The following is a 231,774-nucleotide window of genomic DNA, read 5'->3' as shown; positions in this document are numbered from 1 at the left end:
GACCATGTCGTAATCCCACGGGTTTACTCTTTTTGGAGGGCGCGTGTTACATGTCCCCATGTTTTGTGTCTCGGCCTTTAACTGTGAGTGGGGGTAGTGTTTTGTTTTTTGTCATGGCTTACAGGTGTGCAGTGCTGGTTGGCTGTTGGCGAGGAGGCGTGGCCATATAAAACCTGGGGAGCAATCAGCTCACGAGCTGGTGGCCTATATAACCAGCCTGGTTGAGGAACAGAAGAGAGAGAGAAAGCGAAAGGAGAGGCTGTGTTTTGTTGTATGGCCTGGCTGACATTGTTTTGTTTGGGATCTGGTCGAGTGAGACCCAATGGTACTCTACCTCTGTTCTGGAGAAGGGGTAGGTAGTTCTGCCCATGGGTGTACATTTTCCATCACGTAGGTAAACCTTTGTTACACACACTAAGTTAGCTGGGTGGGGTCACCCCTGTAGTTTTTGCAATAGAGAGGTGAGCTGGTTAGGGATAGATTGTGTTAGGCAGGGAAAGGGGTGTAGAACAAAAGGGACCTTTTGTTTATTTCCTTACTTTGACCCCAATCCCCACAATCCCCTTCTCCTCCCTGATTTGGTTATGTGTGTACCTTTTGTTTTGTTGTTTGTTTGTGTCACCTACTAAATGTCCCACGGGGACCAAACACAAATTTTACGTGTCAGGACTCATTTGTTTCAGCTGCACCCCCTCTCCACACTACTTCACTGTCCACTGCTGATTATACAGGGGGCGCCAGCACAGGTTTTTACGTTCCCCACCTGTAAAACGAGTTCCAACCTAGGTGGGAACGTAACACCAGTGTTTCGTTCTTTCACATATAATAACAAAAATAAACTGTCACTAAACTTATAAATAAACCAACACATAAACAAGCAAAAAACTAACAACAACTGAAAAACTGACTTGAAATGACTTGTTGATTAAACAGTATCATCAAGATTTTCCAGAAATGGCAGCTGAGGAGAAATCAGAGATGTCAGTCGAAGACAAACAGTTCATGTCTATGATGGAAAGTTCAAAAGAACTAAGAAATGGTCATTATTACTTACCGTTACCCTTTAAAGAAAATTATGTAATGATGCCAAACAACTACCAACAGGCACAGCAACGTATCATGTCTCTGAAAAGAAAATTTGAAAAGAATGAACAATTTCACAGAGAATACACTGCATTTCTAAAAGGAATGCTTGAGAAGGGCCACGCAGAAGTCGTGCCATCTGATGAACTGGAAACACAAAGTGGAAAGGTGTGGTATATTCCACATCATGGAGTGCACCATCCGAAGAAGGGTTCCCTGAGAGTTGTATTCGATTGCTCCGCATCCTTCCAGGGGGTATCCTTGAATAGAAAATTGATGCAAGGTCCAAATCTCACCAGTAACTTGGTAGGCGTCTTGTTGCGCTTTCGCCAGGAGCCAATCGCTCTTATGGCAGACGTGGAAAGCATGTTCCACCAGATAAGAATTATGGAGAAGCACGTGGACTTTTTGCGCTTTTTATGGTGGCCAAATGGTGATACGGGTCAACCACTCAAAGAACACAGAATGACAGTGCACTTATTCGGGGCAACGTCTTCACCAAGTTGTGCAAGTTTCGCCCTCAGACAAACTGCCGAAGATTTCAAAGATCTCTTTTTGCCCGAAACAGTGGAAACAATTAAGCAACATTTCTACGTAGATGATTGCTTGAAAGCTGTGGCTACTGAAGCCGATGCTGCGAAGTTGTGCAAAGAGCTTGAAAGAGCTTGCTCAATGGGAGGCTTTCATTTGCACAAATGGATAAGTAACAGCAGAACAGTCCTAACGTCCATCCCACAAGCAGCCAGATCAAAAGAAGTCAAAGACCTTAACTTGGAATCCAGTGATCTTCCTACAGAAAGGACTCTTGGTATACAATGGCACATAGAAAGTGACAAACTCACCTTCGCAGTGAGCCCGAAACAACAGCCATGTACTCAAAGGGGAATACTGTCCATTGTATCCTCAGTATACGACCCCCTCGGCTTCATCTCTCCATTCGTCCTTACTGCTAAGAACATTCTGCAAGATCTCTGCAAACTGAATTACGCCTGGGACAAAACTGTACCAAGCCACTACATACAGCTGTGGCATGAATGGATGGCAGGCCTAAGTTGCATTGGAGAGCTCCGTGTCAACAGATGTTTCAAGCCAAAAGGCTTTGATCCGATAACATCTGCACAACTACATCACTTTAGTGTTACGGCTGTGTCACGTATCTCCGTCTCACAAATTCAGAGCATGAAGTGCACACCTCCTTTATAATGGGGAAATCACGCGTTGCGCCACTAAAACAAACTACAATGCCAAGAATGGAACTTACTGCAGCAGCACAAGCAGTACAAATGGATAAACTGATCAAAGCAGAGTTACAACTTGCTCTTGAGAATTCCATGTTTTGGACAGATAGTACATCAACACTGAAGTACATTCAGAATAAGAACAAAAGATTTAAAACATTCGTGGCTAATAGAGTGAACACAATCAGGGAAATGAGCAAAGTAAAACAATGGAGATACATAAACACTAAACAAAATCCTGCAGATTGTGCATCCCGTGGTCTCAAAGCCAGTGCTCTTCTGAATTCAAAAGGTGTGGCTGAATGGTCCAGAATTTCTCAAACGTCAGGAATCTGAATGGACAAATTCTGACATTGCCATACAAACACATAGAGATGATGATGATGATGAGGCGGATGTGAAGAAAGATGTTCTCACCATGAACTTGATTGTAAAAGAAGAACAAAATCCTACTCACACATTCATACATTATCACTCAAAGTGGAACAATCTAACCAGAGCAGTAGCATGGCTACTTAAGTTAAAAGACGTTCTCTTGCAATTAAGTCTGAAAAGAAAGGAAATACTTACCAACATGAGTATTAAAACCTTAGATGCAGAGAAACAACGTCTGATGGAAAGTAAAATGCAAACAGTCAAAAAACGCATGAATGTGCAGCAGATTACTTTAGAAGACGTCAAAAGGGCAGAAAAGGCAATCGTACACTTTACACAAATGGAGGCATTTCCAGGAGAAATCAAAACCTTGCAAAGGGAAAACCCTCATGGCAGTCATCAGAGCCACATTCGTAAACTGGATCCTATTCTGCAAGACGGATTACTTCGTACAGGAGGAAGATTAAGCCGAATGGCTATGCCCGAGGATCGAAAACATCCTACAATTCTTCCAAAACACCATCATGTGTCCAAGCTGGTGTTAAAACACATTCACGAACAACTAGACCACTGTGGAAGGAACCATATGTTGGCCAAACTGCGACAGCAGTACTGGATTCCAGCAGCAACTTCCCTTGCTAGAAGGATACGATCTGAGTGTGTGTTCTGTAGACGCCTACATTCAAATTTGGGAGAACAAAAAATGGCAGATTTGCCAAAAGAAAGAATAACACCAGATTTACCACCATTTACCTTTGTTGGAGCAGACTTCTTTGGTCCAATCATAGTAAAAAGAGGACGCAGTGAAGTGAAAAGATATGGTGTCATTTTTACGTGTTTCACAACTCGAGCAATACATTTGGAAATAGCCAATTCACTTGACACAGATTCATGTATCAACGCAATCCGCAGATTTATAAGCAGACGAGGGCAAGTACGCCAAATAAGATCTGACAATGGAACTAACCTGACTTCAGCTGATCGTGAACTAAAAATTGCCCTAAAGGAATGGAACCAAAGCAACAAACTTCAAGTTGCTCTGCAACAAAATGGCATAGAATGGATTTATAATCCACCTGCCGCTTCACACTTTGGAGGAGTATGGGAGAGGTTAATAAAACAGGTCAAACTAATACTTCTATCACTAACAAAGGATCAAATAGTAGACGACAAATCCCTTCACACTTTCATCTGTGAGGTAGAAGCCATAATGAATAGTCGCCCACTTACCTCAAACTCAGATAGTCCAAATGACCTCGAACCTTTAACACCCAACCACCTCTTACTTCTCAAAGGGCATACATTAGACCTCATCATAACAAACTTCCCTGTTGACAACGTTCAAGTACATGATCTTGGCATATCTGATCACAATGCCATATCATTTGACTTCTCATCCTTGACCTCGCTCAATAAACCTAAACAGAAAATTTGCTTTCGCAAAACAAAAGACATTAACCCTGAACATCTGTCCTACGACCTACAAAACTTGGCCACATCTGCCCATCACTCTGCTACTGACAAGCTTGTCGACCATTACAATACTGGACTGCGAGAGATACTTGACGACCACGCTCCCCTCAAAACACGTACTGTAACATTTACACGCTCTGCTCCGTGGTACACTGGTGCGCTGCGTAGACAGAAGGCGGCTGGGAGGGTCCTTGAGAGGCGCTATGTTGCCTCTGGGCTGACTGTCCATAAAACTGCTTATAGAGATCACCAAAGATCATATTCCAACCTGCTTAGTCTGGCACGGTCACAATACTATTCCAACATCATTAACAATAATCCCGGAAACGCAAAACAGCTTTTTAAAACAATAAACTATCTTCTCAGTCCACCTCCCCTGAGGCAACAAAACTGTACCGACGACAAGTGCAACAAATTCCTTGACTCATTCACCACAAAAATAACTACCATTCGCTCGAACCTAATACCTGGCACTGTCAGTCCATCCATCCCCCCAACCTCAGTACCAGTGTTCTCTCACTTCATTCCCCCTACAAACAGACAGGTTGAGACTCTCATACACAGTATGAGACCCTCAACCTGCTCATTAGATCCTCTCCCCACTGACCTAATCAAATCAAATATGACTTTCTTAAGCGCGCTCATCACCACCATCATAAACTCTTCCCTGCAATCTGGCCATCTCCCAATCTCTCTTAAAACTGCACTTATCATCCCTCGGCTTAAAAAACCCTCCCTCGACTCCGATATTCTATCAAACTACCGGCCCATCTCTAACCTTCCATTTCTCTCCAAAGTCATCCAAAAAGTAATTGTCACCCAAATCCACAACCACCCACTCACTCACTCACACAGTCTCTATGAAAAATTTCAGTCCGGTTTCCGCCCCGGCCATAGTACAGAGACAGCCCTGGTCAGGGTCACAAACGATCTGCTCGTGGCTGCTGACCAGGGCTCATCATCTCTCCTCCTGCTCCTGGACCTCTCAGCCGCCTTTGACACTGTTGACCATGCCATCCTACTTCATCGTCTTCAACACTTCATCGGCATTTCACACACAGCACTTCAGTGGTTCCGGTCCTACCTGACTGATGGCATGCAGGGTACCTCAGGGTTCGGTTCTCGGCCCTACTCTCTTTTCTATCTATATGCTCCCCTTGGGCCATATCATCAGCAGGCATGGAGTTGCTTTTCACTGCTATGCTGATGATACGCAGCTTTATGTCAGATTGGACCCCACATCCTCTGCATCATCTCTCTCCATGCTAACTGCCTGCCTTGAGGAGATAAGGACATGGATGACTGACAACTTCCTCCAGCTAAACAACTCCAAAACCGAAGGTCTCCTCATTGGGACCCCACACCAACTCCGATCTTCCCCTTTGACTGTTTATTCATTCGCTGGCCATGACATCCCACTGAAAGTCCGCTATAACAAACCTGGGGGTTCGATTTGACCCACACCTATCATTTAACACCCACATCCAACATATCTGTAAGACCGCATTCTTTCATCTCCGCAATATTTCAAAACTTCGTCCCTCACTCTCTCTTCCTGATGCAGAGTGGCTGGTCCATGCCTTTGTCTCCTCCAGGCTTGACTACTGTAATTCGCTCCTCATCGGGCTCCCTGGCAGGAGACTGCAGTATATTCAGAACTGTGCTGCCAGGGTCCTGATGAGGGTGCGTAAATCTGATCACATCACGCCCATCCTCCATAAACTTCACTGGCTTCCTGTCAGGTTCAGGATTGACTACAAGATCTGTCTCCTGACCTATCAATGTGTTCACGGCAGCGCACCATTGTACCTTAAAGAACTACTCACTACACATAACCCTACCCGTCATCTCCGCTCCTCCGACAGCCACAAACTCCAGGTACCCATGTCTAAACTCTGCGCCATGGGAGACAGGGCCTTCCGGGTGACTGCGCCTCGACTGTGGAATGCCCTCCCCGACCACCTGAGGGCGCCACAGTCTTTAGAAGTTTTTAAAAACAAATTAAAGACCTATTTATTTTTTATTGCTTTCTCTTAGTATAACTGCTTTTAGCTACCTCTGAATGTGAATATGTACTTTTAATTTTCAATGCCTTTTAATGTTTCTGCTCGTGTAATGCACTTTGAGATGTGTCCTCACATGTAAAGCGCAATATAAATAAAATGTATTATTATTATTATTAAAGGACAACCCACATTACCCCCCTGGCTTATTTCAGAAAGCAGATGTATATAGTAGACGCAGATGGAAGCAAGTACAGTACTTAGCTGATATGTTTTGGAAAAGATGGGTTAGAGAGTATATTCCAAACCTACAAGAAAGACAAAATTGGTTTAAAGAGAAAAGAAACTATGCAAATGGTGACATCGTGTTAATTGCAGATCCTACTGCCCCTAGGGGATCTTGGATGTTGGGGAGAGTTATTGACACAAAGAAAGATTCAAAAGGGATCGTTCGTAGCTTGACTTTAAAAACAAAGACTAGCGTTATAGACAGACCGATAACAAAGGTTTGCTTATTGTTGGAAAATCACATGTGGGTATGAATGTCCAATGTATGTGTAATGTTTACTCCACCATGTAGGAATTGACATGTACACTGATCTTTACACACGCACAATGGACTATGGACAATTCAAGCAAGGAATCTCTTGCAACCTGCACACATGCGTACATAAATATACCAATGCACACAAACATGGACCTTTGAACGCACAACGCCTTTGTGGCATAATGGACTATTTGTGTTATACACTGAAGAAGGACTCTGAAAAAGGAGCATTGATTGCATTACTATTTCATTGATGGACTTTAATTTGAATTGAAATGAATATGGTCACAAATGAACTGGAAAAACACTTGACGTGTTTCAAATGAAACCAACGTATTTATGTTTGTATGAGTGACCAATCGTGATCATTGATGATTCGACAGATTTATATCTTTACTGTGTATATTGTGAAATGGCTCCATATTTTGTTTCGTTTCTTTGTTATTGTACCTATTTAGTCGGTAGCAATAAGAGGGCCGGTGTGTAGGAGCCATTTTGAAGCAAAGTTAATTGGGTGACGCCTGCTGGTCGAAGTTGCACACCTGTGGCAATTAGTGGGCAGAGGAAGACAAACGATCCTGGAAGTTGTCTCTTTTGTTTCGGTGTTGAGTGTTGGGAAGACGTGGACGCCAGCAGGTATTGGTTTTGTTGATGTCCGTCAGTTATGTTTCTGTTTTCCACATTAAAAAATTCAAAATGTTACAAGTGAAAAAAAAAAAAAAAAACTAACAACAATTGAAAAACCATATGCCTGCTGGCGTCCACGTCTTCCCAACACTCAACACCGAAACAAAAGAGACAACTTCCAGGATCGTTTGTCTTCCTCTGCCCACTAATTGCCACAGGTGTGCAACTTCGACCAGCAGGCGTCAATTAACTTTGCTTCAAAATGGCTCCTACAGTAACGACTTTATGAACTTCTTCAATAATAAGATTCTGACTATCAAAGAGAAAATTGATGGCCTCCTACTCCCAACCGGAGCCAACCCGTCCGCGGATGTAGGATCCTTGGATGCAGCCGTGGGCCCTGATACCTACTTGGATGGTTTCTCTTCCATCAACCTTGATCAACTGACTTCTACAATTTTGAAATCCAACTCTTCCACTTGTCTCCTGGATCCGATTCCAACTAAGCTGCTTAAGGAAGTTTTTCCGTTAATTAGCACATCCCTACTGGATATTATGAATCTGTCTTTGTTGACAGGACATGTACCACAGTCCTTCAAGGTAGCTGTAATTAAACCTCTTCTGAAGAAACCTACCCTAGCTCCAGAGGTGTTGGCTAACTACAGACCCATCTCTAATCTTCCCTTCCTCGCTAAGATCCTGGAGAAATCTGTCACGAATCAATTATGTGACTTTCTACAAAACAATGCTTTGTTTGAGGATTTCCAGTCAAGATTTCGAATGCGTCACAGCACAGAAACGGCACTGGTGAAAATTACAAATGATCTTCTACTTGCATCGGACCAAGGACTTGTATCTTTTCTTGTATTGCTGGACCTCAGTGCTGCATTTGACACCATCGATAACCGTATCCTGCTGCAGAGACTGGAACACTTGATTGGCATCAAAGGAACTGCACTCAGCTGGTTTAAATCTTAATCATCGGATCGATCCCAGTTTGTGTTTGTGAACGGTGAATCATTGAGGACCACAAATGTTGGTCACGGAGTCCCACAAGGTTCTGTGCTTGGACCGATTTTATTTACCCTGTACATGCTTCCTTTGGGCGACGTTATCAGAAAACACCGCATAAACTTCCATTGTTATGCAGACGATACTCAACTGTATCATCAACTCTATCGATCAAGCCAGAAGACACCAACCAACTTGTTAGACTTCAGGACTGTCTTGGAGACATCAAAACTTGGATGACCTGCAACTTCCTGATGTCAAAAAACGGAAGTTATCATGATAGGCCCAGAGCGCCTTCGAAGTCAGCTGTCACGTGATACAGTCTCTATGGATGGAATTGCTCTGGTATGCAACAGCACCGTCAGAAATCTTGGAGTTCTCTTTGACCAGGATATGTCCTTCAACTCTCATATAAAGAAGACTTCAAGGACTGCCTTTTTTCATCTACGGAATATATCGAAAATCAGGAACTTCCTGTCTCAAAGTGATGCAGAAAAACTAGTTCATGCATTTGTTACTTCTAGACTGGATTACTGTAATTCTTTGTTATCAGGCTGCTCTTGTAAATCGCTTAAACCTCTCCAACTGATTCAGAATGCTGCAGCACGTGTATTAACAAGAACTAAGAAATAGGATCATATAACTCCTGTATTAACTTCTCTCCACTGGCTTCCTGTTAAATCAAGAATAGAATTTAAGGTACTTCTCCTCACCTACAAGGCACTTGCTGGTGAGGCACCGTCTTATCTTAAAGAGCTTGTTACACCGTATTACCCTACAAGGCATCTACGCTCCGTAGATGCTGGACTACTTGTGGTTCCTAGAGTTTTAAAAAGTAGGATGGGGGCCAGAGCCTTCAGTTATCAAGCTCCTCTTTTGTGGAACCAGCTTCCACTTCCAGCTTCAGTTCATTTAAGATAAAGCTTAAAACGTTCCTCTTTGATATTGCTTATAGTTAGGGCTGGCTCAGGTTAGCCTGGACCAGCCCTTAGTTAAGCTGCTCTAGGCTTTGACTGCCGGGGGACTTCTTAGGACACACCGAGCCCCTCTTTCACTCTCACACTCTCACTCTCTCACTCCCACAATCATCCATGTTTTAATAATGTACATCACTAATTAAGCTTCTTTCCGGGAGTTTTTTGTGCTTTCTCGCCTCGCAGGTCTCCGTGGATCATAGTTTTGTGCGGACCCCGGTTCTGACTCCTGGCTCTGCTGACACCTGCTGCTGCCTTCATCATTACTTTAAATATGATTCATATTACTGTCATCAAAAACCAACATCTTTCTGCTCTCCCTCCCCACAGAAGCCTCTGTGGATGGTGGTTCTATCTGATGGAGGTTGTCCCTGCAGTGGTCCTGCCGTACACCTGTTCTGCTACTTGCAATTACTTGTATCATTTTCTTTAGAGGAATTGAATGTATTGTACATCTTTTACATTGTTGATTCTGTACACATGACATCCATTGCAGTCTGTCCATCCCGGGAGAGGGATCCCTCCTCTGACGTTCTCCCTAAGGTTTCTTCCCTTTTTTCCCCATGGAGGGGAGTTTTTCCTGTGCCGATGTGAGGTTTTCGGGACAGAGGATGTTGCATGTGTACAGACTGTAAAGCCCTCTGAGGCAAATTTGTAATTTGCGATTTTGGGCTATACAAAATAAAATGAATTGAAGTAACTAATCTCTGTCATTAAAGCTTTTTTTCAGAGGTTTGCTGAAGCTTTAAAAAGGAACAAAGCAGATAATGTGAAATGATCTTTAATGTGACACATTGAAATATTTGAAGTTAAAATTTGAGTACAATTTATCAAACAGATACATTAGTCGTATAAAATGTCTTCTTGAACATTGTGACACATAAAGATTAAGATTAAACTGTAATTAGGAGCCAACATCTAAATGATGATTATTGATTCATCCACAGAGACATTAAAACACACCTCGCTGAGCTCTTTCACACGTTCATCTGCAACAGCACAAGTCCCAGAGAGCTGTGGACCCCCAGAGTCCAGACCAGCTCAGGTACCCCTCACCTGCACCCACATGGATCTCCATCAGCTGTACAGACTGAACTAGGTGGTGAGCAGAGAGGAAGGTTCTCCACCAGGAGGAGACTCTCCGTCCTACAGAGGACACAAAGACACTGAGGAACCAGAACCGGACCAGGACCCAAACCCAGGATAAAGAGGTTCAGTAAATGTGGTGCTGAAGGTGTGGAGGTGGATCAGTGAGTCAGATGAGACTCTGTAGAAGGACAGAGAGCCAGCAGGACAGTCCACATACACTGCTACTCTACCAGAGGAGGAGGAGGAGGAGGAGGAGGAGATGATGGGTGTTTGTGTCTCATTGTGACAGACATAGTAACCTTCATTAGAGCATCTCAGACTCCAGGACTGATCATTGTGTCCAAACAAACAGTCTCTACTGCCTCCTTTCCTCTTGATTCCTCTGTAACTCACTGATACATAAACACTTCCTCTGAACTCGACCTCCCAGTAACAGCGACCAGTCAGACCAGTTCTACACAGCTGCTGAGGATAGAAGTCAAATCTGTCTGGATGATCAGGATATGACTGAACCTCCTCCTTCTTCACACATGTCACCTTCCTGTTGTTGTCAGACAGTTTGAGTTCTCTGTTTACTGTGTTTGTGTCGATTGTGAGTTCACAGGAATCTGATGAGAGAACAAGACACAATACAGCTGCAGTTATTAATCATGTGTTCATCTAGTGACATCCCAGAGGTGAATGAGTGATGTCACAGTGTGATGAATCCAACTCAAAGCTCACTTACACTTCTTCAGACCTGGTGTCATCCATCGGACTCCAGCAGGCTCCACCCTGAAAGGAGGAGGGGGGTCAGAGCAGCATGGAGACATGGACATGACATCACTCTCATACACACAGCTTGGTCCTTCATGTCCACATGGACCACCTCTTCTTCTTCTGATTGGCCCATGACCACAGCTCATCATGTTCACTCATTCATCATCTGTTAGGATTAGTGCATGTTAACGTGTTAGAAACCTACTACAGGCCTAAAGTACTACCAGCATGAAGTACTACCGACATAAAGTACTGTGAGCACAAAGTACTGCCAGCATGAAGTACTGTGAGCACAAAGTACTGCCAGCATGAAGTACTACCAGCACAAAGTACTACAGGCCTAAAGTACTACCAGCATGAAGTACTATGAGGACGAAGTACTACGAACACAAAGTACTGTGGACAAACCAAAGAAGAAGAACGAAGCGTCCTTAGAAGCCTCCCAACAATTAATTATGATTGACCTTTGACCTTCTTCACTGTGGTTTCACAGGTGGTTCAGTTTCTATCACCTGTAGTCTGCAGGTGAAGATGTTACAGCTCAGGTGGGTCTGCAGCCACAGAGCACTGCCTGAGTCCCCCTAGAACTTTGGTCCAGTCCTAAACAAACCTCTTTGGGCTCTGACCCCCCAGGGGGCTGTTGCACCAAACCCGGATAAGGGATTAAGTCGGATATCCAGGTTATTCTGGAGGAATTTAGCTTGATTTGGTTGCACCAAAGGAGGTTGAATTAAACCGGGCCAAGTAACCATGGCGATTTATTCTTTGAAGCTAACCTGCTCCAGACCAGGCTAAGAGCCAGGCTAAGATGAATCCTGCAGCTCATGGGTTAAATCAGCTGATCTGGGTTTAACAGTTATTCCGTTGTGTTCTGATGTATTTGTATTAACATTTTAGAAGTGTGTGTTTGTCACTGAAGTCCTTAGCTCACATCTTCATGACCTTCATGGCCTCAGAAGAATGTGTCACATCAGAGGATTTCCACATGTGGTAGAAAACAACAGGACGAGGAAATAGGAGCCATAGGAAAGGCCAAAAGGAAACGGTTTAGCCACTACACATATAGTGCTTTACATGTTGCTACTCAAAGACACTTGACAGTAAAACCAGCACATTTACCACATCAACACAGATACAGCAATAAAACCAACACATAAAACAGTCAAATTCTTTCTTTATTGTGCTTTTGTGCAATACCCCCGATGTCCACAATCAGCTGTTGGTTCCTCACTGAGTGTCTGTGGCAGACTGTCACCTGTAGTTTCAACAAGTCCAACTTATCATCCAGGGATCTGGCTCTCAGTGCAAAGCACCAAAACCTGAAGCTGAGCTCCTTTAAAACACCAAACATTCCTGCTGTGATGATCCATCAAGACGGTTTGAACATATTGTTTCTTTAACTGTGTCATTTAGTAATAACGTGTGACTAAAGGACAACACACACTGGAGGCAGATGATCAGCTTCTAAACATCCAGGTGACGACGTTGACTCATATCAACCCACCATGATGCCTTCACCGTGTCAGGAGACACCTCTGTCCTCTCTGATAACAACAAGACAAGGCTCCAGAGACACAAGCCTTTCGTCACCTTCCTCCCTGTTTTGGGAACAGTCCTCCTGACTACTCCTCCTCACTACTTCTGTCTGTGTTGATGGTCTGATGTGGGAAACAGTTTGATGAGTCTCTGGTAGTTTGAGGTCAGCTTCGTGTCTCAGGGTCACATGACCAGACTGACAGTGGGACAGAGAAAAGGTCTCCAGCTCTCCCTCCTCTACCAGACTGATGGTCTGTGGCTGCAGCCTCTTCATACCTGAGAGTCTCCAGTCTCCAGTGAGGATCCTCCAGTCCATCAGACAGCAGCTTCACTCCTGAGTCTGTTGGATGGTTGTAGCTCAGGTCCAGCTCTCTCAGGTGGGAGGGGTTGGAGCTCAGAGCTGAGACCAGAGAAGCACAGCCTTTCTCTGTGATCAGACAGCCTGACAGGCTGCAGACACACAAAACAACACACATGTCACATGACCTGATCGAGCTGTGAGGGCTGGAAGGTCACTGCAGGACGGAGATACTGTCGGCTAGTGAGGGATCATGTGACCATTATTACTTACTGGTTTACAGACAGAACAAAACACACAAAAAGCCCATTAAACTGTACATCAACAATCTTATAACTGATAAATATATTTTACCAACATTTCTATTTCTAACATTTTAGTCTAACAGATGTTTATAGAAATATTTGGAAAATCAATATTTTATTTAAATCATACAAGCATCATATGAAGTAAATAAAGACATTGAATCTTGACCTGAGAGTCTCCAGGTCACAGTGTGGACTCTTCAGTCCATCACACAGCAGCTTCACTCCTGAATCCTGCAGGTGGTTGTTACTCAGATCCAGTTCTCTCAGACTAGAGGACTGGGAGCTGAGGACTGAGGACAGAACTTCACAGCTTCTCTCTGAGAGGTTACAGCCACTGAGTCTGAAGAGACAACAACCAACAAGAAAAATAACATTTGTGTTAAGATTAAATTCTCTTTAGTGATGAGATTGAACTAAAATGAAATCATGATGATCAAAGAACATTTGTTCAGTGAATGTTTTTCCATTTGTTCTTTTTCTACTTTAAACTGTACATAAAGAATCTTATAAACTGATAAATATATTTCCAAAATTTCGATTTCTAACATTTTAGTGAAAACAAATTCCAACAAATGTTTATGGAAATATTTGGAAATAAATATTTTATTTAAACCATACAAGAATCATATAAAGTAAAACATGTACAATTGATGTAAATAAAGACCAAGTGGACATTGAATCCTGACCTGAGAGTCTCCAGGTCACAGTGTGGACTCTTCAGTCCATCACACAGCAGCTTCACTCCTGAATCCTGCAGGTGGTTGTTACTCAGATCCAGTTCTCTCAGACTAGAGGACTGGGAGCTGAGGACTGAGGACAGAACTTCACAGCTTCTCTCTGAGAGGTTACAGCCACTGAGTCTGAAGAGACAACAACCAACAAGAAAAATAACATTTGTGTTAAAATTAAACTCTCTTTAGTGATGAGTTTGAACTAAAATAAAATCATGATGATCAAAGAACATTTGTTCAGTGAATGTTTTTAAAACTGTTCTTTTTCTACTTCAAAACAAGAGGAAAACATCAGTTAATTTGCTCTCTTGTTAACAGGAAGTACTGTAGTATCAGTATCAGGATGAGGAAGGAAGATCTAATGTTGTTAAATAGAGCTGAAAATACAAAGTTAAGCTTCTCTATCCTCCATCTGACTCGTTTTAAAGAAAGATACAAAAATAAATCTTTATCTTCTGATTTCATGTTTTTCATGTTCTGAATCAGAAATAAACAACCATGATGTTGACATGAAGTCATGATGAATGAATCTAACTCTTTACTTACAGAACTTTGTTGGAGGCTTTGACCACTGGCAGCAGCCTCAGAAGAGCCTCCTCTGAAGCAGAGTATTTCTTCAGGTCAAACACCTCTAGATCTTCTTGTGATGACAGTAAGATGAAGACCAGAGCTGACCACTGAGCAGGAGACAGTTTATCTGTGGAGAGACGTCCTGAACTAAGGAACCGTTGGATCTCCTCCACTAGAGAACCATCATTCAGTTCATTCAGACAGTGGAACAGATTGATGCTTTTCTCTGGAGACACATTCTCACTGATCTTCTCCTTGATGTACTGGACTGTCTTCTGATTGGTCTGTGAGGTACTTCCTGTCTGTGTCAGCAGACCTCGTAGGAGACTCTGATTGGTCTCCAGAGAAAGACCCAGGAGGAAGCGGAGGAACAAGTCCAGGTGTCCATTAGGACTCTGTAAGGCCTGGTCCACAGCTCTCTGGTAGAGACGCATTGGTCCAGGTTCTCCTGACAGCAGATTGACACCAGAGCTGAAGAAGGTCAGATGGACATGAAGAGCAGCCAGAAACTCCTGAACACTCAGATGGACGAAGCAGAACACCTTGTCCTGGTACAGTCCTCTCTCCTCTCTGAAGATCTGAGTGAACACTCCTGAGCACACTGAGGCTGCTCTGATATCGATGCCACACTCTGTCAGGTCGGATTCATAGAAGATCAGGTGACCTTTCTGCAGCTGATCAAAGGCCAGTTTTCCCAGAGACTCGATCATCTTCCTGCTCTCTGGACTCCAGTGTGGATCCGTCTCAGCTCCTCCATCGTACTTGACCTTCTTCACTTTGGACTGAACCACCAGGAAGTGGATGTACATCTCAGTCAGGGTCTTGGGCAGATCTCTTCTCTCTCTGGTCTTCAACACGTCCTCCAGAACTCCAGCAGTGATCCAGCAGAAGACTGGGATGTGACACATGATGTGGAGGCTTTGTGAGGTCTTGATGTGAGAGATGATCATGCTGGCCTGCTCCTCATCTCTGAACCTCTTCCTGAAGTACTCCTCCTTCTGGGGGTCAGTGAACCCTCTGACCTCTGTCACCATGCCAACACACTCAGGAGGGATCTGATTGGCTGCTGCAGGTCGTGTGGTTATCCAGAGGCGAGCAGAGGGAAGCAGCTTCCCCCTGATGAGGTTTGTGAGGAGCACATCCACTGAGGAGGTCTCTGTGACATCAGTCAGGATCTCATTGTTGTGGAAGTCCAGAGGAAGTCGACACTCATCCAGACCGTCAAAGATGAACACAACCTGGAACTCTTCAAACCTGCAGATTCCTGCTGCTCTGGTTTCACTGAAGAAGTGATGAACAAGTCCCACCAAGCTGAACTTCTTCTCTCTCAGCACATTCAGCTCTCTGAAGGTGAATGGAAATGTGAACTGTATGTCCTGATGGTCTTTGTCTTCAGCCCAGTCCAGAGTGAACTTCTGTGTTAAGACTGTTTTCCCAATGCCAGCCACTCCCTTAGTCATCACTGTTCTGATTGGTTCTTCTCCTCCAGCTGAGGCTTTGAGGAGGTCTCCTTGTCTAATGGTTGTTTCTGGTCTGGCTGGTCTCCTGGATGCTGCTTCAATCTGTCTGACCTCATGTTCTTCATTGACCTCTGCAGTCCCTCCCTCTGTGATGTAGAGCTCTGTGTAGATCTCATTCAGAAGGGTTGGGTTTCCTGCTTTAGCGATGCCCTCAAACACAGACTGGAACTTCTTCTTCAGGTTGGATTTGAGTTCACGCTGACAAACTGGAGCAGGAAGTCCTGAATGAAGACAACAGAGAAGATCAATGAGTCACAGAATAGATTTCAACATGTTTTTTCCTCAGAGAATGACTCCATGAATATATTCTGTCCATCTCTTGAGACATTAGTGAAGGTCTCATTCATCGTGTTGAGGGAAAATGTGTCTTATTATCCAACATATATTCATGTTATAATCAGTTTTAGAGAAATTGGGTAAGTATGGATACAACTAGATTAATATATAGTGTATGTAGACACTAGGAGGAGAACAGGAGGGTCAGCTGACCAGACTGAGCCAGTTAGTCCAGCATCAACAAGCAGATAGAAGGTCTAGTGAAGGACAAGAGGAAGAATAGTAGGACGACAACAGGAGGAGAGTTACGTAGTTAGATTGAGGGGAGAGCTTCACTCAATCAATGGTCAAAAGATGTATGAACTATGTGTTGTATCATCACCTCGTTGGTGTCTTTCTGGAAAGAGCTCGGTTTATTTGTAGCTCCAATAAATCTCTGACTTGAAGAATTCAGATCTCCAGTGGGTTCTACACTCACCGGCCACTTTATTAGGTACCCCATGCTAGTAACGGGTTGGACCCCCTTTTGCCTTCAGAACTGCCTCAATTCTTCGTGGCATAGATTCAACAAGGTGCTGGAAGCATTCCTCAGGGAGTTTGGTCCATATTGACATGATGGCATCACACAGTTGCCGCAGATTTGTCGGCTGCACATCCATGATGCGAATCTCCCGTTCCACCACATCCCAAAGATGCTCTATTGGATTGAGATCTGGTGATTGTGGAGGCCATTTGAGTACAGCGAACTCATTGTCATATTCAAGAAACCAGTCTGAGATGATTCCAGCTTTATGACATGGCGCATTATCCTGCTGAAAGTAGCCATCAGAAGTTGGGTACATTGTGGTCATAAAGGGATGGACATGGTCAGCAACAATACTCAGGTAGGCTGTGGCGTTGCAACGATGCTCAATTGGTACCAAGGGGCCCAAAGAGTGCCAAGAAAATATTCCCCACACCATGACACCACCACCACCAGCCTGAACCGTTGATACAAGGCAGGATGGATCCATGCTTTCATGTTGTAGACGCCAAATTCTGACCCTACCATCCGAATGTCGCAGCAGAAATCGAGACTCATCAGACCAGGCAACGTTTTTCCAATCTTCTATTGTCCAATTTCGATGAGCTTGTGCAAATTGTAGCCTCAGTTTCCTGTTCTTAGCTGAAAGGAGTGGCACCCGGTGTGGTCTTCTGCTGCTGTAGCCCATCTGCCTCAAAGTTGGACGTACTGTGCGTTCAGAGATGCTCTTATGCCCACCTTGGTTGTAACGGGTGGTTATTTGAGTCACTGTTGCCCTTCTATCAGCTCGAACCAGTCTGGCCATTCTCCTCTGACCTCTGGCATCAACAAGGCATTTCCGCCCACAGAACTGCCGCTCACTGGATGTTTTTTCTTTTTCGGACCATTCTCTGTAAACCCTAGAGATGGTTGTGCGTGAAAATCCCAGTAGATTAGCAGTTTCTGAAATACTCAGACCAGCCCTTCTGGCACCAACAATCATGCCACGTTCAAAGTCACTCAAATCACCTTTCTTCCCCATACTGATGCTCGGTTTGAACTGCAGGAGATTGTCTTGACAATGTCTACATGCCTAAATGCACTGAGTTGCCGCCATGTGATTGGCTGCTTAGAAATTAAGTGTTAACGAGCAGTTGGACAGGTGTACCTAATAAAGTGGCCGGTGAGTGTATGTGTGTTACTGAAGGTTCTTGGTCTGTGAGGGTGTGTGGGTCCTCATCACCAGTCAGATAGATCAAGTCAGTAAGTTAGAGAATACGTAGAAAATAGTTGAATTTAAGAATAAATGAATCCACAACATCAGCAAGTCTTTAGAGAAACCCTCTTACTGCTCTGCAGACGCTCAGCCAGATCCTCCTGCTTCATTCTCCTCAGGAAGTGCACTGAGATCTTCACAAATGCCTCTCTGCTCCTCCTCTGCTCTTCATCCAGCACCTCCTCATCCTGCTTCTCTAAGCATTCTGGGTAATCTGAACTCAAAACCTTCTGGATCTTCTTCAGCTCGTTCTTCACAAAGGTGAGGATGTTCTCCTCCAGCAGCTGGAACAGAACATTCTATGAAGGACACCAACTAGAACCATGGAAGCCACCATCAGGTCCATGTTGGACAGATGGACAATCCACTGGTCTACAAAGTGCAGCATGGAGATGATGGTGAACTGAGAGATGTTTAAGTAGTTGTTCATGTACACACCATGAAGATGGAGTCCAGCTGGGTTTGATGCTGCTGGGCAGACTCTGTGGGAACCTCTGAGCTCTCCTGGTCCTCTCTGTGGAGGAACATGAACCATCAGCTCACATGGTGTTTGGACCATCAACACCAAGACAACATTAGGTAAAGATATTGGCTTCTGTCATGATTGATCACCATGGAAACCAGATGCTGAAGACTGATGACGGACAGTTTATTAGTTGAGTGACAGTGTTCATCTGAGGATGTTTACAGTTAATGATTCACCCTTTAACACATAAGGACCAATTAGATGAAGATAAGAAATCATGATGGATCGTCAAGGAAACAACAATTTAAAGAATGAATGAACATTTCTGTGATTCATTAACGACAATCTGAACACTTCTTCATCTGTTTAAGAACTTACTGTGGGTCATAAGAACGGCCTCCATCTTTGAAGTTAATGAAATGACCTTTAGAATGATGACTCTTCATGGACACACATCTGGGTTCAGGAGACTTTCTTCTCTGCTGATGTGAACTGAAAGAAACACTGAGATTACATCATCACATCATCATCGAATCATGAAGCATCATCTCACATGGTGTCCGTCCTCACAGAGACCAAAACAAGGTAAAGGTCCATGACGTGAGGTCTGGATGTGGACCACATGCCTGTAGTGGTCTAGGTCTACTGGTCCTGCTGGTCCCACTGAGGATCAACAGCTCACTGTGTTCTTCACCAGTCAGTTTGGTTTAGTCCCATCAGGTCTCACCAAGTCCTCCATGGAGCTCTCCCTCCCTCACTGGACTCTGCTGAAGGGCCCTGGAGCAAGAAACCCAGAACCTCCACCAGAGAGTCTGGTAGAAACACCTCACCATCAGCCTGAGACCCTCACCTTGCATCAGCAGAGGGACGGGCATCTTTGAAGACTAGAGGAGGCTCCATGGACTGGTTACTCTTCATGGACACACAGCTGGGTCCAGGTCCTGGTTCTGGTCCCTGGTAAATCCTGGTCACACATGTAGAACCAGAGTCAGTGAGTCAAAGACGTTGGGACATGGAGACGAGTGGAGGACAGTTGGAGATGGTCCTCTCACCTCTGAGCTTTGGTCTGTCTGTCATGTCCCCCCCACAGAGGGGCCTCAGAGGGAGGGACACTGTCCTCTGGGTCCTCAGCCTGATTCATAGCAGAGTCCACACCTTCACACCTTCATTACAACCTGCTGGGAGATCTCACACATTATTCATCTTCATCAGGACAAACACACAGAGCTCATTCACCTCACATTCACGTCACAGCAGCAGATGCTGTCGGCCTCTGTCACACAATCCCAACCTGCTCCCTCAGGCGACTGTGGCTTGGATCCCAGGTCCTGTTGACCTGTGTCCATGTGTCCTTGAGCAGGACACTTCACCCACATTGCTGCTGTGGCTGTGAGTCCTGTGTGAATGTTGGTCACTGATGGACAGGTGTCTCTGTGTGGTAGCTGCTGTCATTCATCAGTGTGTGAATGATGACATGAAGCCTTAAAGCGCTTTGAAGGGTCAGAAGACTAGAAAAGAGAAACAAGTTCATTCCATCCACCATTTAGCAAACTGACTCACAGACTCACACCTGTCACAGTGTTTGAGTCCTTTATGAATCATTTCCTTAAGTCAGCTTTGGATGACTGAATCGGCCCAAAGGAATTACCCAGAAGTCATTGTGACTTTAAAAATGAGACGACAAGTGAACGCAGGGAGGCGTAAAAAAAGGTAAAGAGGCACAAGTGTGTTCAGGCTGTCATAAAAACATGTTTACATCATTACTTAAAACGACGTCAGCAAAGAGCCTAAAAGACGTTCAAATCAGAGTAAAAAGTACAATAAACCAATTTGACGTTGTCACGGTGACGTAGCGACAAAGTGTCAGATTTACAACATTTACGGAAATTCCGGACTATAAGCTGCTACTTTTTTCCTCTATGACCACTGCATCATAGATATTAAATACTATGTAATCACTAATGATGTCACCTATCTAACTGTAGCTTCCATTGATTACTGCATCATAGATATTAAATACTATGTAATCACTAATGATGTCACCTATCTAACTGTAGCTTCCATTGATCACTGCATCATAGATATTAAATACTATGTAATCACTAATGATGTCACCTATCTAACTGTAGCTTCCATTGATTACTGCATCATAGATATTTAATACTATGTAATCACTAATGATGTCACCTATCTAACTGTAGCTTCCATTGATTACTGCATCATAGATACTAAATACTATGTAATCACTAATGATGTCACCTATCTAACTGTAGCTTCCATTGATCACTGCATCATAGATATTAAATACTATGTAATCACTAATGATGTCACCTATCTAACTGTAGCTTCCATTGATTACTGCATCATAGATATTAAATACTATGTTAATCACTAATGATGTCATCTATCTAACTGTAGCTTCCATTGATTACTGCATCATAGATATTAAATACTTTGTTAATCACTAATGATGTCATCTAACTGTAGCTTCCATTGATTACTGCATCATAGATATTAAATACTTTGTTAATCACTAATGATCATGTCATCTATCTAACGGTATGTAGCCTCATTGATCACTACATCATATACATACAATACTATGAGGTTAATCACTATTAATGTAGCGACACAGAAGAGGTTCAGGTACATCACCATTTTAATTAATAGTGATGTTTGTGCATTTAACTGTACGATGACACCACACTGATGATCAGCCTCTTGATGTTTGAGTAACAAGGAGACAAACGGTAGCTGTGTGTGGAATGTGTTACTATCCAGTAAAATATGTACTGTTTAATTGTTGTTACTGTGCCCAACGTCCTCCTTTATCAAACCATACAAAATAAAGCTAATGCAGTGTGATGTAATACAACAGCCCTAATTTAAACGTTCAACTAAGTAACGTTTGTTTCTTCCATCTAATATGAATAAATATTAGATTGACACCTGTCATTGTAATCCAGTAAAGTTCAGCAGCACCACAAACTACAGCTGCTCCTCTTCATCTGCTTTAAAAAGATGTTGGACTGTACAACAACTCTGATCTGATCAATTGACATACTTTGCCTAATTATTTTATGACTTATTATATATATATATATATATTTAATGATCAATATAATATATATATATATAGTTTCTCATTTTAAATAAAAATAAAACAAAAGCTTGATAATAGTAAAATACTTAACATAAAACGTATTAGCGAGACCAACTGACGTGGTGACGTCATCAAGTCAGCTGCTGTTCCGATTGCGGAAACGACCGATCTCCCGAAAGCGCGAGTCCGTCTCCCGAGTCTGTTCTCGCGGGAACGCAGGTCCGTTCTCGCCGTCTTAGTTATTGAGAAAGGGCCATTTAGAGCAGATGTTCTCTACTGACGGTTATACAGTGACGTCACAGCCACTTACGAAGAAATGCGTTTAAGAAAAGATTAAAGGAAAGATAGAACGTGTTTTTCCAATTCCGTTTTAAAACGAACAAACTGCAGAAACCTGGTTTCCGTGTTTCTGTATTTCCGGGTTTGTCGTATAAACGGTTTAAATGAACCTTGAAACGTTTCACGGCCCGTTAACACACAAACACACACATAAACAAACACACACTAAAGCACACATTGTGTATCACGGACATACTCACAGGATCTGAACACTTTGAGATGTTAAAGTGAAGCTCCGGTAACTTTCTGCTTACGCGCTGTTGCGCTTCTTCTTCTTCTTCTTCTTCTTCTTTTAGTGCTTATTGGCGGTTCGGTGCATTACCGCCACCATCTGGACTGGAGGGTGGAGCAGGAGATTATGCAGAACACTAAGAGATGAACTAAAGTACAGGAAAAAAAAAAACTAGATCCGTTTAACTAAATTCGTTTCTCTTAAAAACTGATTAATGATTAATTCTGAGTGTTTGTTTGGCCAGAATATCAACGTGTTCCTTCCCCTCCACACCAACATGGGCTGGTACCCAGATGAATTGCATGGTTTGACCTCTACTTTCCATCCTATACATTATGAAGGATATTTTATTGATTATATCATTCCTGATATCTGATCTACTGGATTCTATGCTGGAAAGTGCTGAGAAACTGTCAGATGCAATGACGGTGTTGTTAATTCCCCTTATCCAGCCACTGCAGGGCCAATAGAATCGCTAATAGCTCTGTGGTATAAACTGACACATGATCTAATACTCTTTGCCTGATGCAGATCTCACTCTCACACGGGATATAAACTGCTGCTCCTGCACATCCTGTTTTGGGGTCTTTCGATCCGTCCGTAAATATGAACGTAACGTCAGAGAAGTGCTGATCAAAATAATTCTGTACTATGCGCCATGCTGGCTTTTGCTTCGACTTATCCTTCAATTTTTGCTGTATCCTAAAGTCTACCTTTGGAGATGGGAATAACCAGGGAGAGATGGAGGAGATGGAGACTGCAGGGCGATACTGTAGTTGACACAACCCTGCTTTTCCCGCCATTACATGGCCTACCCACCCAAAGCTTGTGTGGTTGGGTTCTCTATGTTCCCAGCAGTTGTTAGGTTCTGAAGGCCGAAGGGGAGACCAGCTTCCCTTTGTTCTCGTCCAGGCAGGATACGGTGAATCAAAAGTCAACTAGCTTGCGTTTTAAAAATCAAAAAGTATTTAATAACTAAACAAAGAGTAAGGCCTACAATTACAAAGTGAAAAAACAATGTGAATAGTGATATATTTTGCGAAATAGAGATTTCCCCGGCCCAGTCAAAAGTGACTCCTCAGGACGGCTGCAGGATAAATCTAATCTTCTTGTTCCTTGGTTTGCTGATTTGAAGCTCCCGGGGGGGGGTGGTCTTCTGGGTGTATTTGAATGTCATTGGCTCCTTCCTGGTCCAGCCTTTTCACATCAAGGTGTGAACTGCCACGTGTGTCTCTGGATCCCCCTCTCTGTCTCATCTCTCCCTGTCCAATTCATTCTATTTAAACACATCTCGGCTTTATGCCTCAAAGAGTGAAAATAACATCATATACATAGTTTGTCTTCATTTTATAACTAGTACACTTCAGTTACCACACAACATATAGGATCACAGTACTTAATGGTTTATCACAGTTTATCTGGTGCAACACATTGCCTCATTTGGCTGTCTTACATTGCTAAATTAATACCTGACAGGAGAGAAAAACTCCTACTAAAAACCCTCTCTGGGGAAAAGTAGGAGAAATCCATAAAGAACGGCCTATAGCTTACGTCCCCAGGTTTTAACATTACATCATGACAGGATGTTAATGTGTAGAGTATTTATATGATTTATATGACTTTAAATTGTTATTGTCTATAATACATTCACTTTATTTAACATACAAATGTAATATCTACTATCTAACATCACAACAACTACAATTCTATTCTAAACATTGTTATACGTAACATACTTCTCACCGCTAGGGGTGCACTTCTACTTAAATTCCTAACAGTGGGAATAAGAGTTCAGCCGAGACCCCAGGATTGCAGTGAAGTCAAACGGAAATTTTATTTATTATAACCTGAGGGGAAGAGGGGAGGGGGCATAAACAAACTCAAAACGCCGGGTTCACCGGGATCGCCGGAGGCATCGGGCAGCTCAGCTGGACTCGTCCTGGAGTGAGAAGGGCAGAGGGATTAGTGTCGTTCCGCTTCTTTTCTTCCCCCCACAGTGTCGTCTCACCCTCCCTTTTACAGGCTCTTGATTGAGGTTCTGATTCAGAACACCTGGGAGGTGCACTTAGGGCCACCTGCTGTAGTACCGCCCATCCACTACCACGCCTCTTGGTGGCCGTTGCCTGGCTACCCCAAGCCAGCTGGGCCATCACGTACCCCCCCCCTCCGCTCCGAACTACGGTGGGGAGCGGCAGTCCACAGGCAGTCGTCCCTTCTTGACAGGGCATCGGCATTCCCATGTAGCCCACCCGCTCTGTGCTCCACTGTGAACTTAAAGTCCTGTAGGTGCAAAAACCAACGGGTTATTCTGGCATTCTTGTCTTTGTTAAAGGCCATCCACTTTAGGGGGGCGTGGTCTGTGACCAATGTAAACTCTCGGCCTAGTAAGTGGTACCTTAGTTTACCTATTGCCCATTTAACTGCTAGGCACTCCTTTTCAATAGTTGCATAATTCTTCTCATGGGGAAGTAGTTTGCGGCTAACAAAGGTGATGGGGTATTCACTTCCATCATGTACTTGGGACAGGACTGCCCCTAGGCCTACCTCTGATGCATCGGTCTGTAGTACAAACCTCTTGCCAAAGTCAGGGGTGTGTAGTACGGTTTCCCCACAGAGGGCTGTCTTCAAGGCATTGAAGGCCAACTGGGCCTGCTCCGTCCACTTTACCCCGTTGGGTGCGTTTTTGCCTGTCAGTTCATGCAAGGGGGCGGCTACCGAAGCAAAGTTAGGGATGAACTGTCTGTAATACCCAACTAGCCCTAGAAATGTTCTCACCTGTCGTTTTGTCTGGGGTTGGGGCCAGGTTGTTATGGCCTCCACCTTCTTTACCTTATTTCCTCGGCCGACAGTGTACCCAAGGTAATTCGCCTCCTCCAAGGCGAGGGAGCACTTTGCAGGGTTGGCTGTCAGTCCCGCCTCTCGCAAGGCCTGGAGGACTGCGGCTAGGTGCTGTAGATGCTTCTCCCATGACGTGCTATGGATGACGATGTCGTCGAGGTATGCCGCGGCGTATTCCTGATGGGGCCGCAGTATCTTATCCATTAGCCTCTGAAACGTTGCCGGAGCTCCATGAAGGCCAAATGGGAGCACTTTATAGTGGAAGGCGCCGTCTGGTGTTGAGAAGGCAGTCTTCTCCATGGCCTGGGGGGTGAGCGGTACCTGCCAGTACCCTTTCGTTAAGTCTAGCGTGGAGATGAACCGGGCCGGTCCTAGTCTCTCGACCAGCTCATCTACCCGGGGCATAGGGTAGGTGTCAAACAGAGAAATTGCATTTAATTTTCTGTAGTCATTGCAGAACCTAATGCTTCTGTCCGGCTTTCCAACCAGGACTATAGGACTGGACCAGGCACTGTGTGACTCCTCCACCACCCCAAGGTCAAGCATTTTCCTCACCTCGTCCCTGATGGCCTCCCGTCTGGCCTCGGGGATTCTGTATGGTCGTAGTCTTACGGTCTTTCCCGGCTCTGTTCTGATGTCGTGGGAGATGGCTGTTGTTCGACCTGGGATCTCAGAGAAGACATCTGCGTTCCGGCCAACCAGTTCTCGGAGGTCTTGACCTTGTCCTGGCCGGTGACCTTCCATTTCAGCTTCCGGAAAGTGCGAGAACACCTCGTCTGATTGCACGTCTTCCAGGGGCTCAACCTCCGCTGCCCGTTCCGGGTCTGTTGCTGTGGTGTGGGTGCAGACCACCTCACCTCCGTCGTCATCCCCACGTGTCCCCGTGGATGCAGGACACCGCCATCTCTCCCCCCCCCGTGGCACGGGCAAATTCCGGTCGGACCAGGGAGACCATACTTCCGTAGTCTAAAAGTGCCTCTGTGTCCTTCCCAGCAATCTTCACTGGGAACTTTGGGGCGGGGGCTCCCTCATGTGCCCAGCAGGTAGTGAGGTCGTGGCAGGAGAGGCCTTTGTGATCGGTGGACCCGGCTGTCGGCATTGGCTCATCCCGATCCGGACACCCTCTGGCTAGATGTCCCTCTCGGCCACAAGAGAAACATCGCGGGATTGGAGGAAGCCACTGGGTTCGTTATACAGCCGGCCCAGTCCCTCCAAACGTCGGTCGGGGTGACGGGGAACTGACAGCTTTGCCTATCATCTCTCTCTCTGCTTTGTTTTTAGGATTGGTTAGCTTGTTATTTTCTGATTGCATCAGACCAGCCATTACTCTGTGATTTTCCAATAAGGCCAGTAATGTGTCCAGCCCAAGGGGCCCCTGCTGGGCGACGTACCTCTTTGCGTCATTTGGTAGGCCTCGTATACACCGGTCAATTGCCACTCTCTCCACTATGGGTGGCCCCTCTGCTTCTTCCAGCCAGCTCCTGGTGTGATGGACTAGCCCCATCACTTGTGCCCGGACAGGGAGGGTAGGGTCGTAACTCCAGTCATGTACTTGCTGTGCTTTAGCGGGGAGGCTAAGTCCGTATTGAGCTAGGATGGCCGTCTTTACCTTATCATAATTTTCAGCCTCTGCCGCTGAAAGGTCCCGGCAGGTTTTCTGAGCTTCGCCGGTCAGGAAAGGCATGAGGTTGTTCGCCCATTCGGTTCTTGGCCATTTCTCCCTTGTTGCTGCCCTTTCAAACAATGCAATTTAGGTCTCGACATCATCATCTGGCATGAGTTTCGTCAGCACCTCTTTTGGCTTCCGCTCTTTCGGTCTCCCTGTTGCTCTACACAGCTCTACTACCGCTGTCTGTAGATTGGCTTGCGAGGTCAGCATTGCATTCAAAATTTCTTCCATCTTTGACCTTTTGGTTCACCGGGATCGCCGGAGGCATCGGGCAGCTCAACTGGACTCGTCCTGGAGTGAGAAGGGCAGAGGGATTAGTGTCGTTCCGCTTCTTTTCTTCCCCCCACAGTGTCGTCTCACCCTCCCTTTTACAGGCTCTTGATTGAGGTTCTGATTCAGAACACCTGGGAGGTGCACTTAGGGCCACCTGCTGTAGTACCGCCCATCTACTACCACGCTTCTTGGTGGCCGTTGCCTGGCTACCCCAAGCCATGTGGGGCGCTGCTCGCCAGCTGGGCCATCACACCTTGCAGAGTTCCATTATTCACAATATATATATATTTGAATATTCTGTATCTACTCTATCAAGTAAAAAGTCCTTCACCCAGTTATATACCCTGCCACCTATTCCCATTGAATTCAACTTAATTAGTAACCCTTCTTTCCACAGCATATCATATGCTTTTTCCACATCAAGAAGACAGCTATTACTACTTCTTTGTTAGTCTGTGCTTTCCTGATGTTGCTTCTAAGCATAAGACAGAATCCATAGTACTTCGACCCCTACGGAACCCACTCTGATGTGGGGATAAAAGACCTTTACTCTCTATTAAGAACGTTAGTCTTCCTGTGACCATCCGTTCCATGATTTTACATAAGTGAGAGGTCAGGGCAGCAGGTCCGTAGCCATTCGGGTCCGACGGATTGTTTTAGAACTATTACAGCTTGTTTCCACACTGATGGCAGTTGGCCATTTCCCCAAACTCTATTATAAAGTCTTAACACGTTGCCCAGAGCATTTTCTTCCATTTGTTCTAACATTTTATAGCATATACCATCTTTCCCTGGTGTTGTTTGTCTAGTCCTACTAACTGCTCTTCTCAGTTCAAACATCCTAAATGGCAGGTCTATCGGGTCTGGTTCCTCTTTATTCTCTAGTATTTTGGAATTCTCCAAACATGCCTCATCCCTCCAGTGTCTGGCCTCATCGGTTAGGTTGTCAGAGCTGTGCACCTTCCTAAACGTGTGTGAAGAAGTTCAGCCTTTTCTTTACTGCTGACCGCCATTTTGTCCCCACCGTTCATCACTGGTAACTTAGAATTCCTTCTGACCCCCCCATTCTCCTGATCATGCCCCACAGTCTGACAGCTGGACCTCTCTTCCAATGCTGCTACAATATTGCCTCCAGAATGTGCGTTTTTGGGGTCCTATTGTTTTCCTTACTATTGCCTGTGCCCTCTTATAATGGATCAACGCATCCTGGGAATCAAGTGGTTTCCTTTTGCCTTATTTCTGTTTTTTATAGCTTTTCTACAGTCATTATTCCACCAGGGAACATTCTTGGTACGTTTGGTACTTGCACTTTTAGGGATTGTCTCCTCAGCAGACTGAATGATTTCATGAACTAATTCACCATTAAATATTTATATCCACTTGATAACCTTCTTTAATTCCCCCACATCTTGTTGCACTTGTTTCTTTAACTTTAGTCACTCTGGGGTAGTGGTCGCTGCCCATTGTCGTATGTTCTTACACCTGCTAAAGTACTGTTTACAAGTGTTAGGTCAAGTGCTGCCTCTGTATTTTGATTACTTTTATATCGTGTTCCTTCCCCGTTGTTGAGACAAACCAAACCGTGATCATCTAAAAGTTCTTCCACCTCAACACCATTTGCATCTGTGCTCTTGCTTCCCCATAATACAGTATATTATGATGTATTATGTAATGTATTAGGAGTTGAAATCCCCACACCATATTACATTGTTTTGTACGTCTCCCCTTACCTCCTCTAATATACCTTTGCTTATCTCCCCACATGGATTATAAAAGTTAATTATATCTATATCACCTCTGTTACGCCTCCACCCCGGCTCAGAAGAGGAGGTGGAGGCGTAACTGCCCAAGACCACGCCTGTTGGATGCTGGAACCTGTACCCTATGCACCACAATAACAATCAATAATAAACACACGCTGCTACGAAAAAGTACAGAAGGGTGGGTTTATTTTCCACAAAATAATAATAATGAAAAGAAAGGACAAGTACATACCATATAAATACACACAAAATGGTAGACAGGGGATAGGAGGGCTAACAGGTAGCAAGGCCTGTGGAGTAGGGCGGTGCCAGCGCTCTGTCAAAGCAAAGAAACAAAAAGAAGGACCCTGAGCTTCCCTATTCCTCTAAAGCTACCTACCACAATGTAACCTGTCACACCACTTACTTAAACTGCTACAACACACTGGGTGACAGCCACTGGCTTCTCACCTAGTGGGTCTAACAGGTTTTTCCTACGTGTGTATGTAGACCCCAGGGTGTCTTACCTAGCCCTGCTCCACAGCGCTCTTGGGGTAAGTACATAAAACACAGTTTTAACAAACAACATAAACCAAATAAATCACAAAGTTTCTCTCTCAACCTCTATCCCAACAACCCTCCTCGCAAGCCCTCACAAACAAACATTAGACATAGAGGAGAGCCGCGCTGGATTGGCTGGAGAATCACCTGCCACGCCCACATCGTCAGCAGCAACTCACCACACTTGTGAAGCACCGATTGAAACAGAAGAGGATGGGAGGAGAAAACACAAGCAGCAGCTCTTTCAGTCCACACCTTCACCACAGTGGATTCATGTTCCGTATTAACCTGCATTATCTCATAACTCACCTCATTCTGTGTGAATGTTGCTGCTCCTCCACCTTTGCCAGATTCACGATCTCTTCTAACAACAGAGTACCCTTTTATCCCCAAATCCCATTGTGGTTTTCACCATGTCTCTTGAATACAGATAACATTAGGTTTCTCATTTAAATTATCTATGTATTTCTGGGATGTACAGCCTGACCTCTGTTACGTCCCCTGTTCTGTGTATCGGTTGGTGGCTGTGTTCTGTTTTGTGTGTGTGTGCATACAGGTGGTACTGATCATCCATGATCTCCATTCATCTTGACTCCACCCCCGCTCGTTACCCGGTTCAGCTGTTTTCACTCATCTCCAATCCCATCATGCCCTTCTGTCAGTATATGTACCCCTGTGTTTGTTTCACCGGGGTGGGTGGCACTCTGGTTGTGTATACGTGAGTGCTGGTTGATGGTATAAGAGTTGTATTTCTGGTGATTTGATATAAGTGTGTATACCATTAATACGTGTACTTTGGTTTCTTTATTATCTTTATTACAGGGGGGGGGGTGAGGAGTAGTTTAGTCCTGCTCCGGAGTTTACACACCTGCACGTAGTGTTACTCCCCTGTCTAACAACACTAGCTACACCTGGCTGGGCCACCCAATGTAAGTTTTGTTAGGGCGCCTTGGTAGTGTGCCAGTTAGGTTGTGGTTTTGTTGGGAGATAGGACAGGTAAGGGGGTGGGAAGCATTTTGTTCTTTTTGTTGCTTTGGTACCGCCAGCTCTCCTCATTTCCCCCGTTAACAGCGCTATAAATAAAAACAAGCCTGTTAACCCCAACTTCAAGCCACAGTCTGTTTCTTGCACCTTCCACACCACACGCTGTTTATTGGCCACAGGACGCCGTCAAGCAGTGGCGTGGATCCCACTCCCCTCCTGGGGAGGCAGAACGTAACACCTCATAACACAAGTATCCAATACAGATTGTTTCCAGTAGTTTCCCCTCCCCCAAAGTGATCAAAACTGAAAGGCTGTCACTTTTAATCCCATTTTTGTTCGATTTAATCCGTTTAACTCAGTTATTTTTGCATTACTTACGTTTGTTTTAACATCGTCCTCGGATACATTGTTTTTTGTCACCAGCCATGGAACATTGCACTTTCTTGCTATTTATCGTATTCATCCTAATTGCTCTCCCTTGTTGTCCTCCATCCCTGTACATTATCAGCAATGATCCATTTCTCTGCACTCTAGCACTCTTTATCTCTCCAATTTCCTTATGTATGGATCTAGTGGGCCGGATTGGATTCCACTCACCAAAAGAAGCCCCTTCTTGCGTCCATTTAACGATGACCTTGTATTCATCCCTCCTCCTCTCTGTTGCTTCTCCTCTATCAGCATATTCACTGTCATCCGATTGGTCACTTTGGATCTTTGGACGTTTCTTTTTCCGCGCAGTTTCCCACTCTCTATCTTTCCCGCCACCTACGTCCATCTCGCCTGACTCTTCCTGCTACGTCACTTCGCTCTGCCATCTGCCACCTGCCATTTGCCGGTCCACGCCTCTCCTTTAGTGTTTATCGGCAGCTTGCATCCTTTTATGTTGCACTACCGCCATCTTCCGGATTTATTTCTCTGTTATATCATGTCCTTATTTCATATTCTTTTCACCAGACCTGCTCTTAATAAAAAAAAATGTAAAATAGTTTCTCTACATTGTTCATTCTTCCCACTCTCTAGTATTTCCTTCACTCCTGTCCTTTTATTCCAATCTTTCCTAACTCTTCCATCATCTTTTTCCTATGTCCTTCATACTGTTTACAATTCATTAACACATGTTCTATTGTTTCTGCAACCGGACAAAAACCACAAAAACCCGTTCTTTAACCACTTCTTTTAAGGACGAGCATGTTTCTCAAACAATAAGAAAGTACTTTATATTACTCTGAATAATATTAATACATCACTATTGTGAGAATGAGTGGACACTTCATGTGGATCAATGTGAAAAAAGAGACAGACCACCAGTTAGTAAATTACTGAAGATAGTTTAGACTCTGCAGAAAGCGGACCACTGTAGGTCAGCCCCTCCCTGTGGGTTATGAGGGGGGGGGACTGAGTAGAACGTTTACAGATGGGTAAAGTTGGCAAGATCTTCACAGACATTCTCAGACTTCCAGGTTCAAAAGGTCATCAGCGAGACGTAGTTAAAACACTAAAGACGCCTCAGTGTGACGTCAACAATCCAATCGGCCCCAATGTTTTACAACAGGAGCAAAAATCACCTTTCCCTCCCCATTGTGGCGGGGTGGAAGGAACACACTACACAACAGCTCAAGTGAAGTCCCCGGAGGGCAAGGTTTATTTACAACCGTAGAGTTAATTAGGAGATCCAGAGGTCCAGCTTGCGAGGTTTTGCAGGCCCTGGTGCTCGTGGTGAATCCGCTTGTGGGGGAGTCGGTGCAGTGCTCCAGGCGTTCCGTCGGGTCACTCGCTGCTTTCTAGAGAGAGAATGGCACACAAGAGGGTTAGCCTTACGTCTTCTCCAGTGGGCCCCCTTCTTCCTTCTGAACCTGCAGCTTAAATGCAGCGGAGCTGACGAGCTGCAGGTGTGGCCACTCAGCTCGTGATGAGTGGTGAGCAGGTGTTCCTTGTAGGTTCCAGGGCAACGCTGATGTGGCTTGGGACGCTCATCACACTCCCCCCCCCTTAAGCGTTGTCCTGGCCTGGTGGAATAATAGGATGTTAGTAGGGGTGATGTACGGGGTTGGTGGGGAGTGACCCCTGACAGACCTACAAAGGCCGACCAGATCCGAGAAAGGCCGTCCGCATTAGAGTTTGCTGCTCCAGAACGGTGCCGGACTTCAAAGTGGAAGTCCTGGAGTGCCAGGAACCACCGTGTCACCCTGGCGTTCGTGTCCTTGGCGCGGGCCATCCACTGGAGGGGCGCGTGGTCTGTAAAGAGAGTGAATCGCCTACCTAGGAGGTAATACCGTAATTCCAGAACTGCCCACTTGATGGCCAGAGCTTCCTTCTCCACAGCGGCGTAGTTTTTTTCGGCCGGGGTCAGCTTCCGGCTGAGGTACAAGACAGGATGCTCCTCATCTTCCTGAATCTGGGACAGGACGGCTCCCAGTCCTGTATCAGAGGCATCTGTTTGCAGCAGGAAAGGACAGCCAAAATCTGGCGCTCTTAGGACCGGCTCTGCCGTCAATGCCATCTTTATTTTTCTCAATGCCTCCTCGGCTTCGGGCGTCCAGTTGATTTTCTCTGGCTGACCCTTCCTGGTTAGGTCTGTCAGGGGGGAGGCTAAAGAGGAGAAGTTAGGTATAAAACATCGATAATAACCCGCCAACCCCAAGAAGGCTCGTACCTGGGACTTTGTACTGGGTCTTGGGGCGGCGCGGACTGCCTCAACCTTCTTTTCCTGGGGTCTGATGACTCCTCTTCCCACCTGGAAACCCAGATAGTTCGCCTCAGACAGGCCCAGATGGCATTTTCGGGGGTTGGCGGTGAGTCCAGCCCTGCGCAGCTCCAGTAGCACCCTCCGCAACCGATTTAGGTGGTCTTCCCAAGTCTCGGAGTGGATAACTACATCATCCAGGTACGCTGCGGCATAGGACTGGTGAGGCCTCAACAAGATGTCCATCATCCGTTGGAAGGTGGCCGGAGCTCCGTGTAGGCCACAGGGAAGGGTCCTGTATTGCCAGTGTCCACTGGGGGTAGTGAAAGCGGTCTTGGGTTTGGCTGTTTCGGAAAGGGGCACCTGCCAATACCCTTTGGTCAGATCTAGGGTGGAGATATACCGGGCCCTTCCCAGACGTTCAAGGAGCTCATCCACTCGAGGCATGGGGTATCCGTCAAACTCAGACACTCCATTTAGGCGCCGGAAGTCGTTACAGAAGCGGAGGGTGCCATCCGGTTTTGGTACCATGACAACCGGGCTGGACCAAGGGCTTTTGGATGGTTCAATCACCTCTAACTTCAGCATGTGTTGGACTTCCTCCTCAATAGCCTTCCGACGAGCCTCTGGGATTCGGTAGGGCCGTTGCCTGACGACCACTCCGGGTGGTGTGTGGATCTCATGTTGGAGGATCTGGGTCCACCCGGGGTTGGAGGAGAACACATGCGAGAACTGCGAGACCAGGTGCTGCAGCTCTGACTTCTGGGCTGCCGACAGCTGGGCGTCCATGTCCACTACCGGCGAGTCGACGGTGGCGAGGGCGGCGAGCTGGTCCCTTGTCCCCACCCATTTCTTCAACAGATTAATGTGGTAGAGCTGCTCCGTTCTTCGTCGGCCTGGCTGTCGGACACGATACGTAACCGGCCCAACCTTCTCGATGACGGTGTACGGGCCCTGCCAACTGGCCAGGAACTTACAGGCGGAGTTGGGGACAAGAACCATGACCCGGTCTCCTGGCTGAAACTCTCGTGGCTGGGCGGCTCGATTGTAATACCGTTGCTGCGCCTGTTGGGCCTTGACGAGATGTTCCCGGACTAGCGGCATGACCCGGTCGATCTTTTCCCTCATCTCCTTCACATGCTCTACCACCGAGCGATGGGGGGCAGGCTGATGTTCCCACGCCTCTTTGGCCACGTCTAGGAGGCCTCTGGGCTGGCGTCCGAATAAGAGCTCGAACGGGGTGAAGCCTGTCGACGCCTGAGGCACCTCCCGTATTCCGAAGAGCACGTAGGGGAGCATGAGGTCCCAGTCCCGCTTGTCTTCATCTGCAACCCGCCGTAACATCCGCTTCAGGGTCTGGTTGAAGCGTTCCACGAGACCGTCCGTCTGGGGGTGGTAGACAGAGGTCCTCAGGTGTTTCACTTTAAGGAGGGCGCACAGGTCAGCCATTAGCCGGGACATGAAAGGGGTTCCCTGGTCTGTCAGGATTTCGGCGGGGATGCCCACCCGGCTATAGAGAAGGAAGAGCTCCTTGGCGATGGCCTTGGCCGTGGCTTTCCTAAGAGGCACTGCTTCAGGATACCGGGTGGCGTAGTCCACAATGACGAGGATGTGTTCATGCCCCCGGGCAGACTTAGGCAACGGCCCTACGAGATCCATCCCAATGCGCTCAAAGGGTACCTCAATGACCGGCAGTGGAATCAGTGGGCTGGGGGGAGGGGTCCGTGGAGATGTTCTCTGACAAGTGGGGCAGGCCTGGCAGAATCGTTTCACCTCGGCGTCCAATCCTGGCCAGTGGAATCGGTCACGGACCCGCTGAATGGTGTTGTTGGCTCCAAGGTGGCCCGCCAAGGGATGGGAGTGTGCCAGCTCTAAGACCGTCTCTGTCTTTGTTCGGGGTACCACCAACAACTTCTTCTCTTCCCCCCTTCGCTGTGCAACACAATAGAGCCGGCCGTTTTGGACGACAAAATGCGGGAGAGGATGGGGCCCCGGTTGAGTTTCTTTTCCCTCAACCATGCGCACCTGAGCCCAGCAGTGCTTTAGGCGGTCGTCTTCCCGTTGTTCCCTGGCAAACGACCCGCCTCCTGTCACCTGTTGGAAAAGGTCATGGTAGAGGTTAGAATGAGGGGGTGGGGACTCACCATCTCTCCCGCTGTCGGAGGCCAGCAAGACGGGACGATGACGGGTTCCTTTTCCTGGCCGCCTTCGGAGGTGGGCCCGTCGAGGACTGGCAAATGGCACGTTCGCGGCCAGCAGGCGATCCAAGCCCGGCCAGTCTCTACCGATAAGGACGGGTACCGGCAGATCCTTCACTAGGCCCACGTCCATCGGCCATGAGTCAGGGCCAGCGGAGATGGTCACTCTCCTGGTTGGAACATGTCGCGTGTCTCCATGCACGCAGGTGACCGGGATGGTAGCCTTGGTTAGTCTGTGGGGCGATAGGATATGAGACTGGATCAAACTGACCGCGCTGCCGGTATCCAGAAGAGCTGCGAACGGGCGGCCATCGACTTCTACGTCCACCCTCGGCGCCCCTTTTGGCAAATCCTGATGTAGGATACAGCCCGCTAGCCAGGTTCTTGGAGCCGGTGTGGGGTCTGCGGTGGGCATTGATTCGTCTCTTTGAGAAGGAGGCCCCGGCCGGCCTTCGGACCGCAGGTTGCCCTCTGGCCTGCGTCGCTCCTGGATCACCCTCCAGGGAAACGGCGGAGCTCGTTCTCCAGCACCCTGGTGTTGGACAGCCTCCGCCAGTTCCACAGCTTCGACAAGCTCAGTAATCGTGCTAGGGTTCCGCATACCGACGGCTTGACGAGGGGATCTCGGGAGGGCACGGAGGAACCGATCGACGACAACACGCTCTGTCACAAGGGCGGCTGTGGGATTTCCTTCCAGCAGCCAATGCTGCGCGAGACGCGACAATTCTGCGGCCTGGGCCCGGGCAGGGAGGCGGGGCTTATACTCCCAGTCATGGAAATACTGTGCAGCGCAGACTGGTGAGAGGCCCAGCCGAGCTAGGATTTCCCTTTTTAGCTCCTTGTAGTCGTCTACCCGTTCAGTTGGCAGCGTGAAGTATGCCCGCTGGGCTTCCCCCGTGAGGAGGGGTGCGACCAAGCGTGCCCAGTCACCAGGGTCCCAGCCCTCCTGGGTTGCGGTATTCTCGAACATTTGGAGAAAGGATTCCACATCGTCATCAGCTGTCAACTTCGGCAACAGCTGGGTCACCTTCATTCTGGGATCAGGTAGTGGAACATGTCGTGCAGCAGCCGTGCGCAGTTCATTTAACTCTTGCTCGGTTTGCCCTTGTCGCGTCGCCAGATGTTCAGTTATCTGTTGCTGGCGCATGCTGATCTCCGTTAGGCGTGCAATGACTTCATCCATGTCGCCGGGAAAGGAGTGGCTGCCTAGGGGGGCCGAGCAAAAAAATTAAAGATTTAGTTTTGTAAAAAAAAAAAAAAAGGTTTTCCTCCGGATGTTCCTCCCACTCAGTATGCCCGCATTCTCCACCAGTGTGGCGGGGTGAAAGGAACACACTACACAACAGCTCAAGTGAAGTCCCCGGAGGGCAAGGTTTATTTACAACCGTAGAGTTAATTAGGAGATCCAGAGGTCCAGCTTGCGAGGTTTTGCAGGCCCTGGTGCTCGTGGTGAATCCGCTTGTGGGGGAGTCGGTGCAGTGCTCCAGGCGTTCCGTCGGGTCACTCGCTGCTTTCTAGAGAGAGAATGGCACACAAGAGGGTTAGCCTTACGTCTTCTCCAGTGGGCCCCCTTCTTCCTTCTGAACCTGCAGCTTAAATGCAGCGGAGCTGACGAGCTGCAGGTGTGGCCACTCAGCTCGTGATGAGTGGTGAGCAGGTGTTCCTTGTAGGTTCCAGGGCAACGCTGATGTGGCTTGGGACGCTCATCACACCATGTAAGAAGGAACAGTGTTCCACCCTGTGCTCTCACTCACACTGAGTAGTGTTTGTACTGCTCTTACTCAAAAAAGGGTTCACTTTGATGGTTTATGCTTTAGGTAAATGGTAAAGATTCCTCTCTTTCTCCTCTTCACCTTTTCTGCCACAATTTGTGGATTTTTGTCCCCAAACCATATATTTGACCTGGTTGCTGGTAGTAATGTGCATTTCTGTGTCCTGTCTTCAGTGCCAGCTGGTCTGCCCTCTCATTGCCACGAACACCTACATGCGAGTTGAAGCTGACCTCCCTGATGATTCCTCTGTACGGTGTGGGTTGGTACGGCTCCGGACACAGGCACTGACACCAGGGTGGTGGGCTTCAAAGGTTTTATTGTTTTAAGTATTTTGTTCCTGCTCGCGATGACACGCCGCTCGCTCGGTCGGTCTCTCCTTCTCGCTCGCCCCCGTCTCACTGCTCAAATAGGGGAGAGCACACACACACAATTATCCCCAGCTGGTTGTTATTGTTTTCACCTGGCACCGTTCCCCGAGCCACTCCCCCTCTCTCCCCCCTGCAGCCGAGCTGAAACCACGCCCGCCACCACATCCTCCTTGTAGCTGACTGGAGGACATGGTGCAGTAGACCTTGCTGGCTATTTGAAGGACACGACCTCATACGCATCAGGGCTGAAGATGAATCGGAGCAGATCGACACATGTTCCTGCTGTGTTTCTTCCACCCGTCGCAGTGCAACCCTTACTGCCAACATCTCCACTGTGTAGAGCCCCAGATCATTAGATGTTCTCCTGTTGATAGCCATCCCTTGACTTGGTAAAGACGCCCCACACCCTGTCACCCCTGTCTGAGGTTCTTTGGCACCATGTGTGTAAAGCTGTGTGTAGTTCCTGTTCTCTTTCATTACAGACCTTTAAACAAACCCCCCTCCATTTGTTTCTTCTTTTGACCTGCAGCAAAAGATTTTTAATTAACTGTTGGGACTAGTTTCATTTAAAAAGACATCATTTCTCTTCTCATATTTATTTGTTTTAGTCATTTTATTAAGCAGCAAATCCAGAAGTTGGATGTGGAGCAGGCAGTTAGAGGGTTAATCAGAATAAAACCAGAGGTTTTCAGAATCAGATTAAACAATGATTAAAATAAGTTTTAGTAAAAAGGTTGAACAAGAGGAACCTTTGAAGGGCACTTTGAAGGAGACACGTGTCTGGATTGAGACGCGGCCAAACCTTTGGAGTCGTGAAGGAGACGAATGTTCAGAATGGAACGCAGCCGAACAAAAGCATTTGAAGGTTTAATGATGTTGGACTGAAGGGGGGGGGGGGTCAGCAGCTGCTAGATGATTAAGATGAAGCTGTTTGTCTGTCGTGTTTCTGATCAATCAATCAATGGACTTGTTCTCTTTCATCATGTTGTTGATCCGATCTGCTCTCATCCAGACGCTCCGGTGTACAAACCCACTGACTTCTAACGCCATCCGCTGTGTATTATAGGAAATAAAAAGCATTTTCACTAATGAAAAACCAAAATAAAGTCCAAATAAAGTCTCTTTTTTCCAACATCTGGTGTGAATGTGTTTATTTTTAAAGTAAAGTTCATGTGTTCATAGAGACGTCTTTATTCCTTTTATACTCAACTGATCCTAGGTAGTACCGTTTGAAGTAGTAGTACTAGCTAGAATATTGAGATATGTATATTATTTAATTCATTCAGCACAAACAATAGAAACAAATGAAATAAAAATCACTTAAGTAGCAAAACCGCTTTAAACAAAGTAAAATCTTTGTAGCATTCAAATGTAAACTACTTAGTACATAAAAGTACAAATACCTGAAGTATGGAGTATTTGTGGTAGGGTTGGTATTTGTGAACTGCACCACACAAAACCACTTAAAACTCATCAAAAAGTGATTTTACATATAAACACAGAGGTAAATAAATGAGTCAAAGTATTTCTATTCCAGTGTAGACACATTGACCTGCCGCTCCGGGTCCACCTGCACAGGTGAGGTCCCGCCGGCCCCCTCTGGTCCCGGGTGGGACCCGGTGGTCTCAGGAGTCTGCTTGTGGTTCAGGTCTCTGGTGGAGCTGCTGCTGGACTTCATGGAGACGCTGGAGGAGGAGAAGCTGGACGCAGTCCGCCGCGGTCCGGACCTGGGGGAGGAGCTGGCTCAGCTGGTGGGTCACATGTGATGACGTCATGGCGTTCCCCTGTGAGGTCATCGTTGACTCTCTGCTGTCACTCAGCTACTGGCCCACGTGGTGGAGCGTTTGTCCAGTCGGGTTCTCCAGAGCTCAGTGGGATGACCTCTGACCTCTGGCTCCTCATCATCATCATCATTGTGTCAAATATTAAAGACTTGCTTTGTTGTCCTGACAAAATGTGACTGGTTTAATTCAACATGAACCTTTTAGTTAAAACACAGATCTTCTTCATCTTCATCACCATAAATCATGTCACTGTGAAACTGAAGCAGCTCTTTCATCAACATTCTCTGGGGATTAAAACTTATTGCAGCTAAATCTTGAGTGTTTTATTGTTAATTTAAAACCTTTACATTAACAATGAAAAGTCCCTTAAGAAGCAGGAAGTCATGTGACTAAAGAGCTGGAGACCAAAGTGACCCTCACAGGCCACCATCTGATTCACCACAAACCAACTATTGATTAATAGAAATAAAAAGGCTCTTCTGCGTTATGGACATTTACTCGTTTCTCAGGTTCTTGTTGAAGAAAGAAAAGTTTATGACACGACGAGCAGAACGCTGCTCATCAATAAAGTTTCACATTAAACACCTTTACTAACAATTATACAACACAAAGTACTACATGGAGGGACTAAACGTTGTACTTCTATGTAACTTTAATAAAAACACAAGTAACTAATATCTGTCATTAAAGCTTTTTTTCAGAGGTTTGCTGAAGCTTTAAAAAGGAACAAAGCAGATAATGTGAAATGATCTTTAATGTGACACATTGAAATATTTGAAGTTAAAATTTGAGTACAATTTATCAAACAGATACATTAGTCGTATAAAATGTCTTCTTGAACATTGTGACACATAAAGATTAAGATTAAACTGTAATGAGGAGCCAACATCTAAATGATGATTATTGATTCATCCACAGAGGCATCGAGCACAGAGACATTAAAACACACCTCGCTGAGCTCTTTCACACGTTCATCTGCAACAGCACAAGTCCCAGAGAGCTGTGGACCCCCAGAGTCCAGACCAGCTCAGGTACCCCTCACCTGCTCCACCTGCACCTACACCCACATGGACCTCCATCAGCTGTACAGACTGAACTAGGTGGTGAGCAGAGAGGAAGCTTCTCCACCAGGAGGAGACTCTCCGTCCTGAAGAGGACACAAAGACACTGAGGAACCAGAACTGAACCAGAACCCAAACCCAAACCCAAACCCAGGATAAAGAGGTTCAGAAAATGTGGTGCTGAAGGTGTGGAGGTGGATCAGTGAGTCAGAGGAGACTCTGTAGAAGGACAGAGAGCCAGCAGGACAGTCCACATACACTGCTACTCTACCAGAGGAGGAGGAGGAGGAGATGATGGGTGTTTCTGTATTATTGTGACAGACATGGTAAACTCCATAAGAGCAGATCAGACTCCAGGACTGATCATTGCATCCAAACACACAGTCATCACTGTCTCCTTTCCTCTTGATTCCTCTGTAACTCACTGATACAATAACTCTTTCGCTCCACTCGACCTCCCAGTAACAGCGACCAGTCAGACCAGTTCTACACAGCAGCTGAGGCCAGTTGTCAAATCTTTCTGGATGATCAGGATGTGACTGAACCTCCTTCTCCACATATGTCACCTTCCTGTTGTTGTCAGACAGTTTGAGTTCTCTGTTTACTGTGTTTGGGTCGATTGTGAGTTCACAGGAATCTGATGAGAGAACAAGACACAATACAGCTGCAGTTATTAATCATGTGTTCATCTAGTGACATCACAGAGGTGAATGAGTGATGTCACAGTGTGATGAATCCAACTCAAAGCTCACTTACACTTCCTCAGACCTGGTGTCATCCATCGGACTCCAGCAGGCTCCACCCTGAAAGGAGGAGGGGGGTCAGAGCAGCATGGAGACATGGACATGACATCACTCTCATACACACAGCTTGGTCCTTCATGTCCACATGGACCACCTCTTCTTCTTCTGATTGGCCCATGACCACAGCTCATCATGTTCACTCATTCATCATCTGTTAGGATTAGTGCATGTTAACGTGTTAGAAACCTACTACAGGTCTAAAGTACTACCAGCATGAAGTACTACGAGCATAAAGTACTACAGGCCTGTGGTGGCGGGCGTGGTTTTGGCTCGGCTGCAGAGGGAGAGAGAGGGGGAGTGGCTCGGGGAACAGTGCCAGGTGCAAACGCTTGACAACCAGCTGGGGTGAATTAACGTTTGTCCTCTCGCCCCTATAATAACAGTGAGGCGGGCGAGCGAGGAGGGGCCCACCCCGAGCGAGCGCGATACCGGCGGATTGTGTCCGAACAAAAATAAAAAGCATTTGAAACCTGCCACCCTGAGGTCCTGTGCCGTGTCTGTAGCCCCCACGCACCCACACCGTACAGTGGCGCCCAACTCGGCGGAGGATGACAGACGAGGGGCAGCAGGGCATGCCGACCCAACCAGTGCTCGCGCTGGGGCAAAGGATGGGGGTAATAGAAGAGTCCAACAGCGCCTGGTGCAGCCCCATCGTTCTGGTGGCCAAGAAGGATGGGACTGTGCGGTTCTGCGTGGACTACCGCAAGGTGAACGACGTGTCACGATTCGACGCCTACCCAATGCCCCGGGTCGACGAACTCCTGGACCGGCTGGGCACTGCACGTTTTTTTACGACCCTGGATTTAACTAAGGGCTACTGGCAGATCCCCCTGTCGTCAGAGTCCAAAGAGAAAACTGCTTTCTCCACTCCGTATGGTTTGTACCAATTTACCATGCTTCCCTTTGGCTTGTTCGGTGCCCCGGCCACGTTCCAGCGCCTCATGGACAAGGTGCTGCGTCCGCACGCCGCATATGCAGCCGCATACCTGGATGACGTCATTATCCACAGCACCACCTGGGTGGAGCATGTGCGGCGGGTGGGTGCGGTGCTGGAGTCGCTGAGGCGGGCCGGGCTCACGGCCAACCCAGGGAAGTGTGCAGTTGGACGGAGGGAGGTACGGTATCTGGGGTACCACTTGGGGGGGGGGCAGGTGCGTCCTCAGGTGGACAAGACAGCGGCAATTGCAGCCTGCCCGCGCCCCAAGACGAAAAAGGAGGTGAGGCGGGTTTTGGGGCTGGCAGGTTACTACAGACGGTTCATCGCCGGGTTTGCGGACCTCACCAGCCCCTTGACCGACCTGACCCGGAAAGGTGCGTCAGATCCGGTCCAGTGGTCGGAGCAGTGCCAGCGGGCGTTTGAGAAGGTAAAACAGACTCTCTGTGGGGAGCCACTCCTCCACACACCTAACTTTTCTCTCCCGTTTGTGCTGCAGACCGACGCGTCGGACAGAGGGCTGGGGGCCGTTTTGTCCCAGGAGGTCGAGGGGGTCGACCGCCCCGTGGTCTACATCAGCCGGAAACTGTCGGAGAGGGAGGCCAGGTACAGCACGGTGGAGAAGGAGTGCCTGGCCATCCGGTGGGCGGTGGGCTCCCTGCGCTACTACCTCCTGGGACGCCCATTCACCCTCTGCTCGGACCACGCCCCGCTCCAATGGCTCCACCGCATGAAGGATACTAACGCCCGGATCACTCGGTGGTATCTGGCCATGCAGCCTTTTAACTTCAAGGTGGTCCATAGGCCGGGGACGCAGATGGTCGTGGCGGACGTCCTCTCTCGCCCTCTGGAGGGAGGGGGGGGGGAGTAAGCTAGGCCGGACGGCTCCCCGGCCTAAGACGGGCGGTGGGGGTATGTGGTGGCGGGCGTGGTTTTGGCTCGGCTGCAGAGGGAGAGAGAGGGGGAGTGGCTCGGGGAACAGTGCCAGGTGCAAACGCTTGACAACCAGCTGGGGTGAATTAACGTTTGTCCTCTCGCCCCTATAATAACAGTGAGGCGGGCGAGCGAGGAGGGGCCCACCCCGAGCGAGCGCGATACCGGCGGATTGTGTCCGAACAAAAATAAAAAGCATTTGAAACCTGCCACCCTGAGGTCCTGTGCCGTGTCTGTAGCCCCCACGCACCCACACCGTACAAGGCCTAAAGTACTATGAGCATGAAGTACTACGAACACAAAGTACTACCAGCATGAAGTACTACGAGCATGAAGTACTACGAGTACAAAGTACTGCCAGCATGAAGTACTACGAGCATGAAGTACATCAGATACAAACAACCAGACTTCAGCACCTTGATGCTGAAGAACTGTGGACAAACAAACGAAGAAGAATGAAGCGTCCTTAGAAGCCTCCCAACACGCATCAACACGCACGGCGTGAGGAGGACACACAAGTTGTGTGAAACAGTGAAACAACAGTGACGAGCTGCAGACTCTCAGTCTGAAGAACAATATCTGCTCCTGTGGAAGGAGGTTCTCTCCTGCTGCTCATGTTGTTCACAAGAAGAACAGAAGTTCTTCATCATGTGGAACTTCAATGACCTCGTGTGTCTCAGCAGCTGGATCAGTCCAGAGTGACAAAGTGAATTTATTCATTGTGTAACTGCTCAAGCTGCATCAATGGAAGTGATTTTCAAGTAAATCCAAAGTAAGTTCACTTTTAACTGATGGAGACTGATGGAGACTGATGGCACCATCAGCATCATAAACATCTATGTCTTTCTATTATTTTCATGTTTTTTGTTTACAATAAACGAGAAGCAAGCTGACAACAAGGTGCTCCTGGTTCCTGTTGGGGGGCTGCGAGTCGGACACCTGGACCCGATCTCCCTGTGTGGCTAAAACAATAGGTCGAGGAAATAGGAGCCATAGGAAAGGCCAAAAGGAAACGGTTTAGCCAATACACATATAGTGCTTTACATGTTGCTACTCAAAGACACTTCACAGTAAAACCAGCACATTTACCACATCAACACAGATACAGCAATAAAACCAACACATAAAACAGTCAAATTAAAAGCAACTAAAACAGAGTGTACAACTTTCCTAGTGAGGAGATATTTTTAAATCCTTCCACATTCAGTCGATTGTCTGCCAGACTTTTTCTCTGTGTAGCCCTATTTGTTTTGTGTAACGGAACTCGGATAGAGAGCAAGTGTTCTTTCAAGGAGAAACGGCGGCGTATCATGGAATGTCTGAAGGGTCCTGCGCTAGCTGTGGTTAAAGCTGTCAGAACTGCTGATCCAGAGGTTAGTCCAGCTCGGTGCTTAGATGCCATTGAGAGTGCTTTTGGATCTGCGGAGACTGGCGAAGACTTGTATTTTGCCTTTAGGTTGTTACAGCAGCAGCCAAAGGAAAAGTTGTCGGACTTTCTTAGGCGTTTGGAGTTGTCGTTGAGCAAGGTGGTTCGTCGTGAAGGTCTCCCTCCAGGCCGGGCCAACCGCGCTCGAGTGGAGCAGTTGCTGCGAGGTGCAGTCCGTCTTTCGACTCGGATGTGAACTTTTGTTATCGCTGTGGTGAAAACGGCCATTTCTCTGCCAAATGTCATAATGCAGAGAATCAGGCCAAAGTGATCCAGAAGTTGATTCAATCTCTAAAGAAAGCTAAACAGGGTGAATCATCAGCTCAAGCAACAGGAGGCAGTCACACAGTGTGTTCAGCTAAGAAAAGTGAGATAATCAGAGTGCAGAGAGACATTCCCCAGGGATTAATTGGCCCCTCTTACATTGTACCAGTGAAGATAAATTGGCAACCATGCAACGCTCTCCTTGATAGCGGCTCCCAAGTCACAATAATCTTTGAGTCCTGGTACAAGCGTCATTTACCTGATGTCACAATCCAGCCAGTGTCCGGGTTGGCAATATGGGGGTTGAGCGAAAACAGTTACCCTTACCTGGGATATGTGGTGGTGGATATGGCATTTCCAGAGAAGGTAACAGGCACCAAAGAGAACCTGTCAGTCTTGGCTCTGATTTGCCCAAGTCCCTCAAGTCCTGAGCAGACTCCTGTGATTTTAGGCACCAATGCTAACCTGTTCCGATGGCCAAGACCCACAGACCTTAAGTCCCTGCGATCCTTCTTGGGTTTTTGTGGTTATTACAGACGCTTCATAGCGAACTACTCTTCCATAGTTAGGCCCCTCACTGAACTGACCAGGGGCTATGCGCCAACTCAGCCTGGAAAGAAGCAGGTCCTGGACAAGAACAAGACCTACTTTAAAGTTTCAGAACCGTTCAAAGACAGATGGGACCAGTCCTGCACGGACGCTTTCAATCGCATCATTCAATGTCTGATTAATGCCCCCGTGTTGGCATTTGCCGATGCCAGCAAGCCATATGTCTTACATACTGATGCAAGTTTCCAAGGGATTGGTGCCGTGCTTTACCAAGAACACCCAGAAGGGCTAAGGCCTGTCGCCTTTGCCAGCAGAAAGTTGAGCTCTCCAGAACAGCGATATCCAGTACACCAGTTGGAGTTCCTGGCACTGAAGTGGGCGGTAGTTGATAAATTCCACGACTACCTTTATGGAGCCAGGTTTACTGTACGCACCGACAACAACCCATTGACCTATGTGCTTACCACGGCCAAACTCAACGCGACTGATCATCGTTGGCTTGCAGCCTTGGCCACCTATGATTTTGACATACAGTATCGGCCGGGTAAAGCGAACATAGATGCTGATTTGTTGTCCCGCAACATCCCTGAAGAGGTAGAGGATGGAGAATGGGATAGCATGGCCCAGAATGTGGTGAAGTCCATATGTCAGTGGGTGCAGGTGGAAGACACACCAGACACGTCCCTGAGATGTGTGGTGCAGTTAGAAGACACTTCAGCCGGTAGTCCAGACGTGTATGCCTTTCCGTCACAGTTACACTTGAGCTCAGTGGAGCAACTGTCAAAATCAGAATTAGTGGCTGCTCAGAAAAGAGATCCAGTGGTTAGGCAGGTGATTGAGGCTGTGAAACGGGGAGTTTGGCCTAGTGGCAAAGATGTAAATCCAGAGATGAGGTTGATGAAGAGGGAAGTTGGCAGACTTGTGATGAGAGATGGACTTCTGCTCCGAGCGAGTAAGAAAGCTGCAGAGGAGACACTTCAGTTAGTGCTGCCGGCCCATCTCAGAGAAGTGGTGTTCCATTCTCTTCATGACGACATGGGTCACTTAGGAGTGGAACGACTGACTGACCTTATAAGAGCAAGATTTTACTGGCCGAGGATGGCTCAAGATGCAGAGCAGTATATCAGAAATTGTGGACTATGTCTCACTCGCAAAGCACCTGCCAAGAAAGCTGCTCCCCTACATCACATAACTAGCAGTGGTCCACTGGACCTGGTGTGTATTGACTTTTTGTCCATGGAACCCGATTCCAGAGGCATTAGTAACGTCTTGGTGGTGACAGACCATTATACCAGATATGCTCAAGCCTTCCCTGCGAGGAATCAGAAAGCCCTGACGGTAGCACGGATCCTGGTTGAAAAGTATTTTGTACACTATGGCTTACCTGCTAGGATTCATTCTGATCAGGGAAGAGATTTTGAGTCGAGACTGATCAAAGACATGCTGACAACCTTGGGCATACCGATATCACGAACGACTCCGTACCATCCACAAGGAGATCCACAGCCGGAGCGTTTCAACCGTACACTGCTCTCTATGTTGGCGACATTGGGGCACGAGAAGAAGAGATCCTGGAGTCAACATCTAGTCTCATTAGTGCATGCATACAACAGCACGAAGAGTGACGCAACTGGATACTCTCCTTACTACTTGATGTTTGGTAGGGAAGCAAGACTACCAGTAGATCTGTGTTTCAACACAACACAACCTGGGAGCCAGGAAAGAGAGCGTTACCAGTATGTTGAAAGCCTGAAGCGTGACCTGCAAAGAGCCTACGAACTGGCCAACCAAGCTGCCGACAAGACTCACTTGCGCAACAAGAGAGCCTATGACCAGAAGGTCAGTTTTCAGAACATCCAGGAAGGAGACCGGGTTCTTCTCAAGAATTTAGGACTCAAAGGGAAACACAAGCTGGTCGGCCGATGGAGTGCCATACCGCATGTGGTGGTAGGCAAGATGCCGAACTTACCTGTATTCCGTGTGAAACCTGAAGGGGGCCGAGGTGGAGTTAGGACCCTCCATCGAGATCACATCTTACCAATTGGGCCGTCAGTGAGGATCCCACCAGCTGAAGATTGTGAGGAAGTCCCGAGACCGAGAACACGCTCAATCAATAAAAGACAAATACAACCAATAAGGAGTCAAAGAGAAGAGGGCACAGAGCCGTCCGATTCCTCGTCTGATGTGGAGGGTAACAGGTCCTGTAGACCATACCGGGAGTATCTGGAGAACCTACTAAAGAGGAGAGAAGAATATGATGGAGATTCGGAGAGCTCAGAGAACGAGGAGGCCAGAGAACTGACTCCTGACGGTGCCGCAGAGGAGCCTGAGGCGGACGGAGAAGAAAAAGAAGGGCCGGCACTGACCAACACAGACTCCTACAACTCTGAAACAGACCTGGAGGATGGGAGAAAAACTGTTGGTGCCCCAAAACAAAGACTGAGCTCTAAATCAAAAACCGACAGAGTACTTAGGTCACAGACCCGTGGGAAAAGAACAGTAAAACCAGTGTTGAGACTTACCTATGATGAACCTGGAAAAGCTAGTGAGCAACCTCTAACAATTGCGCATAGAGGTATCATTATCAAACTAGGGTAAAACTAGAGCATGTTTAGTTCCAAATAAGTATCCAGTTCTGATGGGCTCTTTCTCATACATAGTTAAAGGATAAATAACATGTAATGTTAAGAGTGCCTGGTTTATGTCTATGAGGACATTTAGACATTTAGTAAGGGGAGGATGTAGCCCTATGGCCAATTGGGTTGTATCTTGGAATGATTGTATTTTATTTGTGTGTTTGTTATTGTAGTTAATGTTGAGCATGTTTAAACATTGTATTAATTGAAGGGATAGTACTCCAATGAGAAAAGAGGGAGAGAAGAAGAAGAGGAAGAGGGATGAAAAAGAGGGAGAGAAGAAGAAGAGGAAGAGGGACGAAAAAGAGGGAAAGAAGAAGAAGAAGGGGAAACACGAGAAAAGGGAAAGAGAAGAAGAAGGGGATACGAAGAAGGATGACGGACAATAACAAGACAGCGTAAAGTGAGACGGTAGAGGGATTAACGAGCGGAACGGCGAGTGACTCTCCACTACAAAAGACAGCAATATCTGCACGATTGCGCCGTTTATAGGACCGCCGCGGCAATAGCGGAGTGAGCCAGGGTTTAGCTTGGGAGATCCGGACCTGCACGAGAGGGAGAGAGAGTATCCAACCCGGCCACTCTTTTAACCATCGGTTCGCGGATCCGGAGGGACCAACACCGCTGCGGCCGTCTGCGACGACAGCCCGATTTCCGACTCGCCAACACCGTGAGGAGGACGAGTGAGTGTTTCCTTTTCGGGGGGCACTTTGGCGTGAAGTAGCCATTTTTCTTGTGAGGAGGCTTCCCCGCTCCCTCCCCCGCGCAACAAGCCTGCACCGTACAGTGGACAATTGATTGGGTACCCACGTTTGGTTTATGTATATTAGTTAGTTACCTGCCGGCTTAGATAAATATTGGTTGGACAGAAGCCTAATGTTTGAGTGTTATTTTATGTGTATTTGTGAATCCCATGTCCAGTAAAAGGTTAAATGTATTCTATTGTGTACGTGGTATGTCTTCCTAAATAATTGGTGTGATAAGGTGCTAAAATAATAGGGATAACAGTGTAGTAACCTAGTATTGATTATATAAATTAAATAGTTAAGAATTCGGGCAGCGCACTCCTTTAACAAAGCCAGGACAGCTAGGGGGCGCTACATCTGTTTAATTACAGCTGCCGTATTCCTTGTTTTGCGTCTTATATGCTTCACCTCCTCATATATTTGATCAGTTGCTGATCAGCAGGTGAGAAATATGCTGCGCGGCGTCTTCTCCATTTCAGCATCAGTGAATGTGTGATGGACACCGTGGTCTACTTAAGAAAGCTGTGGACCTGCACTGATCCCAGATATGTGACCTGGATCCACTGAGCTCCTCCTTCTCAGCGCGACTCAGCAAACGTGCAACAGATTAAGATCAAACTAAGTCAAGCTGAGCTTAATCTCTTTCTTTATTGTACTTTTGTGCAATACCCCCCTGGTCCACAATCATCTGTTGGTTCTTCACTGAGTGTCTGTGGCAGACTGTCACCTGTAGTTTCAACAAGTCCAACTTATCATCCAGGGATCTGGCTCTCAGTGCAAAGCACCAAAACCTGAAGCTGAGCTCCTTTAAAACACCAAACATTCCTGCTGTGATGATCCATCAAGACGGTTTGAACATATTGTTTCTTTAACTGTGTCATTTAGTAATAACGTGTGACTAAAGGACAACACACACTGGAGGCAGATGATCAGCTTCTAAACATCCAGGTGACGACGTTGACTCATATCAACCCACCATGATGCCTTCAACGTGTCAGGAGACACCTCTGTCCTCTCTGATAACAACAAGACAAGGCTCCAGAGACACAAGCCTTTCGTCACCTTCCTCCCTGTTTAGGGAACAGTCATCCTGACTACTCTTCATCACTACTTCTGTCTGTGTTGATGGTCTGATGTGGGAAACAGTTTGATGAGTCTCTGGTAGTTTGAGGTCAGCTTGGTGTCTCAGGGTCACATGACCAGACTGACAGTGGGACAGAGAAAAGGTCTCCAGCTCTACCTCCTCTACCAGACTGATGGTCTGTGGCTGCAGCAGGTGTCTTCATACCTGAGAGTCTCCAGTCTCCAGTGAGGATCCTTCAGTCCATCAGACAGCAGCTTCACTCCTGAGTCTCCTGGATGGTTGAAGCTCAGGTCCAGCTCTCTCAGGTGGGAGAGGTTGGATCTCAGAGCTGAGACCAGAGAAGCACAGCCTTCCTCTGTGATCAGACAGCCTGACAGGCTGCAGACACACAAAACAACACACATGTCACATGACCTGAGGGAGCTGTGAGGACTGCAAGGTCACTGCAGGACTGAGATACTGTCGGCTAGTGAGGGATCATGTGACCATTATTACTTACTGGTTTCCAGACAGAACAAAACACAAAAAAGACCATTAAACTGTACATCAACAATCTTATAACTGATAAATATATTTCCAAAATTTCTATTTCTAACATTTTAGTGAAAACAAAGTCTAACAAATGTTTATGGAAATATTTGGAAAATCAATATTTTATTTAAATCATACAAGAATCATAAGAAGTAAAAAATGTACCATTGATGTAAATAAAGACCAAGTGGACATTGAATCCTGACCTGAGAGTCTCCAGGTCACAGTGTGGACTCTTCAGTCCATCACACAGCAGCTTCACTCCTGAATCCTGCAGGTGGTTGTTACTCAGATCCAGTTCTCTCAGACTAGAGGACTGGGAGCTGAGGGCTGAGGACAGAACTTCACAGCTTCTCCATGAGAGGTTACAGCCACTGAGTCTGAAGAGACAACAACCAACAAGAAAAATAACATGTGTGTTAAAATTAAACTCTCTTTAGTGATGAGTTTGAACTAAAAGGAAATCATGATGATCAAAGAACATTTGTTCAGTGAATGTTTTTACAACTGTTCTTTTTATAATTTAAAACAAGAGGAAAACATCAGTTAATTTGCTCTCTTGTTAACAGGAAGTACTGTAGTATCAGTATCAGGATGAGGAAGGAAGATTTAATGTTGTTAAATTGAGCTGAAAATACAAAGTTAAGCGTCTCTATCCTCCATCTGACTCGTTTTAAAGAAAGATAAAACAAATAATCTTTTTCTTCTGATTTCATGTTTGTCATGTTCTGAATCAGAAATAAACAACCATGATGTCGACATGAAGTCATGATGAATGAATCTAACTCTTATTTACAGAACTTTGTTGGAGGCTTTGACCACTGGCAGCAGCCTCAGAAGAGCCTCCTCTGAAGCAGAGTATTTCTTCAGGTCAAACACCTCCAGATCTTCTTGTGATGACAGTAAGATGAAGACCAGAGCTGACCACTGAGCAGGAGACAGTTCCTCTGTGGAGAGACGTCCTGATCCAAGGTACCATTGGATCTCCTCCACTAGAGAACCATCATTCAGTTCATTCAGACAGTGGAACAGATTGATGCTTTTCTCTGGAGACATATTCTCACTGATCTTCTCCTTGATGTACTGGACTGTCTCCTGATTGGTCTGTGAGCATCTTCTTGTCTGTGTCAGCAGACCTCGTAGGAGACTCTGATTGGTCTCCAGAGAAAGACCCAGAAGGAAGCGGAGGAACAAGTCCAGGTGTCCATTAGGACTCTGTAAGGCCTGGTCCACAGCACTCTGGTAGAGACGCATTGGTTCAGGATTGTGTTTTAAGCGTTTAGACTCCAGGGAGGTTGTTTGTTCTTCTGACAGCAGATTGACACCAGAGCTGAAGAAGGTCAGATGGACATGAAGAGCAGCCAGAAACTCCTGAACACTCAGATGGACGAAGCAGAACACCTTGTCCTGGTACAGTCCTCTCTCCTCTCTGAAGATCTGAGTGAACACTCCTGAGCACACTGAGGCTGCTCTGATATCGATGCCACACTCTGTCAGGTCGGATTCATAGAAGATCAGGTGACCTTTCTGCAGCTGATCAAAGGCCAGTTTTCCCAGAGACTTGATCATCTTCCTGCTCTCTGGACTCCAGTGTGGATCCGTCTCAGCTCCTCCATCGTACTTGACCTTCTTCACTTTGGACTGAACCACCAGGAAGTGGATGTACATCTCAGTCAGGGTCTTGGGCAGATCTCCTCCCTCTCTGGTCTTCAACACGTCCTGCAGAACTCCAGCAGTGATCCAGCAGAAGACTGGGATGTGGCACATGATGTAGAGGCTTCGTGAGGTCTTGATGTGAGAGATGATCCTGCTGGCCTGCTCCTCATCTCTGAACCTCTTCCTGAAGAACTCCTCCTTCTGGGGGTCAGTGAACCCTCTGACCTCTGTCACCATGCCAACACACTCAGGAGGGATCTGATTGGCTGCTGCAGGTCGTGTGGTTATCCAGAGGCGAGCAGAGGGAAGCAGCTTCCCCCTGATGAGGTTTGTGAGGAGCACATCCACTGAGGAGGTCTCTGTGACATCAGTCAGGATCTCATTGTTGTGGAAGTCCAGAGGAAGTCGACACTCATCCAGACCGTCAAAGATGAACACAACCTGGAACTCTTCAAACCTGCAGATTCCTGCTGCTCTGGTTTCACTGAAGAAGTGATGAACAAGTCCCACCAAGCTGAACTTCTTCTCTCTCAGCACATTCAGCTCTCTGAAGGTGAATGGAAATGTGAACTGTATGTCCTGGTGGTCTTTGTCTTCAGCCCAGTCCAGAGTGAACTTCTGTGTTAACACTGTTTTCCCAATGCCAGCCACTCCCTTAGTCATCACTGTTCTGATTGGTTCTTCTCCTCCAGCTGAGGCTTTGAAGAGGTCTTCTCGTTTGATGGTTGTTTCTGGTCTGGCTGGTCTCCTGGATGCTGTTTCAATCTGTCTGACCTCATGTTCTTCCTTGACCTCTGCAGTCCCTCCCTCTGTGATGTAGAGCTCTGTGTAGATCTCATTCAGAAGGGTTGGGTTTCCTGCTTTAGCGATGCCCTCAAACACAGACTGGAACTTCTTCTTCAGGTTGGATTTGAGTTCACGCTGACAAACTGCAGCAGGAAGTCCTGAATGAAGACGACAAAGAAGATCAATGAGTCACAGAATAGATATCAACATGTCCTTTCCTCAGAGAATGACTCCATGAATATATTCTGTCCATCTCTGGAGACATTAGTGAAGGTCTCATTCATCGTGTTGAGGGAAAATGTGTCTTATTATCCAACATATATTCATGTTATAATCAGCTTTAGAGAAATTGGGTAAGTATGGATACAACTAGATTAATATATAGTGTATGTAGACACTAGGAGGAGAACAGGAGGGTCAGCTGACCAGACTGAGCCAGTTAGTCCAGCATCAACAACCAGGTAGAAGGTCTAGTGAAGGACAAGAGGAAGAATAGTAGGACGACAACAGGAGGAGAGTTACGTAGTTAGATTGAGGGGAGAGCTTCACTTAATCAATGGTCAAAAGATGTATGAACTATGTGTTGTATCATCACCTCGTTGGTGTCTTTCTGGAAAGAGCTCGGTTTATTTGTAGCTCCAATAAATCTCTGACTTGAAGAATTCAGGTCTCCAGTGGGTTCTATGTGTGTTACTGAAGGTTCTTGGTCTGTGAGGGTGTGTGGGTCCTCATCACCAGTCAGATAGATCAAGTCAGTAAGTTAGAGAATACGTAGAAAATAGTTGAAACTAAGAATAAATGAATCCACAACATCAGCAAGTATTTAGAGGAACCCTCTTACTGCTCTGCAGACGCTCAGCCAGATCCTCCTGCTTCATTCTCCTCAGGAAGTGCACTGAGATCTTCACAAATGCCTCTCTGCTCCTCCTCTGCTCTTCATCCAGCACCTCCTCATCCTCCTTCTCTAAGCATTCTGGGTAATCTGAACTCAAAACCTTCTGGATCTTCTTCAGCTCGTTCTTCACAAAGGTGAGGATGTTCTCCTCCAGCAGCTGGAACAGAACATTCCATGAAGGACACCAACTAGAACCATGGAAGCCACCATCAGGTCCATGTTGGACAGATGGAATATCCACTGGTCTACAAAGTGCAGCATGGAGATGATGGTGAACTGAGAGATGTTTAAGTAGTTGTTCATGTACACACCATGAAGATGGAGTCCAGGTCTGTTTGATGCTGCTGGGCAGACTCTGTGGGAACCTCTGAGCTCTCCTGGTCCTCTCTGTGGAGGAACATCAACCATCAGCTCACATGGTGTTTGGACCATCAACACCAAGACAACATTAGGTAAAGGTATTGGCTTCTGTGATGATTGATCACCATGGAAACCAGATGCTGAAGACTGATGACGGACAGTTTATTAGTTGAGTGACAGTGTTTACATCTGAGGATGTTTACAGTTAATGATTCACACTATAACACATAAGGACCAATTAGATGAAGATAAGGAGTTCTGTCATGATGGATCGTCAAGGAAACAACACTTTAAACAATGAACAAACATTTCTCTGATTTACAACTGAGGATCAGAAAACTTCTTCATCTGTTTAAGAACTTACTGTGGGTCATAAGAACAGCCTCCATCTTTGAAGTTCATCCAACCACCTTTAGAATGATGACTCTTCATGGACACACATCTGGGTTCAGGAGACTTTCTTCTCTTCTGATGTGAACTGAAAGAAACACTGAGATTACATCATCACATCATCATCTAATCACGAAGCATCATCTCACATGGTGTCCGTCCTCACAGAGACCAAAACAAGGTAAAGGTCCATGACGTGAGGTCTGGATGTGGACCACATGACTGTAGTGGTCTAGGTCTACTGGTCCTGCTGGTCCCACTGAGAAGCAATAGCTCAATGTGTTCTTCACCAGTCAGTTTGGTTTAGTCCCAACAGGTCTCACCAAGCCCTCCATGGAGCTCTCCCTCCCTCACTGGACTCTGCTGAAGGGCCCTGGAGCAAGAAACCCAGAACCTCCACCAGAGAGTCTGGTAGAAACACCTCACCATCAGCCTGAGACCCTCACCTTGCATCAGCAGAGGGACGGACATCTTTGAAGACTATAGGATGATTCATAGACCGGTTACTCTTCATGGACACACAGCTGGGTCCAGGTCCAGGTTCTGGTCTCTGATGGGTCCTGGTCACACATGTAGAACCAGAGTCAGTGAGTCAAAGACGTTGGGACATGGAGACGAGTGGAGGACAGTTGGAGATGGTCCTCTCACCTCTGAGCTTTGGTCTTTCTGTCATGTCCCCCCCACAGAGGGGCTTCAGAGGGAGGGACACTGTCCTCTGGGTCCTCAGCCTGATTCATAGCAGAGTCCACACCTTCACACCTTCATAACAACCTGCTGGGAGATCTCACACATTATTCATCTTCATCAGGACAAACTCACAGAGCTCATTCACCTCACATTCACGTCACAGCAGCAGATGCTGTCGGCCTCTGTCACACAATCCCAACCTGCTCCCTCAGGCGACTGTGGCTTGGATCCCAGGTCCTGTTGACCTGTGTCCATGTGTCCTTGAGCAGGACACTTCACCCACATTGCTGCTGTGGCTGTGAGTCCTGTGTGAATGTTGGTCACTGATGGACAGGTGTCTCTGTGTGGTAGCTGCTGTCATTCATCAGTGTGTGAATGATGACATGAAGCCTTAAAGCGCTTTGAAGGGTCAGAAGACCAGAAAAGAGAAACAAGTTCATTCCATCCACCATTTAGCAAAAAGACTCACAGACTCACATCTGTCACAGTGTTTGAGTCCTTTATGAATCATTTCCTTAAGTCAGCTTTGGATAAGTGAATCGGCCCAAAGGAATTACCCAGAAGTCATTGTGACGTTAAAAAAGTGTGTTCAGGCTGTCATAATAACATGTTTACATCATTATTGTATTTTTGCGACTATAAAGGTGCACTTAAAATCCTTTTTTTTCTCATAAAGCGACAGTGCGCCTTATAATCCGGAGCGCCATCTATATGGATCAATTGGTTGATCCATACTGGTTAACGAGGATCCATTGGAGGGAAAGTCTGGTGCCAGCAGCTCCAACAGCGTATTTTAAAGCTGGTAGTTGGATGTCGGGATCGAGCTGACGGTCCACCGTCTGTTCCAGCGCTGCCTCTCGGTGCAAGATGCACCAAAGCATTTACCAAGAATGTTTCCATGAATCAAGAAGGAAAGTTGGAGGTTCAGAGATATTGTTGATATCCACATTAACGTTTGAACAACGTTACCATGGGAGTGAACGCTTAATAACGTTTGATTTAGCACAGCCCGATCTAGTGGATGCATAACGCAGCCCCAGTCAAACCTTTTACTGCAGTATCTTCTATTCTATGCGCCTTATAATCCGGTGCGCTCTATATAGGAAAATAGTTCTAAAATAGGAGATTCATTGAAGGTGCGCCGTATAGTCGCGAAAATACGGTACTTAAAATGACGCCAGCAGACAGCCTAAAAGAAGTTCAAATAAGAGTAAAAAGTACAATAAACCAATTTGACGTTGTCATGGTGACGTAGCAACAAAGTGTTGTCCATTCAGATTTACAACATTTACGGAAACTCCGGATTATAATCTGCTACTTTTTTTCTCTATGACCACTGCATCATAGATATTAAATACTATGTAATCACTAATGATGTCACCTATCTAACTGTAGCTTCCATTGATTACTGCATCATAGATATTAAATACTATGTAATCACTAATGATGTCACCTATCTAACTGTAGCTTCCATTGATTACTGCATCATAGATTTTAAATACTTTGTTAATCACTAATGATCATGTCATCTATCTAACGGTATGTAGCCTCATTGATCACTACATCATATACATACAATACTATGAGGTTAATCACTATTAATGTAGAGACACAGAAGAGGTTCAGGTACGTCACCATTTTAATTAATAGTGATGTTTGTGCATTTAACTGTACGATGACACCACACTGATGATCAGCCTCTTGATGTTTGAGTAACAAGGAGACAAACGGTAGGTGTGTGTGGAATGTGTTACTATCCAGTAAAATATGTACTGTTTAATTGTTGTTACTGTGCCCAACGTCCTCCTTTATGAAACCATACAAAATAAAGCTAATGCAGTGTGATGTAATATAACAGCCCTAATTTAAACGTTCAGCTAAGTAACGTTTTTGTTTCTTCCATCTAATATGAATCAATATTAGATTGACACCTGTCATTGTAATCCAGTAAAGTTCAGCAGCACCACAAACTACAGCTGCTCCTCTTCATCTGCTTTAAAAAGATGTTGGACTGTAGAACAACTCTGATCTGATCCATTGACATACTTTGCCTAATTATTTTATGACTTATTATATATATATTTAATGATCAATATAATATATATATAGTTTCTAATTTAAAATAAAAATAAAACAAAAGCTTGATAATAGTAAAATACTCAACATAAAACGTATTAGCGAGACAAACTGACGTGGTGACGTCATCAAGTCAGCTGCTGTTCCGATTGCGGAAACGACCGATCTCCCGAAAGCGCGAGTCCGTCTCCCGAGTCTGTTCTCGCGGGAACGCAGGTCCGTTCTCGCCGTCTTAGTTATTGAGAAAGGGCCATTTAGAGCAGATGTTCTCTACTGACGGTTAAACAGTGACGTCACAGCCACTTACGAAGAAATGCGTTTAAGAAAAGATTAAAGGAAAGATAGAAAGTTTTTTACATTTCCGTTTTGAAACGAACAAACTGCAGAAACCTGGTTTCCGGGTTTCTGTATTTCCGGGTTTGTCGTATAAACGGTTTAAATGAACCTTGAAACGTTTCACGGCCCGTTAACACACAAACACACACATAAACAAACACACACTAAAGCACACATTGTGTATCACGGACATACTCACAGGATCTGAACACTTTCAGATGTTAAAGTGAAGCTCAGGTGACTTTCTGCCTACGCGTAGGTGCGCGTCTTCTTCTTCTTCTTCTACTTTATAGTCGGTAGATAATCAATAATCGGCGCGTTACCGCCACCAGCTGGTGAGGAGTGAGGACGACATGTGTGCTCAGTAAACACGATACTCTTATTTTCTTAATAACATGAATGAATGTGAGATGTTGAAGTCATTCTGGATCACACTCAGTGTTTGGGTTCTTTTGCATAAAGTCCACATGTCCATCCGTCCCTTTGTCCTCAGAGGTCTTCGTCACCTCTTTCTGCTCATGTTGGTGACGTTGCAGAGTTACATGTCCTGTTGTTTCCTGTTAGTCACAATAGTCACATGTTGCTGCTTCCTGTTGACCTTTAGCTTTAATGGAGCTGCTGCCTTTGTTTGTGGATCGCTTCACGTTTGTGTTTGTGGGTTTTTTTAGACTCACTTGACGTGGAAAGATTCACAGACACATTTCTTTCAACACGGACCTGTAGCCAATCAGAAATATTACTGTACAAATGTAAAGATTTCTCCAAAGAAAAAGCCCTATAATTGTGAGTTCAAAAATACGTTTTCTCCATATTTGAACAGATATAAAAATACTTTTCTCAATAATTCCAGTCACAGCAGGGCTGGACTGGGACAAAAAAAGGACCCTGGCATTTTAGCTCAGACCGGCCCACCACAATCGGTCGGACACAACCAGCAACCAGTACACTATCCTTACGGTCCCTGTAGATATGCACATCTACTGTTCCGTTCCCAAAAGCCCATACAAAGCTGAGAACTACTGTGAGTGCCATGGACCAGTGTACCCAGTCTCTCTTGACTGACTCCCAGTCCCTGGTGATCAAAGCTGGCAGTGGAGCAGGGCCACACAAAGGAAGCAGAGAGAGAGAATGCCACAAACTAAGAGAGTCAGTGTGGACCAAACTAAAGTCTGGATGTTGATACAAATGTACACAAGTGTGATTTAAAAAAAATAAATATATATTTTGATATATAAATGTTTACATGCATTTGTTTACTGATTGATTATTTGCTTAGTGCCTCTGTAATGGTCAATGCTTTGGCAATACTATACAAGTCATGCCAATACAGCTAATTTAAATAGAATTAGATAGAAAGAGAAGAATGATAATGAGACATTTGATGGACCCCATTGACTTCCATAGTAGGAAAACAATACTATGGAAGTCAATGGGGTCCATCAACTGTCTGATTACAGACATTCTTCAAAATATCTTTATTTTTATTTAGCAGAATAAAGAAATTCATACAGGTTTGAAACAACTTGGGGGTGAATAAATGATGACACAATTTTCATTTTTGGATGAACTATCCCTTTAAAGAGCACAAACCCTCTTTAATATGACACCAAACAACATTTACCTCCAATTGTTGAGATAATTCCCATAAAAAACCTAAACAAACAAATAACTCACACAAAACGTCCTGATAATATATTTTTAAAATGTAGAGTATTCACTTGGCGTAATATTGCATATTGATGATATTGGAAATTAAGAAGAAACATTAGAAAATATCTAGTTAGTTGAATATACAGCTTTCAAAATGCAAAGTGGGTTTTTATCCCCAAATAACATACGTTAGTGACCTCTTCTAACGTGTAACTTGTTGTGAGTAATCATTAAAATAATCAAATGGCATCATTTACGTTTTTTTCTAGAGAAGAAGGGCCGTTATGAGTTTTAAATGGTTACATTAGAATATATAATATATATAATATCCCAAGTTGCAATTGAATAAGTGAACTCTCAACTCTGCTCGCTACAAAAACAGAGCTAAATATCTCATGCTGTTATTTGACTTTAGCTGAGTGGCCATTGCAGCAACTTTTATGTGACAATTTGACAAATGACAACCTGACACTCAGACTTTATAATAGCAACAACAGCCTTATTAGAACATTCATTAATGGAGGTTAAATGGTCCTCATCTTGGTTGTGGCCAGGTCCACACACACTATCCTCATGCACCGCCCTGATTAACACTCCCTCCCTGTTCATGGAGCTACCTGCTTGCTCACCGCTTCAATGACACTCTCCTGCTCACTCTGTCCCTCCTGGACTTCACTGTCACACTCAGACACCTGCTGCACCTCCTCCTCTGCTGCACCTCCTCCTCTGCTGCACCTCCTCCTCTGCTGCACCTCCTCCTCTGCTGCACCTTCTCCTCTGCTGCACCTTCTCTTCTGCTGCACCTCCTCTGCTGCACCTTCTCTTCTGCTGCACCTTCTCTTCTGCTGCACCTTCTCCTCTGCTGCACCTTCTCCTCTGCTGCACCTTCTCTTCTGCTGCACCTTCTCCTCTGCTGCACCTTCTCTTCTGCTGCACCTTCTCCTCTGCTGCACCTTCTCCTTTGCTGCACCTTCTCCTCTGCTGCACCTTCTCCTTTGCTGCACCTTCTCCTCTGCTGCACCTTCTCCTCTGCTGCACCTTCTCCTCTGCTGCACCTTCTCCTTTGCTGCACCTTCTCCTCTGCTGCACCTTCTCCTCTGCTGCACCTTCTCTTCTGCTGCACCTTCTCCTCTGCTGCACCTTCTCCTTTGCTGCACCCTCTCCTCTGCTGCACCTTCTCCTCTGCTGCACCTTCTCCTCTGCTGCACCTTCTCCTCTGCTGCACCTTTTCTTCTGCTGCACCTTCTCCTCTGCTGCACCTTCTCCTCTGCTGCACCTTCTCCTTTGCTGCACCTTGTCTTCTGCTGCACCTACTCCTCTGCTGCACCTTCTCCTCTGCTGCACCCTCTCCTCTGCTGCACCCTCTCCTCTGCTGCACCTTCTGCTCTGCTGCACCTTCTCCTCTGCTGCACCTTCTGCTCTGCTGCACCTTCTCCTCTGCTGCACCTTCTCCTCTGCTGCACCTCCTCCTCTGCTGCACCTTCTCCTCTGCTGCACCCTCTCCTCTGCTGCACCCTCTCCTCTGCTGCACCTTCTGCTCTGCTGCACCTTCTCCTCTGCTGCACCTTCTCCTCTGCTGCACCTTCTCCTCTGCTGCACCTCCTCCTCTGCTGCACCTTCTCCTCTGCTGCACCTCCTCCTCTGCTGCACCTTCTCCTCTGCTGCACCTTCTCCTCTGCTGCACCTCCTCCTCTGCTGCACCTTCTCCTCTGCTGCACCTCCTCCTCTGCTGCACCTTCTCCTCTGCTGCACCTCCTCCTCTGCTGCACCTTCTCTTCTGCTGCACCTTCTCCTCTGCAGCACCTTCTCCTCTGCAGCCTGCGAGCCACAAGCAGCGCTATCGCTATCAACCTCTAGTTTTTTTTAGTTTTTTTGCCCCAGAATTTCTCCGCCCCCCCCCCCCTTGCTCTCACGTTCTTGTTTCTCGGCCCACAGGGCATTTGCCCGGGATGCCAGATTACCAGTCCAGCCCTGGCTTGGGCTTCACCTTCATGGACAGCTGTGGAGCAACGGTTCTCCAGGTCAGCTCATCATGGGAACAGCAGTGGCCAGCACTCGTTTCTGGCCTGGGCTGCATCTCCACTTTCACCCATCAACCTCTCCTTCACAAGGACGTCCACCCGGTCATACGACCTCTCCGCTGCATTCCCCTCGCACGACGCCACGACGTCACAGCAGAGCTGACAGACCTGCTGGAAAGAGGCATCATTGAACCTGGACCTCTAACTTGGTCACTGCTAAGAAGAAGTCAGGTGGTTTGCGGGTGCGTGTGGACCTGAAGGCTGTTGTGCCCGACAAATACCCGCTGCCCACGGCAGAGGAAGTGACTTCAGTTTCACGGCTCCAAGGTCTTTTGTAAGCTTGACCTCCACCAAGGCTACCTGCAGGTACCTCTGCAGCCAGAGAGCCGTAACCTCACTGCTTTCCTCACACTACACCAGGGTACCGTTTGGTCCATGCTCCGCCCCCAGCTGCTTCCAGAACATAATGTCCACCATCATCCCTGGCACACCAGGGATGGTGATGTTCCTGGACGACATAGTGGCGCACGGATCAACGCCGGCCATCCACCACCAACGGCTCACACGGGTGCTCCACCCACTGGCCTCCCATGCCCTCACGCTGGATGGGGAGGAGTTTGTGGGGTTTCGTCTGACCCCTGAAGGCCTCAGTCCACTTCATTCTAACGTGGAGGCTATTCAACGGATGCCCATGCCCTCCAGCCCTGCCCTAATGGCCTCTTTCTTGGGCAGGACCACCTATTACTTTGGGCGCTTTCTTCTCCAGGATTCCTCCACCACTGCCCCTCTCAAGCTGCTCCTCAAACAAGAGGCCCAATGGGCATGGACCTCTGCCTGTGAAGATGCGGTCGTGCAGCTGAAGGATGGAGCTCAAGTTAGAAAATAACATTCATGAAATAAACGGAAATGAACACAGCAGCTGCAGGACGAGACTCGACCTTCAGACTCTTTCTGAATAAAAGAAGCAGATCGATTCTATCGAATCAAAGTGAAACTTAATATTGTAACCACACCTTTAGAATGTTGTTATTCAACGGAACAAGATGAACAACTTAAAGCTTCAGTGTCAGAAATAAGTAGAAAGAAACATGTCTCTACTTTCCTTCAGTGTTGTACTTCTACTCCACATCTGAGACAAATATATTGTACCTTGTACTTTATACCTGAATGAAACGATTAGTCGATTCATCGATTTGATGAAATGAAAATAAAAAATCCATGATAAATATATATTCTCATTATGAAGCATAGAACAACCAGCCACTTCAATGACTTTTTTAAATTAAGGTGCAGGTGATTGGACACAGGTGGAAACAATCATGGACACTACAGACCATCACAGGGGAAGACAGGACAAGGCAGGAAGTGAAGTTACCCAGGAACACGAGAGACATGAAACTACAAAATAAAACAGGACATGAACCCAAACCGACAACAACGTGTGCACAAGTGTTTCAACAGGGTTTAATAATGTTTCACTGCGCTCATTATAACTCTTTGTATATTACAATATTGTGTCATCTGCCAAACTTGAGGCAGAGTAGGTTTAATAACTGTTGGATTATCTTCAATAAGTCAAAGATCCAGTGACTAGATTCTGTAGTTTACTGATGGAAACAGACATAAAATAAAAGACTGAATAGGAAACATTCAAGACAGCTCAATATTCTTTATCTGCATGAATAATGTGCTCACAGAGTTAATGATGTCAATATCATGTTAGTAATCAACATATATGATATAGTATCATTTCAGCTGAAAGAATAGGACTCAACCCCTTTTCTTTCCCGAACTAAACTGTACACCTTTATTCTGCGATACCCAACACCATGTGACTTTACTGTAAATGACAAAGAAACGGCTCCTACAATAATTATAGAAATCATTATTTGACTTCCACCAAATAAAATCAATTTAAAGAGATTATTGTAAACAGGAAACAGGATTTACACAACAGGAAGCAGCAGACAACAAGTACTAAACACCCCGTCAGAATTAGACGCAGAAGGTTTCCATGACAACGTCTCCATCCGTCTTCAGCTCACTTTGGGGGGGTCATCCCTCCAGAGCCTCGTGGTTTCTTTCATTCTGGACCTCTAGAAACTCGGTAGACCAGGTGGGAAGGAGCGGCTCTATGTAGATATAAAAGTGTCATGTAAGATAACGGAAACAAGCACTCTTTGTGATTACACACTGAATACACACGTTTGTGTTTATCGCGCACGTTGATTGTGTTCAGAACGCCAAGCGACCCCCTGAGAGTCTGAATGAAGTTACAGAGGCGTGAATATAAAAGTACCTGCTGTTCCTAGAAGGTCCACTGGGGGTCGCACTCTGTGAGGAGCGCATGCGTGGCACTGGCACCTCGCCGAGGCCCTTCCTGTAGCAGGTTGAGGTGCCTCGTGTGTTTCCTCCGTCAAGAGAGGTACGAGTGGTGGAAAGGGTTGGAAACGGTCACCCATCTTCCAGCCTGCAGAGAGAAGCCATCTTGTTGTTAAGCAGCAGGTGTCAAAGTCAAAGTAGTCAAAGTAGCTTTATTTGTCAATTTCTGCATGTCAGACATACTGGTAATCGAAAAAACGTTTCCCACACTCTCACGGTGAAACAAATAAAGTGCACAGGCACAACAACAGATAACAGATAAGACAAGACAAGACATGTTTATACAAATAGATATAACAGCAAGTGTCTCTGCTGTCTTTGAAGTGGCTGGTTATTTTTTTGGAGTAGTCCTGTTTTGCTCTTCTGATGCCACGGGACAGGCTGGCTCTCGCTGTTCTCAGGCCAGTTCTCTCCCCGGCTCTGAAGGCTTTGTCTCTGGCCCTCAGCAGCCGATGGACAGCTCCTGTCAGCCATTGGCTTCTCGTTAGCCCGAGTGACGATGGTCTTTGTGTGGGTCACATCATCTGTGCATTTGCAAATGTAAGAGCAGACAGTGTCTGTAAGTTCCTCATTGTCTATGTGGTTGTTGTGTGTAGCTGCTTGCTTGAACATGTCCCAGTCTGTTGTCACAGGACAGTCCTGAAGAGCACACATTGATCCATCCGGCCACACTGTAATCTCTTTCCGAACTGGTTTTTCCACTTTCACCCTGGGTCTGTATGCTGGCATTAGCATAACGGTGATGTGGTCAGAAAGTCCAATGTGGGGGAGGGGGGAGGCCTTGTATGCTCCTTTGTGTGGGGTGTAGACCAAGTCCAAGGTGTTTTTCTCCCTTGTTGGGAAATCGACATGCTGGTGGAGTTTTGGTAGTACAGTTTTGAGATTAGCATGATTAAAATCTCCGGCGATAATGAGTCCATCTGGGTGTGCGGTCTGTTGTTCGCTGATGTCATGATATCGTTCACCAAGTGCCGCATTCTGACATTTTGTCTTTTGAAAAGTAAACAGGTGACATAATGACTCAATGAAGCTGAAATAAACGTCATCAATCTACCTTTTATGCATCATATCTCCCGTACACCCCCCCCCCCCCCCATCTAGCGAGCACCTGTTGGCCACACTGCTTCCTCTAATAATCAGTAGATGACATGTTTAATCTGATTCTGCTCGTCTTACAGCATCGGACCTTCTTCCCAAAGGAAACAGAGCAGTTGGGCCGAATGAACAGTCTCTATGTTGCGGTATAAAAATGAACATTCAGAAACTCCTTTGGGTGTGGTTTTGATGTGAGAGTTTCCATGGCAACCACAAATTGATTTCCAACCGGAACAAAAGGAGAACCGTGACCTTTGAGCCAGTAGTCGTAGTGAATTGGTGAATTAATAGAAAGGAGCTTTATGCCGACACGTCGGATACCTGCTGACTCTGAAAAAGAGAAGCATTCTTTGGCCAATCGGTGACGCTGTTTCCCAGCTAACTATAGAATGACATGTGCAATCAAAGGGCTCTTTTGATAAAAGTGTGATTCTTTTAAAATAAGTTAATACTGGTTCATCACAACGTAAGGAGCATCTTGTTTGGCTGCTCCAGTGGTTCCAAAGTGTTGGAACCACTCCGAAGGGCAACTGGTGACAGTGGCTGGAGACGGTGTGACGTCACTGTTGTTTTCAAACCTCCATTTGGGGCCTTTTCCTTGTGGCCGATTGACAGACTGAGTCCTGTCAATCATGGTCTTGATGTTCTACATTGATCTACTCGTTAAACACTCGACCTCATTTGAACTTGTCAGCCTCCCGTTTGCTTTCAGTTTGAAGTAGTTTGAGGTATTTGTACAAACTAAACTAAGGGGTCACCAGACGTGACTCAAACTGTGCTTGTAATGGTTTCTGTTCACTTAATGGGTCTCAGCAACAGAACCAGAATAAGTCCATGTTTCATTGGGTGGATTCAGATCTGCAGTATTATTATTGGATTATTTTCTTCTATGTTTCCCTTGTGATTTAGATTTAAAAGTGGCCAAAAGAGGGCGTCGCCCGGGACGTTTCATTGATCACGCTCCCTTGTGTCCTCTGGCTTTTTGAAAGAGGAATCTGGTGCATAAAAGATGAAAAGCAGAGATTCCGAGCAGTCGCACAGAGCCACACCGCTGAGGAACGACTATTTGATCAATGGAACATCAATATGTTCAGATGGAACATTTTCTGACCAAAGTGGAAAAGAAAAACAAGCTGAAGGACAAATGAATGCAGGCGTGTGCGTGGTGTGTCGTTTGTGACGTATCCTCAGGCTTCCTTTGACACTTTGAACCAATCCATTTCACATTTCTCAGGGAAACACTGTCAATGCATAATACTACTTTGTCATGCTGTTGCACCTTGAATTTAGACAGAAAATCATGCTTTTGTCAGTATTTGCAGTGGAGCATCCTGGTATTTTTTGTGGTAATTACACACATGAAATGTCAAGTGTACCTCACGTTAATACTTGTAGAAGATCCCACCTACTGACTTTTAAGAGCTCTTGCCTCCAGGCTCTGGCTCCTTGTGTTTGAAATGTCTCACTAATGTTCATTTTGTGTTTTTCTGTCATCAGGGTTCAACCCGTAATAATGGAAGACCTGCAAAGCACAATGTCAATCATCCCATCACCATGTGGTCTGCTCATCCTACCTCCAGGCCTTACTGAAGGTTGAGATCTTCTCCAACAAGAGGCCTGCTGGGAAGGATTGAACAGCTCTGCACTGCTGCTGCCCTCTAGTGGTCAAACTGATTCTTCCTGTGGCCAAAACAAACATTCAGTTTACAATCATGTGACACGAGAAAAGACCAGATTATTCAATACTTTGTTTGTTGTTGAAATAAATAAAATCTTCCAATTTTATAAACTGAGAAGGTTTTATGTCACAGATCAGCATACGATCTAGTTTCTGATAACTTGTCTATTGATTGTCCACAAGCAAAAGACTGCAGAAGGACGGATGGCGTTATAAAATATATACATAGAATATCCAAGTGTAGCTGATTCAATCCTCTTCTGCAAATACACAATCAGAAATTATATCTAAACTTTTTTTTACATTATTGGACAATAAAGTACAGCCTCTCGTACCTTATTGCTTCAATATGTGATGTATGAAATGTTCATATGAGGCCATTAAAAGCCTTTTACCAAAGAAGAAGGTCACACAAAGATCTAAACATCTCACAAACATCTCATGTTGATCTCTGAGAGGATCCTCAGTGACTTTATTGTGAAGGTTTAAAAGCAGGAAGGACGTCTGTGTGTGTTTCCTGTTCTTTAACCACTTCTTTTAAGGACAAGCATGTTTCTCAAACAATAAGAAAGTACTTTATATTACTCTGAATAATATTAATACATCACTATTGTGAGAATGAGTGGACACTTGATATGGATCAATGTGAAAAAAGAGAAAGACCACCAGTTAGTAAATTACTGAAGATAGTTTAGACTCTGCAGAAAGCGGACCACTGTAGGTCAGCCCCTCCCTGTGGGTTATGAGGGGGGGGGGGGGGGGGGACTGAGTAGAACGTTTACAGTTGGGTAAAGTTGGCAAGATCTTCACAGACATTCTCAGACTTCCAGGTTCAAAAGGTCATCAGCGAGACGTAGTTAAAACACTAAAGACGCCTCAGTGTGACGTCAACAATCCAATCGGCCCCAATGTTTTACAACAGGAGCAAAAATCACCTTTCCCTCCCCATGTAAGAAGGACCAGTGTTCCACCCTGTGCTCTCACTCACACTGAGTAGTGTTTGTACTGTTCTCTCTCAAAAAAGGGTTCACTTTGACTCTTTTTGAGGTTTAGGTAAATGGTAAAGATTCCTCTCTTTCTCCTCTTCACCTTTTCTGCCACAATTTGTGGATTTTTGTCCCCAAACCATATATTTGACCTGGTTGCTGATAGTAATGTGCATTTCTGTGTCCTTTCTTCAGTGCCAGCTGGTCTGCCCTCTCATTGCCACGTACACCTACATGCGAGTTGAAGCTGACCTCCCTGATGATTCCTCCTTGGAGCTGACTGGAGGACATGGTGCAGTAGACCTTGCTGGCTCTTTGAAGGACACGACCTCATACGCATCAGGGCTGAAGATGAATCGGAGCAGATCGACACATGTTCCTGCTGTGTTTCTTCCACCCGTCCCAGTGCAACCCTTACTGCCAACATCTCCACTGTGTAGAGCCCCAGATCATTAGATGTTCTCCTGTTGATAGCCATCCCTTGACTTGGTAAAGACGCCCCACACCCTGTCACCCCTGTCTGAGGTTCTTTGGCACCATGTGTGTAAAGCTGTGTGTACTTCCTGTTCTCTTTCATAACAGACCTTTAAAATGTACCAGACAAACCCCCCTCCATTTGTTTCTTCTTTTGACCTGAAGCAAATGTCAATATGTGTCTGGCTCAGATCCTCAGATCATCTACCTCACATTCTGTTGTTATATTGTTCACCCGACCAAAGGTTATTGGTGAGATACTTTTCACACAAAACCACTTAAAACTCATCACAAAGTGATTTTACATATAAACACAGAGGTAAATAAACGAGTCAAAGTATTTCTATTACAGTGTAGACACATTGATAACAGCCTGCTGATGAACATTCACACTTTTCTTACCAAGGTCATAGATGGAATGCAGTGGGTCATTTCTCCACCTGGCCACCAGGTGAGCTCTGATGTATTTAAGCCTCGTTCCCAACATCAGGATTTCTCTTCTGTTGTCTGCTCCAGCAAATACTTTATATATATTTAATACATCCATCTTCATCGACCCGCACTGCATGCTGGGATATGCTGCCTCGGGGGGAGGAGTCGACCACATGGGACACACGAGAGATGAAGGAGATCTTTGTGTCTGAATGAAAACATGAAACCTCCAGGTTCCAGGTGCTGCAGATGTTCTGCTCACCTGCAGCACCTCCTGAAGGAGCAGAGCGCTCTGAGGCCGCTGGGCCGCACCAACCTGCCGCTCCGGGTCCACCTGCACAGGTGAGGTCCCGCCGGCCCCCTCTGGTCCCGGGTGGGACCCGGTGGTCTCAGGAGTCTGCTTGTGGTTCAGGTCTCTGGTGGAGCTGCTGCTGGACTTCATGGAGACGCTGGAGGAGGAGAAGCTGGACGCAGTCCGCCGCGGTCCGGCCCTGGGGGAGGAGCTGGCTCAGCTGGTGGGTCACATGACGTCATGGCGTTCCCCTGTGAGGTCATCGTTGACTCTCTGCTGTCACTCAGCTACTGGCCCACGTGGTGGAGGGTTTGTCCAGTCGGGTTCTCCAGAGGAGCTCAGTGGGATGACCTCTGACCTCTGGCTCATCATCATTGTGTCAAATATTAAAGACTTGCTTTGTTTTCCTGACAAAATGTGACTGGTTTAATTCAACATGAACCTTTTAGTTAAAACACAGATCTTCTTCATCTTCATCACCATAAATCATGTCACTGTGAAACTGAAGCAGCTCTTTCATCAACATTCTCTGGGGATTAAAACTTATTGCAGCTAAATCTTGAGTGTTTTATTGTTAATTTAAAACCTTTACATTAACAATGAAAAGTCCCTTAAGAAGCAGGAAGTCATGTGACTAAAGAGCTGGAGACCAAAGTGACCCTCACAGGCCACCATCTGATTCACCACAAACCAACTATTGATTAATAGAAATAAAAAGGCTCTTCTGCGTTATGGACATTTACTCGTTTCTCAGGTTCTTGTTGAAGAAAGAAAAGTTTATGACACGACGAGCAGAACGCTGCTCATCAATAAAGTTTCACATTAACAATCAATTATACAACACAAAGTACTACATGGAGGGACTAAACGTTGTACTTCTATGTAACTTTAATAAAAACACAAGTAACTAATATCTGTCATTAAAGCTTTTTTTCAGAGGTTTGCTGAAGCTTTAAAAAGGAACAAAGCAGATAATGTGAAATGATCTTTAATGTGACACATTGAAATATTTGAAGTTAAAATTTGAGTACAATTTATCAAACAGATCCATTAGTCGTATAAAATGTCTTCTTGAACATTGTGACACATAAAGATCAAGATTAAACTGTAATTAGGAGCCAACATCTAAATGATGATTATTGATTCATCCACAGAGGCATCGAGCACAGAGACATTAAAACACACCTCGCTGAGCTCTTTCACACGTTCATCTGCAACAGCACAAGTCCCAGAGAGCTGTGGACCCCCAGAGTCCAGACCAGCTCAGGTACCCCTCACCTGCTCCACCTGCACCTACACCCACATGGACCTCCATCAGCTGTACAGACTGAACTATGTGGTGAGCAGAGAGGAAGGTTCTCCACCAGGAGGAGACTCTCCGTCTTGAAGAGGACACAAAGACACTGAGGAACCAGAACCGGACCAGAACCCAAACCCAAACCCAGGATAAAGAGGTTCAGTAAATGTGGTGCTGAAGGTGTGGAGGTGGATCAGTGAGTCAGAGGAGACTCTGTAGAAGGACAGAGAGCCAGCAGGACAGTCCACATACACTGCTACTCTACCAGAGGAGGAGGAGGAGGAGGAGGAGGAGGAGGAGGAGGAGGAGGAGATGATGTGTGTAAATGTCTTATTGTGAAGGACAGAGTAACCTTCATCAGAGCATCTCAGAATCCAGGACTGATCATTGTATCCAAACAAACAGTCTCTACTGTTTCCTTTCCTCTTGATTCCTCTGTAACTCACTGATACTTCAACGTATCCTCTCCACTCGACCTCCCAGTAACAGCGACCAGTCAGACCAGTTCTACACAGCAGCTGAGACCAGTAGTCAAATCTGTCTGGATGATCAGGATGTGACTGAACCTCCTCCACACGTGTCACCTTCCTGTTGTTGTGAGACAGTTTGAGTTCTCTGTGAACTGTGTTTGTGTCGATTGTGAGTTCACAGGAATCTGATAAGAGAACAAGACACAATACAGCTGCAGTTATTAATCATGTGTTCATCTAGTGACATCACAGAGGTGAATGAGTGATGTCACAGTGTGATGAATCCAACTCAAAGCTCACTTACACTTCCTCAGACCTGGTGTCATCCATCGGACTCCAGCAGGCTCCACCCTGAAAGGAGGAGAATGGAGACATGGACATGACATCACTCTCATACACACAGCTTGGTCCTTCATGTCCACATGGACCACCTCTTCTTCTTCTGATTGGCCCATGACCACAGCTCATCATGTTCACTCATTCATCATCTGTTAGGATTAGTGCATGTTAACGTGTTAGAAACCTACTACAGGCCTAAAGTACTACCAGCATGAAGTACTACCAACATAAAGTACTGCCAGCATAAAGTACTGTGAGCACAAAGTACTGCCAGCATAAAGTACTGTGAGCACAAAGTACTACCAGCATGAAGTACTACGAGCACAAAGTACTACCAGCATTAAGTACTACCAGCATAAAGTACTACCAGCATGAAGTACTACGAGCACAAAGTACTACCAGCATAAAGTACTACCAGCACAAAGTACTACCAGCATGAAGTACATCAGATACAAAAAACCGAGCAGCCAGACTTCAGCACGTTGATGCTGAAAAACTGTGGACAAACCAACGAAGAAGAACGAAGCGTCCTTAGAAGCCTCCCAACAATTAATTATTATTGACCTTTGACCTTCTTCACTGTGGTTTCACAGGTGGTTCAGTTTCCTTCATGGCTTAGGGCATGGCCTCATGGGTTAAATCAGCTGATCTGGGTTTAACAGTTATTCCGTTGTGTTCTGATGTATTTGTATTAACATTTTAGAAGTGTGTGTTTGTCACTGAAGTCCTTAGCTCACATCTTCATGACCTTCATGGCCTCAGAAGAATGTGTCACATCAAAGAGGATTTCCACATGTGGTAGAAAACAACAGGACGAGGAAATAGGAGCCATAGGAAAGGCCAAAAGGAAACGGTTTAGCCACTACACATATAGTGCTTTACATGTTGCTACTCAAAGACACTTCACAGTAAAACCAGCACATTTACCACATGAACACAGATACAGCAATAAAACCAACACACAAAACAGTCAAATTAAAAGCAACTAAAAAACAGAGTGTACAAATTTCCTAGTTAGGAGATATTTTTAAATCCTTCCACATTCAGTCGATTGTCTGCCAGACTTTTTCTCTGTTTAATTACAGCTGCCATATTCCTTGTTTTGTGTATTATATGCTTCACCTCCTCATATATTTGATCAGTTGCTGATCAGCAGGTGAGAAATATGCTGCGTGGCATCTTCTCCATTTCAGCATCAGTGAATGTGTGATAGACACCGTGGTCTACTTAAGAAAGCTGTGGACCTGCACTGATCCCAGATATGTGACCTGGATCCACTGAGCTCCTCCTTCTCAGCGCGACTCAGCAAACGTGCAACAGATTAAGTTCAAACTGAAAAGTCAAGCTGAGCTTAATCACTTTCTTTATTGTACTTTTGTGCAATACCCCCTGGTCCACAATCAGCTGTTGGTTCTTCACTGAGTGTCTGTGGCCGACTGTCACCTGTAGTTTCAACAAGTCCAACTTATCATCCAGGGATCTGGCTCTCAGTGCAAAGCACCACAACCTGAAGCTGAGCTCCTTTAAAACACCAAACATTCCTGCTGTGATGATCCATCAAGACGGTTTGAACATATTGTTTCTTTAACTGTGTCATTTAGTAATAACGTGTGACTAAAGGACAACACACACTGGAGGCAGATGATCAGCTTCTAAACATCCAGGTGACGACGTTGACTCATATCAACCCACCATGATGCCGTCAACGTGTCAGGAGACACCTCTGTCCTCTCTGATAACAACAAGACAAGACTCCAGAGAAACAAGCCTTTCATCACCTTCCTCCCTGTTTAGGGAACAGTCATCCTGACTACTCTTCCTCACTACTTCTGTCTGTGTTGATGGTCTGATGTGGGAAACAGTTTGATGAGTCTCTGGTAGTTTGAGGTCAGCTTGGTGTCTCAGGGTCACATGACCAGACTGACACTGGGACAGAGAAAAGGTCTCCAGCTCTCCCTCCTCTACCAGACTGATGGTCTGTGGCTGCAGCAGGTGTCTTCATACCTGAGAGTCTCCAGTCTCCAGTGAGGATCCTCAAGTCCATCAGACAGCAGCTTCACTCCTGAGTCTCCTGGATGGTTGTAGCTCAGGTCCAGCTCTCTCAGGTGGGAGGCGTTGGAGCTCAGAGCTGAGACCAGAGAAGCACAGCCTTCCTCTGTGATCAGACACCCTGACAGGCTGCAGACACACAAACCAACACACATGTCACATGACCTGAGGGAGCTGTGAGGACTGAGATACTGTTGGCTAGTGAGGGATCATGTGACCATTATTACTTACTGGTTTACAGACAGAACAAAACACACAAAAAGACCATTAAACTGTACATCAACAATCTTATAACTGATAAATATATTTTCAAAATTTATATTTCTAACATTTTAGTGAAAAATAAGTCTAACAAATGTTTATGGAATGTTTTGGAAAATCAATATTTTATTTAAATCATACAAGCATCATATGAAGTGAAAAATGTACAATTGATGTAAATAAAGACCAAGTGGACATTGAATCCTGACCTGAGAGTCTCCAGGTCACAGTGTGGACTCTTCAGTCCATCACACAGCAGCTTCACTCCTGAATCCTGCAGGTGGTTGTTACTCAGATCCAGTTCTCTCAGACTAGAGGACTGGGAGCTGAGGACTGAGGACAGAACTTCACAGCTTCTCTCTGAGAGGTTACAGTCACTGAGTCTGAAGAGACAACAACCAACAAGAAAAATAACATTTGTGTTCAAATTAAATTCTCTTTAGTGATGAGTTTGAAGTAAAATGAAATCATGATGATCAAAGAAAATTTGTTCAGTGAATGTTTTTAAAACTGTTCTTTTTCTACTTTAAAACAAGAGGAAAACATCAGTTAATTTGCTCTCTTGTTAACAGGAAGTACTGTAGTATCAGTATCAGGATGAGGAAGGAAGATTTAATGTTGTTAAATAGAGCTGAAAATACAAAGTTAAGCTTCTCTATCCTCCATCTGACTCGTTTTAAAGAAAGATACAAAAATGAATCTTTATCTTCTGATTTTATGTTTTTTCATGTTCTGAATCAGAAATAAACAACCATGATGTTGACATGAAGTCATGATGAAGGAATCTAACTCTTTACTTACAGAACTTTGTTGGAGGCTTTGACCACTGGCAGCAGCCTCAGAAGAGCCTCCTCTGAAGCAGAGTATTTCTTCAGGTCAAACACCTCTAGATCTTCTTGTGATGACAGTAAGATGAAGACCAGAGCTGACCACTGAGCAGGAGACAGTTTATCTGTGGAGAGACGTCCTGAACTAAGGGACTGTTGGATCTCCTCCACTAGAGAACCATCATTCAGTTCATTCAGACAGTGGAACAGATTGATGCTTTTCTCTGGTGACACATTCTCATTGATCTTCTCCTTGATGTACTGGACCGTCTCCTGATTGGTCTGTGAGGTACTTCTTGTCTGTGTCAGCAGACCTCGTAGGAGAGTCTGATTGGTCTCCAGGGAAAGACCCAGGAGGAAGCGGAGGAACAAGTCCAGGTGTCCATTAGGACTCTGTAAGGCCTGGTCCACAGCACTCTGGTAGAGACGCATTGGTCCAGGTTTGTGTTTTAAGCGTTTAGACTGCCGGGAGGTTGTTTGTTCTTCTGACAGCAGATTGACACCAGAGCTGAAGAAGGTCAGATGGACATGAAGAGCAGCCAGAAACTCCTGAACACTCAGATGGACGAAGCAGAACACCTTGTCCTGGTACAGTCCTCTCTCCTCTCTGAAGAGCTGAGTGAACACTCCTGAGCACACTGAGGCTGCTCTGATATCGATGCCACACTCTGTCAGGTCGGATTCATAGAAGATCAGGTGACCTTTCTGCAGCTGATCAAAGGCCAGTTTTCCCAGAGACTCGATCATCTTCCTGCTCTCTGGACTCCAGTGTGGATCCGTCTCAGCTCCTCCATCGTACTTGACCTTCTTCACTTTGGACTGAACCACCAGGAAGTGGATGTACATCTCAGTCAGGGTCTTGGGCAGATCTCTTCTCTCTCTGGTCTTCAACACGTCCTCCAGAACTCCAGCAGTGATCCAGCAGAAGACTGGGATGTGGCACATGATGTGAAGGCTTTGTGAGGTCTTGATGTGAGAGATGATCCTGCTGGCCTGCTTCTTATCTCTGAACCTCTTCCTGAAGTACTCCTCCTTCTGAGGGTCAGTGAACCCTCTGACCTCTGTCACCATGCCAACACACTCAGGAGGGATCTGATTGGCTGCTGCAGGTCGTGTGGTTATCCAGAGGCGAGCAGAGGGAAGCAGCTTCCCCCTGATGAGGTTTGTGAGGAGCACATCCACTGAGGAGGTCTCTGTGACATCAGTCAGGATCTCATTGTTGTGGAAGTCCAGAGGAAGTCGACACTCATCCAGGCCGTCAAAGATGAACACAACATGAAACTCTTCAAACCTGCAGATTCCTGCTGCTCTGGTTTCACTGAAGAAGTGATGAACAAGTCCCACCAAGCTGAACTTCTTCTCTCTCAGCACATTCAGCTCTCTGAAGGTGAATGGAAATGTGAACTGTATGTCCTGGTGGTGTTTGTCTTCAGCCCAGTCCAGAGTGAACTTCTGTGTTAAGACTGTTTTCCCAATGCCAGCCACTCCCTTAGTCATCACTGTTCTGATTGGTTCTTCTCCTCCAGCTGAGGCGTTGAGGAGGTCTTCTTGTCTGATGGTTGTTTCTGGTCTGGCTGGTCTCCTGGATGCTGTTTCAATCTGTCTGACCTCATGTTCTTCATTGACCTCTGCAGTCCCTCCCTCTGTGATGTAGAGCTCTGTGTAGATCTCATTCAGAAGGGTTGGGTTTCCTGCTTTAGCGATGCCCTCAAACACAGACTGGAACTTCTTCTTCAGGTTGGATTTGAGTTCACGCTGACAAACTGCAGCAGGAAGTCCTGAATGAAGACAACAGAGAAGATCAATGAGTCACAGAATAAATTTTAACATGTTTTTTCATCAGAGAATGACTCCATGAATATATTCTGTCCATCTCTTGAGACATTAGTGAAGGTCTCATTCATCGTGTTGAGGGAAAATGTGTCTTATTATCCAACATATATTCATGTTATAATCAGTTTTAGAGAAATTGGATAAGTAGGGATACAACTAGATTAATATATAGTGTATGTAGACACTAGGAGGAGAACAGGAGGGTCAGCTGACCAGACTGAGCCAGTTAGTCCAGCATCAACAACCAGATAGAAGGTCTAGTGAAGGACAAGAGGAAGAATAGTAGGACGACAACAGGAGGAGAGTTATGTAGTTAGATTGAGGGGAGAGCTTCACTTAATCAATGGTCAAAAGATGTATGAACTATGTGTTGTATCATCACCTCGTTGGTGTCTTTCTGGAAAGAGCTCGGTTTATTTGAGTGTTTTGTGGCTCCAATACATTTTTTACTTGAATAATTCAGGTCTCCAGTGGGTTCTATGTGTGTTACTGAAGGTTCTTGGTCTGTGAGGGTGTGTGGGTCCTCATCACCAGTCAGATAGATCAAGTCAGTGAGTTAGAGAATACTTAAAAAATAGTTGAATCTAAGAATAAATGAATCCACAACATCAGCAAGTCTTTAGAGAAACCCTCTTACTGCTCTGCAGACGCTCAGCCAGATCCTCCTGCTTCATTCTCCTCAGGAAGTGCACTGAGATCTTCACAAATGCCTCTCTGAACCTCCTCTGCTCTTCATCCAGCACCTCCTCATCCTCCTTCTCTATGCATTCTGGGTAATCTGAACTCAAAACCTTCTGGATCTTCTTCAGCTCGTTCTTCACAAAGGTGAGGATGTTCTCCTCCAGCAGCTGGAACAGAACATTCTATGGATGACACCAACTAGAACCATGGAAACCACCATCAGGTCCATGTTGGACAGATGGACAATCCACTGGTCTACAAAGTGCAGCATGGAGATGATGGTGAACTGAGAGATGTTTAAGTAGTTGTTCATGTACACACCATGAAGATGGAGTCCAGGTGGGTTTGATGCTGCTGGGCAGACTCTGTGGGAACCTCTGAGCTCTCCTGGTCCTCTCTGTGGAGGAACATGAACCATCAGCTCACATGGTGTTTGGACCATCAACACCAACACAACATTAGGTAAAGATATTGGCTTCTGTCATGATTGATCACCATGGAAACCAGATGCTGAAGACTGATGATGGACAGTTTATTAGTTGAGTGACAGTGTTTACATCTGAGGATGTTTACAGTTAATGATTCTGTCACACTCACCTGCCAGCTCGATCTTCCACACCTGCCCCGCATCCACAATCAGTCACTCTCCTGCCTTCCACACCTGCTTCGCATTCACAATCAGCCCCGCTACATAAGCACTGCACACCCAGCCTGTCATTGCCAGATTGTTCTTCGCGTCATGCAAGTCTCTCCAGCACTCTACCTTGGACTGATCTCCCGGTTTTGACCCTGCCTGTTCCCGACCCGTTCGTCTGTCTCCGCCCCGGTGAGCACGTCAGCCTTCTGTCCCCGACCACGAGTCCGGCCTGAGCGCCTCGGGTTTCTGTTGCCTGTCCCTTGGACTGCCCGGCGCTTCTGCTCCGGTGCCCCGAATCCCCGACCGGCCCAGCGTTCGCACCAGCTGTCTCCCGGCATCTCCTCCCCGATCCTGAGGACCGAACTCTGCCCTGCCTCTTATTGTGCCCGAACGCCTGCTGTGAGGCCGTGTGTAATAAAAGCGTTAACCAAACACTCTGTGCCGTTGTGCTGCATTTGGCTCCGCCACACGCCCGCGTCAGTACAATCTGGCCACAAAATGGAGCCAGCGCACACCGGTTCACCACAGCAGCGCTTGGAGAGAGTCGAGGGAGCCCTCATGCAGCACGAGGCGCTCCTCACATCCACCCTGGCTGAGGTGCGCCAGGCGACAGCCGCCAGCCAACAGGCCAGCGCCGCTCAGGAGCAGACGTTAACCGCCCTAGTCGCCCAGATCCAGCAGCTCGCCCTAAGGATCTCCCAGACGGAATCACAGAGCCCTCCAGCTGCACCTCCCGCAGCTGTATCTCCGCCGACTCCCCCCGGCCCCGCCTTCGAACCCCGGATAGGAGCTCCAGAGCGCTACGGCGGAGACCCAGAGAGCTGCTCTCCCTTCCTGACTAACTGCTCCATCCTCTTCGCCCTGCAGCCCCACACCTTCGCCTCCAAGGAGGCCTGGGTGGCCTTCGCCATTAATCACCTCACTGGGAGGGCCCGTCTGTGGGGAACGGCGGAATGGGAACGCCAGACCCCCGCCTGCAGGTCATTCCAGTCCTTCGCCGCCGAGGTCCGAAAGGTTTTCGGTCCGCCAGCTCAAGGCCCAGATGCCGCCGGCGGTCTCCTGAACCTCCACCAGGGAGACCGTGCGGTGGCAGATTACGCCATAGATTTTCGCACCCGAGCCCGCCTGAGCAGATGGAACACTGAGGCTCAGTGCGACGCCTACCTGCGGGGCCTGGAGGACTATGTAAAGGACGAGCTGGTGTCCTTCGACCTACCCACCTCCCTGGATGAGCTCATAGAGCGAACACGGCGAGTTGACCGACGCATCCTTGCCCGGCAGGAGGAGAGGCGACAGGGAGGGGCTGGACGCCTCCAACCCGCCGCAGCAGTCCGCCACACCAGGCTTCATCCCTTCGATCTGGACCCCTGGTGGAGGACCCGGAACCCATGCAACTCAGCTGGACCACCCTGTCAACCGTGGAGCGCCAGCGCCGGCGCAGACTGAATCTGTGCATGTACTGTGGGGGAGAGGGACACTTTGTCTCCAAGTGCCCGGTAAAAGCCAAGGCTCACCAGTGACTGGGGACGCACCGGTGAGCCCTCCCTCCAAATTGTCCCCCATCAAGAGACCAATCTGCCACTGCCGCCTGCTGGTGCCAGGGGGTTCCCACACCCTGGCGGTGTTCATTGACTCGGGGGCCGACGTATCCATTATCAACGGCGAGTTAGCCCGGCAGTTGGAGATTGAGAGGGTGCCTCTGCCTCAGCCCGTGCCCGCCAATGCCCTGGATGGTCACGCCCTCGGAATGGTGACCCACCAGACTGTCCCTGTCCAGATGCTGTTCTCCGGGAACCACCATGAGTCGATTTCTTTTCACATCTTGGACTCAACTCGGATCCCGCTCCTCCCGGGGTTCCCCTGGCTTCGCCGTCATAACCCGCACATCGACTGGGCGACAGGGTCCATCCTGGGGTGGAGCACAGCCTGTCATCAAGTCTGCCTGAAACAAGCCCTCGTCCCCCAGCCCCCATCCTGCCCCACTTCAGCCCCGGACCTGGCGGGCGTCCCGGCTGAGTACCACGATTTCAAGGAGGTCTTCAGCAAGTCAAAGGCTACCTCCCTGCCTCCGCACCGGCCGTATGACTGTGCCATTGACCTCCTCCCTGGCACTAGCCCTCCCCGGGGCCGCCTCTACTCCATCTCGGCCCCAGAGAGAAAGGCAATGGAGGATTACATCAACGACTCTCTGTCCGCTGGCATCATCCGTCCCTCCTCGTCCCCGGCTGGGGCTGGGTTCTTTTTTGTCCAAAAAAAGGACAAAACGTTGAGACCCTGCATAGACTATCGGGGCCTCAATGACATCACGGTAAAGAACCGATACCCGCTCCCCCTCATCTCCTCAGCGTTTGAACTCCTGGAGGGGGCCACCGTTTTCACCAAACTGGACCTTCAAAACGCTTATCACCTGGTCCGCATCCGAGAAGGGGACGAGTGGAAAACGGCTTTCAATACGCCCACCGGCCACTACGAGTATCTGGTCATGCCCTTTGGCCTCACCAACGCCCCTGCCGTCTTCCAGTCCATGGTCAACGACGTCCTACGGGACATGCTTGACAAGTTTGTCTTTGTATACCTGGACGACATCCTAGTGTTTTCCAGATCCATGGAGGACCACATCCACCACGTCCAGGCGGTCCTCGAAAGACTCTTGCAAAACTCGCTCTTCGTCAAGGCCGAGAAGTGCGAGTTCCATGCCCCCTCTGTGTCCTTCCTTGGGTACATTATCGGTCAGGGGGACATCCGCATGGATCCGGCTAAAGTATCCTCTGTCACCGCCTGGCCGGTGCCAGAGTTCCGAAAACAGCTACAACGGTTCCTGGGGTTCGCAAACTTCTATCGCCGCTTCATCCGAGGGTACAGCACGGTGGCAGCCCCTCTCACGGCTCTCACCTCCCCCAAGGTCCCTTTCCGATGGTCACCTGCGGCCAACTCCGCCTTCCAGACCCTGAAGAGCCGCTTCACCTCCGCTCCCATCCTGCGCATGCCCGATCCAGAAAGGCAATTTGTAGTGGAGGTGGATGCCTCGGATGTTGGCGTAGGGGCCGTCCTGTCGCAGCGGGCCGCCGACGACCAGAAACTCCACCCCTGCGCCTTCTTCTCTCGGTGTCTGAACCCCGCAGAGAGAAACTACGACATCGGCAACCGGGAGCTCCTGGCAGTAAAGGCGGCTCTGGAGGAGTGGCGGCACTGGCTGGAGGGGGCCAAACAGCCGTTCCTGGTGTGGACCGACCACAAGAACCTGGAGTACATCAGGACGGCCAGAAGACTAAATTCCAGGCAGGCCCGCTGGTCACTCTTCCTCACCCGTTTCAATTTCACCCTCTCCTATCGACCAGGTAGCCGCAACATCAAGCCCAACGCCCTGTCTCGCCTATTTCTGAAGGGGGAAGAGGAGGGTACTACAGAGGCGGACACCATCCTTCCCCCGGCTCGCCTGGCGGCTGCCATCACCTGGGGAGTCGAGGAGAGGGTCCAGGCAGCTCTGGAGGAGCAGCCAGGTCCCAGCACCTGCCCACCCAACCGACTCTTTGTCCCGAGGCAACTCCGGTCTGAGGTGCTCCAGTGGGGCCACAATACCCATCTCACCTGCCACCCAGGGATCCAGCGAACCAAGGAATTTCTCCAGCGCCGGTTCTGGTGGGAGTCCCTGAACAAAGACGTCCAGGAGTTTGTAAAAGCCTGCCCCGTCTGTAACCGGAACAAGTCCTCCAACCAGGCCCCGGCTGGACTCCTGCACCCACTTCCCGTCCCTCATCGCCCCTGGTCCCACGTATCCCTGGACTTTGTAACCGGCCTACCACCATCCCAAGGGCACACCGCCATCCTCACGGTGGTGGACCGGTTCAGCAAGATGGCGCATTTTGTTTCCTTGCCTAAGTTGCCGTCGGCCAAAGAGACTGCGGAGGTGGTCCTTCGCGACGTGTTTAGACTCCATGGTCTCCCTGTGGACGTGGTCTCGGACCGGGGACCACAGTTCACCTCTGTCTTTTGGAAGGAGTTCTGCACCCTCATCGGGGCCACGGCCAGCCTGTCCTCGGGGTTCCACCCCCAGTCCAATGGCCAGACGGAGCGGAAGAACCAGGAGTTGGAGGCGTCTCTCCGGTGTATAGTCTCCAGGCACCCGTCGACCTGGTCCAAACAACTAATGTGGGTGGAGTACGGCCACAATACACTGGTGAGCTCGTCCACCGGCCTCTCCCCTTTTCAGTGCGCCCATGGGTACCAACCACCCCTGTTCCCAGCCCTGGAGAGGGAGGTCTCCTGCCCAGCCGTACAGACCTTCATCCGCCAATGTCGGCGCACCTGGGCCCAGGGCAGGGCCAACCTCCAGCGGTTGGTGACTAGATACTCCGCCTCTGCTAACCGCCGACGCTCCACTGCGCCCACTTACCGGGTGGGCCAGAAGGTCTTGTTATCGACCCAGGACCTTCCCCTTCGTGACGACTCCAAGAAACTGGCCCAGAAGTTCATTGGCCCATTTGAGATTCTCAAGATCATCAACCCTGCTGCAGTCCGCCTGAAGCTTCCGCGGACCATGCGTGTCCACCCTACATTCCACGTCTCTAAGATTAAGCCTGTGGTGGAGAGCCCTCTCGTCCCCGCCACCCCGGCCCCCACACCTCCCCGCATTGTAGATGGAGGCCCTCTCTATTCTACGCCTCATCCGCTCCCGCCGCCGGGGGAGGGGCATCCAGTACCTGGTCGACTGGGAGGGCTATGGTCCGGAGACAAGATCCTGGGTCCCCGCCGGTTTTATTGTCGACCCACGACTTATCACCAGCTGCCACCAGCAACACCCGGACCAGCTCTCCAGGACCCGCCCAGCAGCCAAGAGGCTCCGTCCCAAGACCCACACTGCCGGCCTTGACGAGACAGAGGACTCCTCATCATCGGAGGAGTCCGCAGAGGAGAACAACGCGCCCCCCCCCCCCAGATCCCCTCCCACCCGGCTCACAATTCAGACCGGGCTGAGTCTGAGGAGTATTGAGGAGACTCCCCCAAAACCCTCCCCTCCCTCCCTCGGCGACATCGTTTTGGGACGTCAGGAGACGCCCCTTGAGGGAGGGGTTCTGTCACACTCACCTGCCAGCTCGATCTTCCACACCTGCCCCGCATCCACAATCAGTCACTCTCCTGCCTTCCACACCTGCTTCGCATTCACAATCAGCCCCGCTACATAAGCAATGCACACCCAGCCTGTCATTGCCAGATTGTTCTTCGCGTCATGCAAGTCTCTCCAGCACTCTACCTCGGACTGATCTCCCGCTTTCGACCCTGCCTGTTCCCGACCCGTTCGTCTGTCTCCGCCCCGGTGAGGACGTCAGCCTTCTGTCCCCGACCACGAGTCCGGCCTGAGCGCCTCGGGTTTCTGTTGCCTGTCCCTTGGACTGCCCGGCGCTTCTGCTCCGGTGCCCCGAATCCCCGACCGGCCCAGCGTTCGCACCAGCTGTCTCCCGGCATCTCCTCCCCGATCCTGAGGACCGAACTCTGCCCTGCCTCTTATTGTGCCCGAACGCCTGCTGTGAGGCCGTGTGTAATAAAAGCGTTAACCAAACACTCTGTGCCGTTGTGCTGCATTTGGCTCCGCCACACGCCCGTGTCAGATTCACACTTTAACATATAAGGACCAATTAGATGAAGATAAGGAGTTCTGTCATGATGGATCGTCATGGAAACAACACTTTAAACAATGAACGAACATTTCTGTGATTAACAACTGAGGATCTGAACACTTCTTCATCTGTTTAAGAACTTACTTTGGGTCAAAAGAACAGCCTCCATCTTTGAAGTTCATCCTTCCATCCATAGACCGATCATCTTTGAAGTTAATCAGATGACCAATAGAATGATCACTCCTCATGGACACACATCTGGGTTCAGGAGACTTTCTTCTCTGCTGATGTGAACTGAAAGAAACACTGAGATTACATCATCACATCATCATCTAATCATGAAGCATCATCTCACATGGTGTCCGTCCTCACAGAGACCAAAACAAGATAAAGGTCCATGAAGTGAGGTCTGGATGTGGACCACATGACTGTAGTGGTCTAGGTCTACTGGTCCTGCTGGTCCCACTGAGAATCAACAGCTCACTGTGTTCTTCACCAGTCAGTTTGGTTTAGTCCCAACAGGTCTCACCAAGTCCTCCATGGAGCTCTCCCTCCCTCACTGAACTCTGCTGAAGGGCCCTGGAGCAAGAAACCCAGAACCTCCACCAGAGAGTCTGGTAGAAACACCTCACCATCAGCCTGAGACCCTCACCTTGCATCAGCAGAGGGACGGACATCTTTGAAGACAAGAGGTTTATCCATAGACCAGTTACTCTTCATGGACACACAGCTGGGTCCAGGTCCAGGTTCTGGTCTCTGATGGGTCCTGGTCACACATGTAGAACCAGAGTCAGTGAGTCAAAGACGTTGGGACATGGAGACGAGTGGAGGACAGTTGGAGATGGTCCTCTCACCTCTGAGCTTTGGTCTGTCTGTCATGTCCCCCCCACAGAGGGGCTTCAGAGGGAGGGACACTGTCCTCTGGGTCCTCAGCCTGATTCATAGCAGAGTCCACACATTCACACCTTCACAACAACCTGCTGGGAGATCTCACACATTATTCATCTTCATCAGGACAAACACACAGAGCTCATTCACCTCACATTCACGTCACAGCAGCAGATGCTGTCGGCCTCTGTCACACAATCCCAACCTGCTCCCTCAGGCGACTGTGGCTTGGATCCCAGGTCCTGTTGACCTGTGTCCATGTGTCCTTGAGCAGGACACTTCACCCACATTGCTGCTGTGGCTGTGAGTCCTGTGTGAATGTTGGTCACTGATGGACAGGTGTCTCTGTGTGGTAGCTGCTGTCATTCATCAGTGTGTGAATGATGACATGAAACCTTAAAGCGCTTTGAAGGGTCAGAAGACCAGAAAAGAGAAACAAGTTCATTCCATCCACCATTTAGCAAACAGACTCACAGACTCACATCTGTCACAGTGTTTGAGTCCTTTATGAATCATTTCCTTAAGTCAGCTTTGGATGAGTGAATCGGCCCAAAGGAATTACCCAGAAGTCATTGTGACGTTAAAAATGAGATGACGAGTGAACGCAGGGAGGCGATTCTTGACCTTGTCTAAATGTATGTTCCATGTGAGCTTTTCATCGAACCAAATCCCCAGAAATCTGACAGTTTTAACTTGCTCCAGATTTTTATTATACAATTTTAGGGCGATGGGTGCGATCAGAGAAGCAAATAACTTGTGTTTTGGCTACAGACAGCTTGAACCCCCATTTGCTGACACATTCCTCCACCACCGCTATTGCAGCTTGCATTTTGCTCTTAACAAATGAAACATTACGGCCTCTTACCCAAAGTGCTCTGTCATCTGCGTACATAGACTTTTCTTATGTTCTCCTCAACCTGAGAGAATATATCATTTATCATTATATTTAATAATAACGGACTACATACACTACCTTGCAGAGTTCCATTATTCACAATATATATATATATATTTGAATATTCTGTATCTACTCTTACCTGTATTTTCTTATCAAGTAAAAAGTCCTTCACCCAGTTATATACCCTGCCACCTATTCCCATTGAATTCAACTTAATCAGTAACCCTTCTTTCCACAGCATATCATATGCTTTTTCCACATCAAGAAGACAGCTATTACTACTTCTTTGTTAGTCTGTGCTTTCCTGATGTTGCTTCTAAGCATAAGACAGAATCTGTCACGAATCGTCCAGGACGGGAACCCAAAAGCAGACCACAGAAGAATCAAAGAAATGAAAAGTGGGTCTTTATTATGGAAAAAATGTGCGGAAGGTCTGGTCCGGTTGGGTGGGGATGAGTGGGGGCTGGAGTGGGGCAGCGGCTAGGCAGGAGAAAGGGCGATCCAAGGAATGAGGTGGTACGCTAACGATCCGGCAGGGACTGGTAGTCTGGTCACGGCTTAAATGGTGAAGGGGATGGTAATCAGGTCTGGGTGTGCAGGCGGCAGCAGGTGTCGATGGTTGAATCATCAGTCAGGGTGTGTTTGGGGAAACTCAGAAAAAACAACTTCAGGTTAGGATGGAAAAGTAACAGAAACCCGGTTCAGGAAGCTGAATTCCTGACAGTACCCCCCCTCCAACGGACGCCACCGGGCGGACCACCCGGAGCACCAGGATGGAGCCTATAGAAGTCCCGGAGCAGACCGGCATCCACGATCTGGCGCCGAGGTATCCATTGTCTCGCCTCAGGGCCGTAACCCTCCCAATCCACGAGGTATTGGAAACCCCGCCCACGACGTCTGGCGTCCATGATACGGCGAACGGTGTAGACAAGACCCCCGTCGATCATCCGCGGGGGGGGGCGGACGGGGAGGAGGGGGCAACAGGGGGCTGAGGAGAACAGGCTTCAAGCAGGAGACATGGAAGGCAGGATGGACTCTGAGGGTCTTGGGCAATTTCAGACGGACCACAGCTGGGTTTATGATCCGCTCCACCACAAACGGACCAGTAAACTTGGAGGACAATTTCTTTGATTCAGTCCACAGGGGCAGATTCCGGGTGGCCAACCAGACCTTGTCCCCACCGCGTAGGCAGGGGCAGGGACTCTGTGACGATTGGCTTGACGCTGGTAACAGTCAGAGGCCTTAAGAAGGTTCCTCCTGGCACGATGCCAGGTCCTATGGCAGCGGCGAATGTGAGCTTGGACTGAGGGAACAGAGAGATCCTTCTCCTGTGATGGAAACAGGGGTGGCTGATATCCGTAGAGACACTGAAAGGGCGACATCCCCGTGGCGGTAGTCGGGAGAGTGTTAAGGGCATACTCAGCCCATGGTAGCTGAGAGGACCAGGTGGTAGGGTCAGAGGTGACGAGGCAGCGAAGTGTAGACTCCATCTTCTGGTTGGCCCTCTCGGCTTGACCATTAGACTGGGGATGGAATCCGGATGTGAGACTGACAGTAGCTCCAATGGCTCGGCAGAAGGCCTTCCAAACGGCTGAGGTGAACTGCGGGCCACGGTCCGAAACAATGTCACTAGGTAGACCGTGCTTCCTAAACACTTCCTTGACCAGGATGTTGGCGGTCTTAGTGGCAGTCGGCAGCTTGGGAAGGGGCAGAAAGTGAGCGAACTTGCTGAATCTGTCCACTACCGTCAGGATAACTGTGTTTCCCTCAGATAGGGGCAGCCCGGACACGAAATCCAGAGTCAGATGCGACCATGGTCGCCGAGGGATGGGCAGAGGATGGAGGAGTCCAGAGCTGGGTCGGTTGGTACCCTTATTTTGAGCGCACACCGGGCATGCAGCAACGAAACTCCGAGTCTGGTCTCCCATGGCCGGCCACCAAAAGCGTCTGCGCAGTAAGGCCATGGTCCTAGCCACTCCAGGGTGACAAGCCAGCTTGCTGGCGTGGGCCCATTGAAGCACAGCCGAACGGACAGAGTCTGGTACAAACAGCCGACCTGGCGGACCATTTCCAGGCCCAGGCTGAGTCCGCAGGGCAGTCATCACCTCGTCCTCGATCCTCCAGGTGATGACACCCACGATGAGCTTCTGCGGCAGAATGGTCTCCGGAGTAGCCTCCTCACTAACCGCCTTGGAAAACATCCGGGAAAGGGCGTCAGCCTTTCCATTCCTTGAGCCAGGTCGAAAGGTGAGAGCGAAATTGAAGCGTCCAAAAAACAAGGCCCACCTGGCTTGACGCGAGTTCAGACGTCTGGCAGATTGCACATATGCTAGGTTTTTGTGGTCGGTCCAAACCACAAATGGCTGTTCAGCCCCCTCAAGCCAGTGGCGCCACTCCTCCAAGGCGAGTTTCGCAGCAAGCAACTCGCGGTTCCCCACATCATAGTTCCTCTCAGCTGGGGAGAGGCGGCGAGAGAAAAAGGCACAAGGATGAAGCTTATGGTCACTGGAACTTCGCTGAGAAAGAATGGCACCGACTCCCACATCGGAGGCATCCACTTCCACAACGAACTGACGAGATGTATCTGGGTGAGAGAGGATGGGTGCATTAGTGAAGCGCCCCTTCAGATCCAGGAACGCCTCGTTAGCCGCCGGGTTCCAACAGAAAGATCTGGAAGTAGAAGTCAGGGCAGTGAGTGGAGCGGCCACTCTGCTGTAATCGCGGATGAATCGTCTATAGAAATTTGCGAACCCCAGAAATCTCTGGAGTTGCAACCGGGACTCGGGCTGGGGCCACTCAAGCACCGCCCTAACCTTCTCACGATCCATCTTCAACTGGCCCTCAGAGATGATGTACCCAAGGAAGGAGGTGGTTTGGGCGTGAAAATCACATTTCTCAGCCTTGACGAACAGTCTGTTCTCCAATAACCTCTGCAGAACCTGTTTGACGTGCAGGACATGGTTAGGTAGATCCTCGGAAAACACCAGAATGTCATCTAAGTACACAAACACAAAACGACCGATCATGTCTCTCAGAACGTCGTTAACCATACTCTGGAAAACTGCCGGGGCATTAGTAAGTCCAAACGGCATGACCAGATACTCGAAGTGGCCCATCGGAGTATTGAATCCTGTCAGCCATTCGTCACCCTCTTTAATACGGACCAAGTGGTAAGCATTGCGTAGGTCCAGCTTTGTGAAAATGGTCGCCCCCTGCAGGGAGTCAAAAGCAGAGCTCATCAAGGGCAGAGGGTACTTGTTCTTGATGGTAATATCATTAAGCCCACGGTAGTCAATGCAAGGCCGCAGGGAGCCGTCTTTCTTACTTACGAAGAAGAACCCAGCTCCCAGGGGTGAGGAAGAGGGACGAATGAGGCCAGCAGCGAGCGAATCCTTGATGTAGCTTTCCATGGCTTCCCGTTCCGGTTTAGATATGCTGTAGAGGCGGCCCTTAGGGTAGGTAGCACCAGGTGTGAGGTTGATAGCACAATCGTAAGGTCGGTGGGGAGGCAGTGACAGGGCCTTCTGTTTGCTAAACACCTCCTGAAGGTCGTGGTAGGCATCGGGAACCATGGACATGTCTGGGGGTGGCGAGTCCCCATCCTGTTTAGAAGTAGAGGGGGAAACGGCAGTTCTCAGACAGTCCTTATGACACTTCGTACTCCAGTTGGTTACCCTGCCGGTGGTCCAATCAATAGTGGGGTTGTGTTCCCGGAGCCAGGGGTAACCTAAGACCAGAGGAGCGCGAGGAGAGTGCAGGATGAAACAAGATATGACTTCAGAATGATTTCCAGAAATACGCATGTTAACGGGTCCGGTTCTCTTAGTTATCCGTGCCAATAAGTCACCGTTAAGTGTGGTAGCTTCAATGGCCTCCGGGAGACCTTCCTCGGAGAGCCCCAGCTGTTCCACCAGATTGGCGTCCATGAAGCTGTCATCCGCCCCTGAATCAATCAAAGCATTAATCTCAACAGAATGATTAGAGTTTGTGAGTGTGACAGGAACTGGAGGTCTTACAGGACAGTTTGAAAACTGAGATCGGCTCGCTAAGAATCCTCCCACTCTTAGCGAGCCTGGGAGTTTAACGGCCTCTGTGGGCAGGAGGAGATGTAATGGTTCCTCTTACCACAGTAAAAGCAGCTGTTCGACTCACGTCTATGCTGGCGCTCCTCTACAGACAATCCATGACGTCCCACCTGCATGGGTTCGGAGTCAGATGACCGCTGTTCCTCCTTCGTCCACTGGAATGTAGCTCGGCTCGCCAACTCCACTCCATTTGCGGATTTAGAGGGTTGGCGACGCGGGGAATGGTTGGAAAACCTCTCACGTCTCTCTCCCCCCCTCTCTCGGCACCTGTTATCAATGCGAATAGACAAGGCTACCAACTTGTCCAAGTCACTTGGCTCGGGATACGAGATTAGTTCATCCTTTATCTGTTCGGATAATCCTTGATGAAACACAGCCTGTAGGGACTCCTCATTCCACCCAGCTTCCACAGCCAGAGTTCTGAATTCAATAACATACTCGGCTACGCTGCGTGAGCCTTGGCGCAGAGAGCACAACCGCTTGGATGCGTCCTTACCTCGGACGGGGTGTTGAAAGAGCTCCCTCATCTCAGCTGAGAAGGCACGGTATGAGGCCAGGCAGGGGTCCTGTCGTTCCCACAGGGCAGACGCCCACTCCAGGGCCCTTGCCCGCAGCAGTTCAATTACAAAGGCAATCTTAGCTTTGTCAGAAGCATAGGAGTAGGGCTGTAGGTCAAAAACCAAGTCACATTGCATGAGAAATGAACGACATCCTCCCAAATCCCCATCATACTTGTCCGGTGTTGGAACCTTGGGCTCTCGGAGTGACGCGGCTTCAGGGAGGGCAGGCGGTGGTGGGGAAACTGCTGGAGCGCTGAGCTGAGCCTGGACCGTGGTAAGGCTTGTGGTCAGACTGCGAAGAGCTGTCGTTATCTCATGCAGGGCCAGACTGTGCTGTCCCAACGTGTCTTCCTGCTGGGAAATGGCATGTCGTACGGATTCTAGGTCCGCTGGGTTCATCTTGGCCGGATCGTTCTGTCACGAATCGTCCAGGACGGGAACCCAAAAGCAGACCACAGAAGAATCAAAGAAATGAAAAGTGGGTCTTTATTATGGAAAAAATGTGCGGAAGGTCTGGTCCGGTTGGGTGGGGATGAGTGGGGGCTGGAGTGGGGCAGCGGCTAGGCAGGAGAAAGGGCGATAAAGGAATGAGGTGGTACGCTAACGATCCGGCAGGGACTGGTAGTCTGGTCACGGCTTAAATGGTGAAGGGGATGGTAATCAGGTCTGGGTGTGCAGGCGGCAGCAGGTGTCGATGGTTGAATCATCAGTCAGGGTGTGTTTGGGGAAACTCAGAAAAAACAACTTCAGGTTAGGATGGAAAAGTAACAGAAACCCGGTTCAGGAAGCTGAATTCCTGACAGAATCCATAGTACTTCGACCCCTACGGAACCCACTCTGATGTGGGGATAAAAGACCTTTACTCTCTATTAAGAACGTTAGTCTTCCTGTGACCATCCGTTCCATGATTTTACATAAGTGAGAGGTCAGGGCAGCAGGTCTGTAGCCATTCGGGTCCGACGGATCGTTTTAGAACTATTACAGCTTGTTTCCACACTGATGGCAGTTGGCCATTTCCCAAACTCTATTATAAAGTCTTAACACGTTGCCCAGAGCATTTTCTTCCATTTGTTCTAACATTTTATAGCATATACCATCTTTCCCTGGTGTTGTTTGTCTAGTCCTACTAAACATCCTAAATGGCAGGTCTATCGGGTCTGGTTCCTCTTTATTCTCTAGTATTTTGGAATTCTCCAAACATGCCTCATCCCTCCAGTGTCTGGCCTCATCGGTTAGGTTGTCAGAGCTGTGCACCTTCCTAAACGTGTGTGAAGAAGTTCAGCCTTTTCTTTACTGCTGACCGCCATTTTGTCCCCACCGTTCATCACTGGTAACTTATAGTTCCTTCTGACCCCCCCATTCTCCTGATCCTGCCCCAGAGTCTGACAGCTGGACCTCTCTTCCAATGCTGCTACAATATTGCCTCCAGAATGTGCGTTTTTGGGTTCCTATTGTTTCCCTTACTATTGCCTGTGCCCTCTTATAATGGATCAACGCCTCCTAGGAATCAAGTGGTTTCCTTTTGCCTTATTTCTGTTTTTTATAGCTTTTCTACAGTCATTATTCCACCAGGGAACATTCTTGGTACGTTTGGTACTTGCACTTTTAGGGATTGTCTCCTCAGCAGACTGAATGATTTCATGAACTAATTCACCATTAAATATATTTATATCCACTTGATAACCTTCTTTAATTCCCCCACATCTTGTTGCACTTATTTCTTTGTAACTGTCCCAATTTGCTCTTTCGAATTTCCATTTAGGAATTTTCTCTCTTCTCATAATGCATTGTTTCCCCAACTTTAGTCACTACGGGGTAGTGGTCGCTGCCCATTGTCGTATGTTCTAGCCCACTCCATGTGCTTACACCTGCTAAAGTACTGTTTACAAGTGTTAGGTCAAGTGCTGCCTCTGTATTTTGATTACTTTTATATTGTGTTCCTTCCCCGTTGTTGAGACAAACCAAACCAAGATCATCTAAAAATTCTTCCACCTCAACACCATTTGCATCTGTGCTCTTGCTTCCCCATAATGTATTATGATGTATTATGTAATGTATTATGATGTATTATGAGTTGAAATCCCCACACCATATTACATTGTTTTGTACGTCTCCCCTTACCTCCTCTAATATACCTTTGCTTATCTCCCCACATGGATCATAAAAGTTAATTATATCTATATCACCTCTTTTACGCCTCCACCCCGGCTCGGAAGAGGAGGTGGAGGCGTAACTGCCCAAGACCACGCCTGTTGGAGGCCGGAACCTGTACCCTATGCACCACAATAACAATCAATACACAAAATAATAATGAAAAGAAAGGACAAGTACATACCATATAAACACACACAAAATGGTAGACAGGGGATAGGAGGGCTAACAGGTAGCAAGGCCTGTGGAGTAGGGCCAGCGGTCTGTCAAAGCAAAGAAACAAACAAAAGGACCCTGAGCTTCCCTATTCCTCTAAAGCTACCTACCACAATCTAACCTGTCACACCACTTACCTAAACTGCTACAACACACTGGGTGACAGCCACTGGCTTCTCACCTAGTGGGTCTGACAGGTTTTTCCTACGTGTGGATGTAGACCTCAGGGTGTCTTACGTAGCCCTGGTGTTGTTACCTCCGACTCTCCTGCTTCGAAGCTTGTGTGGAAATATGAAACCAGTGAAAGGTGAAGCAAATGTATCGGTGGTTCGTTGGCTGCTGATCACGTGATCAGTGACGTCCGAAGCTTCGTTCCGGCGCACAGTCACGTGACCCCTTCGATTTGATTCAAATGGGTGCGAAACTATGGGGCGCCGTTTGTAAAATGCTTTACATATTTTATGTATTTACATGATTTTTACTCCAAATTTACTCCAAAAGTGTGAATATTGTCCTGCTTTTTTTATACATATGATGATGCTAAATGTATGAAAATGGCGGAGGATTTTAGAACGTGCTACATTTTACAAACGGCGCCCTCATACGAAACAGGGATCGGGCTCGTCTGTCTGAGAGTCAAAGTCAGTGTTGTTGTGAGTAGCAAAGAGCAAATTTACAATGGAACCTTTTGGCAAAGAAAGGTCGCTCCGAGATGTGGGAGCACTTTGATTTCCTCTAACAAGGTTAGCAATAAGAAGGCCAAGTCTGTCCTTTGTATTGTGTAATTATTAATCAGTTATGGATGTTTATTATATCTCAATAAAAATCAATAATTTCATGCCCCATCCCATGTGTCCACAAGCACCTCAACATCCTGTCATAACAAACCTGTACAATCACTGCCCCACTGACCTTTCCTCTGTGAATCACTTCCCACATTCCAGATAAGTCCCTGTGACTGCCATGAAGTGCACATTTTAAATTATATTGCTTACATATAACTATACATATATATATATATATATATATATATATATATATATATATATATATATATATATTCTATTAATTCTACTGCTAGTATGATCACAAACTCACATGCACAAAGGGGCAGAAAGACACAGTTAAGTGTTTGTTCCACTTCTTCCCAATGTACAAAGAATTGAAAAACACAAACAAGGACACAATTCAAACCTGAAAAACAATAGTTGTATTCATATAGGAATCCATGTATTTATTAATGATTTATTGGTTCAACCTTTCTTAATCATGTTCAACCCACAGAGACTGGGCCAAAATATACTGGTAGTCTATTTGAAACATGCACTACACGTATTCAACAGCAGAGGTCATCATAGAGTTTGTGATGCAGTGAATGAATGAACCTTTTTCCGATACAATTGGCTGGAGAATCACCTGCCACGCCCACATCGTCAGCAGCAACTCACCACACCTGTGAAGCACCGATTGAAACAGAAGAGGATGAGGAGGAGAAAACACAAGCAGCAGCTCTTTCAGTCCACACCTTCACCACAGTGGATTCATGTTCCGTATTAACCTGCATTATCTCATAACTCACCTCATTCTGTATGAATGTTGCTGCTCCTCCACCTTTGCCAGATTCCCCATCTCTTCTAACAACAGAGTACCCTTTAATCCCCAAATCCCACTGTGGTTTTAACCATGTCTCTTTAATACAGATTATATGAGGTTTCTCATTTAAATGATCTATGTGTTTCTTAAACTCCTGTCCATTTGCTGTTAAGCTTCTCGCATCCCATTGTAATATAATAAGCACATTAGGAAGATCCAGCCCATGTCTGAGATGGTTGTGTTTCTTCATCTAGTGTCTCTAACAGTTTCCCACTTTAATCCTTCCACTTCCAGGTACTTTGACTCTCTGTACCTGTGCTGCTCTTTTGCTCACCTCAGATCCACCGCACGCTGAGCTGTGCAACATTTCAGCTTTGCTCCTTTGGTGCATTTGCCGAACTCCTGGTCTCCTCCGCATCTTCCACACCTTTGGTTTCCTTTACACACAGCCGCCACATGTCCAAATCTCTGACACTTGTAACATCTGAGTGGAGGGGGAGGTACGGCCTGACCTCATAACACAAGTATCCAATACAGATTGTTTCTGGTAGTTTCCCCTCCCCAAAAGTGATTTTAGCTGTCATGAATGTATCTCACGTCATTTGTATTGTATATTGATGCACTTGTATATTTGTTTGTTCTCTGAAGTATTTGTTTGTTTGGTTTGTGGGGTGGGAACTATAATTGTGCGGTTGGTTTCGGGGGGGACATGTTTTGGTGTTACAAAGCTGTGAGGTCAGTCGCGATGGAGCTCAGCAAAGAGATTGGCCGTTTCTCAATACCTAAGACGGCGAGAACGGACTCGCGTTCCCGCGAGAATAGACTCGGGAGACAGACTCGGGAGTCCTGACTCGCAAGTTCGGGAGAACGGAGAACGGTCATTTCCGCAATTGGAACAGCAGCTGACTTGATGACGTCACCACGTCAGCTGGTCTTGCTAATACGTTTTTATTTTAGTTTTTGACTTAAATATTTTACTATTCAGTCAGAAAATTACATTACGTTACTTTAAAAAAGTAGTATTTATAAACTTCGACATAAAGTTGTGTTTATTTTCCTCTGTCGTTGTTGCCTGTTGCTGAGGTGAAATGCATTCTAGGATATTTGGCTCTCACAAGAACAGACGAGCCTGCTCCGATGCATGCCCGGTAAAATGGGCGGGGCGAGTCACATCCGGGTATTATGACCGTTCTCGGCCAGATGCGGACTTTAGAATTGGAACAGTACTCGGGCTGAGACTAATGACGTTTCACGAGTCCACGAGAACAAAAGTCCACACAAGAACGCATATTGAGAAAGGGCCATTGTCATTTTCATGTAGCTCCCATAAGTGGTGGTGGTTCCTAGAGTTTGCTCGTTCCCTCTTGGATGTGTGCAGCCAGTGAGGTATGTTTGTTTTCTGTTATCTGTTTGATATGTTCTTATGATGTCCGCTAAAAGACGACCACATGTGTCACGTGTTTTTTAGTTCGACGGTGGATACCAACGTTTTCAAATGGTGGAATAAATCCGGCAGTACGAATCATGGTCTCGTGTGTTTCCTGGAGGGAGTGATAGTCGAACTCAGACCTGCGTGAACCGTTCCCGACCTGCTCGTCAAGACGGATCACAGATAAGCAACTTTTACGTTAAAGGACACACAAGTTCACCTATTTTCAGACGTCCATAAGTCAGGCACGGAAGTGTGTTCTGAAAGGACAAAAGGACTGAAAAATAGAGAGGGAAGAAAGTACCACAAGGAGCTGTGTGAAGCCAATTAACATAACTGTGTTTATCAGGTATGAAGGAGCATGTACAAGTGAGTGTTACAGCTGAACTTTATCTTTCGTTTGTGATTTGAGAAAAGTATTGATTTCTTAAAGAATTTGTGTGCATCGAAGAAAGGTATCATTTTGACAGGAGTAATATATGATATCTGCAAGCCTTTATAATGCCTAGTTCAAAGGGTTAAGTTAAAGGAAAGTAACCTATTATTTTGGGGTATTTGGTAAATGCTTGTTGTGAAATGTATTGGTTATTTGTGAAACTTGATAGTGTACAGCCTGCTTACAAATAATTTAAAATGTCACAAATAAGCAAAGATAGTCATTATGAAGGCGCACTCATAGAACAAGAGACAAGGAAGACCGATGAGTCCTGCGTCCTACAAAAAGAAGTTCAGCCAGAAGAGCTGCGAAAAGGTGAAAGAGCCCGCACATTAACAGAAAAAGGAAGAGAATTCCAAAGAGAAAAAACAAAAGGGCTACTACTTCGCTTTGACAGTATCTATGAACGTTGGAAGGCTTTAACTAAGCTGGCAAAGAAATCTGTAACAAGACAGGATCCCAGTAACATCCTACAAGAAAACATCAACACTATTCAAAGAGAATTATCTGAGCTGAATAATGTTTATGACGAATACAGAAGGATGGACAGCCCAGCTCACGAAATGCGCCGCAAGCTGGACAATTGCACATCAGTCACAAAAGTTGTCGTACAAAACGCACAGTCGCAAATCCAGGGCATAGAAGAAGAACTGATTTGGCCAGATGCAAGCTCTGTATTTGCCTCTACAACGTCGAGCGTTTCATCTCCAAACTCCAAGTGTTCGAGGGCCATTTCCAATCGCTCTAATGCATCCTCGATTAAAAGACAAGAAGCTGCTGCAGAGTATGCAGCCACCCAAGCTGTGTTAAAGATTATGGCTGAACAAGATTGCCAGCAAGAGAAACTGCAAAGACTTGAAGTTGAAGACAGACTGATAGTTGCAGACCAAGAAGCAGCTGCACGTACTCGCCGTCTTCAGCAAGAAAGAGAAGAGACTGAGCGTAAGATAGAAAAGGAGAAGCAAGAAGCTACTCTCTTAAAGAAACAGCAAGAAGAAAATGCTGAAAGGAAAAAATCTGTAGAGGACCTGAAAAGAGAGCTTGAGCGTTTGGAAGAGCTAAAGAGACTGAATGCAGCCAGAGCAAGGCTTCAAATCTACGATGAAGATACGTTCCAACCAGAGCAAGAGCTAACATCATGTAGGTTTGAGTTGCCTATGCCTGAGCAAGCAATTAATCAGAAGAACCCTGTGAATCCACAACGTCAACCTCTAGGAGAAGTAGCTCCGAGCAGCATACTTCAAAACGAAACAGGAGAGCTGGTAAAGGTTCTAGCTGAAGCAATATCAGCAAATAGACTACCCATCCCAGAGCCTACCATCTTTAGTGGAGATCCACTCAAATTCAACCATTGGAAGTCTTCTTTCCAGACACTAGTGGAGAGAAAAAATATTCCAACCACAGAAAAAATCTTCTTCCTTCAGAAATATGTGGGAGGAGCAGCAAGGGAAGCTCTGGAAGGTTACTTTCTGATTGATTCAGAACATTCATATTGCACAGCATGGAACCTACTCAACGAACGATACGGAGATCCGTTCGTAATTGCCAAAGCCTTCAGAGACAAGTTACATGCATGGCCAAAACTAGCCTCTAGAGAGAGTGCCGAGTTGAGAAGATTTGTGGACTTCTTACGTAGCTGTGAAGCTGCTATTGTTCACATTGAAAGCCTAAAGGTTCTTAACGATGACATTGAAAATCAAAGACTCACTGCCAAACTACCTGACTGGTTGAGTACTAGATGGAACCGAAGAGCCACACAATATCAAATGGAACACAGAAGATTTCCTAGCTTTAATTATTTTGTTACATTCCTGACAATGGAAGCTAATATTGCATGCAACCCAATAACCTCTTACCATGCATTACAACAAAGCCAACCTGATAAAGCGAAGATCAAGAGCCAAACCATAGTAGCCACTAAAGCCCAAAGTGCAAAGATCTTCACAACCAATGCAAGTGAAAGAACCATACCCACATGTGTGTTTTGCAAGAAGTTAGGACACAGTCTACACAAGTGTCGCGGATTTGTCGAAACACCAGTAGCTGATCGAGTGAAGTTCATTCAAAGCGAGAGACTATGCTTCGGATGTTTGAGCCCCGGTCATCAATCCAAGAGTTGCAGTAGCCGGCTGGCCTGTGACACCTGCTCAAAACGTCATCCTACATGCTTACACGAAGATCGCTCAAAGCAAGAACAAAGGAGAGAATCTTCTAAAGAAATGAGCTGTAGCAATGAAAGAAAGCCACAATCAACACAACGACAAGACAACATCAAGGAAAGCACATCTAACAGAGTTGTGCAAGATGTCAACAGTACACAGACTTCAGCAATAGTTCCTGTTTATGTGTCCACTCCAAGTGATTCAAACAAGGAAGTTCTTGTCTATGCACTGCTAGATTCACAAAGCGATTCTTCATTCATTCTTGAGGAAGTAGCAAACGTTCTGGATACAGACATGGAACCAGTGAATTTGAAACTATCGACAATGTCGTCAAAGGGAACGATTGTACCTTGTAAAAGACTCAAAGACTTACAAATAAGAGGGCTATTCTCCTCTAAGAAGATAACAGTACCAACAATATACAGTCGCGAATTCATATCAGCTAATAGGACACATATTCCAACTCAAGAGACTGCTAAAGCATGGCCTCATCTGCAACATCTCGCAGAACACATTGCACCACAAAAAGAATGCGAAATTGGTCTGCTTATTGGGTACAACTGCCCTCAAGCGCTAATGCCTAGAGCAGTCGTGTGTGGGGAAGATGACCAACCCTTCGCTCAGAAAACTGATCTAGGTTGGAGCATAGTGAGTTATGGGGACCCACAGGAGCACTACAGTGATGTAATTGGAGTAAGCCATCGCATCATCGTAAGGCAAGTGACACCTGAAACAAACCCGAAGGTCAAGCTCAAAAGAGAAGTTCATTACGTCTGCAAGACTCAGATCAAGGAAGTGATCAGTCCAGAGGATGTAATTAAGGTGCTGGAATCTGACTTCAGTGAAAGGTTGGTGGAAGATGTCACTGTCTCTCAGGAGGACCTCCTCTTCTTGGCCAAGCTGAGAGAGGGAATCAAACACAAACCAGATGGTCATTATGAAATGCCCTTACCATTCAAACGAGACAGACCAACTCTACCCAACAACAAGTCATGTGCTGTGCAGCGTTTAAGGTGCTTGGAACGGAAGCTCAAGAGAGACCATAAATACTGCTCAGACTACGTCAACTTCATGAAGGATGTCATCGCTCGGGGCGACGCAGAAAGAGTTCCAGAAGAAGAACTCGACAATCAACCAGCCTGGTATATTCCCCACCACGGAGTATACCACCCTCACAAGCCTGGGAAGATCCGCGTTGTTTTTGATTGTTCAGCTAGGTTCAAAGACACATCACTGAATGATCACCTTCTTACAGGACCAGAGCTCACAAACACCTTGGTGGGAGTACTATGCAGATTTCGCAAGTGCCCAGTTGCGGTTATGTGCGATGTGGAGTGAATGTTCCATCAGTTCCATGTAAGACCTGAAGAACAAGACTACCTGAGGTTCTTATGGTGGGAGAATGGCGACTTAGAGTCTTCACCGTCAATTTTCCGGATGAAAGTTCACCTGTTTGGGGCAGCCTCCTCACCTGGTTGTGCCAATTTTGGTCTCAAACATCTAGCCGCTGAAAGTCGGGACCAATTTAACCAGAAGACGGTTAAATTTATCGAAAGAAATTTCTATGTTGACGATGGACTGGTCAGCGGGGCGTCTGATGCTGAGGCAATCAACCTCATCAAAGAAGCAAGACAGCTTTGCAGCACAGGCAAGCTCAGACTGCATAAGTTTGTGTCTAACAGCAGCAATGTATTAAAAGCCATACCAAAGGAAGAGTGCGCTGAAAGCGTCAAAGACCTCGACATGGCTCTCGGAGAGCCACTCATGGAAAGAGCTCTCGGTGTTCAATGGTGTCTGTCCTCTGATGACTTTCAGTTCAGAGTCGCAGTCAAGGAGCACCCATTGACAAGAAGAGGAGTGCTATCTACGGTAGCCTCCATCTACGACCCATTAGGGTTCGTAGCCCCATTTATTCTCCTCGGAAAGCAGATATAGCAGCAACTGTGTCGAGACAAGGTTGGTTGGGACGAGCCACTCCCAGAAGAAACCAGAACACAGTGGGAATCATGGCTACAAGATCTTCAAAACTTATCTGATGTAAGGATCAAAAGGTGCTATGTTCCAGCAAACTTCAGTGAAGTCAAACAGTACCAGCTTCACCACTTCTCCGACGCCAGCATCACAGGCTACGGGGAGTGCACTTATCTCAGAGCCATCAACACCAGCGGAGATGTACACTGTTCATTAGTCATGGGTAAGGCACGTGTTGCACCGACAAAGGTCACCACAATACCCCGACTTGAGTTATCTGCAGCAGTAGTAGCAGCAAGGATAAGTGTCATGCTTAGAAATGAGCTCGAGATCAATGGCCTTCAAGAATACTTTTGGACGGACTCAAAGGTTGTTCTGGGATATATAAACAATGAGGCAAGAAGGTTCCACGTGTTTGTGGCAAACAGAATCCAAAGAATTAAATCAACTTCAGATCCCCAGCAATGGCGATTTGTACGCTCTGAAGACAATCCGGCGGATCATGCTTCAAGAGGTCTAAAGGCAGATCAGCTCGTCACTTCTACTTGGTTCAAAGGCCCAGAGTTTCTGTGGAAACAAGAGTTGACCGTAGAAGATGTTAAAGCGAATGAGGTCATTGACAGCGATCCAGAACTTCGAAAGGCCCAGGCGTTCAACACCAAAGCAAAGGAGGAAAGGACACTGCTAGACCGCTTGACAAAATTCTCTGACTGGAGAAGAGCTGTTAAAGCTATTGCTCGGCTCAAACACTACGCAAAGGAGGTCAAAGGTCTCATTTCTAAAACAAGTCAAGTCACAAGCGTCGGGGAAAGACAGGAAGCTGAGCTTTTCATAATCAAATTGGTTCAAACGGAAGCATTTGGCAATGAAATCAAAAGCATAAAGAAATGCAAGAACGTCAACCCAAAAGACAAAACAAACAAGCTACACAAGCTATGTCCCTTCATAGATGAGTATGGTTTGCTCAGGGTGGGAGGACGTTTAACCAGATCAGAGCTTCACCCACACGTCAAACATCCTGCTATCTTACCAAAGGCAAGCCATGTGTCTTCGTTGCTCATCAAACACTACCATGAGAAAGTACATCACCAAGGAAGAGGAATATCTGTAAATGAATTGCGATCCAATGGAATATGGGTCACAGGATGCAGCAGTGCAGTTGCTTCACACATTTACAAGTGCACAAGCTGCAGAAGGTACAGACGTGGTACACATGATCCAAAGATGGCAGATTTGCCAGAAGAAAGATTGGAAGCGACTGCCCCATTCACATATTGTGGCATGGATTGCTTTGGACCATTCTATGTGAAAGAAGGGAGAAAAGAACTGAAAAGGTATGGCCTTCTTTTCACTTGTATGTGCTCTAGAGCAATACATATTGAAATGCTTGATGACCTCACTTCAGATGCTTTCATTAATGCACTCCGCGCATTCATTGCAATACGTGGTAATGTAAGACAGCTGAGATGTGATCAAGGCACCAATTTTGTTGGCGCCAAGGCAGAGTTCATGAAAGCAATGGAGGACATGGATCATGAACAATTGAAGAAACATGGATGCGAGTTCGTAATGAATTTCCCATCATCAAGTCACATGGGAGGTGTATGGGAGAGACAAATAAGAACCATCAGAAGTGTTCTCACAGCAATCCTTGACCAATCTGCTAAAAGACTTGACAGTGCATCACTTAGAACCTTCCTGTACGAAGTGATGGCTATTGTTAACAGCAGACCTCTGACAACAGAGAACCTAAACGATCCAACGAGTGTTGAACCTCTCACGCCCAACCATATACTCACGATGAAGTCCAACATAATATCTCCTCCTCCTGGTCAGTTTGTGAGTCAGGATGTTTACCTGCGCAAAAGATGGCGCCAGGTACAGTTCTTGGCAAACGAATTCTGGACAAGATGGAAAAAGGAGTACCTTCTTAGTCTTCAACAAAGACAAATATGGCAAAGGGACAAAAGAAACACGAAGGTTAACGACATTGTCATTCTAAATGAATGACAATGAATTATTGTATATTGATGCACTTGTATATTTGTTTGTTCTCTGAAGTATTTGTTTGTTTGGTTTGTGGGGTGGGAACTATAATTGTGCGGTTGGTTTCGGGGGGGACATGTTTTGGTGTTACAAAGCTGTGAGGTCAGTCGCGATGGAGCTCAGCAAAGAGATTGTCATTTTCATGTAGCTCCCATAAGTGGTGGTGGTTCCTAGAGTTTGCTCGTTCCCTCTTGGATGTGTGCAGCCAGTGAGGTATGTTTGTTTTCTGTTATCTGTTTGATATGTTCTTATGATGTCCGCTAAAAGACGACCACATGTGTCACGTGTTTTTTAGTTCGACGGTGGATACCAACGTTTTCAAATGGTGGAATAAATCCGGCAGTACGAATCATGGTCTCGTGTGTTTCCTGGAGGGAGTGATAGTGATCAAGACTGAAAGGCTGTCACTTTTAATCCCATTTCTGTTCGATTTAATCCGTTTGACTCAGTTATTTTTGCATTACTTAGGTTTGTTTTAACATCGTCCTCGGATACATTGACTGGGACTCCTGAGATGACCCCCCTGACTAGTTTTTTGTCACCAGCCATGGAACATTGCACTTTCTTGCTATTTATCGTATTCATCCTAATTGTCCTCCATCCCTGCACATTATCAGCAATGATCCATTTCTCTGCACTTTAGCACTCTTTATCTCTCCAATTTCCTTATGTATAGATCTAGTGAGCCGGATTGGACTCCACTCACCAAAAGAAGCCCCTTCTTGCGTCAATTTAACGATGACCTTGTATTCATCCCTCCTCCTCTCTGTTGCTTCTCCTCTATCAGCATATTCACTGTCATCCGATTGGTCACTTTGGATCTTTGGACGTTTCTTTTTCCGCACAGTCTCCCACTCTCTATCTTTCCCGCCACCTAATTCCATCTCACCTGACTCGCTTCCTGCTACGTCACTTCCCTCTGCCACCTGCCACCTGCCACCTGCCATCTGCCACCTGCCACCTGCCGGTCCACGCCTCCCCTTTAGGGTTTATCGGCAGCTTGCATCCTTTTATGTTGCACTACCGCCATCTTCCGGATTTATTTCTGTTATATCCTTTTTTCATATTCTTTTCACCAGACCTGTTCTTAAAAAAAAAATGTAAAATAGTTTCTCTACATTGTTCATTCTCCCCACTCTCTAGTATTTCCTTCACTCCTGTCCCTTTTATTCCAATCTTTCCTAACTCTTCCATCATCTTTTTCCTATGTCCTTCATACTGTTTACAATTCATTAACACATGTTCTATTGTTTCTGCAACCGGACAAAAACCACAAAAACCCGTTGGGTGCTTCCTTATAAATGAAGTGTTCTGTTCAAATTACTGTGACCCTTAATCTGCTCATAACAATTTCTTCTCTTCTATTTCCTCCCCTTTTCTTCACAACCCCAATTTTATTTTGAATAGTATACAAATGTCTTCCATTATTGTCCCTATCCCACTGCTGTTGCCAATTTATACTGGTTTCTTTCCATATTACACTCTTTCCCTAAGATTTTGACAGCTTAATACTTGCCTCAATATATTCTTTTTTAACAGCTTGTTAACTTGTCGACTCTCTCATTTCCCACAATACCAACATGAGCAGGACTCCAAGCCATTTGAATGTTGTAACTTTTTCCTTTTATTCTAGTATAGATTGTCAATATAACATATGTAGCCCTGGCACAAAATTCACTCAGACATCAGGATGTAAATAGTTTTCTTATAACCAAGTTGGAAGTGTGCATAAATATGGTGCAAAAGATACAGGTGAATTAAAGCTATTCCAATAACAGCCTTATTTTTACAGTTTCAAGGTTGTCATTTATGTAGATGAGTATAGTTTGTGTGTTATGTGCATGATTCAGCTCGTTTGTTTACCCTAACAGTCTAACTTGGTGGCAGTAGTCAATCTTTGTTTTGTTTGTGTTTAATTGGTTAGTGCTGACAGTGCAGCCAATCCGGCTCCGTTCTCGGGAAAAAGGGGTGGGACTTCGGCGTATGCGGTCAGGTTCAGTGTAGCGGAGTGAGAGAGAAGAGTCATTCACCATTAGGTAAAGTTGCAATGATCTAAGCGGAGATCCTATCAATAACTTGACGGCTGACGACCAGTTAGTCTATGGTTTGGATTGTGGTGACCTGCCCGAGCTGATTCAGGAGACGGACATTTAAGACGAGGATCGGAAAAACTCCTGTGGACCACTAAGGAGAACGGTTTCCCGCGTCTGCTCTTCCGGTGGTCGACTGTTTGCTGCTGTTTTTTTTTTCCCTCCCGGGCTCTGCCTGCCGTCCATCGCCCGGATTCCGCTGATCTTCTCCTTTGCATGGGGTATGGGAGACGTGAGTACTGACTAACTTGCACGTGCTATTTTGTTTATTGCTTGTGTGAACAAGTGAAGCGGCCATTAAGTTTTAGGTCTCAACGCTCCCAAGCATCGACTCAGGCCTGCAACGAGGGTTTTGTGTGTCATGGGTGTGAGAAAGTGGGGGGCATATTATATTGATCTTCAAGTGTAATAAATGCCAAACTGTTTTGCCAAATTGTAAATGCCTTTGAAGTGTGTTTGCCATGTTGAGTGTAATAGTGTTCGGTTAAGAGCTGGTTAAAAGGTAAAAGTGGTAATACACCATTAAAACATATGATAAAAGGTTTTAATAAGAATCATTAACCTTTTGTTTTATTGATTAAATTCTATTGGAGGCACCGCCAGTTATTAGTTTACAAAATAAGGAATCTATAATTATAAGACAAATTGTATAAGACCAGGTAATTGCGCCATTATATTTACAAGTGAACCCAGGGCCCCGCCCATAGTACTACTACAACCTAGCAGATTTACTTAGTACTATATAGCTACATGGGACGGGTGCTACATAAATGGAGGCACCGCTGGGATGTTAATATTCATTGAGTGATCAGACAACACAAGTAACAACCTCTTAGGCATTGTAAACAATTATCAGTTTTCCCCATGAAGTAAAGCTTTTCTTTTCAGCACGTTGCAAGTATGGCAGGCCAAGCAACCCGACCAACACGGCTTGATTTGGTTAACTGGTGCAGAGGAGAAGGACTGGAGGTAGAGCATGCCCTATTAATTTATGGAGTGCCGGAAAACATTGCAGTAGCGGATATAGAAGAAACAGCAGAGACAGTCAAGGCGTTGGGAAAAGTGCGAGTAAGGGGCAAAATGTTTCACTCTCAACACCAATCTTTAATGGTGCTGTGTGAGTGCCGCGAAGCTCTAGACCCCACCACAATTCCCCCCGAGTTAATGCCCATAATGGGTGGCAGTGTATGGAACACATTGCACGGCATAGTTGATACCACCAATGGCGGCCCTGATGACTTCACAGCGAAGTTGTTCACACTTCTTCAGCAGGAGGGGAAAACTATGGATGATATTCAGAGATTTTGTGGCCCAAGTACCGGGAACAGTTGCACAGAGTCTATCATTCGTGCAGTTGGTGATGTGTGGAGCAGAGCCAACAAACCGTCAGAGAGCCATGCTTATAGACGTCTGAGGACCTTCTCGGGCATAATTCCCACTCCCACCGGAGAAGAAGGTTTAGACAGCTGGTTGGAGCAAGCAAAATTCCTGGTAGAGGAAGGTGAATGCTCTGTGAAGGAGAAACGAAGAAGAATAATCGAGAGTGTCAAAGGCCCTGCTTTGGAGATCATTCAAGCGGTGCGTATGAATGAACCTGATGCTAGCCCAATGGAGTACATTCATGCACTAGAGAGCATCTTTGGTACGTTGGAGTCAGGGGAAGATCTCTACTTTTCTTTCAGGTCCCTCCGACAACAGCCTGGAGAGAAGTTGTCCGAATTCCTACAAAGAGTAGAGAGGTCCCTTGTCAAAGCAGTGCAGGGAGGTGGTCTCCCAGTTAGCGACTCTAACAAAGCAAGAATAGAGCAGCTGATAAGAGGTTCAACCTCTGACATCATGTTACTGCAGCTGAAAGTTAGGGAGCGGAGAGACAATCCCCCTACATTCCTTAACCTGTTGCAGGAGATTCGTGAAGAAGAAGGCCGGCAGTCCGCCAGGCAAAGCTTAGGAGTACCCCTGCGTAGACCGAATGTGCGCACCGTACGGGCAGAGAAAGAATTGGAACCTGAGTGGGCCTACCAGCGTGAACTTGGACCACAGGTTCAACAAGTGAAAACTACGATGGATGAGAGAACAAGCACCCAGTACCAGCCATTCCCTGGTTATCCGCTTAGTGGTTCCAAGGAAATGAAAAAACAGACCACTGAGTCCCACAGTGAAATACAGTCACTTAGAAAACAAGTGAAAGAGCTGGAAGATAAAATAAGTGTGATGGTTGTGAGATCCACCACAGAGTTCCCGGGCGAGACTATGACCCCCTTTAATCACTATAAAGCCGGGTCAAGCCATAAACAAGTTTCACTCAAAAGCCAGCCATCAAAGAAGAATGACGAATACTTTTGCTACAGATGCGGAGAAAACGGCCATATAGCTCCACGGTGCACAGAGCCAGAGAACCCTCAAAAAGTCATTAAAAGACTCATTGGAGTGGTGCGAGAGACAAAAGAAAGACCAAAAGAAAATCCAAAGCCCCCGGCAGAGGAACAAGTGGTGGCTAAGGTCCATAAAGTGGAGGCCCCTAAAGAAGGAAACAGCCTGCCGGAGGGTCTGGTGGGTCCTTCCATGATTCATCCCATCAGAGTGAATGACCTGGCCTGCCAGGCGTTGATGGACAGTGGCTCTAACGTTACCATCATTTTTGAGAGCTGGTACAACGAGCACTTGCTGAATGTTCCTATACACCCCATTTCGGGTTTGGGTCTCTGGGGCCTGTCAGACAGTGATTATCCTTACAAAGGCTATGTGGTCGTGGAAATGGAGTTTCCTGAAAAAATGACAGGTGTGAAAGGGCCCATAGTTGTTTTAGCTTTGATCTGTCCTGAGCCGAAGTATTACAATCAAGCCCCTGTGATTGTGGGCACCAACGCATCCTTATTCAACAGACTATGGGAACTGGTGGAAAAGAGTGGTGATGAGAACATGGTGCACTCCATGAGAATCCAACCGGTGTATGCAACGGTTCAGACTCAGCTCGCTCAGTCAATGGCAATAGACGATGTCATTGGCCAAGTGAAATGGCAAGGACCTGGTCCACTATCCATACCCCCAGGTGAAAAGTACTATGCCACCTGCAAAGTAGACAGGCCGACTCTAGTATCAAAAGACATTGTGCTGATTGATGCACCCCTTTCCCAGTCACTACCAGCCGGAGTGCTGGTTCAGCCCGGTGTATTATCAAACGCTGATATAGACGAAACCGGCTTGACCGTACTCATTCATAATGAGTCTCAAAAGAAAACCTCCATACCAATTGGAACGGTAATTGCCGAAATGTATACTGTAAAATCAGTCACGTCAATACAGCCATCTAAGCCATCAAACAATGCTATAGACCCAAATCTCTTTGATTTTGGTGACTCCCCTATCCCGGAAGATTGGAGGAATCGGATTCGCCAGAAGTTAGCCGAGAGGCAAAATGTGTTCTCCGTGGATGAGTGGGATGTGGGCTTGGCAAAAGGGGTTGAACACACCATACGCCTGGAGGACCCGAGGCCATTTAGAGAACGGTCACGCAGATTGGCACCAGCAGACATTGACGATGTGCGACGTCACATACAACAGCTGCTAGCAGCTGGGATTCTAAAAGAGTCTCGTAGTCCCTACGGCTCACCGATTGTAGTGGTTCGGAAAAAGAATGGAAGCATCAGAATCTGTATTGATTATAGTGTTAGGAACCCGATCTGCATATCTGTTGTTTTTTGCCCTGTCTGTTTTTTTCCATATAGTTTCCACCTCTGGCCCCCACCTTCAGCCCTGCCCCTCTCTTGGGAGCTCAGCTGTGGCTCATTGCAGTGATCACCTGTGGCGGGTATAAGGGCTTCAGTGTTCCCCGGCGCGTCGTCAGTTCGTCCCAGTTCCCAGGCTGGTCTCAGGTGCGTCTACAGAGCTCTCGGAGTTTGTTCACTGTTTTGCATTTTTTGTTCTTTGGGTCCTGCAGAGCCACGTAGTACCACGGAGTACACGGCGGTACGAGACTCGTGATTGTGGTGTCGGACCGCGGGCTTCCACACCAGAACCCTGCCCCAGCTCGGACTACAAGAAGTCGGTGGAGTTGCCCTCCCGACCCCTGTTGAGCCTGAGGAGCATTTTGCTTTACATTTTGAAAGATCTGCTTTGTTTTTGATTCACCTTCTTGGCACAGCGCAAAATAAAGGAATCGGCTGGACATAGTGCTGTTGTGTGCGTGCTTTTGGGTCCACCGACTACACACCCCTTGACAGAACGAACTGACCAAATAATGGACCCAGCCCCCGCAGCAGCACCCCCCTCTAAGGACCACCTGCAGAGGGCGGTTTCCAGCCATGGTACTCTTCTCGGGCAACACCAGCAGGTGCTGCATGAACTACAAGACTCCCAGCGTACCCTCGGGGCCCAGATGACCGAGCTCGGAGGCATGATGCAGAACCTGACGCTCCAACGTCCACCTCCTGAACCGGTGCATGAGGACTTATCCAGCATCCGTGAATCTTTCGTCCCCTCACCCGTACCTTTTGATGGGGCGTCCGGGGAGTGCAGAGGGTTCCTGCTACAGTGTGAATTTGTTTTTAACCAGCAACCCCGCACTTTTTCTTCAGACAATGCTAGGGTAGCCTACACCGTGGGGTTACTGCGTGGCAAGGCGCTGGTGTGGGCTGAAGCGTGGCTCAGCAGGCGCAGTGCAGACCGAGTCACCTACCCGTCCTTCATAGAGCAGTTCAAGAAGGTGTTCAACCACCCGGTTTACGCCAGGGATGTGGTCCAGCGTCTGCTCAGTCTTCGCCAGGGGACGACCAACGCCGCAGAGTATGCTGTCGATTTCCAAATCCTGGCCACTGAGTCTGGTTGGGGCGAGGAGGCGCTAAAGGGGATTTATCGCAACAGTCTTTCGGATCTGTTGAAGGATGAGCTTGCTGTCCGGGAGGTGCCTGAGTCATTAGAGGAGCTACTCACACTCTCCATCAACATTGATAACCGTATTCGGGAACGCCGTCGGGAGAGGAACTACAAGCCCACCACCCCTGCTCGGCAGCTGACTTCCACCTTTCAGTTTACGAGCCCTTTTCAACAGTACAGCCCTGCACGCCACCTCTCTCCCACCTCAGCACCCTCCCCCATGGAGCCAGAGGAGCCGATGCAGCTAGGACGGGCCCACCTCTCTCCTGAGGAAAGGGAGAGGCGTTTTCGCTCCGGAAGCTGTCTTTACTGTGGGCAGTTGGGACACCGCCTGGCCGTCTGTCCTGGTCGGCCAAAAGAGAGAGCTCGCCGGTAAGAGTGGGGGTGCTGGCGAGCGATTCAGGGGAGGTTCCCCCTTCCCGGCCCCAATCATTGTTTCCTGTCACCCTGTACCTTTCGTCTGGACCTGTGCACCTTTCCGCACTTATTGACTCAGGGGCCGAACAGAACTTTTTGGACACCACTTTTGTTAGGAGTCAAGACATCACTCTGGAAGCATTAGAACGGCCTCAGCTGGTGAGCGCGTTAGACGGCAGTTCATTGGCTGAGATAACACATCGGACTCAACCCATCTCCCTACTCGTGTCTGGGAATCACAGTCAGAGGATCCAGTTCTATGTTTTCCCTTCCCCTCAAACACCGCTGGTCTTGGGCCTTCCCTGGCTCAAGGATCATAATCCCCAGATTGATTGGGCAGGGGGTAGGATCACAGGCTGGAGCTCCACGTGTCACTCTCGTTGCCTCCGGTCTGCAGTTCCCCGTCAGTTTGGCCCCGAGGAGGGTGACTCAACTCTGGACACCATCCTTCCTGCCTCGTGCGTGCTTGGAGCGGTTACCTGGGAGATCGAGAGGGTGGTACGTGAGGCCCAGAACACCCAACCCGACCCCGGGGGGGGCCCGCCGAATCGCCTGTTTGTTCCGGTGTCCGTCCGTTCCAAGGTCCTAAGGTGGGCCCATGAGTCCCGCCTCTCTGGTCATCCTGGTATCCGACGAACGATACAGTGGCTTCGCCGCAGTTTCTGGTGGTCATCCCTTGAGGAGGACGCTCGTTCGTATGTGCTGGCCTGCACTACGTGTGCCCGCAACAAGGCATCACACCGCACCCCGATGGGTCTGCTGCGACCACTCCCGGTACCCCAACGTCCATGGTCACACATCGCAGTGGACTTTGTAACTGGTTTCCCTCCATCCGACGGCCACACTGTCATTCTGACGGTGGTGGACCGTTTTTCGAAGGCGGCTCATTTCGTTCCCTTGCCCAAGCTCCCATCAGCTCGTGAGACCGCCGATTTGCTGGTTCAGCATGTTTTTCGGCTTCATGGCATCCCTGCAGACATAGTTTCCGACCGTGGCCCGCAGTTCTCCTCCCAGCTTTGGAAGGCATTCTGTCACACCCTCGGAGCCACGGCCAGCCTTTCCTCAGGATTCCACCCCCAGACTAATGGTCAGACAGAGAGGCTGAACCAGGAGCTTGAGGCCTTCCTCAGGTGTGCGACCACCACCGATCCCTCCTCATGGAGCCGTCACCTTCCATGGATTGAGTACGCCCACAATTCCCACACGTCAACGGCCACTGGCCTGTCCCCATATGAGGCCTCCTTGGGATATCAGCCCCCCCTGTTCCCCAGCCAGGAAGTTGAGGTTGCTGTTCCATCAGTCCTGAGCAATGCCCGTCGTTGTAGGAGAGCCTGGAAAGCGGCTCGAGCCGCGTTGCTTCGCACAGCAGAGCAGAACAGGAGGGTGGCGGACCGAAAACGCACACCCGCCCCCACCTACCGGATCGGCCAGTCTGTGTGGCTCTCGTCCAAGGACATCCCCCTGCGCACTGAGTCTAGAAAGCTCTCCGCCAGATATATCGGTCCCTTCCCCATCATCTCAATCATCAACCCAGTCTCTGTCAAATTACAGTTGCCACGCTCCATGAGGATTCACCCAGTATTCCATGTCTCCCTCCTTAAGCCAGTGGTCTCCAGCAATCTCAACCCCCCTCCAGAACCCCCTCCACCCCCCCGTCTCATTGAGGGGGGGCCCGTCTACACTGTTAATCGACTTCTGGATGTGCGCCGTCGGGGCAGGGGGCATCAGTACTTGGTGGACTGGGTGGGTTACGGACCAGAGGAGCGATGTTGGGTGCCCCGTTCCCGGATCATGGACCCGGAGCTCATTAGAGATTTCCGACGTCGGAACCCAGATCGTCTGAGCGGTTCGCCAAGGGGCTCCCGTTGAGGGGGGGGGTACTGTTAGGAACCCGATCTGCATATCTGTTGTTTTTTGCCCTGTCTGTTTTTTTCCATATAGTTTCCACCTCTGGCCCCCACCTTCAGCCCTGCCCCTCTCTTGGGAGCTCAGCTGTGGCTCATTGCAGTGATCACCTGTGGCGGGTATAAGGGCTTCAGTGTTCCCCGGCGCGTCGTCAGTTCGTCCCAGTTCCCAGGCTGGTCTCAGGTGCGTCTACAGAGCTCTCGGAGTTTGTTCACTGTTTTGCATTTTTTGTTCTTTGGGTCCTGCAGAGCCACGTAGTACCACGGAGTACACGGCGGTACGAGACTCGTGATTGTGGTGTCGGACCGCGGGCTTCCACACCAGAACCCTGCCCCAGCTCGGACTACAAGAAGTCGGTGGAGTTGCCCTCCCGACCCCTGTTGAGCCTGAGGAGCATTTTGCTTTACATTTTGAAAGATCTGCTTTGTTTTTGATTCACCTTCTTGGCACAGCGCAAAATAAAGGAATCGGCTGGACATAGTGCTGTTGTGTGCGTGCTTTTGGGTCCACCGACTACACACCCCTTGACATATAGAACCCTCAATAAGCGCACCATACTGGACCAGTACACAATGCCTCGCATCGATGACGCATTAGATTGTCTATCAGGCAGCCAGTGGTTCTCGGTATTGGATCTACGGAGTGGCTACTATCAGATAGCTATGGCGGAGGAGGATAAAGAGAAGACCGCTTTCATTTGCCCTCTTGGATTCTATCAATTTGAACGCATGCCACAAGGAATAACTGGAGCGCCTGCAACGTTCCAGCGGTTGATGGAGAAAGCTGTTGGTGACATGCATCTCCTTCAAGTCTTGGTATACTTAGACGACATCATCGTTTTTGGCACGACTCTGGAAGAGCATGAGGAGCGTCTTCTCAAGGTGCTGGATAGGCTAGAAGAGGTCGGTTTGAAGATCTCGATTGACAAATGCCAATTTTGTCAGACGAAAGTCAAGTACGTGGGCCACATTGTTTCGGAGTCTGGAGTTGCCACTGACCCTGAGAAAGTGGAGGTGATAAAACATTGGAAGGAGCCCCACGATCTGAAATCGCTGAAGTCATTCCTGGGATTTTGCGGGTATTATCGTAGGTTCATTGCAAACTACTCTGCTATTGTCCGTCCGCTGACCGAGCTCACAAAGGGATATCCGCCAACGTGGCATGAGAAGAAAGACCCAACTAAAACCTACTTTAAAGAGTCTGAGCCATTTGGGGAGCGTTGGACCCCGGCCTGTCAGGATGCTGTCAAAAAAATCATTGAGTGCTTGATTCATGCTCCTGTATTGGCATTTGCAGACCCCCAGAAGCCCTACATTTTACATGTAGATGCCAGCACAAATGGTTTGGGTGCGGTGTTGAATCAGGAGTACCCAGAAGGACTCAGGCCAGTAGCCTTTGCAAGCCGGAAACTTAGTGCTTCTGAACAGCGTTACCCAGTCCACCAGCTGGAATTTCTGGCACTAAAGTGGTCAGTCGTGGACAAGTTTCACGATTATCTATATGGTGCTAAGTTTTCCGTGAGAACCGATAATAACCCGTTGACATATGTGCTAACTACAGCCAAGCTTAATGCCACTGGACATCGCTGGCTCGCCGCCCTAGCCACTTATGACTTCACCATTCAGTATCGTCCTGGACGTCACAACATTGATGCTGACCTGTTGTCACGGCAATATGCCAAAGGAGAGGGTGATGGTTGGACAAACATATCACCGTCTGGTATCAAAGCCATCTGTAAGAAAGTTTGTGTCAGTGAAACCATAGATGCTGCAGTCAGACTAGTGGAGCAACTAGGAGCTCCAGCTACAGCTGTACCAGATGCATATGCCTTTCCAATGAACTTAGGCCTGACCATTTTGGATCAGCTGAGCCCCAAGGACATACAGACAGCCCAAGATGTGGATCCAGTAATTGGACCAGTGAAGAAAGCAATCGAAACTAACAAAGTACTACCTCATGATAGAAGCAACCCACCGGATACTGCATTGCTCATTCGGGAAAGCAGTAAACTTGAGGCAAAGGATGGAATACTTTTCAGAGTGACAAGGAAAGTTTCTGGAAGGAAAATTAGGCAGCTTGTGTTGCCGGAGATATACCGAACAGTGGTATTAAAGTTTCTGCATGACGAGTGTGGACACATGGGAGTGGAACGAACCACTGAACTGATCAGAGACAGATTTTACTGGCCACGTATGACAACCCAGGTAGAGAAGTATATCCAAACGTGTGGGAGATGTATCTCCAGAAAGACACTTCCTCAACGGGCCTCACCATTGAATCAGATAACAAGTAATGGACCTTTGGATCTAGTCTGTATTGACTTCCTGCAGATAGAGCCTGATTCGAAAGGCGTCACTAATGTTTTAGTGGTGACCGACCATTATACGCGTTATGCTCAGGCATTTCCTACTAAAGACCAAAAAGCTATTACTGTAGCAACAATACTATGGGAGAAATACTTTGTACATTATGGTCTACCCGCAAGGATACACTCAGATCAGGGGAGAGATTTTGAGAGTCGGTTGATCAAAGAGCTCCTGTCTATGCTAGGGATTCGTAAATCCCGCACATCTCCCTATCATCCGCAGGGTGATGCCCAACCAGAAAGATTCAACCGCACTCTGCTGGCTATGCTTGGTACCATGGACACGGCAAAGAAGCAATGCTGGAGCCAGCATATCAGTAGACTAGTACATGCGTACAACTGTACTAAAAATGATGCTACTGGATATTCCCCATACTGCCTGATGTTTGGCAGGGAAGCAAGGTTACCAGTCGACATATGTTTTGGTATCTCACCTGATGGAGAGGATAACTGCTCTTATAATCAGTATGTCAGCCGGATGAGGACAGAATTGGAGAGTGCCTACAGGTTGGCATCGGAAGCAGCTACAAAGTGTCACCAGAGAAATAAGGCACACTATGACCAACGTGTAAGGGATTTGCCCTTGGCTGAAGGTGACAGAATCCTTATTCGAAACCTTGGACTAACTGGGAAGCACAAATTGCAAGACCGATGGAAAGCCACACCTTATGTTGTGGTAAAGAAGTTACCGAACCTGCCAGTGTACATGGTAAAACCAGAACAGGGACCTGGAGTGGTCAAAACATTTCACAGAGACCATTTGTTGCCTATAGGTTATCTGGTTAGAATGTCCGACCCTCACAAAGATGTTGGACATGTGAAGAGAAAACCTGTCACAAGATCACAGCATACCCAACCAAGTCAAAGACCAACTACGTCTGCTGCCTCAAACTGTGAAAGCGACACAGCCTCATCAGATGGAGAGTTTTAAAATGTTGGTAACCCACCATCAGTTGCTTTGAAGGAGATCAGGAGATACCTGGCAAAATCCTACCAAAACCATGAGAAAGAGGTGAGCTCTTTGGTATCGGAACTTCCACCAGTGATGGAAACAGATGTATTTAGAGACCCCACCCTGTCTTCGCTGGAATCTGATGAAGGAGAGACTGGTGATGATGTTGCTGGAGAACCAGAGTTAGAAGAGGGAGCAAGCTCAGACCCTGCAAGCGTTCCAGGGAGGGAAGAGGCTCCGTTTACTAGAAAATCCCAAAGAGAACTGAAACCAGTTATTCGCTTGACTTATGACCAACTTGGCAACCCATCTACGGAGCCTGTTACGATCATGCATCATGGGATGGTTATTCAGTTCAATCTTGCTCCACAAGAGAACGAAGTTAAAGAGCCAATGCGCAAGTTTAAACCATCGAGGGGGATGCCCAATGATGCAAGACAAAGGCCCACTTAAACAAATAAATAAGACCAAAAAGTTAAAGGTGTCTGATGAGGACATCTAGACGGTTAGAAGGGGGAGGGTGTAGCCCTGGCACAAAATTCACTCAGACATCAGGATGTAAATAGTTTTCTTATAACCAAGTTGGAAGTGTGCATAAATATGGTGCAAAAGATACAGGTGAATTAAAGCTATTCCAATAACAGCCTTATTTTTACAGTTTCAAGGTTGTCATTTATGTAGATGAGTATAGTTTGTGTGTTATGTGCATGATTCAGCTCGTTTGTTTACCCTAACAGTCTAACTTGGTGGCAGTAGTCAATCTTTGTTTTGTTTGTGTTTAATTGGTTAGTGCTGACAGTGCAGCCAATCCGGCTCCGTTCTCGGGAAAAAGGGGTGGGACTTCGGCGTATGCGGTCAGGTTCAGTGTAGCGGAGTGAGAGAGAAGAGTCATTCACCATTAGGTAAAGTTGCAATGATCTAAGCGGAGATCCTATCAATAACTTGACGGCTGACGACCAGTTAGTCTATGGTTTGGATTGTGGTGACCTGCCCGAGCTGATTCAGGAGACGGATATTTAAGACGAGGATCGGAAAAACTCCTGTGGACCACTAAGGAGAACGGTTTCCCGCGTCTGCTCTTCCGGTGGTCGACTGTTTGCTGCTGTTTTTTTTTTCCCTCCCGGGTTCTGCCTGCCGTCCATCGCCCGGATTCCGCTCATCTTCTCCTTTGCGTGGGGTATGGGAGACGTGAGTACTGACTAACTTGCACGTGCTATTTTGTTTATTGCTTGTGTGAACAAGTGAAGCGGCCATTAAGTTTTAGGTCTCAACGCTCCCAAGCATCGACTCAGGCCTGCAACGAGGGTTTTGTGTGTCATGGGTGTGAGAAAGTGGGGGGCATATTATATTGATCTTCAAGTGTAATAAATGCCAAACTGTTTTGCCAAATTGTAAATGCCTTTGAAGTGTGTTTGCCATGTTGAGTGTAATAGTGTTCGGTTAAGAGCTGGTTAAAAGGTAAAAGTGGTAATACACCATTAAAACATATGATAAAAGGTTTTAATAAGAATCATTAACCTTTTGTTTTATTGATTAAATTCTATTGGAGGCACCGCCAGTTATTAGTTTACAAAATAAGGAATCTATAATTATAAGACAAATTGTATAAGACCAGGTAATTGCGCCATTATATTTACAAGTGAACCCAGGGCCCCGCCCATAGTACTACTACAACCTAGCAGATTTACTTAGTACTATATAGCTACATGGGACGGGTGCTACACATACAATAAATCCTGATGACTCTTAGACACACCAGTCATGAGACTGTATAAAGCCGACATTGAATCACTGCCAATTAAAGCTTTTTTTATTTTGTTTTCCTCAATCCATTCTAGTGCATCAATATAGCGTATAACTCAACTGCATACACACTCAGGTCATTTGTGGTTCGTCTACTTATCTCATCTCTTTGATTCAAAATGTAAACTGCAGATCCGGTCTTTCCTGTTCCTGGATCCTTTGATCCATCTGTATAGATCTGAACATATTCTTTATATTTAAACTCTATTTGTCTATAACATTCCGCTACCAAGTCAATATTATTCCTTTCTTTTTTGCCCGATTTAATTTAAAACCAACAGTCATTGTTTCTAACTTCCATACCGGTGTATCAGGCCATATTACAGTTGAGCAGAATTCCTTTTCATATACTCCTGTAGCTGCTTGATCCCCTATCCACCCAAAACTGACCTTTTGTGCTCTCTCCTTTTCCCAATTATCTTGTAATATTCTTTTAGTTGGATGACTATCTCCATGTCCTGTTAGATCAACCCAATCATTTACCATCAACTGTTTTCGTCTTATGCTCAATGGCATTTCTCCCTTCCACCTGTAGAGCACACACTGGCCATGTCTTAACTGCTCCTAAACATAATCTCAATGCTTTTGCCTGTATTACATCAAGCCTCCTTTTGGTCTCTGATCCATACACCATACTTCCATAATCCATTCTTGGTCTTATTAACCTGACATATATGTAATTCAATGAGTTATAATCTGCTCCCCATTCTGTTCCTGTTAAACATCTCATTATATTTATTACTTTCTTACACTTATCTTCTACATTTTTAATATGCTCTTTCCATGTCAACTTTGTGTCAAATTGTACTCCTAAAAAACGGAATGTTTTACCTCTCTCTAAATTACTTCCATATAGTTTAACATTTATATTTTCCTTGATTTTCTTCCTTGTAAAAAACATCACTTTAGTTTTCTCTACAGAAAGCTTAACACCCCACTTTGTTCCCCACTTTTCAACCTGTTTGACCCCTTCTTGCATCTTTTTAACTATATGTTCAATATTTCTTCCTTTTTTCCATATGTCATCCGCTAATAGCAATCTTCCCATATCTATTATATATATACTGTATATCCATTGGTATGTCTACATATATATCATTAATCATTATTGAAAACAGTGTGGGACTTACAACCCTCCCTGAGGTGTTCCATTCTCTACACTCTGCTCCCTTGACAAGTCTTCTCCTACTTTAACCTGCATTGTTCTTCCTTCCAGGAAATCCTTCATCCAGTTCAGAAGATTTCCTCTAATTCCCATATTATATAATTTAATCATTAATCCCTCTCTCCATAACATGTCATGTGCTTTTTCTACATGGAGAAATACTGCTACTGTTGTCTCTTTGTGTACTTGTGCTTTTCTTATGTTATCTTCTAAACACAGTATTGCATCCATAGTATTTTCATAGTATTTTCTAAACCCACTTTTACATTCAGCCATCACACCCCTTTTTTCCATAATATACATTAGCCTCTCATTTATCATTTTTTCCATTAATGTACAACTATGAGAAGTCAGGGCAATAGGCCTATAGCTTGCTGGTTTACTAACGTCCTTCCCAGGTTTCCTTATCGGAACAATAGTTGCCTCCTTCCAGCTCTTTGGTAATTTACCTTTCTCCCACACTTTGTTATACAGCATCAACAACTTTTCTTTCTCCTTTTCACTTAACCGTTTCAACATGCTATAACAAATGTCATCTTTTCTGCCCTATTTAGTTCTCCCATATTAAAGACATGTTATTAGAGCTGTGCACCTCGGCAAATGTATTTACAACATTTCAGCTTTTTCTTTATTCGTCACTGACATTTCATTTTTTCCTGCCACTTTAATCCTGCCATATCTAAATGGTGTATTGCTGCTTTAACAATAATCTGAATTCTTTCCGTTTTAGACTTAACTTCAGCCGTAGCATTCATCAGCCCTGCTATGAATGTCACTATTTTCTTCTTCTCTTCCCATTTCTCCTTCTTCTCGTACTGGCCTTTTTTCAACTTCTTGGCTCTGCTTCTTCTTTTCCTTTTCCACTCTTTTAACAGCTTCATTATATGAGATGTTTACCTGTGTTTTTATCTGTTGTACTTTAACTTCTTTCTTCATCACTTCACACCCCCAAAATGCCACACTATGATCCCCTCCACAGTTACAACACTTTGGTCTTACGTCTCCACACGTTCCATATTCATGATCCCCAGTGCATCTAGCACACCTTCTCTTTCCTTTACAGACATTAGCCATGTGCCCAGATTCTTGACAGTTATAGCATCTCAATGGTTTAGGCACATTCTCCCTTATGCTGTATCTCATAAATCCATAGTATACCTCTTTTGGAACCTCCTTTGTTTCAAACTCAATCAACACAGACTCGGTTTCCACTCGACCTCATTTGAACTTGTCAGCCTCCCGTTTGCTTTCAGTTTGAAGTAGTTTGAGGTATTTGTACAAACTAAACTAAGCGGTCACCAGACGTGACTCAAACTGTGCTTGTAATGGTTTCTGTTCACTTAATGGGTCTCAGCAACAGAACCAGAATAAGTCCATGTTTCATTGGGTGGATTCAGATCTGCAGTATTATTATTGGATTATTTTCTTCTATGTTTCCCTTGTGATTTAGATTTAAAAGTGGCCAAAAGAGGGCGTCGCCCGGGACGTTTCATTGATCACGCTCCCTTGTGTCCTCTGGCTTTTTGAAAGAGGAATCTGGTGCATAAAAGATGAAAAGCAGAGATTCCGAGCAGTCGCACAGAGCCACACCGCTGAGGAACGACTATTTGATCAATGGAACATCAATATGTTCAGATGGAACATTTTCTGACCAAAGTGGAAAAGAAAAACAAGCTGAAGGACAAATGAATGCAGGCGTGTGCGTGGTGTGTCGTTTGTGACGTATCCTCAGGCTTCCTTTGACACTTTGAACCAATCCATTTCACACATACACCACAACGAGGCCTTTTCTCAGGGAAACACTGTCAATGCATAATACTACTTTGTCATGCTGTTGCACCTTGAATTTAGACAGAAAATCATGCTTTTGTCAGTATTTGCAGTGGAGCATCCTGGTATTTTTTGTCCTAATTACACACATGAAATGTCAAGTGTACCTCACGTTAATACTTGTAGAAGATCCCACCTACTGACTTTTAAGAGCTCTTGCCTCCAGGCTCTGGCTCCTTGTGTTTGAAATGTCTCACTAATGTTCATTTAGTGTTTTTCTGTCATCCGGGTTCAACCCGTAATAATGGAAGACCTGCAAAGCACAATGTCAATCATCCCATCACCATGTGGTCTGCTCATCCTACCTCCAGGCCTTACTGAAGGTTGAGATCTTCTCCAACAAGAGGCCTGCTGGGAAGGATTGAACAGCTCTGCACTGCTGCTGCCCTCTAGTGGTCAAACTGATTCTTCCTGTGGCCAAAACAAATATTCAGTTTACAATGATGTGACACGAGAAAAGACCAGATTATTCAAAACTTTGTTTGTTGTTGAAATAAATAAAATCTTCCAATTTTATAAACTGAGAAGGTTTTATGTCACAGATCAGCATACGATCTAGTTTCTGATAACTTGTCTATTGATTGTCCACAAGCAAAAGACTGCAGAAGGACGGATGGCGTTATAAAATATATACATAGAATATCCAAGTGTAGCTGATTCAATCCTCTTCTGCAAATACACAATTAGAAATTATATCTAAACTTTTTTTTACATTATTGGACAATAAAGTACAGCCTCTCGTACCTTATTGCTTCAATATGTGATGTATGAAATGTTCATATGAGGCCATTAAAAGCCTTTTACCAAAGAAGAAGGTCACACAAAGATCTAAACATCTCACAAACATCTCATGTGTCTGTGTGTGTTTCCTGTTCTTTAACCACTTCTTTTAAGGATGTTTCTCAAACAATAAGAAAGTACTTTATATTACTCTGAATAATATTAATACATCACTATTGTGAGAATGAGTGGACACTTGATGTGGATCAATGTGAAAAAAGAGACAGACCACCAATTAGTAAATTACTGAAGATAGTTTAGACTCTGCAGAAAGCGGACCACTGTAGGTCAGCCCCTCCCTGTGGGTTATGAGGGGGGGGGGGACTGAGTAGAACGTTTACAGTTGGGTAAAGTTGGCAAGATCTTCACAGACATTCTCAGACTTCCAGGTTCAAAAGGTCATCAGCGAGACGTAGTTAAAACACTAAAGACGCCTCAGTGTGACGTCAACAATCCAATCGGCCCCAATGTTTTACAACAGGGAGCAAAAATCACCTTTCCCTCCCCATGGAAGAAGGACCAGTGTTCCACCCTGTGCTCTCACTCACACTGAGTACTGTTTGTACTGTTCTCTCTCTAAAAAGGGTTCACTTTGACTCTCTTTGAGGTTTTGATGGTTTATGCTTTAGGTAAATGGTAAAGATTCCTCTCTTTCTCCTCTTCACCTTTTCTGCCACAATTTGTGGATTTTTGTCCCCAAACCATATATTTGACCTGGTTGCTGGTAGTAATGTGCATTTCTGTGTCCTGTCTTCAGTGCCAGCTGGTCTGCCCTCTCATTGCCACGTACACCTACATGCGAGTTGAAGCTGACCTCCCTGATGATTCCTCCTTGGAGCTGACTGGAGGACATGGTGCAGTAGACCTTGCTGGCTCTTTGAAGGACACGACCTCATACGCATCAGGGCTGAAGATGAATCGGAGCAGATCGACACATGTTCCTGCTGTGTTTCTTCCACCCGTCGCAGTGCAACGGCTACTGCCAACATCTCCACTGTGTAGAGCCCCAGATCATTAGATGTTCTCCTGTTGATAGCCATCCCTTGACTTGGTAAAGACGCCCCACACCCTGTCACCCCTGTCTGAGGTTCTTTGGCACCATGTGTGTAAAGCTGTGTGTAGTTCCTGTTCTCTTTCATCGAGTGCAGCTCTTTGGTTTGAACACCAGGGGGCGCCATAAACTAACGCCAAGAGGTTTTTGTTTAATGAGCGTCGACATGTGAGTAAATATGTGATTGTTTGTTGTTATGCACACGAAACACTTCCCACACCAGCCTCGTGTGTCCAGCTGTCCCCCCGCAGTGACGTCACATTGGCCCTGGAAACTCATTAAATCACCAGACCAAAGGAATGCAGGAAAAAGAGAGTCACTTCCAGCCGTGGGGCTCTCTCAGCGGGGGGGGGGGGGGGGGGCATTACGCATCGAGTGGAGGTTTCGTAAGATACCCGTGTCCCGGTGAACTGAGAGTCAGGATCTGCCCCCCCCCCCCTCTTTAAGTAGCCGATGGTGGAAAGATTCTTCCCCCTTGTAGGACATCTGCTGGAGGAGCTTCAGTAGCAGAGGAGAGGAGAGAGGGGTCCAGCCGCAGCTCCTGAACTTCTTACTTCACTTTGCAGAAGGGGGGCTACAGACAGGCTTTTATTTTGGTGGGGGGTCAAATAGGTGAGTGGGAAAAGTTTTTTTTAATTATATTTATTTATCTAATAATGTTAATTACAATAACAAATATATAACAGATACTATTATAATTTTGTTCTATAGTTTTATGCTTTCAAGTGTGTCTTGTAGTAATTTGACCCCCGTACATTTAGATAATTAACACACCTTTTGAAACTTTCTTTTGGGGTCAGTTACTGTTTTCAACATTTTACACCTCAATCTAATTGTTAAACTACATCAAGTGAAAAAGCGTCTTTAATCAGAGTGAACGGCAGGCAGACGCATCTATTGTGCTCCATGTGTGATCTGAATCACATGATGTCCAAACTGTGTGTCCAAGGGCCAACAGTCATTCCGGCCCCCCCCCCCACCACCACCACCCCTCGGGGGGCTGCAGTTTTGGTGCGCCAGGCGGGGCGAGCAGCCTGCGGGGAAGATTCTAGTGTTTTACTGGAAGTACTGGAGATGAGACTAGACTGTGTGAGAGTGGTTTTTCTTACTGGGAACAGTTACCGTGTGCGATCAATTTATTGCTGTTCAATAGTTCCTCACGGTACGATTTGGCTTCATCAATGATGCCTACTGGCAATATACACTCACCGGCCACTTTATTAGGTACACCTGTCCAACTGCTCGTTAACACTTAATTTCTAAGCAGCCAATCACATGGCGGCAACTCAGTGCATTTAGGCATGTAGACATTGTCAAGACAATCTCCTGCAGTTCAAACCGAGCATCAGTATGGGGAAGAAAGGTGATTTAAGTGACTTTGAACGTGGCATGATTGTTGGTGCCAGAAGGGCTGGTCTGAGTATTTCAGAAACTGCTAATCTACTGGGATTTTCACGCACAACCATCTCTAGGGTTTACAGAGAATGGTCCGAAAAAGAAAAAACATCCAGTGAGCGGCAGTTCTGTGGGCGGAAATGCCTTGTTGATGCCAGAGGTCAGAGGAGAATGGCCAGACTGGTTCGAGCTGATAGAAGGGCAACAGTGACTCAAATAACCACCCGTTACAACCAAGGTGGGCATAAGAGCATCTCTGAACGCACAGTACGTCCAACTTTGAGGCAGATGGGCTACAGCAGCAGAAGACCACACCGGGTGCCACTCCTTTCAGCTAAGAACAGGAAACTGAGGCTACAATTTGCACAAGCTCATCGAAATTGGACAATAGAAGATTGGAAAAACGTTGCCTGGTCTGATGAGTCTCGATTTCTGCTGCGACATTCGGATGGTAGGGTCAGAATTTGGCGTCTACAACATGAAAGCATGGATCCATCCTGCCTTGTATCAACGGTTCAGGCTGGTGGTGGTGGTGTCATGGTGTGGGGAATATTTTCTTGGCACTCTTTGGGCCCCTTGGTACCAATTGAGCATCGTTGCAACGCCACAGCCTACCTGAGTATTGTTGCTGACCATGTCCATCCCTTTATGACCACAATGTACCCAACTTCTGATGGCTACTTTCAGCAGGATAATGCGCCATGTCATAAAGCTGGAATCATCTCAGACTGGTTTCTTGAACATGACAATGAGTTCGCTGTACTCAAATGGCCTCCACAATCACCAGATCTCAATCCAATAGAGCATCTTTGGGATGTGGTGGAACGGGAGATTCGCATCATGGATGTGCAGCCGACAAATCTGCGGCAAATGTGCGATGCCATCATGTCAATATGGACCAAGCTCCCTGAGGAATGCTTCCAGCACCTTGTTGAATCTATGCCACGAAGAATTGAGGCAGTTCTGAAGGCAAAAGGGGTTCCAACCCGTTACTAGCATGGGGTACCTAATAAAGTGGCCGGTGAGTGTAATATATATATATATATATATATATATATATAGTCATGATCCGGATCCCTCCTTGTTTTGTTTTTCTACATACACACACACACACACACACACGCGCACACCCAGCTGATACTCATTAACACGCCTCCTCATTCCCATTCATGCTTTCACTCGCCCTAAACGCCCACAGCCGCTTTCCATAGCAATCAACTCTCACACTGATTCTCAACTCACCTGTTTCTGCTCACTGCTTAATTTGTTTGACTATTTCTAAACCACTGTTTCTCTACTCCCCTGTCAGACTGTTGTTGCACGCTGAGCTGCCGCCTGTCACTGTGTTACCAAGCCAGCGTTGTCTTGTTCGAGATCAACTTTTAGTTTTGTCCCGGACTGCGTCCGTTGACGGCAGCCCCCCTTAGTTCAACTTTTGAGAAATAAATGACATTTTCCGCACCTCTGCATCTGGGTCCTCTGTTCTCCACGTAACAGAACAGTCTGACCACGATGGACCCAGCGGTGGAGGCACCTTTTCGCTCGGCGATCGAGGCCCAGGGAGCGCTTCTCGGAAGACACGATGGGGAGATTTCCGAGACACGCCGTGCGGTGGAGAGTCTCTCCACCCAAGTTTCAGACCTGTCATCACGGCTCCAGTTCCAGCTAGAGGGCCCCAGTGTTCGCGGAGGTTCTGCTGAACCCCGGATCAACAATCCCCCGTGCTATGCCGGTGAACCTACAGAGTGCCGCTCTTTCATCACGCAGTGTGAGGTCGTTTTTTCCCTGCAGCCAACCACCTATGCACGTGATTCGGTGCGCATCGCTTTTGTTATCTCCCTGTTGAAGGGTAGGGCGCGGGAGTGGGGAACTGCCGTCTGGGGAATGGACTCGGATCTGACTGAGCGCTTTGAGTTATTTAAGGAGGAGATGATCAAGGTGTTCGACCGATCCGTCCACGGCCAGGAGGCTTCTCGAGCTCTCGCCGTGCTTCGACAAGGTAGACGTCCAGTTACAGATTACGCCATTGAGTTTCGGACTTTGGCCACCTCATCTGGCTGGAACGAACCAGCCCTGGTTGCTCACTTCTTGGAGGGTCTTAACTCTGCCCTTAAGGAGGAGATATATGGCCGTGAGATTCCTGATCGGTTCGACCAGTTGGTGGAGCTCGCTATCCGTCTCGAGAAGCGCTTGGAAATGCGCCGCCACGCTCGAGGTTGGAGAGAGGAACAACCGGTCGCCCCGCCCACCTTCTCTGTCCCAGCAAGAGTCGAGCCGGAGGCTGAGCCCATGCAACTTGGTGGTATCCGCATCTCGACTACCGAGTGACAGCGAAGAATCGCCAATCGTCTCTGCCTTTACTGTGGCTCGAGTACCCACTTTGTCTCCACCTGCACAGTAAAAGCCAGAGCTCGCCAGTGACCAGGGGATTGCTGGCGAGCGCGACTACCCACTCCCCCAGACCCGGAGTTAAGTCTCGCACTACATTCCCGGTAACTCTTCGGTGGTCGGGCGGTGCAGCATCCTGTTTGGCCCTCATCGACTCCGGAGCGGAGGCCAGCTTCATCGACGAGCAGTGGGCACGGGAACATGGCATACCCCTGGCTGACCTTGAGGACTCCACGCCGGTGTTTGCCCTGGACGGCAGTGTCATATCCAAGGTCCGTCTATCCACCCGGCCGGTGAGTCTCTCCATATCGGGGAACCACCAAGAGACTATTTTTTTTTATATTTTTCAATCCCCTTTTTGCCCTGTTGTTCTTGGCCATCCTTGGTTAGCTAAACACAACCCTCAGATTAATTGGACTAATAACTCCATTCTTTCATGGGGCCTGTCGTGTCATGTTGAGTGTCTTGTTTCTGCAGTTTCTCCTGTCTCCTCTGTTTCTGTGTTTCAGGAGGGGCCCGGGGATTTGAACGGTGTGCCGGGGGAGTACCTCGATCTGCGGGCGGTCTTCAGCCGTTCTCGGGCCACTTCTCTCCCTCCTCATCGACCGTATGATTGCTCGATTGATCTAATTCCCGGTACCACTCCCCCTCGCGGTCGATTGTACTCTTTATCTGCTCCGGAACGCGAAGCGTTAGAGAAGTATCTCTCGGAATCTATTGCCGCGGGCACCATTGTCCCATCCTCCTCTCCCGCTGGTGCTGGATTTTTTTTTGTGAAGAAGAAGGACGGATCCCTGCGTCCGTGCATTGATTATCGAGGGCTGAATGACATCACGATTAAGAACAGGTATCCTCTGCCTCTCATGTCATCAGCCTTCGAGGTCTTGCAGGGGGCTAAGGTTTTCACCAAATTAGATCTGCGTAATGCGTACCATTTGGTTCGTATAAAAGAGGGAGATGAGTGGAAGACCGCATTTAACACGCCGCTTGGTCACTTTGAATATCGGGTCCTCCCCTTTGGTCTCGCAAACGCCCCCGCCGTCTTTCAGGCCCTCATCAATGATGTCTTGAGAGACATGCTTAACATTTTCGTGTTTGTATATCTCGACGACATACTCATTTTCTCACCCTCTCTCCAAGTGCACGTCCATCACGTTCGTCGTGTCCTACAGCGCCTCTTAGAGAATCGCTTATTTGTCAAGGCTGAGAAGTGCACATTTCATTCTCAGTCAGTGACTTTTTTAGGGTCGGTCGTGTCCGCTGACGGGATTGGCATGGATCCCTCTAAAGTTAAGGCGGTCACTGACTGGCCGGTCCCCGATTCCCGTGTCGCACTTCAGCGCTTCTTAGGATTCGCCAATTTCTATAGACGGTTTATCCGCAACTTTAGTCAGGTGGCCGCACCACTCACTGCGCTCACTTCAGTCAAGTCTCGCTTCTCTTGGACCGAGACGACACAAGCCGCGTTTGATCACCTTAAGACTTTGTTCACCACCGCTCCTATTCTCATCAACCCCAACACTGAGAGACAGTTCATCGTCGAGGTTGACGCGTCGGATGTGGGGGTGGGGGCGGTCCTCTCACAGCGCTCTCCTCTCGATGATAAGGTTCACCCCTGCGCGTTCTTCTCCCATCGTCTGTCCCCTACAGAACGGAATTATGACGTGGGTAACCGAGAATTATTAGCGATCAGACTTGCATTAGGAGAGTGGCGTCATTGGTTGGAGGGGGCGTCTCATCCGTTCATAGTCTGGACGGATCACAGAAACCTCGAATACATTAGATCTGCTAAGAGACTTAACGCTCGTCAGGCTCGTTGGGCACTTTTTTTCTGTCGATTCAATTTCACCATTTCCTACAGACCCGGATCGAAGAACATTAAACCTGACGCTCTCTCTCGTCTTTTTGGGTCTTCTGAGAACGCCTCGACCAAGGAGAACATCCTTCCTGAGGAGTGTGTGGTGGGAGCTGCGGTCTGGGGAATCGAACGGGTCGTTAAGCAGGCCCTTAGTCGGACCGTCACGCCCCTTCGGTGCCCTGACCGGTCACTGTTTGTTCCCCAGTCCGTTCGCGCGGCCGTTCTCCGGTGGGGTCATTCGTCCAAGTTGGCTGTCCACCCTGGAGTCAGAGGAACTCTTGCCGTCATTCGGCAGAGATTTTGGTGGCCCACCATCGAACGAGATGTCCGTCGTTTTGTATCCTCTTGTCCTGTCTGCGCCCAGACCAAGTCTGGTAACTCTCCCCCTGCCGGTTTGCTCCGCCCTCTCCCGATTCCATCGCGTCCTTGGTCGCACATAGCCTTAGATTTCGTTACGGGTCTCCCTCCATCCATGGGTAACACTGTCATCCTTACCGTGGTCGATAGATTTTCTAAGTCCGCTCACTTCATTCCGCTCCCTAAACTACCCTCCGCTAAGGAGACCGCTCAGTCGGTGGTCAATCACGTTTTCAAAATCCACGGTCTTCCCACTGACGTTGTTTCTGATAGAGGTCCGCAGTTTGTCTCTCAGTTCTGGAGGGAATTCTGCAAACTGATTGGCGCCACGGCCAGTCTGTCATCGGGATTTCACCCCCAAACTAACGGGCAGGCTGAACGAGCTAATCAGACACTGGGTCGCATGCTCCGCAGTCTTGCGTTCCAAGATCCTTCGTCCTGGTGCGAACAGTTACCATGGGCCGAGTACGCACACAATTCCCTGCCATCGTCTGCAACAGGTCTATCCCCCTTTAACTGCTGCCTTGGGTATCAACCTCCGCTTTTTCCTTCCCAAGAGGTCGACGCTTCTGTTCCGTCTGTAGAGGCTTTTATTCGGAGATGCCGTCGCACATGGAAGAGAGTGAGAACTGCCCTCTGTCGTACCAAGTCACGCACTCGCTTATCCGCTAACCGTCGGCGCGTAAGGGCTCCGAGATACGTTTGCGGGCAACGCGTCTGGCTGTCAACCCTAAACTTACCGTTGCAGTCTAGCTCCCGTAAACTTTCACCGCGGTTCATCGGTCCATTCCCCATCATTAAGGTTGTTAGCCCTGCGGCTGTCAAACTCAGGCTTCCCCCTAAGCTCCGTCGCATCCACCCGGTCTTTCACGTGTCGTGTATTAAACCCGTTGTTCGGATGCCCACCCGTCCTGTTCCCCCACCACCCACCCTGGCCGGTGGGTCGTCTATTCATACTGTCCGCAGACTCCTTGATGTTCGCCCTCGGGGTCATGGTTTCCAGTATTTGGTCGATTGGGAGGGATACGGTCCTGAGGAGAGATGCTGGATTCCCTCCCGGGACGTCCTGGACCGCTCGCTCATCGAGGACTTCCACCGCACCCGCCAGGCTCCACCTTCGGGAGCGCCAAGGGGCGCTCGTTGAGGGGGGGGTACTGTCATGATCCGGATCCCTCCTTGTTTTGTTTTTCTACATACACACATACACACACACGCGCACACCCAGCTGATACTCATTAACACGCCTCCTCATTCCCATTCATGCTTTCACTCGCCCTAAACGCCCACAGCCGCTTTCCATAGCAATCAACTCTCACACTGATTCTCAACTCACCTGTTTCTGCTCACTGCTTAATTTGTTTGACTATTTCTAAACCACTGTTTCTCTACTCCCCTGTCAGACTGTTGTTGCACGCTGAGCTGCCGCCTGTCACTGTGTTACCAAGCCAGCGTTGTCTTGTTCGAGATCAACTTTTAGTTTTGTCCCGGACTGCGTCCGTTGACGGCAGCCCCCCTTAGTTCAAGTTTTGAGAAATAAATGACATTTTCCGCACCTCTGCATCTGGGTCCTCTGTTCTCCACGTAACATATATATTGCATTTTCAATGATGCTTATAAATGTCAAACATGAACATGTGTTAAGATGTTCCTCATGTCATCACCTAAAGTTAAGTGTTCCCCTCAGGGTGTGGGAATCTACTGGAAGCAGCGAGATGACGAGTAATGATGAAATCATTTGAGCTCTCAAAGGGCCCCGTGGTTCCAACGGGTACATCGAGCGCTTCGGGGGGGGGTCGAGGTCGAGGTCGAACCCTTCCCCGTCCTGCAGCTGAACCTCTGCACCGACGGGTCTGTCAAACCTGTTTTTCTCTCTCTCTCTGCCCTCAGACTGACTGATGATCTGCTGACCCTTCACGTCCAAACATGAAGATTGGGCTGTCGCTTCCTCGCCGCCCTGCTGTTCTCACACACACACACACACACACACACACACACACACACACACACACACACACACACACACACACACACACACTCTTCCCTTCTTTCATCTTTATATCTCAACGGGTTTCCCTGGGCTACAGGGATCAGTCTTTCACTTGAATGTCCGAGAATCAATCAAATGGACACTGGACTCTTTCTATTGATGAGCTGAATAAAGTAATCCTTGTGTTATGTGGATGATATTTGTGCCTTTGGACAACTTGTCATGCTTTTTATTCCTCATTGTTGTCAGAATTATCTGTCAGGATTCATTACAGGCTTTGATGTCAAATCTAAATACTTATTTGTATTAAGTCTGTCATTTAGATCCTGTTGGAGCCATTCTGAATACTGCAATGGGATGGCGCTGTTTTTGCGACCAGCCTATTTAACACCAGGGCTAATTAGTGCAGGTGTGGCGCACAGCGAGGCAGATAACTTTTGACCGTGAGGCACGGCGGATTGTGAACCGAATTGTTTGTTATTTTTGTTATAAATAAATGGATTGACATATCCGATGTTAAGTTCAGAAGTTTTGAAAGTAAGTTATTTTTATTTTAAGCAACAAACAGCACGCCGCAAAACACGAGTACAAAACAACTTAAATGTGCGCCAACAGATCCCTTTAAACCAGGGGTGTCAAACTCATTTCGCATCGTGGGCCACATACGGCCTAGGGAGATGTCAAGTGGGCCGGACCATTAAAATTATACCATACTCTGCTATAAATAACCAAAATGTCATGTCTTTCCTTTGTTTTGGTGTAAAGAAGCACAAGAACATCAGGAAAATATTGAAATTTAATGAACTATCCTTTTACAAAACATTTCATGAAACACCTCATATTTCCTTAGACAAATGTGCAATTTACTTTTATCATTCACAAATATGCATTGCAACGGAAAATGCAATAAATGACTTGACTCTCTGTTTCAATTGACTCTCTAAATCTGCCGATAGTTCCGAAATCCTCTCTGCTATAGTATTCCTCGTCAGGCTAATATTGGCAAAAGCTTGTCGCTTCTCGGGACAAGTTCAGCCGCCTTCATCATGCATCGTTTAACAAAGTCACCGTCGGAATACGGCTTCGATGCTAATGCTATTTCGCTAGCAATTAGGTAGCTGGCTTTTACCGCTGCTTCACTGACTTCTCGGCTCTGGTTGAAAGTTGACTGCTGTTTCCTCAGACCCGCCAGCAATTCGTTCATCTTATCTCTTCTCAGTTGTCCTTGCAAGCCGTCATATTTTTCGCTGTGATGAGTCTCGTAGTGGCGTCGAATATTATATTCCTTCAATATCGAAACTTGTTGCAAACACACCAAGCACAAAGGTTTTCCGTGCATCTCTGTAAATAAATAGGACGTGGTCCATTTTTCTTTGAAAATTCTACACTCCTTATCTACTTTTCTCCGTTTGGATAACGACATTTTGGCTAATGAGGGTGTAGCGGAGAGGTAGAGACCAAGGTATTAACAACGTCATAACAAGCAGCAGATGGCGCATTGATACCGTCTGCTGTTTTCAGTCTGTCTCAGTGATGCGGCTTGTCTTCTACTCTGATGGAAAGAGTGCGCCCCTTACCGGATAATCCATGAATTGCAGAGAATTAAAAATATTAATTCCATGTCTTTTATGCATTTTTTCCACTTTCAAATTATCCTGCGGGCCGGATCGAACCTCCTTGGGGGCCGGTTCCGGCCCGCGGGCCGTATGTTTGACACCCCTGCTTTAAACCAATACTTTTGGGGCAAATTTACCATTGAGCTGCTAGGAATGTATACTGAAAACAAGCGCACTACTAAGTGTAAACAGCAGGGTACAGAGTAAAAAAAAAAGTAATTTCATGGCTAAATGTTTCCCACATAAATGTTTATGCCAAACTGTTTTCTTCTTTTATGAAAGCAAGCGTCTGCACTTTTTTCAAAGTAAAATGTGCAAGATTTCCAAGCCTCTTATGCATTGAAATGCTAGATTGCATGCGTTAAAGGTGTCACGCTGAGCTTCTTGTAGGACTGGGTTGGGGAAGGGCTTTAGCAGCAAGACAAATGAAATAATGAAATGAATACATAATGTACAAAGAGTTTGAACTGCATTCAACATTTGAAACTCGTTTAACTTGCTTAATGGAATTGAATCAGATTACTGGAATGATCAAAGGAAACAGCGTGCACTTTAAAAATGGTGCTTGAGTGGCGTTCCTCAATAACTGCTGCTTTGGAGTTCTGTACATGTCACATGTTAACAATCTGTCAGCAGTTTTGACCGAAAATCACTCAAAGTCATTTCATATGCAGACGTTTCCATGGCAACTATGGAAATATGCTACGGAACCCCGCACATTTTCTTTCTCCTTTTGAAAGCTTTGTGGCTGCGTGAGGAGACGTTAGACTCCTCTCACGCATCTCCACCAACGGAACGCAAAGATGTCAAATAATCCTCAGGCAGCACAAAGAGAAGAAGAAAAAGAGACCTTCTGGGACTTCTTTGTGGGCACTTTTGCAAAAAAAAAAAACCCGCTGAATTGCAATACAAATTGAAAGTTATCTGCAATGTTTAATGTCAGCACATGTTGTGGAATGACTTTGGCATCTGTCCTGCCTCTTTGGGAGGATCGGTGTTCTTTCCTCCTGGAAGTAGCTGCTGCTCGAGGCCTGTTAACCGCAGCCAGACTGTGGCCATTGGGAGCACGAGGGTCCATAGAGCAAGAGGAAACACCACCAATAACATTTCAGAGATTTGCCATGTGACATAACCCCCCCCCCCCTTTTTGTTCCTTCAGTATATTTTAAAAAGCAGGTGGACAAACAAGCGAATCCATGTTTGAAAACAGTGTAATGTGAATTTTTCAATTGACCACACACACACACACACACACACACACACACACACACACACACACACACACACACACACACACACACACACACACACTTCCATTGCCCTTAACGTTCTTCAGCTTTTGTTCGGCTGCGTTCCATTCTGAACATTCATCTCCTTCACGACTCCAAAGATGAACCAGTCAGAGACTAAAATCACTGACCTGACCCCTGACTTGGACCACTCGGTGTCCATAAACTCCTATTACGGGTCCGAGGAGAGCATTCCCATCACTGGACAACTTACCAGTAAGTGCATCTTTCACAGCAACTTCTTTTACAACCTTTGCATGAAATTCATAACTTTGAGTTCTCAATTGAAACTCGTGAGCGTCCCTGTAGTGTTACAATAATGGTACAGTGATGCTGGTTTGTAGGCAAACAGCACATTTATATTTCATTCATGTGAGATTAAGAATACATGATGACACTAATCACACATATCAGACCACCAGTCAAACCTCTTCCTTCATCCTACAACGCACGGATAGCATTTGGCTGCAAGTGATATTCCAGAGAAAGTGATTCTTCCCTTTTATAGTAGCAGTATCACTTATTCCATTTAGCACATTCTTCAAGCCACCAGACAAAGGAGAATATGGCCGAATCCCATCTGTTTACTGCCTCTCAGCCAGTGTTTATGGCTAATGCTGCATAACCATATGTGTTTGTGTGAATGCGCTTTGGATCCCGTCGGCCAGCTTTTATGATGCGTGGACTCTCTTAACGGTTTTCCCTTTGGAGAAACCCGCACACAGTGAACGGGGCGATGTGAGGTGCTAACTAACTCTTTCCTGTGTTTCAGTCCAGTCCAGTAACACCAGTGGACACGTCAAGAAGCCAAAGTCAGACGCTATCAGTGAGTACGCTCGTGTCAACAGGAATCTGACAGGGGGCCTTTTTCTCCACGGTTTCCCATTTCTGATGTTTGTTTGTTTTTATTCCCACAGACTAAATGAGTCAGACAAACATCTGACCTTCTGCTTTGGTAGTCAGTGGGGGGGCACACGTTGGCTCCTATAATTAAAACCAGTCTGTCATCAAGGAAAGGTGTGTGTGTGTGTGTGTGTGTGTGTGTTCTGGTAAAAAGGTTGAACAAGAGGAACCTTTGAAGGGCACTTTGAAGGAGACACGTGTCTGGATTGAGACGCGGCCAAACCTTTGGAGTCGTGAAGGAGACGAATGTTCAGAATGGAACGCAGCCGAACAAAAGCATTTGAAGGTTTAATGATGTTGGGCTGAAGGGGGGGGGGGTCAGCAGCTGCTAGATGATTAAGATGAAGCTGTTTGTTTGTCGTGTTTCTCATCAATCAATCAATGGACTTGTTCTCTTTCATCATGTTGTTGATCCGATCTGCCCTCATCCAGACGCTCCGGTGTACAAACCCACTGACTTCTAACGCCATCCGCTGTGTATTATAGGAAATAAAAAGCATTTTCACTCATGAAAAACTCTAAAACTAGGATTCCCTCCATAATGTTTCCAAATAAAGTCGCTTTTTTTCCAACATCTGGTGTGAATGTGTTTATTTTTAAAGTAAAGTTCATGTGTTCATAGAGACGTCTTTATTCCTTTTATACTCAACTGATCCTAGGTAGTACCGTTTGAAGTAGTAGTACTAGCTAGAATATTGAGATATGTATATCATTTAATTCATTCAGCACAAACAATAGAAACAAATGAAATAAAAATCACTAAAGTAGCAAAACCGCTTTAAACAAAGGAAAATCTTTGTAGCATTCAAATGTAAAACTACTTAAAAGTACATAAAAGTACAAATACCTGAAGTCTGGAGTATTTGTGGTACTTTATGTCTTCTGACCCCTCAGAGGAGTCATGTGGCCCTTCAAAGGGACGCGCCCCTCAGGTTGAGTGACTCTACTGCAGTAATATAAGTAGAAAACAAGGTTCCTTTTCATGAAGTATTGATGATGGTAATAAAGCTGCTTCAGTCACTGAGGCGATGAGAAGGTAAAGGGCGACACCTCGTGGTCAAGATCTGAACTGCACCACACAAAACCACTTAAAACTCATCAAAAGTCATTTTACATATAAACACAGAGGTAAATAAATGAGTCAAAGTATTTCTATTACAGTGTAGACACATTGACCTGCCGCTCCGGGTCCACCTGCACAGGTGAGGTCCCGCCGGCCCCCTCTGGTCCCGGGTGGGACCCGGTGGTCTCAGGAGTCTGCTTGTGGTTCAGGTCTCTGGTGGAGCTGCTGCTGGACTTCATGGAGACGCTGGAGGAGGAGAAGCTGGACGCAGTCCGCCGCGGTCCGGCCCTGGGGGAGGAGCTGGCTCAGCTGGTGGGTCACATGACGTCATGGCGTTCCCCTGTGAGGTCATCGTTGACTCTCTGCTGTCACTCAGCTACTGGCCCACGTGGTGGAGGGTTTGTCCAGTCGGGTTCTCCAGAGGAGCTCAGAGGGATGACCTCTGACCCCTGACCTCATCATCATTGTGTCAAATATTAAAGACTTGCTTTGTTTTCCTGACAAAATGTGACTGGTTTAATTCAACATGAACCTTCATCTTCATCATCTTCATCACCATAAATCATGTCACTGTGAAACTGAAGCAGCTCTTTCATCAACATTCTCTGGGGATTAAAACTTATTGCAGCTAAATCTTGAGTGTTTTATTGTTAATTTAAAACCTTTACATTAACAATGAAAAGTCCCTTAAGAAGCAGGAAGTCATGTGACTAAAGAGCTGGAGACCAAAGTGACCCTCACAGGCCACCATCTGATTCACCACAAACCAACTATTGATTAATAGAAATAAAAAGGCTCTTCTGCGTTATGGACATTTACTCGTTTCTCAGGTTCTTGTTGAAGAAAGAAAAGTTTATGACACCACGAGCAGAACGCTGCTCATCAATAAAGTTTCACATTAAACACCTTTATTAACAATTATACAACACAAAGTACTACATGGAGGGACTAAACGTTGTACTTCTATGTAACTTTAATAAAAACACAAGTAACTAATATCTGTCATTAAAGATTTTTTCAGAGGTTTGCTGAAGCTTTAAAAAGGAACAAAGCAGATAATGTGAAATAATCTTTAATGTGACACATTGAAACATTTGAAGTTAAAATTTGAGTACAATTTATCAAACAGATACATTAGTCGTATAAAATGTCTTCTTGAACATTGTGACACATAAAGATTAAGATTAAACTGTAATTAGGAGCCAACATCTAAATGATGATTATTGATTCATCCACAGAGGCATCGAGCACAGAGACATTAAAACACACCTCGCTGAGCTCTTTCACACGTTCATCTGCAACAGCACAAGTCCCAGAGAGCTGTGGACCCCCAGAGTCCAGACCAGCTCAGGTACCCCTCACCTGCTCCACCTGCACCTACACCCACATGGACCTCCACCAGCTGTACACACTGAACTATGTGGTGAGCAGAGAGGAAGGTTCTCCACCAGGAGGAGTCTCTCCGTCCTGAAGAGGACACAAAGACACTGAGGAACCAAAGGACCAGAACCCAAACCCAGGATAAAGAGGTTCAGTGAATGTGGTGCTGAAGGTGTGGAGGTGGATCAGTGAGTCAGAGGAGACTCTGTAGAAGGACAGAGAGCCAGCAGGACAGTCCACATACACTGCTACTCTATGAGAGGAGGAGGAGGAGGAGGAGGAGGAGGAGGAGGAGGAGGAGGAGGAGGAGGAGGAGGAGGTGATGATGCGTGTTTCTGTATTATTGTGACAGACAGAGTAACCTTTATCAGAGCACCAGAGACACCAGGACTGATCATCATATCCAAACAAACAGCCTCCACTGTTTCCTTTCCTCTTGATTCCTCTGTAACTCACTGATACACAAACTTTTCCTCTCCACTCGACCTCCCAGTAACAGCGACCAGTCAGACCAGTTCTACACAGCAGCTGACGATAGTAGTCAAATCTGTCTGGATGATCAGGATGTGACTGAACCTCCTTCACACGTGTCACCTTCCTGTTGTTGTCAGACAGTTTGAGTTCTCTGTGAACTGTGTTTGTGTCGATTGTGAGTTCACAGGAATCTGATGAGAGAACAAGACACAATACAGCTGCAGTTATTAATCATGTGTTCATCTAGTGACATCACAGAGGTGAATGAGTGATGTCACAGTGTGATGAATCCAACTCAAAGCTCACTTACACTTCCTCAGACCTGGTGTCATCCATCGGACTCCAGCAGGCTCCACCCTGAAAGGAGGAGGGGGGTCAGAGCAGCATGGAGACATGGACATGACATCACTCTCATACACACAGCTTGGTCCTTCATGTCCACATGGACCACCTCTTCTTCTTCTGATTGGCCCATGACCACAGCTCATCATGTTCACTCGTTCATCATCTGTTAGGATTAGTGCATGTTAACGTGTTATAAACCTACTACAGGCCTAAAGTACTACCAGCATAAAGTACTACCAGCATGAAGTACTACCAGCATGAAGTACTACCAGCATGAAGTACTACGAGCATGAAGTACTACAGGCCTAAAGTACTACAAGCATGAAGTACTACGAGCATGAAGTACTACGAGCAGGAAGTACTGCCAGCATGAAGTACTACCAGCATGAAGTACTACGAGCAAAGTACTGCCAGCATGAAGTACTACCAGCATGAAGTACTACCAGCAAAGTACTACGAGCACAAAGTACTACCAGCAGCAACACGCATCAACACACACGGCGTGAGGAGGACACACAAGTTGTGTGAAACAGTGAAACAACAGAGACGAGCTGCAGACTCTCAGTCTGAAGAACAACATCTGCTCCTGTGGAAGGAGGTTCTCTCCTGCTGCTCATGTTGTTCACAAGAAGAAGAGAAGTTCTTCATCATGTGGAACTTCAATGACCTCGTGTGTCTCAGCAGCTGGATCAGTGCAGAGTGACAAAGGGAATTTATTCATTGTGTAACTGCTCAAGCTGCATCAATGGAAGTCATTTTCAAGTAAATCCACATTCTTTACAGACTGAAAGTCATTTCTTTGAGCTGGACCACTTTCCCTCACTAACAGGGAGCCTGACTCCTGAAGACCAGCTGCTTCATGCATCATGTGATCAATGACCACTGACTGATGTTTCTTCTGCTTCAACTTCAGGAGGAATTTATATCCTGTGTGTTAACTTGTAGTCGCTCAGATTGCCTCTTGTGTTGTTCTGATGACATTAATTATGAATAAAAACACACCATTTCCGATGTATTATTGACCTTTGACCTTCTTCACTGTGGTTTCACAGGTGGTTCAGTTTCTATCACCTGTAGTCTGCAGGTGAAGATGTTACAGCTCAGGTGGGTCTGCAGCCACAGAGCACTGCCCGAGTCCCCCTAGAACTTTGGTCCAGTCCTAAACAAACCTCTTTGGTCTCTGACCCCCCAGGGGGCTGTTGCACCAAACCCGGATGAGGGATTAAGTCGAATATCCAGGTTATTCTGGAGGAATTTAGCTTGACTTGGTTGAATTAAACCGGGCCAAGTAACCATGGCGATTTATTCTTTGAAGCTAACCTGCTCCAGACCAGGCTAAGAGCCAGGCTAAGATTAATCCTGCAGCTCATGGGTTAAATCAGCTGATCTGGGTTTAACAGTTATTCTGTTGTGTTCTGATGTATTTGTATTAACATTTTAGAAGTGTGTGTTTGTCACTGAAGTCCTTAGCTCACATCTTCATGACCTTCATGGCCTCAGAAGAATGTGTCACATCAAAGAGGATTTCCACATGTGGTAGAAAACAACAGGACGAGGAAATAGGAGCCATAGGAAAGGCCAAAAGGAAACGGTTTAGCCACTACACATATAGTGCTTTACATGTTGCTACTCAAAGACACTTCACAGTAAAACCAGCACATTTACCACATGAACACAGATACAGCAATAAAACCAACACATAAAACAGTCAAATTAAAAGCAACTAAAACAGAGTGTACAACTTTCCTAGTGAGGAGATATTTTTAAATCCTTCCACATTCAGTCGATTGTCTGCCAGACTTTTTCTCTGTTTAATTACAGCTGCCGTATTCCTTGTTTTGCGTCTTATATGCTTCACCTCCTCATATATTTGATCAGTAGCTGATCAGCAGGTGAGAAATATGCTGCGCGGCGTCTTCTCCATTTCAGCATCAGTGAATGTGTGATGGACACCGTGGTCTACTTAAGAAAGCTGTGGACCTGCACTGATCCCAGATATGTGCACCTGGATCCACTGAGCTCCTCCTTCTCAGCGCGACTCAGCAAACGTGCAACAGATTAAGATCAAACTAAGTCAAGCTGAGCTTAATCACTTTCTTTATTGAACATATTGTTTCTTTAACTGTGTCATTTAGTAATAACGTGTGACTAAAGGACAACACACACTGGAGGCAGATGATCAGCTTCTAAACATCCAGGTGACGACGTTGACTCATATCAACCCACCATGATGCCGTCAACCTGTCAGGAGACACCTCTGTCCTCTCTGATAACAACAAGACAAGGCTCCAGAGAAACAAGCCTCTCATCACCTTCCTCCCTGTTTAGGGAACAGTCATCCTGACTACTCTTCCTCACTACTTCTGTCTGTGTTGATGGTCTGATGTGGGAAAGAGTTTGATGTAGTTTGAGGTCAGCTTGGTGTCTCAGGGTCACATGACCAGACTGACAGTGGGACAGAGAAAAGGTCTCCAGCTCTCCCTCCTCTACCAGACTGATGGTCTGTGGCTGCAGCAGGTGTCTTCATACCTGAGAGTCTCCAGTCTCCAGTGAGGATCCTTCAGTCCATCAGACAGCAGCTTCACTCCTGAGTCTCCTGGATGGTTGTAGCTCAGGTCCAGCACTCTCAGGTGGGAGGGGTTGGAGCTCAGAGCTGAGACCAGAGAAGCACAGCCTTCCTCTGTGATCAGACAGCCTGACAGGCTGCAGACACACAAAACAACACACATGTCACATGACCTGAGGGAGCTATGAGGGCTGGAAGGTCACTGCAGGACTGAGATACTGTCGGCTAGTGAGGGATCATGTGACCATTATTACTTACTGGTTTACAGACACAACAAAACACACAAAAAGACCATTAAACTGTACATCAACAATCTTATAACTGATAAATATATTTCTATTTCTAACATTTTAGTGAAAACAAAGTCTAACTAATGTTTATGGAAATTTTTGGAAATAAATATTGTATTTAAATGATACAACAATTATATGAAGTAAAAAATGTACCATTGATGTAAATAAAGACCAAATGGACATTGAATCCTGACCTGAGAGTCTCCAGGTCACAGTGTGGACTCTTCAGTCCATCACACAGCAGCTTCACTCCTGAATCCTGCAGGTGGTTGTTACTCAGATCCAGTTCTCTCAGACTAGAGGACTGGGAGCTGAGGACTGAGGACAGAACTTCACAGCTTCTCTCTGAGAGGTTACAGCCACTCAGTCTGAAGAGACAACAACCAACAAGAAAAATACCATTTGTGTTAAAATGAAATTCTCTTTAGTGATGAGTTTAAACTAAAATGAAATCATGATGATCAAAGAAAATTTGTTCAGTAAATGTTTTTACAACTGTTCTTTTTCTACTTTAAAACAAGAGGAAAACATCAGTTGATTTGCTCTACTGTTAACAGGAAGTACTGTAGTATCAGTATCAGGATGAGGAAGGAAGATTTAATGTTGTTAAATAGAGATGAAAATACAAAGTTAAGCTTCTCTATCCTCCATCTGACTCGTTTTAAAGAAAGATAAAGAGAGAACAAAGTGAGAAATTAATCTTTATCTTCTGATTTCACGTTTGTCATGTTCTGAATCAGAAATAAACGACCTTCAAGCTGTATTCTCTTTCCCACCTCTGATTTTCTCCTTTTCGTTCATTAATTCTATCAAACTATGATCACAAAGCTTAAATAAGTAGAAAAGATGGCAGCATATTTAGGTCCTGATGAATAAATCTAACTCAGGTGAGACACTGGGTCGCGTGAAGTAAATCCACTACATGAACTGTTTTTAGGTTCCATGACCAGTTTGTTTCTCTTGTGTCCTCCGGTTTTCCTTCAACTGCACGGAGCAGCTCTTTCAAAAGCCTCCACCTGTCACATGTTCTTGCGCGTTCTTTGTTGCTCAGTAACAGACGTACGGTGATGAGGCGGGTTAACAACGTCTTCTCACGATGTGGTGTGTGAACTGGTTGAAGTGCACGTGTCTCCAAACGCTGGCTTCCGTCACCAGAAGACGGAGCAGCCAGGTCCACATGAACATCTCTGCTGGCCGACCAGCCCCGAGCTGTTAAACAGGTCTTCATCTCCACCACATTGGTCTCTTATTTCCTCGTCTTTAGCCTGCTAACAGTTAGCTAAACTGAGACAGCTGAGCTAAACCAAGGAAGCTTACTCACACTCACTGAGGTGTTAAATAGTCGTCGTGGTTCGTATCGGTGAAAAGAACCACCGCTGCCCCACAGTGAGCGAGCGGTCTGGGTCCGTGGATGATGTCATTATGACACGTTAATAACCGCCGTAAGGGGGCCGTACTTTGTCCACATTTGTTAGGTTCATGCAAATTTAGGGGGAAAAAGTATTGACTTCTTCAACCACCAAAATTTCTGTCTCATAATTAAAGTTAGAATAGATTTAGTCATCATTTTATTTTTTTTTAGATCTTTTTTCGTCTCGTCTTAGTCAGGGGAAAAAAATGTTAACGAACCTTTTTTGTCAAACAAAAGGGATCTTACTAAGAATAGCGTGATTTCATTAAATCTGAAATTTTAAAGAACTAATTCATAGATTGAGGAAGAGATGTTTTTTACTCTGCATGGAGCTGATTGTTTAGAGACACATTTAAATCATTAAAGACAAACTTAAACTGACCTGAGAGTCTCCAGGTCACAGTGTGGACTCTTCAGTCCATCACACAGCAGCTTCACTCCTGAATCCTGCAGGTGGTTGTTACTCAGATCCAGTTCTCTCAGACTAGAGGACTGGGAGCTGAGGACTGAGGACAGAACTTCACAGCTTCTCTCTGAGAGGTTACAGCCACTGAGTCTGAAGAGACAACAACCAACAAGAAAAATAACATTTGTGTTAAAATGAAATTCTCTTTAGTGATGAGTTTGAACTAAAAGGAAATCATGATGATCAAAGAACAACAAGAGGAAAACATCAGTTAATTTGCTCTACTGTTAACAGGAAGTACTGTAGTATCAGTATCAGGTTGAGGAAGGAAGATTTAATGTTGTTAAATAGAGCTGAAAATATAAAGTTAAGCTTCTCTATCCTCCATCTGACTCGTTTTAACGAAAGATAAAGAGAGAACGAAGTGAGAAATTAATCTTTATCTTCTGTATTCATGTTTTTCATGTTCTGAATCAGAAATAAACAACCATGATGATGACATGAAGTCATGATGAAAGAATCTAACTCTTTACTTACAGAACTTTGTTGGAGGCTTTGACCACTGGCAGCAGCCTCAGAAGAGCCTCCTCTGAAGCTGAGAATTTCTTCAGGTCAAACACCTCCAGATCTTCTTGTGATGACAGTAAGATGAAGACCAGAGCTGACCACTGAGCAGGAGACAGTTTATCTGTGGAGAGACGTCCTGATCTAATGGACCATTGGATCTTCTTCACTAGAGAACCATCATTCAGTTCATTCAGACAGTGGAACAGATTGATGCTTTTCTCTGGAGACACATTCTCACTGATCTTCTCCTTGATGTACTGGACTGTCTCCTGATTGGTCTGTGAGGTACTTCCTGTCTGTGTCAGCAGACCTCGTAGGAGACTCTGATTGGTCTCCAGGGAAAGACCCAGGAGGAAGCGGAGGAACAAGTCCAGGTGTCCATTATGACTCTGTAAGGCCTGGTCCACAGCACTCTGGTAGAGACGCATTGGTCCAGGTTCTCCTGACAGCAGATTGACACCAGAGCTGAAGAAGGTCAGATGGACATGAAAAGCAGCCAGAAACTCCTGAACACTCAGATGGACGAAGCAGAACACCTTGTCCTGGTACAGTCCTCTCTCCTCTCTGAAGATCTGAGTGAACACTCCTGAGTACACTGAGGCTGCTCTGATATCGATGCCACACTCTGTCAGGTCGGATTCATAGAAGATCAGGTGGCCTTTCTGCAGCTGATCAAAGGCCAGTTTTCCCAGAGACTCGATCATCTTCCTGTTCTCTGGACTCCAGTGTGGATCCGTCTCAGCTCCTTCATCGTACTTGACCTTCTTCACTTTGGACTGAACCACCAGGAAGTGGATGTACATCTCAGTCAGGGTCTTGGGCAGCTCTCCTTCCTCTCTGGTCTTCAACACGTCCTCCAGAACTGTAGCAGTGATCCAGCAGAAGACTGGGATGTGGCACATGATGTGGAGGCTTTGTGAGGTATTGATGTGAGAGATGATCCTGCTGGCCTGCTCCTCATCTCTGAACCTCTTCCTGAAGTACTCTTTCTTCTGGGGGTCAGTGAACCCTCTGACCTCCGTCACCATGCCAACACACTCAGGAGGGATCTGATAGGCTGCTGCAGGTCGTGTGGTTATCCAGAGGCGAGCAGAGGGGAGCAGCTTCCCCCTGATGAGGTTTGTGAGGAGCACATCCACTGAGGAGGTCTCTGTGACATCAGTCAGGATCTCATTGTTGTGGAAGTCCAGAGGAAGTCGACACTCATCCAGACCGTCAAAGATGAACACAACCTGGAACTCTTCAAACCTGCAGATTCCTGTTTCACTGAAGAAGTGATGAACAAGTCCCACCAAGCTGAACTTCTTCTCTCTCAGCACATTCAGCTCTCTGAAGGTGAATGGAAATGTGAACTGTATGTCCTGGTGGTCTTTGTCTTCAGCCCAGTCCAGAGTGAACTTCTGTGTTAAGACTGTTTTCCCAATGCCAGCCACTCCCTTAGTCATCACTGTTCTGATTGGTTCTTCTCCTCCAGCTGAGGCTTTGAGGAGGTCTTCTAGTCTAATGGTTGTTTCTGGTCTGGCTGGTCTCCTGGATGCTGTTTCAATCTGTCTGACCTCATGTTCTTCATTGACCTCTGCAGTCCCTCCCTCTGTGATGTAGAGCTCTGTGTAGATCTCATTCAGAAGGGTTGGGTTTCCTGCTTTAGCGATGCCCTCAAACACAGACTGGAACTTCTTCTTCAGGTTGGATTTGAGTTCACGCTGACAAACTCCAGCAGGAAGTCCTGAATGAAGACAAGAAGATCAATGAGTCACAGAATAGATTTTAACATGTCCTTTACTCAGAGAATGACTCCATGAATATATTCTGTCCATCTCTTGAGACATTAGTGAAGGTCTCATTCATCGTGTTGAGGGAAAATGTGTCTTATTATCCAACATATATTCATGTTATAATCAGTTTTAGAGAAATTGGGTAAGTATGGATACAACTAGATGAATATATCCCTGTAGATGAGTTACAATTCAACAGAGTGAGGGAGAAGCTAACAGGAGGCCCGTAGACGATATAGTGAGACACCAACTAGACCAGGTTTCAAAGATATGGAACGACAGGAGTCATGGTGACACTGGGGTTAAGGGGAGGCTCACCTTCACCCCATTTGAAAAAACCCTTCTTTAGAGAAACCCTCTTACTGCTCTGCAGACGCTCAGCCAGATCCTCCTGCTTCATTCTCCTCAGGAAGTGCACTGAGATCTTCACAAATGCCTCTCTGCTCCTCCTCTGCGCTTCATCCAGCACCTCCTCATCCTCCTTCTCTAAGCATTCTGGGTAATCTGAGCTCACAACCTTCTGGATCTTCTTCAGCTCGTTCTTCACAAAGGTGAGGATGTTCTCCTCCAGCAGCTGGAACAGAACATTCTATGAATGACACCAACTAGAACCATGGAAGCCACCATCAGGTCCATGTTGGACAGATGGACAATCCACTGGTCTACAAAGTGCAGCATGGAGATGATGGTGAACTGAGAGATGTTTAAGTAGTTGTTCATGTACACACCATGAAGATGGAGTCCAGGTGGGTTTGATGCTGCTGGGCAGACTCTGTGGGAACCTCTGAGATCTCCTGGTCCTCTCTGTGGAGGAACATGAACCATCAGCTCACATGGTGTTTGGACCATCAACACCAAGACAACATCAGGTAAAGATATTGGCTTCTGTCATGATTGATCACAATGGAAACCAGATGCTGAAGACTGATGACGGACAGTTTATTAGTTGAGTGACAGTGTTTACATCTGAGGATGTTTACAGTTAATGATTCACACTTTAACACATAAGGACCAGTTAGATGAAGATAAGGAGTTCTGTCATGATTGATCGTCATAAAAAAAACAATTTAAAGAATGAATGAACATTTCTGTGATTCCTTAACGACAATCTGAACACTTCTTCATCTGTTTAAGAACTTACTGTGGGTCATAAGAACGGCCTCCATCTTTGAAGTTAATGAAATTATCAATAGACTGATCATCTTTGAAGTTCATCCTTCCATCCATAGACTGATCATCTTTGAAGTCAATCCATCGACCAATAGAATGATCACTCTTCATGGACACACATCTGGGTTCAGGAGACTTTCTTCTCTGCTGATGTGAACTGAAAGAAACACTGAGATTACATCATCACATCATCATCTAATCATGAAGCATCATCTCACATGGTGCTCGTCCTCACAGAGACCAAAACAAGGTAAAGGTCAATGACGTGAGGTCTGGATGTGGACCACATGACTGTAGTGGTCTAGGTCTACTGGTCCTGCTGGTCCCACTGAGAATCAACAGCTCACCGTGTTCTTCACCAGTCAGTTTGGTTTAGTCCCAACAGGTCTCACCAAGTCCTCCATGGAGCTCTCCCTCCCTCACTGGACACTGCTGAAGGGCCCTGGAGCAAGAAACCCAGAACCTCCACCAGAGAGTCTGGTAGAAACACCTTACCATCACCCTGAGACCCTCACCTTGCATCAGCAGTGGGACGGACATCTTTGAAGAATAGAGGTTGATCCTTAGACCGGTTACTCTTCATGGACACACAGCTGGGTCCAGGTCCTGGTAGAGGTTCTGGTCCCTGGTGAATCCTGGTCACACATGTAGAACCAGAGTCAGTGAGTCAAAGACGTTGGGACATGGAGACGAGTGGAGGACAGTTGGAGATGGTCCTCTCACCTCTGAGCTTTGGTCTGTCTGTCATGTCCCTGACACAGAGGGGCTTCAGAGGGAGGGACACTGTCCTCTGGGTCCTCAGCCTGATTCATAGCAGAGTCCACACCTTCACACCTTCATAACAACCTGCTGGGAGATCTCACACATTATTCATCTTCATCAGGACAAACTCACAGAGCTCATTCACCTCACATTCACGTCACAGCAGCAGATGCTTTCGGCCTCTGTCACACAATCCCAACCTGCTCCCTCAGGCAACTGTGGCTTGGATCCCAGGTCCTGTTGACCTGTGTCCATGTGTCCTTGAGCAGGACACTTAACCCACATTGCTGCTGTGGCTGTGAGTCATGTGTGAATGTTGGTCACTGATGGACAGGTGTCTCTGTGTGGTAGCTGCTGTCATTCATCAGTGTGTGAATGATGACATGAAGCCTTAAAGCGCTTTGAAGGGTCAGAAGTCAGAAGACAAGTGTATAATAACATGTTTACATCATTACTTAAAATGACGTCAGCAAAGAGCCTAAAAGACGTTCAAATCAGAGTAAAAAGTACCATAAATTCCCTCAATTGTAAATCATATATTTTGACGTTGTCACAGTGACGTAGCAGCAAAGTGTTGTCCCTTCAGATTTACAACATTTACCAAAATTCTGGACTATAAGCTGCTACTTTTTTCCTCACGCATTGAACCCTGTGACTTATACAACGGTGCAGCTAAAGCCTGGTTCATGACTTTAATTCTGAGGAGGTTCCATAACACAAGCTGTGTGGGAACTATCTGAGCAGAAGAACCTCAGAGCACCTCTTCTCTTTGATCCCATTTGTCTTTGCATGACACCACTTGTCACGGTTTGGTTCTGCTCTATGTCTTATTTTGTAGTTTTCATGTCTCTTGTGTTCCTGAGTAACTTCACTTCCTGCCTTGTCCCGTGATTGCCTGAGTGTTTCCACCTGTGTCCAATCACCTGCACCTCCCTTGTGTATTTAAGCCCTGTGTGCCAGTTGTCCTTTGTCGCGTCATTGTCTACTGTCGTTCGTCGTGGGAGCACGTTTGGTTTTCGTTCAAATAAAGAGCACTTTGTTTTGGGAACCCCTGCATCTGAGTCCTGCCTTCCGTCTGCTCCTCCACGCCCACGTGACAGAATGACGCGACCACCTCAGGACTCAGCAGGGTTTGACCTGAGAAACCCCTTTTTGGGAACTCGCCTGGCGTTTGGGGACCCACACGGCATGCAGCTGGCTGCCCGGCGCAACGCCAACCCCGGCTCGCAAGCAGGCTCCGGGCAGCGCCCCGGTCACCGCCCTCGCCGCTCTCCAGATCCAGGTTGGGCCTCGCCGATGGAGGCCAGCGTCCAGCCCCCAGTCCTCAGCGCACGCTGGGAACAGGTGCTGGAGCTGGCCGCCCGCCTCCAGGCCAGGTACGACCCCCACGCCCTGGACCTCCGCATTCGGCGGCAGCGACGGCGGCAGCGACTCCCGGCTCCGCCCAAACCGGCCCCAAGACCCACGCCCCCAGCTCCAAGACCCACGCCCCCAGCTCCAAGACCCACGCCCCCAGCTCCAAGACCCACGCCCCCAGATCCAAGACCCACGCCCCCAGATCCAAGACCCACGCCCCCAGATCCAAGACCCACGCCCGTTCCGGCCCCCAGAGTCTCGTCTCCGCCCGTTCCGGCCCCCAGAGTCTCGTCTCCGCCCGTTCCGGCCCCCAGAGTCTCGTCTCCGCCCGTTCCGGCCCCCAGACTCCAGTCTCCGCCCGTTCCGGCCCCAAGACTCCAGTCTCCGCCCGTTCCGGCCCCAAGACTCCAGTCTCCGCCCGTTCTGGCCCCAAGACTCCAGTCTCCGCCCGTTCCGGCCCCAAGAATGAGTGATGTCACAGTGTGATGAATCCAACTCAAAGCTCACCTCAGACCTGGTGTCATCCATCGGACTCCAGCAGGCTCCACCCTGAAAGGAGGAGGGGGGTCAGAGCAGCATGGAGACATGGACATGACATCACACTCATACACACAGCTTGGTCCTTCATGTCCACATGGACCACCTCTTCTTCTTCTGATTGGCCCATGACCACAGCTCATCATGTTCACTCATTCATCATCTGTTAGGATTAGTGCATGTTAACGTGTTAGAAACCTACTACAGGCCTAAAGTACTACCAGCATGAAGTACTACCGACATAAACTACTACCAGCATGAAGTACTACGAGCACAAAGTACTACGAGCATGAAGTACATCAGATACAAACAACCAGAGCAGCAGACTTCAGCACCTTGATGCTGAAGAACTGTGGACAAACCAACGAAGAAGAACGAAGCGTCCTTAGAAGCCTCCCAACACGCATCAACACGCACGGCGTGAGGAGGACACACAAGTTGTGTGAAACAGTGAAACAACAGAGACGAGCTGCAGACTCTCAGTCTGAAGAACAACATCTGCTCCTGTGGAAGGAGGTTCTCTCCTGCTGCTCATGTTGTTCACAAGAAGAACAGAAGTTCTTCATCATGTGGAACTTCAATGACCTCGTGTGTCTCAGCAGCTGGATCAGTGCAGAGTGACAAAGGGAATTTATTCATTGTGTAACTGCTCAAGCTGCATCAATGGAAGTCATTTTCAAGTAAATCCACATTCTTTACAGACTGAAAGTCATTTCTTTGAGCTGGACCACTTTCCCTCACTAACAGGGAGCCTGACTCCTGAAGACCAGCTGCTTCATGCATCATGTGATCAATGACCACTGACTGATGTTTCTTCTGCTTCAACTTCAGGAGGAATTTATATCCTGTGTGTTAACTTGTAGTCGCTCAGATTGCCTCTTGTGTTGTTCTGATGACATTAATTATAAAAACACACCATTTCTGATGTATTATTGACCTTTGACCTTCTTCACTGTGGTTTCACAGGTGGTTCAGTTTCTATCACCTGTAGTCTGCAGGTAAAGACGTTACAGCTCAGGTGGGTCTGCAGCCACAGAGCACTGCCTGAGTCCCCCTAGAACTTTGGTCCAGTCCTAAACAAACCTCTTTGGGCTCTGACCCCCCAGGGGGCTGTTGCACCAAGCCCGGATAAGGGATTAAGTCGGATATCCAGGTTATTCTGGAGGAATTTAGCTTGACTTGCTTGAATTAAACCGGGCCAAGTAACCATGGCGATTTATTCTTTGAAGCTAACCTGCTCCAGACCAGGCTAAGAGCCAGGGTAAGATGAATCCTGCAGCTCATGGGTTAAATCAGCTGATCTGGGTTTAACAGTTATTCCATTGTGTTCTGATGTATTTGTATTAACATTTTAGAAGTGTGTGTTTGTCACTGAAGTCCTTAGCTCACATCTTCAGGTTGGGCCTCGCCGATGGAGGCCAGCGTCCAGCCCCCAGTCCTCAGCGCATGCTGGGAACAGGTGCTGGAGCTGGCCGCCCGCCTCCAGGCCAGGTACGACCCCCACGCCCTGGACCTCCGCATTCGGCGCCAGCGACGGCGCCAGCGACGGCGCCAGCGACGGCGCCAGCGACGCCCGGCTCCGCCCAAACCGGCCCCAAGACCCACGCCCCCAGCTCCAGGACCCACGCCCCCAGCTCCAAGACCCACGCCCCCAGCTCCAAGACCCACGCCCCCAGCTCCAAGACCCACGCCCCCAGATCCAAGACCCACGCCCCCAGATCCAAGACCCACGCCCGTTCCGGCCCCCAGAGTCTCGTCTCCGCCCGTTCCGGCCCCCAGAGTCTCGTCTCCGCCCGTTCCGGCCCCCAGGGTCTCGTCTCCGCCCGTTCCGGCCCCCAGAGTCTCGTCTCCGCCCGTTCCGGCCCCCAGACTCCAGTCTCCGCCCGTTCCGGCCCCAAGACTCCAGTCTCCGCCCGTTCCGGCCCCAAGGCTCCAGTCTCCGCCCGTTCCGGCCCCAAGACTCCAGTCTCCGCCCGTTCCGGCCCCAAGACTCCAGTCTCCAGCCCCGTCCCCACGGCCCCCGACCATGACCCCTCCCTCCCACCCTCTTGGGACCGCCTGGAAGTCGGTCCTTGAAGGGGGGGTGGGGTCAGGGGTTGGCTCGGCGCCCCCCGCCACGACGACGCCGCAGCCGCACAGCTCGGCGCCCCCCGCCACGACGACGCCGCAGCCGCACTGCTCGACGCCCCCCGCCACGACGACGCCGGAGCCGCACTGCTCGGCGCCCCACACCACGACGACGCCGGAGCCGCACAGCTCGGCGCCCCACGCCACGACGACGCCGGAGCCGCACAGCTCGGCGCCCCACGCCACGACGCACCGGAGCCGCACAGCTCGGCGCCCCACGCCACGACCGCGCCGGAGCCGCACAGCTCGGCGCCCCACGCCACGACGACGCCGGAGCCGCACAGCTCGGCGCGCCACGCCACGACGACGCCGGAGCCGCACAGCTCGGCGCCCCACGCCACGACGACGCCGGAGCCGCACAGCTCGGCGCCCCCCGAGACCCCTAGGCCCGGTCGCCGACCCGGCAGACCCCCCGAGACCCCGAGGCCCGGTCGCCGACCCGGCAGACCCCCCGAGACCCCGAGGCCCGGGCGCCGACCCGGCAGACCCCCCGAGACCCCGAGGCCCGGTCGCCGACCCGGCAGACCCCCCGAGACCCCGAGGCCCGGTCGCCGACCCGGCAGACCCCCCGAGACCCCGAGGCCCGGCCGCCGACCCGGCAGACCCCCGAGACCCCGAGGCCCGGGCGCCAACCCGGCAGACCCCCAGAGCACCCCACGCCCGGCCGCCGCCCCGGCAGGCCGCCGGACCGTAGCTGTCGGGTCCCCACCCTCCCGCCCCTTGCCTGATTTTCATGGCTCTGCCCCCCTTTAGGACCGTCTGGAATTCGGTCCTTGAGGGGGGGGTTCTGTCACGGTTTGGTTCTGCTCTATGTCTTATTTTGTAGTTTTCATGTCTCTTGTGTTCCTGGGTAACTTCACTTCCTGCCTTGTCCCGTGATTGCCTTAGTGTTTCCACCTGTGTCCAATCACCTGCACCTCCCTTGTGTATTTAAGCCCTGTGTGCCAGTTGTCCTTTGTCGCGTCATTGTCTACTGTCGTTCGTCGTGGGAGCACGTTTGGTTTTCGTTCAAATAAAGAGCACTTTGTTTTGGGAACCCCTGCATCTGAGTCCTGCCTTCCGTCTGCTCCTCCACGCCCACGTGACACCACTGTGTGAAGGAAGTCTAATCAAACATCTGTTGTAAGCACCTTGAGGTTCCTGAAGGTCTGGGACCTCCTTGCTGGTCTCAAACTCTTTAGCGTAACAAAACCAAGGTGTGGATGTATAAATATATCTGTGGTGCTCAGACATCAAGAAGAAGAATCTTGCCACTGCCTGTCCATGTGAAGCTGTTGCAGACCTCTTCTTCCTGCAAGAAATAAACAGAAAAAGAAACTTTGATTCACAAGAAACTGAAGAAAACGGATTCCTGATTGCATGAGAAAATCTTCCACAACACACACACACACGCAGCTACATCCTACGGTCGATCATCAATAATCGACACGTTACCACCACCCGTTGGGGTGCAGTGAGGACGACATGTTTGGTCAGTAAACACAGACTCTGGTTTTCCTAAATTCTCCTCAGCATCACCTCCGCTGCTCCCGTTGCCTAGCAACCTGCTGAGCTTAACAATAAACTTACAGTACATTTTTAGAAGATAAATCTTTCTCGATCTTTCCTTTAATATATTTTCTTAAATAAATGTTTTCATACGTGGTTGTGATGTAGTGCTCACTTATACTTAATGGATTTGTAGACTTTCAGCAATACTTTTGTGAATGTGAGAATCAGGAAACAGAGGACACAAACGCGCACGCGAGGGAAACCAGCAGGTTCATAAACCAGTAACATCGGTGTTACACCCATACTGGTAGGAAGGTAGGTTTATAAACCAGTGGGTGTAACACCGGCCTGCGGAATGCTGTCCGACAGGAAACTAAACATCACCAACACATTTATATCAGAGCAAATGTTCTCTTGCGGTTATACAGTGACGTCACAGCCACTACGTACCAACAAGTACCATTAAGAGAAGATATTAAAAGGACATTTCCGGTTTCTCGTTGTTGGTTTAAATGGAACAAATAGTAAAAACAGTATTTCCGTGTTTCTTGTTGTTGGTTTAAATGGAACAAACATTAAAAACAGTATTTCCGTGTTTCTTGTTGTTGGTTTAAATCGAACAAACATTAAAAACAGTATTTCCGTGTGTCGTAGTGTTTCCATCCGTCCCGTAAAATACGCAATGGTCCCTTTTTGGATCCATAGCCCGTCGGCCGTAGCGTCCATTAACAACAAACACACACTAAAGCACACACTGTGTATCACGGGACGTACTCACAGGACGTGAAGATGTTAAAGTGAAGCTCCGTGACTTCCTGCAGACTCTCTCACTTCTTCTTCTTCTTCTTTCTAACTTTATTGGCGGTAGATAATCAATAATCGGCGCGTTTCTAGAAGCAGGATCAGTTTGTTCACCCTGAGATGAAGGAAACTGTCTGGTAACTGAACCTGTGAACCTCACCTGGTTCTTTCACTGGCTCCTCCCCCTGACAGCAGCCAGCCAATGACACAGTGCTCCGTCATTTCCTTGTTCAGGGGGCGTGTCTCTTGGCGGAAGAACCGACGAGAGGGACGTGAGTCCCCGGCGGATCGCAGACTCACACCCAGGGCTGGACTGGTAATCGGGGTGGGCCGACGCACTTTTTTTGCTTTCGACCGGCCCATAAAGCAGGGACAGCGGCCCATTGGTTCATTTTCCATACTGACACTGGGCCGGCCCAATCATCTCTTAGCAGGCTCCACCCCTCCCTCTCCGTGTGTCAGTCAGTGACTCCGAGCCAGTAAGAAATGTGTGGATTAGGATGGAGAAACAAAACCTTAAGAGCAAGGGGGGTGCGGAGAAATTGCGGGCCAAAAATAAATAAATCTACAGGTTGATGCCTCAACGTGTTCAAAAATGACCGACATGTTTAGTGCTGTAGCTTCAGTTGTCAAAACTACTCTAGAACCTGACGACATGTTGCAGAAGCATAGGGTTGCCAACTCTCCCAACCCCAAATCAGGGACACTTTCGCGAGCTGACGGGGGGTGCTGGCGGCCGGGCTTGCACAGTCTGTTTTTTCTTTGCAGCGCCAGCATCACTGCTCATTTCCACAGAGAGGACAGCTCTCACCCGGCCCCCGCGCGCACACTGGAGTGATGCGTCACAACTTCACACCAACCGGGAGTTTTTCGCGCGTCATTGACTTAGCGGGCTGTGATTGGAAATTGGGACTGGAGCTGTCCCGGCCGGGACAAATCAAAATTGCCCATAATTCGGGTTGTCCCGGGTAATACGGGACGCTTCGCAGGCAGCAGAGGAGGAGGTGCAGCAGAGGAGGAGGTGCAGCAGAGGAGGAGGTGCAGCAGAGGAGGAGGTGCAGCAGAGGAGGAGGTGCAGCAGAGGAGGAGGTGCAGCAGAGGAGAAGGTGCAGCAGAGGAGAATGTGCAGCAGAGGAGGAGGTGCAGCAGAGGAGGAGGTGCAGCAGAGGAGAAGGTGCAGCAGAGGAGAAGGTGCAGCAGAGGAGGAGGTGCAGCAGAGGAGAAGGTGCAGCAGGTGACAGTGTGACAGTGAAGTCCAGGAGGGACAGAGTGAGCAGGAGAGTGTCATTGAAGCGGTGAGCAAGCAGGTAGCTCCATGAACAGGGAGGGAGTGTTAATCAGGGCGGTGCATGAGGACAGTGTGTGTGGACCTGGCTACAACCAAGATGATGACCATTTAACAGTTACCTCCATTAATGAATATTATAATAAGGCAACAAACATAATCGTTGTCGGTTGTTGCTATTATAAAGTCTGAGTGTCAGGTTTGTCAAATTGTCACTTAAAAGTTGCTGCAATGGCCACTCAGCTAAAGTCAAATAACAGCATGAGATATTTAGCTCTGTTTTTGTAGTGAGCAGAGTTGAGAGTTCACTTATTCAATTGCAACTTGGGATATTATATATATTATATATTCTAATGTAACCATTTAAAACTCATAACGGCCCTTCTTCTCTAGAAACAAACTTAAATGATGCCATTTGATTATTTTAATTATTACTCACAACGAGTTACACGTTAGAAGAGGTCACTAACGTATGTTATTTGGGGGATAAAAACCCACTTTGCATTTTGAAAGCTGTATATTCAACTAAGTAGATATTTTCTAATGTTTCTTCTGAATTTACAATATCATCAACATTTTATATATATAATCAGGACGTTTTGTGTGAGTAATTTGTTTGTATGGGTTTTTTATGGGAAGTATCTCAACAATTAGAGGTAAATGTTGTTTGGTGTCATATTAAAGAGGGTTTGTGCTCTTTAAAGGGATAGTTCACCCAAAAATGAAAATTATGTAAAAATGTAAAAAAAAGAAAGAAAAAATTTCATTTTTGGGTGAACTAACCCTTTAAAACAAAGTAACCTATACTTCCAATTGTAAACTGGTCCATGGCACTCACAGTAGTTCTCAGCTTTGTATGGGCTTTTGGGAACGGAACAGTAGATGTGCATATCTACAGGGACCGTAAGGATAGTGTACTGGTTGCTGGTTGTGTCCGACCGATTGTGGTGGGCCGGTCTGAGCTAAATTGCCAGGGTCCTTTTTTTGTCCCAGTCCAGCCCTGGTCACCCCCGTCCCGTAACGTCCGTCCCTTATTTTCTGTACAAAAGGGGGCAACCCGATGAAGCTGAATAGTGATAAGTATTAATGAAACGTGGATTATTGTAGAAGGGACTCATTATCACACTCACACACACTGCCTTCACTTCCTGTTGACCTACCTGCTGGTGCGTTCAGGTGCTCCTTAATCATGGGGCACCGTATGTAAAATAACTATATTTATATTTAACATTTATACATAACATATAACATGTACATCTAGATTCATTATTTATATTATTTAACAACTTTGTGACTGCCAAACATTGTACTTGGAAAAGTTGTTTCATGTATTTACATTGATTTTGTCTCTAAATGTTTAAAAAAGTGACAAATGAACTTTTTTTCATATGATAACGCTAAATGTACCAAACTGTGCAGGATATTAAAACGTGCAACATTTTACAAACGGCGCCCCATATTTAACCCATTTCTGCCGTTTCACGATGTGCAACTGCTCTCAGTATTCATCAATATGAACGGTGTCATATATACCTAGTCTGTATATATTTATATATATTTCAGCACATTTCATACAGAATATTGAACTCAATATTGACTCCTGTGGACGTCTTCAAGACACAAGTCTAAATAGTTTTATCTTTTCTCAGTTGTTTCCTGTGAAGTCTATTTTCATAAGACACCCACAGAAATACAAGGAGTCAATTTCAATAAGACAGTGAGGACAGGTGAAGCTAACCGGCGTCTGTTTAAAGGCCTCTGAGACACATCATCGATGGTGTCATTACTTCCACCTGCTGCTGGAGAAACAGGTCTTTGTCTTCCACCAGGTGGCGCTGTTGAGTTTAATATTTAATGAGCCAATCTGGCTCATTTTTTAAATGTAACTACTTACTCAAACTCTACTTGAGCACGAGGTACTTGTACATCTCATGTCATTCTACATCTACGCTAATCCCAGAGAAATATTTAACTTCTTTTCACTTTAAAAAGACTCAAAGCCATTTTTCTTGATTATACTTTGAATACTTTCACTTAAGTAACCTTTCGATACTTGGACTTTTATGTGTACGGTAGTATTTTTATAATGTGGTATTAGTACTTTCACTTGAATACGTCTTCCACACTCTGTGAACCCCATTCACCCTTTCACCATGACATTAACTTATAAATAATACTTGACCCAAAAAAGTAATGTATTAAGAAAATGAAGTGTCAAACTCAAAAGTGGGACCAAACTGATAAATGAGTGATGTCATTAACATTGAAGAGCTGTGATGTCATCAACATCAAATACCTATTTTAGAATTACATAACTTATTGCACATAATAATTATAGAATAATCATTTCAACTGGATATTGTGCTTTCATTTTTTTCCTTTTTAAATAAAAAAAATCAGAGCACAGCTGCACCTTCCCCACCACATCATCTCAGTTTCCAAGGCAACAGGGCACCACCCCTCTCTGTTTCCACTCTGAAAGGTGCCGCATCATCACCGTCCCCCCTCCCGTCCCTCCATCCTCCCGTCCCACACCGAGCTGGTGGCTACTTTAGCGTTAGCATCCTCTCTGCTAGCACCATCTCTCTCTCTCTCTGCAGTGGGATTGCCACAACATCTAAAAGCACCTCCTCCCTCCCTCCCTGTCTCTCTGCATCCTCCAACATCCGACACCCAGGGAGAGAAGAAGGGAACGAGATGGACTGAAGAGAAGAAGAAGAGATGTGGTAGGTACCGCCGAGGCTGCTGTTTAGTGTGTGTGTGTGTGTGTGTGTGTGTGTGTGTGTGTGTGTGTGAGTTTAATCCTGCATGGAATGCAGATCTAATGATCTGCTGTTGTGCGCTGTGAGGGAGGAGAGGATGAGGAGGGCAGGGAGGCGACTCCCAGGGTCTCTCCAAGCTTTTGTTGTGGAGGCCTCGCTCCGCCTGCTGCATGCGGAGAGGCCAACACCTCTCCCTGCTCCCAGTCTGCTCCCAGTCTGCCCCCAGTCTGCCCCCAGTCTGCTGCCCTGCTGGCTCCACTGGTCCCAGTCTTTCTTCTGTTTCTTGTTGTTTGGACTGAAGGTGAAGCCACTGGTTCTGTTCACTGGGAGGAGACCAGTTTAGTGTCTCATCGCGGCCGTTTGTTCAGACGCAAAGAGACCGGGGGGGGGGAATTCAGCTCTTCCCTCCTCTCACCTGTCCAACGCACCTGTACACTGGTCACCTGGACGCGATAAGGACTCCAGAGGCTCTCGGCCTTCAGATCCTGGAGAACAAGTTCTGAGCTCAAACTACTTTGATTCCTTCGCTGCTCGGTGTCTTCTTACAATATCAGACGAGTTCAAAGAGACACCTTCCGGGGCGTGAAGGATGTATGGAAGGAAGTAAGGACATAGGGAAGGCAAGAAGGACATGAGAGAAGGCTTTAAGGGAAGAGGGACAGATGTAGGGCAGGAAATAAGGACTTAGTGGCAGACAGAAGGAAACAAGGTACTAAAGAAGGAGAAGAAGGAGGACACGGAAAAGATGTTTGTCCCACAAACGCTCGTTTAGACGTTTCCCACCTCGTAGGAGACAGAGCTTCAGGGTCCAGTCCATCGGGCTGCTGCTCTGAAGTGAACCATGACGTCATCATTCTGAGCCGCTCAGATCCACGTAATCACGTCACAGCATGACGACATCAACGGTCACCTCCTAGTTACCCAGCAACCACAAGCAAATAAGGAAGGAAGGAAGGAATTAGGTAATGGGAGGAAGGAGGTGGGGAAGGCAAGAAGGACATAGTTAAGGGTAGAAGGACGCGGGGAAGGAAAGAAGCACGTGGGGAAGGGAAGAAGGAGGAAGTGAAGGGAAGAATAACGAGTTAAAAGTGATGATGGACAGAAAACAAAAGATGAATTAAGGATGGCAGGGACAGAAGGACACAGGGACACAATGATGTAGACACAACCCAGTCTCCAAAAAAAGCGTGAAATGGCTACGTTGGTCCACCGTGATAAACGTAGTCATGTTACGTTTTCCCCCAAAATAACGTTACTATGTTACGTTTCTTTTGGCCCATTCATTTACATTGCTTTGCAAATAGGTCACGTGACTATCAAGTTTCCCGGTAGCGAAAAGAAAAACATGGCGGACGGTCAGCATAATCTCGGTGAATGTGTCTCTTTGGGAAAGCGTGGCTACGCAACGCCTTTAACGGCGCATTATTAAAAAAACACTTCCAGTGGGGGCGTTACCGTAAAGAAGCGTTCAGCCTTAAAGCCACTAATCGCCAAACAAAACAAACTCAAAGCACACGAATCACATTATGACTTTTTAAACATAAATTCCCTTACTTTTATGAGTTTTCAATGAAAGAATGCATAATTTCCGGGTGTAGGCAAGCCCGGGACATCCCGAATTATGGGCAATTTTGATTTGTCCAGCTTTTTGACAGCTCCAGTCCCGACTTCCAATCACAGCCTCCTAAGTCAATGACGCGCCTTAAACTCTTGGTTGTTGTGAAGTTGTGTGAGTGCAACTCCGCCCCCCCCCCCCCCCCCCCCCGAACATTACGTCTTGTTTACATGGGAAAGGGGGGCGGGGCTTCGCCTTCAGAGCGGAGCGTCAATTCTCGCTCCACACGTCTCCTCTTTTTACTGGCCAGGAAAACGGGCGATCTATCCCACGTGGGTCTGGCTCCATTCCATTGGCTCTGACGAATCCATGGAGAGGCGGGACTTATCATTTTCCCGGCAAACGGAGCTGCATTGCTTGCCCTGTGCGTGAATTGGCCGTGAGGCCTCCACTAAAGTCTCTCTCTATTTGTTCTGCTTTACTCAATAAAAGTAAAACCTTTACAGATATACTGTACACACACTAGGCTAACATAACGGAGACTCCAGGCTTCGTCCTTTATGTTTTATGGGGATAAAGCCTCTGTAAGTAGTTTTTTCACAAGCAAATCTGAGTTTCTTCTGTTTTTTGTGTGTCCCATACAAATATCAAAATATATATACTGATTTTCACATCCAAACACACTCACTTATGTTCCCTTTTATCATGACAACAAGAAATTTCAAGATAAACCTGTTGCTTTCATAAATATGACAGTCGAAAGATGAAAAAAATTGGAAAAAGAGTGAATAAATATCAGATGTTTGGAAAAAACACTAAAAAACATTAGTTCGAAAATAATATTATTTAAAAAAAAAACTTTTTAATTTCATTGAAGAAATATATTAAGGTTGAAATATGTCATGGAAAACAAAGTTTTAAAAATATTAAGTCAATACAAGTTTGGAAAAAAATAAAAGAATATCAGGTTTAAAATGTTTCAAAAAATGAGTCAGAATATCTTGGATGTAAAAGATAATTAAAACAAATGTAAAACAATATTTGGTCAAAAAATATTTAAAGAAAAAAACATTTGTTCAAAAATTGTCATGTAAAACAATATTTGGTCAAAAAATATTCAGAAAGAATAGTCAAAATATGTTAAATCGGAATATGCCACATATACTAAAGTTTAAAACTATAAGGTTAAAAAATGCTTGTAAAAGAAGTGAATAAGTTACGTCTATAAATGATGTAAACCGTGACCGAGCTGAAGGTCCTTTCACTGTGTGACAGATGACCTGATGAAGGATATAGAGAGGGAATCAAAGAAGGATGTAGGAAAGGAAAGGAGGATATAGGAAATTAAAAATAGATCTAGGGAAGGGAAGAAGGATTTAAGGAAAGTAATTGTAGGGATTGACATATGGAAGTAGTGGCAGACCGAAGGAAATAGAAGGAAAGAAGGATCTAAGGAACAAGGGACTAATGTAGGAAACAAGTGTGTGTGTGACTCCTCTTTTGATCCATTCCCTCAGTAAACGTTTTGAACATGAGTTTGTGGTCTCGTCTCCTTCAACACCAATGAAGGAAGTTAAACTGAAGCTGCTTGAAGAACTTGAAGAAGAAAGAATCATTTTATAAAAACACATTTCATCAAATGCTCACATCATTTATTTGGAATACACACACGTACGCACTGTGGCAATCCACGGGTTTGGGCAAAAAGAATCCGCTTGGAGTCACGAGTGGTTGCACAAAAAAGGTATGATTTATTTCTAAACGTCCGAACAAAAGGAAAAAGAAAAAAAGGCAAAAGCAAGTTCTTCCTCTTTTGAGGGTTCGGGTCCCTCGGTCCTGCTCGATGGTCCAGCACTCGTCTCCTCACTGCGGGAAACACAGAAGAAAAGTCCCTTGAGGTTAACGCACACGTGTTAGCGAAGGCCTCGGCCTGACGCCAGCTTCTACTCACGTCTATTCCCCCTTTGCTGTTGGAATGGTTGGTCCTTCATAGCGGGGCCAACCTTCATCAGCCTCATGAGCCGCAGCTGAGCCGCTCGTTGTCTCGAGGGGGGGCGGGGCGTTTCCCCATTTAGTCACCTGACCTTGGTGCTGATTTATGCTCCTAGGGACCTGCACCCGTGGGTTGTCACAGCACACTCACACACACACACACACACACGCGCACACGCACACACTCACACACACACACACACACACACACAAACATGAATTGTGTCCGACGGGGAATAATTGACTGAATTTAGCAACTAAGAGACAACAAAATGTAACTTTATATTCTCTTCTGTCCATGAAGGACAAATAAAACCACAGAAACATCATCAGCTGTCAGAAGTTACAGAAAAACAATCAATACAGAAAAGACTCTTGTAACCAATAAAGTTCAGTAGATTTCTCTGCAGATGACGTAGTGCACGTGAAGCTTTATTATTGATTAATGAAGGAACCTAAAAAACAAACTATAACTATGAGTAAATATTCAAATGACGTCTCCAGAAGCTCAACATTTGATCATATTTTTATTTTCATGTTTCTATTTATTTTTTCTCGATGCTTCTGTCACTACGTTTCTATTATTGCACCACGTTCATAAGGAAACACAAGCGTCATGAGTGTTGATGAAGATGAACGTGATCCATTAGAGTCACTTTCTGAGGAGCAAATCTCCCAGTGAGTCACGTCTGTGGCAGCGATTCAACGGCCGGCACCAGGCTGAAGATGAGGGAGGAAACCACCGACACCATCACGCTGGTCGGGTTCTGCTGGTAACTTTCGGGAAGCGCTCGCCGGCTGAAATCCTCAAAGTCGGACATTTTCTGAAATAGGGGAGAAAAGAGAGACGACAATTACAACTTATGAGTCCTCCATGGAAGGAAAGGACGTCATTCCTTTCCTTCGTTACAAGCCTAGTTCAAAATGTTATTGTACCATTCAGACTTTATTTTATGGCTTGTATTGTTGTTTTTAAAGGTTGTTAAAGTCACGGTAACACTGTGAGAATCAAGGGTCCCCTCTTATTTGATGCTTTTTTTGTCTGTACTTTAGCTGCATTCTGCTGAGCTGTGATGTGTGTGAACGTCGTACGGATCAAGCATCACATGCTGTGGAGTTGGTTGCTGGAGCTGCTCAGAGGTCTTGATGCTTGGCTGCGTCCTCTGTGGATGTCACACATCCTGCATCAAATCTCCACCTTGACGGACAGCAGTGAAACACTGAGAACACGCAAAGATCTGTTCAACTTTTCTCTTTGGAATGAAAGAAATCTGCTCCTTATTATTGGATTATTTTCTTCTATGTTTCCCTTGTGATTTAGATTTAAAAGTGGCCAAAAGAGGGCGTCGCCCGGGACGTTTCATTGATCACGCTCCCTTGTGTCCTCTGGCTTTTTGAAAGAGGAATCTGGTGCATAAAAGATGAAAAGCAGAGATTCCGAGCAGTCGCACAGAGCCACACCGCTGAGGAACGACTATTTGATCAATGGAACATCAATATGTTCAGATGGAACATTTTCTGACCAAAGTGGAAAAGAAAAACAAGCTGCAGGACAAATGAATGCAGGCGTGTGCGTGGTGTGTCGTTTGTGACGTATCCTCAGGCTTCCTTTGACACTTTGAACCAATCCATTTCACACATACACCACAACGAGGCCTTTTCTCAGGGAAACACTGTCAATGCATAATACTACTTTGTCATGCTGTTGCACCTTGAATTTAGACAGAAAATCATGCTTTTGTCAGTATTTGCAGTGGAGCATCCTGCTATTCTTTGTGGTAATTACACACATGAAATGTCAAGTGTACCTCACGTTAATACTTCTAGAAGATCCCACCTACTGACTTTTAAGAGCTCTTGCCTCCAGGCTCTGGCTCCTTGTGTTTGAAATGTCTCACTAATGTTCATTTAGTGTTTTTCTGTCATCAGGGTTCAACCCGTAATAATGGAAGACCTGCAAAGCACAATGTCAATCATTCCATCACCATGTGGTCTGCTCATCCTACCTCCAGGCCTTACTGAAGGTTGAGATCTTCTCCAACAAGAGGCCTGCTGGGAAGGATTGAACAGCTCTGCACTGCTGCTGCCCTCTAGGGGTCAAACTGATTCTTCCTGTGGCCAATACAAATATTCAGTTTACAATCATGTGACACGAGAAAAGACCAGATTATTCAATACTTTGTTTGTTGTTGAAATAAATAAAATCTTCCAATTTTATAAACTGAGAAGGTTTTATGTCACAGATCAGCATACGATCTAGTTTCTGATAACTTGTCTATTGATTGTCCACAAGCAAAAGACTGCAGAAGGACGGATGGCGTTATAAAATATATACATAGAATATCCAAGTGTAGCTGATTCAATCCTCTTCTGCAAATACACAATTAGAAATGATATCTATCTTATATGGCGTCACAAAGAGGCTCATGGGAAGTGACAAACAAGGGAGTCCACACGGTGACTTAAAGAAATAACAGGTTTTATTCAAGAACCAACAAAATATGAATCTACAACGGAAGATAAACTGGTGAAGTGTGAAAGTGGGCATATGAGGGGTGTCATGGAATTGAGAGGTGTCCTTAAACAAAACGCATACTCTAACAAAGACTAAATCCAAATGCTGCTGGTGGGGATGGAGCTCAGGCTGGGCACCAGGAACTTTAACACCTGGCTCGCTCCACCCACAGGTGCAACCTGTCACCTTAACGGGTTTCCCCAGCTCCACCCGTCTCCAACCTGCAAACAAGAACATAGAGAAGGTCCAAGGAGCCACAGTGCGTGACTAAAGAAATGAGTGAGTGTCGCGCTCAATGCCAGAACCCTACTGTTACATTATTGGACAATAAAGTACAGCCTCTCGTACCTTATTGCTTGAATATGTGATGTATGAAATGTTCATATGAGGCCATTAAAAGCCTTTTACCAAAGAAGAAGGTCACACAAAGATCTAAACATCTCATAAACATCTCATGTTGATCTCTGAGAGGATCCTCAGTGACTTTATTGTGGAGGTTTAAAAGCAGGAAGGACGTCTGTGTGTGTTTCCTGTTCTTTAACCACTTCTTTTAAGGATGTTTCTCAAACAATAAGAAAGTACTTTATATTACTCTGAATAATATTAATACATCACTATTGTGAGAATGAGTGGACACTTGATACGGATCAATGTAAAAAAAGAGAAAAAAAGAGAGTGTAAATAGGTGGGAAAAGCACAGGAGGTGTGTAACTCTCTGACACTGAGCAGAGGTTAGACTTTGATCTGTTTGAGGCGACAGTGTTACGGGCATATGAACTAGTGCCTGAGGCATATAGGGAAAAGTTCAGAAATGGTGTAAAGGATGAGAGCCAGACCTACGTAGAGTGTGGAGGTGGGAAAGACATGCTGTTGGATTAATGGTGTCGATCCAGTAAAGCTGCGGGAGCTGATGCTCTTGGAAGAGTTCAACAAGTGGCTGCCAGAGCGCATCGTCTTGTTTTTAAATGAGCAGAGAGTGACGACCGTTTCTGAGGCGGATGAGTTTGTCCTGACTCACAAAAGTGTTTTCCCATCTTCTGTGCCGTGCGGGCCACCGGTACCTATTATAAATGAAGCGAGGGCGCCTAAACATTTCCGGCGAGGTAACTGGAAACGCTACCGCTCGTGTACCCGTTTGTGAGGCCGCACCGCCTTGCATGACGCCCAATGATCCAGTCTGTGTGGGAACCAGAGATCACACTCTCAAACTGGGTGATTCGGTGGATCTTCCCACACTTAAAGACGTGGGCACTGGAAAACGAGGGGAGCCTAGTGTCGAGATGGTGACTGTGGACGATGAGTTATGTTTGGCAGTAGAGAGAAGTCCGCTAATTATCACCCAACAAGCGGATAGGACTCCAGCTGCCTGCTTGTCGGCTGCCCGGGAGCAGAAAGGTGACTCGGAAGCAGCAGTAAGGGCGGACTTTGACAACTACGATGAGCGGCACCAGGCCTACTGCAGGTTTGGGGGCGGCAGGGGGCCCCGCAGAGCCGGGGGCGGCGCCAGCGGCAGTCACCCTGGAGACGGAAGGGGCGGAGCTGGAGGACCTGGAGGTGGAGGCCCGGCTCGCTTGAGAGAGAGGCCCCCCCGCAGACCGGACTTCAGGGAACCTTCTGATGAGGAGCGAGCACAGAGGCCTCGGGCCGCGTCTGAGCCGCTGAACCGGGTCGCCAACCCAAACTCTGCTATCTTTGGGGGAGCCAAACCGCGAGAGGAGGCAACACCGGGTGTATTCGGACCATAATCTGCTTGAGTTTCTGTCTTGTATTTGAAACCACAAACGCCTTTTGCTCTGATCATTACTGATAAGACCCTCAAGACAGTGTCTTTAATGTGATGAACTTTGATGTCAATGTCGTGGCGGGTGCATCATCACGGATGGGGTGTTGAACAAACATCTCTTCCAATAGAAGACATGTTTGGTCTTAAGTGGGGGGATGTTATGACCCAGAGTGTCATAATAAAGTGCAGCTCACCTCCCTGCCTGAGGGGGTGCTGTTATATTTTGCTTTGCTCTGTTCTTCTTTGCAGTTGATTGGTCGGTGTATAAGAGGGATCCTGTGAGAGCCAGCCTGCCCTTTTTTTGTCTCTCCATCTTCCAACCGGGAGCCCTGCTGCACCTCGTGGACTTTTGGGGTGGTGGGGGGGAAGACTCTTGTGTATGCTGCTTCCGGCCCCCCTCGGCCGGTCGTAACACCACCAGTTAGTAAATTACTGAAGATAGTTTAGACTCTGCAGAAAGCGGACCACTGTAGGTCAGCCCCTCCCTGTGGGTTATGAGGGGGGGGGACTGAGTAGAACGTTTACAGTTGGGTAAAGTTGGCAAGATCTTCACAGACATTCTCAGACTTCCAGGTTCAAAAGGTCATCAGCGAGACGTAGTTAAAACACTAAAGACGCCTCAGTGTGACGTCAACAATCCAATCGGCCCCAATGTTTTACAACGGGGAGCAAAAATCACCTTTCCCTCCCCATGGAAGAAGGACCAGTGTTCCACCCTGTGCTCTCACTCACACTGAGTAGTGTTTGTACTGTTCTCTCTCAAAAAAGGCTTCACTTTGACTCTCTTTGAGGTTTTGATGGTTTATGCTTTAGGTAAATGGTAAAGATTCCTCTCTTTCTCCTCTTCACCTTTTCTGCCACAATTTGTGGATTTTTGTCCCCAAACCATATATTTGACCTGGTTGCTGATAGTAATGTGCATTTCTGTGTCCTTTCTTCAGTGCCAGCTGGTCTGCCCTCTCATTGCCACGTACACCTACATGCGAGTTGAAGCTGACCTCCCTGATGATTCCTCCTTGGAGCTGACTGGAGGACATGGTGCAGTAGACCTTGCTGGCTCTTTGAAGGACACGACCTCATACGCATCAGGGCTGAAGATGAATCGGAGCAGATCAACACATGTTCCTGCTGTGTTTCTTCCACCCGTCGCAGTGCAATCCTTACTGCCAACATCTCCACTGTGTGGAGCCCCAGATCATTAGATGTTCTCCTGTTGATAGCCATCCCTTGACTTGGTAAAGACGCCCCACACCCTGTCACCCCTGTCTGAGGTTCTTTGGCACCATGTGTGTAAAGCTGTGTGTAGTTCCTGTTCTCTTTCATCGAGTGCAGCTCTTTGGTTTGAACACCAGGGGGCGCCATAAACTAACGCCAAGAGGTTTTTGTTTAATGAGCGTCGACATGTGAGTAAATATGTGATTGTTTGTTGTTATGCACACGAAACACTTCCCACACCAGCCTCGTGTGTCCAGCTGTCCCCCCGCAGTGACGTCACATTGGCCCTGGAAACTCATTAAATCACCAAAGGAATGCAGGAAAAAGAGAGTCACTTCCAGCCGTGGGGGGGGGGGGGGGGGCATTACGCATCGAGTGGAGGTTTCGTAAGATACCCGTGTCCCGGTGAACTGAGAGTCGGGATCTGCCCCCCCCCCCCCCCTCTTTAAGTAGCCGATGGTGGAAAGATTCTTCCCCCTTGTAGGACATCTGCTGGAGGAGCTTCAGTAGCAGAGGAGAGGAGAGAGGGGTCCAGCCGCAGCTCCTGAACTTCTTACTTCACTTTGCAGAAGCGGGGCTACAGACAGGCTTTTATTTTGGTGGGGGGTCAAATAGGTGAGTGGGAAAAGTTTTTTTTAATTATATTTATTTATCTAATAATGTTAATTACAATAACAAATATATAACAGATAATATTATAATTTTGTTCTATAGTTTTATGCTTGTAGTAATTTGACCCCCGTACATTTAGATAATTAACACACCTTTTGAAACTTTCTTTTGGGGTCAGTTACTGTTTTCAACATTTTACACCTCAATCTAATTGTTAAACTACATCGAGTCAAAAAGCGTCTTTAATCAGAGTGAACGGCAGGCAGACGCATCTATTGTGCTCCATGTGTGATCTGAATCACATGATGTCCAAACTGTGTGTCCAAGGGCAACAGTCATTCCGGCCCCCCCCCCCACCACCACCCCTCGGGGGGCTGCAGTTTTGGTGCGCCAGGCGGGGCGAGCAGCCTGCGGGGAAGATTCTAGTGTTTTACTGGAAGTACTGGAGTTGAGACTAGACTGTGTGAGAGTGGTTTTTCTTACTGGGAACAGTTACCGTGTGGGATCAATTTATTGCTGTTCAATAGTTCCTCACGGTACGAGGGGTGTGCACTTCAACAGTTACATGCCTACTGGCAATATATATATATATATATATATATATATATATATATATATATATATATATATCTCATTTTCAATGATGCTTATTAATGTCCAACATGAACATGTGTTAAGATGTTCCTCATGTCATCACCTAAAGTTACGTGTTCCCCTCAGGGTGTGGGAATCTACTGGAAGCAGCGAGATGACGAGTAATGATGAAATCATTTGAGCTCTCAAAGGGCCCCGTGGTTCCAACGGGTACATCGAGCGCTTCGGGGGGGGTCGAGGTCGAACCCTTCCCCGTCCTGCAGCTGAACCTCTGCACCGACGGGTCTGTCCAACCTGTTTTTCTCTCTCTCTCTGCCCTCAGACTGACTGATGATCTGCTGACCCTTCACGTCCAAACATGAAGATTGGGCTGTCGCTTCCTCGCCGCCCTGCTGTTCTCACGCACGCACGCACGCACGCACGCACACACACACACACACAAACGCACACACACACACACACACACACACACACACACACGGGCTACAGGGATCAGTCTTTCACTTGAATGTCGGAGAATCAATCAAATGGACACTGGACTCTTTCTATTGATGACCTGAATAAAGTAATCCTTGTGTTATGTGGATGATATTTGTGCCTTTTGGACAACTTGTCATGCTTTTTATTCCTCATTGTTGTCGGAATTATCTGTCAGGATTCATTACAGGCTTTGATGTCAAATCTAAAGACTTATTTGTATTAAGTCTGTCATTTAGATCCCTTTAAACCAATACTTTTGGGGCAAATTTACCATTGAGCTGCTGGGAATGTATACTGAAAACAATGAGTAATTTCATGGTTAAATGTTTCCCACATAAATGTTTATGCCAAACTGTTTTCTTCTTTTATGAAAGCAAGCGTCTGCACTTTTTTCAAAGTAAAATGTGCAAGATTTCCAAGCCTCTTATGCATTGAAATGCTATATTTTGCATGCGTTAAAGGTGTCACGCTGAGCTTCTTGTAGGACTGGGTTGGGGAAGGGCTTTAGCAGCAAGAAAAACGAAATAATGAAATGAATACATAATGTACAAAGACTTTGAACTGCATTCAACATTTGAAACTCCTTTAACTTGCTTAATGGAATTGAATCAGATTACTGGAATGATCAAAGGAAACAGCGTGCACTTTAAAAATGGTGCTTGAGTGGCGTTCCTCAATAACTGCTGCTTTGGAGTTCTGTACATGTCACATGTTAACAATCTGTCAGCAGTTTTGACCGAAAATCACTCAAAGTCATTTCATATGCAGACGTTTCCATGGCAACTATGGAAATATGCTACGGAACCCCACACATCTTCTTTCTCCTTTTGAAAGCTTTGTGGCTGCGTGAGGAGACGTTAGACTCCTCTCACGCATCTCCACCAACGGAACGCAAAGATGTCAAATAATCCTCAGGCAGCACAAAGAGAAGAAGAAAAAGAGACCTTCTGGGACTTCTTTGTGGGCACTTTTGCAAAAAACAACAACAAAAAAACACTGAATTGCAATACAAATGGAAAGTTATCTGCAATGTTTAATGTCAGCACATGTTGTGGAATGACTTTGGCATCTGTCCTGCCTCTTTGGGAGGATCGGTGTTCTTTCCTCCTGGAAGTAGCTGCTGCTCGAGGCCTGTTAACCGCAGCCAGACTGTGGCCATTGGGAGCACGAGGGTCCATAGAGCAAGAGGAAACACCACCAATAACATTTCAGAGATCTGCCATGTGACATAACCCCCCCCCCCTTTTTGTTCCTTCAGTATATTTTAAAAAGCAGGTGGACAAACAAGCGAATCCATGTTTGAAAACAGTGTAATGTGAATTTTTCAATTGACCACACACACACACACACACACACACACACACACACACACACACCGTTGGCTGTTGAAGATGAGTACTCGTGGAGAAATCAGGCGCGGCGCGCCCCCCCCCCCCGGGGCTCCTTGAGTTGATAACGTCAGGTTGGTGATGCTCCATCTCAGTTCTTGATCATTTGGTGGGCTCCTTGTTTGTCATCTGGCTGCTGTGCATTCGGTGTGTCCCGAGATGTACCCCCCCCCCCCCTCAAAGGGTATTTTATAATGATATTCTTACCCTACCTTACAGCAAGCATGAACCCAGATGGCGAAGCTCTGTGCTGACGCCTCACTGTCGAACGCATGCTCACTTACCTCAACGAGCTCTGCTAATGAGTGCAGGTAGACATCGTGGTCATTAGCGCAACATTAGCATCATCCATTATGTCCTCTTTGGTTGTTAAACACTCCTTTCCCACACAATACAACACATTTTCTGATTTATTCTCTAAAGAATGAGGGGAATTAACACTCCCATGAAGAACTAACCATAGGATCCTCTTTTAATTGATGGTGTGTAACTTGCTTAATACAACGTGAACGTGGTACTTTTATCTCCAGCTCTAACTTCTATGCATGTAAACAGTCTATAGTAGCACACCTTTACTAACCAACTCTACTGGGTAGCCTAGAAGCTTTAAAATGGAATATCATTTTATCATATGTTTGTCATCTGTGTGTGTGTGTGTGTGTGTGTGTGGTCCCAACTGTAACTGTACATGCAAACTACCATCCAGTTGGTCAGAGTTGTTGATCCAAACAACTTTCTCATGTACATGACGCATGATGCTGGGATCACGTTAGCTCAATGTTAAAGGCGTTGGGGCCTTGTCACTCTGTATATCGTTTCCTGAATGTATTTATTAGTAGTAGTATTATTATTATGGGCCTTTTTGAGTAAGCCCAGAGCCATTTGGTTCTCTGGTGCCTTCTCACGCATTATGCTGCCAATGAAAAAGTACACAAGGGTCTTTTTAAAAGGTTTGCAATGGATGTGTGCCACTCACTTGTGTCAAAAGTTCAAAACCACTTTTTGGTCTTTGAAATATGTTTATATACAATGCGTATATAACATATGGTGTTCAGTTCTGTCCAGAGTTACGTCATCAACTACACGGCAACCTGGATTCCATTGTATAATGGTGCTGGTGTGCGTTTCAGTAATGACGGTCGTTGCTGTTGTGTGTGTGTGTGTTTTGTTGTAATGACTGCACTCAGCATGCGTTGGATGCTCCACTCACTTTTTGCACCTCGGGGGACTCCGGCGTGGAGTCGCCAGCGTGCCAGAGCTTGAGTTGCGCCCCGTCTCGGTCGAGCAACTCAAACAAACGCCATTTTGCTCCGAAATGGCTTCTCACACCTTTCAATGTTGTCACGCGTCGTTTACTCGTCCCCCCCCTCACAAAAACGGACGTCAGTGCTGTGTGTCTTCTGTCCCCCAACAACGAGAAAAATCCACTTCAGTCACAACGTGTTTGTCGTTGGGATCAGTGTGAATGCGCCTTTTAATTGAGTCACAAATATCACCACATTAACACACATGCGCCCATACCTGTCGCCATTCAACAGCGTGTCACCTCTTGTTTGCAGTGGAACCCCCTCAGACATGAAATTTAAAATCCTAAATGAGAACTCGGTGGAAATGTCATGGACGAGACCCTCGTCGCGGATAGACGGCTTCAGACTACAAGTGGTGTCAGACGCAGGTCAGTAGGCGCACTATTTACACAGCGCTGTTTACTACACAAAACATGAGTTGATTTACTTCTTAAATTCCTTCTAGATGAACCAGTCAGAGACTAAAATCACTGACCTGACCCCTGACTTGGACCACTCGGTGTCCATAAACTCCTATTACGGGTCCGAGGAGAGCATTCCCATCACTGGACAACTGACCAGTAAGTGCATCTTTCCCTCAGGTTGAGTGACTCTACTGCAGTAATATAAGTAGAAAACAAGGTTTCCTTTTCATGAAGTATTGATGATGGTAATAAAGCTGCTTCAGTCACTGAGGCGATGAGAAGGTAAAGGGCGACACCTCGTGGTCACAATCTGAACTGCACCACACAAAACCACTTAAAACTCATCAAAAAGTGATTTTACATATAAACAGAGGTAAATAAATGAGTCAAAGTATTTCTACTACAGTGTAGACACATTCATAACAGCCTGCTGATGAACATTCACACTTTTCTTAACAAGGTTATAGATGGAATGCAGTGGGTCATTTCTCCACCTGGCCACCAGGTGAGCTCTGATGTATTTAAGCCTCGTTCCCAGCATCAGGATTTCTCTTCTGTTGTCTGCTCCAATAAATACTTCCTGTATTCTTTGTGATCTTGACTTCAAGTTGACAACAGAACATACATTTATATTTAATACATACATCTTCATCGGCCCGCACTGCATGCTGGGATATGCTGCCTCAGGAGGAGGAGTCGACCACATGGGACACACGAGAGATGAAGGAGATCTTTGTGTCTGAATGAAAACATGAAACCTCCAGGTTCCAGGTGCTGCAGATGTTCTGCTCACCTGCAGCACCTCCTGAAGGAGCAGAGCGCTCTGAGGCCGCTGGGCCGCACCAACCTGCCGCTCCGGGTCCACCTGCACAGGTGAGGTCCCGCCGGCCCCCTCTGGTCCCGGGTGGGACCCGGTGGTCTCAGGAGTCTGCTTGTGGTTCAGGTCTCTGGTGGAGCTGCTGCTGGATTTCATGGAGACGCTGGAGGAGGAGAAGCTGGACGCAGTCCGCCGCGGTCCGGCCCTGGGGGAGGAGCTGGCTCAGCTGGTGGGTCACATGACGTCATGGCGTTCCCCTGTGAGGTCATCGTTGACTCTCTGCTGTCACTCAGCTACTGGCCCACGTGGTGGAGGGTTTGTCCAGTCGGGTTCTCCAGAGGAGCTCAGTGGGATGACCTCTGACCTCTGGCTCATCATCATCATCATTGTGTCAAAAATTAAAGACTTGCTTTGTTTTCCTGACAAAATGTGACTGGTTTAATTCAACATGAACCTTGTAGTTAAAACACAGATCTTCTTCATCTTCATCACCATAAATCATGTCACTGTGAAACTGAAGCAGCTCTTTCATCAACATTCTCTGGGGATTAAAACTTATTGCAGGTAAATCTTGAGTGTTTTATTGTTAATTTAAAACCTTTACATTAACAATGAAAAGTCCCTTAAGAAGCAGAAGTCATGTGACTAAAGAGCTGGAGACCAAAGTGACCCTCACAGGCCACCATCTGATTCACCACAAACCAACTATTGATTAATAGAAATAAAAAGGCTCTTCTGCGTTATGGACATTTACTCGTTTCTCAGGTTCTTGTTGAAGAAAGAAAAGTTTATGACACGACGAGCAGAACGCTGCTCATCAATAAAGTTTCACATTAAACACCTTTATTAACAATTATACAACACAAAGTACTACATGGAGGGACTAAACGTTGTACTTCTATGTAACTTTAATAAAAACACAAGTAACTAATATCTGTCATTAAAGCTTTTTTTCAGAGGTTTGCTGAAGCTTTAAAAAGGAACAAAGCAGATAATGTGTGTTACGTCCGGATGCTGGTGGAGGCGTAACACTTGTTACGCCTCCACCCCGGCTCGTAAGAGGAGGTGGGGCGTAACTGCCCAAGACCACGCCTGTTGGGACCGGAACCTGTATGCGATGCACTATAATAGCAATCAATAAAAACACACACTGCTACAAAAGTACAGAACGGTGGGTTTATTTTTCCACTAAATAATAATGAAAAGAAATAACCAGTACATACCATACAAACACACACAAATAGGTAGACAGGGGATAGGAGGGCTAACAGGTAGCAAGACCTGTGGAGTAGGGCGGTGCCAGTGGTCTGTCAAAGCAAAGAAACAAAACAAAAGGACCCTGAACTTCCCTATTCCTCTAATCCTACCTACCACAATCTAACCTATCACACCACTTACCTAAACTGCTACAATACACTGGCTTCTAACCTAGTGTTTCTAACAGGTTTTTCCTAAGTGTGTATGTAGACCCCAGGGTATCTTACCTAGCCCTGCTCCACAGTGCTCTTGGGGTAAGTACAGAAGACAGTGTTAACAAACAAAATAAATCACACAAATCTCAGTTTGTCTCTCAAAGTTTGTCTCAAAGTTTGTCTCAAAGTTTGTCTCTCAAACCTCTATCCCCACAACCCACACCTCCAAGCTCTCACAACCAAACATTTGTAGAGGAGAGCCGCGCTGGATTGGCTGGAGAATCACCTGGCCACGCCCGCATCATCAGCAGCAACTCACCACACCTGTGAAGAACAGATTGAAAAGGAAGACACGGGGGGGGGGAGAGAAAGGAGAAAACACAACCAGCAGCCGGACGTAACACGCCCCCCCAAAAAGAGCAACCCAGGGGGTTGCGACCAAGCTGTCCACCAAGAAACAATGACAACCAGGCATTACCAACCTTTGGCATAACAAACTGTAAATGCCCTGTAGTACAGACGCCCTCCCCTCAAGCCCGAGACAAGGCGTCGGCGAGCACGTTATCGGCCCCCTTCTTGTGCCGGATTTCAATATTGTACCCCTGAACAAACAAAGCCCAGCGCATAAGGCGCTGGTTGTTATTGTACATGCGATTCAAAAAAACTAAGGGATTGTGGTCGGTGAAGACTACTACAGGCAGAGCGCTAGAGCCAACATAAACTTCAAAATAATCAAGTGCCATCAACAATGCCAGGGTCTCTTGCTCGATAGTGGAGTATCGAGTTTGGGCACCAACAAACTTGCGTGAAAAGTAGCACACTGGATGGTCAACCCCTTCCTCATCCTCCTGCAGTAAAACGGCTCCAGCTCCAACAGAACTTGCGTCCACGTCCATTTTGAACACCTTGCTGAAATCGGGACTGGCAAGAACAGGAGAGCTACTTAGTAGGACCTTGACCGTATCAAAAGCACGTTGGCAATCCGCTGTCCACTCGAACGGGACTGCGGGACTAAGCAAGCTGGTCAGCGGGGGCTACAACCGAAGAGAAGTTCCTGCAAAAGGAACGATAGTAACCCGCCATACCCAGGAACCGACGCAACTCACGCCGTGTTCTAGGGACAACAAAACCAGCAATAGCGGCCACCTTTTCGGCCACCGGGCGTACCTGCCCCCGCCCAACCTGCTTCCCAAGGTAGGTAACCGTAGCCTTACCAAACTCGCATTTTGCTAGGTTTAGCGTCAATTTAGCTGCAGCTAAGCGGGTAAACACAGCTTTCAATGCATTTACATGGGTTTCCCAGGACGCTGAATGGATAACAACATCATCCAGATAGGCACAGCATTCCGGGACGTCGCCTAAAACGATGTTCACCAAACGCTGGAAAGTGGCTGGAGCGTTGCACATCCCAAAAGGCATTACGGTATATTGCATAAAACCGTCAGGAGTAACAAATGCGGATATGTCGGACGCACGCGCTGTCAATGGCACCTGCCAATAACCTTTGAGTAGGTCCAGCTTTGTGACAAACGCCGCAGAACCAATAGCATCAACACAGTCATCTATACGGGGCAACGGAAAGGAATCAGGTACAGTGACAGAGTTTACCTTTCTGTAGTCTGTGCAGAACCGCTGGGTGCCGTCAGGTTTTGCGACTAGCAGACAGGGCGAGCTCCAAGGACTAGCGCTCCGTTTTGCTAACCCATTCTCCAATAGGTAGACCACCTCCTGTTTCATTATCGCCCTCTTGGTGGAGTTCACACGGTAGGCATGCTGCTTTATAGGGACAGCACCATCCACGTTGACGTCATGCTCCAAGACAATCGTGCGAGTCGGTATGTCACTAAAGAGAACTTTAAAACCATGAATAACATTTAAGATATCCTGTCCTTGTTCCGGGTCTAGATGTATCAAGAGTGGGGAAAGGTTAGATAACATTTCAGAATTCCTTAATCGGGCACTCTGCTGGGGAGCATTGCAAACTCTTAACCCGTCCTCGTTTCCTGCAGGCGTCTCGCATGCAGGTGGCACCACCACAACTGCTGCCACTGAAGAGACAGTTGGCTCCGCTGCCATGATCAATGATACTGGAGAGTCATCCCTGGAATGGTAGAGCTTCAGCATGTTAATGTGACATACCCGACTTTGTCGTCTCCGATCAGGAGTTTTAATAACATAATCAGTCTCACTAAGTTTCTCCTGCACCCTATACGGACCAGTGAAACGAGCGGAAAGAGATGAACCAGGCACTGGTAAAAGCACCAAGACACGGTCACCAGGCTGCAGGGAGCGAGGCACCGCCTTGCGGTCGTAATGACCCTTCATCCGTTCCTGCGTAGAAGACAGAGTCTCTTTCGCCAGTGCACATGCAGCATGCAACCGCTCACGAATCCAACTGACGTAGTCCAGCACTTTCTTTGGAGAACCTGGGGCTTCCATCAAGTGTTCTTTTAACACTTTAAGTGGCCCTCTAACAGTGTGTCCGAAAATCAGCTCGGCCGGACTAAACCCAATTGACTCCTGCACAGCCTCTCGGATGGCAAACAACACAAATGGAATGCCTTCGTCCCAGTCCTTTTTAGTGTCCATACAATATTTCTTCAACATTGATTTGAGTGTTTGGTGCCAGCGTTCTAACGCTCCCTGACTTTCAGGGTGGTAGGCACTGGAAACCTTGTGCGTGATGGACAGTGTTTTCAGTACTTGGGCAAACATGTTGGCCATGAAATTAGTACCCTGGTCTGTCTGAATGACCTTAGGCAGACCGAAAACCGCAAAGAATCGATTTAGTGCTGATACTACTACCTTTGACGTGATCTTCCGAAGAGGAATAGCCTCCGGATACCGGGTAGCAGCACACATTATTGTTAGCAGGTATTGGTTTCCTGACCTAGTTTTAGGCAACGGGCCAACACAGTCGACAATCACTCTCTCAAAGGGCTCACCCATAACAGGAATCGGGCAGAGTGGAGCCTGCGGAATGACCTGGTTCGGCTTTCCGGCGATCTGGCAGGTATGACAAGTCTTACAGTAATGGACCACATCTTTCTTCAATCCTGGCCAAAAGAAATTTTGCAACACACGGTTATAGGTTTTCGTGACTCCCAGGTGCCCAGCCCATGGAATGTCATGGGCGAGGGACAAAATGTGTGTTCTGAACAGTGTCGGCACCACAATCTGCAATACAGATCTCGCTGAGTCTTTGTGTGAGGACCATTTACGAAGCAAGAGCCCCTCCTCACAAAGGTAAGCAACAGCCTGTGCCTTAGCTGGCTCTGGCGTCACAGCAGAACTATAACATTTACTAAGTGTAGGATCTGTCTTTTGTGTCTCAATCAGGTTCACACGTGTAACAGGTAACATGCACTCCTCAGGGGGAGATGCATAACTTGGATCCTGCAGTTTTTTTGATGCTGGTGAAATGGGAGACAAAGAGGATATTTCATCTGTACGAAAGACTGAGTCAAAAATCGTGTCATTTAAATCAATCACATCACCCAGCCGACGTGACTGTGCACGCGTCACCACACATGCTGGGTACACAGAGCTAAGCTCAACAGAGTTAGCAAGCTTTTGGGGAGCATTTAAAACTTCCAATACTGGACCCACCAGACCCCCAGCAATGTCGTTTCCCAGTACCAAGGTGATCCCTTTGACTGGGAGAGACGGTTGTACAGCAACTTTGAAACGTCCGCTAACCAATTCAGACTGCAAATACACATAGTGGAGCGGCACCAGAACGTACCCCATCTCAATGCCTTGTAACAAAACATTGTAGCCACAAGCCGAACTGTCAGACCAAGGCAACACGCCCGACAGAATAATGGACTGCGAAGCCCCTGTATCTCGCAGTATACGAATAGGAACCTGCGTCTCGGACTTATCAGTTAATGACACAGTCCCTGCAGATATGAAAGGATCGTAACAAGAATCAGCAGATTGACGTGACACAGGCAACAATTTCACAGAAGTACGGGGCATAGTGTGAACTAACCCCACAGGTTTGGTAGAAGCCTGTCTACGTTGCAGCTTCAAACAATCCGCCATTAAGTGTCCTTTTCTATGGCAGTAAAAACATTCACGCTCCTCTCTGGAACGAGGCGGAGAACGGGGAGATGTGCGTCTCACCGGTGCAGCAGACGTGGCGGCAGCACCCCCAAACTCACTATGAGGTAAAGTGAACACTGTCTTGTGCGTTAGTGCAAACTCGTCAGCCAGCACTGCGGCCTGGGACAATGTCGCAACCTTCTGCTCATTTAGGTACACTACCAACCTGTCTGACAGACTATTTTTAAACTCCTCCAACAACACTAGTTCCCGCAGGGACGCGAAGTCACTGCTCTTACTGACCGCACAGCATCTATCAAACAGTGTCTTTTTTTCACGGGCAAACTCCACATAGGACCTATTTGGGTTTCTTTTATGGCTTCGGAATTTTTGCCTGTAAGCCTCAGGGACCAACTCATATGCACGGAGAACTGCGTTTTTCACACAGTCATACTGTAAACTGTCCTCCAGCTCAAACGCAGACACAACCTCTTGGGCTTTACCAAAGAGCTTACATTGTACCAGCAATGGCCAAACTTCTTTGGGCCACTTTAGCGAAGCAGCAATACGCTCAAATACTCCGAAGTATGAATCAACCTCAGATTCTCTGAACTGTGGGACAAGTGCAATGTTCTTACTGACATCAAAACGATCAGATATCTGATCTGGGGATGTGGTCTGCGCAGAGGACAAGGGTGAAGACGTTTGCCCAGCGCGAGCCACCGCAATTTGCCCGTCGATCTCCAGCTGCTTTATCCTGTACTCTGCGTCAAGTTCCATTTTCCTAAAGTTAAACTTGTTCTCTGCTTGCCTAGCCTGCTCCTCCATCTGGAGACGTGCAAGCCTCACCTTGACACGAGCATCCAAACTGGATCTCTGGCTGGATAATGGATCGAAGCGGGGCAGAGTGACTGGGGTTCTCACCCCATCCTTTTCCTCTGCCTGCCTTCCCGTGGGAGAGCCAAAGACACTGACAGACTGCTCACCTTGCCCATCTCCTCTGCTAGGAGAACTTGCCGCCTCAACTGGAGGCAACACACCTCGTATAACAAGCTCTTCCATGACACAGCGTCGCAACTCATGCTTAACCTGGTGCTTGGGCACAGTTAGTGAAAAATGGTCAATTATCGCGCCCAGGTCTGCCTTGCGACACTGCTCTAGCAGCTCAACGGACGGCTGCGCAAGGAACAACTGCGCCAGCGTCGTAGCCATCCAAAACCCTGGTCTCTACCCAACTACAATAACCAACAGGCCCACAACCCACAGACGGTGGACTTGAGCTAATGATTAACAAATCCCGGACGAGCCCCCACTTGTTACGCCTCCACCCCGGCTCGTAAGAGGAGGTGGGGCGTAACTGCCCAAGACCACGCCTGTTGGGCCCGGAACCTGTATGCGATGCACTATAATAGCAATCAATAAAAACACACACTGCTACAAAAGTACAGAACGGTGGGTTTATTTTTCCACTAAATAATAATGAAAAGAAATAACCAGTACATACCATACAAACACACACAAATAGGTAGACAGGGGATAGGAGGGCTAACAGGTAGCAAGACCTGTGGAGTAGGGCGGTGCCAGTGGTCTGTCAAAGCAAAGAAACAAAACAAAAGGACCCTGAACTTCCCTATTCCTCTAATCCTACCTACCACAATCTAACCTATCACACCACTTACCTAAACTGCTACAATACACTGGGTGACAGCCACTGGCTTCTAACCTAGTGTTTCTAACAGGTTTTTCCTAAGTGTGTATGTAGACCCCAGGGTATCTTACCTAGCCCTGCTCCACAGTGCTCTTGGGGTAAGTACAGAAGACAGTGTTAACAAACAAAATAAATCACACAAATCTCAGTTTGTCTCTCAAAGTTTGTCTCTCAAAGTTTGTCTCAAAGTTTGTCTCAAAGTTTGTCTCAAAGTTTGTCTCAAAGTTTGTCTCTCAAACCTCTATCCCCACAACCCACACCTCCAAGCTCTCACAACCAAACATTTGTAGAGGAGAGCCGCGCTGGATTGGCTGGAGAATCACCTGGCCACGCCCGCATCATCAGCAGCAACTCACCACACCTGTGAAGAACAGATTGAAAAGGAAGACACGGGGGGGGGGGGGGGGGGAAAGGAGAAAACACAACCAGCAGCCGGACGTAACAATGTGAAATGATCTTTAATGTGACACATTGAAATATTTGAAGTTAAAATTTGAGCACAATTTATCAAACAGATACATTAGTCGTATAAAATGTCTTCTTGAACATTGTGACACATAAAGATTAAGATTAAACTGTAATTAGGAGCCAACATCTAAATGATGATTATTGATTCATCCACAGAGGCATCGAGCACAGAGACATTAAAACACACCTCGCTGAGCTCTTTCACACGTTCATCTGCAACAGCACAAGTCCCAGAGAGCTGTGGACCCCCAGAGTCCAGACCAGCTCCGGTACCCCTCACCTGCTCCACCTGCACCTACACCCACATGGACCTCCATCAGCGGTACACACTGAACTATGTGGTGAGCAGAGAGGAAGGTTCTCCACCAGGAGGAGACTCTCCGTCCTCCAGAGGACACAAAGACACTGAGCAACCAAAGAACCAGAACCTAAACCCAGGATAAAGAGGTTCAGTGAACGTGGTGCTGAAGGTGTGGAGGTGGATCAGTGAGTCAGAGGAGACTCTGTAGAAGGACAGAGAGCCAGCAGGACAGTCCACATACACTGCTACTCTACCAGAGAAGGAGGAGGAGGAGGAGGTGATGCGTGTTTGTGTCTTATTGTGAAGGACAGAGTAAACTCCACCAAAGCACATCAGACTCCAGGACTGATCATTGTTACCAAACTCACAGTCTGTACTGTCTCCTTTCCTCTTGATTCCTTTGTAGCTCACTGATACTTCAACTTCTCCTCTCCACTCGACCTCCCAGTAACAGCGACCAGTCAGACCAGTTCTACACAGCAGCTGAGACCAGTGGTCAAATCTGTCTGGATGATCAGGATGTGACTGAACCTCCTCCACACATGTCACCTTCCTGTTGTTGTCAGACAGTTTGAGGTCTCTGTGAACTGTGTTTGTGTCGATTGTGAGTTCACAGGAATCTGATGAGAGAACAAGACACAATACAGCTGCAGTTATTAATCATGTGTTCATCTAGTGACATCACAGAGGTGAATGAGTGATGTCACAGTGTGATGAATCCAACTCAAAGCTCACTTACACTTCCTCAGACCTGGTGTCATCCATCGGACTCCAGCAGGCTCCACCCTGAAAGGAGGAGGGGGGTCAGAGCAGCATGGAGACATGGACATGACATCACTCTCATACACACAGCTTGGTCCATCATGTCCACATGGACCACCTCTTCTTCTTCTGATTGGCCCATGACCACAGCTCATCATGTTCACTCATTCATCATCTGTGATGATTAGTGCATGTTAACGTGTTAAAAACCTACTACAGGCCTAAAGTACTACCAGCATGAAGTACTACCAGCATGAAGTACTACAGGCCTAAAGTGCTACTACTGCTCTGACCCCCCAGGGGGCTGTTGCACCAAACCCGGATAAGGGATTAAGTCGGATATCCAGGTTATTCTGGAGGAATTTAGCTTGACTTGGTTGAATTAAACCGGGCCAAGTAACCATGGCGATTTATTCTTTGAAGCTAACCTGCTCCAGACCAGGCTAAGAGCCAGGCTAAGATTAATCCTGCAGCTCATGGGTTAAATCAGCTGATCTGGGTTTAACAGTTATTCTGTTGTGTTCTGATGTATTTGTATTAACATTTTAGAAGTGTGTGTTTGTCACTGAAGTCCTTAGCTCACATCTTCATGACCTTCATGGCCTCAGAAGAATGTGTCACATCAAAGAGGATTTCCACATGTGGTAGAAAACAACAGGACGAGGAAATAGGAGCCATAGGAAAGGCCAAAAGGAAACGGTTTAGCCACTACACATATAGTGCTTTACATGTTGCTACTCAAAGACACTTCACAGTAAAACCAGCACATTTACCACATGAACACAGATACAGCAATAAAACCAACACATAAAACAGTCAAAATAAAAGCTACTAAAACAGAGTGTACAACTTTCCTAGTAAGGAGATATTTTTAAATCCTTCCACATTCAGTCGATTGTCTGCCAGACTTTTTCTCTGTTTAATTACAGCTGCCGTGTTCCTTGTTTTGCGTCTTATATGCTTCACCTCCTCATATATTTGATCAGTTGCTGATCAGCAGGTGAGAAATATGCTGCGCGGCCTTTCATCACCTTCCTCCCTGTTTAGGGAACAGTCATCCTGACTACTCTTCCTCACTACTTCTGTCTGTGTTGATGGTCTGATGTGGGAAACAGTTGGATGAGTCTCTGGTAGTTTGAGGTCAGCTTGGTGTCTCAGGGTCACATGACCAGACTGACAGTGGGACAGAGAAAAGGTCTCCAGATCTACCTTCTCTACCAGACTGATGGTCTGTGGCTGCAGCAGGTGTCTTCATACCTGAGAGTCTCTAGTCTCCAGTGATGATCCTTCAGTCCATCAGACAGCAGCTTCACTCCTGAGTCTCCTGGATGGTTGAAGCTCAGGTCCAGCTCTCTCAGGTGGGAGGGGTTGGAGCTCAGAGCTGAGACCAGAGAAGCACAGCCTTCCTCTGTGATCAGACAGCCTGACAGGCTGCAGACACACAAAACAACACACATGTCACATGACCTGAGGGAGCTGTGAGGGCTGGAAGGTCACTGCAGGACGGAGATACTGTCGGCTAGTGAGGGATCATGTGACCATTATTACTTACTGGTTTCCAGACAGAACAAAACACACAAAAGCCCATTAAACTGTACATCAACAATCTTATAACTGATAAATATATTTTTCCAACATTTCTATTTCTAACATTTTAGTGAAAACAAAGTCTAACAAATGTTTATGGAAATATTTGGAAATAAATATTTTATTTAAATGATACAACAATCATATTAAGTAAAAATTGTACCATTGATGTAAAAAAAGACCAAGTGGACATTGAATCCTGACCTGAGAGTGTCCAGGTCACAGTGTGGACTCTTCAGTCCATCACACAGCAGCTTCACTCCTGAATCCTGCAGGTCGTTGTTACTCAGATCCAGTTCTCTCAGACTAGAGGACTGGGAGCTGAGGACTGAGGACAGAACTTCACAGCTTCTCTCTGAGAGGTTACAGCCACTGAGTCTGAAGAGACAACAATCAACAAGAAAAATAACATTTGTGTTAAAATGAAATTCTCTTTAGTGATGAGTTTGAACTAAAATGAAATCATGATGATCAAAGAACATTTGTTCAGTGAATGTTTTTACAATTGTTCTTTTTCTACTTTAAACTGTACACAAAGAATCTTATAACTGATAAATATATTTCCAAAATTTCAATTTCTAACATTTTAGTGAAAACAAATTCCAACAAATGTTTATGGAAATATTTGGAAAATCAATATTTTATTCAAATCATACAAGAATCATATGAAGTAAAAAATGTACCATTGATGTAAATAAAGACGAAGTGGACATTGAGTCCTGACCTGAGAGTCTCCAGGTCACAGTGTGGACTCTTCAGTCCATCACACAGCAGCTTCACTCCTGAATCCTGCAGGTGGTTGTTACTCAGATCCAGTTCTCTCAGACTAGAGGACTGGGAGCTGAGGACTGAGGACAGAACTTCACAGCTTCTCTCTGAGAGGTTACAGCCACCGAGTCTGAAGAGACAACAACCAACAAGAAAAATAACATTTGTGTTAAAATGAAATTCTCTTTAGTGATGAGTTTGAACTAAAATGAAATCATGATGATCAAAGAATGATGAATGTTTTTACAACTGTTCTTTTTATAATTTAAAACAAGAGGAAAAAATCAGTTAATTTGCTTTACTGTTAACAGGAAGTTCTGTAGTATCAGTATCAGGATGAGGAAGATTTAATGTTGTTAATTAGAGCTGAGAATACAAAGTTAAGCTTCTCTATCCTCCATCTGACTCGTTTTAAAGAAAGATAAAACAAATAATCTTTTTCTTCTGATTTCATGTTTTTCATGTTCTGAATCAGAAATAAACAACCATGATGTCGACATGAAGTCATGATGAATGAATCTAACTCTTTACTTACAGAACTTTGTTGGAGGCTTTGACCACTGGCAGCAGCCTCAGAAGAGCCTCCTCTGAAGCTGAGTATTTCTTCAGGTCAAACACCTCCAGATCTTCTTGTGATGACAGTAAGATGAAGACCAGAGCTGACCACTGAGCAGGAGACAGTTTCTCTGTGGAGAGACATCCTGATCTAAGGGACTGTTGGATCTCCTTCACTAGAGAACCATCATTCAGTTCATTCAGACAGTGGAACAGATTGATGCTTTTCTCTGGTGACACATTCTCACTGATCTTCTCCTTGATGTACTGGACTGTCTTCCGATTGGTCGTTGAGCGACTCCCTGTCTGTGTCAGCAGACCTCGTAGGAGACTCTGATTGGTCTCCAGAGAAAGACCCAGGAGGAAGCGGAGGAACAAGTCCAGGTGTCCATTAGGACTCTTTAAGGACTGGTCCACAGCACTCTGGTAGAGACGCATTGGTTCAGGATTGTGTTTTAAGCGTTTAGACTCCAGGGAGGTTGTTTGTTCTTCTGACAGCAGATTGACACCAGAGCTGAAGAAGGTCAGATGGACATGAAGAGCAGCCAGAAACTCCTGAACACTCAGATGGACGAAGCAGAACACCTTGTCCTGGTACAGTCCTCTCTCCTCTCTGAAGATCTGAGTGAACACTCCTGAGCACACTGAGGCTGCTCTGATATCGATGCCACACTCTGTCAGGTCGGATTCATAGAAGATCAGGTGGCCTTTCTGCAGCTGATCAAAGGCCAGCTTTCCCAGAGACTCGATCATCTTCCTGCTCTGTGGACTCCAGTGTGGATCCGTCTCAGCTCCTCCATCGTACTTGACCTTCTTCACTTTGGACTGAACCACCAGGAAGTGGATGTACATCTCAGTCAGGGTCTTGGGCAGATCTCTTCTCTCTCTGGTCTTCAACACGTCCTCCAGAACTCCAGCAGTGATCCAGCAGAAGACTGGGATGTGGCACATGATGTGGAGGCTTTGTGAGGTCTTGATGTGAGAGATGATCCTGCTGGCCTGCGTCTTATCTCTGAACCTCTTCCTGAAGTACTCCTCCTTCTGGGGGTCAGTGAACCCTCTGACCTCTGTCACCATGCCAACACACTCAGGAGGGATCTGACTGGCTGCTGCAGGTCGTGTGGTTATCCAGAGGCGAGCAGAGGGAAGCAGCTTCCCCCTGATGAGGTTTGTGAGGAGCACATCCACTGAGGAGGTCTCTGTGACATCAGTCAGGATCTCATTGTTGTGGAAGTCCAGAGGAAGTCGACACTCATCCAGACCGTCAAAGATGAACACAACCTGGAACTCTTGAAACCTGCAGATTCCTGCTGCTCTGGTTTCACTGAAGAAGTGATGAACAAGTCCCACCAAGCTGAACTTCTTCTCTCTCAGCACATTCAGCTCTCTGAAGGTGAATGGAAATGTGAACTGTATGTCCTGGTGGTCTTTGTCTTCAGCCCAGTCCAGAGTGAACTTCTGTGTTAAGACTGTTTTCCCAATGCCAGCCACTCCCTTAGTCATCACTGTTCTGATTGGTTCTTCTCCTCCAGCTGAGGCTTTGAGGAGGTCTTCTTGTCTGATGGTAGTTTCTGGTCTGGCTGGTCTCCTGGATGCTGTTTCAATCTGTCTGACCTCATGTTCTTCATTGACCTCTGCAGTCCCTCCCTCTGTGATGTAGAGCTCTGTGTAGATCTCATTCAGAAGGGTTGGGTTTCCTGCTTTAGCGATGCCCTCAAACACAGACTGGAACTTCTTCTTCAGGTTGGATTTGAGTTTACGCTGACAAACTGCAGCAGGAAGTCCTGAATGAAGACGACAGAGAAGATCAATGAGTCACAGAATAGATTTTAACATGTCCTTTCCTCAGAGAATGACTCCATGAATATATTCTGTCCATCTCTTGAGACATTAGTGAAGGTCTCATTCATCGTGTTGAGGGAAAATGTGTCTTATTATCCAACATATATTCATGTTATAATCAGTTTTAGATAAATTGGGTAAGTAGGGATACAACTAGATTAATATATAGTGTATGTAGACACTAGGAGGAGAACAGGAGGGTCAGCTGACCAGACTGAGCCAGTTAGTCCAGCATCAACAACCAGATAGAAGGTCTAGTGAAGGACAAGAGGAAGAATAGTAGGACAACAACAGGAGGAGAGTTACGTAGTTAGATTGAGGGGAGAGCTTCACTCAATCAATGGTCAAAAGATGTATGAACTATGTGTTGTATCATCACCTCGTTGGTGTCTTTCTGGAAAGAGCTCAGTTTATTTGAGTGTTTTGTGGCTCCAATAAATCTCTGACTTGAAGATTTCAGATCTCCAGTGGGTTCTATGTGTGTTACTGAAGGTTCTTGGTCTGTGAGGGTGTGTGGGTCCTCATCACCAGTCAGATAGATCAAGTCAGTGAGTTGGAGAATACTTAGAAAAAAGTTGATACTAAGAATAAATGAATCCACAACATCAGCAAGTCTGTAGAGAAACCATCTTACTGCTCTGCAGACGCTCAGCCAGATCCTCCTGCTTCATTCTCCTCAGGAAGTGTACTGAGATCTTCACAAATGCCTCCCTGCTCCTCCTCTGCTCTTCATCCAGCACCTCCTCATCCTCCTTCTCTAAGCATTCTGGGTAATCTGAACTCAAAACCTTCTGGATCTTCTTCAGCTCGTTCTTCACAAAGGTGAGGATGTTCTCCTCCAGCAGCTGGAACAGAACATTCTATGAATGACACCAACTAGAACCATGGAAGCCACCATCAGGTCCATGTTGGACAGATGGACAATCCACTGGTCTACAAAGTGCAGCATGGAGATGATGGTGAACTGAGAGATGTTTAAGTAGTTCTTCATGTACACACCATGAAGATGGAGTCCAGGTGGGTTTGATGCTGCTGGGCAGACTCTGTGGGAACCTCTGAGCTCTCCTGGTCCTCTCTGTGGAGGAACATGAACCATCAGCTCACATGGTGTTTGGACCATCAACACCAAGACAACATTAGGTAAAGGTATTGGCTTCTGTCATGATTGATCACCATGGAAACCAGATGCTGAAGACTGATGACGGACAGTTTATTAGTTGAGTGACAGCCATCAGTTTCATCTGTTTTTAGTTCTTACTGAGGGTCCTAAAAACAACGTCTCCAGACCTCTGCATCTGGTACAAAGTCTTATGAAACTACTCCAAACCTCTTTAGTCCGTCCCCTGACCTCTAGAAGCCTCCTTAGATCTTCTGAAACTAGTCTTTGGACCTTTTCAGAGTCTACTGACGATACTTCCTCCAAACCTCTGCATGGAGTCCAGAGACCACGTCAGCTGGTCCACAGAGCACTGAGTTCATTCTAATCACATGATCAGTCCCAGTCATCTGTCTCCAGAGACCTGCAGCTGTGTCCATATGTGACCTCTGCTGATCCAGATGTGGAGGAACTAGCTCACATTGTGTTTACATCTGAGGATGTTTACAGTTAATGATTCACACTTAAACACATAAGGACCAGTTAGATGAAGATAAGGAGTTCTGTCATGATGGATCGTCATGGAAACAACACTTTAAATAATGAATGAACATTTCTGTGATTCATTAACGACGATCTGAACACTTCTTCATCTGTTAAAGAACTTACTGTGGGTCATAAGAACGGCCTCCATCTTTGAAGTCAATCGGATGATCAATAGACTGATCATCTTTGAAGTTAATCAGATGACCAATAGACTGATGACTCTTCATGGACACACATCTGGGTTCAGGAGACTTTCTTCTCTGCTGATGTGAACTGAAAGAAACACTGAGATTACATCATCACATCATCATCTAATCATGAAGCATCATCTCACATGGTGTCCGTCCTCACAGAGACCAAAACAAGGTAAAGGTCCATGACGTGAGGTCTGGATGTGGACCACATGACTGTAGTGGTCTAGGTCTACTGGTCCTGCTGGTCCCACTGAGAATCAACAGCTCACTGTGTTCTTCACCAGTCAGTTTGGTTTAGTCCCATCAGGTCTCACCAAACCCTCCATGGAGCTCTCCCTCCCTCACTGGACTCTGCTGAAGGGCCCTGGAGCAAGAAACCCAGAACCTCCACCAGAGAGTCTGGTAGAAACACCTCACCATCAGCCTGAGACCCTCACCTTGCATCAGCAGAGGGACGGACATCTTTGAAGACTATAGGATGCATCATAGACTGGTTACTCTTCATGGACACACAGCTGGGTCCAGGTCCAGGTCTCTGATGGGTCCTGGTCACACATGTAGAACCAGAGTCAGTGAGTCAAAGACGTTGGGACATGGAGAAGAGTGGAGGACAGTTGGAGATGGTCCTCTCACCTCTGAGCTTTGGTCTGTCTGTCATGTCCCCCACACAGAGGGGCTTCAGAGGGAGGGACACTGTCCTCTGGGTCCTCAGCCTGATTCATAGCAGAGTCCACACCTTCACACCTTCATAACAACCTGCTGGGAGATCTCACACATTATTCATCTTCATCAGGACAAACTCACAGAGCTCATTCACCTCACATTCACGTCACAGCAGCAGATGCTGTCGGCCTCTGTCACACAATCCCAACCTGCTCCCTCAGCGACTGTGGCTTGGATCCCAGGTCCTGTTGACCTGTGTCCATGTGTCCTTGAGCAGGACACTTCACCCACATTGCTGCTGTGGCTGTGAGTCCTGTGTGAATGTTGGTCACTGATGGACAGGTGTCTCTGTGTGGTAGCTGCTGTCATTCATCAGTGTGTGAATGATGACATGAAGCCTTAAAGCGCTTTGAAGGGTCAGAAGTCAGAAGACAAGTGTATAATAACATGTTTACATCATTACTTAAAATGACGTCAGCAAAGAGCCTAAAAGACGTTCAAATCAGAGTAAAAAGTACCATAAATTCCCTCAATTGTAAATCATATATTTTGACGTTGTCACAGTGACGTAGCAGCAAAGTGTTGTCCCTTCAGATTTACACCATTTACCAAAATTCCGGACTATAAGCCGCTACTTTTTTCCTCACGCATTGAACCCTGTGACTTCTACAACGGTGCAGCTAAAGCCTGGTTCATGACTTTAATTCTGAGGAGGTTCCATATAGAGCTGCAACTAACGATTATTTTAATAATCGATTCATCTGTCGATTATTTGTTCGATTAATCGATGAATCGGATAAAAAAATAAAAAATGTAAAAACATTAATTTCCAACCCTTTATTGAAAAATAGAACTGACTGTGCACTTTCTAAATATGTTTTGCACTAACAGATTGCTCCTTGAACATCCCTAAGTAAGCAAATAAAATGGACTAACACAAAAAACATACACACATCGCATGATGTATACTTTACAGCCGCCAAATTAAATATATTAGGCACAAAATCATGAATCATACCCGTGGTGCTCCCGTGCCAGGCCATGTCGCTTTTGCATATCTTCCAATCAGACATGTCAACCCTCCCGAATTTCAAAACCCCTCCCGAAAATATCCCAGACCGACCTTTCTCCTGATTTCCACCCGGACAACAATATTGCTGCACCACCCGTCACTGGGCGCGCTGTTTCAGACCGAACAATAATAAAGGTTACACCTTGAAGTCGAGCGTGGCGATTAGAACCTAAAACTACTGGCGCTGCAAAGAAAACCGCAGCACCCCCCCCCCCCCCCCCCCTCCCCCCCCGCTAGGACCCGCACCCCCCATTTCAGTGTGAAATATTTAGGTCGCATTGGTTTCTCTGCCTCCGCATGTTTCAGAACAGTAGTACGGGTCTCTCCGATGGTCTTTCATCTACCTCAGCTCTGCTCTTTTTTATTTATTTTTCTTAGCAACGCTCTGCTGGGCGGAGCTTTTTTTCCTCTGTTCTGCTGCGCGAGCGCTCAACTTTTTTTTTCTCAGCTCTGCGCGGAGCGCGCAACTTTCTTTTAATACTCAAACATAATAGTCGCGCGACACAACGAATCGATAATGAAATTCGTTGCCAACGCTTTTAATAATCGATTTTAATCGATTTCATCGATTCGTTGTTGCAGCCCTAGTTCCATAACACCAGCTGTGTGGGAACTATCTGAGCAGAAGAACCTCAGAGCACCTCTGAGAATCCCATTTGTCTTTGCATGACACCACTGTGTGAAGGAAGTCTAATCAATCATCTGTTGTAAGCACCTTGAGGTTCCTGAAGGTCTGGGACCTCCTTGCTGCTCTCAAACTCTTTAGCGTAACAAAACCAAGGTGTCGATGTATAAATATATCTGTGGTGCTCAGACATCAAGAAGAAGAATCCTGCCACTGCCTGTCCATGTGAAGCTGTTGCAGACCTCTTCTTCCTGCAAGAAATAAACAGGAAATGCTACTTTGACGTTATAGCACACACACACACACACACACACACACACACACACACACACACACACACACACACACACACACACGCACACACACACGCACACACACACACAGAGCCCCTTGCTGCCATTTCACCCACACAGCTACATCCTACGGTGGATCATCAATAATCGACACGTTACCGCCACCAGCTGGTGTGCAGTGAGGACGACATGTGTGCTCAGTAAACACTCTTATTTTCTTAAATTCTCCTCAGCATCACCTCCGCTTCTCCCGTTGCCTAGCAACCTGCTGAGCTTAACAATAAACTTACAGTACATTTAAGAAGATAAATCTTTCTCAATCTTTCCTTTAATATATTTTCTTAAATAAATGTTTTCATACGTGGTTGTGATGTAGTGCTCACTTATACTCAATGGATTTGTAGACTCTCAGCAATACTTTTGTGAATGTGAGAATCAGGAAACAGGACACAAACGCGCACGCGAGGGAAACCAGCAGGTTCATAAACCAGTAACATCGGTGTTACACCCATACTGGTAGGAAGGTAGGTTTATAAACCAGTGGGTGTAACACCGGCCTGCGGAATGCTGTCCGACAGGAAACTAAACATCACCAACACATTTATATCAGAGCAAATGTTCTCTGGCGGTTATACAGTGACGTCACAGCCACTACGTACCAACAAATACGATCAGTGGCGGCTGGTGAATTCTATTGTAGGGGGGGGGGGGGGGGGGGTAAATAAAGATTTTTTTTCTCACATATAAACGAAGCATTCTGGTGGCAAAGGCAGAAGGCAAAGGCAGATGGGGGCCAAGGAAAAAGTTTTAACTTAATTTATTTGCCTTGTAGAATTTAGCAAGATTAAAATACCCCCCCCCCCCTCGCCCTCTTTGCTCAGTTACGTATGACGCAAGCGCGTAACTGCGAGCCCCAAATACTCATTAAAAATGCATTGAAGGCTCGATTTTCGAAAAAAAAGTTTTAACGTGAGAGTCAACGGGAGAATGTTTGGGCAATTTTCCACGTCAATGAATTCGCCCCGAGAGAGGCGGGACCATTTGAAACGTGACCTGAATCTGATTGGACAATGACAGATAATATGTCTAGAACACTGAAAACTACTTTTGCTGTGATAGAATTTGTTGAACCCAGTTGGTGGGGCGTTGCCCAAATTGCCCCCATACACCATCCGCCGCTGAATACGATTAAGAGAAGACGTTAAAAGGACATTTCCGGTTTCTCGTTGTTGGTTTAAATGGAACAAACATTAAAAACAGTATTTCCGTGAGTGTCGTAGTGTTTCCATTCGTCCCGTAAAATACGCAATGGTCCCGTTTTGGATCCATAGCCCGTCGGCCGTAGCGTCCATTAACAACAAACACACACTAAAGCACACACTGTGTATCACGGGACGTACTCACAGGACGTGAAGATGTTAAAGTGAAGCTCCGTGACTTCCTGCAGACTCTTTCACTTCTTCTTCTTCTTCTTTCTAACTTTATTGGCGGTAGATAATCAATAATAGGCGCGTTTCTAGAAGCAGGTTCAGTTTGTTCACCCTGAGACGAAGGAAACTGTCTGGTAACTGAACCTGTGAACTTCACCTGGTTCTTTCACTGGCTCCTCCCCCTGACAGCAGCCAGCCAATGACACAGCGCGCTTTCATTTCCTCGTTCAGGGAGCTTGTTGATTGGCGGAAGAACCGACGAGAGGGACCCGCATCGTCCGTCCCTTCTTTTCTGTACAAAAGGGAGCAACTGAAGCTGAATAGTGATGTGTATTAATAAAACGTGGATTATTGTAGAAGGGACTCATTATCACACTCACTGCCTGACTGACTGCCTTCACTTCCTGTTGACCTACATGCTGGTGCGTTTAGGTGCTCCTTATGGAAAGATAAAGTGCATAAGATCTGATAACGGTACAGAGTTTATGGGGCAGGAGTTCCAGTCATTACTTAGGAGTAATGGGATAAGGCACGAGACAAGTGCACCCTACTCACCACATCAGAATGGAACTGCCAAAAGAGGTTGGGGAACCTTATTCTCGATGCATTCTGTTGGAGAGTAACCTCCCAAAGCAATTATGGACCCATGCTGTACAGACAGCAGCTCAAATCTGCAATATTTTTCCTTCAATAGCAAAAGATGTACATCAAAAGGTATAAAGTACAAGGTTTTGTCTCAGATGTTGGGTATAAATACAACACTGCATGTAAGGAGAGACAATTAGTAGAATCATTTTTATACATATATACAGTATATATATATATATATATATATATATATATATATATATATATATATATATATAGATATATAGATAGATATACTTATTTCTGACACTGTAGCTTTAAGTTGTTCATCTTGTTCCGTTGAATAACAACATTCTAAAGGTGTGGTTACAATAATTAGGTTTCACTGTCGCAGTTTGTCTTTCACCAACCAAGGTAATGTTTCTACGTGTTTTACACATCAAATCTATTCTATTTATTCTCACCGAGATGTTTATTTTCTGTTTTAATGCTCAATGGTTTAAATTCGATAGAATCGATCTGTTTCTTTTATCCAGAAAGAGTCTGAAGGTCGAGTCTCGTCCTTCAGCTGCTGTGTTCATTTCCGCTTATTTTATAAATGTTATTTTCTAACTCGATCTGTAGCTTTTAATGTCGAAATGACGGGAACTTTAAACTGATTATGGAACAACTCTATATGAAAGTGAATTCTGTAAGTAGACCATCAGAGAGAAGATGGAGTGTTTAGGTTTACACGGTGATCCTTTTTCTTTCGCTTTGAAGACGATTAAAAAAAGTCTGTTGATTGGTGAAGACGTTTCTTCAACTATTACAATAATAAAATAATAATTTAAAAAAAATGGGGATAGAAAGAGATCTTATCTCATTTGAAAATATTGAGTCAGACTTCTGCAGTTAAATGTGTTTTTTTTCCGTTGTCCATCTAATTTCTACTCCAGAGTCCAACCTGTGTGTGTGTGTGTGTGTGTGTGTGTGTGTGTGTGTGTGTGTGTGTGTGTGTGTGTGTTACAGCTCAGAGCCACATTAGACACCACACTGTGCAGAACACACAGGGATCATGGAGGAACCATTGTCGGGGCCGAGGTGGGTTATTTGACATGACGTGATGTTGTTTATAGTTTTGCCCCCCCTCCCTTATAAAGAGATTTAAAATACTTTGTTCCTCCTTAAACACACTGTTGATGTGGTTAAAGAACAGGAAACACACACAAACGTCCTTCCTGTTTTTAAACCTCCACAATAAAGTAACTGAAGATCCTCTCTGGGATCAACATGAGATGTTTAGATGTTTGTGTGATCTTCTTTCTTCTAGAGTCACCACTGTAACATCCGGTTCACAAGACCGCCACATCAATTTCAAAGAAATAATTTCCCTCATTTTCAGGTAACACGCTTTTAATTTTATGAACATTTCACACATTATCACATTATGTATCACTTCTGCTGCCTTGTTCTTAACACTTTCATCATATTTTAAATGATGTTGCTTTCAATGGTGACTTCTATGCCAAGTAGCAATAACTTGCTTCCTCTTTCACTTGTTAAACTGACACGAGGAGGATAATATGAGAAAAGAAAAGCTGTATGCATCAAATATGATGTGATGTGAGATCTAAAAACACAACGAACCAAACAGATCTTTAATATTGCGACCTTTTAAATAGAGGTCACAAGAAAACACGACTCTATGCAGACACGTGGTGGAGTGACGGATTACAGAACATCTGCTGCTTAACAACAAGATGGCTTCTCTCTGCAGGCTGGACCTCCTGAAAGATGCTTTATGTAACTTTTTCGGCATGAGAAGAGGTTGAGACGATCCAGGTGATTAAATATGACTCAATAGAAATGTTCATTCAGATTTGCCACCTGCACTTGCAGCTTAAATTGAACCACTGTCTACAGTTTAATGATGAAGACAAGGTTCCTCACCAGAACCTTTGGCTCCACGTCCAATGGGCTGATCCTCTTCATCATGGGATTCTGTCAACCTGATCCACACTTTATGGGATTATTCTCTTGGGAATAAAGTATTTCTATATTTTTCATGTTGATTGTGTCTCTTGGAAAATTATTTTTTAAATGTTTTTTCTATTCGCTGGTGCACTTTATATTTACCTTATTTGTATTTAATTAATTTCTCAGTGATAATTATGTTTATGCGTTTTTCATAAATATTAGGACATAGAGGATTTTCTTTTCACTTTAGAAGAATAGGCTCATCATTACTGTAATGTCAAAACGTTACAAACGGATTAAAGTGGATTGTAGAAGAACAGATTGATCAAATATATTGCAACTTTTAGATGGTTAACACACAACAGGTGCGGATTGAAACCACGAATGCCCTGACCTACTTTCTTCTTAAGTGCAACACTTAAATAAATGATTTAACATATAAGGAGAATGATTAGCACAAGTCAGGGCTCCCGGTTGGAAGCTGGAGAGACAGGCAAAAAAAAAGCCGGGCTGGCTCTCACAGGATCCCTCTTATACACCGACCAAATTAGACACAGAGCAAGGCAAAATATAACAGCACCCCCCTCAGGCAGGGAGGTGAGCTGCACTTTATTATGACACTCTGGGTCATAACAATAAGACCAGGTGTTTTTGGTGATTTTCAAAAGAAAATTTATTCCGGAGTCAGGGAAACAGACAAAGGACTTACAAACTGAGAAAAGGGGCCAATGGGTGCCGTGTAAATCAAAAACAGAGTAGAACAAAAGGAGATCTTCAAAAGGAAGACTATGACAAAACAAACAGGTAACCAAGCCCTCAGCTTCTGCTTCTGCGTCATCTTCTTCTTCTTTTTGTTGTTTTACGGCGGTTGGCATCCATCTTATAGGTGCGTTACCTTCTGCACCTTCTGCTCCGGAATATGGATCAGACAGAACCCTACCCGTCTTTAAATACAAATACTAATAAGTAACCCCTGTACATCCCTACATTTCACTCATATCCTATAAAGAATGCACACAGTACCCCAACCTGTGGCCTCTCACCTGTGCTCCTTTCAGAGAACAATCATGAACCCCGACCCGATGGCTGCAGCTTCCTGTCTCTTTGACACAAGGAGGATCTCACTGTGTCTCTATAAAAATGCAGAGGAACCTGCATCCGACTGGAGACACGTGACAGCAGCCATTACAGTACCAAATGTTCTTAATGCGTTTGATAAGGACCTCATGTAACATAAAACAGTTTAATCACATTGTTCTGTTCATAATTCTGTACTTTGTTTTTCATTCTGTTGTTTTGAATTCTTTTTTTAGGTCATTGGAGGCAAAACAAAAGAGGAACAAATATGTTGTGCAACACGTCTGACAGTCAGAAGAAGTCATTCCCATAAAGAGACAATGGCAGCAAACGCAAATACGCTTTTCATCATTCTCTTCAGTGCATTTTTAGTATTTATTAAAACATCTGTCATTCAGTGTTATATTATAGCATACAAGTGTTTTTAACCCCTTCATTGCCATTTCTTTGGGACTAAAAGCGACACAGCTGCCAGATACATAGTTGCCTGTTGCCCCTCCTTCACGTCTTCCATGTACGTCATGTCTCTCGTGTCCCTGGGGGTAACTTCACTTCCTGCCTTGTCCTGTCTTCACCTGTGATGGTCTGCAGTGTCCATGATTGTTTCCACCTGTGTCCAATCACCTGCACCCCCCCCTGTGGATTTAAGCCCTGTGTGTCTCTTGTCCCGTCATTGAATGTCCTTTGTGAAGATCTGCCCTTCATCTCGTGTCTTGTTAGTTCCTGGTCCTCTTCTTGTCTCTGTTTTTCTTCCCCTCGGCTTTTTGGAATTTTAACTATAAAAGTCTTTATTTGTTTTGTAAACTCGGCATTTGAGTCCTCCTTCCTGCCCCGGTTGTCGTAACAGTACCACAATGCAACAGGGCTCCACAACCCAGTCTCCAAAAAAAGCGTGAAATGGCTACGTTGGTCCACCGTGATAAACGTAGTCATGTTACGTTTCCCCCCAAAATAACGTTACTATGTTACGTTTCTTTTGGCCCATTCATTTACATTGCTTTGCAAATAGGTCACGTGACTATCAAGTTTCCCGGTAGCGAAAAGAAAAACATGGCGGACGGTCAGCATAATCTCCGTGAAAAACACAATATTTTAAGAAAGCATCAGCATTTGTATGCATTTCGATGGCATTTCTAGCGAGAAGTATGCGTTATTCTTTCATAATCTTCTATCAGAGACTGTAGAAGACCTTCCGTTTATTCGTTTCTGCGAAGATTTGAGTGTCTCTTTGAGAAAGCGTGGCTACGCAACGCCTTTAACGGCGCATTATTAAAAAAACACTTCCAGTGGGGGCGTTACCGTAAAGAAGCGTTCAGCCTTAAAGCCACTAATCGCCAAACAAAACAAACTCAAAGCACTCGAATCACATTATGACTTTTTAAACATAAATTCCGTTATTTTTATGAGTTTTCAATGAAAGAATGCATCATTTCCGGGGGTAGGCATGGCCGGGACATCCCGAATTATGGGCAATTTTGATTTGTCCAGCTTTTTGACAGCTCCAGTCCCGACTTCCAATCACAGCCTCCTAAATCAATGACGCGCCTAAAACTCTCGGATCGAACATTACGTCTTGTTTACATGGGAAAGGGGGGCGGGGCTTCGCCCTCAGAGCGGAGCGTCATTTCTCGCTCCACACGTCTCCTCTTTTTACTGGCCAGGAAAACGGGCGATCTATCCCACGTGGGTCTGGCTCCATTCCATTGGCTCTGACGAATCCATAGAGAGGCGGGACTTATAATTTGCCCGGCAAACGGAGAGATTTGAGCTGCATTGCTTCCACTGTGCGTGAAGTGGCCGTGAGGCCTCCACTAAAGTCTCTCTCTATTTGTTCTGCTTTACTCAATAAAAGTAAAACCTTTACAGATATACTGTCCACACACTAGGCTAACATAATGGAGACTTCCAGGCTTCGTCCTTTATGTTTTATGGGGATAAAGCCCCTGTAAGTAGTTTTTTCCCAAGCAAATCTGAGTTTCTTCTTTTTTTGTGTGTCCCATACAAATATCAAAATATATATACTGATTTTCACATCCAAACACACTCACTTATGTTCCCTTTTATCATGACAACAAGAAATTTCAAGATATACCTTTTGCTTTCATAAATATGACAGTTTTAGTGTGTAAATGCCCAGCAGTGTACGGTCCGGGGGCCCCTATCGGGCCACTTGTTAGATGGTTCGATTAGTCTATCACTACTATACTTTGATCTGACGACTAATTTGCACATCATGCTCGTACCGGCATGGCTTCGCCCTTCCCAGGCATAGTTCATCATCTTCCGGGGTCCTATAGCCAGTGTTGGGAAAGTTTACTTTCTACATTAACTAGTTCAAAGTTTAGTTTACAAATTTTAAAAAGGAACTAGTTCAGTTCATAATTCAAAATATTTGAACTAAGTTCACGGTTCCAAAAAATGAACTAGTTCAGTTCTTTTTTTCCATACGTTGCTGCGAGCTATTTTTTTTTAAAATTATTGCCACAGCCCAGAACCACAGACAGCAATTATTTTATCAGTTTTAACACTGAAGCGATGCATCAGATTTAATCTTCTTATCCAATTTGAATCCTTATCCAACCAGGGTTTACATTAGCATTGAGGGGACAGCATTTCCCTAATGATTCTTTGATGCTATGTTGCTGTCTATTCACTCCACACTAGCAGCAGTTGCAGAGTTTACCCCTACACTACATTCTCAAACACATGCTGCTTAAATGGTCTTTTTTAAATAAGGAATTATTAAAAGAAAAACAGGACAGTAATCATTAAGGTGCAAATGTTTGCAAAGAAAGGTCAGATTCCTCCCATCCTCACCGACCTTGTCAGTAACTTCATAAACTCTTTAAAATTATTATACGCCGCCTCTTTGCTACACTTATTAATGCGCGTTTATGGTGTGTTTTCTATAGAAATCTGGTACCCCATTGAACGATGTTAAGCTGAACGAACGCGCCGTTCATAGACACCAGAATGAACGAGAACAGTGACGTTCATCGGGCATTAATACAGTACGTTGAGTTCACGTTCGCCCAAAATATCAACAAGTTTATGAACGCGTTCAGGCACAACACTGTCCCAAAAGGGCCGGGATCGCACCTCACCCAGCATGCCTCGGCCTTCACTTTTTTCACTACAGAGTTTTGTTGCACCCTGTGACTCCGGCGTTAGACTCCTTCGACTGAGTTTTAAGATGGGTTGGATGGGTTACTGACTAAAATTTATGCCCCCACCCCCTAACTGCCTCAGGGAAACTTGTAAATATAATAAGTCAAATAAGTCAAACAAGCAAGTTGTATCTGGTTTAACCCTTTTATTCCTGTAGGCGTTTTTTAGGTCTCATGCTGGAAATTGCATTTACACACTAAAACTAGGATAACGCATGTCTGATGATAGTGACAGTGAGTCTGTCGATCAAGATGAGGATGGAGACATAGTAGAGGTTGAAAATCCTCCTTGTTGAACACCCCACAATACATTCTGTGCTCCCTCTGGCATAACATTTCTAATGATATCATGTGCCCCCTTCAGTATTTTAAGACATTCTTCAGGTTATTGTAGGCCAGTTGAATGTGTATGCCATAAAATTTGACACAAACAAGCCCTTTAAGTTTACATGTTTTGTATGTGGATTTTGTACATACAGTGTTGGTCATTTCATTTCTTTGTTTAATATTTTTGAATTTATGTTTGAATCCATTTGTGGTTAATGTGCTCAAAATGCACTACTTTCTTAATGCTTACATTGCTTGTTTGACTTATTATATTTACAAGTTACCCTGAGGCAACAGACCTAAATCAAGTTAGGGGGTGGGGGCATATATTTTAGTCGGTAACCCATCAAACCCATCTAACAAGTGGCCCGATAGGGGCCCTCGGACCGTACACTGCTGGGCATTTACACACTAAAACTGTATGATTTATGAAAGCAAAAGGTATATCTTGAAATTTCTTGTTGTCATGATAAAAGGGAACATAAGTGAGTGTGTTTGGATGTGAAAATCAGTATATATATTTTGATATTTGTATGGGACACACAAAAAAAGAAGAAACTCAGATTTGCTTGGGAAAAAACTACTTACAGGGGCTTTATCCCCATAAAACATAAAGGACGAAGCCTGGAAGTCTCCATTATGTTAGCCTAGTGTGTGGACAGTATATCTGTAAAGGTTTTACTTTTATTGAGTAAAGCAGAACAAATAGAGAGAGACTTTAGTGGAGGCCTCACGGCCACTTCACGCACAGTGGAAGCAATGCAGCTCAAATCTCTCCGTTTGCCGGGCAAATTATAAGTCCCGCCTCTCTATGGATTCGTCAGAGCCAATGGAATGGAGCCAGACCCACGTGGGATAGATCGCCCGTTTTCCTGGCCAGTAAAAAGAGGAGACGTGTGGAGCGAGAAATGACGCTCCGCTCTGAGGGCGAAGCCCCGCCCCCCTTTCCCATGTAAACAAGACGTAATGTTCGATCCGAGAGTTTTAGGCGCGTCATTGATTTAGGAGGCTGTGATTGGAAGTCGGGACTGGAGCTGTCAAAAAGCTGGACAAATCAAAATTGCCCATAATTCGGGATGTCCCGGCCATGCCTACCCCCGGAAATGATGCATTCTTTCATTGAAAACTCATAAAAATAACGGAATTTATGTTTAAAAAGTCATAATGTGATTCGAGTGCTTTGAGTTTGTTTTGTTTGGCGATTAGTGGCTTTAAGGCTGAACGCTTCTTTACGGTAACGCCCCCACTGGAAGTGTTTTTTTAATAATGCGCCGTTAAAGGCGTTGCGTAGCCACGCTTTCCCAAAGAGACACTCAAATCTTCGCAGAAACGAATAAACGGAAGGTCTTCTACAGTCTCTGATAGAAGATTATGAAAGAATAACGCATACTTCTCGCTAGAAATGCCATCGAAATGCATACAAATGCTGATGCTTTCTTAAAATATTGTGTTTTTCACGGAGATTATGCTGACCGTCCGCCATGTTTTTCTTTTCGCTACCGGGAAACTTGATAGTCACGTGACCTATTTGCAAAGCAATGTAAATGAATGGGCCAAAAGAAACGTAACATAGTAACGTTATTTTGGGGGGAAACGTAACATGACTACGTTTATCACGGTGGACCAACGTAGCCATTTCACGCTTTTTTTGGAGACTGGGTTGGGCTCCAACATCTTAATAATCAATTAACTCCTTGTTTTTCTGGGATTCTGTTACCTGCCAAACTCGTAGCACAGTGAGTTTAATAATTGTTGATTATCCTGGAGACGCACTTCAATAAGTCAAAGATCAGTGATTTCATGCTGCAGTTTATTGATGGAAACACACATAAAATTAAAGAGGATGAATACTGCTCAGTAGACTTTATCTGTGTGACTAACTTGTGATGATGACGTCAATATCATGCAGCTAGTAATCAACATTAGTAAAGTGTAATATGGTATCATTTTAGCAGTTAGGACAGAAAGAAAGAACCATAATCTCATTCCCAAGAAGACGCTGCACCAACTGGCAACAATTACATCAGGTTCCTACAATATGTAAAGAAATCATTGTTGGAGTTCCACTAAATAAAATCAAAGAGATTATTGTCAACAGGAAACAAGATTAACACAACAGGAAGCAGCAGACAAGCACTGAACAACCCAAAAAGAATTAGACGTAGAAGGTTTCCATGGCAACGTCTCCACCCATCCTCAGCTCACTTTGGGGGGGGGGGGGTGGTGCCTCCAGAACAGGGGTGTCAAAGTCAAATGGACGGAGGGCCAAATAAAAAATTTAGCTACAAGCCGAGGGCCGGACTGTTCGAATGTTCATTGAAATTTTTTTAAATGACGCATATAGTCTAGTGAACCTAATTGAACCTACTGAAAACCTAACAAATATATTCCAATATGATCAGATAAATAAAGCAATATTTTCTTATGGCTCTGTCAGTAATCTTTAATTTTCAACAGACACAAAAGACAAATTTCCTTTATATAAAAATCCCCATAACATGAACATTAAATGAAAGAAACCGGTATTCAAGGCACCATCAGTAGCCTATATTTTCTATTTTAGCAAAAGTGGGCTAAATTTACTTCAAAGAAAAAAACAATAATAGCAATTTTCTATCATCCACTCAACTGAAATATTTTTAAAATATAATTGGATTGAAATACAATAAAATAAAGTGCAAAAATCTATTAATCAAAAACAACACTTTGTTTAAGGAGAAGTAACATGCAGTGAAAACAAATATTAAACTTTAACTTTTAAACTTGAACTGAGTAAAAACTCTAAATATGTGATTGCACAGTAATGTTCACTTGTTTGAGGTTGAGGGTGATACTTGGTGGTGTCCCATCTTTTCCACAAGTTCATCAATGTTCGGGGTAAGGCTCTGAGCTGAGGAAATCCTCAGAATTGAGTGGAGGTGTTCAGCAGTAAGTCGACTTCTGTGTGATGTTTTGTTCAGTGTTCACACAGGTATGTGCTGCCAAACATAGACAACGTTTGAGCAGCCTGGATGGGGCATTGTGTCGGGGAGGAAACGGGCGAACTCCGCAGCACCCACTGCCGCATATTTTGCCCTCAGTGCATCATTGCATTGGAGGTCAATCAACTCCATTTGGAGGTTTGGTGGTGAGCTTTCCACGTCAACAGCAAATGGGTTACCGAGCAGTTCCAACCTGCTTTTTTGTGCTTCAAAGTCAGCAAATCGGCGTCGAAAGTCAGCGGCAAGCATACCTATTTTATCAGCCAACTGTGCGCTCGGGAACGCACTGGTAGAGAGCTTCTCTTTCATGGTCTGGCAGCTGGGAAAGTGGCTCAAATTTTCTTTCCGCATCTGCGTCTCCCACAGAGTCAGTTTGGTTTTAAATGCCTTCACTGTACTGAACATATCAGAGATGACACGATCCCGACCCTGCAGCTGCAAGTTCATTGCATTCAGATGACTCGTAATGTCACACAGAAAAGCCATTTCACACAGAAACATTTCGTCTCGGAGTTGTGTTGTGTCTTTCCCTTTGCTGTCCAAGAACAGACAAATCTCCTCACGAAGCTCGAAACATCTTTGAAGCACCTTTCCCTCTGTGTGATAAGGCAAATGACCATGCTCCGTTTCTAACTCCGTCAGAAATGCCTTGAACTGGCGGTGATTCAAACCTTTGGCTCTGATAAAGTTAACTGTGCGCGTGATGATGCTCATTACATGCTCCATTTTCAAGGCTTTACCGCACAACGCTTCCTGGTGTATGATACAATGATAAGCTGTCAGCTCACCTGTCGCGTTTTCCTCTTGCATCTTTTCCCGTATCTTCGCCACCAGTCCGCTCCTGTGTCCACACATCGCAGGTGCTCCGTCGGTTGTCAAACCCACGAGTTTTTCCCAAGGCAGCTCCATCTCATTTACACATCTTGACACCTCTTCATACAAATCATGCCCCGTATTTGTGCCATGCATAGGACGTAAAGCCAAAAACTCCTCTGTCACGCTTAGGCTGGAGTCCACTCCGCGGATGAAAATTGACAGCTGGGCAATGTCAGAAATGTCGGTGCTCTCATCCACAGCCAAGGAATATGCAATGAAATCTTTTCCCTTTTTCACAAGCTGCTCTTTTAGATTGATGGACAACTGGTCTACTCTCTCGGCAATGGTGTTTCTGCTCAGACTCACATTTAAAAAGAGTTGCCTTTTTTCTGGGCAAACTTCGTCACAAACTTTAATCATGCAGTTTTTGATGAAATCCCCCTCCGTAAATGGCCGGGCTGATTTAGCGATCTCTTCTGCCAAAATAAAACTGGCCTTGACAGCAGCCTGGCCTTGTGATTTGGCTTTTTTGAACAGAGCCTGTCGAGATTTGAGGCCTCGTTTTAATTCCTCTGCCTTTTGTAGCCTTTGTTCCATGTCCATATTCTTGTTTTTGTCCGCGTGTTTCGTTTCATAATGTCGTCTCAGATTATACTCTTTCAGTACCGCCACACTTTCTCCACACAGAAGACACACAGGTTTTCCAGCTACCTCCGTGAACATATACTCCGACTCCCACCTTGTTTGAAACCCCCGGTTCTCAGTGTCCACCTTCCGTTTTGCCATTTTTGATGGGTATCTGAAAGTTAATTTTACTGTGATGCTGACGACTGCTGTGCCAATAAATATTGAAATGAAGCAGCCTACTGCTCGGTGCGTCACCGTTGCATTGTGGGAAATGTAGTATTGGTGCGTGTAAAAGATCTGCGGGCTGCCGGCTTGCTGCGGTCTGCGGGCCGGTTCTAATAATAAATCAAGATCATCCCAGGGGCCGTAAAAAACCTTCTCGCGGGCCGGATGTGGCCCGCGGGCCTTGACTCTGACATATGTGTTCTAGCAAATGATTTTTAATCAACTGTTGGGACTAGTTTCATTTAAAAAGACGTCATTTCTCTTCTCATATTTATTTGTTTTAGTCATTTTATTAAGCAGCAAATCCAGAAGTTGGATGTGGAGCAGGCAGTTAGAGGGTTAATCAGAATAAAACCAGAGGTTTTCAGAATCAACAGATTAAACAATGATTAAAATAAATTTTAGTAAAAAGGTTGAACAAGAGGAACCTTTGAAGGGCACTTTGAAGGAGACACGTGTCTGGATTGAGACGCGGCCAAACCTTTGGAGTCGTGAAGGAGACGAATGTTCAGAATGGAACGCAGCCGAACAAAAGCATTTGAAGGTTTAATGATGTTGGACTGAAGGGGGGGGGGGGGTCAGCAGCTGCTAGATGATTAAGATGAAGCTATTTGTCGTGTTTCTCATCAATCAATCAATGGACTTGTTCTCTTTCATCATGTTGTTGATCCGATCTGCTCTCATCCAGACGCTCCGGTGTACAAACCCACTGACTTCTAACGCCATCCGCTGTGTATTATAGGAAATAAAAAGCATTTTCACTAATGAAAAACTCTAAAACTAGGATTCTCTCCATAATGTTTCCAAATAAAGTCTCTTTTTTTCAAACATCTGGTGTGAATGTGTTTATTTTTAAAGTAAAGTTCATGTGTTCATAGAGACGTCTTTATTCCTTTTATACTCAACTGATCCTAGGTAGTACTGTTTGAAGTAGTAGTACTAGCTAGAATATTGAGATATGTATATTATTTAATTCATTCAGCACAAAAATAGATCAAATGAAATAAAAATCATTAAAGTAGCAAAACCGCTTTAAACAAAGGAAAATCTTTCAAAACTAATTCGTCCATAAAAGTACAAATACCTGAAGTCTGGAGTATTTGTGGTACTTTGTATCTTCTGACCCCTCAGAGGAGTCATGTGGCCCTTCAAAGGGACGCGCCCCTCAGGTTGAGTGACTCTACTGCAGTAATATAAGTAGAAAACAAGGTTCCTTTTCATGAAGTATTGATGATGGTAATAAAGCTGCTTCAGTCACTGAGAAGGTAAAGGGCGACACCTCGTGGTCACAATCTGAACTGCACCACACAAAACCACTTAAAACTCATCAAAAGTCATTTTACATATAAACACAGAGGTAATGTTGTGGAATATTTCAATAAGCTCGGTAGAAGAGAATGATTTGTCTAATAAAACGGAGTCTTGATGAATGATCAAAGTTGCAGAAAGTCCATTTATTGCTTGCAAGCAGGAGGTCAACTACACAGGCACGTATCACGGTGCTCTGTGGAGATGGCGTCTCCGAGCAGTGAAAACGCTGAGTTCTTATACACACACATGAAGGTCATTTCTAGTGGTAGGCAGACACGAGAGATACTGAAACCTGAAACTCTAAACCACCTGTGAGATAATACAAATGAAAAGTTATAAATCAAGCAGGAAACGAATCAAGGCAAAGATGGGAGTAACAGGGTCCTTTGTTCAAGCATTCGGGTGAAGGCCAGTTTGACTATCCTCCTTCACACAGCTGAAAAAGACAACTTTTGGGTCTCCCTTTTCTTCTCACATTGCTTCAACACAGACAATAATCACTCCTTTAGCATAAGATTATGTTAAAACATATTTTACCATTACAGGATCAATGTGAATGCGCCTTTTAATTGAGTCACAAATATCACCACATTAACACACGTGCGCCCATACCTGTCGCCATTCAACAGCGCGTCACCTCTTGTTTGCAGTGGAACCCCCTCAGACATGACATTTAAAATCCTCAATGAGAACTCGGTGGAAACGTCATGGACGAGACCCTCGTCGCGGACAGACGGCTTCAGACTACAAGTGGTGTCAGACGCAGGTCAGTAGGCGCACTATTTACACAGCGCTGTTTACTACACAAAACATGAGTTGATTTACTTCTTAAATTCCTTCTAGATGAACCAGTCAGAGACTAAAATCACTGACCTGACCCCTGACTTGGACCACTCGGTGTCCATAAACTCCTATTACGGGTCCGAGGAGAGCATTCCCATCACTGGACAACTGACCAGTAAGTGCATCTTTCACAGCAACTTCTTTTACAACCTTTGCATGAAATTCATAACTTTGAGTTCTCAATTGAAACTCGTGAGCGTCCCTGTAGTGTTACAATAATGGTACAGTGATGCTGGTTTGTAGGCAAACAGCACATTTATATTTCATTCATGTGAGATTAAGAATACATGATGACACTTATCACACATATCAGACCACCAGTCAAACCTCTTCCTTCATCCCACAACGCACGGATAGCATTTGGCTGCAAGTGATATTCCAGAGAAAGTGATTCTTCCCTTTTATAGTAGCAGTATCACTTATTCCATTTAGCACATTCTTCAAGCCACCAGACAAAGGAGAATATGGCCGAATCCCATCTGTTTACTGCCTCTCAGCCAGTGTTTATGGCTAATGCTGCATAACCATATGTGTTTGTGTGAATGCGCTTTGGATCCCGTCGGCCAGCTTTTATGATGCGTGGACTCTCTTAACGGTTTTCCCTTTGGAGAAACCCGCACACAGTGAACGGGGCGATGTGAGGTGCTAACTAACTCTTTCCTGTGTTTCAGTCCAGTCCAGTAACACCAGTGGACACGTCAAGAAGCCAAAGTCAGACGCTATCAGTGAGTACGCTCGTGTCAACAGGAATCTGACAGGGGGCCTTTTTCTCCACGGTTTCCCATTTCTGATGTTTGTTTGTTTTTATTCCCACAGACTAAATGAGTCAGACAAACATCTGACCTTCTGCTTTGGTAGTCAGTGGGGGGGCACACGTTGGCTCCTATAATTAAAACCAGTCTGTCATCAAGGAAAGGTGTGTGTGTGTGTGTGTGTGTGTGTGTTCTGGTAAAAAGGTTGAACAAGAGGAACCTTTGAAGGGCACTTTGAAGGAGACACGTGTCTGGATTGAGACGCGGCCAAACCTTTGGAGTCGTGAAGGAGACGAATGTTCAGAATGGAACGCAGCCGAACAAAAGCATTGAAGGTTTAATGGTGTTGGACTGAAGGGGGGGGGGGGCTCAGCAGCTGCTAGATGATTAAGATGAAGCTGTTTGTTTGTCGTGTTTCTCATCAATCAATCAATGGACTTGTTCTCTTTCATCATGTTGTTGATCCGATCTGCTCTCATCCAGACGCTCCGGTGTACAAACCCACTGACTTCTAACGCCATCCGCTGTGTATTATAGGAAATAAAAAGCATTTTCACTAATGAAAAACTCTAAAACTAGGATTCTCTCCATAATGTTTCCAAATAAAGTCTCTTTTTTCCAACATCTGGTGTGAATGTGTTTATTTTTAAAGTAAAGTTCATGTGTTCATAGAGACGTCTTTATTCCTTTTATACTCAACTGATCCTAGGTAGTACAGTTAGAAGTAGTAGTACTAGCTAGAATATTGAGATATGTATATTATTTAATTCATTCAGCACAAACAATAGAAACAAATAAAATAAAAATCACTAAAGTAGCAAAACCGCTTTAAACAAAGGAAAATCTTTGTAGCATTCAAATGTAAACTACTTAGTACATAAAAGTACAAATACCTGAAGTCTGGAGTATTTGTGGTACTTTCTATCTTCTGACCCCTCAGAGGAGTCATGTGGCCCTTCAAAGGGACGCGCCCCTCAGGTTGAGTGACTACTGCAGTAATATAAGTAGAAAACAAGGTTCCTTTTCATGAAGTATTGATGATGGTAATAAAGCTGCTTCAGTCACTGAGGCGATGAGAAGGTAAAGGGCGACACCTCGTGGTCACAATCTGAACTGCACCACACAAAACCACTTAAAACTCATCACAAAGTAATTTTACATATAAACACAGAGGTAAATAAATGAGTCAAAGTATTTCTATTACAGTGTAGACACATTGATAACAGCCTGCTGATGAACATTCACACTTTTCTTACCAAGGTTATAGATGGAATGCAGTGGGTCATTTCTCCACCTGGCCACCAGGTGAGCTCTGATGTATTTAAGCCTCGTTCCCAGCATCAGGATTTCTCTTCTGTTGTCTGCTCCAACAAATACTTTATATATATTTAATACATCCATCACCATCCACCCGCACTGCATGCTGGGATATGCTGCCTCGGGGGGAGGAGTCGACCACATGGGACACACGAGAGATGAAGGAGATCTTTGTGTCTGAATGAAAACATGAAACCTCCAGGTTCCAGGTGCTGCAGATGTTCTGCTCACCTGCAGCACCTCCTGAAGGAGCAGAGCGCTCTGAGGCCGCTGGGCCGCACCAACCTGCCGCTCCGGGTCCACCTGCACAGGTGAGGTCCCGCCGGCCCCCTCTGGTCCCGGGTGGGACCCGGTGGTCTCAGGAGTCTGCTTGTGGTTCAGGTCTCTGGTGGAGCTGCTGCTGGACTTCATGGAGACGCTGGAGGAGGAGAAGCTGGACGCAGTCCGCCGCGGTCCGGCCCTGGGGGAGGAGCTGGCTCAGCTGGTGGGTCACATGACGTCATGGCGTTCCCCTGTGAGGTCATCGTTGACTCTCTGCTGTCACTCAGCTACTGGCCCACGTGGTGGAGGGTTTGTCCAGTCGGGTTCTCCAGAGGAGCTCAGTGGGATGACCTCTGACCTCTGGCTCATCATCATTGTGTCAAATATTAAAGACTTGCTTTGTTTTCCTGACAAAATGTGACTGGTTTAATTCAACATGAACCTTTTAGTTAAAACACAGATCTTCTTCATCTTCATCACCATAAATCATGTCACTGTGAAACTAAATCTTGAGTGTTTTATTGTTAATTTGAAACCTTTACATTAACAATGAAAAGTCCCTTAAGAAGCAGGAAGTCATGTGACTAAAGAGCTGGAGACCAAAGTGACCCTCACAGGCCACCATCTGATTCACCACAAACCAACTATTGATTAATAGAAATAAAAAGGCTCTTCTGCGTTATGGACATTTACTCGTTTCTCAGGTTCTTGTTGAAGAAAGAAAAGTTTATGACACCACGAGCAGAACGCTGCTCATCAATAAAGTTTCACATTAACAATTAATTATACAACACTAAGTACTACATGGAGGGACTAAACGTTGTACTTCTATGTAACTTTAATAAAAACACAAGTAACTAAAAAAAAGGAACAAAGCAGATAATGTGAAATGATCTTTAATGTGACAATATTTGAAGTTAAAATTTGAGTACAATTTATCAAACAGATCCATTAGTCGTATAAAATGTCTTCTTGAACATTGTGACACATAAAGATTAAGATTAAACTGTAATTAGGAGCCAACATCTAAATGATGATTATTGATTCATCCACAGAGGCATCGAGCACAGAGACATTAAAACACACCTCGCTGAGCTCTTTCACACGTTCATCTGCAACAGCACAAGTCCCAGAGAGCTGTGGACCCCCAGAGTCCAGACCAGCTCAGGTACCCCTCACCTGCTCCACCTGCACCTACACCCACATGGACCTCCATCAGCTGTACAGACTGAACTAGGTGGTGAGCAGAGAGGAAGGTTCTCCACCAGGAGGAGACTCTCCGTCCTGAAGAGGACACAAAGACACTGAGGAACTGAACCAGAACCCAAACCCAGGATAAAGAGGTTCAGTGAATGTGGTGCTGAAGGTGTGGAGGTGGATCAGTGAGTCAGAGGAGACTCTGTAGAAGGACAGAGAGCCAGCAGGACAGTCCACATACACTGCTACTCTATGAGAGGAGGAGGAGGAGGTGATGCGTGTTTCTGTCTCATTGTGACAGACAGAGTAACCTTCATCAGAGCACCACAGACACCAGGACTGATCATTGTGTCCAAACCAACAGTCTCTACTGTCTCCTTTCCTCTTGATTCCTCTGTAACTCACTGATACATTAACGTATCCGCTCCACTCGACCTCCCAGTAACAGCGACCAGTCAGACCAGTTCTACACAGCAGCTGAGGACAGGAGTCAAATCTGTCTGGATGATCAGGATGTGACTGAACCTCCTCCTTCTTCACACATGTCACCTTCCTGTTGTTGTCAGACAGTTTGAGTTGTCTGTTTACTGTGTTTGTGTCGATTGTGAGTTCACAGGAATCTGATGAGAGAACAAGACACAATACAGCTGCAGTTATTAATCATGTGTTCATCTAGTGACATCACAGAGGTGAATGAGTGATGTCACAGTGTGATGAATCCAACTCAAAGCTCACTTACACTTCCTCAGACCTGGTGTCATCCATCGGACTCCAGCAGGCTCCACCCTGAAAGGAGGAGGGGGGTCAGAGCAGCATGGAGACATGGACATGACATCACTCTCATACACACAGCTTGGTCCTTCATGTCCACATGGACCACCTCTTCTTCTTCTGATTGGCCCATGACCACAGCTCATCATGTTCACTCATTCATCATCTGTGATGATTAGTGCATGTTAACGTGTTATAAACCTACTACAGGCCTAAAGTACTACCAGCATGAAGTACTACCAGCATGAAGTACTACCAGCATGAAGTACTACGAGCACAAAGTACTACGATCATGAAGTATTACCAGCATGAAGTACTATGAGCAGGAAGTACTACGGGCACGAAGTACTACAGGACTAAAGTACTACCAGCATGAAGTACTATGAGCAGGAAGTACTACGAGCAGGAAGTACTACGAGCACAAAGTACTACCAGCATAAAGTACTACCAGCATAAAGTACTACAGGCCTAAAGTACTACCAGCATGAAGTACTACGAGCATGAAGTACATCAGATACAAACAACCAGACTTCAGCACCTTGATGCTGAAGAACTGTGGACAAACCAACGAAGAAGAATGAAGCGTCCTTAGAAGCCTCCCAACACGCACCAACACACACGGCGTGAGGAGGACACACAAGTTGTGTGAAACAACAGTGACGAGCAGGGCTGGACTGGGACAAAAAAAGGACCCTGGCATTTTAGCTCAGACCGGCCCACCACAATCGGTCGGACACAACCAGCAACCAGTACACTATCCTTGCGGTCCCTGTAGATCTGCACATCTACTGTTCTGTTCCCCAAAGCCCATACAAAGCTGAGAACTACTGTGAGTGCCATGGACCAGTGTAGAATTGCAAGTATAGGTCACTATACTTGCAATTGGGATAGTTCCCCCAAAAATGAAAATTGTGTCATTATTTACTCACCATCAAGTTGTTTCAAACCTGTGTGATTTTTTTATTCTGCTAAACAAAAAGAAAGATATTTTAAAGAATGTCTGTAATCAGACAGTTGATGGACCCCATTGACTTCCATAGTAGGAAAACAAATACTTTCCTCAAAATATCTTTCTTTTTGTTTAGCAGAATAAAGAAATTCATACAGGTTTGAAACAACTTGATGGTGAGTAAATAATGACACAATTTTCATTTTTGGGTGAACTATCCCTTTAAAGAGCACAAACCCTCTTTAATGTGACACCAAACAACATTTACCTCTAATTGTTGAGACACTTCCCATAAAAAACCTAAACAAACAAATAACTCACACAAAACGTCCTGATTATATATATATATATAAAATGTAGATGATATTAGAAATTCAGAAGAAACATTAGAAAATATCCAGTTAGTTGAATATACAGCTTTCAAAATGCAAAGTGGGTTTTTATCCCCAAATAACATACGTTAGTGACCTCTTCTAACGTGTAATCAAAATAATCAAATGGCATCATTTACGTTTTTTTCTAGAGAAGAAGGGCCGTTATGAGTTTTAAATGGTTACATTAGAATATATAATATATATAATATCCCAAGTTGCAATTGAATAAGTGAACTCTCAACTCTGCTCACTACAAAAACAGAGCTAAATATCTCATGCTGTTATTTGACTTTAGCTGAGTGGCCATTGCAGCAACTTTTAAGTGACAATTTGACAAATGACAACCTGACACTCAGACTTTATAATAGCAACAACAGCCTTATTAGAACATTCATTAATGGAGGTAAATGGTCATCATCTTGGTTGTAGCCAGCTCCAGCCCCGATTTCCAATCACAGCCCGCTAAGTCAAAGACGCGCGAAAAACTCCCGGTTGGTGTGAAGTTGTGACGCATCACTCCAGTGTGCGCGCGGGGGCCGGGTGAGAGCTGTCCTCTCTGTGGAAATGAGCAGTGATGCTGGCGCTGCAAAGAAAAAATAGACTGTGCAAGCCCGGCCGCCAGCACCCCCCGTCAGCTCGCGAAAGTGTCCCTGATTTGGGGTTGGGAGAGTTGGCAACCCTATGCTTCTGCAACATGTCGTCAGGTTCTGCAGTAGTTTTGACAACTGAAGCTACAGCACTAAACATGTCGGTCATTTTTGAACACGTTGAGGCATCAACCTCTAGATTTATTTATTTTTGGCCCGCAATTTCTCCGCAGCCCCCTTGCTCTTAAGGTTTTGTTCCTCCATCCTAATCCACACATTTCTTACTGGCTCGGAGTCACTGACTGACACACGGAGAGGGAGGGGTGGAGCCTGCTAAGAGATGATTGGGCCGGCCCAGTGTCAGTATGGAAAATGAACCAATGGGCCGCTGTCCCTGCTTTATGGGCCGGTCGAATGAAAAAAAATAAAAAAAATAAAAAATTGTATAGGCCTATCGACCGGCCCCCAAGTGCGTCGGCCCACCCCGATTACCAGTCCAGCCCTGGTGACGAGCTGCAGACTCTCAGTCTGAAGAACAACATCTGCTCCTGTGGAAGGAGGTTCTCTCCTGCTGCTCATGTTGTTCACAAGAAGAAGAGAAGTTCTTCATCATGTGGAACTTCAATGACCTCGTGTGTCTCAGCAGCTGGATCAGTGCAGAGTGACAAAGTGAATTTATTCATTGTGTAACTGCTCAAGCTGCATCAATGGAAGTCATTTTCAAGTAAATCCACATTCTTTACAGACTGAAAGTCATTTCTTTGAGCTGGACCACTTTCCCTCACTAACAGGGAGCCTGACTCCTGAAGACCAGCTGCTTCATGCATCATGTGATCAATGACCACTGACTGATGTTTCTTCTGCTTCAACTTCAGGAGGAATTTATATCCTGTGTGTCAACTTGTAGTCGCTCAGATTGCCTCTTGTGTTGTTCTGATGACATTAATTATGAATAAAAACACACCATTTCTGATGTATTATTGACCTTTGACCTTCTTCACTGTGGTTTCACAGGTGGTTCAGTGTCTATCACCTGTAGTCTGCAGGTGAAGATGTTACAGCTCAGGTGGGTCTGCAGCCACAGAGCACTGCCCGAGTCCCCCTAGAACTTTGGTCCAGTCCTAAACAAACCTCTTTGGGCTCTGACCCCCCAGGGGGCTGTTGCACCAAACCCGGATGAGGGATTAAGTCGGATATCCAGGTTATTCTGGAGGAATTTAGCTTGACTTGCTTGAATTAAACCGGGCCAAGTAACCATGGCGATTTATTCTTTGAAGCTAACCTGCTCCAGACCAGGCTAAGAGCCAGGCTAAGATGAATCCTGCAGCTCATGGGTTAAATCAGCTGATCTGGGTTTAACAGTTATTCTGTTGTGTTCTGATGTATTTTTATTAACATTTTAGAAGTGTGTGTTTGTCACTGAAGTCCTTAGCTCACATCTTCATGACCTTCATGGCCTCAGAAGAATGTGTCACATCAAAGAGGATTTCCACATGTGGTAGAAAACAACAGGACGAGGAAATAGGAGCCATAGGAAAGGCCAAAAGGAAACGGTTTAGCCACTACACATATAGTGCTTTACATGTTGCTACTCAAAGACACTTCACAGTAAAACCAGCACATTTACCACATGAACACAGATACAGCAATAAAACCAACACATAAAACAGTCAAATTAAAAGCAACTAAAACAGAGTGTACAACTTTCCTAGTAAGGAGATATTTTTAAATCCTTCCACATTCAGTCGATTGTCTGCCAGACTTTTTCTCTGTTTAATTACAGCTGCCGTGTTCCTTGTTTTGTGTATTATATGCTTCACCTCCTCATATATTTGATCAGTAGCTGATCAGCAGGTGAGAAATATGCTGCGCGGCGTCTTCTCCATTTCAGCATCAGTGAATGTGTGATGGACACCGTGGTCTACTTAAGAAAGCTGTGGACCTGCACTGATCCCAGATATGTGACCTGGATCCACTGAGCTCCTCCTTCTCAGCGCGACTCAGCAAACGTGCAACAGATTAAGATCAAACTAAGTCAAGCTGAGCTTAATCTCTTTCTTTATTGAACATATTGTTTCTTTAACTGTGTCATTTAGTAATAACGTGTGACTAAAGGACAACACACACTGGAGGCAGATGATCAGCTTCTAAACATCCAGGTGACGACGTTGACTCATATCAACCCACCATGATGCCGTCAACGTGTCAGGAGACACCTCTGTCCTCTCTGATAACAACAAGACAAGGCTCCAGAGACACAAGCCTTTCATCACCTTCCTCCCTGTTTAGGGAACAGTCATCCTGACTACTCTTCCTCACTACTTCTGTCTGTGTTGATGGTCTGATGTGGGAAACAGTTTGATGAGTCTCTGGTAGTTTGAGGTCAGCTTGGTGTCTCAGGGTCACATGACCAGACTGACAGTGGGACAGAGAAAAGGTTTCCAGCTCTCCCTCCTCTACCAGACTGATGGTCTGTGAATGCAGCAGGTGTCTTCATACCTGAGAGTCTCCAGTCTCCAGTGTAGATCATTCAGTCCATCAGACAGCAGCTTCACTCCTGAGTGTCCTGGATGGTTGTAGCTCAGGTCCAGCTCTCTCAGGTGGGAGGGGTTGGAGCTCAGAGCTGAGACCAGAGAAGCACAGCCTTCCTCTGTGATCATACAGCCTGACAGGCTGCAGACACACAAAACAACACACATGTCACATGACCTGAGGGAGCTGTGAGGGCTGGAAGGTCACTGCAGGACTGAGATACTGTCGGCTAGTGAGGGATCATGTGACCATTATTACTTACTGGTTTACAGACAGAACAAAACACACAAAAAGCCCATTAAACTGTACATCAACAATCTTATAACTGATAAATATATTTCCAAAATTTCTATTTCTAACATTTTAGTGAAAACAAAGTCTAACAAATGTTTACGCAAATATTTGGGAAATAAATATTTTATTTTAAACATACAAGAATCATATGAAGTAAAAAATGTACCATTGATGTAAATAAAGACCAAGTGGACATTGAATCCTGACCTGAGAGACTCCAGGTCACAGTGTGGACTCTTCAGTCCATCACACAGCAGCTTCACTCCTGAATCCTGCAGGTCGTTGTTACTCAGATCCAGTTCTCTCAGACTAGAGGACTGGGAGCTGAGGACTGAGGACAGAACTTCACAGCTTCTCTCTGAGAGGTTACAGCCACTGAGTCTGAAGAGACAACAACCAACAAGAAAAATAACATTTGTGTTAAAATTAAATTCTCTTTAGTGATGAGTTTGAACTAAAATGAAATCATGATGATCAAAGAACATTTGTTCAGTGAATGTTTTTACAATTGTTCTTTTTCTACTTTAAAACAGGAGAAAAGCATCAGTTAACAGTAGAGACACACATTAAAGTCTTCATTCTCTTTCCCACTTCTGATTTTCTCCTTTTCATTCGTTCATTCTATAAAACTCTGATCACAAAGCCTAAATAAGTAGATATAGGTAGATATTTAGGTCCTGATGAATGAATCTAACTGAAGTAAATCCACTACATGAACTGTTTTTAGGTTTCATGACCAGTTTGTTTCTCTTGTGTCCTCCGGTTTTCCTCCACCTGCTCTGTGCCTCCACATCCTTCACCTGCACGGAGCAGCTCTTTCAAAAGCCTCCACCTGTCACATGTTCTTGTGCGTTTTTTGTTGCTTAGTAACAGACGTACGTGATGAGACGGTTTAACACCGTCTTCTCTTGATGTGGATGTGAACTGGTTGAAGTGCTCGTGTCTCCAAACGCTGGCTTCTGTCACCAGAAAACGGAGCAGCCAGGTCCACATGAACATCTCTGCTGGCCGACCAGCCCCGAGCTGTTAAACGGGTCTTCATCTCCACCACATCGGTCTCTTAGTTCCTCGTCTTTAGCCTGCTAACAGTTAGCTAAACTGAGACAGCTGAGCTAAACCAAGGAAGCTCACTCACACTCACTGAAGTGTTAAATAGTCGTCGTGGTTCGTATCGGTGAAAAGAACCACTGCTGCCCCACAGTGAGCGAGCGGTCTGGGTCCGTGGATGATGTCATTATGACACGTTAATAACCGCCGTAAGGGGGCCGTACTTTGTCCACGTCTGTTAGGTTCATGCAAATTTAGGGGGAAAAAGTATTGACTTCTTCAACCACCAACATTTCTGTCTCATTAACGAAAGTTAGAATAGATTTAGTCATAGTTTAGTTTTAAGATCTTTTTTCGTCTTGTCTTAGTCATGGAAAAAGGTTGTTAACGAACCTTTTTTCTCAAACTAAAGAAGGGATCAAACTAAGAATAGTGTGAGATTGGGAACTTGCGGTATAATATTCATTAAATCTGAAATCTTGTTGGAGAACTAATTCCTAGATTGAGGAGGAGATGCTTTTTACTCTGCATGGAGCTGATTCTTTAGAGACACATTTAAATCATTAAAGACAAACTTAATCTGACCTGAGAGTCTCCAGGTCACAGTGTGGACTCTTCAGTCCATCACACAGCAGCTTCACTCCTGAATCCTGCAGGTGGTTGTTACTCAGATCCAGTTCTCTCAGACTAGAGGACTGGGAGCTGAGGACTGAGGACAGAACTTCACAGCTTCTCTCTGAGAGGTTACAGCCACTGAGTCTGAAGAGACAACAACCAACAAGAAAAATAACATGTGTGTTAAAATTAAACTCTCTTTAGTGATGAGTTTGAACTAAAAGGAAATCATGATGATCAAAGAACATTTGTTCAGTGAATGTTTTTACAATTGTTCTTTTTCTACTTCAAAACAAGAGGAAAACATCAGTTAATTTGCTCTACTGTTAACAGGAAGTACTGTAGTATCAGTATCAGGATGAGGAAGGAAGATTTAATGTTGTTAAATAGAGATGAAAATATAAAGTTAAGCTTCTCTATCCTCCATCTGACTCGTTTTAAAGAAAGATAAAGAGAGAAATTAACCTTTTTCGTCTGATTTCATGTTTTTCATGTTCTGAATCAGAAATAAACAACCATGATGTTGAAATGAAGTCATGATGAATGAATCTAACTCTTTACTTACAGAACTTTGTTGGAGGCTTTGACCACTGGCAGCAGCCTCAGAAGAGCCTCCTCTGAAGCTGAGTATTTCTTCAGGTCAAACACCTCCAGATCTTCTTGTGATGACAGTAAGATGAAGACCAGAGCTGACCACTGAGCAGGAGACAGTTTATCTGTGGAGAGACGTCCTGAACTAAGGGACCGTTGGATCTCCTCCACTAGAGAACCATCATCCAGTTCATTCAGACAGTGGAACAGATTGATGCTTTTCTCTGGAGACACATTCTCACTGATCTTCTCCTTGATGTACTGGACTGTCTCCTGATTGGTCTGTGAGGGACTTCCTGTCTGTGTCAGCAGACCTCGTAGGAGACTCTGATTGGTCTCCAGAGAAAGACCCAGGAGGAAGTGGAGGAACAAGTCCAGGTGTCCATTAGGACTCTGTAAGGCCTGGTCCACAGCACTCTGGTAGAGACACTTTGGTTTAGGTTTGCCTCCAAAGACTTTAGACAACAGGGAAGTTGTTTGTTCTTCTGACAGCAGATTGACACCAGAGCTGAAGAAGGTCAGATGGACATGAAGAGCAGCCAGAAACTCCTGAACACTCAGATGGACGAAGCAGAACACCTTGTCCTGGTACAGTCCTCTCTCCTCTCTGAAGATCTGAGTGAACACTCCTGAGCACACTGAGGCTGCTCTGATATCGATGCCACACTCTGTCAGGTCGGATTCATAGAAGATCAGGTGGCCTTTCTGCAGCTGATCAAAGGCCAGTTTTCCCAGAGACTCGATCATCTTCCTGCTCTCTGGACTCCAGTGTGGATCCGTCTCAGCTCCTCCATCGTACTTGACCTTCTTCACTTTGGACTGAACCACCAGGAAGTGGATGTACATCTCAGTCAGGGTCTTGGGCAACTCTCCTTCCTCTCTGGTCTTCAACACGTCCTCCAGAACTCCAGCAGTGATCCAGCAGAAGACTGGGATGTGACACATGATGTGGAGGCTTTGTGAGGTATTGATGTGAGAGATGATCCTGCTGGCCTGCTCCTCATCTCTGAACCTCTTCCTGAAGTACTCTTTCTTCTGGGGGTCAGTGAACCCTCTGACCTCTGTCACCATGCCAACACACTCAGGAGGGATCTGATTGGCTGCTGCAGGTCGTGTGGTTATCCAGAGGCGAGCAGAGGGGAGCAGCTTCCCCCTGATGAGGTTTGTGAGGAGCACATCCACTGAGGAGGTCTCTGTGACATCAGTCAGGATCTCATTGTTGTGGAAGTCCAGAGGAAGTCGACACTCATCCAGACCGTCAAAGATGAACACAACCTGGAACTCTTCAAACCTGCAGATTCCTGCTGCTCTGGTTTCACTGAAGAAGTGATGAACAAGTCCCAACAAGCTGAACTTCTTCTCTCTCAGCACATTCAGCTCTCTGAAGGTGAATGGAAATGTGAACTGTATGTCCTGGTGGTCTTTGTCTTCAGCCCAGTCCAGAGTGAACTTCTGTGTTAAGACTGTTTTCCCAATGCCAGCCACTCCCTTAGTCATCACTGTTCTGATTGGTTCTTCTCCTCCAGCTGAGGCTTTGAGGAGGTCTTCTAGTCTGATGGTTGTTTCTGGTCTGGCTGGTCTCCTGGATGCTGCTTCAATCTGTCTGACCTCATGTTCTTCATTGACCTCTGCAGTCCCTCCCTCTGTGATGTAGAGCTCTGTGTAGATCTCATTCAGAAGGGTTGGGTTTCCTGCTTTAGCGATGCCCTCAAACACAGACTGGAACTTCTTCTTCAGGTTGGATTTGAGTTCACGCTGACAAACTGGAGCAGAAAGTCCTGAATGAAGACAAGAAGATCAATGAGTCACAGAATAGATCTTCTATTTAGTTTTAGAGAAATTAAGATAAGTAGGGATACAACTAGATTAATATCCCTGTAGATGAGTTACAATTCAACAGAGTGAGGGAGAAGCTAACAGGAGGCCCATAGACGATATAGTGAGACACCAACTAGACCAGGTTTCAAAGATATGGAACGACAGGAGTCATGGTGACACTGGGGTTTAGGACGAGATGGTGCAGAGACACCAGCCTCATGTGTGTGTATGTAGACATTTGGAGGAGAACAGGAGGGTCAGCTGACCAGACTGAGCCAGTTAGTCCAGCATCAACAAGCAGATAGAAGGTCTAGTGAAGGACAAGAGGAAGAATAGTAGGACAACAACAGGAGGAGAGTTACGTAGTTAGATTGAGGGGAGAGCTTCACTCAATCAATGGTCAAAAGATGTATGAACTATGTGTTGTATCATCACCTCGTTGGTGTCTTTCTGGAAAGAGCTCGGTTTATTTGTGGCTCCAATAAATCTCTGACTTGAAGAATTCAGGTCTCCAGTGGGTTCTATGTGTGTTACTGAAGGTTCTTGGTCTGTGAGGGTGTGTGGGTCCTCATCACCAGTCAGATAGATCAAGTCAGTAAGTTACAGAATACGTAGAAAATAGTTGAAACTAAGAATAAATTAATCCACAACATCAGCAAGTCTTTAGAGAAACCCTCTTACTGCTCTGCAGACGCTCAGCCAGATCCTCCTGCTTCATTCTCCTCAGGAAGTGCACTGAGATCTTCACAAATGCCTCTCTGCTCCTCCTCTGCTCTTCATACAGCACCTCCTCATCCTCCTTCTCTAAGCATTCTGGGTAATCTGAACTCAAAACCTTCTGGATCTTCTTCAGCTCGTTCTTCACAAAGGTGAGGATGTTCTCCTCCAGCAGCTGGAACAGAACATTCTATGAATGACACCAACTAGAACCATGGAAGCCACCATCAGGTCCATGTTGGACAGATGGACAATCCACTGGTCTACAAAGTGCAGCATGGAGATGATGGTGAACTGAGAGATGTTTAAGTAGTTGTTCATGTACACACCATGAAGATGGAGTCCAGGTGGGTTTGATGCTGCTGGGCAGACTCTGTGGGAACCTCTGAGCTCTCCTGGTCCTCTCTGTGGAGGAACATGAACCATCAGCTCACATGGTGTTTGGACCATCAACACCAAGAGAACATTAGGTAAAGGCATTGGCTTCTGTCATGATTGATCACCATGGAAACCAGATGCTGAAGACTGATGACGGACAGTTTATTAGTTGAGTGACAGTGTTTACATCTGAGGATGTTTACAGTTAATGATTCACACTTAAACCCATAAGGACCAATTAGATGAAGATAAGGAGTTCTGTCATGATGGATCGTCATGGAAACAACACTTTAAACAATGAACGAACATTTCTGTGATTAACAACTGAGGATCTGAACACTTCTTCATCTGTTTAAGAACTTACTTTGGGTCAAAAGAACAGCCTCCATCTTTGAAGTTCATCCAATCATCAATAGACCGATCATCTTTGAAGTCAATCGGATGACCTTTAGACCGATCACTCTTCATGGACACACATCTGGGTTCAGGAGACTTTCTTCTCTGCTGATGTGAACTGAAAGAAACACTGAGATTACATCATCACATCATCATCTAATCATGAAGCATCATCTCACATGGTGTCCGTCCTCACAGAGACCAAAACAAGGTAAAGGTCCATGACGTGAGGTCTGGATGTGGACCACATGACTGTAGTGGTCTAGGTCTACTGGTCCTGCTGGTCCCACTGAGAATCAACAGCTCACTGTGTTCTTCACCAGTCCGTTTGGTTTAGTCCCAACAGGTCTCACCAAGTCCTCCATGGAGCTCTCCCTCCCTCACTGGACACTGCTGAAGGGCCCTGGAGCAAGAAACCCAGAACCTCCACCAGAGAGTCTGGTAGAAACACCTCACCATCAGCTTGAGACCCTCACCTTGCATCAGCAGAGGGACGGACGTCTTTGAAGACTAGAGGAGGCTCCATAGACTGGTTACTCTTCATGGACACACAGCTGGGTCCAGGTTCTGGTCTCTGATGGATCCTGGTCACACATGTAGAACCAGAGTCAGTGAGTCAAAGACGTTGGGACATGGAGACGAGTGGAGGACAGTTGGAGATGGTCCTCTCACCTCTGAGCTTTGGTCTGTCTGTCATGTCCCCCACACAGAGGAGCTTCAGAGGGAGGGACACTGTCCTCTGGGTCCTCAGCCTGATTCATAGCAGAGTCCACACCTTCACACCTTCATAACAACCTGCTGGGAGATCTCACACATTATTCATCTTCATCAGGACAAACACACAGAGCTCATTCACCTCACATTCACGTCACAGCAGCAGATGCTGTCGGCCTCTGTCACACAATCCCAACCTGCTCCCTCAGCGACTGTGGCTTGGATCCCAGGTCCTGTTGACCTGTGTCCATGTGTCCTTGAGCAGGACACTTCACCCACATTGCTGCTGTGGCTGTGAGTCCTGTGTGAATGTTGGTCACTGATGGACAGGTGTCTCTGTGTGGTAGCTGCTGTCATTCATCAGTGTGTGAATGATGACATGGAATTACCCAGAAGTCATTGTGACGTTAAAATGAGACGACAAGTGAACGCAGGGAGGCGTAAAAAAAGGTAAAGAAGAGGCACAAGTGTGTTCAGGCTGTCATAAAAACATGTTTACATCATTACTTAAAACGACGTCAGCAAAGAGCCTAAAAGACGTTCAAATCAGAGTAAAAAGTACAATAAACCAATTTGACGTTGTCACGGTAACGTAGCAACAAAGTGTCCCTTCAGATTTACAACATTTACGGAAATTCCGGACAATAAGCTGCTACTTTTTCCTCTATGACCACTGCATCATAGATATTAAATACTATGTAATCACTAATGATGTCACCTATCTAACTGTAGCTTCCATTGATTACTGCATCATAGATATTAAATACTATGTAATCACTAATGATGTCACCTATCTAACTGTAGCTTCCATTGATTACTGCATCATAGATATTAAATACTTTGTTAATCACTAATGATGTCACCTATCTAACTGTAGCTTCCATTGATTACTGCATCATAGATATTAAATACTTTGTTAATCACTAATGATCATGTCATCTATCTAACGGTATGTAGCCTCATTGATCACTACATTATATACATACAATACTATGAGGTTAATCACTATTAATGTAGAGACACAGAAGAGGTTCAGGTACATCACCATTTTAATTAATAGTGATGTTTGTGCATTTAACTGTACGATGACACCACACTGATGATCAGCCTCTTGATGTTTGAGTAACAAGGAGACAAACGGTAGGTGTGTGTGGAATGTGTTACTATCCAGTAAAATATTTACTGTTTAATTGTTGTTACTGTGCCCAACGTCCTCCTTTATGAAACCATACAAAAATAAAGCTAATGCAGTGTGATGTAATACAACAGCCCTAATTTGAACGTTTTTGTTTCTTCCATCCAATATGAATCAATATTAGATTGACACCTGTCATTGTAATCCAGTAAAGTTCAGCAGCACCACAAACTACAGCTGCTCCTCTTCATCTGCTTTAAAAAGATGTTGGACTGTATAACAACTCTGATCTGATCCATTGACATACTTTGCCTAATTATTTTATGACTGATTATATATATTTAATGATCAATATAATATATATAGTTTCTAATTTTAAATAAAAATGAAACAAAAGCTTGATAATAGTAAAATACTTAACATAAAACGTATTAGCGAGACCAACTGACGTGGTGACGTCATTAAGTCAGCTGCTGTTCCAATTGCGGAAACGACCGATCTCCCGAAAGCGCGAGTCCGTCTCCCGAGTCTGTTCTCGCGAGAACGCAGGTCCGTTCTCGCCGTCTTAGTTATTGAGAAAGGGCCATTTAGAGCAGATGTTCTCTACTGACGGTTATACAGTGACGTCACAGCCACTTACGAAGAAATGCGTTTAAGAAAAGATAAAAGATAGAAAGTTTTTTTTCCAATTCCGTTTTGAAACGAACAAACTGCAGAAACCTGGTTTCCGGGTTTCTGTATTTCCGGGTTTGTCGTATAAACGGTTTAAATGAACCTTGAAACGTTTCACGGCCCGTTAACACATAAACACACACATAAACACACACATAAAGACACACTAAAGCACACATTGTGTATCACGGACATACTCACAGGATCTGAACACTTTGAGATGTTAAAGTGAAGCTCCGGTAACTTTCTGCTTACGCGCTGTTGCGCTTCTTCTTCTTCTTCCTCTTCTTCTTCTTTTATTGTTTATTGGCGGTTCGGTGCATTACCGCCACCATCTGGACTGCAGGGTGGAGCAGGAGATTATGCAGAACACTAAGAGATGAGATAAAGTACAGAAAAAAAAAAAAACTTGATCCGTTTAACTAAATTCGTTTCTCTTAAAAACTGAATAATGAATAATTCTGAGCGTTTGTTTGGCCAGAATATCAACGTGTTCATTCCCCTCCACACCAACATGGGCTGGTACCCAGATGAATTGCATGGTTTGACCTCTAATTTCCATCCTATACATTATGAGGAATATTTCATTGATTATATCATTCCTGATATTTGATCTACCGGATTCTATGCTGGAAAGTGCTGAGAAACTGTCAGATGCAATGCAGGGGCGGCTGATCTATTATGGGCGCTGGGGCGCCGCCCCTCCTACCAAGTAAAAAAAATATAAAAATAAAAAAATAATTAAGTTTGAAAAAAAAAAACATGACTTTCTTCTGTACGTGTTTTTCACACTAGAATGAGGGAGAGGGGGTGGGGGGGGGGGGGGTCTTTTTGTTTGCCAGCTTCATCATGTGCCGCATAACATCATAAATGTGTAGTTTTCTTTTTACAGTCTATGGTAGTTTTACGCTCGGGGCGCCGAGAAAGGGCGCCCTCACTATCTAACCAATGGAGCTCTGATATGCTATAACACGTCACTAAATATGATCAATTCAACCAATCAGTGACGCGCAGTAATAATTCTCCGATGGGCGCTTTGCCTCTGCGCCCATCGGAGAATAACATGAGTTTTGTGTGGTCACGCGGCAGTGAGATTCGAGTTGACAATGGCGCCGGCGTCACACGAGAACCGTGCAATCTCTTCTTCAAACTCCGTTTGAAAGAAGACCACTGGCTGAAAAACAAAAAATAAAAGAAATGGGACCGGACCAGCCACAAATTAACATCAGACAGCAGGTGAAAGACAAGGAAGCGTCGTACACTAGAGGCTTTTCGCGGACATGGTACACTAGGAAGCCGTGGCTAACCGGCTGTGGAGTAACTAACTCGCCTTTTTGCTTCCCTTGTTTGCTTTTTAAAACTGCAGCGACCGATCGAGCCTGGTGTGAAAACGGTGTTCAGGACATGAAACATTTTTCGGAAAAAATTAAAAAACACAAACACACAAAGACGCATATGGACAACTGCCTGAAATTTGCGTTGCTGGGGAAGGCTAACATTGCTACTCAGTAGGATGATGGCCATCGACTTTGTATAAGAAGGCACAATGAGGAAGTGGAAAAGAATCGATATATTCTTTCTAAACTGATTGACTGTGTTAAATTTTGTGGTGCCTTTGAATTGGCTTTGCGTGGCCACGACGAGACTGAAGCCTCTGAAAACCCAGGCATTTTTAGGGGCCTTGTTAACTTCGCCTCGTCGTTGGACGCTGCTCTGAAGGAGCACTTGGAGGGAGCTACTGTGTTCAGAGGTACGTCCAAAACGATTCAGAATGAGCTGCTGGACTGTATGCTGACTGTTGTTAAGGAGTACATTCACGAGGAGGTGACTGCGGCTGATTATATTGCCATTCAAGCCGATGAAACATCTGACGTGTCTGTCCAGTGCCAACTTGCCCTTGTACTTCGCTACATCGACCGCTACAACGTCATTCAAGAGCGCTTTTATGAGTTCATGCCGATTGAAAACGCGAATGCTGAAAACATCGCTCAAGCACTTTTGGAAAGGATGAGTGCATTGATCCCACCCAAAGACAAGACAAAATTAATAGCTCAAGTTTATGACGGAGCTTCATAGTTTAATAATTACATTAGATGCTATTTGTTTTTAAATCGTTACTTTGGTGTTAATGTAATAAACAGCAGAAATCTCCCTCAGCCCCCCCTACTTTTTCCATCACCAGCCGCCACTGATGCAATGACGGTGTTGTTAATTCCCCTCTTATCCAGCCACTGCAGGGCCAATAGAATTGCTAATAGCTCTGTGGTATAAACTGACACATGATCTGACACTCTTTGCCTGATGCAGATCTCACTCGGGATATAAACTGCTGCTCCTGCACATCCTGTTTTGGGGTCTTTAGATCCGTCCGTAAATATGAACGTAAAGTCTGAGAAGTGCTGATCAAAATAATTCTGTACTATGCACCATGCTGGCTTTTGCTTCGACTTATCCTTCAATTTTTGCTGTATCCCAAAGTCTACCTTTGGAGATGGGAATAACCAGGGAGAGATGGAGGAGATTGAGACTGCAGGGCGATACTGTAGTTGACACAACCCTGCTTTTCCCGCCATTACATCACCTACCCACCCAAAGCTTGTGTGGTTGGGTTCTCTATGTTCCCAGCAGTCTGTCAGAATGCTTTTGGTTGGGTGAGTTCCACGATGCCCCTGGAGATGAACCCAGTATGCCAGCATTAACTTAACTCTTCTAATCCTCAGGGGCATCTCTCCCACTTCCACCTGCATTGCTGATACCGGAGATGTTGTGAATGATCCACTGATGATTCTCAACGCTTGAGCTTACATCCAAATTGTTGAGGTTTGTTTCTGCTGCTGACATGTAAGCTACACACATCTCATGATGCCCAATATGTATTTTGCAACGATGCTCTACTTGCTCCCCATTCCCTCCCTGTCAAACACCGGAGTATATTGACGACTTTTTACATTTATTCTTGACCTTGTCTAAATGTATGTTCCATGTGAGCTTTTCATCGAACCAAATCCCCAGAAATCTGACAGTTTTAACTTGCTCCAGATTTTTATTATACAATTTTAGGGCGATGGGTGCGATCAGAGAAGCAAATAACTTGTGTTTTGGCTACAGACAGCTTGAATCCCCATTTGCTGACCCATTCCTCCTCCACCGCTATTGCAGCCTGCATTTTGCTCTTAACAAATGAAACATTACGGCCTCTTACCCAAAGTGCTCCGTCATCTGCGTACATAGACTTTTCTTATGTTCTCTTCAACCTGAGAGAATATATCATTTATCATTATATTAAATAATAACGGACTACATACACTACCTTGCAGAGTTCCATTATCGACAATATACTATATACAGTATATATTTGAATATTCTGTATCTACTCTTACCTGTATTTTCCTATCAAGTAAAAAGTCCTTCACCCAGTTATACACCCTGCCACCTATTCCCATTGAATTCAACTTAATCAGTAACCCTTCTTTCCACAGCATGTCATGTGCTTTTTCCACATCAAAGAAGACAGCTATTACTACTTCTTTGTTAGTCTGTGCTTTCCTGATGTTGCTTCTAAGCATAAGACCGAATCCATAGTACTTCGACCCCTACGGAACCCACTCTGATGTGGGGATAAAAGACCTTTACTCTCTATTAAGAACGTTAGTCTTTCTGTGACCATCCGTTCCATGATTTTACATAAGTGAGAGGTCAGGGCAGCAGGTCCGTAGCCATTCGGGTCCGACGGATCGTTTTAGAACTATTACAGCTTGTTTCCACACTGATGGCAGTTGGCCATTTTCCCAAACTCTATTATAAAGTCTTAACACGTTGCCCAGAGCATTTTCTTCCATTTGTTCTAACATTTTATAGCATATACCATCTTTCCCTGGTGTTGTTTGTCTATTCCTACTAACTGCTCTTCTCAGTTCAAACATCCTAAATGGCAGGTCTATCGGGTCTGGTTCCTCTTTATTCTCTAGTATTTTGGAATTCTCCAAACATGCCTCATCCCTCCAGTGTCTGGCCTCATCAGTTAGGTTGTCAGAGCTGTGCACCTTTCTAAACGTGTGTGAAGAAGTTCAGCCTTTTCTTTACTGCTGACCGCCATTTTGTCCCCACCGTTCATCACTGGTAACTTATAGTTCCTTCTGACCCCCCCATTCTCCTGATCATGCCCCACACGTCTGACAGCTGGACCTCTCTTCCAATGCTGCTACAATATTGCCTCAGAATGTGCGTTTTTGGCTTCTTATTGTTTCCCTTACTATTGCCTGTGCCCTCTTATAATGGATCAACGCCTCCTGGGAATGAAGTGGTTTCATTTTGCCTTATTTCTGTTTTTTATAGCTTTCCTACAGTCATTATTCCACCAGGGAACATTCTTGGTACGTTTGGTTCCTGCACTTTTAGGGATTGTCTCCTCAGCAGACCGAATTATTTCATGAACTAATTCTCCATTAAATATATTTATATCCATTTGATAACCTTCTTTAATTCCCCCACATCTTGTTGCACTTATTTCTTTGTAACTGTCCCAATTTGCTCTTTCCAACTTCCATTTAGGATTTTTCTCTCTCTTCTCAAAATACATTGTTTCCCCAACTTTAGTCACTACGGGGTAGTGGTCGCTGCCCATTGTCGTATGTTCTAGCCCACTCCATGTGCTTACACCTGCTAAAGTACTGTTTACAAGTGCTGCCTCTGTATTTTGAATACTTTTATATCGTGTTCCTTCCCCGTTGAGACAAACCAAACCGTGATCATCTAAAAGTTCTTCCACCTCAACACCATTTGCATCTGTGCTCTTGCTTCCCCATAATGTATTATGATGTATTATGTAATGTATTATGATGTATTATGTAATGTATTATGATGTATTATGTAATGTATTATGAGTTGAAATCCCCACACCATATTACATTGTTTTGTACGGCTCCCCTTACCTCCTCTAATATACCTTTGCTTATCTCCCCACATGGATCATAAAAGTTAATTATATCTATATCACCTCTTTTACGCCTCCACCCCGGCTCGGAAGAGGAGGTGGAGGCGTAACTGCCCAAGACCACGCCTGTTGGATGCTGGAACCTGTACCCTATGCACCACAATAACAATCAATACACAAAATAATAATGAAAAGAAAGGACAAGTACATACCATATAAACACACACAAAATGGTAGACAGGGGATAGGAGGGCTAACAGGTAGCAAGGCCTGTGGAGTAGGGCCAGCGCTCTGTCAAAGCAAAGAAACAAAAAGAAGGACCCTGAGCTTCACTATTCCTCTAAAGCTACCTGCTAGTATGATCACAAACTCACACGCACAAAGGTGCAGAAAGACACACAGATAAGTGTTTGTTCCACTTCTTCTCAATGTACAAAGAATTAAAATACACAAACAAGGACACAATTCAAACCTGAAAATCAATAGTTGTATTCATATAGGAATCCATGTATTTATTAATGATTTATTGGTTCAACCTTTCATAATCCTGTTCAACCCACAGAGACTGGGCCAAAATATACTGGTAGTCTATTTGAAACATGCACTACAAGTTTTCATCAGCAGAGGTCAGCATAGAGTTTGCGATGCATTGAATGAATGAACCTTCTTCCGATACAATTGGCTGGAAAGCTTCACTTTGCCATCACTACATAAAACACAGTGTTAACAAACAACATAAACCAAATAAATCTCAGCGTTTCTCTCTCAACCTCTATCCCAACAACCCTCCTCGCAAGCCCTCACAAACAAACATTTATAGAGGAGAGCCGCGCTGGATTGGCTGGAGAATCACCTGCCACGCCCACATCGTCAGCAGCAACTCACCACACCTGTGAAGCACCGATTGAAACAGAAGAGGATGGGAGGAGAAAACACAAGCAGCAGCCGGACGTAACAACCTCTTTGTGTCCAAACCTTCACCACAGTGGATTCATGTTCCGTATTAACCTGCATTATCTCATAACTCACCTCATTCTGTATGAATGTTGCTGCTCCTCCACCTTTGCCAGATTCCCCATCTCTTCTAACAACAGAGTACCCTTTAATCCCCAAATCCCATTGTGGTTTTATACAGATTACATTAGGTTTCTCAATTAAATTATCTATGTGTTTCTTAAACTCCGGTCCATTTGCTGTTAAGCTTCTCGCATTCTATTGTAATATAATAAGCACCATTAGGAAGATCCAGCCCATGTTTGAGATGGTTGTGTTTCTTCATCTAGTGTCTCTAACAGTTTCCCACTTTAATCCTTCCACTTCCAGGTACTTTGACTCGCTGTACCTGTGCTGCTCTTTTGCTCACCTCACATCCACCGCACGCTGAGTTGTGCAACATTTCAGCTTTGCTCCTTTGGTGCATTTGCCGAACTCCTGGTCTCCTCCGCATCTTCCACACCTTTGGTTTCCTTTACACACAGCCGCCACATGTCCAAATCTCTGACACTTGTAACATCTGAGTGGAGGGGGGATGTACGGCCTGACCTCATAACACAAGTATCCAATATAGATTGTTTCTGGTAGTTTCACCTCCCCAAAAGTGATCAAGACTGAAAGGCTGTCACTTTTCATCCCATTTCTGTTCGATTTAATCCGTTTAACTCAGTTATTTTTGCATTACTTACGTTTGTTTTAACATCGTCCTCGGATACATTGACTGGGACTCCTGAGATGACCCCCCTGACTAGTTTTTTGTCACCAGCCATGGAACATTGCACTTTCTTGCTATTTATCGTATTCATCCTAATTGTCCTTCATCCCTGCACATTATCAGCAAGGATCCATTTCTCTGCACTTTAGCACTCGTTATCTCTCCAATTTCCTTATGTATAGATCTAATGAGCCGGATTGGACTCCACTCACCAAAAGAAGCCCCTTCTGGCGTCAATTTAACGATGACCTTGTAGTCATCCCTCCTCCTCTCTGTTGCTTCTCCTCTATCAGCATATTCACTGTCATCCGATTGGTCACTTTGGATCTTTGGACGTTTCTTTTTCCGCACAGTCTCCCACTCTCGATCTTTCCCGCCACCTACTTCCATCTCGCCTGACTCTCTTCCTGCTACGTCACTTCCCTCTGCCACCTGTCACCTGCCACCTGCCACCTGCCACCTGCCACCTGCCGCCTGCCACCTGCCACCTGCCACCTGCCACCTGCCGGTCCACGCCTCCCCTTTAGTGTTTATCGGCAGCTTGCATCCTTTTATGTTGCACTACCGCCATCTTCCGGATTTATTTCTCTGTTATATCCTTTTTTCATATTCTTTTCACCAGACCTGTTCTTAATAAAAAATGTAAAATAGTTTCTCTACATTGTTCGTTCTCCCCACTCTTTAGTATTTGCTTCACTCCTGTCCCTTTTATTCCAATCTTTCCTAACTCTTCCATCATCTTTTTCCTATGTCCTTCATATTGTTTACAATTCATTAACACATGTTCTATTGTTTCTGCAACCGGACAAAAAACACAAAAACCCATTGGGTGCTTCCTTATAAATGAAGTGTTCTGTTCAAATTACTGTGACCCTTAATCTGCTCATAACAATTTCTTCTCTTCTATTTCCTCCCTTTTTCTTCACAACCCCAATTTTATTTTGAATAGTATACAAATGTCTTCCTATATTTTCCCTATCCCACTGCTGTTGCCAGTTTCTAATGGTTTCTTTCCATATTACACTCTTTCCTTCAGATTTCGACAGCTTAATACTTGCCTCAATATACTCTTTTTTTAACAGCTTGTTAACTTGTCGACTCTCTCATTTCCCACAATACCAACATGAGCAGGAATCCAAGCCATTTGAATGTTGTAACTTTTTCCTTTTATTCTAGTATAGATTGTGAATATAGCATATAATAAATCCTGATGACTCTTAGACACACCAGTCATGAGACTGTATAAAGCTGACATTGAATCACTGCCAATTTTATTTTGTTTTCCTCAATCCATTCTAGTGCATCAATATAGCGTATAACTCAACTGCATACACACTCAGGTCATTTGTGGTTCGTCTACTTATCTCAGCTCTTTGATTCAAAATGTAAACTGCAGATCCGCTCTTTCCTGTTCCTGGATCCTTTGATCCATCTGTATAGATCTGAACATATTCTTTATATTTAACCTCTAAATGTCTATAACATTCCGCTACCAAGTCAATATTCTTCCTTTCTTTTTTTGCCCGATTTAATTTAAAATCAACAGTCATTGTTTCTAACTTCCATAGCGGTGTATCAGGCCATATTACAGTTGAGCAGAATTCCTTTTCATATCCTCCTCTAGCTGCTTGATCCCCTATCCACCCAAAACTGACCTTTTGTGCTCTCTCCTTTTCCCAATTATCTTGTAATATTCTTTTAGTTGGATGACTATCTCCATGTCCTTTTAGATTAACCCAATCATTTACCATCAATTGTTTTCGTCTTATGCTCAATGGCATTTCTCCCTTCCACCTGTAGAGCTCACACTGGCGATGTCTTAACTGCTCCTAAACATAATCTCAATGCTTTTGCCTGTATTACAAATTGTACTCCTAAAAAACGGAATGTTTTACCTCTCTCTAAATTACTTCCATATAGTTTAACATTTATATTTTCTTTGATTTTCTTCCTTGTAAAAAACATGACTTTAGTTTTCTCTACAGAAAGCTTAACACCCCACTTTGTTCCCCACTTTTCAACCTGTTGGACCCCTTCTTGCATCTTTTTAACTATATGTTCAATATTTCTTCCTTTTTTCCATATGTCATCCACGAATAGCGATCTTCCCATATCTATTATATATATATATCCATTGGTATGTCTACACATATGTCATTAATCACTATTGTAAACAGTGTGGGACTTACAACCCCCCCTGAGGTGTTCCGTTCTCTACACCCTGCTCCCTTGACAAGTCTTCCCCTACTTTAACCTGCATTGTTCTTCCTTCCAGAAAATCCTTCATCCAGTTCAGAAGATTTCCTCTAATTCCCATATTATATCATTTAATCATTAATCCCTCTCTCCATAACATGTCATGTGCTTTTTCTACATGGAGAAATACTGCTACTGTTGTCTCTTTGTGTACTTGTGCTTTTCTTATGTTATCTTTTAAACACAGTATTGCATCCATAGTATTTTCATAGTATTTTCTAAACCCACTTTGACATTCAGCCATCATACCCCTTTTTTCCATAATATACATTAGCCTCTCATTTATCATTCTTTCCATTAATGTACAACTATGAGAAGTCAGGGCAATCGGCCTATAGCTTGCTGGTTTACTAGCGTCCTTCCCAGGTTTCCTTATGGGAACAATAGTTGCCTCCTTGCAGCTCTTTGGTAATTTACCTTTCTCCCACACTTTGTTATACAGCATCAACAACTTTTCTTTCCCCTTTTCACTGAACCGTTTCAACATGCTACAACAAATGTCATCTTTTCTGCCCTATTTAGTTCTCCCATATTAAATAATACATTTAGCTCATCCTCTACTTTTCCCATCTCTGCAGGTGCCTCTACATTTTCACATGTAGTTTTTTCTCTCTTCTCTTCCTCAGACATGTTATTAGAGCTGTGCACCTCGGCAAATGTATTTACAACATTTCAGCTTTTTCTTTATTCGTCACTGACATTTCATTTTTTCCTGCCACTTTAATCCTGCCATATCTAAATGGTGTATTGCTGCTTTAACAATAATCTGAATTCTTTCCGTTTTAGACTTAACTTCAGCCGTAGCATTCATCACCCCTGCTATGAATGTCACTATTTTCTTCTTCTCTTCCCATTTCTCCTTCTTCTCGTACTGGCCTTTTTTCAACTTCTTGGCTCTGCTTCTTCTTTTCCTTTTCCTCTCTTTTAACAGCTTCATTATATGAGATGTTTCCCTGTGTTTTGATCTGTTGTACTTTAACTTCTTTCTTCATCACTTCACACCCCCAAAATGCCACACTATGATCCCCTCCACAGTTACAACACTTTGGTCTTGCGTCTCCACACGTTCCATATTCATGATCCCCAGTGCATCTAGCACACCTTCTCTTTCCTTTACAGACATTAGCCATGTGCCCAAATTCTTGACAGTTATAGCATCTCAATGGTTTAGGCACATTCTCCCTTATGCTGTATCTCATAAATCCATAGTATACCTCTTTTGGTACCTCCTTTGTTTCAAAGTCAATCAACACAGACTCTGTTTCCACTCGACCTCATTTGAACTTGTCAGCCTCCCGTTTGCTTTCCGTTTGAAGTAGTTTGAGGTATTTGTACAAACTAAACTAAGGGGTCACCAGACGTGACTCAAACTGTGCTTGTAATGGTTTCTGTTCACTTAATGGGTCTCAGCAACAGAACCAGAATAAGTCCATGTTTCATTCAGATCTGCAGTATAATTATTGGATTTTTTTCTTCTATGTTTCCCTTGTGATTTAGATTTAAAAGTGGCCAAAAGAGGGCGTCGCCCGGGACGTTTCATTGATCACGCTCCCTTGTGTCCTCTGGCTTTTTGAAAGAGGAATCTGGTGCATAAAAGATGAAAAGCAGAGATTCCGAGCAGTCGCACAGAGCCACACCGCTGAGGAACGACTATTTGATCAATGGAACATCAATATGTTCAGATGGAACATTTTCTGACCAAAGTGGAAAAGAAAAACAAGCTGCAGGACAAATGAATGCAGGCGTGTGCGTGGTGTGTCGTTTGTGACGTATCCTCAGGCTTCCTGTTACGTCCCCCAGCTCTGGTGCTTGTTGCTACATGCTTTTGTGTGCGCACAGCTGAGCGGAGCTTGTGACAGGGCTACAAAAGGCTTCCTGGACCATTTGTGTAAATTACTAAAGATATGTTATATATTTAAATAAAATACCCCTAGATGAATTTGATGCGAGCTGGTTGTGTGCGTCTGGTTGTGTGCGTCATGTTAAGGGTGGTGTCCGACCGCCCGTAACATAGTGGGGGCTCGTCCGGGATCTATATTTTGATTAAATCGGACTGTAAGGTTAGAAAGCTACAACTTGTGGGTAAGTATTCTGGTGGGCAATTATGGCTGTCTGTTTATCTATCTTAGTCGATGTTTATTTTATTTTGGTGGATATCTCAGGAGGGGGCCCTCGAATGCCTCGAGCTGAGTAAGCCACTGAAGATGCGTAGGCATTTAGAATTTTGTTTTGGTTTTCTGTATAGTTAGTTAGGGTAGTTGGACAATACCGTTAAGTGTCGCTGTATAGCTTGTGATAGGCATATTGCCTAATTAGTGAGCGCTGGTATTCTGGTAATACGAGCGTATTGGTTACAAGGCGTGGTCGTTTGTAGCCTATATTTGGGCTTTTGTTTGACCACTTTAGATATTCGCCACCTTGTAGTTTTGTTGCAGTTAAACTGCTTGGTGAGTGTTTTTTTTTTTTTTTTCCCCTCATTTTTATTAACTTGTTTTCCTGATTTTGGTGCGCACTTTATGCACTTTATTCTCGCGGTTTAATTGTTTTAACCGTTGTTTTGCGTTAAAATGGCAACAGAGGAAGAATTTATTAAAGATCCCTCTAATGAGTTACTTTGGAAATTTTCAAAAGAGCAGTTGCTGAATTTGGCAGTAACTTATAAAGTTGAGCTCACTTCTACTGAAAAGCGCGCCAAAGACACCATCAAAGCCGCCTTACAAGCTGCTTTGGTTAATCAGGGCATTTTGCCTTTAAATACACAATCTACCGTGTCTACAGAGGCGTTACAGCTGCAGATTCGGTTGAGAGAGTTGAATCTCAAAGAGAAGGAAATTGAGTTTGAGCGGGAGCGTATGCAAGCTCAGGCCCGTGAAAATGAACTCGGACATCAACTGGCTTTGAGAAAGTTAGAACTCGAGGCCCAGAGGGAAGGTGTTACTCCGTCTGCCCCTGATTCATTTGATGTCACTCGCCACATCAGACTTGTGCCACCTTTTGTGGAAAAAGATGTGGAAAAATATTTTCCACACTTTGAGCGTGTCGCAACAAATTTAAAATGGAATGCGAAACGCTCCTGCCTCGTTCCAGCGTTTAGTGAACATTGTTCTAGCAGGAATGTCAAATTGCGAGGCGTATTTAGACGACATAGTCCTGTATAGTACACACTGGTCCGAACACATTAAACAACTTCGAGAGCTTTTCCATAGCTTGTCAAATGCAACTCTCACAATTAATCTAGCAAAATGTGAGTTTGGAAAAGCCACCATCACTTACTTGGGGCGAATAGTTGGCAGAGGACATGTTTTGCCAGTAATGGCTAAAGTGGCGGCCAGTCAAGACTTTCCTGTGCCCTGCGATCGCCGTGCACTACGCCGATTCTTAGGAATGGTAGGCTACTAT

General features: G+C 45.8%; 8 protein-coding genes and 3 long non-coding RNA genes across 13 annotated transcripts; 4 read left to right on the top strand and 7 right to left on the bottom strand.

The window, feature by feature from the left end:
* Nucleotides 1–10,041: 10,041 nt before the first annotated feature.
* Nucleotides 10,042–199,458, bottom strand: LOC134104130 (NLR family CARD domain-containing protein 3-like). Its single transcript, XM_062557454.1, has 12 exons — nt 199,328–199,458; nt 22,305–22,472; nt 19,715–19,840; nt 19,513–19,626; nt 19,041–19,154; nt 18,635–18,710; nt 18,270–18,480; nt 14,599–16,363; nt 14,008–14,181; nt 13,488–13,661; nt 11,148–11,194; nt 10,042–11,028 (listed from the first exon to the last, which is right to left on the bottom strand). The coding sequence occupies exons 3-12, from the start codon at nt 19,801–19,803 to the stop codon at nt 10,478–10,480; spliced, it is 3,315 nt and encodes a 1,104-aa protein (XP_062413438.1). The 5' UTR covers nt 19,804–19,840; nt 22,305–22,472; nt 199,328–199,458; the 3' UTR covers nt 10,042–10,477.
* Nucleotides 39,448–50,018, bottom strand: LOC134104125 (stonustoxin subunit beta-like). Its single transcript, XM_062557450.1, has 3 exons — nt 49,849–50,018; nt 41,026–41,072; nt 39,448–40,906 (listed from the first exon to the last, which is right to left on the bottom strand). Exons 2-3 carry the CDS (start codon nt 41,045–41,047, stop codon nt 40,305–40,307), a joined length of 624 nt encoding a protein of 207 aa, XP_062413434.1. The 5' UTR covers nt 41,048–41,072; nt 49,849–50,018; the 3' UTR covers nt 39,448–40,304.
* LOC134104122 (NLR family CARD domain-containing protein 3-like) lies at nt 50,938–83,858 on the bottom strand. Its single transcript, XM_062557446.1, has 7 exons — nt 83,346–83,858; nt 54,911–55,013; nt 54,709–54,822; nt 54,237–54,350; nt 53,824–53,899; nt 53,459–53,669; nt 50,938–52,775 (listed from the first exon to the last, which is right to left on the bottom strand). The coding sequence occupies exons 2-7, from the start codon at nt 54,997–54,999 to the stop codon at nt 50,968–50,970; spliced, it is 2,412 nt and encodes an 803-aa protein (XP_062413430.1). The 5' UTR covers nt 55,000–55,013; nt 83,346–83,858; the 3' UTR covers nt 50,938–50,967.
* Nucleotides 69,452–72,590, bottom strand: LOC134104124 (stonustoxin subunit beta-like). Its single transcript, XM_062557449.1, has 3 exons — nt 72,482–72,590; nt 70,443–70,489; nt 69,452–70,323 (listed from the first exon to the last, which is right to left on the bottom strand). The coding sequence occupies exons 2-3, from the start codon at nt 70,462–70,464 to the stop codon at nt 69,704–69,706; spliced, it is 642 nt and encodes a 213-aa protein (XP_062413433.1). The 5' UTR covers nt 70,465–70,489; nt 72,482–72,590; the 3' UTR covers nt 69,452–69,703.
* Nucleotides 131,035–131,967, top strand: LOC134104139 (uncharacterized). The gene is made up of 3 exons (XR_009941610.1): nt 131,035–131,151; nt 131,708–131,761; nt 131,853–131,967. It is a non-coding gene; the product is annotated as an uncharacterized LOC134104139 (long non-coding RNA).
* Nucleotides 133,512–143,901, bottom strand: LOC119227382 (NLR family CARD domain-containing protein 3-like). The gene is made up of 9 exons (XM_062557457.1): nt 143,804–143,901; nt 143,260–143,445; nt 142,847–142,922; nt 142,482–142,692; nt 140,314–142,069; nt 139,753–139,926; nt 138,154–138,327; nt 135,066–135,112; nt 133,512–134,946 (listed from the first exon to the last, which is right to left on the bottom strand). The coding sequence occupies exons 1-9, from the start codon at nt 143,869–143,871 to the stop codon at nt 134,318–134,320; spliced, it is 3,321 nt and encodes a 1,106-aa protein (XP_062413441.1). The 5' UTR covers nt 143,872–143,901; the 3' UTR covers nt 133,512–134,317.
* Nucleotides 154,068–191,047, top strand: LOC119227421 (uncharacterized). 3 transcript variants are annotated; one of them, XR_009941600.1, is made up of 5 exons: nt 154,068–154,373; nt 190,040–190,111; nt 190,341–190,412; nt 190,788–190,852; nt 190,934–191,047. It is a non-coding gene; the product is annotated as an uncharacterized LOC119227421 (long non-coding RNA). The 3 variants fall into 3 exon arrangements; XR_005121337.2 differs by lacking the exon at nt 154,068–154,373 and adding an exon at nt 189,385–189,442; XR_009941601.1 differs by lacking the exon at nt 154,068–154,373 and adding an exon at nt 189,415–189,442 and having other exon boundaries at nt 189,967–190,111.
* Nucleotides 166,594–168,419, top strand: LOC134104138 (uncharacterized). Its single transcript, XR_009941609.1, has 3 exons — nt 166,594–166,617; nt 168,103–168,218; nt 168,296–168,419. It is a non-coding gene; the product is annotated as an uncharacterized LOC134104138 (long non-coding RNA).
* Nucleotides 170,233–188,621, bottom strand: LOC134102927 (NLR family CARD domain-containing protein 3-like). Its single transcript, XM_062557459.1, has 13 exons — nt 188,415–188,621; nt 186,808–186,968; nt 184,991–185,116; nt 184,795–184,902; nt 184,287–184,436; nt 183,521–183,596; nt 183,156–183,366; nt 180,660–182,463; nt 180,081–180,254; nt 179,561–179,734; nt 179,027–179,200; nt 177,747–177,793; nt 170,233–177,627 (listed from the first exon to the last, which is right to left on the bottom strand). Exons 3-13 carry the CDS (start codon nt 185,077–185,079, stop codon nt 177,041–177,043), a joined length of 3,594 nt encoding a protein of 1,197 aa, XP_062413443.1. The 5' UTR covers nt 185,080–185,116; nt 186,808–186,968; nt 188,415–188,621; the 3' UTR covers nt 170,233–177,040.
* A 2,716-nt stretch (nt 199,459–202,174) lies between the features above and the next one.
* LOC134104127 (collagen alpha-1(XII) chain-like) lies at nt 202,175–203,292 on the top strand. Its single transcript, XM_062557451.1, has 4 exons — nt 202,175–202,284; nt 202,362–202,476; nt 203,033–203,086; nt 203,178–203,292. The coding sequence occupies exons 1-4, from the start codon at nt 202,204–202,206 to the stop codon at nt 203,180–203,182; spliced, it is 255 nt and encodes an 84-aa protein (XP_062413435.1). The 5' UTR covers nt 202,175–202,203; the 3' UTR covers nt 203,183–203,292.
* A 2,332-nt stretch (nt 203,293–205,624) lies between these two features.
* Nucleotides 205,625–220,137, bottom strand: LOC134104129 (NLR family CARD domain-containing protein 3-like). Its single transcript, XM_062557453.1, has 11 exons — nt 219,680–220,137; nt 217,630–217,755; nt 217,434–217,541; nt 216,926–217,075; nt 216,513–216,588; nt 216,148–216,358; nt 213,623–215,426; nt 213,028–213,201; nt 211,603–211,776; nt 206,628–206,674; nt 205,625–206,508 (listed from the first exon to the last, which is right to left on the bottom strand). Exons 2-11 carry the CDS (start codon nt 217,716–217,718, stop codon nt 205,925–205,927), a joined length of 3,417 nt encoding a protein of 1,138 aa, XP_062413437.1. The 5' UTR covers nt 217,719–217,755; nt 219,680–220,137; the 3' UTR covers nt 205,625–205,924.
* Between the last annotated feature and the right edge of the window lie 11,637 nt (nt 220,138–231,774).

The sequence above is a fragment of the Pungitius pungitius genome, chromosome 14 (genome assembly GCF_949316345.1).
Source record: "Pungitius pungitius chromosome 14, fPunPun2.1, whole genome shotgun sequence".
Classification (NCBI taxonomy): Eukaryota; Metazoa; Chordata; class Actinopteri; order Perciformes; family Gasterosteidae; genus Pungitius; species Pungitius pungitius.
This window is presented reverse-complemented; position numbering and strand designations above follow the sequence as displayed.

Coding starts and splice junctions, on each gene's coding strand:
- LOC134104130 (XM_062557454.1), bottom strand. CDS start 19,803: ATGAATCAGGCTGAGGACCCAGAGGACAGTGTCCCTCCCTCTGAGGCC. Junction 19,155..19,512: donor CGTCCCTCTGCTGATGCAAG/GTGAGGGTCTCA, acceptor TGTTTCTTTCAG/TTCACATCAGCAGAGAAGAA. Junction 11,029..11,147: donor GACACCAGGTCTGAAGAAGT/GTAAGTGAGCTT, acceptor TTCTCTCATCAG/ATTCCTGTGAACTCACAATC.
- LOC134104125 (XM_062557450.1), bottom strand. CDS start 41,047: ATGACACCAGGTCTGAGGAAGT. Junction 40,907..41,025: donor GACACCAGGTCTGAGGAAGT/GTAAGTGAGCTT, acceptor TTCTCTCATCAG/ATTCCTGTGAACTCACAATC.
- LOC134104122 (XM_062557446.1), bottom strand. CDS start 54,999: ATGAATCAGGCTGAGGACCCAGAGGACAGTGTCCCTCCCTCTGAAGCC. Junction 54,351..54,708: donor CGTCCCTCTGCTGATGCAAG/GTGAGGGTCTCA, acceptor TGTTTCTTTCAG/TTCACATCAGAAGAGAAGAA. Junction 53,670..53,823: donor ACCTGGACTCCATCTTCATG/GTGTGTACATGA, acceptor GTTCTGTTCCAG/CTGCTGGAGGAGAACATCCT.
- LOC134104124 (XM_062557449.1), bottom strand. CDS start 70,464: ATGACACCAGGTCTGAGGAAGT. Junction 70,324..70,442: donor GACACCAGGTCTGAGGAAGT/GTAAGTGAGCTT, acceptor TTCTCTTATCAG/ATTCCTGTGAACTCACAATC.
- LOC119227382 (XM_062557457.1), bottom strand. CDS start 143,871: ATGAAGAGTAACCGGTCTAAGGATCAACCTCTATTCTTCAAAGATGTC. Junction 142,923..143,259: donor GGCCGTTCTTATGACCCACA/GTAAGTTCTTAA, acceptor GTTCCTCCACAG/AGAGGACCAGGAGATCTCAG. Junction 142,693..142,846: donor ACCTGGACTCCATCTTCATG/GTGTGTACATGA, acceptor GTTCTGTTCCAG/CTGCTGGAGGAGAACATCCT.
- LOC134102927 (XM_062557459.1), bottom strand. CDS start 185,079: ATGAATCAGGCTGAGGACCCAGAGGACAGTGTCCCTCCCTCTGAAGCC. Junction 184,437..184,794: donor CGTCCCTCTGCTGATGCAAG/GTGAGGGTCTCA, acceptor TGTTTCTTTCAG/TTCACATCAGCAGAGAAGAA. Junction 183,367..183,520: donor ACCTGGACTCCATCTTCATG/GTGTGTACATGA, acceptor GTTCTGTTCCAG/CTGCTGGAGGAGAACATCCT.
- LOC134104127 (XM_062557451.1), top strand. CDS start 202,204: ATGAGAACTCGGTGGAAACGTCATGGACGAGACCCTCGTCGCGGACAG. Junction 202,285..202,361: donor ACAAGTGGTGTCAGACGCAG/GTCAGTAGGCGC, acceptor AATTCCTTCTAG/ATGAACCAGTCAGAGACTAA. Junction 202,477..203,032: donor CATCACTGGACAACTGACCA/GTAAGTGCATCT, acceptor CCTGTGTTTCAG/TCCAGTCCAGTAACACCAGT.
- LOC134104129 (XM_062557453.1), bottom strand. CDS start 217,718: ATGAATCAGGCTGAGGACCCAGAGGACAGTGTCCCTCCCTCTGAAGCT. Junction 215,427..216,147: donor GGCTGAGCGTCTGCAGAGCA/GTAAGAGGGTTT, acceptor GTCTTCATTCAG/GACTTTCTGCTCCAGTTTGT. Junction 206,509..206,627: donor GACACCAGGTCTGAGGAAGT/GTAAGTGAGCTT, acceptor TTCTCTCATCAG/ATTCCTGTGAACTCACAATC.